The following is a 288358-nucleotide window of genomic DNA, read 5'->3' on the forward strand; positions in this document are numbered from 1 at the left end:
GAAAATCATTTGTCTTCTTCAATTAATAAAAAAGTAATAAGATAAAGAAATAGCCCTTTATTGCTCCTACATGCTCTCTTATACACTGGCATGGTTATGGCTTCTTAGGACATGTAAAGTGCTCAGTGAGGGTAAATAAAAACATTATATATATGTAAATCAAGTAAAAAAGTACCTGCCGTATAGATAGGGTCAAACAGCTTGTGGTCAGTTCATGCGGTTTTGAAGATCCAAATACATTAGTTATTTGTCATTTGTAGTCATGATGATAACTTGACAACAACACTGATGGTAACTGAGAAGAAACTGTGTCCTGGGAAAACCTTCTGAAAATAAAATCCAAGATGGCGGTTTAGTCAGTAATGTCCATATGGCAAGCTGTCATGTCTCAGCCTTGAAACCTGTTATCGATCAAACACAATAATTTTGATTATGTAAAAAAGGAAATCAACTGATCATTAAACGGTCATAAATTTTATTAAAAACAAGCAACATTCAGAAGCATGTTACACTGTATTACCATTTATTTAACAAAAACTAAGCCAAATTGCAGACATATTGTGTGAAGAAGCGCTGCTAATAAAATTAATTTGCTGACGTGTTCATCAGCAATCACCTCTATGAAAGCAGATGTCTTTCCTGTCTACTGGTGTGGAGCATTAAGGTGTGTTTGAACACAATGGCAGAAAGGAAAGAGGTCAACAATGATCTTAGAGAAGAAACTGTTGGGAAACAGTGGGAAAGATTGTTCACAACAGGAAAACATCCAAGACAGTTGCAAACCTTCCGAGCAGGGGATATCCCAGAAAGTTCGCCCCACTGTCAGAGAAACTGCATGGACTGATGGGGGTCCATCATATCAATGGAACGTATCAAAATAATAGGTCTATATTACAGTAAAAATGATGGATATAGCCTTTTCATTTAAAAAGTGAGGTATTTTAGAGTAGAAAAGATAAAAAAAAAAAAAAATTGTCCATCTTCTCGTTTATTTAATCTAGTTTAAAAAACAATCGCTTAGAAACAGTAGACCACAGATGAATAGGTGACACTGAAGCACCTACATCCATCTTTAATAAACAGTCATTTTCCTTGGATTGATCAGATCAGATTGATGAGTCTTCACTTTGCCTCATCTTTAACAGCTTCACCACAAATTCTGATAGGATGGTTCTGATCATTAAAACAATACAACAACTTTTGTATAGGTCTGAAGATAGTCTGAGCCAGTTCTGGTGAAGACTAGCAAAAGATATTTAGTGTCTGAAAATGTTTATATTCAAGCAACAATAGCTAAAAGAAGACGTTGATACACTGTCACTGATTATAAAGTTTTGACACTTGGTGATATTACGCTCATTATTCTCAGCTTTACACTGCTTGTCTTAGTGCCTTAAAGGGTCTAAAAATGTCTTTCAACACTGCAGCAAGCAGACTTTTTATTGTGTGTTTGATTGGATAAAAAGGTTATTGGACCATTTAGAGTCAACTTTAAAATAAATCTGGGTGGCAAAAATGAATAATGTCAATATCCTGGCCTACCTATTCTGTTCAGTCATAGCATCACTGCCACAGCTGCTTTTTCCACTATGCGGCACGACACACCATCACCGAACCAGTGCTATCAGCTTCTTCATGTCCACACAACCACACAGCTGCCTGCATACATCACTAGAGAGGGCATTAGCTCAGATATTCTGCATGTTCGGATGTGGATTATGATGCAATGATCCAAATCTTATCGTAATTTAAACAGCCATCCTTTATTTTTATTTATTTTTTTCTCTCTCAGCTTGTTTGGGGTGAAGTTGGATTAGTTGGTGTGCCAACTGTTTCCTCTACACAAAGCTTGTGTAGCTTATATTACACAGTTAATGTGGCTGCGAGGGGTAGTGGGAGAAAAAAAGTGTTGCATAATTACAATAGTTTAAAGTAATGCTGGTATTAATCGAGAATGAATCCCAGACGACTAATTTCAGAATCATCTCACGTAATCATTGTTCCAACTTTTTCGACATATTTTCATATTTAATGCCATGATACCTTACGGCTATGGTGATTTTTCCTCACTTTTTGTCATATCAGTTGTATAAAATGTAAAAACATATACTGGGATCTCAGGATTTTATATTTCTAAAGAGGCTTTATAGTGTTTGGAAATTATTATTTAATAGTTTAAATGTTGCTGTTTGAATTATACATTTAAGATGATCATATTGGGATTTAATGCCACTTTATGAAATAATCCAGAAAATAGATAAAATGGTTGACCTAATATCCTGTTCCCTCTATGTTAAGATATGCCCCTGATTCATCTGATGATCTTATTGGCCCTTCTGAAATTGCATTGTGTGTCTAAGATTGCATCCAGTCATCTCTGTTTACAGTCAATATCTCATCTGGACATGAAACATTTCATACCCCTATACTGCCAGCCATCACGTATGCCACAAATAGCCTCAGCTAGTTACAGGATGGCAGCATTGTGTTACAATGCCCCCCTTGGAACCTCTTAGTTTTCTGCAAGTCATTCAATGTATAGCTTGTGTACCTTGTTGTTCCTACTCAAACCATCTGGAGAAAGGTGTTTCAGTACAACTTTAAACAAAAATTCCTTCTCTTTTTTGAGAATACACTTGAACACTTTATCTTTTGTGTAATGAAGTTAATTGGATTTAAATCTATGGGAACTTTAGTGCAAATTTTGGATGCAACGGCTGTAAATGACCCATTGCACTCACACTGAAACATTTGAAAGTTTCAAGCTCAATTTTGAACACTAATTCAAAAAGACAAATCTTTCCCCTCTTGAGCCAAACATGGCTGCCGATTCATTTGTCCTATTTAGACTCTTGTCCAGCGACAGACTACTTTGATTAAACCATGATTGGGGTTAGGAAGATGGTAATGTTGTAATAGGATTGCCGGATTCTGGATTTTCTCCAGTTGAGTCTATCATGGTATCATGGACTAGAGGGATAAGACTGAGGCATTGGACAAGGACACGCTGAGGGAAGTGGTCACTTAATCAGCAAACATACTCGAGTAAACAAAGAGCATTATCAATCAACAAGATGATTACGATAAAATGGTTTAAAGTTTGTGAGCATTAAGATGAGCAACTTAATTAGGGGACAGCAAAAAAGCACACTGTCAGATTTCACTTTACTTATATATCTAATGCTCAAAAGAATCCCCATTTTTGTTTATTCTGCTATAAATCAACTTGTAAACCGTATCCCAACACCGTGTTAAAGCACATTAAGCATGGAACAAAGCAACTATAAAGTATTGTTATTTCATTTGCTTGACATGCTGTATGCTGCAGCAGTATGGGGAAAGTAGGATGAGACTACATCAATCAAATAAACCAGTTTCGTGCCAGTGGGGTTAATGTGACAGTTGGCATTACTATACCATAATTACAGCAGATCCACATAGCAGAGCTGATTTTTAACCTTTACAGATTATGCATCTCTTAACCTTTAAGCTGATATCAAGAATTAATAGTTATCTGCTGCTTATCAACACAGAGAAGAAAGAGGTTCCATGAATCCCGAAGCTAATGAGATCTTGTGACACTCCCTGGAGTTGTGGGGAAATATATGCACAGCAACAGGTTTCTGACTCATATATATGTTTAGAGGCTGCAATAATTGTCAGTGTTTACTTTCTTGCATTAGTTTCTTGATGTAAAGGTAAATAATCTAAACTATTAAATACGTTTAAATAGTGAAAAAGTGTAAATAATCACATTTTTTTCAGATTTTTAAACATAAATTTAGGAAAATGTAATTGAATTGATGATTATCATTATCATAATTATTATTATTATCATTATTATAGCAGAAAGAGAAAAAAACAGTTATTTGTCATTAGATGTAAAAAATGTTGTAATTGCTGTGGACAAGAATAACCTTCTGAAATGTTCTCTGTTGCACCAGAGCTGAAGAAGCCTCTGACTGAACACATGTTATTGTTTGATCACTATTTTATGTAGCGGGTGTGCAGATTGGCAATTAACCTGAACAGCTTTTGCAACATTTTCTTTACATGGTCAGGTCTAGGGGCTCAAGAGCTATCCTCAGCACAAAGCCAGTCTTCTCTATCATTTTTAAAAAAATTGTTTTTAGTTTGTTTTTACTCAAAGGCTCTGATGCTGCTGCCCCAACCGATAGCTGCAAATATAAATTGTACTCTCCAATCAAACAATAGATATACAAAGCTAAAATCACGTAATATGTTTTTAAGTTATGTCAATAAGGACAGATCATTTTAAGCAAATTAGTACATTTTGCGAGATGCTCTGACGAAAAATATTTTGCTATGACATCGGGCTACAAATGACCAATGTAAATGAAGGTAGGAAGAGTTTAGTTTTGATGCTGGTAGTGGAGTTAGGAGATAGCTGGAAGAGATGAAATGGCTGAGATGGATAACAACCCAGATGAGGAAGAGATGGGAAGGAAGAGGGTTGAACAAAAGATGATCTAAAAGGCAGAGGGACAGAATAACTAAGGTATCCCTGTAAATGCAAAGCCATCATAGGATGAGAGCAGTGGCATACAAAGTAGAACGGTTTTGACAGCATTGGAAACAGGAAGTGATTGAGAAAATAGACCCACAGGAATATCCTATACTGACCTCTCCAGAATAGAGACTGGACATGAGAGAACATACCCTTCTTTCTAAACTTGTTCTTAAGGTTAAAGGGTTTTAAAAATTTCATTTTTAAAAATCATGCCTTTGATTTATATTACTCATCCTCAAATGTTGTAGTGGTGGGATGACTCTTTGCACATGCACCTGTAGTTCAGTGAATGTGTTCAATCATGTTGAATGTTTTGGGTGTTTTATCTCCTCTGTATGAATAGTTGTGATATATTTTCAAATGGCACAGATCTTATATCACTTTGCTATGTAATTTGTCACCTTTCAGTGGATTGTATTTTTTCACTCCGTTATATCCTTCTTTGTCATATTGATATCATACCACACTTACAGTTATGGCAGCAATGTGCAGATCATACAATTGCTGGGAAATAACAATGTTGCCTTGATAAAAAATATGTAGCAATTAGAAAACCCCATAAACCAATATTTTCTGCACAACAGAAGATGGAAAACATATCACATGTTGTAAAAACTGAGCTTATCTTGACTTTGATTGCACCACTACAGAAGGCAGTCAGATCAGAGGCATAAAAAAATGCAGTTCATACACATGCAAAAATCAGATCGCAACCATTAATTTAGCTCATTTGTTTGATTATTTGCTTTCAGTCAGATCCCCAACATAACAAGCAAAGCCAAAGGAAAAAACAAACGAACAATCGCCTACAGATATTGATTTGTTATTTTCAGTTCAAAGTGGTAGTGTGTGTATGGGACATTTCAGGTCGGCTCAGCTGATGTGTGTGTTCTGTCAGTTCTGTTCTGTTCTTGAAAGAGGGGAGATCGTGAGTGAATGGTTTCAGTGTCAGTGAAGAATGACATGAGATGTCTGAAATGTCAGGAGGTGTAGGACTACCTGAGGAGCTCAAACAGAAGAAGCCTGGAGAGTTGAACAAAGGAGACTTATCTTAATCATTGTTGATCCAACCAAGCCACAGGAATCTTGTCCAGGGATTAGTTTCATTCCAGGATAGCCTTTTTAAATCGAGTAGGTTTCTTGATAAATTGTTATTCTTATTTCCATTCACAGGGAACAAGGTTTTCTTTTTAGAAAAAATAAATATTCAGAAACTGGACAGACTACACTGCTTTTGTTCACTCCACTCACTCCTGCATGTGGGCCTGTTCAGGTTGTTGTTATTAGGATGCCGTCCCTCTATTGCAGCTCACAGGTGTAACTGATTTCTTTCCCTCCCCCTTTCCACTGTATTCCAGGTTTTAAGGGGCTATTTTGGGCATTTTTTGTCTAATCTTCTGCTATAATGGAATACTTTAAGTCTTCACAATTTGGAAATGGCTCCACAATTTGTAGATGCAGTTTTTGTAGTTTGAAGAACATCTGCCTACCTTTACTTCTGAGAGAATTTACCCCACTATAAAGTGCTCTTTTTTTTGTACTCAGTTATGTCACTGATCTCTTGCTAATTAAGCTAATTAGTCGCTACATCCAGCTGTTTCTTTTTAACACCAGTTACTTTTCCAGTCTTTTGTTACCATCATCAAAATTCTTTGGAGATGCGTTGCTGCCATCAAGTCTTTTTTTCATGAAATTGAAACATTTCAACACTTGATATGTATTCTATATTCTATTGTGGGGAAAAAAGAGGTGTAAGATAATTACAAATCATTGCATATACATTCTACACTGTTGTAGAAACAATGTTTGTTTTTTAATTTAATCTATATTAAGGGTACACAATTTTATCAGCCAAACATCGGTAAATTCACCCAATATTTGCTGGGTGTGTCCCAGTTGTGTTGCAGTCGAGTATCCCCTGAAACTGATTAGATTCATTAACCAACAGTATAAGTTTGCTGCACACAAAAACGTTTCATTGGGCCATGTAAATACTGAAAAGTCATTGAGCAGATAGAGGTTTTATAGGCTAGAAAGTAATTGCAAAACATTTTTCTCTTACAAAACTGATCTTTTGATGTGAAAGGTTATGATAAAGGTTTTTGATACATTTGTAGAAAAGAAATTCATCAGAGATAGATGGATGAAGGGCTGGGATATATAAAATTGTCCACTTATTTTTCATTATGCATGATTATTTGATTTCCTGGAACAGAATGGAAAATAAATAATAAAAAACTATTGGCATTGGCCAAAATTATATATTTAACATCGATATCAGAATCGTCCAAGAATTTCAGTCTGTTTCTCCTCACTTTTAAAGTGGGACATCATGTATGGAGCTGAAATGTATCAATGTAACAAATCAGTTCTGCTCTTAGAACGTTCAGGTCTTACCGATGAATTTGGCATTGGTGTGCGCACAGTTTAATGTTTGTGCTTGACTCTGGTTAAGTATCAAATGTCATGAACATAACATAAGCATTGTTCTGTTCTTTTTGATCATCATTGATAGATTGCAAGTACAGTGCAGTGTCCCACTTTCACACTGCATTTTAAGCAGGGCTTGTTACAAATTTGCAACGGTAAAATGAATAAATATAGAAAAAAGAAACAAGTCAGTGTGATACATTTTAATTTACAAATGAATAGAGTTGGTGTTAACAACAGTTCAAATAGTTATCTCTAACGGTAGGTCAGTGTAAGAAAGGGATAAACATATATTTATAGATTTTTGATAAAGTTTGATTGATAGCAAGAAAACACAAAATAAGTCACCAGCTGACGAGATTCCAAAAATATCAGTTTCTTATTGTAAAACAGTATATTATCAACATTTACAAATACAGTATTTGCATCATGTACTGTGGAACTAAGACACAGCAGGACAGTGTCTATCCTAATACCACACTGGTCTACAGGCATAAGCTGGATGCCCCCAGTGAGTGACACAACACCTGATTGTGATTAGCTTGGAGACTAATTTCAGGGCTGCTCTTTTCTTCAATGAAACATTTTCTGCACCTCCACGGATGCATCTCACTGCACAAGATACCTTCCAGACTGCTCATTGAGAAAAATCACTGCCACTGCTGTTCCAGGAAGAGACCAAAGTACCAAACCAAAAATAATCTCCCGATTTTATTCATCACGCTGAAAAAGAAATCCTACATTGGCTTACACAGCACTTACACAAACAGAATTCTCTGAGTCACCGGACCCAAATCTACTGATATTAGCCAAACACTGCAGATTGCTATTGCCAGCTGAGTTTAACACAAACAATACATTCATGCAATTAATGCTGGGGTTCACTTTATGCGGGTCTATCTGGTTCAATTATACCACATAATGGATCTGAATGAAAGTGAAATAAAAATTTTCAGCAACTGTGTTCCTGTTACTTAATTTCTTTTTGAAGAAACGTGGACAAAAAGTTCACATGGTGCAGGTCAGATGAAACAGTATAGTTACAGACACCTTTGGACTGAGCAAACATATGCCTAAACAGTGGATCAGGTGTTGATGGACCATTGACAGCCTTTCACTGCCTAATTCCAGATTTGCGGTATGCACAGTGTCCACTTGCTAAGCGTAGTAATCCCAAAGGATTGGCAAGTATTTTTAGTAATGGATTTACTGGCGTCCGTTGATCCCTTGATGGGTAGCGTCTTTCAGAGCAGTCATGGAGGAATGAGCCACCCAAACCTTGCTGAGCAAAGTGTTTGCATGTTTGTGTGTTTAGACCTGTTAGATATCTGCTTACTGGTCCAGCCATGGGGCCCAAAAACATTGGAGAAATCCTGATTAACCTGAGAAAAGTTGCAAAGATTATCTGTTAGCTTTCCTATCCGAAACTTATCTAACTGAATCGGATCAAGTTCTTCACACATTCGCCACACATTATTCATTCACAAAAAAAAAATTGAATCAGTAAAAGATAAAGATAGAGTATTAGAAATCTGGTTCTATTTTAGGAATAATCCAAATCATCCTTTAATACTGTAGATTGTTAACACTGACCCACACATGCCCATTTTATGACAGATATTTTCCCAAAGTGCTTTTAATGCACTAGTAATTGCTGCTCTAAGTGTTAGTGTTCCAATTCCAAGTTGAGTGTTTTTACCTCTCTGAAGCTTTGAAAACAACTTTGCCTGGTAATTGTGGAATCGGAAAAGAAAAGGAAAAAAAGACTAAATGTTATCGGTATCATTTTGATAACTCTTAAAGTGAGAAGTTTAGGACTGAGTAAAATCAATTATGTAAGAAACATTTGAAAAGCCAAAACTTACCATTTTCTATCTCTAAATCTGTGCTTTTGACATAAGTGGAATCAATTTGGGTGAGTACTGTGTGTCCATCTCATTCTCATGCTAAATTGTAATTTTGTCATATCATATTTTTGTTATATCTGCCTGCAGTATGTTTTGTTTTGTTTGTAGATGGAGAGGGACTTGTGTATCCGGTAAACTAAAACAGAGAGATTTTTGACATGAGGTTAATGGTGTGAAATGTTCCATTTTTGGTGAACCACAGAGTTTTACTAACTCAACCAAATTGATGTTAATGGCTGAACCGAAACAGGTTTTGTCAATATATTCATGGTGTCATCGCATATAGTCCTTTTTCATGACGTTTCTATGCCGTAGTTGTGCTCTAATAAAATCCTTATTTCAGCACCGTGTCAGCATCATCAGACAAAATCTCTTTTGCTGCTTTTCTCTGCTACTGACTGAGCAGAATGAAAGCTTAGAGACATTCTCTTGCTGCTGGAGATAGACCTGTTATCAAAGACAAGTTTAGGCCTAAAGTTGCAAGATTTGTCACTGGTCGTGGTTTTGAAAAATGTAAATTATAAATCTTGGACATTTCTGACTCTTTGATGGCTCCTAATTCCCACATTTTGTAACCTTGCTGTCCTTCATTATTTCATAACTATGTACAAAAACAGAAGGAAAAGTTATACCTGGAGCACAATTCAGTAGATTCAGTTTTACGCTATTTGACAAACTGTAGTAACAATGTGTTGACATGTGACCTCCAAGTTAGCGTGACACCTGTTATGCACAGTGATTCTATGTCACCGCACACAGAGCTACTGTTGCTTTTTAAAGCTGTTTAGTTTAAGAGCTAGATTTTGTTTTTACTTGCAAAGTACGTGTGGAGACACAGATGCACAGCAACTACTTGTAACAATGTAAAAGATGGACTGTATTCTAATAGTGTGAATTATTTTGAATAAATGAATTAATTTGCATCAGCATTTACACCTCATTATGTCTGCGATTTATGTCATGCAACAAACAAGAAATCCTCGAGTTAAACAACGTCTCCATCCTGGCTTAGCATGTGAGGAGTCTGAGTGTTAATTAAGACTCCAAACGTTGAATATAGTCAGAGATTTTATTGGCTGTTGAGAAGATCCCATAGTAATCGATAGTGATTGGAAGTATTCCAGCAACCGGGCAGCATAGACCACAGTCAGCTGCAGAGAAACAGACGTGTGCATGCGTGCATGTAAACAGTTGTATGTCTGTCTGTGTGCAGTTGGAACGCGGAACAAGAGGAGGAAATTTCTTTCTATCAATTCTGAATGTTTTTGGTTGAACAGATAAAATTTGTTTCCGGTCAAAAGTTGGGCAAATGAAGAAAATAGAGGGCAATACATAACATGTGATGTCATCTCTCCTCACCCTCAAAACACTGCCTTTCGACTAGTATTTTAACAGTGACACTGCAGCCCTCCCTTATTCTAGTTTTTCATCTGCTTTAGTTAAGCTTTCAATATTTCCCCCTTCAATCATGGCAGTAAGGTTTCCTGGTGTTTTGATCTGCTGCCTCAGCAGAACAGAAAGGTTAAATCTCCTGAGCATAAAAAAGCCTTCCTGCAGCTTTGCCCATTACTTCATACAGCACTCTTACCTTGGAAGAGTGACAGCATTCAGGCTTATACATTTCACATATGAGGGTGAGCAGAGATGAAGCATGGAAAAAGCATGCATCGCTGCAAATGACCTTGCAGGATGAGAGTTTTAATATACATTCAGCACAGATCCTTTCGAGTTCATTAAGTCAACACATGTCTCATGATTGCAATTAAAGATTAAACATTGATTAGCATGTCAAAATTGTGCAATCAGGCTGAAGGGTTGTATTTTAGAGGGGATCAAGGAGGAGTCACGGTCAGTTCACAGTGATGTCTCTTAATCTCTGAACTTTCATGTTTTCAGTTCAGCCTGTGAGGCAGCGTTTAATCCCAAGGTGTCCCCAGAAAGCTCCATCATTCAAATGAACGTGTTTGCATTGAGTTTGGCTTGTTACAAATGAAAGATGTGTGTCTGTGTAAATATTTACACAGTATTTGAGTGAATCATTAACTTCTCTTTTCGATTAATTGCCTATGCTTTTTGTACCCCCTGCAATTTCTGATTGAAGTTTCCAGCAGCCAAAATGATTGACAGTTTAAAGAGAGAGCTTTATGAAAACTGATGAAAACTGTAATACATTGGAAAACTGTTGTACTGAATATGTGTTTTTAGATTAACAAATACATTTACAGACTGTTACAGTATTGTTTCACATGCAAATTACTGTATCTTTGTGCAAAGCAAAAACAAGACACAGGGATTTCCTGTGTTGACAAGGTGTTGTAGTCTCTGTGACTGAAATATTTTGTCAAACAGGCTGTCACGCCTTTAAAATTTCAAATCGGGATTAATCATATGACTTTTATCAATCATGATTAACTACAAAAAAATGCTCCATATGTACATAATATTACTCCCCATGCTTTCCTCTTTCAGAGGATTGTGACCTGGTTTTTGATGCAATTATGCTGAGAACTGAATAAGTGAGTTTATGGATGGCGCGGCCATCCATGCAGAGTTTATTGTGGCATGAATTTCATCATCCGCATTAGTCCATATGCTTGCAACCCGGGTTGAAAAAGGTATCAAAATCTCAGAGCTTTGTGTGCTATCCAACAAAAATACATCAAAACCAGTTGATAAGTGGAAATTATACTTACACAGCTGACATGTTTTCCACATTTTGGACTAAACTGATCTGAAGTATAAATCTTTTAGCTGTTGTTTTGATTTCTTTTTTCTTTTTTTCAGAAAGCGTATGAGATTTGATTAAAACAAGATTAACCTTTTCAAAAATTGAACATCAACTGATATCATTAGCAACTATAGAAAAGCATCTGTGCAATGTCATCAAAGCATGCGCAAATGCACAAATAAGGGGCAAAAAGTACCATCCGTGCACTTTTTTCTTGGCAGAGCTGAACTCCTTAGGAGAGGTGACTTGGCAGTAAACCAATTGTCTACAAAGATGACTGACAAGCAAGCCCTTTGCAAAGAGCAGTGGAAGTTTGTGGGTCCAGTCTTGTGAAAAAGTTAACTGTGTCCAGTGACTCCCAAAGGCAACTCACTTTGAGTCTCAAAATGCGAACCCTGATCCACGTATCATGAGAAAAATTTCTTAAACAACAATGACGATTTGATGTATGCAGAGTTTTTGTAAAAACACTTAATGACACACTGAATGATGTGATGTGTATCAGGCCATGCAATTACACACAAATATTATACTACCTTAGTCTGAGACAATGGCTGGGACTGATTGTATTGTTGGCTTGGCCTGTGCCATCAATATCATGAAAGCCGTCATCATGGAATGTTTTGAAATTTCGCCAAACTTTTGCTAAACAGAAACATAGCTAAAAAGCTGGTAAGAGCATATAAGAATACTGTCAGTTTACATTTTACATGATTGTACATTACAACTGAACTATGGAGTAATCCCCGAGTCAACAAGAATGAACACATGATGAGAATGTATGTTTATCAAAGAAGTTAATACAACCCTATGACTTTCAGCCATGATTTTGCCTTGTCGATGAGCACGATCATATCCTGTGATGTTTGTGTACAGGAAACCCATCAATGCCTGATCCAGTTCCAGGCCCCTGCTGCTCTGTATGCTGGCTGCTTGTCAAGGTTTAATAAGGCTGTTGAGTGGATCATTACTGTTAGGCACACCTGTGATTTTCCTGCTCTGACATGTCAAAATGTCCACTGCGGGAAAGGCCTATTAAACACATGTAATATTAGCAGCCACTGACAGGAAGAGAGCAGAGACATGTTTCCAGATTTGTGAGAATAACCTCTGAATTGTCAGGCTCTATCCCTAGTACTTTGAGAGCTATTGAGTTAAGAGTCTCATCATGTTAATCTTAATTGCTTTATTGTGTGTCATTGTTTAGAATTGGCTCAATAAAAAGTGGTATTGATAAGATGATCTGTTATCAAAGGCTCATTATAACATTACTGATAGCGTTTTTATAAAAAATGTTCCTTTAATTGCCAATTCATCACTATACACACAGCACGGCAATTTTACAAATAAAGGCAGTCATGCTCTTCATCATGAATAATTTAGAAAGGAAAGTTCACACATGTTGTTGTACTTGACAATTGAGTTGGAAACTGACTGGGCAGACTTGAATTAGTGAGTGTGATATGTCTGGGTTTTCACTTTGCAAAAAACGTCCCTTCTGGTCTTTTCTTTCTGAGGAGCTGTGGCAAAAAATTGAGCAAAAACAAGATTATTTGATTTCTCTCCTATCCCAGATTACATAAAGAAACATGTGGACTGTCATTGCTGCAAATGTGTGCTTTGCAACTGACATCATCTTTGGATCACCATGATAGAAAATCTGGTGCATTGATTTGTGCCTGACAAATGTCTCAAATTAGCTATTAGCTAATTAGCTATCTAAACCAATGTAAAATTTATCGTGCTCTCTGTCACTCAGAAGGTTAGGTAAGAAGCTCCTAGTCACAGTCATTCTGTCAGGATCACTTAATTTTTAATTGACTGTTGAAAATCAAGTTTTTAAAGTTTTATGTGTCACTTCAGCCAGACACCCCTAATTAAACATGTAATTTCTTTATTAGTTTCCTTTTTCTGGTTTTCAAACAAATAGGTTGTGATGATGAATTTTCTCTTAGAAATAAGAGGATGTGGTCATTAGGTAGTAGTTTTGAACTGCTGTAACAACAAGAAAATTAAGAAAAAACTTTATTTGAATACTCAAAGCTAAAGTTCATTTGATCCTGACACTCATCCCTGTGTAATGTGTGAATTTGTGGCAGAAAAACTCCAAGGTTGTGTCAGTAAAGGCAGGGGAGAGAAAAACTTTTGACAACCAAGAAAAATCAAATCAAAAACATAATGATAGAAAATAATTACAACTCGTGGAATACGTTCTTTTAATGGTGATATGAAAGCAGCAGTGGTTCACACTGATCCTTCATTATTCTATGTTCATTAGGGAAAAAAGAAGCACATGACAAAGCTTTAAATCCAGGTTTAAGTCTTGTGGCTCATCCTCATGAATAATTAAGGAGCTCACAATGGCGAGGTGCCCCAGTTAGATTTCAAGCTAATGAATCCATCACTACGGATTCACTTACCTCATCATGCTTGGCATCAGTAGACCCAACATTTAACCAACAACACCTCAGCACATCTCTGCTAGTCTGAGGTGCCAAAGTTCCTCTTGTCTTCTCTTGTCTCCAGTATCTCTTATTTCCCCAGGATGTGACAGTGAAAGAACTCCTGATAATCTGTGGTATTAATCCAGAATTTGTGTTTTACAGGCCAGAGATTAGAGTAAGAATTGCATTTTAATCATAGTTCTCTTTGTGTGGAATTAAAAATATTTTCACATCACCCCTACAAACCACAGAGCCCTGCTATCAGGAGCTGAGGCCTGTTCTCTGTTACCCGGATTAACAGTTAAACAGGATTAAATCGTTAACAGTTTGGCATGATCCAAGAAATTTTCTGCCCTTTGAAACACTTGTTGGATTGATCATCACAGGAACATTTCCATAAATTCAAGCTTATTCCGGAGCAGTTTAGTGTAAACAAGATTAGGTGAAGGACTTCAAAAGAGTCGTTTGATGGCTGACCAAACAATTATTATAGTATAGATACTGTCTTCTTAACTGGACTGTATCAAACTGAACTGGAATTAACTGGATTGAATTTGAATTAATATGATGTAATTGGATTACAAACTGGGTTTATTGGTGTTTAACTTGCTTATTTTCTCTTTAGACTGCCTTTTGATGACTTCTGTTGTAAAGTGACTCTGTGTAAATAACTGAATTAAGTTGAAGCTGAATAGATGGGCACATTAGTGTTAATGAACCACATATCAAAATTAGTTTATCAAAGAAAGAGGATCCTCATTCTGTGCCACTATCATACTTTTTCCAATACACCAATAAGATAATTTGTCACAGCAACACCAGAGCTGATTGTACAGTTGCCTATTCAGATTGAAAATCTCTTAAATTCTAATCCTGAAAACACCAAAAGTATATTATCATGCTTAATAGCATGCTGATCTTTAGTAGGTATGATGTTTAAAGTGTTTTCATCATCTTAGGTTTTCCATAAAGAGAATTATTATTATATTCACAGCCATGTGGTCATAACAGACTATAGATAACAGAAATAGATTGGACATTTTGAACTGAAAACATCTCTTGAGTAGAAGCCATGGTATCAGAGTCAACATCCGACATCCGAAGAATAAGAATGAAACTGAAATCACAAAAACATTGCACTCAGACCTTTTAATCCTCATAAATTAATTGCTTTGTGTTTTAATAAAAACTTTAAATTAAGCACTGTGCCAGCAAGCTTTTTGATTGGTGTATTTCTATTCTAGTTCAATCTTTCTTTTGTTTTTACAGCCATGTTGATCAATTATGCAAATAACAGACGTGCTCATATGGAAGTCTGAGCGGAATAGTTAAATATCATGATGTTGATTAAATGTTTACTCCTGTATGCATATCATTATTTTCTTTGCTCTAATTTACAATCTTTATTTATTGTCTAGCTATTTTCAGATATTTTACTCTCTCTGTTATCCTCTCTGATGCTGCTGCAAAGCAGATTGCACTCTCCACCACAGACTTATCGAAGAAAACATTTTGGAGAAGATTTTGAAGGATTTTAGCTTCTTAGAAGTACGCTCTGTTATGTCCCTTCTTGTAGAACAGCTTCAGTGTCTCAGTTCCAGTCCAGTCTGCTGTCCAGGTAAACCCCCGGGTATCTGTATTCCTCAACCACCTCCACCTCTTCACCTTGGATGAACCTCCTGATCCACCTAAAATCCACGATAATTCATTTTGTTTTGTTTGCGTTTAAGATGATGTGATTGTTCGCACAACGTTGAAAAGTGATCAGCTAGTTTCCTTACTTCAGCCTCTTGTCCATCACTGATGCACCCACCATTTGCAGAGTTATCAGTATATGATATCAGTATACTGTATGTGTCTGTAGAGGACGGTTGTAATAATGTAATAACAAAAAAAAAAAACTAATTCAATAGAATGATACCTCACCAAGGCAAGATAATATATAAAGTGTGTTAAACTAGAAATATTACTTAATTAAATGCAGGACTGAAGCAGGGTTTAAAATTAGGAAATCAGTCAGGGAAGCAGAGTTCACAGATAAGTATTTCACAATGCAGAATCCACGAACAAAGCAATAGTCCAATACCTAGGAGCATACATCAATAACATGAGTGAGGCAAAAGACAAAAACTGGCAACAAACTAAGTCAGCAGAAGTAATGATGCAAGATCAAGGGTGGAAAGCTTGTCACAAAGAACCTAACACAATAGAAACTGAGAAGAACAGAGTGATGACTGCATACAACAAGGTGTGGATGAAAGGAAAAGAACACTGTGGTAATTAACATGAAACAAAAAAGTTGTGACACACACCCAGCAAACAAAGGTAACAGCCATTTTTTCAGTGATTAAATCCTAAAAGAAAAAATGAAAAGCTGACTAAAATTAAACAGAACTGAAACTATGATTAGTACTCCACAGTTGTTCAGCAAAACATGATTCTTCCTTGGTTTCACTCAAAAAGATTGTATGTAAAAATAACCATGTACCCATATTATAGATAACTATCTCTGTAGCTATTGATGTGGCAGAAAAATATCCAAGTTCAAAGAAAGTAAAAAATGACTACTGAGAAAGGTAATAATCCAAGCTGCTTCTAATGATGATAGCTATCGATGTTGGTCAGCTATGAGCAGTAACTCTAGCCCCTCAAGCTCATTCAAGCTGATAACACCTGGACAGCACAAGATGGTATAAAGTCAATGGAAGCCAAAGACAGAAGATTCCCATAAAATCTTCAATTGCTGCTGTGAATTTTAAGAGCTCTTTTTGGGGTTTATCAGCAGCTAAGTATGCCATTGTAAATTGTCCAGATAAACAACTTACCAGCTTTGTTCTGGAGTACAGTGTGTGAGCGACTACTTGCTGTTGAGAAAACCTGTTTGTCTGTCCTGAACTTTTAAAGATGCATGTTTTTTTTTGTCAAATTTACCGGCAAAACAATCATTTTCAACCAGAGTTCTGTTTCACAAGGATGTAGAAGATATTTAGCTTAAGAAAAACTGCTTCTCTAAAAAATAAACAACTAAATTGAAAAGTTTAATAGCATTGTGGTATGGTGCAGATCTGATTTGAATGAAAAATGTAATATCGGTTCAAACCTTTCTCTGGCAATGACAACAAAGCTGTCATTCCATGTTTACAGCATTGAAGGGGTTATGGCAATTGCTCTAATCTGTTCACTTGTATAAAGCAACTGCCATTTTGATAATTAATCTTCCTGGCTTTGGAGGGGGAGCCGAGGCCTAAACTCACTCATGAGTTCCTGTTATCTGGAGACACAGTCATTGTCAGATCTGCAGCTGCATAAACCATCCAAAACTTCCAGAATTGAGATAAAATTGCTCGTTAACCTAGACACATACCTAAAATTTGCTTTAATGTGACACCAGAAAAAAATGGCCTATGTTGTAACAGCAGTTTGGAGGCGAAAAAACTGTATTTTGACCAGTATTACTATATATTTGCGGAGGTTTGTTTGTTGAGGACAGCGTATAACATCTTGGATGGTGGATGATCCTACAAATCATACAAACTTGTGATAAATCTGATACAGGGGGTCAGATTTTGCGCCCAGATCAAATTCACCTGCTTACATCACACTGTCATGCATCACATGTGAAAAACTTTTGGCTCTGCAGTTATAACCCAACTGGCAGAATGCTATCATTTGATACCGATAGGCTCCTGCTCCACTGGATGCAAACTATCGCTGTATATCAGAGTCAGCTTTTGCGGGAAGCTGACAGCGTCCAGCCGCTGACTGATGGTACAACCATGAAGAGGCTTTCAAGAAAATGAGATTTCAAAGCCAGAACAGACACTCACTGATGGATTGCTCCTCAGCTTACTTTTATGATCCTCTGTTACTCAGTGGACGCGATGGATCAATAGAGGGTAAGTCAAAAGTCTCACTAATCAAAAATGGAGAAAGTGAATCGTGCAATTTTTGTTTATATTCTGCTCTCTATGATGTCTACAGCTATGTGTATTTTCAGCCACATATTTTGAATATAAAAAAAAAAATGAATAAATCCTCACTCTGATTCAAAGTGATGATGAGATTTCACTATAAAAGCAACACAATGTTCTGAAAAGTGCCATAGCAACAGCTGGTAAAGTAAGCAACAGCTGGATGGGACATGTGACTGAACGGCTGCCACACAGGGAATGAGCTATATTATGATTGATAATCCCAAACATTGCCTCAATTAAAGACACTATGCCAGGCAAGCATATCAGCTTGCCACAAACGCACATGCGTGACACAAGCCTTACACAAGAGGCAGCAACAGGACACGCACATTTTTCGGAAGTTCTCTGCTTTATTTGAGCCCTATCTGCTTTGACTTATGCTCACTTTTTATCTGCTGGTTATAAAAATGTCCTCCCTTTTGTAACAAGCTAAAGTCCCTTACACAACAACCACCTGTCACAAAATACTGATGACTTCATCAGCGTGATAATAATACAGGCAGTGTAACACGTGGTGAACAGCTGGTAATGCTACCAGTCTATCTGTCTGCCAGCATCCTTGCCCCAAGGGGGCAGCTGAGTGCCAGTCGCCTTATTTAATCTTATTACGCAATGCAACTTTTTCTTGATTTATTTTTTTGGCTCAAAAATGTTTCCCTATAAATAGTATTCCTGGTGATCCCAGATTTTTCCAAGAGAGGTGTGAACTTGGTATTTATTAAGCCAGCCAATGCTGGTAATTGGTGCTATTTTCGAATGCAGTTTTGAAAAGACTGATTCAGTGGATGTACCTACAGTTGGCCATGATGCTTTCTTCATTTTGTGACCTTATTAAGAAACTGTGTCTATCTAAACACAATAACGCAGATATAGACATTGAATCATCTTACTCCATTACGATGGCAAAACCATCTCGCAAAGACCATGATAACAAGGTTATATTGTTTGTATATTGCTTTTTCTGTAATTTATGAGCTTGCATAGTGAACTGTACACCAACACACATTTCGGAAGGTCAACTTGAGGCTAAGATGTTTATACAATGCAGCTCCTTATCCGATAAAAGATTTATGTTCATTAGTAAGGTGTCCTTCCTTCTAAGAGATTGTAAGTCCACTTGAAGCCTTCAAATGAACAAGTGGACATAATGGGTCAATATATATATATACATATATATATATATCATAAACCTATGATCAATTACATTTAACTATTTGTTATTATTAAGAAATTGTAGATTAAAAAGTACATGTAAGTAGCCTGGATTGTGACGTTTGTAGGCAGCTCCAGCTAATTTGCAACAGATCCTTATCTGTTAACCCAGTAACTGCTCTTGTCATATATCATAATAAAATGAACATATATGTCCCTCAGATTCTTCAGAAACAAGGATTTATATAATATGTAAGGGTAGTCTTTCTGTGCACACACTAGCTTCTTGTGTATAAACTGGTTAGGGTTTGTTAAGTGAGCCCTATCTCAAGTCTCTGCATCCATTATGAGCTGGAACTCACAATTCTCCTGTGAAGGTGGGCAGAAGTTCTTGGGTTACACAGTGCAACTTCTCTCTGCCTGCGCATTGGAGTGTGTTTACAAGTGCACCCAGTACATCTGACACTTGTGGGTAAACCTAGAACACAACACTCACACTACCGCTGCAGCAGGATAAGATTTGATCACAGACTTGTCAAGAGCAAATAAAGGACAATCCATCTGAGCTGAGACTAAATCTCTGGGATTATGATCTTTACAGTAATTAATAAATGCTTACATGTGTAATTCAATGATTGATAGTTCCACAAATTTAATGTCTTGATGTGCACTAGAGAAATATAGCATATTACACCATCTTAAAAGCCTTTGGTCAGTTCTAACTATATAGCTGTATGTAATCAAGAAGCCAAAATGCTCCAAAGAACAATTCACTATTCCTAACATCAACAGCTGAACTAAAAACAAGGTTATCCGTCATGCAATGTGAGAATACTTAATTGTATTTGTTCTCTACCTTGCAGGTTGAAAAAAACAGGGACAGTACAAATATGGGGGGAGTTGGTTGCATTTGCAGATTTTAGATGATACAGCAGGCACAGTTTGGCACATGATTAATAGTGCAGTTAGCCAAGTAACTGTAGATAAATCACAGATCCTGCTTAAAGCATAATCTTCACAGCTTTGATGTCAGCACAACTGTATACAAAGACTTTTATGTAGGTCAGGTTAATAAATTGTATTTCCACGGATATCCAGTGATTTGGAGTTATCTGGAGTGATAAAATGGAATTGTTTAGCCGTGAGTTAACGGTGTCACTGATCCAAAGTCCTCACAGGGATATTCTCACTAGATAATATTTTCCAAAGCCAAAGTTAGTTTCTCACTGGTATTCAATATTCCAACCCACCTACTGTGCCTCACTATAAGTAAAGATACAGGATTAAAAAAGCTTCCATCTGACTGCGGTGAGGACACATATGAAAGAATTTGTAACACATCTAAAGCCATTTCTTTCCATAAACATCTTCTCCTTTGGCCAATGGCCTCACTCATCATGCAGCACTGAGCACAGCACAGCACAGCATTAGAATCCCCTTTCATCTGCTTCAGATGTTTGCAAGGTACAGTTTTTTTCCCCCTATGTGAATAGTGAAAACATTAATCTTATCATCATATTTAAAAGTGCTTCAGGTATAATCCTGCATGTGCGCTTCTACCCTTTCAGTTTTCAGATCACTAGATGCAGTAGTCTTTTATTTCTTCCTTAATTTTAGGTGTTAAACCAGTTTTTATTCACTTGCAAATTTGTGTCCCTCTTTTTCTGTCATAGTTACAGTTTTGAGCTCAGGCAATATGATAGGCAGTGTGTGTACAAAGACAGAAGAGGCAAAGCATTTTTGGTAGTGAAGATTAAAAAAAAGAACATAAATTATTACGGTTGACACACAGCTATTTCAGTCTGTGTGATTACCCCGCAGACACTGCCTGGCAGTGGGTGAAGACTGCTTGGCAGCTGACTGTGTTTATGTGTCATGCCTGTAAATGTCCAACATACCGTTTGTGGGTCCGCTATACTTGCATCCCAGGTGTCTGGTTTACACTGTATGATACAGGCCTACTTTGTTTGGTATTTTAAGCTCCTGGGGAGCTTAACTAGGTCTCTTTCTCCTGTGTCATCAACTCTCTGTTTCAGTGTTTATGTTTGAGATTTATGGGGTTGTGTTGTCCCAGAAAATATATACTTGGGGGCCTTAAAGCTAACACCAGATAATATCCTGAGACTCATCAGGGCGTTGCAGAATTTATTTATTTCAGATAAGTGAGACGCTGAAAGAAGTTTTTTTTTTCTTACTCTCCGAACTGAAATATAAAAAGTGTTTACATTTCACCCTACCTCCTGTGTTTGGAAAAATGTTCATGTTAAGGTTGCAAACATAACTCAGCTTATATACCAGCATGCATATTTATACATCTCTTTATTTTTTAACAAGTAATCACGGTCAAACCCATCTGACAGCAGCATGGCCAGATGGTACCTAACAGATGTTCATGTGTACTAGGAATACAAAATGATTCCCAATTTCAACATCATTAACAACTACAAAGGTAGCAGGGGTGAGATGTTGCTATGTAATAAGTCACTGAACTGAAAGCTCTGTTGTTTAGAACTGGCTTCCAACTTCTGGAAGCTGCCAGTTTTGGCTGTTGGAGGCTGTGCAGATGCCCTTTTCCAGCCACTGGAGGTACAGTCCCAGCCATTGATGAGGAACTGACTGTGAGCCAAATAATGGATGGACAGTCTGCTATGCAACGTTTGTAAGCCAGAGATATTAGGCACCCATACAGTTTATTCAACTCCACAGACATTTAGCTGTTAGGACATATGTTGACATGGAAATCAATGTAAATGGAAACATTTGTTTTTTGGTGACAGTTACACGGGATTTTATTGACTCTACTAATGAGATATGGATGGGGATAACTGTTCACTCCCACTAAGAGAAGCAAGATGTCTTTAGGTGTTATATGACAATGGCTTAGCTTTAGAGTTTACACTCTGTTTTATTATGTGGCCAAATACAAGGTGGGTATCCTTAGTTAGAAGAACTTGATCAAATAAGAAACATTGTAGTCACATTCACCTCATACTGAATATGTCCTTCTCGGCGTACACAGTGGGTCACGTCCTGCTCTACTTTAACCTCTGACGGTCAATTGTTAGTAAAAAATCTGATGGTTTTGCATCTGTCTTTGCTTGCAAAATGAGAACCAGATGGGAGAGAAAATCACTCTTCAGTTGAGATTATTTGTCTGATGACCCACATGCGGAAATCAGACTGCCGCTGAGGTAATGGTATTGGGCAATGTCGGAAATGTTGCAACGAAGCAGTTGATTCATTGAAATTTAACAGAGAAAATCTGAGAAAAAGATCAAAGAACTGTGAAGCCTTCGTTTCCAAGTAATGAGCTGTCATATACCAGTTCTGCTGTTTGACTGTGCTGTATGTGACACATGGGTGGATGGATCACCATGGCCATGAAAATGTGCATAGATTATGGAGGTTAAAATGTATTATTACAGTGACATTGCCATCATAATCATGTTAATCAGGTATACTATTCACAAAGTTTACCTTCAATTGTATTTAGCTAGATGTTGTAGGATGTTGCAGGAATTATTATTTTGCTCCTATATCAAGCATAGAATTTGTGAAAATCTATCTTGAGAGTATTAAAAACATCTTTGCCTAAATTCATCCACCCAATGCTTTATAGTCAATACTCAGTTTATCTGTTATTAAGATATTTCAGTCTGGACCAAAGCGGTGGACAGGCAGACCAGCATTGAGCCAAACTAAACAAAACATCTAAGTAGAAAATAATTTAAAACTGACCTAACCTGATAAATTAAGTCTTTTTTTTTTAATTCATTTCAGAAATATTGTGTTGTCCCCACAGACACTTTTGCACTATTTATCAGAACAGTGTAGGTCTCCACCTTGGGCCACTTAAATCCTCTTTAAGTCCCGTAACACATCTCATCGTTTTACGCCACAATCTGTTTGAGGAGAACTGCAGTCTGATAGAACACTCATCAAAGGTTGCTATCATGACATCACATTGATTTATCATACCTGTCTAAAACAAATTTACAAATTACACACCACCATTTACTGGTTTGGGACGGCTATGTCTTACATGCCACAATGTCCCAATAATACAACTAGAAATGTATAAAAAATGCCAATAAAACTATTGAAAACTGGCTATAGCGTACTTACCCAAATCAGAAAATACTGTAAAAGTTTGATAAATCAGCTTGTCAGTTATAAGGAATTAACCTTATTTTTTTAGTTTATATAAAAGCTAATGAGGTGGAGAAATGTGGAGAATAACAAATAGATTTTTTAAAAATCTATACATATATATAATATATATATACATATATATGTATATATATATGTATATGTACATATACAGTACATATACACGGACTGTGTGATTCAATACAATTTTATTGGAAACTACTATTTAGGTTACTTTAATAACTCCAATGAACACAATTATGTTCTGTTTTAATCATTTTCTGGTAGTTTACAAGTAATGCGTTAATTTAAAGATATCACAAAGCACTAAAGTACCAGTAGTTATTACCAGAAAAAAAAAAGAAAAGCAAAATGGCAAAGTTTAGAATTATCTCCGTCTATCTTGCCAAGAAAACTTGTAATAGATGTTAAGTATTTGCCAAAATGTTGAACTAGGGGGGTGTCCTCTGAGTAGGCTGATACTGCAGATTTAAGTATTTCCAGCAACTCAGCTTTTGTCAGCTTATAAATCAGATACACAACCTTTGACCGATGTTGCATGCCCTCAAGTCTGTCCAGTCTTCCATCTGGCACACATCACAACAGCCGCTCGGTCATTTGGCAAGCAGGTGAAAACATCCACATGACATCACTGACTGAAACTGTACCAGAGTCTTAAGTGTCTCTATGGTACATGGGTCACACACTGCCTGTCCTGTCCTGTAATAAGAGACGAGAGGGTGCCAGCCAGTGTACTCAAACAAGGCCTTTGCATCCCAGGCACACATCACAGCAATTCAATGACCCGCAACCAAGTGCCCTTGTTTTCACAGCAGCACTCATCCATTCACTGTCTGGATGAAATGAGCTTCTCTGATTTTGGAGGTAAGAGGGAGGCGGCGGTGGTGTGTGAAGGGGATCGGGTGACCAGTCACATTCCTGTTTTGCCTCAATGAGACTATGTAGGTCACAGCCTCTTTTGACTAATTAAAAATTCAGGAAGGAGAGACCTGCTTCACTCCTCCAGAGGTGTGAAAAATATTGCACTACAAAGAAAAATAAAATCTCAAGTGTTCTGTAGAAAGTAATTGGAGTAAAACAGAAACTATTTAGACTTGTTTTTCAGCTCAGGGCCTTTCCATATATACAATAAACAAACAAATAACAAACTACAAAGAGGTGACATAATAGAATGTGGTTTTTTTTTCAGTTTTATTTGAATTTCTTTTTGAGGCCAACACTGAGATGGTCGGTGCACGGCGCTGGACGCAAGAGTCACCATGGTGATAAAAAAAAGGAATCAAATATTCTAAATGAATTATTGCAATTACGGAAGACAATTAAAAGAGCACAAAACCAGTTTTTCTTTGACCACGCCTTGACTGGTCAGAGCTCTTTTGGCAGGATGAGGGGAGCACAGTCTATATTAGGCAGATGGTCATAATGTTATGGCTGGTCGTTGAGTATACGACCCTGCAGTGTTGATTCCATACATTGTATTGAATTACTATGTCCACCCAGGTGCATTATCAATGCAGGGCATGGGCTGATGAAAATCAACTGCCCGTTGCTCTTGCTAAAGCCACATCTATGCGAATTTTGATGGTGGAGGAAATGTTGATCATTTTGCTGATATCCATTAGTTTCTTTGAAACTTTGCAATTGCACTTGGGTTCAAAGAAACTGAGCTGAACCAACAAGGCTAATACTTCTATCAGAGCCCATAGGGAAATGATGTTGTTGCACTGTATATTAGAACACAGTCATTGTAGCGGGTCGTTATGTAAGACTATTGCAGCTGGTAGGAATGCCCTCTTGAACCAGTGCATATTGCTCAAATCTAAGCATAATTGGTCTAATTAAAATGTGCCATACAAGCAGATTTTTTAAGGGATCTCATGGTTTAAAGCAGGGCCAGCTGCTGTTGTGGCTGTGGTAGAAAGCTTTTGTGTGACCATAACAATACTGGCACCAGTTAGAGAGATGAAAGTGTCAGTTCCGCTCAAGTCTAAATAGGTGTATTAGTGGAGTGATTTGACCAGACACTGTTTAACATCAGTATGTTGTCATCCATTTGCTCTGATCAATGAGCTGACAAAAAGATACATCATCAGCTATACAGGTGTGTCTGTGTGTGTCAGGGGGGGATGACGTCTGCTCATTCTCAGTGATCTCTTGAATTTGGTTTGATGCAACAATCAGACTGCCCTCCTCTGGGAATAGAAAATATTGCAAGGGTATAATGTTTGACCAAAATGGTTTTACACTGGTCAAAAATACTGATTAACTCCAACAATGCTTTATCTCTCTCTTTAAAATTGGTTCAGATTATCAGTTGTTGCTTTTGGTCCTTCTTTCCATTAGAAAATCGTCCAGAAACAAAGTGTAGATAAACCTTTCATTTAGGGAGGGTTCAGTCACAAAGCATGTCAAAAGTTAGCCCAGAATGATTATTAGTCACTGCACCGCCTTCTTTTTCTTTTGTTTCTTCAGTCCACTTAATTCTGTAGATACAGAAGACATGGTGAATTAAATTTTACATATCGGGTCCAGATCATCTCTTTGTGGTAGAGATCTAAATCAGATTTAAAACGCTGTACTGTTTAGGCCTGTAATTCCATCTGAAATCTTTCTGTGGCTGTGTTTGTGAGGGATGATCCGCACTACATCTTAGTGATCTCAGTGTACACTTATGTCCCCTTGTGTTTGCCTGAATGACAACTATGTATACAAATAGGATTTCATACACTATACCCGAGTTCACACCTGCTTCCCATCCTGTAGAATCAAGGCAGTCTAATAAAGCTGCACCAGATATCCGAAACAAATCACTGGCAACTTTTTTTTTTTTTTTTTCTTTCCTTGGCCTTTCCAAATTTGTGCACTTGCTATGTTGATAGATGGATGTTATATTTATACTCGGCAAAGCTTCTCATGAGAAACACTCGTGCTTTCAGCTGCAGGGCTGCTGACGGCAGGCTGAATTTTGCCTTTCTGGCCACACAGCTCACAGGGAAACAGATGGGTAATAAGGTCACAGCAGACGTCTCACTAGCGCGGACAAATTGCAGACACACCAGCTGTGCTGACTCAGGACAACATTAAACTCAGGGGAATGGAATTAAGAACCATTTTTGTGAAATAGAGAAGTCGCTGCTATCTGTTTTATTCCCTTTTCATCTGGAGACCCTCATGGATATGTTCAAAAAAAAAAAAAAGGCCTCAAAATCTATATTCTCGGTCAACAATTCAAAGCTGAGCATGTGTGGAGCGCATTGTTTGATCAACAATAAATGTGTCTATTATTTACTCAAGGTTTTCTCTGCTCTAGCTGCTTGGTCTGAATAATAGCAGGCGATGGTGATCAGTGTTTCCCAAAGTCCAATGTGACATTTTCTGGTGTTTTTCCAAGAAGGTATTCAGTTTATTCTCATGGAGATCTAAACAGAATAGAAAACATTCAAATTCTTAACACATTTATATCAAATACCATTTATACTTAAAACATTATACCAAAGTTCTTATTCAAACACTCTTTATTTTACAGTGACTACAGTATGTGAGATAGGTCATTAAATTATTACATATTTTCAAACAAACAGGCACATAAAGTCCATTATTGTGGTTTACTCACCTATGACTTTAAAAATCGTTTTCTTTTCCCCAGTAATACCACTGCAATAATTTCAACACCATGCACGGTTGGAAAATAAAAAAAAAACACATTTTTGCTTTAAATCAACCAACTCAAACAGTACGCTACTATACAAGTTTGGCGAATAAAAATCTGTGTTCAGTGCAATGTGCATGGCATCGGAGAAGATACATTCATGGCCAGCTTTAGTCCTCGGTGTCTGAGCTGTCTGCTGGCTCTGTGTTGTGGGTCAGCATGTAGTTGTCCATGTCGATGGAGGGGCAGTTGTGAATGGAATAACGCAGACGTTCAGCGAGGACGGCCTGGCTTGTGTACGGCGGCAAGCGAAGCAGGAAGAAGCAGGTCTGAGCAGTAGGGAGTCCATTGATGGGCTAATAGTGAGTTGTAGTAAAAAAAAATTAAAATTAACAAAAGCTCTGTTATTTTACCAATATTTTTTCTCAATGTCATGTCACTAACAATTTGTTCGTTTGAATGACCTTACCCTATCCACCTTGATGATTTGGAACTTCTGTGAGATATCAGCTGGATTGGAAGGCAGCCTGGACCTGCCAGAGACGAAACGTAGGAAAAGCACCCGCTCCTCATTGGTGAATTCCTCCAAGCTCTGCCAAAACCAGCCAATTTGCTGGTGGTTGTCGGTGATATCACGGTAACGCACCAGCTTCTTCAGCATCTCAACAGAGACCTCCGGCAGGCCACAGACAAGCTGCTCCAGCTGCTGTGCTGTCAGCAGGGAGAGGAGGGGCACAGGGATGATGGTGGACATGCCCTCTCTGACTGCAGCCACCTGGACAGAACAGAACAAAATGAGCTTTGATGCTTCTGAGGATGAGACGACAACAACAATTAGGCTGTCCAATGAGCGCCAACGGAAACCGATCGGTGTTTAAAACAGATTCATTTTGCACAGTAGAAGTAGTAGAAAAGCATATTTGTAACCTTAAATTATTGCTGCTTAGGTGTGCCGGGCATTAGCTCAATGTCAGTAGAAAATTTGTGTGCTGTTTTCATTGCTTTATGCATGCTAGTAGTTTTACTAATACTAACACTGTTAATAAATACAAACAACAAGTAACACTTCAGCCCTCAAACCTGTGAATCCATCTCATGCAGTCTGTAGTCCATGGCTCTCTCCACATATTCAGTTCGGTTGGCATAGGTTAGGGAAATGTTTTGACCTCCAGGTACCACAGGTACAAGCCTTCCATCTGCACTGTGAGCCATGAACGCATCCAGGGGGATCATCTGCCGAGGGAATTATGATAAAGGGATAATACAGAAAAGAAAGTGAAGGCTTGAAAACAGAAGAATCTGCGCATTATTCAGGTTGACAATCTAAAAGGAATATTATGATGAATTAACTCTGAAAGGAGCCAGTTTTAACAGCATCTTACCACGTGGAAATTATCTTCGGTGATTCCGCTGTTTTCTAAGTGAAGGATGCCTTGAAGGGTGCGGTAGGTGAGCAGGTCTACCTCCTCCAGGTCAGATCCCCCCAATGGCATCGAGCAAAGCTGTTTCCACACCCAAGGAGCCAAATGTAAGTCAAGAGGCTTTTTAGTGCGAATGGCTACTGCCATGAGGATACCCAGGAAGCGAAACTGGACCATGTGCTCTTCTGAGTGTGCCGCTGGACTGAGCAAGAACCTAGAAGGGTATGCAGCAATTTCCAGAGGTATAGATCATTTTTGATGATTGGATATTCTGTTATATTGTCTAAAAGACTACAAATGTGCACCTGTCTGTGTTGCTGCCCACATCTGCAAAGCTGTTGGGAGTATGAATCAGAAGCTCCACCACACCAGACTGCAGCTCCTGGTGCAAACACACATATTTCAGATTGCATGATAATGGTAATGATAATGGTGTAGCCAAAAGGATTTGCCATCTATGATGCTTTTTAGACCTGCTTAGTTTTCATTCTACCTGGCACATCTCAGTGATTGTATCATCAAACACTCCCCCAGCATCGTCAGCTCCCTCCCCCACCAATTTGACCTTCCAGGCTCGTGATGGCAGTCGCAGTTCAAGAGGATTCAGGCTCACTACCTGCTTAGCAATCTGCACAAAGATGGGCTTGCTCGAACGCCCTCTGTAGGAGTGAATTGGACAGTTATATTCTGATGGGCACAAACTGCAAAAGCAGACATAAAACCAAAAGAAAGTTGCATATACTTTTAAAAAAAATCTTGAAAGCAAAACGATCAACGTGCCAACTATAAGTCCTGACATTTTGCGGTTGGCCAGTTGGAAACACAGCAAGCTGTTCTGGCCACCTCCTGTTTTTTCCACCAGCTGAACCCTGAAGACATTCAGTTCCTGCCAACGGACTAAACATCATGGTCATTCTTACCTTGTGGATATCCGCTTGACAGTGATCTGTGGCCCATATGTTTTACCCTGGGTCATTGTCCTGCCGATTGAGCGCACAAGAGGCAGAGTGTTGACCTTGGGTGATAGAAGGCCTCTGAGTTCACCCCGAATGATGGCTGCCGTCCCTGAACTGTAGCGTGAAGTAGACGTCTGAACACAGAGAAGAAAAGGGATGCAAAGGGCAGACTATCGAGCAATACATGCAACGTATTTGCTTTAACAGATTTAAAAGGACAGCAGTGGGGCTAAAGATACCGGGTTCTTTGTGTCCAGATTGAGCAGCCTCCAGGATCTGTACATGAGATCAGAGAAATGGTAGAGCACCCTCAGGCGCATGCTGAGGACATCAGGGCTGCAGTCTTTCAGAGTGTTGTACTGTGGAGGGACTGACTGGGGAAGACCAAGCTGGAAATGTCCAGCACCACCTGCCAATGAAGGTAACACATGGAGTCCCAAGTACGTCCCTCTCTTGGATCGTAGTTCATTTGTGTGCATGGGTACTTTAAGACTGTGTTTTACCTGAAGTTTTCATAGAGGTAGAAGGAGTTGTCCATGCTGCACTGTGACAGCGCCCAGCAGAGATCTGTCTGATCTGTTTACCCTGGAGGGCAGTTATGAGTGTCGGCTCCTTCACTGGATTGCAGTGTCCAAGGCCAAGCTGGAGTGAATGCAAAAAAAAAAAAAAAAGAAGCAGTTTTTAGAGTGCCACTGAAAGAAAGTGCAACATTATCTCTATATGGAGCCTTCTGGTTACCTGTCCCTCACTGTTGCAGCCCCACGCATAAACATCTCCAGTGGAGGAAAGGGCGAGTACATGTTCACAACCCACAGCAATGTCCTCTATAAACAGCCCCTCCAGGGACGGCACCACCTGAGGGGTGGATTTATTCTTCAACATGGAATCTGGCAGACCAATCAGACGGTCTGAAGGAAGGGCAAAAGAAAGCACAAATAATGGCAAAAAAAAATATACATACAGGCTTTTTTCTTCTTTTTGCAGTTATTAATTTTGGCCACCTAATGTTCTCAATTTACACGCCACCATTATTATGTTACTCCTTGCAGGAGTAACAGGGAAGGACGGCTGCACAAATTAGTCCAAACTATTTCATCCGCTTTAGATGTATACAAAAAACTAAACTTTTGTTTATGGCCTCGTCTTTTGGATTTCACAATTTAACAATTTCCAAATAATTCAATGCTTCTCAGTTATGAAATTCCTGCAAGATGAATTGCCTTTTACAATAAAATGTACCTTGTCCAAATGTGTAAACATGTCCATCACAAGCCAGGACCACAGAGAACTGAGTCCCACCACTGACTTTCTTAATTCCCTTGTTGCAAAGCTGCTCCACTTTCTAAAAATAAGAACAACCAAAGACAATATTTAATCTACAGTAAAATATATCTGTAAGGGAGGTAATGGTGAGCATCTCTCTTGTACTCTTACAGTAATTACATTCTCAGTTAAAGCAATCAGATGCAGAGTAACATAAACATACTGTATTTGGTGATTCCTAAATATGAAGTTTGCTTAGTGTTAACATACCTGAGGGTAGAATTTTGCTGTGGAGGAGCCGGTTCCTAATTTGCCATAATCCCCGTCTCCAAATGCCCACACGACCATGCCATCCAGAGACACCACTAATGTGTGGTTGAGGCCACATGACACCTGAGAAATGTAAGTTAGGCTTTCAATAATGATTTCACCTTCGTGGAATCTATATTGTTGTGTGAATTTTAAAAAGCAGCCGTCCATTTCTCACCTGTCCTACATGATATGCCTCTAGTGCAGCCACCCTTTCAGGCAGCATCTTGTTGGACGTTGACCTTTGACCCAGACGCCCAGATTCACCACTGCCGAACGTGAACAGTTTCCCATCTGCTGTAACTACGGCGGAGTGTCGGAATCCACAAGCAAGCTGGGTAGACCAAGCAGAGAGTTTTCAAAACTGTGTTAAATGAATGTGTCTATAGGAGGATTTCAAGCTAAGGCACCAGGAATTGAAATGCCCCAGAGCTTTTCCTCATGATGATTATTTCAGCACTAGGCCTTCTGCATTTCTGCCGGTGATCTGTACCTGGATGACTTCTTCTCCTTGTAAGGCCTCGATCTGTTTGGGTCTCCTTTGTCTTTCACTGTTGCCGTGGCCCAGTTTTCCAAAATCGCCATCTCCCCAACTGAAAACCTCACCAGTTTCAGTCAGGGCCATCGAGTGTCCATCTGAACCGCAAGATGTCACCAGCTGTGTCACCACATACCCTGCCCACAGATTTGATAGCTAGTTAATCTCACTTTAGAAAGAAAAGGATTGAGATAAAATAGCGCTTGGATACTGGAAGAACTAAAATGAACATAGTTACACCTCCTTTCTGTTGTGGACAAAAACATAGAGACAGGAGTAAAACAATAATGAAGGTAGCACCTTGAAATGCAGAGATAATAGTGGGAACATAGAGATCATCAGAGTTCCCCTGGCCCAGTCGACCATATTGTCCTTCTCCAATGGCCAAAACTGTCCCATTGGATTGGAGCAGAAACGTACAGTTCTGACCACAAACCACCTGAAAAGACCCACAAAATACACACTTTTTTTTTTTAAAGTGGCAACCACAAACAAAGACTATGTATTGGGTGAAAAAGTGGTTACCTGTTGTGTCTGTAACAAAGAGGGTGCAAGTGTAGGCATTGTGAGGTTGGTTCCCATTCCTGCCAACTGCCCATAGCGCCCATTCCCCCACAGATACACCTCAGTTTTGCCTCCTTGTTGCCAGTCCTGAAGAACACATTTAAGACTATTTCAACAATCTAAAATTACTGATGGCTTCTTTTGAGTTTAGCTGGTTGGACACCTTTTGCTTTAATATTGCTCTTAAATAGACGAAGACAGCTAAGATACTACCTCTGGTCTGTTGGTGGCCCATGACATCAGCTGTTCATCCATACTGAAACTCCACTTACTATTGTCCTAGAAGACAAGTTACCGGATAAGTCACTGTAGAAGATGGTGTCTCACTACGTACTCTATTGACAACAATAGCCTTAATACTTACCAGTGCTTTGGTAATGTTAGTGTCTTGCTCCTCTTGAAAATCAGAAACAATGAAGGACTCAGGAAAGGCAGTACCGCTGGCAATAGCCTCAGCGCTGCGAACAGTAGTGGCATAAGAGAGCAGCCAGCTCCAGTCTGTTAAGCAGGAATGAGCATCGGGATAGGTGTGGTGAGGTGGCCGTGGGTAAGAGCACAGGTGTTTTTCTAAGGACAAACCAACAGCCAAGGATGCCAGACTCTGCAGGAAGGTACTGTGGACAAGCTGGTCACCAGCTGCCACGTGGGTCTGCATTAGGAAAAGAAATTGAAATCCATGTGTCATCTGACATCACCAAAAAACGCTCCAAAGCAAATTTAACACATAGTTTCAGTAATGACCCGCTCATAGCTGTACTGCTCCTGCAGTAACAAGGGCAGTCTCTCCAAGAAGACAGCCAAACAAGGTGCTCGATTCAGCCCCAAGATGTTCTGGCTTTTGAGGACCATGCGACAGGATGCCAGGACGTGGTTTTGACTGATCCAGTCAGGAGTGCAACAAATCAACAAAACATCCTGGAAATTACGACAAGAGCTATTAATAAAGCAGCACTGTGAAAACAAATGGTCATAGAAATGAACACACATAAACTTAAGAAATGAAGCCTAAGAATTATGCAAATTACCTTTGACCTCCCAAAGCAGGCAGCTACACCTAAGTTTGGTATCCAGGTAGTGCTAACAACTGAACCCAGTCCTGTCACAGTCTGTAACACTGAGCCATCCTGCAAGAGGCCGAAAGAGGGAGGATTCAACTTCTGAAATTATACAGTTTTATGCAACAGTGGAATACCAGAAGCAATTGCTTGATTATAACATGTTGATTCTTCAGATTGAGATAAAGGGATTTTTACTCCAAATTTATGTCAAGAAGTGGTAGCCACAGAGAAGCTCATTTTCTTACAGTACCTGCAGAGACCAGATGTTGAGCAGCCCGCCTATCCCTCCAGAAACCAGTGCCAAGCCACTGGAGCAAAACGACAAGGACTTGACTGCTGTAATGTGACCATGAAGTACGAATGCACATTTTGCACCATCCTGCTGTATGAAACGAAGAGGAGGCAAATACCCCATAAGCCCATTTTAATTCTATAAACAACTGGCATATACAGTAGATCACAACTGAAAGTGTTAAAAGCAAAGTTTTGTGACACCTACACTGCAAAAAGAAAAAGGCTCCATCAGAAAATCCAAACTAACCTTGACCTCAGTGCTTTTATCCTGGCACTGGGAGTTGTTAAGTATGTTTGGCAAAGATACAATGGTGCCCCCTTGTGGTAGTGTCCAGACATACACCGAGCCATTCTGACAACCTCTACAGAAGCATGAAGAGAAAAGTATGAATCTATAACAAGCTTGAATTAAAAAAAGGGGGAAAAAATTGCTGAAGATAATTCAAACAAAGGCTGGCTATTCAGAAAAATAATCAAAAGTGACTCTATTGAACTCACACAGCCATCATGAGCCTGGGATCAGGTGATCTGCCAGCAAGTGGGCACCATTCTGCAATGTTAACATTTCCAGTGTGGAAGAGAGTGTGCAGGGTCACCCAGGCGCCACCAGAGCGTCCTAATATTTTCACAACCTCTGACCTCCCCAAACAGAGTAGCAAGTGTCCAGTGGGGTCCCATTTTAGGGAACTTACACTGTCCTGTAGAGAGAAGGAAAAGAACGCAGTCAGAATAACAGCATACAATTAGAGGATAGATATGTGTGGCACAGAAGGGGGATGGAACACGTTAAAAGGCACTTCAGAAGGAAAAATTGTCCCAACATGTAGATTTATTGGGTGTAAAGTCAATGCAGAGAGATACCAATTAGATTAGATACCAGATTAGGTTATAACGCGTGTCATCCCAAATTGAATCTTTTCCAATTTAATACTTCAGTCACCATTAACTACGAATCAAAATTTGATTCGGAGTTAATGATCAAGTAATAGTTAACTAGCAGTTAGTCCCTCATTTGTGTTAATTAGCTTGCAAGAAAAAAGCTAAAATATCGTCCCTTCTTGTAAATCTTTGCCAAGTATTTTGTTGATGCACAGATCAAGGAAAGGACACAGAATGACATGAGTATTTAAAGTGCCCAAAGCAGATTAGACTCCACTAAAGTAAAATGGAGGGAGGGAGAGATCTAGCTGCTCGGCCCAAACTAGCAACAAGGTACAAAGAACCATGGTCTGACAGGAAACCAATCTCATTATTAATGAGAGTTCAGCCTTACAGAAACATTATCATTGATCATGAGGGGCAAAATATACGGACACAAACCCTGAACTCAGCCTGAAAACTGTCAGTACACCACGACTATTTGATGTTTTGTCCTACTTTCTGATATGCTATACAGTACAGTACTTATGATGAATCTGAAGTGCATGACAAACCTGGAAGAGTGACAGCATTACAGGCTGCATGTTCCCACAGCTCTCAGTTGTGGCCAAAAGGATCTTCCCACTGGGATAGCCCACAGCAAAAGGCTTGTCCTCAGTGTGCCAGGCTATGCACTGGGGGGCTAGGCAACATCAGAGAAGTTAATAGTATGTTTTTGTTTCTTTTTATGAGTTGTCTTAGAAGATAAAAACCTTTCTTGTGTTTTGACAATAGATCTCTTGATCTAATATGACTCAAATAAGTCTATGAATCACATTATTTAACTATTTTTATCAAGTTTATTCATACTCAAAATGGTGTGATCCCAGAAATGTCCATTTAAACACACGATATAATCACACCAAAAGCGTCTCATAAATTCTTTGGGAGTCTTCAGTAAACACATATCATGATTGATTTGAAATATTTTATGCAAATTGAGTAAATATTTTTACAAAGTGTGTTCTCACCTTCTTTCTTGTGGCAGTGGGTTAATTCAGTGCTCTTCACAAACAGCTCTGTGTCCTGCATTATGACTTGCAGCCAGCAGAGGGAGCCATCCAACCGTCCCACCAACAGGCTCTCAGCGGGTCTGTTCTTGCTGGCTGCTGACTGGTCGAGCACCCACAAGCTGAAGCTCTGGGCCCAGCAAAGAGCTGTGACTCGAGAACCCTGAGCCTCCACATGACAGAGAGATCCTGAAATGTGGAAAAAAAAACAGGGCATACAATAGGAGCTACTGTTCTCACTAGTTAGCATCTCATGCGATCAATTATGGGCGGATGTGTCACAGAATCTTTTATGTGCATGAAACTGTCACCAAATTGTTCAAAGAGGAATTTTCTCTGTGTTACCCTTTAAGCCGAGTCGTAGATGTTGTAAATTCTAAAAATTCTTGGATTATTCAACTTGGATCCTTTTTTGTTTTGTTTATGGCATGAATTATTGACAGGCACAAAGGTCTTTGCCATGACTGGAAAAAAAAACTGCAGTGTTTTAACACAAGGCAGAGGTACAGGGCATTCCCATTAGAGTAGAAGGGATTTTTTCAGTGCATCGTTTTATGGTTTTATAGGAAAATAAAAATCATAGGGAGCCTGACATCTCACAAATCAACTGGGCTACTGGGCAGCATGAGGAGGACCTATCCAATATTAGGCAGGTGGTTATTATGTTATGGCTGGTGTATCTTGACAGTGCTAAGAGACGAATAGACTGACCTCTGATGTTCATGATATTAATGTGTTTGTTCTCAGGAGCAGCCAAAAATTTCCCTCCAGGACTCCAGTGCACAGGAGACATAGGTTGACATCTCCCAGCTCTCTCGCTACTTGATCTGTCTGTCTTACTGTAAAGCGTCAATGGGAGAAAATGTACCTGTTAGTCTATAGTAACTCTTGTGTCGAACACAAAAAGGTTTCGAAATCAAAATGAACACATCAAACTGATCCTTTCAAAATACACACCACACAATGAAGCCATCTTTGTACAAAACAATGTGTTTCCAAGCAGAAATAACCTGGTAATGCAGGAGAAGGTGGTCTGTAAGTCCACAGTGTTTTGGCTGATAGTCCATAGTTGCACCACCTTGTCCTGAGAGCATGTAGCCAGCAGACTCTGCTCGCTGCTCCAGGAACAGCTGGCCACCTTTACAGAAAGTAAAACAAACCAACAAAAAGCTCTATCCATTATATTCCTCACAGCTGACTTGGAAAAGTCAAATTTGTCCACTCTACCATTAAAAGTGCCAATGAGCAAATGCTCAGTTGAAGGAGTAAATAGAAACTGTACACAAAACTCACCTTGTTGTAATGTCCTTCAAGTCTCTTGAGAGAACATTTGCGCAAGTCACCAGCCAGGTCACTGTATGTTTGGGGTCGATGCGGACTGTCCCTCCCTGCAGCTGCCAAGGCTTGCACCAGCTGCTGAGCTGCCCATTGCCGGTGTTTACTGGTCAGCCTTGCAGACAACACACATGCTGCCAAAGCGTTTGCCAACTCCAGAGGGCTCACTCTGCCACTCAGATGTGGCAGAGGGGATGGAGGCAAAGATGAAGAGGACACCCCTTGGTTTCCTGCATCTAGGCCAAATGGATATATTAACACAGACGATCTACCACGGATGACCCTGTAATAATCATTTTGTCTCTTTCTCTCACCATTAGCTTCATGTTCAGCTCTATCTGGACTGTGACAGTGAGCGCTCTTTTCAGTGAGCAGTGACACCAGACTTTGTGTGACCAGGAACGTTGGGGGTGTCTGGTCATTGTGGTCTCGCTGCTGCTGCTGGGCTCCCTGGGTGGCAATCGTTAGAGGGGTTCTCTGCTGTGGGTCAGTGATGGCTCCAATGTTCACCCCGGTAGCTGCTGCCATTAGGTCCTTAAGGCAGTAACATTGCACAGAGTGACATTTTAGAGCTTTGCCATTTCCTGTATTATCAACATCTCAGCAGGTCACAACTGGACCACTGCTTTAATGCTTAAATAATTCCTTACTGTTGCAGCTGTGCAGTTGCATTTGAAGGTTTATGAGCCCTAAAGTATTTTTAAACCTCAAACTTCATACATGTTTTTAAAAAAGGCAGACAAAGAGAACCCAATTTAGTCCATGAGCAAACCACACTATACATGGCAGTTTGTTATCATTATCCAACATAACTTATCTGTGGGAGGAAAAGTCAGTACTCAGGCAGGTGGCCACTCAGTGCTGCCAAGTGCTCAAAGGGGGGAATATACGTATGAATATATTATATGAAATGAATTGATAGTAATGTTTTGTTTCAGGATTTGCTCAGACAGTCATACCAGATACTGAAACCACAACTTTACATACTTTTGCAAAACTTTGCATACTTTTTTCATGTATATTCTTACAAAAGTTTGTTACACAAAAAGTAAAAAAAAAAGCTTCTGTTGTTGGGTTCTCTTTATCTATTTTCAGTTATTTTCAACCTTCAATGTGACTTAAAAAAAACTGACCTGAGTGCATATCTCCACAAGCTGCCTGTAAGCAGTGGGGCTGTGGGACACCACGCTGCCAATGGCTGAGGTAAGAAAGCTGAGGCAGATGGAGTTGTTGCATTCTGTTGCCAGTCCCTTCACACCTGACTGATTGTCCACACAGGTGTGAGCCCTGCCTCCTGCCGCTAAAGTCATCAGACGCACAAGTATACGGATATCTGCCAGACCCAAGGACTCTAGTCCATTAGACTGGCTGCACACTGATGCACTGCAAAAGAAGGCAGAAAAGAACTGCGTAAAACACTTATTGGAAATCACCCATTATGACGTTCTCATCATGCTTACCTTGAGGCAGTCTGAGACAGCGCTCTCATCACCATGCTGTACGCCAGCAGAATCTGAGCTGTGGATGTGACTCTTCGTAAGGCTTTTAGTCTGTCATGTGAGTCCCTCAGAGATACTGCCTGCTGCCCGAGGCTCAGAGATGTCTTCTGCTCAACAAGGGTGTTACCTAGTGAGGAACGCACACTATTTAATGGATTTTTTAATGGAAAATGCATCAAGGTCCAAATACAAGACTCTATGAGACAGCAGTAGTGTGTTCGTCCCTCAGATGGCCAGCTTTGAGAAATGAATGATGAGTCACTATGCTACAGTTGCTTGGATATTAATGCAGGCAACAAGCACAGAAGAAATGTGGGCGAGTGTTACAAATGTGCTAAATTATCAGAGGAAGAAATCACAGAACCATTTAATGCAACGAGCAGGGAGATAATTGGTTTTTGAAAAATGATTACCTAATCCCAGGTACATGGCAAGAAAGTTGTTCTTTACAAGTTAATAGGAGTTGCGGGTGGCTGGAATGATGTCACCCTGCAGGCTTAATTTGATTTCTTTTTTTTAAATGACTTCAGTGGTCGGGACCTGGAGCAGCATATTATTACATCTGCACCTATTTTTAAACGATGTCTGCATTCTTTGGTTAAAACACTAAATTTTCACCCAAAAAAATGTCTATATATGATTATATTATAGGTTTCCTAATGTATAGTGCAGGTTTGCATGGGCATAAATATAATTTATGATGTACAAAATGTAAAATAAAACAATAAAAAAACATACTTTTCAAATGTCTGATCCCCTGGAATTTGGTTTTACCTACAAAAACATTAAACTTAATGAATGTCATTCATAAAAAAAAATTAATCTTGATTTACCAAAACAAAAAACAATATTTATACCTTTGGCAGCCGTCCTTGTAGGACATCCTGAGCTGTAAACCAGAGCTCCGAGTGGATCTGGTTCAGTAAAGACAATTGGATCTGGTACCAGCTTCTTCTCAGTCAGACCCAGTGGTCTCAGCAGGAGCCCAAAATCTTCCAGTCCTGTCAATTTGTCTGAGTCAAACTCATCTTGGTGGCTCATTTCCCAGTCATCTGAGCAAACAGAAGCACCATTCATACTTTAAAAGAACCATTAAGACTAATCATTGCAATGATTGTATCCTTTTAGTGTATGGCTCTTAAGAATGAATGTGATCTACCATCTGAAGTGCTGTCCACTTGACCGATTAAATCTGATGTCAGACCTTTAATCCTGCAGCAAAAAAACGACACAACACTGAGTAATACAAGTGTGAAAAGAAGAAACAGCCTCGCCACCAGCTTTTCTCCCACATGTAGAATGTGCAGTATTTCCCACATGCTGTATATTTGCTTTACCTTTCATATTTGGAATTTGGATCGCTTATGTTTGCAGTCAAATACTTTTCTCTGCAGGAGCTGCACAGAAGGTAGAAGGGGAAGTTGGAGCCACACTCCCCTTTGAACCAGACATCCACATAAGCACCAGTACTGTCATAGCCCTTGCGGGCAGCACTCTGCCCACACCCTGGATGTCTGCGCTTTATGTGATTGTTGAACTGCAGAGTGAAGGTGTTGCACAGCTCGCATTTCACCATCTGACTGTGTTCTTCTCCAATCTGAAAGAAGGGTAGTACAGAGGATGATAACACATCGCAATACAAGCACAACAGGAGAATATTACAGGGAAAGAATACACACTGTGATCAAAGCACGCCCATACATGAAGCAACATATAAGGCCTGCAAGCAGCTCTGCATCTTTAATGGTTTCCATGAGAAATCTAACTCCAAAATGAGTGTCTGAATACTGAGACTGAAAGAGGTCATTACAGAATCATGAGTGGACATTGTTTCATTCAAGTTAAGTAATAGTAATATGTGTACATCACCTCCACTATCTGTAGAGTGTCTCTCTCCAAACTGAAGAATGAAGGGGTGAGCAGGTCCTCATAAGTTTCTTCGTGGTAGGGGTCATCCATGTATCCCAACTCTGACTCCACAGTAGAGTACGGATGGAACTCCACCTGCTCCGGCCAATCACTGACTGCTGTGTGCTGCTGGTACAGCTGTGGGAGGGGACTCGGCGATGGCAAGTCTGAAAATATGATGGAAAATGCAGATAACTTTATTCATTTCCACCAACAATAGAGCCTTGAACTAAAACGTGCACTTCGTTGCCACGTCTGTGCTTTTGACTCTGACCTGCCCTTCGAAAGGAAGTTCTCTGAGTGGGCCCTGAGCGTTGCCGCCGTGCTGGAGGAGGTCTGTTCCTAGTGAGGTGCACATCCAAAAAGTTTTCTCTCTCTATCCAGTCTAGCCCTGTCAACAGGCTGGAAAACAAACAATAAAGTACAGCAGATTACGTTTTGCGTTTTTAACAATGTTAAAACCACCTGTACACTATCTTCTAAAATCCCCTACCTCTCGGTGGTCTGGCTGGTGGGGCGTTCAGGACACTGCACTGTCTCTGGCCCATCTGGGGACGGGGTGTCAGGAGCACCCTCAGGTCTTGGTGATTCAGGTGCCTGCTGGTCCTCGGTCAAAGGGTGCTCTAGCATCCAGCTGGCCAACACCTCAATGGTTTGAGAGTCCAAGTCACCTGCAACATCTATGAGGGACCACAGGGAAGTTGAACTGTCAAGAGTTCAAAAGGAAAATATAGATCATGTGGTGCTACGTGGCTAACTATTTACGGAAATCACCATCAGTGGACGGTGCTACCGTGTATGGTCTGAGCTCAGACTGAAACGTCTGTTCACAGGAATGAAGTGTGACAAAGCTTGTTGTAAAAATGAAGAAGTGGATTAAAGGAGAACCTAAAATTTGGTTTGAGAAAGGTAGTGTCCATCTGAATTGATGCGATGTGGAAATGTAGTGGGAAAAAAATATACATTTTCACTAATTTACATGCACAAAATACATTGTCTGTGACATAAATGTTGTCTTTTAGCATGCTTTACAATTAAGATTGTGAGATTCTGTGATTCAAACAGCAAAGAAAAAAACTTCAAAAATGAGCTGGCAAAAGAATCTGTAAAAGGGTTTACTAATCATATCGATCTGTGGGTTAGCCGCTAGGGTACATATCATTTTGAGGTGGGAAAACATTTTCAAAACAACACATGATGTCGTCTACATTTGGTTAGTCTGCCTTGATATCCACCCTAATGAAAAGAACCCTGTTACCTCCAAAAACTAATTCAATTAGTTGTTCATTTTTATCCACACAAATAACCCGTAGTCTACTTGGATTTAGCAACCCACAGTGAAGACAAATGTAGTAAAAAAAAAAATAACACAAGCACATGAAGCTAAAGCTAAGTGTCCTCAGATACACCACACAAAGCAGTACCTGCTGCCTCCATGGCCCAGTAGATATGTCTCATTGAGAATCCCATTTCTAGCAAGCGACTGGTGACAAACATTTGTGTCCGTTCTGGTGGTTGAGGAGAAAAGGAAAAGTAGACAAAAAACAGGAAACAAAAACAAGGCCACGGTGCCATTTTGAAATGTGCACTATATTATGGAATTTAGAAGCTGAATAGAGTGTCACATATGGTTTATTTCTTTCTCTCGGTTTACACTACCTCTTAGTAGTTCATATGAAATCAACAACAAAAAAAAAGCCTCTCCAAAACGATATTTCATTTGTTTTTTATCTGTTTATTATTTAATCCACAACATATGATCAAACTACACCTCAACTAGCCTGCTATTCCTATTTTATCTTAAGAGATTTTTAGCTCAATTTTTCTTCCAAAAATTGCTTCAAATAAAACCAACAAAACTGACAATGAAACAAAGAAGGTGCCATTCAAGCATGTAAGTGTTTGCATGCATTATATGCATCCAATAGCAGAGCAACACGCATGCTGTTTTGAGCAACAAGTTCACTTTGGCCAGTGGCCAAACATTTAGACCATGCAGAGGACATTTCCCAGTGAGTTACTGCTTGTTTAATTTTTCTTTACTATGATGCAGATCACAATTAATTCAATTTTTCAAATTGCATTATGACAAGTTTTAGTTTGAAGCCAGCATGGGGTAAAAGGCTGTTTAAAGCTGAACTTATTAGTAGAACTTAAATGACTAGAAAAGCTGTTGTCTTCAATACACTAGACTGATTGTTATCATTTAAATCGGAATATTTTCATGTTGAAAGAACCCCCCCCCCTCTTTCTCTCTAAGAACAACTCTGCACTTGATCTTACCCAGGCTGCTTCTGGCCTGCGTGCTGCAGGGACCAGGTTCCATGAAGCTGGTCTGCTGTTCTGTGAAGGCATCACAAGAAGCAGAGCTGGCCAAGCTGAAGCAAGGGTGCAGCACGGGGGGGGCACTAACCAGGCCCGTAAGTGTAGGGAACCGAGTTAGCACCATGTGCCTAGAGGAGGTGAAGATACAGTATATACAGTAATAACACAGTGGAAGCAGGGCTATTGAGCAGTTTTCAATCCTGACCATATGTTTGATGTGTCAAATATCTAAAGGCTGATTCAACTTTCTTTATTGCTCTGAGATGCCTAAAAAGTGGCGTAATTACAGCTGGTGTTACAATAAATGTAATCAATCTCCCATTATATAATTGTTGTGGTATCGATCCACATTTAGAAAAAGTGAAGGGGTTTAGTCTTTGGTGAAGGAACTGTTCATGCTGAAATGATCTCCTCTCTGGAGGACATTTGTTTTATTGACAGTTTTAAGGTATAGCACTGATTAATTGCCTCGTGAAAAGAAGAATGACACTACTCTATGGCCAGTGACTCTATGGTCAGTTTGCTGGGTTAGACAAAGAACAAGCAGGCAGAGCTGCAGCCTTGGTTAAGGACAGAGCAGGCAAATTGTCTCACTCTCTTTTTTAATTACTTTTTTATGTATTTATACATATATATATATATGGCACATCCTAACTCACCCATTCCCTGGACTTCAGAATAGTTGCTGCTGCCAAAAGACACAGGTCTTTAGCAATCAGTAAGAATGAGAACTCTAATTATTGTGTGTGTGTCCAATGTGTTCAATAGTTTCTGACGTGTCGTGGATCACCTGTTTTATATAAACTCCTCACCCAAACATGTAATCAAATTAGTAATCTTTACTCACTGGAGGAGACTGATGGGGAGGAAAGGGTTGAAATTATCAAGACCATCCGTCTGCAGGTTTGTGGGGAGAGAAGATGCCAAGTCGGTATTAGAGGATGAGGCTGAGGCTCTGTTTGATTGGCCAAAAATGGCAGTTCCTTCTGAGCCTGCACTGTACAGAGACACCGAGCTGGAGGACTTGGAAATGGGCTGAGAGGACAAACGGTGCCCTGACTCTGCAACAGAAAGGTGTTGATGAGAAACAGATGAGACTTTAAGTTCAATGAGAAAAGTACAGGCAAAGTATTGAATTTGTCAAAACAACTACTCCAAGTCAAATCACTGGACTAAAGTAAAATGAAATCCAAGACTCTTTAAGCTCTTACTGTTTTATTTTTACATTTTAAAGCTGTAATGGTAATTTTTTTTTTTACATGCAAGCTAAGAGCTCTAACTAAGGTTGAATAATTCATATGGAAGCATATGGAAGTCCAACAAAAGTCAAAATAATCAAAACAATGTCAAAACAATGACAGAGCTCAATAACAGAATTCTAGTAAACGCATCCATCTAGATACCTTTGCGTTCTTTGTCCTGCAGTCGGTTCAGGGCTCCTTTGTATATCATGACTTGAGCTCTCTCCAAATCAGCAAGCGACACAGTCTGTTTGATAGGACATGGCCTGACTGCCCACTTCACCATACTCTGCACTACATACTGCAGCACTGATCTCAGCTCAGCACTTTCATCCCACTGCTTACTGCAGGCCTTAGCCTGGTCAAGTGGAGGGCTGGAGAGGACACTTATTGAGGGATTTGTAGGGTCATTCTTAGGCACTAGGAGCAAATCCGATAGCTTCTCACAGCTAAAAATGACTGTCAAGGATTTTAAGCCTCCAATAAGGAGATATGAAACTCTAACAGCTCTCAGTTCCAGTGCGAAGGCGTCCATTTTGGAGCTCTGCGATGTTTGGGAAGGTTGAGCTAAACAGGTCAACTCCTGAGGATCAGCAATCTTTGTGGTATCCTTGGTTGATGATGGTGATGAGAATGGGTCTGTCTCCCCCTTCTGCTCCTTCAGCTTCTTCATCTCATCTTCTGACAGGCATCTCCTATCATCTGATATGTCGTCATCCGGGCAGCGCTCTGTCTCATCCACTTTCAGAATCTCCTCAGAGTGTTTCCTTCTGGGGGGTAGATGAGCTCCCAGCCACCCCTGTTCCTCCAGCAGCCCCATTAAATATATCAGATCTAACAACACTGTCGGCTTGAGGCCTCCAAGGCGGGTGACATCGCAGCAGGATATGTCACATGGATCCAGTGAGATGATCGGCGAGTCGCTGGGTGACCAAGAATTCATGGAGCTTAGTTATTGGGAAGGATGAGAAGAACCCACAGATACAGCATGGAGTGACACCAGGACGGATTCAACACGATTAATGGATTTAAGAATGAAGAGGAAGAAGCAAGAAAAAAGTAAGATCAGGAGGGTAAATGATGAAAACAAATGAAAATGTTAGACAAACTACAAAGAGAATGAAAAATAAACACTAACAGAAAGGAATTAGAGTAATAAACATGCTGAAAGGACCAAGACAAGAAAAATATAAGAATTGTTTAATGGAAGTTAATGAGAATAATTATTTTAGAAACATATGCAAAGAGATTCTGATCATGATCACGTTAGTAGGCATGTAAATGTATTTTTGTAATACCTGACAGAGATATCTGGCTCCTCCCACTGAAGCTTGGCCAGAGAACTTCCTTCTTTAAGGACCCCAAGCAGAACGGCCCGGCGCCCGCTGGGCTTATGCCGACACAGACCTCCGGCACGGAGACCGCTGTCGACCCCTCCGATCATGGCAAGTACCGGCCACACTTCAGTGCAAAGAGCAGCTAGCTTCGCCTCCGACAGAGACTGACAATGTGCCTGAAATTCCCTGCCGTCTTCACCAGCCAGGTCTGGGTCTCTCTTATCGTCTTCCTTTTCATTGTGTGTGAAACCAAAGCCTGTCGGAGAATAAAAAGATTCAAAGAGAATCGAAGAGTAATACTCAGTTTAAAGATGAGCTTTACTGGTTGCCTTTAATATTGCTTTTTAAATAATACCTCTAGACTCAGTATACTAAATAAAAAAATAAATAACTTCCATTCACCATCTGTGTCCTCCATCTGTTCTTTGTCCAAACTGTTTATACAGCAGAATGCAGCTGTACTGTGACTGAAAGGGGAGTGTCAAGGGACTCCTTGTGTAACTTAATTTCAGACTGTCGCTGTATCTTTTTTAATAAGGGAGTCTGGTAGAAGACACAGGGTTTAACAAAGAGGGCTTATATCCATGGGGATAGAGCAACACAAATCAGAGGATAGCTTGCCTGATTAATTAATTGAATACTGTGTGGGCAGTACAGTAGTTTACCACATCTATCAGGCGGTGCAGTTTCAAAGACAATTAATCATTTCAATGTTCAAATACAGTGAAAATGTGTTTTTTTAAATATTGTACTGCAAAACCGAGCAACCCATAGCAGTAAGGCCTTCATTGACTCAGTCTTGCAGTAGCTGTTCTAATGTCAGAACGAGATCAGAGCTTCTATTTGCATCACAAGCATGGGAACTAAAAAAAAAAGGCTGAGATGCCTGCCAAGTTTGAGCAACAACCATCTTAAGTGAGTTTTTTTCTGACTTAAGATTCTATCTTTGCCGCATATCTCTCCCTTTGTTTCCCCGTTGCCTCTTTTTGGCAAACAGAGTTTGCAAAATATTTCTGATAAGAAAAAAAAAATTCTCATAAAGATTACATGTTTAAAAATCTGTGACGGACAGGCAGTCTCTCCCGGGTGTACCCCGCATCTTGCCCAATGAGAGCTGGGACAGGCTCCGGCTCCAAAAATTTGTTGGCAATTAAAACATTGACAAACATATTACTGATGGCACGATCTTTTCTTAAAGCATGGATAACAGTTCTTGACCTAAACTGAAAACAAATGAAGATCCTTTTCCTTTTCCATCAAAAAGTAGGCTAAACATGCTGCTAGGATCACTTACCAGAGTCCTTAAAGCTTCCCAAGTCCTCCTCTCTCAGTAGAGGTCCAATGAGCTCCAGGTGGGTATGGATGTGCTGGTTAATGTGCGAGGACCACTGGTCACACTGATGGAGTCTATGCAGGAGATGAACTGTTGACTCCAACAGCACGGTTGTCCGAGGGCTGCACAGAGGCTCCCCAGGAAGGAGATTACTGGGCATGCCTCTGATCTGCAGGTCACGCAGTGCCACCTGTGTTAGAGTGTTTTCTGCGTTACAAATGGTTAGGAGGAGTAGACACATTTGTTTATAATACTTTAGAATGACATCATTCTACTGTGTAGGTAGCTGTAACTGAGATGGGTGTGCAAAGTTTCTGGTGCCGCTATTATTGTTATCTACAGGGATTTTCTAGTCATACTATGGTAGTTTTATGTGTTTGAAGAATAACCGCAGCTCCATTTTTGACAAAAAGGACCATCTGATGATCATTTGAAGGTAGGTGTATCAGGTACCTTCTCTCCAGGATTACTGCTGTAGAACAGCACACAGGGGTACAGTTCAGAGGCAACCACACCTTCAAATGCCAACTTTGGCTCCTGAAAAAGAGATAAACAAATATCAAGCAAATGAAACGCACCAGTCAATCAGAGGAAAGCCCTTGAGTACTGACTGAGTACATTTGGTCGGACCTTGTCATTCTTGCCAAATGAGATTGTATGAGCCTCCATGTCCAGAATGCAGGTGATGGTGTCACCCTGGGTAAAAGAGGGAAGTGTACGGACCAGTTCGCCTCCGTGGTACAGGTTGCCACTGTAAGCTCGATACAGCCACATGTCAGTGGTGGTATGGTGGTTGTGATCTCTAAGGGGCCAGCGTGAAACCCCGATACACGTGCCCTCGTTGCCTCTGTTCTCTTTGGCAATGTAGAACTGCAGATAGAAGATGAATGAGATTACTCAGGATGCGTCTTAGCACAGAGCAGTAAAATCTGGTCAGTCGTTAAGAAAGACTTTTTGCTTGTTTGCGATTGGTTTCTGTCTGTAAAGCAAACACTTGTACCTTCCAAATGAAACACCCAGAGGTAATGGCTGTGGTCGCCAGGCCATAGCCTTTTCCTCCTGAACCATGGGAGAGGATGTTTCCACTCTCAAGTGAGCAGCAAACCAGCTTGTGTGGATCAAAGGAGAAATCTCCAATGGGGATACATTCGTCGTAGTTACAAAGATTCTGCCAAGAAATGCGTGGGATAGAAGTGTGAGCGCCGCATCCAGCAATAATAACACCTTGCAACGAATTAGCAGCAGAATGAGACACAGTGAATTTTTGATATTCAAATGACCAGCAATATTTCTTTTACTAGAAATACAGCAACTAATAACGAATATTGCACTACTGTTAACAGCAGGTTGTTATATGTAAAGAAAAACGCCAGCATGGAGTGGAAGAAAACCACATCATATGATGGAACTTTGCAGTCTTCTGTAAAATACGGAGGACAGTAACTGCTGAACAATCTGTTCCCTCAAGCTGTTTACAGCTTCATCATGCCAGGAGTGCGCGTCACTTTGTCATAAACACAGCCTTTTCTCTTGGGTTATCATTTTTTTATTTCAAACCAGAAATAAAAATAGCTTTTTCCTCATAAAAAAAAAGATTTTAGGCTGGCTGGTCGATTCTTGACAGAATTGTGAAACGCTTTTCTTTTCCATTTATGATTCACTTGAATTATAATGCTGATATGGTGTAGTATGTGGTACATTCTGTTATTGAGCTCTACGGAGGTACAGATCTTTAACCTCTGAAGTCCAGAGCAAAACAAATGCAATACATAGTATTATCAAAGCAATAACACAGTATAGCATTACCACTGTGTCCTTTTCATTTGTCTCTTCATAGTTTCTCTCAGCAAGTGGTTCCTCCCACATATAAACAGACAACAGCTGAAAGAGGTGTTTAACAATCTGCAGGAAAACAAAAAGAAGGGGAAGAAGAATGAACAAACAATTCCTTCGCTATCACACACTTATAGTCAATATACAAATGTTCAAACTCACAAATTTTTCCCGTTTTAATTGTCTTCTCAAGCTAAGTTATGTGCATGCAGCATTTCTGTTTTTTTCCATCATACCTGCTGAATTTGAACAGGCTCAGAGCAAGCAGGTAACAATCTTTCTAAAACATGGAAGGCCAAAAGTTTTGTGCGAAGATTCTGGAAGCGTGGAGGTCCTAAAAAAAAAGAGGAGTGTGGTGGTATGAAGAGAAACGAGCTCTGCGCTCTAAGAAATACACTGTCAACACTTATCAATAGTCTCAGTGTATTCCTAAGTCTTACCTGAAGAGCACTTGTGTGAAATGATGGCCATAAGTGGCTCGATCCATTTTACAAACGTGGAAAGCCTTCTCATTACTCTTAATGACAGTACTCGCCTCAGAAACACCAGGAAATCTGCCAGCTGGGATTCAACCACATTGCTGCTTTCTAGTCCTAAAGCAACAGGACAGAAGGAGGAACATGCTCAAAACGGCAAGAATGCTATTTTTTATAAAAGATATAACTATACTCTATCAAAACTAAGTTTATTGTATACACTAAGTAGATTTGTGCTCCTACTGTTGGTGTCCGGATCAGCTTTCTCAGACGTTTCTCTCTCGGCGATCTGTTGTTGGTGGAATTTGTGCAGGATGTTTTGCAGTTGATCACACATCACCTCCATCAGAGCAACAGATACATCCAAAGGCAGCAAATCCTCACAGGAGCTGTGACAAGTTGTGTAAATGTAACAATAAATCACAACAGGTAAATAAGTGTGGCATATTTGTAACTGTTAACAGTCTCTTTACAATCACCTTGCTGCTACAGTCAGTATCTGAAGCAGGCGGGCACAAGCCAGTCTGACTGCCCCACTGAGTAGCATTGATCCAGATGTTGAGGCTGCAAACCAGCCCTGGTTCATCAATGCACAGCTGTTGTTGGTCAGAATGGAAAGGATGTCCAGGATCCCACATTTGATGACCAGCACCAGATCCATAGGTTGGTAACAGAAATTCAGTGCAAACATCGTGGCTAGGAGAAGGTGCTGGCAGGAACCTGGGTGCAACAGAAACAAATAAACTAATATTATTAAACTATATTGTGACTTGTAGGATAGTTCTGTGCAAATGAAAGCAAAGTTTGTGTGTGATTCTTGCTTTTGTAGAGCTTTTTTTTTTAAGGTTGTTTTGGGCACTAGTGGCCTTTGACAGTAGGTGGACAGGAAAGGGAGAAGAGAGAGTGGGAAAAGACATTTAAGCAAAGGGCCTCAGGCCATGATGTGGGACTGCTGCCACTATGAGCTACATCCTCTGTTCATGTGGAACCAGCTCAACCAGTTCAGCACCCCCTGTGAAGCATTTATTTTAAATTTTTTGCTTCTTATTATCATCATTATCTTTATGTACCATACTACTGTTCTTCAGAACAAACTTTAACATACATTTCAGCCATAACATTAAAACCACTGACAGGTAAATTGAGCATCACTGCTCATCTTCTTGAATTAAAAAAAAAACAACCTACATCATGCAATTCACATGGATGTTACTTTGACACTAAACGTTTTACCCTCAGCAGAACAGCAGTGGGCTCTGTTAAAACTGCTTAAGTGCTCAAATAACACCACAAAGTGTCTTGAGATGTTCATCTGACCTCCAAAATCCTCATATATCAATCTGATCTCTGAACAAACATGGCCCAAAGGATCTAAGTACAACACTTTGGTACTGAAACTTCAGGACACCCTCATATGTTCTTTGTCCACACCCAAACTAGTTGGAGAGCATGAAGAGGACCTATTCAATACATGATCATAAAGTTATGGCTGATTGGTGAATGTTATATGTAGCATACTGATATTCTTCGTTGTTTTGTAAAGCACTTTATGCATACCTGGATGTTCTTTTTCTAACTGGACCCTCTGTTTGAGGACACGCACCACTTGCTGGTAGAAGGTCTGAGCTGCGGATTGTAGCTCCCTTTGCGTCTCTACAGAAGCTGCGTTCGTGCCACACTGAAGGACAAGGATGAAGAAGAAAAAAACAGATGTATGTAATGTTGAGTGTTTTTACTCTCCTTCTGTGTGGCTCAAGTACACATTCCTTAAATTCTTCCTACGCATATCACAAATATCTGCGCAAACACTGCAGCAGTATGTTTATTTAATGTACCATGTAATGCTGAGTCTCATAATTAGCTCCAGAGTAAGAGCCAATGATTTGTGTTCCCAAGGCAAAGCATCCGGAGAGGAACTGGAGCTGCACAGACTGCAACAAAGCAGGAAACTGAGGGGAAACTGAGGATCCACCGCTCTTCTCCTCCATCTTAGACAGGAAGGCTGACATCTGACACAAGGCCTCCAGACGCATCTGATCACAGCAATGACAGAGTTAGCAGTTAGTAAAAGTCTCATCTTTTACTCTTAGTCCGGTAACCACTATGTGTGTATTTTGATTGCACAAGTTAGAGCAACATTTGCAAAATGGATGCACAGATTGCACAAATGCTATCATTTTCTCCTCCTGTGCTCATGGGAATCTGTGTTGCTGAGTATGTGTCAGTATCACATGTAAAAACACCCCAAACACAACTTTACGTTTCTAAATAGCAGTAGCAGCTTGGACTGTCACATAAAAAAAAAAAAAAATCGCAGTTACCTCAGCCCGTTGTTGCTGCTGCAGTATGGCAAAAGCAATGGCCTTTGGATCTGCCTGACTACAGCTCTGTCCAGGCGCCAGAGTTGGTGAAGAAGGTGACAAGTGCATCAGGCTTCCACATATGAAGTGAAACACCTGGTTTAGAATCGGCAAAGTGTTGCTGCCACAGTTGGACAAGGGGGAAGTTGGGCTTATACACTGCCGCAAGCGATCCCATGCATCTTTCATGATGCCCAAAGAACATAGAGGTAAGCCTGGAGCAGGTAAACAAATAGAATAAAGGCCGTTATTGTTTCAGTCTCTGGTTTTGATTCATCAACAAATACAATAATCCAGTGTTACTTTTTCTATAAACATCTAATAGATAAAGAGGCTGTGCAAAGAGTAGGAAATTTCCACTGGTAATAAAACATTTAGACGGTATAAACTCTTTTTTCGGGTTATTTTCCAGAGATTAAAGCAGACTTGACTGGCAGGAAACTGCGCTGACCCGAAGCAAAAACTAAAAAAATAGTTTCACTATCACTGAAGTCTGTCCTAAAACAACAGTCCAGTGCACATGCTAATTTTTAAACTGGTTGTAATCATTTCCCCTGCTCATTCTGTTTGTTAAAACATCCCTTTCTAATGTAATTTCTTCATTGGTGGAATAAATATACATATATTAGGCTTATTAGTAAGAGTTAGTGCTTTTAATATGAATTCCATGTTAGAACCACGGCACTTCCTCCAGCAGAGCTCACCATAGAAACACTATCTGGGTTTTTGTGCTCAAAATGAGAATACGCTTTGACTGAAAATATACTCAGGACAAAACCTTTTACACTTACCCACTTTAGTCTTGGATGATCCAGTGGAGTTTTTGGACTGTTCAAACTAAATAAAACAAACACAAAATATCAATACAAATTAGGAGTTGAGTGTTAACAATTTTGTATGACACAAAGCTTACCTGCTTTCGGCCATTAACGGACACTGTGAAATACTCTTTGGAGGGTTTCCTGAAAGTGAGATGATGCAAATAGTTTATGACCTCATAAAACATTCAAACAAACACTAAAAGTAATTGACCAACTACATGCTGCATAAAACACACTCTACCTTGCTGCAGTCATAGGCGGACTATTTTCTTCTTCGATGGACTCTACCCAAGCGGGCCTGACCCCCAGTAGGAGGAACAGACATCGGGACACTACCAGATGACAGGCAGCGGGAAAAGTCAAGTTTTCCTCACACTCCCAGTGATTCTTCATTTGTTGTTTGGGATCTGACTCTCTTTCTGGGGTAACAGGGCTCTCCATGCTGCTTAGGAGAGTGGAAGTACCGAATGACTCATAGACTGTCACGTTCTGCTGTACTTGCATGGCTTCCCGTGTGGCCATGAATGATTCAAGGACTTCTGCAGAGACAGAAAAGATGGTGGAGATTTAGATGTGACGGAGTTACGAGTGTGTGTAAATCTGACAAACTCTAAGTATTAAGATACCAAGGAAAAAAGCTATACATTTTTAATATTGCTGGGCAAAAACAGAAACCACTAACCTGACAGGTACAAATGACTATTGCTAACTCCATCCTCATCTGCGACCTCTTCCTGGTTGTGGTTTGCTGTGGGAGGTGGAGGCACCTGCACCTCCCGGTTACAGTGACTTCCAGATTGCTGCTCGTGATCCTTTCTGACCTGCTCCACTGACACACATGGCTCTTGCCTGTCTACATCTGGACTTTGGGGAGACTGGCAATTCTGCAATTTAAAGTAACATTCTAAATACAATTTTTTTTTTGCTTCTAGTCAGATTTATCCAATTATATTCTTTAAGTCTAGTTAAAAAGCTATCTAAAAACAATGGAATCATTTTTAATAGTAATACAATAAAGCACACATATTATGCTTTGTGTAAATCACTCCTGTTAAAAGTAGCCAGCATTAAAAATACTTGATTTTGTTGTTCAGTGGAGAAATGATAGCATTGGTACCTGCTTAGAAGCTGTTTGCACCTGTGACATCTTTGGAGAGTTCTTAAGGGCCAACAGAGTGCATCTGATTTTATAAACTGCTTCATAGACATCGGACAGCATCTCACAGGGCTCATATCTGTCTCAATAAGAGTGGATAAAGTGAAATGTTAGCATTGTTTCACACTAAATCCCATTCCAATCATTCCACAAATGACAATTTATACAGAAGAACTTTAGTAGCTATTAGTAGCCCTTCAATAAAATGATAAGTAAATATTAATTTGCGTTACTGACCTGTCATGCCTGTGGGCCTCATTCTGTAGACCAGTGTGTTTAAGAAGGGCAGCCAGACTGCAGCGACAGACAATCTGCAGCAGACAATCCCCTGAAGAGCCTCCACTCTCCCACTCTGCTGACACAGCAAAAAGTGCAGCTGAATTACAACAAAGTGACAAACAGGAAAAAATGCAGACTGTTGACCAGAACTGCTAAAGGAAAGTATGATGTGCAAGAATTTTTAGAATCAGCAGTTAAGTCCACTGTCATAATAAAATAAGCTGCCAAACACAGACATACACTGATACAGATAAACAGGCATACGAATTTGAGTACCTTTACTGTGAGCATACTCCTCCATTTTCCACCACAGTACACCTGCAAGTCCTCTACTGGATCCCAGGGACAGTTCCAGTAAAGTCCTGGTGTCCTCAGTCACACTGAGCTCTGCTAGTTTGGCATCACTGCTGCCAAGCAGCACCATCTCAGTCATCCATGTCATGCTGGAGTCTAAAAGAGGATGCATCACTTAGGACATCACTAAAAACATCAAATTACAACAGCTTAGAGGATCTCTATGACCTGGTTTTTCCTGTACTGTCAACTGCCACTACTAGGCTCAGCAGTGTTCTCTGTGTCATGCTGTTTGTCTATTTTCTCACAAAATAACTAAGATACTTGCTTCTGTTGTAAGTGTTACAAACAGATGACGGGAGCATTGGCACAAAACAAATCCCAGGATGAAACTGGCTCCCTGCTGAGAAGACGGTATGTTTTCCTACCCAGCTGTTCAAAGTCCATCTCAAGCCCATTCCTGAGGAGGACATTTGATAGCCAGATCTCTGACGTTTTCTCCTGGAGTGAAGGCGCTGGACCTTGCAGCATACCACCGAGGCAGCGGCCGACTGCCAACGCCACAGACCGCTCCAGGTCCAACAGCCAAACCCATCTGCACTCCTCCTCCTGTTGCTGCTGCTGTCCGAGGTTTGTATTTTCTTCACTTTTATCTATAAGACAGACCCCTTGCCATTGGTAAACTTAATTTTTGCTGTAACTGCAATAATGCAGGGAGCAATATTAAAAAAAAAAAGAAAAGAAAAAATCCTGAGTAAATCTGAGGGTCACTGAACTGACCTGAGCAAGTTTTCTGAGCCTGTATTCCCAGTTCTTGTTCCTCCAGCAGGACTGTCTCTGGCAGAAGACTGTTGAAATCATTGAGGTGCTCCAACAAGGACAGTAAATGGCTCAGGAGAGGTTGAACTGTACCCAGAGGCAGCAGCAGCAAGGAGTACATTACCTGGCACAGCAGGTTCCCCGCGACTGAATTAAACAAAACCACTGAGACAAATGGTGAGACAAGTACGTGGGATTAAAGAAAGATAAAAATAACTAAACAGAGAATAGACAAAAACAGCAGATATCATAATTAAACAAATAAAGTAAATTATTTTTTTATGTTGTCGCTTGGAAACTGAACTATTTTCTATGCTTCTAAATGTTAAACATTTAGTTCCAATGAAAAGTGTCTTAATCGTATTTGTGAACAAAAGCCCGTTTACTTGCATAATGAGAAATGTGCGACACAGCAGTATCAAGGCTAAAGTAGCACAGTTGTTCGGAGCCTTACCTTGCAGCTTTTTAATGATCTGTTTGTCTGGGGAGCTTCTCTTTAACAGCTTGGTTGATCTCCTGAGTGTCTCTGCAGCACAGGGAAGCAGCAGGTAAAGATGCTCACGAAGCAGAGCTACGCTGCTGTCATCCTACCGGGCGGCGGAAAGAATGCAAACATGAACACAACTTTAACATCAACAAAATTAAAGGTTTAAGGTTTAAACAAACAGCTTGTCAGCCTTGTTGTTGCACAAAGACATTTACAAATGTGCAGTTATTTCTGTAAACCAGTTTATTGTTGATATCATACATATTTTTCATTGTGAACGGTTGATTCTCTTGTTACCTCGGGGCTGGAATGAATGTAGCAGTGAGCAAGCAGGTGTTTGTGAAGTCCGGACAGCAGCTGGTGGAAGTGAGAGGGCGGATCAGTTTGTCCCCGACTGTCACTGGATAGCTGTTTATCGCTGTTTTTCTCCAATTCTCCAAACTGCTGCTCCTGTGTAAACACGCACAAAGAAAAGGAAGCTGAGGAACACCCATCTAACAGAATAGTTGGAAAGTTCACAAACGCATCCAGACGTAATGGAACAAAAAGCTAAACTAAACCATTTTTCATGCAAAAGAGAGCAAGGACAGCTCGAACTCCAAAGTTTATCGATACAACAGCTTTTAAATTTAGACACTTGAGCTTCTAGATAAAAAGAATCTCAGTTAACACCAAGTTAATGGTCAAAACAAACCAAGACCAAACAGAATTGGTGCAATGAGGCTCTAAAATGTATCGCACCTTTTGAAATATGAGGACAAAATGTATCAATCTATATCAATTGCATTGACATTGGCACCATCCTACGGTGCCTCGTGATATTTAGTTAGCATTGCATTGTGTTGTTCGATATGTTTTTCAATTGAGTAATTGCGATCTCTAATTTAACTGAGTTTTGTCTCATCTTTAATCCCGAATTGCCACATTATAGATCAAAATAATTTTTAAAATTCTGAAACAAACGAGATTTGACAGAGGAAGGAACAAGTTGTCCTTAAGCTTGACTGTAAACCTCTCAGTCACTCAACACACATCAAGGTCATACACACACGTGGTCCTCTGTGTCGTACCGTGTAAAAGCCTATGCTAAGCAGCAGGGTTTTCATCAGCACCTCCGCTAAATGCAAAGGGTCACAGGCCTCGACAGCGCTTGATGAGGAAGGTGGCCGGACTGACATAGCAGGAGTCAGAGGAGGTCCCAGGGCTGTCACCTCGCCAAAATTGCTGTAGCCTAGTAGAGAAGCTATATGGCTCTGGTCGTGAAGGCTGCTGAGGACCATGTCCAACTGCAGACGCTTTGAAGGAGGAAAAAAATCATTTTTCACAGTTAGATGTTTTCACAACATCCACGCAGCCTTCAACACATATTGCCAAGCAACACTGCAAGTCAGCGCTATGATTTGAAGTTATTTTTCTCTACCCATCCATCTTAAAGCCAACTAAGCAGCTGACAGAATCTGCATTTAAAGCAGTTTAAACAGTTTAGCTGTGTTCTGCAGAAAGAAAAAAAATGAATAATAATAATATTTGGTCATTATTTGGTCGACCTCCATACCTGTCCTTTGGAGAGTACATTTAAACTTTGGGGACCCTGAGGAAGGAGAGAGAGGAGCAGTTCTGTTCTTTCCCTGAGTGGCGGCAACAAAAGGGACGCACCAATGGACAGCGTGTTCAAAACTGCCTGAGGGTTGCCAAAAAATGTCAACACAACAAGCAAACACAAACATTAGTATTTCCTGCAAGTTATACACAGAATTAAATAGCACTCGTGGGCTTTAACTAACTATATCAATCTTTGATTAAGACAAATTACAAAGCTGACACTGATTAACTGAACTATTAGGTTCTCTCCTTTGCTCTTTTTGATGACCAGTAGTACCACAAAAGTCTCTGGTTTCTCAAGTTTTTACAGATGTTAATTTTTCTTATTCACTCTGAGAACTATCCATTCAATTAAGAGCTAATGTATCCCTGACTTTGGCATACACCATTGTTAAAAAGACATCGATGGTCACAACGATTTTAGCTGATCTTGTATGCTATAAAATCAATATAGTTTACTTGTTGTATGGAGTCTGGCATGTTGGTGTCTATGAGCCTGAAGAGCAGGTTTCTCAGGGGCCTGCCCTGAGCACCCAGAACCATGGCACCGGTGCCCCCTGCATGGGCCAAGGACAAGTGGATGGACAGCAGCTTCATGCACAGCAAAAGGAAATGATGGTGGTCCCTGAGAAACCAATACAGAGAACAATAGGAGTGTGAATTAGGTGGAGAGAAGGGAAAGAGGACATGATTCAGCGTGTCCTCTTTCCAGTGGCATGTTCCAGCAGCATGTTAGAGGAACAGAATGTAGTTATAAGTTCATGTCGTACCTTTTAGATAAAAATGGAGCAGGGGGTGTTTCTGTGCTAATGCCATCACAGTAACCTTCGAGGAAGTTGCGTAAGTAGGTGAATGTGCTCTCCTCCAAGTCGACACAAAAGGGCCGGTGCCATGCTACTAGTTGTCTTAAAAGAAAAAGAGGCACAAATATGTCAAAATAAGGAAGAAATCTTACATATGTGTACAATATAGAACAGTATATATATGTTCCACAATACCAAAGAAACATTCCAAAAAAAAGCAGGCATTAAAAGCGGAGTTATGTGTCATAAAAGTTCACCTGTCAGTCGGAACTGCAGTCCACGCTAAACTGTGAGAAGTGCCAGCGGTGATTTGTTGTATCGAGACCCCCTCCAAGCCAAGCACTTTCTTGGGTTTGGTGATGGGAGTTGAAGTGTGGCCTTGTCCACACTGACCCATTGTGTTGTTACCCCATGCATAAACTTCATTCTCTGATGACAGGAAAACATCATGTGTTGCAGTCAAAGCACATTTTAAAACTGGTTTCTCCAAATATTAACTAAACATCTGTTGTTATAGACTGTTATGTACTGAAGATATCTCACCATGAGACAGAGCCAGACAGTGGCTGTCCCCACATGAGATATCAATAATCTTGGTGATACTCAGGTCCTCGATGAACCTGGGCCTCAGTGAGGTTGTTTCAGAGGAGCCACATCCTAAACATGAACCACAGCCCCATGCAAACACCTGAAGATACAAGTAGATAAAAATGTAAATATGTAAAATAACATAGTACTTTTTAGATCTTAATTTACTTTGTATCCAGGCCAATAAGTGTGGGCTTTTTTTTTTTTTTAGATTGATGTTAGTATGCTCCTTCATAAAACCTTTAACCAACTAGATTTTCCAAAGATCTACAGTAAATTGAAGGCATTATTCCACATTCCCCAGTACTTTTCTTATGAAAACAGATCTGTTTGCAAAAGTAAATCATTTTGTCTGATAGTATAAATACAACAGGCATAATCTCTGTCTAAAATGCACCAAGTTGTGACATTGACAACCTACATCTAATTTAAACATCTGAATCTCACCTGTCCTGCAGAGGTTAGGGCGAGAGATGACTGACTGCCAGCACACACTTTCCTGATGATGAATCCATGCAGACCCTCTACGACCTTGGGCCGATACACACGATTGGTGTCTCCATGACCCAGTTTACCTGCAGAGATGAGTCATATCCCACATTTGCTCACCCTAGCTCAAGACACTTCTATCATGAGGACAATGATGATATACAAAGAAACTGTTAATTAGATGTTTTTCTCAGACTGCTTGTGTTCAAGTACAAAAATTAAAGAAAATTCTAAAAGTGGGATTTCAACCACATCCCAAAGATAATTCCAGATGTGTTCAAATCAAATTGTGTGTGTCATCAGATGACTCGCCATTGTCGCCTCCTCCAAAGGACCACACAGTGCGTCCATCCTGCGCCACAGCAATGGTGTGGGAGCTGCCGCAGGCCACTTGCCCCACACTGCTGATATCCTTCACCAGAGTGGGCACGTTCCGACTCTGGCTGTCACTGTGACCTGCGCCAGGTTGAAACCCAGGAAAACAGAGATTGCTGCAAATATCCAAACATTGCTGAAACAAAACTTGAGAAATAAGGCGCGTACCAAGTCTGCCAAAGTCCCCTTCTCCCCACGTGTAAAGCTCTCCATCATTAGTCACAGCAGCACTGTGTCTGTAGCCAGCGGACACACAAACAACAACCTGTAAGAGATACCATTACAGATGAACATTTTTTTTTAAATCACAACACAGAAAAAAACGCCTTCATTTGACTAAATTTCCCTCTTTTCCCCGAAAGGCTGTTTATTCCCGCAGGCTTACTTTTCCCAGCAGCGGTCCTTGAATGATTTTGGGGTATTTCTGTGTAGCACTGTTCGCATGACCCAGTTTCCCATATTCTCCATCACCCCAGCTAAACACCTGAAACAAAAAATGGTTACGTTTATCATAAATTAGAATTAATTGCAACATCCGCAGAGGAAGTGAGCTGAAAAGCAGTTACTGCAAAGCAAAACTCTCATATACTGTCGCATGTGTGACTTCACTATACTAGCATGTTTAATAGCCTTGTATGTGTTCCATGAGATGAGAAGAGTTTTAAAATCTGAAATCTAGTCATTCAGAGTCAGGCAAACACCTCACCTCTCCCTCTACGGTGATAGCCAGAGTGTGGCCATCAGAACCCTTGGAGGAGGACACTTTCTTCATGTTCCTATGTGGCTCGAGCACAAGCTTTTTGGGCATGGACTGGTTGTTGGAGTCTCCCAAGCCCAAGCGGCCATAGCTGCCTTTTCCACATGCTTTCACTGAACCGTCTGCAGACACTGAGAAGGTGCAGTACTGGCCCGCCTCGATCTGAAAGATGTACAAAGTGGAGATCAAGAACACTAAAGAAGATGTTAAGTGTCAGAGTGAGATCATTTTTTTTGGCACATTGCATGTTTATATATGTACAAAAGTGTCCAACAGAAATGACAAATGTCCAAGATTGGTTAGAATATAAGCTGTTTGGAAATTGTGCCACTCCTCAATAATTGCATTATTTTAAACCTGGATATTTAGATTTACTCTGTTAAAATACAAACCCTATTGTAAAAATGAATTCAATTCAAAACACTTTACAGAAATTCAAATCTTTTATTTTTTTCTTAATGAATTGGAGGCCTTCCACAGTACGGAGACACTACTATGTTCCAAATCAAAGGAGATGTTGTGCTGCTCTAATTTTCTCTTTGTGTTCTATTGGATTTAAATTAGGAGACACCAGGTCTTAAGGAAACCCTTCATGTGATCCTTGATCATTGTCATGCTGGAGGTAGATTCACACTAAATAGGACTGTATCAAAGCTGAAAAAAAAAAAAAGCATCTTGTTTTCTTTCAAGATTCTTCAGCAAAGTTCAGTATTCAGAGATTTTTATTGTACATTATTCATAATTGTTGATGTTCTACAGTCTCCATCACACTGTCTGAGCAGTCACAAACTCTTACTCCCGCTGACAAATGCTGTCATTTGATATTTAAGTGAAACTGTTCTCGGGGGTACTTACTGCTATTTTATACTGTATGCATGTGGTTCTGGTATGTTTTTCAATTCTTTTAACCCATCGCTACTTTGATAAAAATCAAAAACACAGACACCAGTGATATCAACACAAGAATTTGAAGGTATTCTATAGTTACTTTCTGTTCATAAGGTGGGTCAATTTTCAATCACACTGGAAAATAATTGATATCTAAGTAACAGATGTGTCATTACATGAATGAAGAATAAAAATGAGTTGATAAGTAGATGCTGGAGGTTCTACCCTTTTGGGCAAACGTACCATTTGGGCATCACTGAAGCCCTGCGTCAGTTTTGGCAGCAGGATTTTCTCCAGAGTTCCTTCTGCCAGCTGATGGCTGCTGTTGCTGCCCCACACATACACCATAACTGCCTCACTCTCTGCACCAGGAGTCACCGCATCTGTGCTGCAGGAGCACAGGCAGTGAGATGCCAAGTTGCATACCTGTTAAAGTAGAAGACGGTACATTTTGTGAGACTAGTTATTGGAAAGTTATTGTCAATATGTACCGTGTGCTGCTAAGCTGTCTTTTACCTCCTCAAACAAGCAGAGAGCTGCCTGAGAGAGACGACAAAGTCCATCTGCATCCTTTGTAAGCACCTGAGTGTTGACAGCATCCCCACGGAAACCCTAGGAAAAATTGTTTATTTTAATCCTCCAGCTCAGGGTGTTTTCGCTACAAAGAGAGACTTAGTCTCGGTAGATATGATGTGGATTTGGAATTACAGCAAAGCCGCCTATTATATCTACAGATTGCTATTTCAGATACTCATTATTTCAACACGAGGAAGCATGTAACACAACAAGAAAGCTTCTCTTCTCAGAAATAAACATTTGTCACCGCATGATCAAGCAGAGAATGGAGTCAAGACAGAACAACATGGTTCTATGTGGATATGCTACTTACTGGTGGAAGTAGGGGGGTTTGGTCCACTTATTCTTTCATTAAAACAAATCTAGAATGTGCCTCAATATTCAAAGATTTTTTTAGGTTATGTGTAGGATGTATCTGAAAAGTGACATCTGCTGCGACATCTGCACATGAAACAAGACACATAAGACGTATAGCATATTGAAGCTCCTTGCAGCAGCCATCTCTGGTTGTCGTTTGTACAGAAATATTGCAAAGCTGATTAGGTTGACTCAATAGGCATTATCAGGGCAGGAAGACTGGCTCAGTATTAATCCTTATTTGCACACTAATGCATCACTCCAAGCTTTGAATGAAGCCATTTGCATATTCAGTGCAGGAGTTTGGGTCAGGATTCAAACTTCAAACTGTGCATAGTTAAAATAGTAGAGGATTAGCTTATCTCCAATTTAAAGATGAAACAATGTTTTCAAACTAAGTGGAAATGGTGTAGTTTGTTCATTTTGGTTTTAATGCTGTATATTTTACATCGGAAAAAGGAGTACCATGAAAAAAATTTGGGTTTGAGATTCAAGAAGAGCTTGCTAATAAACTCTTGATCGAGTCCTTTGCACTTTGGCGACAAGTCCTGTTAAGTGATGATGTCCAAACAATTTTCTGTGCCCTTTTTTGACTGTGGTGCCAACAAATATCACAGAACTAGAAGCTTTCTGCCCAAAGTTTGCAAGCTGTGATGCTTGCCAAAGGGAGTGATGCTACATACTGACCTTTATGGGATCTCAAACATTTGCTCTCTTCTCATTTTTTAAGGTGAGCTTTTGAGACATCAGGTCATCTTTTAATTGTCCAGCGGTTCACATAAAGAGATTATGACTAGAAGTGGCCAAACGTTTGCTTACCACTGTTAAAACCCTCTGGTGAAGATGGATGACGCAGTGAAGAAGCAATAAATGGACCATTTTCAACAGTAAGTTCATAATATAGTGAAGACATCCAAATACTGATGGAAGAAATGGCAACTGTAGTTCTTACTGAAACATTTCTGGAAAATTACCTAATAAAGTTACAAATCACGGTAAAGCACAACAAAGAAAACAGACAATCAAAACAGGGACGATCACTACATGCGATCTAATGTCACGTCCTGTAAATTTAACACTGATAAGTGCAACGTATCATGGGATGTTAACACAAAGAACTCTAAAATTAGCTCATGGGTTAATAAATGCTGCTAACAGACACTAATGACACAATGACAAAAGCAGAGAAAGGTCCAAATATTTAGAACAAGTGACATACCGAATATTGCCTCATTTGGAGAAGAGTTTGCTGAATGACATCAAAGCCTACAGCAGCTGACTGCTGGGAGCTCAGTGAGGAGGAGGAAGACAGAATACAGGTGGGGGAAGACATGGAAGCAGCTAAAGCTACTTCCACCCACTCCAACAGAAACTTCAGAGAGCCTCTCTGCATAGCCAGGCCAAGCAGCAGCTCCAGCGCGAGCCTCCGACCAGTCGGGTCCGCCCCACCGCTCCCACTGCTCACAGAAGTCTTCTTCAAGAAGTCAGCCACCTGTGCCAAGCAGTCCAAACCCACGGATGGGATCTTATTCTCATTAGCAAGAGAAAGTGGTGGCAGTGAAGTCAAGACGGAGGATGCTGTGGCAAGCACATCATTGCAAAGGACAGACTCTGGGTGCACAGAGGCTGCGTATCTCCAGTTCTGCTGCAGTAAAGAGAAGAGCAGACTCAGACCCGTCCTCACACCCATTTCTATCAGAACATCTGTACCTGACTTGATGTTGCACGCTCCCCTTGGCACGCAAGGTTCTGAGCCCAGCTCAATTTGCCCACTTTCAGCCCCACTGTCTGTGGACTGAGAGGGCAGCTGCACACGGAATTTGTCATGGTATTTGCTGTGAAGTGCGTAGTAGATCCTCTGCAGAACCACCAGCCTGCGATGGAGGGCCTGGGTGTAGGAGGTTTGCGTCAGCATGCGGTGAGCGAGCCATCGCTGACTATGAAGCAGGGATGACAGGTACTCTTCCTTCTCCGCTGACGCGCTAGAATCACACTCGAAGTCTGGCAGCCGTGGGCCGACAAGTTCTTGAACAGGCTGAGCCAGAGACACCACTTCCTTGTTGTAGAGGAGCTTATTGTAGAGCCCTGTAGCACCATGTCTCCTGGCTGCCTGAACACTGTCTTCTGCAGCCCAGGAACTATTGAAGTGCTCCTGCCACTTCAGCAACACATGGGTTTGACAAGGCACCATGTCTGTGCATTATCTATACTCTGCAGCACACCTGAAAAACAGAGAACAGTGGGATTAGAAGACCTAATGGGGATTTCTTTTATGGGCAGATTTATAAGCATCATTCCTTCACACCTGATTGACATAATGGACAGGCACCTCAGCTGCAATTGTCAATTGAGTGGCACCATTTGCTGCTAAAGGAACATGTTCTGAAATGCTTTCCTGCCAAGTGAATTCAGCGTGAAGGTGTCAGGTTTTCTCTATGGTGTTGGCAATTTCCCGTCTTACAGCAGGCTACATCCAGGCTAATGCCACAGGCCCAGTGGGTATCCATGAAATAGGTCAGCTCACCCCTTGATAAGCGCTAAGGCAGGTGCACTAATGAGGAGACTTTTTTTCCTCCCAAGTTCTTACACTACATCACAAAGGCGTGTCAACACAATATATTGATTTTTGTTGTGCTTTCAAACCTAATAAAGAGCAAGGCTGTCACTTTTAGGTGGAAACAACATATTAGAGAGCTTTTACAAGTGAGAGTAGCAAATTGAATGTGAGTGAAGATATAATACATTAGTTATAATATCGGCTCTCATAAGACAGACTGAATGTGTGATATTTGGTTAAAAAGAGGGAACTTTATAGTTTTGTTTTTAGTTTGTTTTGCAGGATCATTCAAAAAACTACATATGCATATTTGCATGAATGTTTTACCAGAGATTAACTTTTAATGTTGATCCTGATCAGGATTTGGATCCTCGAGTCTTTTCATTCAGCCTTAGTAGTAAGTAGCCTTGGAATGCCTTCTCGGAATGCTCCTGTTTATGTATTCAGTATAGTCTGAGTTTATGTCAATCAATAACATATGGTTAAGTGTCTATGAGTTCAAAGTTAAAGGGTGCAAAAACAAGACAAAACTGGTTATGGTATAAAGAAAAGATGCGGGTCCTTCTACACGGGAGGGCAGCTATGCTGTCGCTATAACATTCTCATAGAAGAAGAAGAATGTTCAACAATGATAGGGAAGAAGAATGTGGAGGAATCAGTGGAATATCATGAGCTGCCTTGGGCTTTCTTTTCTTTTTTTTCAAAAAATGCATAGAAATAAAGGGCAGTGATGGGTCGTTTTCATGTGAAAGCGTCGTGCGAAGAGCATTTAGACTGTCAACTGTAAACAAGAGGGAATTATATAGTTTATCCTCCTGTGACAGGATCTGTCACTAACCTTCCCCTCTGCCCGTCTCCTTCCCCCAAAGACACAAGAAACTGTCAGTGAGACCCCGCAAGAAAAAGTGACGTGACGGGAAGTTTCTGGCCACTTTGCCAACAATGTTTAGAAATTAGTGGTCAAAATACAGATGGAACCAGTCGCTTCTTTTGGACTTGTTTTCATAGATCTGGCTGTCTTTTACTTTGTCACATTTTAGCAACACTTAATCGTGTCTCAACAGCAATTGATATAGTTGCCATCTCCAATTTGCTCACTGGATATCAGTAATTATTTCAATCCGTTCCTCTAATTTACATAAACACAAAGTAAGCAGCATCCAGGTGTTGCAGGTAAGTTTTGAGTGGGTGAGGGTGATTTTTTTTTCTATTCCCCACAGCCTCACACTTTGAAATCTCCTACTGGATTGCAAACAAGAAATACAGACTTGAGTTTTCCCACTTGGCACTTTATACATTCAGATAACCGAAAGCAACCCCGTTAAAAATCATGAAAAAAAATGTGACAGTTCAGTCCCAATGTGGAGGTCAACACTCATTGTATGAAGGGAACATCATACTTATGACATTCAAATGATGTATAAGTTTAAGATTATTAACACCAAACAATTCTAAACCATATTATATAATAGATTTAACATTTATTTGGGCGGTATCAAAAATGTATTTGATATGATCAGGTGCTAATGCCAAATCCGCTTAAATTGCGACTGTATTTCTAGCACTTCTTGTGCTATAATGAGCCCACCATAGCTAAGTTTAATTCTGTTGAGCTTTACACCAGGTCGAGAATGGAAAAAGCTTAAGTATAAATAACCACTAAAACAAATCATCAAAGTAAAAGAACAGATGTAGACATCTCCAGACTAAAAGCTCATGCTTGACTCCTGCCTGCTATAATTAAAATTTGCAACAAAACATGAACTGCCATATGTGTGAGAGAATGCCAGTTACATACTGCTAAACATGTGAGCATGCAACTTTGATCACAGACAAACAGTCACAGAGCCTCATCTCTCTTGCTGTGCCTGAGGCCTGTGGGGCTATATGGTTTCCACCAGGGCCAAAAATAACAGCAGCCATTGATATAGTAGTGGGCTCAACAGTCAGGCAACCACAAGCAAGAAAACATTGGAAAGGTAAATCTCTACCATCACTGATAACAATCTTTCTCTCTGGGGTTTTCCTCTGCATTTAGATTTTTCAGAGTATTTAGATGTCAGACACCCAAAAGCATCACGCATTGTTAAAAACTGGGAAATGGGACATGGGAATATTTGCCTACTGACACCAAGTAATCAAATCAGCAGTTGCAGTAGAGCAAGCTGTTTTTGGATGAGAACTGCAGAAAAAAAAATGGTAAAAATGTTAGTACACATACACACAAAATATACATAATCTATTCGTTTTCTTCTTTTTTTTTTAATGCTCAAATTGTTTATTTACTTGACAGCCCCTACAAAAATCTAAAAGATGCTCGGCTTACTATGAAATATAACACAAAAGACCAGTTGTTCTAAATGTCACCAGGGATCGTAATAAGAATACGTTTTGGGCCAAATTACTGGCAAAGGCATCCATTCAGTTTGACCTCTGACAGATGAGGGAGTTCTGGCTAAACCACCTCGTTTTGAGAGGAGACCCCAACGACTGACCTCAGACCGACCGGAACAATTAGGGGACGTTTGGGCTGCTGTTGCCAGGACAACCATGTCCATATTAGCGTTTAAACTGTGAGTGCGGGAATGGCTGTCAGTCAAGAAAACAGCAATAAAAACATAATTTCTAATCACATAACATGAAATGTCTGGCGTAAATTTTCTTATCTTTAGAAAAAATAAATGACAGTGGATTTAAAACTCACATACAACCCTGTAGTGACGTGTTTTCAGGCGTTAGGGCATGCACACTCATGACCAGCCAGCAGGATAAATTAATTTATTTACACATAACAACATCATCCAGTTGGCAACTGTATCTGGCTTTTTACTTTATTGCGTCTGTCAGAATTTGCAGCGTTAACGGTTCATTGTTAACATCTCTTGCTTGCATCACTGCTTAATGGCTACACCAGTATAAACTGTGCAATATCTGAATTTGAGAAGCAGATTGCGCTGTGTCATTCACAGACACCGGTGACAGTATTATGCATATGGTGACAGCTGAGCTAACGCTGGCTGCAGTGCAGTTGCTAGTCTGCTCCATGGCTGTTAAAACCGACCAAGCCCCTCCGCTTGTTTTCTGACAGCTCTCAGCAAAACTACCTCGTGCGGTAAATTAGGTCTGAGTTATATATTTGCCTAACTGCCATAAAACTAAAAAGGCCACAGGCATGTAAGTTACCTTGACAATAAACCTCCGCGGATGTACGCTTTGCGTTACCTGTCCCGTCCCAGTGAGGTCTCCCTTTGACGCGAATATCATGTCAGCCTTCTCCTCTTTCCCCTTCTTCTTCGTTGGTGTTTCAAACACCAATGGCAGTGAGCGCTGGATTCGTACTTCAGCGCCACAGCATGAGTCGGAGTGAGACTCGTCATGATCTCCATCCAAATTTTTGTCTTTTTTTTTCTCCTTCCTTTTACTTCTCAAACCAGACTGGATCCTGAGTGGGGATCAATGACGAAACTACGACGTTTAGGCGCCCAAAGGCAAAATTTGATTCCAGTAACCCAACAACACCTAAACCTCTCTTAACAATACTAGAATAAATAAAGGATTTATTGTTTGGAATGATTGCTTGGTATGAATCAAGCAGATAAATACACTGATTTATACCCTAGGGTCAGTTTTTTAAAATAATAATTGTCATGATGTGGCCCAACAGACTGCTTACTCAGCTCTTGACAGATGCATTATGGTGTTTTATGCGCTCATGTCATAAGCTTATGTATTGCTAAATTCTAGTATGAATGAAACCATAAAGAAGTCTCCAAAGGCAGGCATTGAAAGAAAAAAAATTTATTAATTAGTGCCAAAAACTGCAGTTTTTCTATCCTCGCACTAGAGGTTTCTATATGCGTCTAATCCAATTTAGGGTCGCAGGGGGACTGGAGCTCATCCCAGTTATTGCATGAGAGGCAGGTTGCCAGTCCATCACAGGGCCACACAGAGACAAACAAGACACACAACCATGCACACTCACACTCACTCCTAGGGTCTATTTGGAGTCCCCTGACATGGACGTTTTTGGGTGGTGAGAGGAAGCCAGAGTACCAAGAGAACCCACACACAGGAAGAACTCCATACAGAAGGGGCCCGGCCAGGATTCAAGTCATCCTGTGAGGTGACGGTGCTAACCACCACACCACCGTGCAGGCCCACCCAAATTCCCATAGACCCGAACTGTTAAATTTCCCAACCTTACTGCAGAAATAAGCGTTTGCAGTCAGTTTACAACCTGGTTTAGAAATGGTGGAGGCCACTATGTCTTTTTACAACAATTGTTTTGTTTTGTTGTTGTTTTATATATATATATATATATATATATATATATATATATAATATATATTGTCTCTATTTTTGATTGATGAACTATTTACTATCAACACTGAGAAACATTCAAATGGAAAATTTTTCAATTTCTTGGGGCAATGATGATAAGGATGATTTTTTTAAACAAGCTGTTTTAACATTGGTTCGTTTATCAAAATATGACAAAGTAAGGGCATAAAATATACCTAAACAGGTACCCTTCCAGAAACTCTATACTATGATAAAGTGATTAAACTGTGCTCTACCAAACAGTTGAGCATGGCAATAAAGTGTTCACATTTCTGTATTATCGAAGACACTTTAAATCACTTTAAGTGACAGGTGAGTTATCCAGTGGACGTGCATAATGTCCTAGGACTCACAAAAAGATTTATCCTTTTCATGTCACTCTTGACTTCAAAAACCAGATGCTAAGTTTAGGCATTAAAAGAGCAGTTTAAAACTAACTTTGGGGTGACATCACTTTGGCGACATCCATTTTTTTAATGTTCAGACTATGGTAAGCTGCTTACAGTTAACATTCTTACTGATTAAATTGTATTTTCTTTGTATTCAATAGATACTTTTATCTAAATAAACTTAAAGCTGAGGAACAATATGACATTCCGTATCAAATGACCAAAGGATGCTTTGATATGTATATCTGGAAAGTTGGGAACTGAAGCAGCGACGTTTCCGACTGAAGGATAACTGGTCTATTTCCTGGGCTACGGCCTCTACGGATAGATCTCTTGAACTTTGATTATAGATGTCGACACTAAATTTAAGATGTCAAAAAGTCCTTAGAAATAATGTCACATGATGTCACATCACATATCCAAATGGTTGTGTTGAGTTGTGAAAAGTTATGATAATTGAAACATGTTACCACATTTTAATTTAACTATTGATATTCATCATTCAATTTTTACAAATGATGTTGCATTTTGGTTATTCAAATTATGTTAGATAGCTGGATTGAACTTTTGGATGTCTGAAATGATCCTAAGTCTACTAACAAGTATGTTTCTTGTAGGAATTCTAGTGTAGATATTCAGGATGTTCCTTCTATATGTCAAGAATGTTACTTTGGATATGTAAAATAATTACTTTGATCTTGAAAAACTTAATTACATAGATCAGCAATGCAAAACAAGGTTAATTCTCAAATGTCATAAATACTTGTCGTATGAACTTACACTTTGCCCTGCTTGTGAGGTTTGGTTCCTGATGTCAAAAGCTGCATTGTGGCATCCAACGACTAAAAGACACCAGATGCTAGTCACCATGGGCTTTGACCATGCTTTAGGCTGGATAGGACCAGGCATAATGCTATGTTATATAAGAAAATGTCACTACAGGAAAGACTTATCCTCTGGCCTCAGTAACTAGCCTATCACCAGGATCAGTGGTGCTGGAAAAACTCAATGTAGAATTATTTAAAAGTCTGACTTTTGGGTGAGTAAACCATTATGAAAAACAAAATGTTTATTCGATACCCATAACATTTCTGTTAATCTGATCCATAATCTTTTTTTTTTACTCATTTTATAAAGCATAATGCTGTGAGCTGTGTTTTTTCCTGTCATCGTAGTGTCCCTTGAATAGCCTGCAGTTTTAATACAAGAATATAAACTTCACCGAGCAACCCTCTGTTTTGGTAAATATAGTCAACAAGATGTCTTGACTGGAATGCAGGGACTAACATAACTGAATTCTTAACAGCCGCCACACAGTCACGACAAAAACCTAATGCCATCGGAGGTCGAGGGGTTCCCGTCACCCAGACACAAACAAACCAAAGATAACTTATGACATCAGGTCACACGAACTTCAATTCCTGGATGACGGTCCTAACTTAATCCCACTTCCAAGCCGGATTTCTAAAAGGGGGACTGGTTGACAAAAAAAAGGCGACAACACCGGAATGAGGAAATTGACGAGGGCAAAGCATGTACAAAACAAAGTTGCTCATTGCTGATAACCAGTAAACCTGATGAACCGCAGGTCAGTCCACTCAAGTCTCACAGGAGGAGATCACTTGCCTCTTTGCTCTTATACAGACCGCGCGCACAGAGGACAAAACCCATCCACAAGCTTCGACAATTCCCCCGCATTCAGTGATGTCTTTTCTGCTGCTCACAGTGCTGTCTTCACTCGTGGTGCGGGATGCTGAGGCGTGGAGCGTCAGTGGGAAGTATGCGGTGAACTGCCCCGACAGATGCAACGCGGAGCGGTGCGGCGGGACTCAGCGGTGCACGCGGACGGTCCTGGATGACTGCGGCTGTTGCCAGGTCTGCGCAGCGGGCAGAGGAGAGCACTGTTACCGCACAGTGTCGGGGATGCACGGGGTGAAGTGCGGGCCGGGACTATTCTGCGAGTTCTACAAGGATGAAGACGACTATGGAGACGAATATGGGGTCTGCAAAGGTAAACTCCTGTTAGATAACCTACAATTGTGCTTCTTTTTCTGCATGCTGCGTTCTGAATACAACGAGGCTGCCTTGCACCAAATTCAGTATTCCTTTTTTGTGTTAAAGCCTTTTATCTTATTTTTATTTTTATTTTTTTTTTATTGTTACAGCCTTTTAGCATGTAGACAATTTTGGGGGGAATTCGTATTTGACAGTAGGCTACAATTGCCATATTGGCCTAACTGGTTATAGAGGCATTTCTGTAGACACGGGCATCCTTGATTCAATAATACATCAGCTGTGTTCTTCTTCTTGGCAATTTTTAGTAATGACAAAGTTTTCTTTCTTTGCAGACTGCCCATATGGAACCTATGGGGTTGAGTGCCGTACGACATGCAACTGCAAAGGGGGCATATGTGACAGGGAGAATGGGGCTTGTCTCACCCTCACATTCTTTGCCAAAATCGCCAGCAAGCTCAGGACTGAGCCACAAACAGGTAAAACAAAAACAAAAACAACTAACGTTTATTCAACTCTTTGCACAGCAAGTTCTCAGTGGGCTGCAACGAGTCAAATATCTTAACAACAGGCTAACTTAGGTTCTAAAAAGACATGTCATTTGAGCACAGCCGCATGAATTGAAGTACTAATGGAGTCATTTCATCTTTTTTTCTTAGGAGGTGAGGTGGGATCAGGAGAAGTGCGCTCTGCGCAGAGCGCAGAGCAGCGCACAGGCAGAACCTCTGCTCCAAAGCGGCTCAACCCTCGCTGACAAGTGCTGACACGACTGAAGCTGTTCAGTGTAAATGTAGCATTAACTTATAAATGAACCGAAAATTGTATATTTTATTATCTAAAAGCATTTCTTAACAGCATTTAGACGTTTTATTTGATTTGCCACCATTTTTTTCTATGAATACGTAGCTTAGATTATGTTATGATGTTTAAATGTTCTGGCTCTTTTTTTTTTGTTGTTGTTATTTTCTAGTCAATTTCCATTAGCTTCAATGTCTTCTCGTGTGCCTTCATGTTTGTCAATGCTGCTGAAAAGTGAAAAGAGACTAAAAGATATAAGATTTTGAATTTATTTCCCAAGTCTACAGCATTTTTTTTTTCATCGACCCCATTTAGATCCAAATAAAGTTCTTTTTGGAATTCACACACGAACACATTACATGAACAATGAAGACAATTACAGACAAAGTCCTTTGTTTAAAATGCTGTTGCAATAAAACCAAAGTTATGACCGACTTTTATCATTTGATTGCCCAGTTTATCCATTAACTGATAACAATATCTCGTTAAGCATAGTATTGACATCATCTGAAAATACTGAGCCCTGTTTATCATGCAGTATTAGTAATACCACATAGGCAGCTGCATATGTGAGTTGATGTGAACTCTCACAATAAAATACCATTAATTACATTCGCCATGTGCTGTGTCTTTATTTGCTGTAATTTCAGTCATTTTACTGTAATAAATAACAAGGAGACCTGAATTACATGAGATATTCCTAACTTGAGTTCTTAATATTCTTCCATATCATTAATTTGGGATGCAGTTTGCCAGGTTTATCCCAAATGAAATTCAATGCAATTTTTCACCTCAGAAGAAAGTCTTTCCTCATTCTCTGTGTGTTATCAGCACTTTCCTGTGCCAGGCTTTAGTCTTGGTCTCAGACATAGCTGCATGAAAGCCGTGAGAAGTTTCCCTGTCTGCAGAGGGACTCTATATTTCTGATGCACAGGCAGAAAATCTTCATCTAATCTTATAGGGAGTTGAAATAGGGCTTTTGAGCAGTGCCAAAATGTTTGAGAGAAGTATGTCTTTTGAGTGGAGGGAATTCTTGCCTCGTCTCGGTTCCCATGATGATATGACATGATATATTGAAACAGGAGCCAAAATGGATATGACTGCTGAGAGCTTTTCAGACATACTTGACTCTCAAATTGTGGAACATCGTTTTTCTTAGAATTCTCATTTAGCAAAAGATCCTTTCTTGCTGATAATCTCTCTCGCTGATGAAAAAATATCTTAGTAGATCTGCAGAGCAAAGCCATATCATCAGGTACATTTTTCTCTTAGTGCAGCAATAAATGCGATGAAATACAAAGCTTTTATTGGTCAAGATGAGGAGAAATTTGTTGAAAGTTTGAATTTCTAGCTGAATTCTTGAGGAATGCATTTTTAGCTCTTACCTCAGGTGGTTTCAGTTTATAGAATACAATTTTTAAAAGCAAAGAAAAATAAGTTTATATAAAGTAAAATCCTGTGAAATCCTCTTTCAATACAATAAAGATGGAAGGAAATGTCAGGTGTTTTTGTGATACATTTTCAGGATTTGACACGTAAAAGGAATCTGTAGTTTTCATCTACTGGATTAAATGTATTAGCCTGTAATTAAGTTGACCACAACAAATAAATCTTTAATAAGATTTTCACTCTATGATAAATCTAGATGAAGCATCAATATAAGGGTGGTAAGTGACCTTTGACTGCTTTTCATCTTTATAATATGCCATCTGGCAGTATTAAAGTACAGAGCACCCATTGGAGATTGAAAATATATCAAAAATCTTTGTTACAATTTATAAATAGTTCCTCTCTAACTATAAATATCACCTATTAGCCTCACCTCTGCCTCTTTCTGGTACAAAAATGTTTTCCAGTATTCAGCCTGTTTATTTCCTGTGCTTCCTGACACCTGTGAAAATGGCCCTTCTTCCTGTTGTTGTTGTGTCTACCCAGGACAGGAATTTAAAAGCAAGTTTCTTTTTTTTTTTCTTAAGTGACACTCCAAAAGCTTGGAATTTCTAACAGTGACACACTACACAACAAAGGCTCTATCCTTCATTTGAGAGTTAGAGGACAATTTCCATCCCTCCTGTTATAACATTAATAAAAGGTTTACATGTAAACTCCAGCAAGCAAAATGTGCCAAAGAAATGGTTTTTTTAGATGTTGGTTTTTCATCTGATTCTGCTCTTTAATTATGATTTACTTTTAATTTTAAAAGAAATATCACTGAATACTGAATATTGTAACAAGAGTATGGACAACATGAGCATAAAGAAAGAGTAAAAGTAGTAAAAGCATATTTTAGAATGATTTATAGCATATTATTATAAGATAACATTTAAGACAATGACCCTTAAATCTTAGGCCTTTTATTTATTTTTTATTTATTGATCTATTGATTTATCAAAAGGTCAAAATGAACAATATCTGAGAGAGATAAACAATAGAATAAGTCTACTTTCACCGCCTTGATAGGTTTTAGGTCAGAAAAGTGTGTGATTGCAGTACTTTATGTCGCTTTCTGCTTTGCTATGCTATCTGACAGATTGAATTGGATCCAAATTATTAAAGCCAATTAAGACAATATTGCATTTTATTGTCTGTAGGCTACATTAATATGAGTCTAGACAGACCTTTGCTGACAGATGTAACTTTTTATTTTGACCAACATAGCTCTGGGGTAGACCAGGATCCACTTACTTGTACCACTTTGAGCTCAGTTCAAGCCATTTTATGGTTTAGGATTGAGTAGGCTGGATTTAGACCACATAAAGGTCAATCTGAATGACATTAGAGTGAGTTTAAACAGTATTAAAAATGGTTTTGGCCAGATAAAAGTAGTGATACAAAAAGTGGTTTTGGTTCATATTAGAGTGGGCTTGACTGTGTTTTATTAGGGTTGATCGAGTTTAAACTGTATTTGAAACTAGAGAGTAAATTGCATGTAAGAAAACCTTTCGACTCAATGGACTATGCTCTAACACCATCTGAAAATGGTAGAGGGTTGTGTTTCAGTAGTAGACAGCTGGTGCTGGTAGTGGTGACCTCCAGGATGGAAAACATTAATATTTTCATCGTTATAATGTAGCTGGTAAAGACACAAAAAGGTATTTTTTGTGCTGACTTGTTTGTGGAGTCTACTTGTGCATCATGAAAGTTTTGTATGAATCTTTATAACCACATCCTATCTTTAAATATGTGGAGTTTGCATTGTTAAGTCAGATATGCTAAATAAATAAACTTATTGAATAAATGTAGTAGGCTGCAATACTTATTCCTGATTTGCAATGGAGTAAAGCAAATAGGAAATGGGAAATGATTATTCATAATTAATACTCAAAATACCTCAAAGATGTACTCAAGTATGGTCCTTAAAGTAAATGTAGTTTCTTTTCACCATTGAATTACACTGTGAGGATACAGGTCCTTAATCCAAGGACAAGGTGACGCACACACACTTGCTAATACAGACAGGTATGAGAGCAGTTTGTATGAGAGGACAAGAGCGTTCCTAAGTGGTCAGACTCGAATGTTCCTCTCATTCCCCTGAGAACTGACAGGCTGAAGTCCTGCAACCAAACAAAGGACCCTGGAAAATAACAGGAAAGCATTGGTGAGAAAACCCCTTTATCTGACTCCCTGAACACGTCACTGCCGCCTCTGCAGAAACAAAGGTGCGTGAATGGAGTAGTAAATAACACTGATTTACTGCTAATAGATGTTCTGGTATTTACAGTTTGGCCCTGCCTCAACAGGTTGTTTACTGTAGCTGCAAAATGACAAGGCTTATTGAAGACAACACATCAACGCTGCAAACAAGGAAATGAAACAACGTGATTGATTACATTGATTGCAAATATCAAAACTAAACCTGATGAGAAGTAACAAGAAGTGCGTCATGTCATGTTGATCTGTTCAGATGATGGGAATCAAGTCGGATGGTTGAATTCCTTGGCTCCCTTTTCTTTTTTCAGATTCTCATAAACACAGTAAACTGGCAGAAGCAAAACAAGATGTTTGGGCCTTGACCTCAGTAACCTGACAGATTCTGACCCTAGATGGACCGCCTTATCCTTGATGGAGTGACGTAAAGAGGAACGAGAGCTTTATTTCAGTATCACACATCCGAGATAAGGACAGTTTATTTTAGTAAGCCAGAAAATTAAACTTTCAGAGTCTCCTCATGTTGTTATATGCATGTAAGGCAACAGCTGACAATGTGGAATATGATGTGTCCGTGTATTTCAGTACATAAGCAGGACATGCACGTGTGATGTTCCCTGTAGAAATTATCATTGTGTTTGTCTATTTTCTGTTTAATTACAAAAGAGACCAACCATTCCATTATTCAGATTAACTAGATTCCAGTCCAAAACACATGTGAAATGCATGTAAAGGAAAAATCCATACTTTTTACATATAAAGCAAGCTGAGCCCGGAGCTTTCAACCTCAAAATAAAATCCAATCCCCATTATCGATTAGTTTTGTAAAACGGGATACATCAGCAAGCCATAAACAGATTAAAAAACCAACACAATTCATTTCCAAGTAAGGGTCAAAATATATGTACAGTATTTTAGATATATTAGAACTTTATATAATTCCCAAAAAAGGACCAGGAAACACAAACTGGGATGGGTATTACGTCAATAAATAACCATCCCTCCTTTTAATATAACATCATACCAATGTTAAAATCACATCATTCTTATCTACATCACATTTGATGATGTTTCAAGAGGTCTTTGGGTGTCATAATTTTTTTTTAAATATATTCAGTATACTGTACATTTGTATTAGCCATTACTTTAGAGTGTGTTCTGTTGAATCTGTTCAAATCTGTATATGGCTTTTCTTTGCATTTATTTTAACATTACTAATCAATGTGGGTATCAAATTTTAACTGACCTTTTGCTTTATATTTAAGAAATGTGGCAGTTTCCTTGGGTATTTCTCATATAATGTGTTTTGAACTGGAATCTAGTCCTCTGATTGGATAACTGGATTATTGAATGTGAGCCTACATGAATGTATACACACTATGTACTATAATATACTAGACTGTACTATACCATATATTTATATACCAGTTCCGAAGTGGAGCAACCATCAGCCATCTCTTCCATATGGACAACATCAAGCTTTTATGCCAGGACTGAGTGAGACATTGATCCACTGATACACATCGCCAGGATATACAGCAAGGACACCAGGTTGTCATTCAGACTAGATAAATGCAGCTAAATTATATTTTAAAAAAGAGGTAAGGTGAGCATGACTGAAAGGGCTGAACTAGACGTTCAAGACAGCTACAAATATCTTGGGATCTCACAGGCAAATGGCAACCGCAAGGAGGCCACAAGAAAATCAGCCACAACCAAGAACCTACAAAGAGTAAGACAGGTCCTAAAGCGTCAGCTGAATGGGAAGGACAAAGTTATGAGGCATAAACACATACTTCCCCAGTCATCAGATACCCCGTTGGCATAATAACCTTACCAAAGGAGGAGATAGAAGCCATTGATATCAAGACAAGAAAGCACCTCACAACGCACGGAGGGTTTCACCCCAAGTCCATCACCCAAAGTCCAGCACCCTGGTATTGTACATGAAGCAGAAAGGGGGAGGTCAGGGGCTAGTAAGTGTCGGACCCATTTTCTAGAATGAAACAAAAAATATCCGGGAATGCATCATAAAAATGGCCCCCAGTGATGAACTGCTAAGTGAGTATTTCAGGCGAGGCGAGGAGGAACTATTATGGAAGGATAAGCCTTATCCTATATTACAGGCACTTGTCAAGGCAGCGGAAGAACAGGCCCTGAGCACAAGTGCAACAGAGGCCGGGGTCTACCACACCAGACAGGATCCAGGTGCAGGCTGTGCAAATAGGCTGGGAATAGTGTACAGGAACATCTGTGCTGAGTATGGATTAGAAGTCCCGCAGTCAGAATGGGAGATATCTCCAAAGGTGGTGTAGAATGACAGAGCTATGCTCCTGTGGGACTTCCAGACTAACCAACCGGACTTTGTGGTGGTTGGCAAACTACAGAAGAAGGTAGTAGTAATAGATGTAGCAATTCCAAGTGACAGCAACATCAAGAAGAAGGAGCAAGAGAAGCTAGAAAACTACCAAAGGCTAAAGAAGGAAATTGAAAAGAAGTGGGAATTGAAGGTAGCAGTGGTACCAGTGGTAATCTGAACACTCGTGGCTGTGTGAAGAATGGCTCCAGCAGATCCCGGAATCAATATCAGAGACCTCTGTCCAGATGAGCGCGGTTCCAAGAACAGCAAAAATACTGTGTAGAAACCTCCAGTTCTCAGGCCTCTGGTAGTGGACCCAAGCTCAAAATACAACGCATGCTGTCATTAATCAAATTTAGTTTGTTTTTTGAAAAACAAACAACCATTTTTATGTTAGTGCTGCCGATCTACTGATACTGTCCTTAAAGGGAGTGGAATTAAAGTAGCTCTCCACAAATCTACACTCCTGTTACATGATTAGTAAAGTCACATTTAGATGTTTTTCTCATTATAAAATAATATATCATCAAATCATTTTTCTGGAAATTAAATGTGATAGTTTGAATAACTTTCCTCTGCCTCTGCATCCCTCTTTGTATCTGACATAAACAGCATTTGTAGTATTATCTTACCATCACAAGGTGAGTCTTGACATTACAGTTAAAATAAGAATACATATATGTTTGATGGTTTGAGTGAAGAATTTTGTAGCATATAAGATGTGATATAAGGGGCTTGACAGAGCAATAAGCCTTCACAACTTCGCTTTATCAGTCTTTAGTAAAGTGGATATTATAGTGTGGATCAATGATATCTTGGTTCAGTGCTCATGAACAACTAAACATATCTTTGCATTTTATGCAGTAACACCGAGGAAGGGTAGAGAGAGGAAAGCTAGACATCTGGATAAACAGGATTAGATAACAATTTAAAACATTTTTTTAACATATGCATCATTGTGTGTTTAATATTTACTATGAGATCTGTTTCATATATCATATGTAAAGAATGCCAAGTATATGTCACGATATATTAGCTCACATTGGTGACATATTTGCTGAGATGACCTCAGCGGTCCTCAATAATGCAATTTCCCTCAGATTTTCATATTTTCAGTTGTCTAGTGGTGACTGGAGAAGCAGGTGTTCTATTACTTTCTGCTTTGATCTTTCCAGGCAGCTTGTCCAACAAAAAACAAGACCTCTGTGTTATGACTATTTACCTATAAGAGTACTCTACCATGTTTGTTAAGCACATGAGCCAGTAATATTTGTGAACAGTCACCCATCCTCTGCTGTTTGACATTAGCAAGTAAGCATCAGTACAAAATTCTTGCCTAAAGCATCATGCCTAAAACTAACCAACCCATCCAATGAAGGTAACTAGTACTAGCTGATAAAAGGCAAAGAATAAAAGGCCAAGTCTTGTCTGAATGAGAAGAAAAAAGACACATGCTTAACATTACTGAACCTGATGCACGGCACTAAGTATATTCTGTATACCCTTTGTAGACCCTGCACTACACCTCTGTATATCTTTATTGAAGACCTGTTTACATCAACACGTCTGACAAGATTTCTATGGTGCAAAACCAGTGGAGCTATTGACATACAACAATAAAGAAATTATTTCCTGGAATAAGATATTTTGGGAACTAATAATGTGTGTTTGAGAGTATAGATATAACGGTTAATATCTATAAACTTAAAGTTATTAATTCACCAGTTGTAGAATTCACCAGCAGAGAGCACTATTACATCATAAAGGGGATGAGATGTGACCTTATGTGAGGAGGAAAGCTTACACTGCCGTCTCTCAGAGAGGGTAAAGGATCATCACTGCCTCCATATGTAGCAGCTAATCGATAATGCATGTACCGTAACACTGGCACATACAGACTTTACATTTCTGGAAGTCGAGGTCAATGGAATTTGTCAGTTACAAACAGAAAGCGATAAAACATTTTTTTTGCTTTTCTTGATAGAAAATAATTGATATTCTCTGAGACATTGTCAAAAAAATGTTATCAGTAGATGTGACACTCTTACAACAAACACACCGTTGGTCTCAGAAGCAAATATTTCCCCCTTTAACTGGTATTTTACATCACCACACTTGTCTCAGACATGTTGATTTTTTTAGGTTTTTTTTTTAACTGTCAGGTGCACACAAAATTATAAAAAGTTTGATGTCCATACACTACCCTAATCTATCTAAAAAAAATACTGTTCTCAGATAATTGCTGTTTCCAGACTCAGAGCCATCTGACCAGCTTTTTTTTCCGAAGAGCGTTGAGAGCTCTGTAGATCATCTCATGATGAAAATGTCCACTTCAGTAGAGGAACACCAGACCCTCTATGTCAAGGTTTAAGATCTGTCAGGTAGCACCTGTCACCTACCTGAGGGAAACTTAATGGGTTCGAAAGAGTGATAAATGTAGGAGTTTTCCATTGGACTGAAGGGTTTCATTAGACTTGAATGAAATATTAACAAAATGTCCATTTTCTGCGTTATATTTGCTTGTCTGTATTAGCTTCGGCAATAGGTCAGATGTTTGATCGGATATTTCATATATGTCGGAAAAGTCAACAGTTTGCATGGGATGTGTCTTTTCTCTCACTTTTCTCTCAAAGCCCCTGGCACTCTCTGTAGAAATGTATTTCCTTCTTTCTACTATAGATACATACAACATGTTGTCTTTATTTAAAAGAGGTTGTCCAGTCTAATGCAGTCTAGTACAACTTCTCTGACATAAAATTCAACTTTTTCCGTGTAACCTTGTTGTTTATGAAGCAGCAATAATTAATCGCGGCCACATGAGGGCGGTGGAAACAAAATGTGAACACTGACATGTAGTTCAATCAAAAGCTTATTGGACAGGCATTCTCAAAAACAACACCATTCTCAACATTGAGCCTTCATGCTTATATCCACATGTTCCTTTTGAATCCAATATTCACTTTATTTTAGTTTTTTCAAATGTTAGCTGCTAACTTTGTTTGTTTGATGGTTTTTGGCATATACTGATTACAGCTTTTCAAAATACATTAATTGAACATGCACAGTCCAACTAATTGCATTTGTCTTTAAACAATTATCTTTTTTATATCATCTGACCTGGAGTCAGCAATGTTTTTGAAAATTTGTTAAATTAAACATTGGAGTAGAAATCAAGAATCAGTCAGTCAGTTACCTCTTTTTTATTTACACATGTTTTTTGTTGGTTCTTTTTTTGTTGGATGATGCAAAAAATACTTTACTCAGCACGTCCTTGCTGTAGTCATGTATATATTTGTTGAATATCACTTTCCGCTATATCAAGCAATTACTTTCCCTTCTTTGACTTCATTGACTCTTTTACACAACATTTTTTACATGGCAAGCATAGAACTGGCATATTCTTTTCATTGGCCAAAAGTTAGCACAGTAAAGCAACGCAGCAATATCTGACGCTCTAAAATTATGTAGTGAATGACATAAGCGTCATCCCAGTACACTGACTTCTTATTTGCATAGGCCTCCAAAGACTTGGATATCTTTCCAGAAGTCACCAACTGTCCAGAACCTCTGACTATAAGGCCATGAGAAAGACAGACCCATTCAGAAAAAAATGTAATTCCCAGAGGTTGTCTCTATGAAGATTCATGCTTTCTAATCTCGTTAGCTGTCTATCAGATTAGGTCTTCCAGAATCCCATGGGAGTGGATGCAGTCCCAGTCTGTTTACAGATGGCCACTTCTTACGTCACTGGGTCACAGTGTTTCAAGTTCAACATTCCTCATCCTGCAAATATAATAAAACATGCTGAAGGATGGCTGAGGACAGATGGCTCAGAGCATACCATTGTTTGTTCTCAGCATTTAATTTTCATTTAATCTCATAAAACGCCCAAGAAACTGAATACAATGTACATCTTGGCACAAGGGATAGGAGATTAATGCAGTGTGACATCTGTCTGTCTTTTCTTTGACTGATCAGTCAGTTAATCAAATGTCATTAGAATAGCACCTTCCTATACAAGTTGTGCAGTTCAAAGTGATTAATTCATGACTGATAAGCCAATGATGAGTCAAAAATCCATCTATCCAAGATGCAGCATATGGGTGACCAGTGTGGGCAATGTGAAGTTCAAGAGTCCTTCAATCAATGTAACTCTATAGGTTGTTTGTTCATTCCCTTGAAAACAACCCACAATCACGTCCTATAAAGTGTGCCCCCCTACATGAGGCAGGAGGTAAGAATGACTAATCTGAGCATTTCTTCATCAGAGATTCCCATGTGCACCTGCTACGATAGCACTTTAAGCCATATTCCTTGGAGTAACTTGAGAGCGAAACCTACATATGACAACTGTTCTTTCACTGATAAGTTACCCTCAGTCAGTGACACAACACAACAGTACTTTACTAAAACACTTATGTCACCTCCTTGTTGGGTTTAGAAGGTAACATAACTTGGTTAGGGTTAGAAGATAATCAATATGACTTTTATCTTCATAAATGCCCTTTTGCTGGATATCTTGATTATATACAAACACAACATGCTATAATGAAACTTTGCCTCTTCCTGGTTTGCTTTAAATTATAAATTTACATGGTTTGTGTAAGAAATGAAGCCATGTGAGTAGGGTTACTTACTCTTTGATGCCAGTCTGACACTTCACATGCAACTGTTTTCATGACAACTAGAGGTCACATTTTCTTCTAATGCATACTTGAGCACATTTTGCGAAGGAGGAGGGCCTGTAAGTCCTAAGTGGTTTGAGTTCTCTGTAGTGCTTTTTTGTGGAATCCACCAATAAAGTTACGGTACATGCAACTGTTTTCATGACAACTAGAGGACACATTTTCTTCTAATGTATTCTTGAGCACATTTTGCGAAGGAGGAAGGTCTGGAAGTTCTAAGTGGCTTGAGTAGTGCTTTTTTGTGGAATCCACCAATAAAGTTACGGTACACATGCGATTGTATTCATGTTGAGGTGGGTTGCCAATGTCAGAGCATGGATAGAAAGGCATATATATCCTAATTTCAAAGGGTTTTCAAAATCCACATTAAAACTGACAGGTGACCAGTGTAAAACTATTCAAGACAGACAAGAGAAACCTGTGCAACCCTCTGGTAAGGATCCAGGCCACAAAGGTCATTGTCAGTTCTAGCCTACATTTACAGAACAGTACAGTACAGTTTGTGATAGACAAGACAGCTAAGAATTACAGTCAAGCCTGTGTGATATTCGAGTGTATATCAATATATCTCTCACGGAGACAAAGAGATATTAATGCATTTTACTCTAGTAAGGCCTTCTGGTCCTCACTTCAGCTTAGTCTGCCAATACATCACAAACATAGATAATGTGCCCAGCCTGACCCTTCACTTGTCCCTCTAACACCTCCATAACCCAACCAGGATCTTGTTTGTTGACATCACCTCTTCCGTATTCAATATCACTCCCGTGAAACTCCTCCATCAGCTACATCAGCCAGTCGTATTTCACCAGATGTGTCCCTATTGTCACACACTTGAGTCTGTCAATAAACTACTTCTCATCCTGAAGATTTGGTTTTGAGGAAGTAATTAGAGCTGACACATCAGCCACCTCCTACATGCGTTGCAGTCTCCCTCCCTTGTAAGTAATGGGCATAGTTGTCCAGAGGGCAGTAACCATGTATACATGGCACAAATATTTTGAATCTACCTCATAATGATGATATGCAGCCTTTGCATTTTAAGGACACTAGAAATGAAAGAAAGGCACATAAAGACTATTGTGTGCAAAAATGTTCTATGAACGGAGGAAATAAGTAAAAGTATAGTTATCTGGGAATTCAGCACACCAGTTTATTCATAAGTGACTAAATGAAACACATGAAGGTAAGAACACTACTACGTCAACAGTAAAACATGATGGAAGCTCAGGGATTTGCATCTAGTGCACTTCCAGTTGTTTTGAATAGGGAAATCTTCAGGCAACAAGATGCCAACCTCTAACCATGTTTTCATTAACCTTCAGACCTCATCACGTGTGTTTTTAACACCCAACAACACCCTGCCACAACTAACAGCAAACAAGAAATGTGAAATCCTTGACTATATAGGGTGGGATGGGGCTTTAAATAGGTTCCTAGATCTTAAACACTGGTTGTTTTAAAAACCGTTAGAGCTTTGCAATACCTCTTTTGTCTTCATGTAATGAAAAACATAACCATGTCACAATTTGCAAAAGAAAACATAGGCATGATATGACTTTAAGCAAAGAAAGTGTAATAATTTTACACTTGTTTTGCCTGAAACTGCTACATTTTGTGATGTTGACCTTGTGGAAATACATTATAAACACATATAACATGTCAGTTTGTACAATGAGGCTTTTTTTTGGGGGGGGGGCTGCATACTTACTAATGTTTTTCTAGGAAATCAAGAAATATAATAAAGATATAATGAAAAAAAACCTTTGTAATTGCAGTACTGAACTCAGCAATGTACTACACAAAAACAGACGTGAATAAACACCAGAAATTGTATAGTCTTTGCATTCTGCATACAGAATGATAGAATTAAGGCTTCTTTTAATTAAGGCAGAATTTCCTCCAGAAAGAACACAGCAGTACCATGGAATAGGAAAAAAACAACATTTAGACCAGTCCCAAATAAACAAAATGCACTTTCCACTGTATGTATACAGCTGGATTCGCACCAAAGTGAGGACAGAGAGCAGACAAATGTTTGTTGAGCTGCATTCATGCAACCATTTGCCTATGTCATCTTGAGGAGACCTTACAGGAGTAGCCATTTGTTTGTGATGTTTTAGTCACTGATGATGAATGGAAAAAATTTGATTTTCATTCCTCATCATGAGCAATAGGAAAAATGCAATGGAAGTTGATATTTTGAATGAGTGGAACACCATGTGGAAGTCTTAAAAGCTGCTATTTGTTTGTCTTTAATGTAATCTTAGAAAGGACAGAGTCAGCTGCACTGCTGGAGTATGGCTCAGTCAGAGTCCTCATCTTGAGACTTCCTCAAACATACTTGTACACTTTCCCCCTCCCTCTCCTCCTTCCTCCTCCTCCTCCTCCTTTGTGTAACCACTATACACACACAGTCTTGTCAGACTGAGTGCGAGCGTCTCACTGGTCAGGATGATTGGAGGAGTTAGAACTGCACAGACTGCAGCCAGTGAGTGTGTGAGAGTGCACGTGGATGTGCATGTGTCTGAGCGGACTCCAGCTGTAATGGTGCCCCATGTGTGTCTGCGCTGACCGCGGCAGTCATCCTGTCCACAGTGGATACTTTCTCAGCATGCAGATGGTGTGAGCAGTCAAGGGAAAAGTTTCTAGCAGAGCGTCTGAGCCTCTGCTCTCAATCCATTCTGCGGGAGGGGAGCAACAGCAGCAGTGCCAGCTGAGCGGGACTCCAACTAGAGCTTGTGTCAGCCTAAGATTTCTGCTGTTGATTAATTACCTGTCACTGGATTGGATTCACTTGTTGTGCATCGACACACATCAAAGCTGAGGGATTCAATAAGGCTGTTTGTTTGAAAGGTGAGTCTACTGCTCTTTGAGGTTGTTTTGCCTGAGTGTTGATGTTTTTTTGACATCACCATCATTCCACAGCAATATTCAAACATCTCCTGACCCTTTGTGGTGTAATATGAAATCCAGAAGGCAAATTTTAGTAGGGTTAAAAATGTAGGGTTGAGTGACACTTTAAGTCATGTGATTTATTTTCCAAACAGGTATTCAGCTTTATAAAAAATTGCAGTGGTAATGTTACATTTTGTGGCAGTATTGAAGAAGCAACTATGTTTAAAAGTGTGTAATGTCTGCAAGTATTTGGTTTACTTTGATTATATGTAAACAATACCTGACATAGAAGGTTAGCAAGTGCATTCAGTTTGCTCATGAAAAACTAAATAAATCACTGCTCTTGTTGGCTGAATCTTCAAATTATCTTCCAGTATCACCTGCTGTCTAATGGATCTGATCAATCAGCTGGTGGTTCATTGTTGTAATATATCATCAGTGTGTTACATCAGTGACACAGTTCATTCAATAGCATCATATGGAGTATTGCAGGGAGAGTCATGAAGCAGAGGTACATGACCTGCATTTCAAATAAATCATCTTTATCCGAAATATATCAATCACATTGTTAGCCTGTGAGAGCATATTGTGACTAAGTTACAGTGAGTAATTATTGCTAGAAATGCAGCTAAACTTAAAATTTCTCCAGTTTTATTTACATACTCTAAACTCACAAATACTTGTGGCTCTAAGAGCTTTAAACCGTCAGACCATTTTCAAGGATTTTCTTTATAACTACAGTAAAGCACATCAAGATGGCAAAAATTGTTGTAAATGTCTTCTAACACTGACCACCTGTTTGGTTGTTAGCTGGTCAATCATAATAAAACTAAATTATCTCTGGATTAATATGGTGGTGGGCTGCATGTGTCTGGATGTTGCTGATTGCAACTGATCTCATCATAACTATAAAAAAGGAGCCAAAAATAGGGAGCTGAGAAAGAGATGAGCAGGACCGGACAAGATGGAATGTTGATTAAATGGCACGGAGGACAGAAAAGACGTTTCCGCCGCTTGTGTCACCCGCCTGGTGTGTTAATGGAAAAGGAAGATGTAAAAGCAAACAGTGCATAAGCTGAGGTAAAAGGAGGGATGATGAGCCTTGTGTGCCAGGAATGTCTGCAGTGCACAAGCTGTGCTGGAAAGCCCAGGGATCAGGTTCCCCGTGTCAGCTGCTGCTCTCGACTATTCCCAGGTCTAACTCTGTGATATCTGTTTATTGAGAGAGGGAGCAGGAAGTGGACTGAAACTGCAGCAAAACTGGGGTTAAAATTTGTTCCAAAAATACTTCAATTAAAGAAAGTTGGACATTTTAAGAAATACACATATGATTTCTGACAAATGTGTACATGTGAATATGTGACATGAGAGGACTGATTGCATTCTTTATCTAAATATTAGTGGATAGCCATTAGCTGGTCAGCTTACTTAGGCACAAAGATCACAGAAGAGGTGGAATTCCCTTGTCAGAGCATGAAAAATCATACCAATAGCAATAAGAGAGGCCATTTCTGTGGGTAATCATCTTTGTACCGATCTGTGAATGCAGGCACAGTTGGCTAATTTCAATAATGACCAAAGCAATCTACCAAGACAAGCGAAGAGTAAAAAAAAAATGAGACCTGTCGAAAGCCCCACGTTTTATGGTACAAACAGGATCAACAGGTCACAACAGGTCACAAGAGTGACTATGATATTGCTTATAATCTGTGGTTACTTTGATTTGATGTTAATAGTGTCATAGTTTAATGCATTAGGCTTAAGTTCTTGATAAAAGCATAAAAGTAAAAAAATTTCTAAATTCAAAAACATTTTTATGATCAGTCTACTTAAATTAAAACATGCTTAACCTAGCAAGATGACCTGACTTTATGCAAACATTGCTTCATTAATGTTGTGTATGAACAGGGTCTACAGTTTAATTGATTTGATAATAAATAGAAGGAAGCAAAAGGATCTTTTATCCCCACTGGTTCTTGACATCAGTTTGGTGAATAGAAGATTCTAAGGCTTCAATCTTCAGCTTAATGATGTTCAAAAGTCTAATTGAATTTAATGCTTTAGGACCATGGATAGGACACTGAACAAAGGGTATTATTAAATTATTAAACCCTAATGTGTTGCTTTATGAGAAAGGAAAACTTTCTGAACCTGGCTAAGAGTCTCACATCTCATAGGGAATATCATCTACCGCTGTGATTGTCAGATTAGTAACCTTGGGACAAGGAACAATGCATTAACAAAACAAAATAAACAAAAAAAATGGAAAATAAAAAGACTCAAATAGCAATCACATTAAAAAGAAAGACGTTATCACACAATAACTGGCTTAGCTTAGAGTGAGTCTCTACTGCCACTATTGTGTTGCTGCTCTCTTTCTGCTCTGTCTCTCTCTCTGGTGACTATGTAGTTCTTCTCTGCACTGTGTCTACAGTGCTTGACACCACTTGGTGCATGTTTTTCCTCAGCAACCCTGGGTGTTTTAGGATGTGCACAGGAGCTAGGAGACAAAAGAAGCAGCTACAGTGTCACGATTCTGAGCATTAAAGGGAAAAAAACATACATCAAGTAATCCAGCAATACTAATACATGGCACGGAATGGAGTTACCCAGTTTGCAGAGTCACGAGGGAAAACAGTGAGCCGAAAGGGCTGCAAAGGTAGGATAGAGCTCAAAACCATTCAAGTACACATAGATAACCTTGCAGAGAGGCTACACATCAAGAAAAAAAGACAAAATAGATGAGAAAAGAGGACAGGAGGGACAAGGGAATTGAACATTACTTACTCAAGCCAATGAAAACCTGTCAATTACTATAGTTATATTACTGGACAACAAGTGTTAATTCATCTTAACAGATCCCTTGGAGTGTTTGGGACCTCTGTTGAGACCTGATTTACATATTAAACAATGGGTTTTTCATCTAACTTAAAATAGAACACACTCACCCACAGCTGCATAACAGCAGAAACAGGATTAATCTGCATATTCATAGATCTCCAAATACTAAGTTATGTATACTACGTTCAGTCATTTTAAACATAAATTAGTTTTTCAGGATTGAATCAAAGACAGATTTTGTTCCATACTAAAAAATGATAATTCACCCCATATATTTTGTTGCTAGGTACAGCAGTTTGCATGATATTTATGAAGATTGAAATGTCACCTAAGCTTTCACCTTCCAGGAAAAAGCATTACTATGACCACTTGGTGAAATTTTAGTTTTCCCTCTCACCTTCAACACAATCAACCACAGTTTCTTATTTTGTCGGGGAAATATTCTCCTGTGTGCACCAGGTTTCACGTTACAAAAGATAGCCACATCAACGGTATCATTTGTTCAGTTGTAACAATGTGTCAAGCACATGTACGATGAGTCAGTGGTCTGTGTGAAGTCTTCACCCTCATCTTTCGACAGGGCTGCAGCTCAGTTCCCAGATATCATGTGACACATGGTATGATAGAAAATGAGAAAGGCAGGGCAGTGCTAGTGGTGGATAAATGAGTGTGTCATTGTAGAATATGAAGGGGGGTGCGTGCGGCAGCTAAATCAGTGCATAGACAAACTAGACAGTGAGTCACCAGGGAGCTTATTGGGGACTTTATATCCATGAATCTGAGTTTACGATACTGCACACCTCACCTCACCTCACCTCACCCCCTTTCATTTCCCTGTGTTTGCATCCATCCATCTTTCTCTTTGACTCACAATGAACTGTGTGGGTAGTGGCTGATCATGAGAGAAGTGCTAACCCCCTGTAATGAAGGATAGCCTCTCAGCTGAATCCTGACCTCCCACTAACCCCATCCTGCATTAAATTATGTTGCTCCTGATAAATGTGTGTGTTGGATGGAGCAATGGATCACGTTTGGTTCATATGTGCAAGTTCTTCCATCTGTGACTGCCCAGAAGCCCTTCCTCTTTCACGTCCTCACCATTGATTAGCACAGCAACAGCACAGCAGGCAGCATGCCCTGCATTCACCTCTGTGTCTTTATAGCAGGGGTCTAACAGAAACAGACTGCTGCTTTGGCAGGCGAGGGTTATATTTGTCTTTAACACATGTGGGTCATGGAGGCCCTCTACTGTGCCCACTCAAGGGGGTGGGGTAATTTAGGGATATTCAAAGGGTTGACAGCACTGACTGACAATGTGAAGTTCATGTTTCCTCTGCATTTTTTTAATACCTTGTGCTGTTTTAACCTCCTATGTAAAAAAGTGGACATGCAGTTATGTTGCTAAAGAAGCACAGACAGGGTCCGTTGGTGCCAGGTGGATTAAATCAACTGTCAAATATGTCAAGTTGCTTATAAGTTAGTAGGTGGGTGAGTAGGTATTGTATCAGAATCAATTCATTTAAATTGAGGCATTATCTTTATGCTCTATTGTAGCTTTCCTGTGTTATGCACCTTTGATCTTTCCACAGTCAGAGGAACGGTTAGCATGGGGATTATTGGAAACCACCAGGGTCAACATGAAGTTCAACAGTTGCTGAAACTGTAGAGCTAAAGACTGACTATACACAGATAATAGTGGCAGCATCTGTCAAGTGTGCAAGACATGAATAAAGAATTTATGTCTACCATGAGACTTCTGGTCACTGTAACAGTGTTGTGATCTGCGGAGTGCAGACCCTTTCTATCACTGAACGGGATTGCTTCTGACAGTAGATAGAATTGGAAGTTACAAAGAATCATCCAGAGTACAATAAATTTTTCATTTTAGGCCATGAATGGGGATTTCAACTGCCTGGATATTGACTTTTGCACCCAGTGAAAATATACGTCAAAAAGTGAAATATGGTGACCCACGAGGCCTTCCGCAATTTGTTGATAACCTCCCAAACATAATGGCTCAATCATATAACATTTTTGTATTTTTGTTGGACAATTTTTAATCATAGCATATATCGCAAGTGTAGTGGTATATCCTGCCAATGCATCTGAAGATTTTTGCATGTCAGTTTCACCAGTTTTGTCTCAATTGCAATGGTGGTGGAGCACTTTTCCTGATTAACGAGGTGGTTCTCGTTACAAACAGTTGGCCTGTGAGAAAGTTTGTCTGAGGAAATGCCCTGTATGTATGTACAACACAGAAGCAAAAAGCTTGGACAATTGCATGGCTTAGTAAATAGTCAAGAGTTTATTGCATAAAATCACATTCCAAGTTGGTAGCAAATGTACTGTATTTTCCTTTGGTCATTTTTATCATTTCATTCTGTGCTTTATGACCACCAATTCCATTTTTTTCCCAGCAGTGCCTGCTGTTGCTGTTTTGACCGGTCACTTCCTGTGGTCACAGACATTTCCTGCTAAGACCAGAAGATTTGGAAAATTAAGCAACAGTTTGTATAGGGTTAACTACACTGTAGAGAAGATCCTCAATCTCTGCTCAAAGCGTTTAAATAAATAAAAAAAGGTGTGTCAAACAGCAGCTCAGGCTTTTTGTGTCTTGTCTACAGTACTTTATCATATGGAGAGCAAACAGGCTGTGTAAGAACTAAAAACTAGAAACCTTGTGTTGCTGTGACATTACTCCTGCATAGACAAGACAGCCTGTGGTATAATCCAACTGTCTAACCTGTTCAAGGTCAAGATCTTCTCATTTCAATAATCTTGGGGGTACAGTGATATCTAGAATGTAGCCAATATACAGTGCATTTGACATATAATGCCTTTACACCATTAAGAGATGTGTGGAAATTGCTATCCCTGTTTCAAAAGCACTATAATGATCATTTCAAGTCGCACCAAAGAACAACTGTCTTTCATTGGTTAGGAGTCATTAAATAGCTGTTTTTATGATCGTACTGACAGATGCTTATTTTTAAAGCAACAACGAGACATCCCTGAGCCTGAGACGGCCTGGCTGTGAGACAAAGATTTGCTTTTAATACTCCTGTGCTCACATAGAAGCAAACAGTAATGGCGATTTGAAAATATTTGTAACCCTCACATAAGTGGGGTAAAAACACTTAGAGTCAATCCCTCCATTCTTGTGCTCATATTCGAGCAGTTTGAATTCATTCATTTTTATGTAACTGCCGTACAACCACAGATATGTTACACCCTGCCGAGAAATTACATGCCACAAAACCTCATAGGACTGATTTGTAGCTATCTTTGTGTTGTCTTTCCGGGTGTGTAGTGTTTACGTGTGTGTCCGTCTGTTCTGTACACTGAGCTGTTGTTGTTTATAGTGAAGGTCAGAGTGTCTATTCCCACTGGCTTCTCAGAATGGTCAAAGTTCACAGCTGAGCGGTGAGAACATCCTGGTATATGCGAACAATTTAGCTGTTTTGAATGTTCCTTGACAGCCGACAAAGTCTAGACATGAGCAGATGGTAGCTTGGACCACTGATTGTTGGTTTGGAAATTAAATGCATCACATCATGCCCCCAAATACATTACAGCAGAAATTACTCTTAATGTCACACCCAATGTTCACGATGAAAATCCAACTCTCCAACTTTCACTTAATGGTATATGAAATGGAAGTTTTCCTTAATTTGGAATCAATCATTCTTAACATACATACACTGACATGATGGCATTGTAAAGTAGGACCTTTAAAAAATGGCTTTAAAGCAAGCTGCATATTATCAGTGGCATTATATCTTTTATCAAACAAGCTTTTTATAAAAGGTTTCATGTTTCGAGCTGTATTGAGGAGGAATCCTGTTGCTGCATACCTTTTCCAATCTTGTGGCGATGCAAGGGGAAAAGTTTTTAATATAACATATCCAGCTCCAATGCTTATTTTGGAGACTGTGGCTCAAGAGAGAAAAGGACTGACACAAATAGGTTACCCACATATCCATACACATGTGCTCATAGGACTCATAGGATATACCTCTGAGATGCTATTTTCAATGTGCTGAGCGGACAAAACAGTCAGGTGGTGGTGCTTTATAAATGTACTCAGACGCGCACCTGGAACCTTCAGCAGCACTCACTGGCGGGGTGCTTGCAAAGAGGAATGGAACATATAAAATCTAGGTTTAGAAAATAGGTCAGCCATCCGGCCTTTTTTTTCAGCAACTATTTGTTTTTCTTTCAGGTAAAAAGACATCATGATCTCTGTGCAAACATTAAAAAAATAAATCATATCGCTTTAACTAAGTACCAATTTGCAGTAGGAAGAGGAAAACACACTGTAGAATCCTTCAGTTCATCAAACTGTCCAAAAACACGGTCAACTGGTTTTCTCTTTTTTACATATACAAATAATATGTTTTTACTAGTATTAACAAGTAAAAATGTCCCAATAAGAAGCTGGCAGGGTTATTCTCCTGTCCAATCCAGTATTTTTTTTCTTTATTTAGTTTTCTTTTCAGTTGCTGACTTCTTTTTCCTACAGTCACTGATTGTTAGGTTTGGTCACCTAACGTCTTGGATTGTCTTAAAATAGATCCTCTTGTAATGTTTATCGCACTTTATAATTTTTCTGACTTAATAAGTGATGAGTCCCATACAATTAGAAAAATCCACAGATGTGGTGCAGGCATGGAAGAAGCCAACTATCTGTCAGTTATCTATTTTATATGCCAGCTTAATTCAGTGTTGTGTGGGGATTGGAGTCTACCCCAGCTGCCACTAAACTAGGTAAGCAGGCAAGGTACACCCTTGACAAGTCGCCAGTCCATCACGGAACCCTTGAAGACATCTCCAACTGAAATACAACAATGTGTGCCCATCAGTACAAATGAAATTATTCTTCTTTCTTTTTTTTTTTGTTTTTGCTTAATTATCTTATCATGATATCAAATTGGTATTTCATTAATTTCACATACTTTGGAATATATTTCAGATTTCAGCCAATTAACAATGCAAGACACAAGAAATAACATTGCATTTATGCTCAAATCTACAAATATATTCCAATAACAGAGAGTAAAGCAGTGGCTCTGAGGGACTGTGCTGTGGTGGGGGGCCACAACACTGCTTGGAGCCAATATGAATATGCTTATCCTTGCTATTTTCACCAAGTTAGTTTATCATGTCAACATTAAATGAGGTAAACATTAGAGTTTTTTTTTTTAACTCTGCATCCTCTAACTATAATCTAACACCTAATACAGCCCACCTGAGGCTGATGGGAATATCATCAGTTTTGCAGATATAAAAGTTTTGTTTTTAACCTGATGAAAAAGCTGCATTTTCCAACACATTGTGCTTTATTTTAATCTTTATTGTCAGTGCTGATGTTATTACTTAATTGCTATTAAATCCTATCGGGTTTGATTTAACACACTAATTGTTTTTTCAGTGGAAACACAATTAAAATGAGCTACTGAATCTGGAGGTTATAATATATCACGTTGATGTTGTATGGGCCAAAATGTAATGCCCTTGATGTATTCCATTTGTCTAATAATTTATAGTTTAGTCAGGACTTTCCCTGCTCTCCTTGTTTAGTGTTTTATTTCCTCTGGATGAAACCACAGTGCAATGAAGATTTTAAATTATGTTTCTACTTTTGCCACCAACGGGCTATTCACATAAAGAGCCTGGAGTAATTTACTGTTTTAATTCATAGTGTGGCACAGACCAGTCCCAGCAGTGCTTTTAACTATACCCTGTACAGAAAGCATGGCATAGTTGAGCTGTGTGTAAATCACTCATTATCAACAGATTTATGATTTATGTGTGTTTTTGTCTGTTCATTAGTTCATTTGGATAGCAGGTCAAATGGATGCAGGGATACTCAGATCTGGTCATAAAGTAGAAATGATTCCTGGCAATAAAGAAGATATCCTTCTATGAACTTATCTCGCTGCTGAAAGAAGAAAACCCCCTGCTTTGTTCTCACACTTATCTTGCATTGAATTTGAAAGAGAATGAAGCTGAGCTGGATGAATGATAATAAGTAGGTGAAGCCTCCTCAGTGTTGTCAAAAACAGATATTTCTTAAAGGAATGCAGAGGAGTGAACATGTTTGTGCATGAACATGTACTCACATCATGCTCACATGGACTGTCTGCAAAGAACTGGTGAAGGTTTTGAATGCACCTCGGCAGCCCTGCTGCACTTGCTCCTGGCTGCCTGGAACACTGCTGAGCTGCATCTGGTCCTCATCTGGACCTGTGGGCTGGTTGGACTTCCACCAAGCCAAGCACAATGAGAGCCACTGACAACATGGCAATGCTTAAAGCTGACAGCAGCAGTCTCAGCACATGTCACTGAGTGGTGCAGAGGTTCAGCAAAGGTTTATATGGAAACAAGATGTGCAGGATGCAGAGATGTTCGCAGGAACAGAGAGAATTCTACTCTAATTTTGTTTTCAGTCGCTGTTTGATTTGGTTTACATTTAGGAACCTGAACCACAGGTAAGCTTCAACAGCATAGCTTGGGTCAAAACACAACAATAACCATATGTTAGATGGCACACTTTTCCCATCTAAAACATTCCTGTACTCCACTTCCTTGGTTACCATGGTTGACACATCCCACAACAGTAACAACACAAACTTACACTGTTTTGTGCCAGTCCAACATAATCTGTTTCAAATACGGACAAACATAGAAAAATTATGATAATGGGGTACCTGTAGATCTCAATAATACAATAATACAATACACAGTAAAAGTGTCTTACTCTCTGACGTGCTTTTAAGCAAGACAAAGTGGGAGAAGATTTTCTTAAACTGATATAGTTGTTCAAATCTAACACTGAATGTGTAACCACACAGTGCAGGCTACAGACCAAATGTTGTCTACCTGAGAAGATAACATTTAAGAACTCCAAACGTTTGAGAGATTGATAAGACAGAGAGACAACATCTAACAGAGACAACATCAAAAGCCAGACAGGCCAACACACCGTACGTAGGTGGGTAACACAGGAAAAAAGATAAAAAGGATTTAAACTTCTTATCCGGCTTATAAATTCCTCCTCCCACATTTCCACTTCTGCCTTTGTCTGCTCGCATCATTTGGCCCAGTCTTAAAGCCTAAAACTGCCCTTAATGCAAACTTTCTAAATAAGCCTGTAAAAAGGATTATTCCAAATCCAAAAACTGACAAAAATGTAATTTACCTCTTGATATAGATGGCTATTAGCATCAAATTACATTCCATACTTTTGTCACTATGAAATAAATTTTTGCTTACATTTAACTGAGTTTAAATGTCCCGTCTTTGTTCTCTGTTAGTTGAAATCTGTTAAATCTGTGTGGAGTTTGCAACTTCTGTAAGTGAAAAAGAATTAAAATTGCTTTGTTTGTTTGCAGATTGGAGTTGCTGCAATGGACGACCAGTGTGTGTCACACGGCAGCCCTCAGCGTAGCGGAGGTCAGCCCATCACTGAGGTTCAGAGGCCAAATGTCATCAGGTGTGGGTGGCTCAGGAAGCAAGGAGGTTTTGTAAAGACTTGGCACAGTCGCTGGTTTGTACTAAGAGGGGATCAGCTGCACTACTACAAAGATGAGGAGGAGACCAAAGCCCTGGTAAGGCTGAATGTGTACTGAAAGATTGTACTGATGACTGAACTGAAAGATTAATCCCAACCAATTTTCCAACTGTTGCATCACACAGTGACTGATTACTGAGTTTTGAATGCATCTTCTCACAGAATTTGAAGACTTGTTGATGAAAACCAAGTCTCTTCTGAGCTGAAAAACTCACATGTATTCTTTTAACTTAAAATCATTGATACAAACTGACCAGTTAACCAATGATCAGAACTATGTGCAGAAGTTGAAAAATGTAAATTGTTAAGTGCAGGTAATGCATTGAGACAAACTCAGGTATCCTTGATAATCATATATTGGCACACAACTCTTTGTCCGAGTGATGAGTGATGAAATGAGCGCGATATTGATCCAAAATCATTCAACAACCTGTTGGAAGCAATCTTTGATGAAATTTGCGATACCTCGTTTTTGGAAATGCTAACACAAGATGTCAGCATATTTAACGCTACAAGATAAGTGGTGCAAATAAAATGTGTCAACCAGCAAACACACCCAAACCTCAAACTGCTCTTTTCAGACAATCACAAAAATTAAAAAATATAAGCAGGGAGTAGCTCAAGTACAACTGGTAGACTTTCTGTCCGTTTGCATAACTGTTCAAAAGCAAGAGATACACATGACACATTACAATCTCTGTGATGCTTCCTTTACTTGTTTACTACAAAAGTTAGAATTAAGAATACCTATAATCATGTCTGTGATAAGTTGATAAGCACTAGGTGCACTTTGTCCCAACTGCAGCCATGCCAGGAAAAAGCTGCAATATTGAGAAAGTTATTGAGATTTGCACCTAAAGCTCAACTTCACTTTGATGTTTTTGCAGATCGTGCTGTATCTTATTGTGTTTAATCTCCCTATTTGAGTGTTTCTACTTACTACTTATGTGTTGCAGTGTTGTTGAAAATTGCTTGAGTTTTGTCTTTCTGCTTCTTACTGTACAGCCAAGTTAGATTAAAAGAATATATATCTAAGTTAGATTCAAATGAGTCAGACTGTTTTGACTGTTGGACTCTAAACCAAAGTAAAATAGCTGCAAGCTTGTGTTCATTGAAGCCAACACATGCAGCTATCCTGAAGGGAGAGAATGAGTAATTCAGATAGTAAGGCCATCTCTAACGTTACTGTTACCAGGCAGCCGTTCTTACGGAGCAGCTGTACTGATGACTGAACAAAGAAGCAGCCAGAGAGACACCAGGTTCCCATGACAAAGCAGAATTTGCAGAAATGTGGAGATGAATAAGTAATTCCACATGTTTAATTTCACAAGCAGTCTTTGCTGTAGCAGACAGTATTAGACTAAACTGAAATTGTTGTGACTGAATTGTATTGGTTTTAGAATTGTTAAGGGATCAATTTGCACTGTCAAGGAGCCAAATATACCCGAAGAGGATCTTTCAGTTTCTGTGTGTATGTATAATGTATATATGTATATATATATATATATATTACTGGTTATTGCTGGTTTACTTTACTTCCTGTTTAATTTAGCAGAGGTTGTCATCCTTGGTAGGCTCCAGTTGCCCTGTGACTCTAAATTGAATTAAGGTTTAGATAATGGATGAATATCTTCCTTGGTTTCTTTAGTTAGTTTGACTACTGAACTGCCACATATTGTCTTTCTTTGCTGATTGCCGTTCCACTTGTTGTTTGTTTGTCATTAGTTTCCCTCAGTATATATTCTGTCAGGATTCCTTTGTTCATTGCCAGATGATTATATGTAAATATATGAGTGTTTCTTCCCCGTCGTTCCAGCTTAGTTTCTTTAGAATTTTGATTTCAAGCTTGCGTCTTTCATTAAATTCCTGCTTTATTTTATTGAAGTCTTTTGTTCCTGATCCATCAATCTCCAGGAGTAGTCTGAAAATATGCTGTATTATCATATACTTAGCACTAGTTGTTTACTTTCTTTGCCACCATATTTTCTAGATATCACTCGTGCACAGCCACCAGTCAATGATGAACTGTACACTAACTGCATACTATTGGTGCAGTTTGGTTGTGAAAATGTACGGCCAATATGAACAGCAGTTTGGTTTAGTGAAGCTGTGTGTAAATCCACAATGGAGCATTTGTTCAAAATGCTGTCTGTTTATGAAGTTTAAGTTGCTTCAGATTTATAGTGACTTTGCCCTTCCCCCTGTCCACATTTTTGAGTAGCTGCTAGCTTGGCTCCTTTGTCTGTCCCCCTACTTCTCTGTCCAAACTGAGAGTGCTCTGCTTGCTGTCTACTATAGGTAAGACACTGATAGCTCATGTATTCCTCACACAACACCTTTACAAAAAAAAAAAGTTTTAGCACTTGTTTGATTTCTCACCATGAGTAATGAAACAGTCAATAGCACTGATGCTTGTCACTGAAGCTGCAGGAGACTTGCAGTGAACTTACTTAGTTAGAATTAAGGATGGGTGTGTTGGAACAGATTGCAAGGCAATTAATCCCTGTGAATAGTACCATCTGTAGCTTTTCATATCTTATTGAAATCCCACATTTTTATCCTTGCATCATTTTTAGCAGTTATTTCCTGATTTCTTTTCCATCTCAGATCATAGTTATCATGGAGTCTTACACTTTTTTATTTGCAGACAGTTATTTCAAACCAGAAGCTCTGTTCTTTTCCTATACAATTACACAAAGGACCAAGTGCCCCTCTAATATCTATTCCACTGAAACAATATCCTTCTTTTCCAGGGGAAACTTGAACGCTTGTGCACAATTGAAATCTTTATTCTGCTCATCTACCCACACTTCTTTGTCTGGCTGATTTCCCAGCAAAATGAGCTCAGCAGCCACATAAGCAGCAGAAGTCTCTGAAGGTTATGGCTCCAGACCTGAAGGTGGGCCACTGGCCAGGCAGGGAGAGGAACTATTCTACACAGCTATTTCTAGGGACCTCTGGTTATTAAGCAGTGTTTAAAATGGAGAGTGGCCTTAAATAAGGGACACCAACTGTTTAGCTCCTGCCTTTGGTGTTGTGACTATCCTGAAACAAATGTAGCACAGCAGCTCTTCACTGAAGTTTACAGAAAAGGGACGAAAAGAGTTTGTTTTCCCAAAAGAACTTGTACTTTATGTTTATCTAGAGAGGAAAAGATTCAAGAATGTACCTGAGTAATACTTTACCTCCCCATGTTTGCAAGTTTCCATCCCTGCCCTACTTCTTAACTGAAGCCATAATAATTACCTGAAACTGCTACTTTTTTTCCAGAGGATGGGGAAATGTCAGTAAAACTAGGTCAGGAACAGGAGAGTGTTCAAAGTCCTGAAATCTCCATGACCTCCAATGCAAAACTTTAGCAAAACACAGTGCCACAGGGTTCAAAATAACTAGTCTGGGGTTTCCTGCAGCCCTAAAGGAAGAGCACGTAGAACAAAGGGGTAATATCACTGACTAAAATAGTTTCTCGTCACTAATATTAATGTTCAAGATCAGACATACACTAAGACAAACAAATACATCTTTGTGTGGTGGATTGACATCACCCCACACCAAGCAACAAACTTCGTAATACAGAGGTATGAGGCCATATCTAGATCAGCTATTAATTAACTCTCTCTCATGATGTGAAGTCTCCATTTGTTTCTTGTCACGTTAGCCTAATTGCCTCATCCTCACTGGGAGAAAGAACATCTGCCCCTTTCTGTTGCCTATGGAAACACAAACCTTGCCAAAGTGCAATCCGATTAGTTAGGTATAGCTACATATCTATCCTCTCTCTACCTTTACCTGAAAGCATTTTATTTAAGGCAAAACAGTGTCAAACAGGGTCATAGTTTTTCTTTTCTTCATGTTTTATAATAACAAAGATTTTACAGCTTAATAGATACTTTAGGGATTTAATGCCTTTTAATTTCAAATGAATTAAGTTGTTATAAATAAATACAGATCCATAAATGCAATGGATTTAAAGCAGAAGCTGTTCTTGATTTTGCTTGACAGTTTATGAAGCCCTTAGAGTTTTCTGTATTTTAGCATAGAAAAGACTTGAAACTCCACCAAAATGTATTGAACTCCTACACAGAACCGTATTATAGTGTTGAGCGAAAAAAGTTTGGTTATTTGTTTTCCTGGGAACATGGTAGAATATAACATCTCTGTAAAACATAACTTCTAATAATACTTTACATCAGTTTCTACAATCCTTTTATTAAAGTCCCCCTCTGGCAGTTATAAATCCTCCAAGAACTCATCTGTGTACCTCTAGATTTTACAGTTTGACATTTCTGCAAAAAAACAAATATGCCGTGCCTTTGAAAATTGCTTAGTATATAGATCTGTCTCTTCTTCGTCATTTAGTGCATGGGGATCTATGAATATGCTCATATTATAATAGACAGCAGATGTGCTACAAGGTAGACATGTGAGACATGGCATTGTTTTCAAACACGACTCCTCAGATGAACTCTGATATTTGTTGATAACATTATTTGAAAAAGTGTATCATTCCTGCCAAGGAAGGCGATCATGTTGTGTCCTTTACAGTTGGGCCAAACCTCTCAGAGCAACTTGTGGAATCTGAAGAATGGGAGTCAGATGGAGGTGAAGGGTCACTGAAAAGCATGCGTTGGGTACAGCACGTGTGGGCTTAGTGTCAACATGCCATCTGCCTGCCCTCATTCGTCCATGGAGATGTATGCATGCAGAAGCATGCATGTACTCCCTCACAATCTGAGATAAATACACAACTAGACTCAGATTTCATCTGACTGAGCCATAAACAAAGACAGTTCTCATGCAGTGAAATGGTAGGGTTATTGTAATTTAAACCACTCAGCATTAGATCTGTATGCAAGTGAAGTAGGAGAGGTAACAAGAATGAATGAGGGAATTGGGAATGAATACAGTGCAAGAACTTAATGGATTAAAGAATAAGATATATTAAAGTTTTATTAAGAAAATGAATTAGGAAATTATGATTCCCTCCACAATTAATCTTGCAAGTAGTAAATAGATTTCCATAGCACGAGGGAGCTAAAGATTAAGATAAAAGTAAAATTCTATCAATTCATCAATTTAAAAATTCAGCAGCACAATTATGCCTTGAAAGTTTCCCCTACTTAAAATGGAAACTAACTGACTTTGGCATTTATCTGGAGCACATAAAATGTCATTGCTTTTTTTGTAATTATTCACTATGCAAGACTGTCTTCTTAAGACTGTTTGGATGAGAAGAGTCAGTCTGTAGTCACTTGTGACATTGGCAGACACAGACAACAGTTAAACTACTTTATGGTACCGGCATAGAGGGATAAAAATATCCTTAAGGATTTAAGGTTTCAGTGAGCGATGTCACATTGATACGTAGTCTGATCTATATGGAACGTCTGAGCAATGTGAACAGGAAAGTCAAACAATATTCAAATACCATCTTGTATGCATCATGAAAAGCACACCTGACATTGTCTGAATGTCACACACAAGATTTATATCAAAGTACCACATTAGATATACGTCACTAGCTGCCATCTGATGCCAGATACTGAATCCTTGCTTTTTCCTGGAACTATTACTTTGATTGGGCAATAACATTTAGGCAGAAGCATTTTCTTTAGAGGGCTAAATACATAGTAAAGCATGACAAGAATTTTAGCACCACCAGAGGACTCATCTGGCTATCATTTTTTTGATTCTAGTACAGTGACAGCATGTTTATTAGGTTCTGCATTGCTGGGTGGAAAAGTCAACTGGAACAGGTCTGTGCACGTTTTGTTTTGTAAGTATTCTCTGGTCCATTACCTGATGCCGAAACAGAGTACTACTATGCATTTTAGGTGTGGTGGTGTTGCTGCAAAGCAATAGTATGCAGCTAAGCCAGGAGCTTTATGACTTTAATCACATGAAACACAAGCACTGTTAGCCAGATACTTGCTACATATTGTATACACAATATTTAAAGACAACAGGTTTTGATCAATGCTTTTAGTTCTACCAAATTTGATTCTAGCAATGATAACCAACCCATGTGTCAAAAACACATCTGTGACTACTTGGATTTAATTCATCATCAAGAGAGCTCATGTATATACACATCTGTTTAAATCAAGACACAAACCAACACTGATGAGTTTAGTTTTGATCACCGGTTAAAACTGCTTTTGTTTGTTAATTAATCATTTAACTTTATTCTATAACTTACCTTACTTGCCATGTGTTCCAGGATGTAAAGGACAAAATGTAGGATTTTGTTTCCTATTCTTGTTTCAGTTATGTTTAGTTGATCAAGTTAACTGTCATATTTTGGTTTATGCACATACTTCGTGGCCACAGGCACTTTTGTAAGATAAACACTTACTACACGCAAAGACTTCTGCCTTCTGTCATTTTCTCGCCGCTATGGTCAGATTACATTACAATCACCATTTTACCACAAATACTCTTGAATATAGATTTAAATTTAACAGACAGGGAGACAGATATTCCCTTCAAATTTGGGAGATAAACTTGTTATTTCTGGTTCACCGTAAAGGGAGAACAGAGAGGGTTTCTGCATAATATTGGTAAGTACTAAACAAATCATGTAATTCACATCCAGGAGGTCATTTGCAAGAAATATGAATGGGTAACAGCCACTGTAGCAACCCATTCTCCTTCCCTATAATGTAATGCCATGTAACTGGCCCTATGTTCACAAACCCTTGGTGTTAGTTTTTTAAAGCACTGGCTGTCCCTTTTATGTCATTTTTCAATGAACAGTGAACTATGTAGCTGTATCATGTCAGGTGCTGCACAGTCTCACCCGAGATTGTGTAATAGAAAGGTTTTCACACAGATCAAATTCAAAGCAGTTTCATAGTCCAGGCTGAAAATTGTGAGATGAGAATGTTTTGGTAAGCAGCTGTTTCATGTAGGGTAGCGTCACCTGATGCTAACCATGCTTTATGAGTATCAAACATTGTAGTCTGTATCAGGTTTAGATGTATTTCTTTTAACATCTAAACCTAACCGTGTGATTTTAACTTGTAACCCTTACCATTAACAGGACCAGGGTTTAACACCGACACCAACCCAATTATTAAGAAATTGTTACAAATTCTTGCATGGAGCAACATATGTAATTAACAGTCTGTCATGAGATTGCATTGTCAAGTGTTTTTTTTACATCAGTAAATGACAAACCCGGAGGGTTAAAAGACCCATGCATGTGGGATTGCATTTAAGGCCAACCTTGGAACAGTTCTTTCTCACTCTCCTCGTTTTTGCTCTTTAGTTTAGCTTTCTATCACTTGCTTCAGCTGATAAAAGCCATTGGTTATGTTTGAGTAACAAAAGCTTAGCAGCTTAGTGATATGATACACCATGTCTATGCTGAAAGATTTTTTTGTCATCATGGTGGTACAACCCGTGACAGAACACCAGCTTTGAAATATGTCAAAGAACGATGCCATAGGGGCATCCTGAGCTTTGAAAAAGGATGCAAAGCGATGAGTTTGGAGTGAGAACAGGTTGAATGTGGACAAGCTGACACAGACATTATAAGCTGCTGCTAACCAGACTTATTTTGTATGAAGGTCACACTCAGTCCCCAGGCTGAGCCAGAAGTGATGTGTTTTCTGACAAAAGTAAGTATCAGCAGTATCAATGTATCACATATAATCCACTTCAGTATGTCCTCTAGGGGCCACATGAAGGGGATCTGAGAACAGAAGGTGGCTTCAGAGATACACATAAGACATCTCCTGCATGCATATGATTTGAAAACGACTTTATTTGAACTCTGACTGCTGATGTTAATTTTGTAAAGCTGTGAGAATCTAAATAACAGGACCGTTAGTTGGCTTCTTCAGCATCAACTATAAGTACTTGATTGCTCTGAAATATATTCCACGCTTTGAATACAAAATTTAAGGGAGATTCCACTTTGTATTCTAGCTTCATCTTTACATCTTACCTTTCTTTTTGTATACTACAGTAGTTAAATCATCTATTTTTCCTTAAAGCTCAGTACATTCAGTTCTGTTTTGTGAAAGTGCGAATGTAAATCCAAACCAGTAAATCAAAACCATGCCTGGGGTTTGGCATTAATCCCGAATCAAGTTTCAGCAACTTCAACTTCAGAGACAACCTAATTAGTAGACTCTAACTGCATCAGTGTGGATTATGACAAGAATAGATCAGTTACACTCATGCCCAAAGGCAGACATCGAATATTGAAAACACACACGCAATCAAATAGAAATGGTAAGATAAGATACTGTCTGCTTTGTTTCTTAACTCTGCAATCAACTGTAGCAAATATGTTTCCACTTAAAATGTGGCCAAACTGTCTGGCAGAGTACCGTTACAAATCTGTCAGCTCATCCCAGTATTAAGTGTTTTAATCTAAATCGTCCTTATACTGGGTACGGACAAAGATTTGATTGTATCATAGAATTTGTACTCATACAAAACATCAGTCGAAATGAACACTGTAAATTGTGTTTTTATTTCTGACAGGCTGGAAAATACGTTTTTATTAAAGCCATATATAACTAACAACTATCCACTGATATTTCCCAGTACCGTGACTGGTTTATGACAAGGAAGTTCCCTGAAGGCATTCAGTCTTCCCAGAGGAAGTTGTGTAGGCACATTGTTCAGCAGGTTCATGTTTGGAAATATTTCATTTATATTTCTAGGGACCTATGTTACCATATTTTTTGGGGGGAGTGAACATTTCAGGTTTATGTCTTTCATTTAGTTTATTACTTTCTTTATGAGATGATAGACATTACCTCTATAAGTGAGAGCAGCTCGCAGAGTGCAGGCTTCAGTCATTCTAACTAGTGACCTTGTTCCAGTCAGTTTCGTTATCATTTCAACACTTCCCATGCACTTCTTATAAAGACCTTTTTTGTTAGTAGCATGTTACGTTTAGGCTGAATAAAACAACAACATGACAGTGTGAAGAATCAAGTATCCAGGGATAACTTTCAGTCTGGGTTGTTAATATAATGGTCGGATACTGGAAGCAGATCACACACTCACATTTCATAGTCAGTGCAAAATAATGTTCTCTTCTATCCTTGTATTTACTCTGTAGTTGGTCCTAGTTTACCCTTGCAAGTTCAGTTTGCACTTTAGCTGCCAACTGATTTCCCTGGAATACTGATGAACAGGAGTATGCCTCCTGCCGATACGTTTGCTCATTTTGAAAAGTGTTTCCTGCAGCTGTGTTCTAGGTTTAAAATGTATCGAAACACTACAACTGAGAGTTCAATTGAAAAGTCTGAAAAATGATTTCACTGGAATCACATCAATTAAACTCACACATTATTACTTACTGTGTCTCATTGTTTCATGCTCACACCTCCCCAGTGTTATCTTGATACAGATTACGCCACAATTCAAGAGAATTTCCCCATCGGTATTCAGTTTGATCAGCAGTGTGTCCTCACAATGTGACTCTTTAGGCCTTGGAACATAAATTACACATAGTCGAAGGGGCACTCCAACTTTAATAAGGGTACATTACATATTTAATGAGGTTAAGTAAAGACTTTGAGGAACATTCTGTGCTGCAGAGAGAACTCTCACTTGTTCCCATATTCTGTCTTTTGTCCATTTTCTGATACAAACACCATACCTTTCACATATGAACATAACTTAGTGCCCTTTAAACTGCATTATTTTGTTTTATACAATGTTGAAATAATTACTTTGGTTCTGAGGTTGTTTGAGCAAATTTTCAGTCTTTCCCACTGTTACCACAGGTAACTCAAAACCTGTGGTAGAAGAAAACCTTTTTCTTCACTAATCCAAAATACAAGACTGCTTTTGACAGGAGATGGTGCATGGAAGTTTGTATTCAACTCGAGTTCTCAATGGATGCAGATAAAAGATCTCTGAATAAGGCAACAGCAACAGTGCTGACAGCTATATGCCTACAAGAGGATGACAGCACAGTGTGTCTTCCAACTGCTTGTTCAGATATCAGATGAGTCTTCTCTCTGAATTTTGTCTTTGGCATATTGTGGTTTCTGATGGATTGACTGCGTGTAAAAGGGACATACTCCAGACCATGCTGGTCCTCAGTATCTGCTCCCATAACTCTGTCCCAGAAGTCTTTCTTGATCAAAATTTGACTATGATTGATCATGTCCTTTATGGCAGACCGTCATTTAAGATGAAATGATCATCAAATATGCGGCGCACATTTCCAGCTGGGAAAACTTTAAGTTTTACAACATTAGCATGGGTGTCTGCCTGTTTGTAGTAGCTCACAGCTCACGTAGGTTGTTAAATGGTCCAAGTCTTATTTTAATGTACTTACTTTAATTCCCCTGATGTATCATCTATTATGAATTCATCTCATCTAACAATTCACATTATTCACCCAGATTTAATTTGGCTGTGAATAATCTTTGCTCTATGTCTGTTGTAATATATTTACAGTTTACTGGAATATTATTATTTTAATGAAACCTATGCATATGCTGCTTTAGATTTACTGAGTATGTCACTGTAGAGTTTTAGTATGGACTTAAAAGAAATAGAGGAATAACAATATTTTGCTATTAGGGGTTATTAAAAACAGTTGAGCATCCATTTGCACAAACAAGTCATATAGCTTCAGGAGGCAAAAACAAAGACCCAGACAGCGAAAGAATAAACACACAGACTATCACGCTATATAGTTCAGATGGGGAAAAATCAAAGTAACATCTGCAGGTCCCCTGCTGAGTTTGGTTCGTGTGTTTGAAAGGTCAGTGAGGTAGGAGAACAGTAATTATTGGTGAAAATGACAGCTAATCAATGAGCCAACGTTTGATGAGCACTTACACCAGATGCTTGTGGTCAGTTGACTTTGGTGTAAGTATTTACCTTCTTGTAATCAAATTAAATACCCCTTCGTTCTTAGAACGCATGTCCTGTTTTTCTACTCTTTGTTATCAAAACTGATCATTATTGATTAAAGTGAGGTTATCTCTTAACTTAAACCTACAAGTAAATGTTTTTTTTTACTGGCCTGAGGCTATTTTTCTATCCCAGACATACATTTATTAAAATTAATTAGTTATCCCATGATTGTATATCAGACATGTGATCTTTCACATCTTTTTTTTCTGTTAGTGTTTGTGTTTAATTTTTACTAATCTCTCACCATTCTCACAGAACAGGATGTTCCTCACAGCTTAAAACCTCTAAAAACCCTATTCTGCTTAACAAAGGTATTAACTTGTAAGTGAACATAGTGGAGCACTAGATAAAAGCACAGATTTTCCCTTTGGTAGATGTTGGAGATCATAATAGAGTCAAAAGGAGAGTGGACATCTTAGATGTCAAAAACATTTGGAAACTGTAATGGGTCCACTTCAAATTTTAGCCTTATGATGATATCAGTTTAACAGGATAATTATTTGAATCTGGCAGCAAATGCTCATCAGTATGCGTAAACAGATAATTTCGTATTTGCAAGTAGCTTAATTAATGCGGCATGTCTGATATATTATGGTAATGTAAACGACATATTGGACCAGGTATGACTATGCAAAGTTAATCATTATCAGTTCTCTTTGGGGTAATATCATACTGTATATGTTTTTGCATAATTTTTTAATGTGCAGAATTAGTGTTGATGTTGTAAAGGTCGTGTTAATGATAATGTAGGTGAATATGTTATCTACCACCCCTCCTGTCTCCTCATTTGGACATTTGTCGAGCTTAAAACAGTAAACGCTCCTGAATGTCACACAAGCGTTCACTCCCCGTGTGAAGTTCTGCTGCAGCTGGTGCTTCAAAACACCAAAGGGCAAGTTGTGAGAATGTCGATGACACCAGGCAAAGGGTTTAACGAAACTGCAGAATTGCACACGCAGCTTTTTTTCCAGAGACTTCATTAAATCTGCATGATAAAGACAGATGTTTGAAAAAACTGGGAACAACATGAGAACATTAAGATTTTATTTTCTAACCTGATAAAAGGCTTCTCATTTTATTGGTAAAGCTCATCTGACATAAAACGCTAAAGGCACAGTGAGGTCATGTGCTCCACAACTGTCAATATCACCCAAATAAATGAGGCTCAAACACAGGGTAGATGTTGAGTTTTTCACCAGAAGGGTCACATGTGGATTTAATTGCTGCAGTGTGTGTCGGCTGGTCAGACAAAACTGTTGATATGAGTGTGACAAAACACCACATTTGATTTAATGTGGAGCATAATTTTGGGCACAGCCCCCGGATGGGCTGGGATACTGCTTTCAAGGCTGAGCCTCCTGCTGCTGCTGCTTTCCTGCAACAGATTTCTCTGATCCTTTTGTGTCTCCCGTATGTGTGTGTAGTTTAATTGAATGAAAGTAAAACATAAATGGGTTTGTGTCATTACACCCGTTCCAAAAGTTACCTCATCCTCCTTAATGAGTGAGAATGTAAAAAAACCACGAGAAAAGAGGTTGGGTTTTTTTGTCACATTGGGTTGGGCCACGATGGTCCACTCTTTGCTGTGTAAATATTACTCAGCCTGTGGTTGGGTTTGTCTGCAGCAAACAACAGGCCACCAGGGAGGACATATGGAAATTCTGGCTGTGGCTTAAAACAGAGGAAAGGAATATCCATTGCGTTGCGGTTCTGCATTACAGAGAAACTACACTGAGCCCTTTCTTCTTACTTCGGAAATATATAAATAAGGCACACATTAGTAAAGTACGTTTCTCACATGCACATAATTCATTCATGTCATCTCCTGTTTCCCTGAAATCGATACAATGTGCATGATGAAAAGACTTGCTAGATCAGAAACGGCTATTTTAAACTGGAGATACTGAAGCAAAGCAGATTCTCTCAGTGACAACCACATCAAATGAGTTATCTCCCTCCTCACTCCTCCACATCGGAGCATGTCTGTCTCATCTTTATAGCCCCCTTTCAAGCACTTCATTTGGGGCCTCAGGTAAAGTTTCCGCTTCCTGGTTGTCACAGTTATGGCTCATTAAAGGGGAAACTGACTCCCTCTCAGTTCCTGTTAATGTGCACAAGTCCTCAGTACTGAAGTTGTCACACATGTGCATCTTGCCTGCATTAGCAGATAGAGGTCAGTCTAATGACTGTCAGATGCTGCTCTGAGTAACGAGTTGTTAATAAAGTTGAAAGTCTCCTGACTCTTTAGAAATACAGTCAAAGTATTGATAGCTAAGTGGAGTGAGGTTATCAGTCACACATGCTAAACTTTATGGAAATATTTGATCAATCTGATAGGATAAACAAGTACAGTTAATGCAGTTTCTCACTAAAAGTTAAGGAAAGAAGATGCAGGGCTTTTATTTGATCATCTGATAAATGTTTTTGATTGTTTGTTGTAAAATAGTGGAAACTGTCCATCAGAATTTCCCAAAGTGCAAGTCGATAAGTAACTGAAACTGTCTGAAAAGAAAATGAGTTTGGCTTTGAAAGACTGTGAGCTCTTCTATCATTTAAAAAGCTGGAATCTGTGAAATTGTGGGCAGTATTTCAAGGATATTATAAAATGAACTGATTTTAAGAAGTCTTTTAGTCAATTTCGTTGTGTGAGAATAGAAATAAATAATGCTGCACCTATTGAGTTTATTCGGTTGAATAGTACCCAGGATGGAAAAAATCATAACATTCAAAAGAAATAACACCAATGTCTCAAACATTGTTGAGGTGCAAAATTAAAGTGCAAAGAATTCTTGTTTGCTTTCCTTTAAAATGTAAGTGTTCTCCACCTCTGGGAAATATCAAGGTCTTTGGCAGGTAAATGACCACATAAAAGCTCCATCGTAAACAAAAAAAAAAGTATTTTCTACTCACGCTACTATACTTTCTGACACCCCAACACTCTTGAAACATTTCAAAACACAGTGTGACCTTCCAGTGTTTGACATTATCAGTATCATCTTTGATCATGTAAGGTTGTTGTGAGTTGGACTCTGCGAAAAGATGCTGATACTCCTGCTATTTAAAGCAGAGGGTGGTACAGGTGATGTATCATCGCGGGCAGAGCTGAGGCAGAGAGATGAGACCCTCCATAATGTTGCCATCTTGCCACATCTATAACTAGCCTACTCATCGAGAAGCATCCCTGGAGGCCTATACACATCATGACAATGTGAAAACTCTTTGCAAACATGTCAGTTTTTAAGCACATCTTTCCATGATATATGAGAACTGAATGCTGCGAAGCTATAATACTGGATTGGCCGGATAAGCTGTTCAATCTTTCTGAACCATGTCATTCACCTTTTACAGAGGATACGTGTAAATCAAACGACCGCAGTGGGATCGCCGTTATTGTAACATTAAACACATCAACCATTAAATAATTTCATTCAAATGACAGAGCAGAGCTGATGAGTCTGTTCTTTATTCTCCACAGGGAGCCATTCTTTTACCTGGAAACAAAGTTACAGAACATCCAACCAGTGGCGATGAAGGGGGGAAATTTCTTTTCGAGGTCATTCCAGGTAAGAGTGAAGCACCTTAATTACTGTGGTCTTTACTGAGGGGGGAATGATGAAAGCAACATGCACAGGGCGGCAGGAGAAGAAAAAACATGAGGTAGAAAATCTCTTTGGGGGAAAAGGGAGCAGTATTTGTCAAAGATTGATTTGTTTCCAGTTGGTTTGCATGCATTTTTTTCCTCTAGGATGCCCATTAGACCTACAGTCCTCCTGTTTTTACAAAAGAACATGGCCCTCATACTGTGTATGTGCAGTGTCTGATCGTGGGTTTATTTTCTGGCAGTAACTAAAAAGATAACAAGCAATGTCAGCACAACTGACCCCCACCTGATGCAAACACAAAAAACATCTACCCTGTAACTGTATAGAAACAAAACGAGTGCAACACAAAGAGATATTTTTCCATTCGAAGCAGTGTAGATACTTGAAGTGTGAGAAATAGATATTTAAAACACCCATGCAAACTGGGGAAACAGATACAGCTGTGCAGAGTCCATCTAAAGCCGGGTGTGTACAACTACCCTTTTTCCCTAGTGTATAACCAAATGAGTGTCTTAGAGAGAAGATCAAAATACAAGTACCATAACCTCTTCTCGGGTGATTTGTGACCAGTTCCCCTTTGGCACAGGCACAAAAGTGGCCAAGCAAACTGTGGTACAAGTTTATTCTAATATATGTACGTAAAACGTTAATTACCGACTGCTTAGGCTGAGATTTGTGCAGCTGACCAGAATTGACAGTCCTGGTGTGCTTCAGGTTTGGCTTTCAATGGTGTTTTTGTTGTTGGTTGCTAATGGTATTGCTAGTTATCTAACGGCTTCCACATAAGATGCTCCCTGCAGAGGTAATTTCATGGACCGGTTGCTACTTTTCAGTATTCACTCTGAAATTCAATGTGTCAGCTCTTGATTAAAAACTCTGTTTGGAACAATATAACAGTTTAATTCAAACTCTCTTCTCATTTTGACTCATTTCCTAATATAACACAATAGGGAGAGTCTCAAAGCATCAGATAACGGTTGTTTTGAAATTCCATTTATTTCAATGCAATTGTGAGAGGCTTCTTGAGAAATAATTCTACATGTTCTTGGTAATTCACATGTGAGTTTCTGCCTGGTTTCTCTTGCACCACAATTTGATAAAAGTGCATATGAAATGAAAACAGTTAGCTGCTTTGCACGAAAGAAAAAAAGATGTGAAAACATCTGTCCAAGAAACAAAAAGGGAAGTTTTGAATACAGAACTTCGTGCTTTCACTTCTCTTTACTAATTCTGTGCAACTGAATATTTTCATGTGTTGAAAATCCCACGCTGCTGACTGAACTGCTGCAGGTGCAGAGTTGATAGTTTATCTGTAAAAAACAAAAAGAAGAAGAAAATAAAAAAGAACATGTGCAGGAATTATCATATACCCAGCATTATTTAGAGAAATTCCTGGGTGTAGCATTTTTTTCCTTCTCTTTCTTTAAGTTGCAGAGGGTTCGGGAAATCTACAACAAATAGCGTCAGTGCTGGCAAATATGTACTATTGTCGCATTCATTGTGTATCAGCTTGTAGAGACTTTATTTTCAGCACTTTAGTATCAGCACACAAAAATAAACCCATGCCTCACTGACTCATCGTTCCCTTTTTCAGTGTCTATTTCATTCAGCCTTTCCAGGAATTTGCACACTGAAATAACTTCTTTAAGTAAAAAGTCAAAATAACTACTTTGTGATGTAATGCAGCTGAGTTGTCAGGGAAGTGTTTAAATCTTGTTACACAGTGTGTTTGTTTCAGTACTGAAATTAGTTACAGGCAACAAGTATGAAGCGTATGTTTCATATATTTACAATGATATCAGTGAAATGTTTAAGGTGTCACTTTATTATATTTTTGTTGGCCTTCTCCTGTTCTGTGGGTTAGGGTCAGGGTCAGACTCTGACAAACAGGATTCCTTATGGCTTGTACTCGGCAATGTTCGTTTTTTGCTGCACAAAGCATATTGCAAGGGCGCATGAAATTCCCTCTTGGTCTAAGGGGAAACATTGCAGGAAAAGCTGATATCACTGTATGTCTGAATAACCTGAATCATACACCACTTATCTGAAATGTATCAAGACCTCAGGAGGGAAGCTTTATATTGGGAAAAGGCTCCCATCCTAGCTGACATTTCATCATAGGTATGTACTTATTTGCTCCCCTATTTTTTTGCTTTCTTATATTAAATTAGATCAAGAATTTCATATTGATAAGTACTGCTTTTTTGTATGTACGGTCAGTTTTTTTTCTTTTTATAATTTTTCACAATAGTCTTTAGAGTAATGGTGGGTGAAAATATGAATAAGTTTGTCTCATAGGCTTCTACAGGGCTGTTTAGAAGACATTAGAAAACAGCACATGTGTAATGATCCATTTGTACACCCACCTGATTGTCTCTGAGGAAGATTGTTAACTGTACAGGCTGTGCATTCATCCACCAAAGATAAAACAGAAGTTATCAGTCCTCCAATATGTCCCTGATGGAAAATATGACCATTTCCGTTTAACCTCTGCAGGATTGTTTTCTCTGAACTTACTGAGCCGATCACTTGTTACTTTTTGAATAAACCGGTTTCTGTTTTGTTCACGATTCCAGAGCTGAAATCACCAAATAAAACTGATTTCCTTTTTCTCTGCTTCACTGAAATTTGTCTCAGTTTTATACTTCATTTTTATTGTTGCTTTTTATTATCGTGCCTATTCAGCTATGGAGCAAACAATGTTTTGTTATGTAAATGACATATTAGGGTCGTGTCTACATCCATTCATGATTAGAAATGGGCATGGAAACTGGGTTTGTGTATGTCTGTATAGTTTCACAATGACTGAGATTCATAAAAAGATAACCATATGCACACGCAGCTTTATAAATGTAGCTAATGGAATGTATGTTCACATTCCAGCTTTTGTGCATACAGACGGTTTTATGCATCTGGCCCCTGTTCTCACATATACAGTACCAGCCAGGTCTGGACAGAACCACTCATTCAAAATGATTTGGTTGGTGTGTCTAAGCTTTGGGAGGTGCTGGAGACTACAAAAAAAAAACATGACCTTTTTAATAATGGATGTGGTGGGGCCATGTCATGTTTTTGCATTTTGTGCCGATGGTGCCACTAAAACAATGGCATTCGAAAGTCAAACAGCAGGCTTATTGTGGTGAACACGCAAATTTCCATCTTCAACTACAGACTGACAAAAGTTCACAAAGGAGGTGGTGGAAAAGTGACAAGTTTTGTTTCTTTTTTTTTTTAAATTCTCTTAAACTTTATTTTTTATGTCCCTATTTGTTTAGGTTTAGGCAACAAAATGACTCATCTAGGTTCGGGAAAAGATTGTAGTTTGACCAACCCAAGAATGACAATAACAGTTTTGCATGTAACATCTCTGACCTATTTATAAAAGCAGGCACAATTCTTACTTCAATACAGTAACGATGACAGTAAAGGAGAATCCTGTTACTTTCCTCATCACGAGGAGGTTTTAAGATAAGCCAACACCACACAATGCAGTGGTCTAGCTTAGCATAAACACTGGAAAGAGTCTCTGGTTTGTGAAGCTAGCCTACCCCGTCCAAAGTCTGCCTCTATAAGGTTTAACTGTTTTACCTCTTAAAGAAAGACTAAGCAAAGCAAATCATTAACATCTGCTAACATTTGACAGAATGCATATTATCCTTCTCATTAAAAGTAACTCTCAGCAATAAGCATATTTTTATGCAACTATTCCTAAGGGTCTCAATATGCTATTTGGGGTTTTCCTCTTTCCTTCAGTATGCTTCAGTATACAGTTTGTTTGTTTTTTTCATTGTAAAAAGTCTGCAATGTTACTAAGCCCAAACACCACACCAGAGGTAGTTATTCTCTCCTACAGAAGGCACTGCAACCGAACGGGCTGAAACTCCTGTTTGTAGCTCAATGTATATATATATGTCATGATGCCTTCTAAATATCTTGTTTAGCAAAACTTCCAACAAAGAATAAGCTTCTCCATCACGTTCTGTCATTTCTAATCAATCATATCAGACTATAGGCACAGGTGTTAAAGCGGAGCATTTCATACAGGAGACAGATGCCCCAGAAAACTACAGTATAAAAAAAAAATAATGTGGTAAACAAACCTAAGTAGACCCCAAAATAAATTCTTGAACCTGTAAATGAGTCTAAAATGGGCACTTTAATACACTTCTGTGTCATTTTGTAATTCCAACACAAACTTTGCAAACAGGCCTTTACTTCAGTCCAGGGACATTGGTTTCCACAGTAATTTCTCCTTCAAACAGTCAAAGTCTGAGCTGTTTGTGACTGTGTAGATGCTGTCATGTTACTCACGCTCACACACACACACACACACACGCGCACGTGGCATAAAATATGAAAACCTGTATGTTCATAAGAAAGGTCTTTCAGTAAGGACTGAATGGACTTGAGGACAGCTTCAACATTTATGAAACTACAACTAAACTATCCCCCTCTACTCCGCATCATCCTCTATGCTCTCACACTGATGGAAAACAAGAACACGGCTTGTTATGAGGCAGCCAATAAAGAAGTCTTAGAGAAGCACAGAGAGCAAATGAAGGAAAAACACAACACATATATTCCACTCCTCTAAATGTGGCTCTGCAGTTAGAACACAACATACGCTGGCAGACAGGCAGACGGGAAATGAAGGGGTGGGGAGGGGGGGGCCGCAAGGGAAGCGGGTGGTAGTGAGAGTTGTACAGAGATGTCCGTTGTCTTGAAGGGCTGGTGATGAGGTTTAAACATGAGCTGGGTATCAACTGACTGCCAGGGGCTTGAGCGGCAGGAAAGCTGTTCTCAGATTAACAACCAACTGTGTATTTTTCAACTGCTGTGGAAAGTTTTGTTCAGTTGCTCTGTGCCTCAGAAAAACTGAAAAAGTTGCAAAAGATTTCAGAAAAGATCTCCGCATCTTTTATTCACCTGTGCTGAGCACTCTCTGATGCCTCTTCTGTTCTGTTCTCAGTTCTCTTGTTTGAGTCTCTCCCCATCTGGTTGATCTGTGTTAAACCTGCAGAAGTAAGGGAACGCACTCACCACACTTCAAACAATATTTAGACTGGAATCATGGTTGTGTCTTTAGGTATGACACAGACAGACACAACGGGGCTCTTGTTTTGCTCACATAAACCAAAACTGTGTTTTTTTTCCAACAACATTGTTTCCCACCAGCCTGACATGTTACAACATGTACATGCATAAGGGGCAGAGGAATAACATATATGCATGGATCAAACTGTCAGAGATTTTGTTCCTAGCATGAAATATGTACTTGTAAAATAATCTTAGTTATACATTTTTAAATGGATTTATAGATTAGATTTTGATAGATTTATTACTCTGTGTAGCCTCCTACAGGCTAGTACTTCTTGAGAGATCATGGAAAAAGAGGCTTCCTTGGAGAATCCCTCATAGACAAGAAGCACTGTCAGAGTAAAAACTGGATATTTCTCTGTGTACATCAGAACTTCCTGTTCACTGTGGACTTTTATCTGATGCTGAACCCCGTGAAGACAGCCCAAAATCATCATAATGCAGCTGCACGAGCTCTGAACTTTACCGTGAGCAAGCAGAACCTGCAAAATGCTAATTCTGAATTCAGGCCAAATGGCACAGTCTTTGTTTCTTTTACCTGAGCTCAATACATGTCTGTAGCTAAATGTCACTCCCTTGCATGCAACTGTGATTAATCATCCTGTTCCTATAAAACAAGAATCAACACAGGAAACACTCCCCGCCGTGTTTTTGATGGGGAAACAGTGTGCATGTCTTTCCCCAAGCGCCAATAAACAAGGCTTTGACTCTGGTATGAGTTTCCCTCTTTGCCTCAGGCCCGGTCTTTGGCTCTGAGTTTCTCTGTTTCTCTGGTTGGGGTAGCTGGTCAGGTCATGGCAAGAGACCAGTGCTGAATTATGGGAATATTTCCCAGCTCATCCCTAGAGGTCACCAGCCCTTAATTCATGAGGAAACCCTGCGGTCATATTGTTGTGGATGGCTTCAAGCTTAACTTCTGTTTGAAGGGCAAAGCTTATAAAGTACACAATTCGTACTTCAAGAGCAGAACCTCCTCTTCTACTAGCGTAAAATAGTTTATCTGGCTCTATCTTATATAAAACAATGTGATCTGCAGACATTTTTCCATTTTAAATGTGAGTTATTCAGAAATCAGGATATAGAGGGGACCGTTTCTGAATACAGGGTTAGAGTGCCCTCGTGTGGTTCTGTAAGGTACGACAATACTTACAACTATACTTAATAGGAGATCATGAGGAACATGCTTTCTTTTAGTAATCTGTTTGCATGTATTGACACATAAGGAAGCAATGTCACTTTATTCTATAATGATGCTTTTGATAACATGATTGAAATATTCAAAATTTTCTTAAGTGCCCTTTTACTTTGATCTTTTTCAGGGGCATTGTCAAACCATTTCAATCACTTCAGTGAGGAGATAGTGTAACAAAGAATATTTCAGTATAAAATATCAGCGAACACACCCTTTAACAAACTTGTCAATGTAAAAGCGAGCTACTCCAGCAGGAATCCTTGAGTTAAGATTATTTTGCCCACAAAAGTTTTCTTTACATTTTAATAATTCATTTTCTCATTTCTTTACAGCTCGGTCTCACCTACTTTGCAACCAATACAAACATGAACTGATGGGTCTTCATTTTGTTAAAAAAAATTTTGTTAAATGTTTTAGTCTGTGCGGGAATAATAATTAAGACTTTGCTTTGTGACTGTTTTATGTGTATGTCTGATGGGTAGTTGCCCTTTGCAACGATGAGTATCATATGTCCCTGAGGTGCATGTCTTACTCACACAATGCAACTGGTGGTCATGTTAGGCAGACAAATCTCTGAGACAGTAAACACGGGTTCTGTGAGAGTAAGGCCATTTTTATCATTATTATTCTGATTAAAGACAAAATCAAATCCTAATTGTTTGTAATGACTGAATGCCAGGCTGTTACTACAGGTTATTATTGGGAGTTGATGACAGACATGCTGTTTTGTGAACACAGAGGAGGGTACTGTTCACGATGAAAAAGATCATTTATGAACCGGCTACGCTGGCATATAGACTGTAAGCATGTGAAGGTGGTGACTGAATGATGCATAGAAGAATTTAAATTAAACAAACCAGTGCATTTTGATTAGCCAAACGGTTATTCAGCTTGTTCACGGATAGTAAGAATATGACATGCTGTGTGACAGCATTTAGTTTAAAGAAGCCCCTGCAGAGTGATAAAGAAAACATATGAATCTGTCGCATTGACAGTTTAATGTCAGGATATATGGAGGTGGTTTGCGAATAGGCCCTCATGTGAAATGAGTCATGGATAACTTCTGCTGTTGGCACTTACTATATGTAATGGTGTGTGGCCCCCCCACTTGAGTGTACATAAAAGTCCAGTGACCGCTGGTGAAGCTTTAGCTTTGACGCATTTTCGCAGTAATCATGCTTATCTCAGTGGGACGGCAGAATTAATCTGTTTTTAATCATTTCATATTTATACATTCCTCCGCAGCTCTACTCTGGCTTATTCATATATCAAAATGGTGTTTATAGAGAGTCTAAAATACCTCGGACTACTTCAATCCCATAATGTGCTCACAGCTGCTATCTGCAGTTCTAAATCGAGCCGTTATGCATCCAGAGAGAAGCAACATCAGTTATTTCACAAGTATTTTATCTCTTTTTTGTTGTATATCCATTCTTTAACAATATAAAGAAATCTTCAGCATAAACATTAAGCATTATGTTACGTATACATGGGATTGGATAGTGTAGTAGTAAGATTGCCACCTTTCATGTAGGTGACCTGGGTTTAAATCCCCTGCATAAAAGGTAATACATCCAGTAGCAGTCTTTAGGCAAGACCCCCTTACCCTACCTGTGTAAATCGCTTTGGATCAAAGCGTCTATTCTAACCCCTCCTTTGCAAGCTTTTATCACTTTATTTTTCATCATTTACATTAATTTTCCACTATGAAAATAAAATGAAATATTTTTGGCTTAGTTTACGTGGAATGACCAAGATATCACATCACAGCAAGTCATGCTCAGATTATTTATTGTGAGTACTTTAAAACAAATAGCTTTTAAAGGAGAAAGACAACACATGAAGGGAAAATAATTGACATAATACAATATCCATTCAGAATTAGAAATGTTTGTCAAAATGAAAAGAAAGATACTAAAAGGTTTATTGAAGGTTATTTAAAAAATGATATATGAACAGCAAACAGACCCACTGAACAACCTGCAGCCCAGCGAGAGTCTTATCCTGCTTCATTAAATTGAATCGTATTTATTGAAAATAAAATCACTTCTCCAGGCAACACCTCCAACACCCACTTCACTGTCATGGCTAGACTATATATTAACACACACATAGCGATGATCAAATTACTCTGGCACGCAGGACAGAAACGAGGCTGTGTTTCAAACCTGATATAGTGACTTAATTATCGGGTGTGTGTGAAGTGCCCACACAGCTTATTATGCTCATAAATCCAGAAGGAATATAAGCAACAGCATTGATGTTTGCATTAGGAACAAAAGCCAAATAGATTTTATGGATCTTACTGTTGCAGCATAATGTAGCCAGATGAACAAAGGTTTGGCTTGTATGTGTCGACTGCCGGTATTTGCACGCCTCACACTACTCTGTGTCTTCGGAGCCTGTGCAATGTTTTCTGAGTCCTTTTTCTTTCGAGAACTTGTTTTGCGGTATGACATTTTCAAAAATGTCAAAAAACTGAACTTCTGTTACTCCCTCATCTGAAGTGGATTGTGTCATATGTGTGGGTATGTTTGTGATGTTTACACACGATTCTCAATGTGTGTGTGTGAAGTCATTAATCTGCTGTCTGTGACAAAGCGGCATACAGGCACCTGGAAATCTTTTGCTGTTGACATTTCTCACATGGGGCCTGTGAGCATCCCAATTTTTTGTTGCTGTTCTCCTCATATCTTGAATTATGACCCCCATTGCTCAGTATCACTAAGTGTCACATATTGATGTCATTGCAGCAAAGCGTGAGCCCCAAAACATCTCAACTATTTAAAGCTGGATTGAATATCGCTCAAAAGTAAAATACAGCTAGTAGACATTATTAAAGTGAAAGTGAGTGTACACTTTCACATTCAGTGATGACAGTGGTGCAAAGAATATATTTTCCTATTGAATTAGCCGACAGATTTATGTTTCTTACTGTTCAAATCTATTATTTATTAAAACTTTCAATTTTCCTTGTAGCATAACATCTAAAACCTGTTTTTCAGCACCACCCCCTGCCTCATTAATGACATTCTCCTCAGGGTGGATCGCATTGGGGGATGTTTGCAATAGTATCTCACTGCTGAAGGCTCTGATAAGAGGAAGCATCTGTAACCTGATACTAAATTCTAGACTTAATGCATTGTATGGATGATAAAGTCAACAATTTGTTTCAGTAAAGGCATCAAAATAGAAATTTATATAGCTACCACTGATTATACACACAGGTGTTCAAAAAAGTGCAATAGCGCTTAAAATTGTAATTGTTGTCAAAATAAACTAAATGTATGGCAATAACTCTTTTAGTTGGATCATAAAAGATTGGAACAGGTTGGTGATGCTCCTACTTTGACATTTGTGAGCAAAGAGTTGCAGTCCAGTAATTTCTTGTGGTGTGTCTACATCGTTTCCCTCTTAAAATGATAAATTCAAACAAGCTGAGGGACTCAAATGTTGAGAGTGCTGTCTGCTTTGTTTGATTTCTGTTGGAGCAGAAGTGTCAGAGTCAGTGACTCAAAAGAAGAAAAAAACAAAACTATCTTATAAAGAACATGGCTTTGTGCTGGTGACTGTGCAAAGCACATTGCACAAGTTGTCTTGATTGTTCATCTAGCTTCCGAATGAGGCTGACATTTGTGGTTTTGCTTTGAAAGTCAACTGAACAGTTAAAGATTAGACCTTAGCTTAAAGTCGGAACAAAGGTCTTGCTCACATGAAAATGGGCAAGTCAGTAATATGGGACCCAACAGCAGTAAAGTCAAAACAACATTAAAGCTGAAGCAGATCCAGATGTAAACCACATGTTTAGCACCATTATTCCTGTTCAAACATCTTTCCATAAAAGTGCCTGGTAGGAGCTTAAAAGATAGTCGGTGGTGGCAGCTCAAACGACTGCTGCCAGTGAAGAAGAGTGCTGTCAGTTTAAAATAGGAGGCTCTAGAACTGTTTGGTTCCCCTTACCCTCAGAGTTATTTGCAGGCCAGTGAGGCTGTTGCTGCCTTGTTGCCATGGCAGAAACTTGGGTTCATAGCAGATATTGGAGGGCGAGAGAAAGCATTTGAAGATTTTCCTTACTGAATCCTGGGGGACAACAAACTGTCTCATTGAAACATTTCTTTGCAACTTAGGGGAGTAGGAATGCTGACACTGACTCAGAAAATAGCTTGAGGGTGCCAGAAGCAGTTGCAGATATTTATTAGACACATGCTCTATTCAGAGGGAAAGTCTGAAGAGGAGATTCTCAGAACACTTGCTTAAGTTGTTACTATTGAGGTGGCAGCAGTGAAACAGGATAGGGCTTATCAAGCCTAAAACTGTGAACCAGAGAAAGCTAATAGGATCCTTTGGAAGAAAATCTTCAGAAGTAAACCCTTACAGTGAGAGTACTGATGAGCTTTTAGTTTCAAATTTAAGTGCAGTTGTTATTCTCAAATTAACTAAAGAACATGATATTCTTCCCCTTACCACACTGCACTTTTTCTGACATCTTTTGTTACAAGTAACTATAATATTCAAGATTTTGAAATGCAACACTTAAAAGTGCTGTGATGTATTGTTCAATTCTTTACAATAGATTCGATTTTAAAGTTATTCTGCTGAGGTCATGTTTTATGTGAACATATGAAAATGTCATGGTTTTTAAATGTGATAATATTCTAATTATGTCTTATTTGAACACTCGCAGCATAACGGTATAGACTAAATGTTGCAACCAACTGCACCAAGCCGAAAAGCACAAACTTGATGTGCATCATGTCATTTCAATAGCATAAATTAGGACAACAGGCGCCACTTTTTCTGCAGATTATGTTGTCAGTTGAAACCATACATGTAACAGATATACAGTGGGAGTCCATTTGTATTTTTTATTTTTTTTGTAAGCGCTTCTACAGCTGTTTAAAGGAGTCACCCCTGAAAACAAGATTGCACTGATGAAATCTGTCTGGACAATCCTGTCGGCAGATGGGGGAAACAGAAGATTTTGAGGTCTCAAACATGTTCAAACATGTTATAACTTTATTCCCCCGAATCCCTTTGACGAGGTGCCAGACAAAATTTCTGTCTGCCTGTCAAAGGGATTTAAAAGAATCAATTGGTTCAAAAGCAAAAGTAATATCTTTTTGCTCTCAGATAGATAGGCCTAGTTGAAAGGGTAGAAGCTTGTTCATCCTTACTTCATATTACTTTATGGATTAGAAAAAGGTCACTGTCCAGGTTTCCTAAGGTATCTTACAGGAGGTGCCATGGGAGTTTAGGCTGTCAGAGTTGCAGCTGCAGGCTGTTAATCATCGCAGACTGAGGAGCTTGTTCACATGCTTATAATGATCAGGTTGGTTAAAGTGAGCTTTGGTCTCCCCGATAAGGAAGCATCCTGTGTGTGGGATTTCCTCAGACTGCTCATTAAAGCAGAATTTCTGGGGAGTGTATAGTTCAGGGACACTGAGGTGGAATCTCCATTTGCACTAAATATTGACCGTTTCCTGTTATCTTGTGAGCAACAGACACATTTATTAAGTGTGATGGCTTATACTTTTATTTTATAGCCCCACTCAGAGGGGATTCTCAAATCACGAGGTTTACGTTTTTGTGTGCTATCAAATAGATTTAAAGATATTTTATGGGAATATATTGATACATTAAGTTGCCCAAAATCAAATGAGCACATTGTTACAGCTCTTATATGTGTCTGTTATATACACAGCAACCGACAAACTAAAGAAGCTATAAAAAAACTGCTATTATTAAAATTGCTATTACCACTTATGAAATCATAGTCGATTCCCTTTGTTATGCAAAGTTAAATGTTCACCTTAAGGCTAGAGTAAAATGTGATGCAGGGTAGATCCTGGACAGGTCACCAGTCCAGCACGGGGCCACACAGAGACATAACTTACATGCATTACATACACAAATTACAAAATTCTATTAATATGATTTATATGCTGTCTGTGTTTTCATCAGTAGTCTAATCAGTGGTTACAGGCACATTTGCTCCTCTGAAACAAAACACAAGCATTTCTCATTTGTCTTTTGTATGTTAGTGATGAAACCACTTTCATCTGGGCTCACATAATGGCTACCACTATTTGTAGGGATGAAGATGGTCATTTTTTATGAAACCATGATTGATCAACCATTAAATGCGAAGGGGCAGCTGCAGTAACAGAACAAAAGGATACTGTGGGATTAGTGGATATGAACTGTTGCTTGATACATTTTTTCATATTGCACAGTTTTTTCACTTAATGATGCATCCTCCATTAGCTTCTAAAAAAGTTTTCAAATTAAGAGAAGAAAATATATCAGGTCCCCGTGACAGCAAACAAACAAATGGAATGAGAATGAGAATGCTAATTAAGTGCAACATTTTAAATCTCAATCAGGCACTCTTACATCCTGATCGGTTGAGTTGAAATGTTTAACTTTTGTTTTAAAATATATATGACAATAAGCAGGAGACTATCCAGCCTCACCAAACAATCAGTTGCATACCTTTTGTGGGTTGTAGCTGTTTGAAATATTCGCTATAGTCTCGTTTACGCTCTAGTGAAAGAATTCCAGGCCTCCTTCCTCCTCCTGATTTGTGTTCATGCATCATTATTCATGTGTGTAAGACTGCAGAATGAGATCCTCTAGAGAAAATGCACAGAGTCCTGAAATCAGGCCAAGTTACAGAGAGAAACAGGAACAGGTCAGGAAGCTCAGATGCTTTCATAACAGCCTTATTGAGGGAATCGGCATTTGACATGTCACATTCCGGTCTCCACTATCAGCCTCCCACTCTGACCCCCATGTACGACCCCTGCCTCCCACATGTATCAGGTTGGCCCAGGTCTCACTCAGGGCACATTTAGGGCTCTACTGATGAGTCTCTGACTTGACTGTTACAGTGTTTGTGTGATGAAAGGCTCTTGATTTGAATGTCCACACCTGAGGTATGTAAACAGATTTATTCTCCAGATAAATATTTAGGGCCCCCCACCCTCCTTCCAACAGATACAGTTCTGTTGGTCTATTACCTCTTGAAGCCATGTTTAAAGAGACGCTCCCGCTCATTTGATGGATTATCAGCGATGTGGGATTCACCAACAAGCCTTAAAGATAAGGAAGTCATTAAAGACTTTCCGTCCAGAGGGAGAAGCCCCAGTGTCTCAGGGTTTCTTGGCCTCCAGTAGCAACAGGCCTGCCGACCCTGCACGGCAGTATTTATAGAGCACTGTGGATGAGTCATTTGGCTGAGTGCCCACTCTTCGTTCACCAGATTTACAGGTCCCCACTTTAGGGAGGGCTGCTTGATTTATGTTGCCTCCACCTCCCTTCAAGTCAGCTCCCACCCGTCTCCCTTCCTTCAGAAAAGAGCAGACACACCATCTTGCCTTCGGCTTGTCGTTTCACTCGCTGTTCTCTGTCCTACACTTCTTCCATTTCTCTCAGAAACATGCTTCCTTTGCAGTTTCAGCTCCCTTGACAGAAATTTAGAGGAAAGGCTTCCGGGGAGAGGTGGACAGAATAGCCTCAGCCTGACCTCGCATTGCTGCTGCTGCTTCTGCTGCTGATCAGAGTGTCACAGTGACCTGCCTTTGACTCAACATAATGAAGTTGTAGGCAAAAGTTGTATGAGGTGGAGGAGAGATATGAGGCGCGGTGGAGTGTGTCTTAGCAGAAACAGGAGGAGATAAGTCCTAAAGTATCTGTGGCACAGAACGAGAACAGATGAAGAAGCGGCACCTGGGGGCCGGCGGTCAGCAGCAAGAGCGTGGCTTTTGCTCCCTCAACCCCCAGCTCAGAGGGGGGTACATCTTCGTCTGCTTCCCATGGATCTTAACTCAAACCCAGGTGTGTCTTTTTGCATAGCTGTGGCAAACATTAACACATTTGCATCTGGTTTGGACTGCTGCATTATGATGGCTGAGATATTATTAGACTTAGATGGGTTTTTGGTGTCAGTTGCAGCTAAAGGATGGGGCAAAGAGTTTCTCAGGCGCCTTTGCATGTCTTTAGACACAAATCTACTTGTAAATGAGTTGCAATACTCTTTTTCCATGAAGTGTCTTGTTCATATGCAGCATGTCAGCAGATGGGAGTTTAACAAAGTATAGTTTACAATTACTGTGACTAATATTTCAGATTAAATACCAACATCTGGAAATATGTTCTCTGATTCTATGTATTTTTGACAAAATCATCCATTCTTTGCAAGAAATCGATCAACAATACTATTTCATAGACTGAGTAACACTTTACTGACAGGAAGTGAAACAAATCTTCTTTACTGAATTTGTTCAGTTTGTTGTAAAATGAAATCCTTGGAATTGTCAGCTAAGCAGGTGTCGCTTCACTAATATCATTAACTTTAGGGTTTCCCCATACTTCACAAACTTGAGAAGTTGCTGCGATAAACAGATCGTATGCCAACCTTAAAAAAGAGAAGAGAAAAGACAAAGTTAGGTAACCTCATCAGTTTTGTCGACTGCAAAACTGCCCAGTCTCAAAAATAACCTGGCACCTCTGGAAAGACATCAAATGAAAATAACTACAAGTTTCTAAATGACATATGTGATTTAAATGTCACCCAAGTTGGTTGCTCAAGATGTATAGCTGAGGAAAATCTTTTTACAAGAGGAAGAAAAATCAAGCTTTCTACAAAAGCATTCTCTTGGCTGGGTCAAATTTCACTTTGCTTGGCTGCTTGAGGCAGATAACAGAACAGACTGCTGAATTGATAGCTCCCAGTCTGCCTGTTAATCCATTCTGGTAGAAACGTTCTCATGCAAAAAATCTGAAGCAACAGATGGGAGAGGAAGGAGACAGAAGAAATTCCGTATTAGACAGAATGTTGGAGCAGAAATGACATTTCAAGAGTTGTGGATTGAGGTGAGGACAGTTGAGACTTAAGTAAGAGAGAAAATCTGAAAACAGCCCGTGAAATGTTTACAATATATTGAATATTGTTCAGAGTTTGTTTTTTAAGATGATAGAAAGCTGAAAAGCAAGAATCCAAAGAAATCTGCTTAAATCTTCCCACTGTGGCAGCCAGAATTTAGCTGATGCAACCCGAATCGGTTCCCTTGTGAATTTTTTTTAACTAGATTTCATTGGATGAAGTACAATTATGTTTATAGTTACTTGGTTGCTGGGGGCAGCAAGTGATGACTGATGAGCTAAGAACACTGAATGACAAGCTCACACTGAGAGATCAGTGTGCATGGCATTTATTTCTTCATGAGAAAGAGAATGAAAAGAAAAACTAAAACAAATTGAACATATAATTACCGAATAGTAAATTCTGGATAATCTTTTCTTTTTTCCTCATCGTGGGTGTTTTACATCTGATGTTAGGGAAGCTTTACTGAAAGTTGAGGGCAGTGTTGAAACCTTTAAAAATGAGCTTCTTGTGAATGAACTACTCCAACTGAGAAAGCAATTCAGTCAGCTGAATTCCTGCCTTAGAAATGACAATTTTCAGGAATTTGATAGATCAAACGTTTAATCAAAAAAATCTGCAGTTGTCTTTAATCAAAACTGACTTTTTGTTCAGTTTTGATTACTAATAAAGGCTGCCATTTTAGATTATTTGGAGATTTCAAACACAACATTTATGTGCGACAACGCTGCAGCACCAGCATGCAGGTTTCAACCTAAAAAAACTGACAGAACAACATCAGCAATGTTCAGCAACGCACACTCAAACAGACACAGAGCCAGCCTCGCCGTCAGCATTTCTGCATCTTTCCTGTTACATCACCAGCAATCGCTGTATCTGACCACGCTTGTGTGCCCCCTTACTCTGCAGTGCAGCCCTTTCAGGTGATTCGGACAGCTCTGTCAGAGGAAACGATGAAGAGAGGCATCACGGACAGCACTGCTGCAATGGGCAAAATGCAAACAAGCCTCTCTTGTGGAAGCTGGAAACCACAGGCTGTCCCAATAGCAAATAAATTATGGTTTTGTTTGCATACCATAGAGTTCGTCCACAAACAGAGGAGTATCCTATTAAACGGTGACGAAGATGCCTCTGCTTTTGAAACTTAATTTCTTATGTTCCACCTCACCAATATCCAAACAGAAAAATAGAGTAGTGATGAATGTCAGTCTGATTTATTTCTATTTTTTATCAAAATAATGTTTTCCTATGACAGCGCTCTCAATCTCCTAAAGCAATCAAGCAAATGAAAATGCTGATTAATGCTTCCATGACATGTAATCCGAGTGAATTCACTTTGCAGCTGAGTTACTTTTGCTGACTGGATTTGATGGGAAATCTGTTTAATTAGTCAGCTATCAGGATTGTTTTTTTGGTTATGAGTAGAACTATAAGCATACTCAGAGCTTGAAACTGAAACTATCTTTGTTTTGTCAGTGGGAAATTCGAGTCAGTAAGCTGCTCTACCTCAATTAGACACAACAGACTAGAAGTCAGGTTACTATAACCTTGCCTGTGAGGTTCAAAGGGCTTCTAAAAGACCAGGCTAACTCAGCCTACCTATTTTGACTGCAGGGAGTGCAGGTGTGCATCTCCCCTGAAGCCGTCATGAGTGCTGAAAGGTGATATTAGAAGGTATTATTAGACAATGCAACTGGCACTTTGTCAAGTCCACTCTTTGTTTCATTCTCTGGCGTCGATGAAAGAGGGTTCACAACCCCTTCTTCAAGCCCAGAGAGATTTGTCAATCCCTGTTTTATTCATTATCACGCATACCTATAATTCATTAGCACATTGCCTGGCTTTTTTTCCCTCCCCTAAAAATATCTCTTTCACTTGCATCCGTTCATGCACTGTGTGTTTATCAGCCTTCAATTTGATAACATCCTCTTAACAATTTTAGATAATGGACAAGCATGGGAGATCACTTGTTTGGGTTTTGTAAAGTGCCTAACAAATTCCTGGCATGTGCTTGATACAGATTTACAGTCTTGTGGCCACGGGTGCATGAGATATTGATGAGCTGTCAATGTAAGATATGTTTATCACTGTGAAAATGCCTTCATGTTTTATACACTGTAAATGCACAATGCAGCACTGAGGTGCTCAAGGTTTTCCTCTTGATCTTTATGTACTGAGGTTTTCCAGAAGCTTCCTCTGGTAGCACTGTGCTTGCATCACTAAAGTAATGTTTCAGCCTCCCAGCATTTCATGCTTGTATTCAAGTGACAACAGCTGCCAGCCCTCACGAAACGTCAACACTCCTAACATTTTAATGGGATATTAATGCCCCGGTCAGTACTCACTGAAGATGTCAGTGCTCTAAAGGGTTCACGCATAAGGATTCTGGTATTTTAACAAACCTTACGAGTGTTGTTTGGATTTACTCTTAAATCAATCTCATGTTTTACTCCTCATCACCACAGAAATAAAAAGGCTCAACAGAAATTTTGTGGCTAATAACTATTGTCAGGGAGCTTCCATAAATGTCACTTGTGATTTATATTTGCAAATGTTTTGGTCAGTTTTGAAACAAAGTCGTAGTTTAAGTGTGAAGTACATTTACTACAAATTCCACACTTCACATCCTGTTACAACTGTTATCCAAAGCAAATCATTATTATTTTAAGTTTCATTCAAATTTTCCTTCCCTATTCTAATACAGCGAAGTCTGAACACCAGTTTTAGGAAACTTATAATAGTATATTCTGAGTGATGAAATTATTCATTCTTTTTCTTGTACAGATGCTAGAAGAAATATGTTCCTTTAAGATAGAGTGTAAAAATATATTGTGGTAAATAATATCAATATGATGAAACTTGCTGGTGTGAGTTTTGTTGCAGTTGAATGTACAGCTTATTTTAACTGTACATATGAGTCTGCAGTCTTTATGATTATCATGCCAACCCATGTTACAAGCTCTTGGCTTTAAGTCCAGTCCAAGCCGTGTTTCCTTTTTCCAAAGTGGAAATTGATTCCCCTTACATAATGATATATTTACAGCAGCCCTGGCAGGACACACAGACATAGCTCTTTATTTAGTTGGCATGAAATCAGAATGGAGACGCTTGGCTCTTTGACAGCCCGGTGACCTCCCTGAACGGACTGGCCCAATGCTTCCCAGCTTGTCCTCATAACAACCCATTAGAACTTTTCTCATGAATACCACAAACCAGCTGCATTTGACCAGTGGCATGGAAAGGATGGGTAAATATCTGCTGACAGAATCTCTCAACCTTTATCAAGTAGATTTTCTGTATATATGAATAAAGATTTATAACTATCACTTTCCTACTTTGACTTCCTGGACTGTTGTGTGTAATCTTGTGGTCTCAAGCAGTCGCGGTATCAGGTAACCTGTCAGCACCAAATGATACATTGAACCTAGAGTTGATGTGGCCATTACTGTCTATTTTTTGTGCCATGATTACCCACTCCCCAAGGGGGGAGTCTGTAAAGAGACAGTAGTGCTACAGTCCTTGTCCTCTTTGACCTCACCACTGCGACTCACTTATTTCTCATTCAGCATCAGATGGTAATGGATAGCCATCGTAACTCTATGGAGTCTGTGTTCTCCACCAGATAATATCTTTGGGGACTCAGGTAAAAGCTAATGTTGTGTTGCCTGTCCTCAGCTTATGTCTATTGACAGTCAGAGACCACCATGACACCAGGAAGACAATTAGCCATCGATACCTTACCAGGGGTCAGGTGAAATGGGACACCCATTACAGACACATAGGAGGATGTAGCTGCAGAGGGAGGAGCAGCACATCAGGAGGCTGTGCAGCATGATAAGCTTGTATTGAATGTATAGGTTTTATGAATAGGAGAGAGCAATATTTGATATGATTTAAATTTCTTCATCATTTGACATTTTTCAACCAACACAACTGGTTTCCAATGTCACCTGATTGTAAAGAAGGGTAAAAAACAACTTATTTCCTTATTGATATTGCTGTAAATTGATTGTTTAATAGCTGAGTCTATAAATCTGGGGTTAAACTGGTATAAAAGGCTAGTAACTTAATCAATTATCCTGCAATAAAACAAAACCTCTTGAAAATTTATGATGATGTGATCTTGATCTTGACACGCTGTCCGACACCACCTTTATTCTAAGTAAAGTAGCTCAAGCAAAGCAGCTATTTGTTCAATACTTGTGGCACTAGTACCCGGAGTATGATTGGCACAAATGAGCACACCCTGCTATTAAAGAGATATGATTATATTTACAAAGATACTGAGAGGGTTGTCAACATTAAAGCAACCAATCTGAGTAGATTTTCAAAGCAGGAAGCAGCAAATATTTGATTCCTTTCATTTTTTCCCATCATAAACAGCTTTTTAATCAATTACTTTTTTAATTGAAATATTTTTTATTTCTTTAAGAGAAAGACCCTGCTTTAATAGACATATGCTTTAATTTTGATACGCACATATTCACCATCTTTATAAAAATTCAAACTATTTTCAGGTAGAAAAAACAGTCAACATTTAATTAACAGTCAACACCTTTAATAACACAAAGCAATAGATAACGAGTTTTAGGATTAATCAGTTCTTTGAGTGATTTTTTTCATTCGGTTCAGCACATTTTCAACTCTTTAACTACATTTTTTTTAAGTTATACGTTTTGATTAACTTTTTAAGAGTTTTAATTTATTTGCAGCATACACTTGGAAAAAGTGGGGAAAAAGAAGAACAAAGTATGAGAGAAAGCTTTTAAAGGATTGTGAGGTAACATGACTTACCATGCTATACATAAAGTATCAATGGTGTCAGTATTTTTATTTGATTCCGCAAGCAAAAGGTCATTATGAGGACATTTCTATGCTCTTATCAGTGTAAGATGTTAAAGAAAACATTGCAGCATCAATGGGAGATCCCATGTTTTCTTAGGGGGTCATGCCCTTAGTCAAACTGTGGTGTTCTTAAACCTAAGCCTTCAGAAAGATCTGCCCATTGTTCCCATACAGTGCTTAAGTGTGTGTGAATATTCACCAACCCCCTCTTCAAACCTCACATCCCTCCCCCCTCCCTTTCTCTTTCACACCCTCTCAGCTGTGCTCACTCACTCACTCTGAGCCAGGCCAAAAACTAGCAGAGCAGCTCTTCCACTCAAAAGCTCATATCCTTAAGTTAACCCAGGCAGCCAGGACTTTGTAAACCCACTCAGGAAGCCTCTTTTCTGGACTGAGTGTGAGCGAGGCGAGGCATGGAGGTGGTTCATCAGGCGATTCATAGTTTACCACAGTATGGATTATCTGGTATACCATCCTCACATCAAGGTAACATTATCAGTACATTATTTGAGCCTTTTAAAAAGCCTACCATCACATTTATACAATATACTGGATGTGTTTCTCCAGATATTAACTACCATCCTCCTTTGTTGTAACAGCAGCATTTTACAGACGGATTAGATCATGTGGTGATGAAAATACTGACGAGTGAATATAAAAAGGTGTAAAGAAGCTCAAGATCATAGTGGCATTTGTTTTCCTCTTTTGATACTCATCATCAGTTCATATGAATGCACATTTTGCCATGTACTGCGGCTTGCTGCTCGAGGAGTGACTTCCTGTTATGTTGGAGGTATTTATGATGCTCGGACTTCTGAGAAGACTATCATTAGACACATTATTGAATCTCAACTTGCCCCTACTTGCAGCAAACAGAACACTCTTGCAGACAAAACAGAACAGACAACATTGTATTCGTTAAATCTCCCACCATACAAACACACAAGTACAGACTGGGAGAATATGACATATATTTTTGTCAATTCAAGCTAAACGAGGTAGTTACACTGTCTGTATTGTTTTCAGGGCCAGCAGCAGCTGTTTCCTCCACTTGGCAAGAAACACAATCAAAGTCTGGAAGAACTTAACGTTTTTACAAGAAGTCCTCCACTTTGTGAATACAAATATTTTAGGACATTTTTAACTCTTTGATGCCTTTTTCAGTATGAAGAAGCAGTGGTTTGTAAACCAAATTTTTTGTGGCCAAACTCTTGGAATGAGATTTTCATTTGTTACGTCGTTGGATTTTAAACTGCTGTCACCTATGTCACCTGTATTTAAAGTTTTTTCTCCAAAATTACGACATCAGTTGAACAGTTGTAAATATGTTTCACCTTCTTTGCTGCTAACAGGACAATGAAAAGTTTCCCATTCTGCTCTCATGTGTCCATGAAGTATGAAGCGGTAATCCACACACGATTTGTTTTGTTAGCAAGAAGATTAAAACAAAGAAACAGGTGGCCTGACCCCCTGTCTGAGAATAAAAGATCAGCCTGCCAACATCTTACAGGTTCAGCCTATTCTGCTTTTATTGTCATGCTGCTTTTTACTATGTAGTCGTTGCACTATGGTCCTGGAGGCACACTAGTTTGTTTCACAGTGTAGCAAATATTGTTGAAATGACAAAGAAATCTGACTTGACTTGTCAGACCTGATGTAACACATGCATGCTTTTTTGAAAAAGATGATGATAGGTATATATTGACAGGCTCTAAGCTGCACAGCCGTGGCTGCAACAGAAAGGCTGGGGTAACTCAGCGTCCCGTTCTGGTAACTACAGACGGGTTTTAGATGTGACAGCAATCAGCTGTTGTAGCTACTATTCATTGTTGGTTCTATCCATCTATTTTCTATACCCACTTAATCCAACTCAGGGTCGCAAGGTGGGGCTGGAGCCTATCCCAGCTCCCATTGGGTGACATGCAGGGTAAAGCCCAGACATGTCTTATTGGGAAACTTGAAGTTTGATTTACCTGGTTGATTGAAGTTCATTCATTAATTTGATAGACAGATTCCTCATTCACACGATGAGCATTTCTTTGAAAGTGGCTGACATTTACCAAACAGTTTGTTTGGAGAATATATAAGTGGGATCTGTAAAACAAACCATTTGGTGCATCAGGTAAAGGTTATGCATAACTGAAACAGAGTTTAAGGGCCTGTTGAAGACTTGAAGACAGTAAATAGCGCCTGTGAGCGTCTTTCTTTCTTGTCTTTTCAGTATGTAGCACACTGTTAGACCTCCTCAATGCCTTTTTCTGCTGTTTCTACAAGTTGAATCAGCATGGGTTTGTCAGGAAGAGATGACTCTGACTGGTTCATCATAGGGAATTACCTCTGTGGTACGTCTATGTTATTTTACATTTAATTAAGCCTAATAATGATAATAATATAATAATAATAAAAAAAAATTATAGGCACCTTACAGGCTACTTAAGGTCACTGTAGAAAAGACAAGAAAAGAATCATTACAGTGTAAACCATCACAATCAAAATAGTAAACATGATAGAGCAACAATAAAGTACAAAAATGAGCTCATTTCAGTTCTTCAGTTGAAATATTTCAATGAGGATTGTGTGGAAGATTGTGTCGAAGGCTGCACTTAAATCGAGAAGGATAAGGAAAGTAGTCCAGTGTCAGCAGCCAAGAGGAAGTCATGTAAAGTGCTGTGGCATGGGCAAAAGCCATACTGGAGTTATTCATACAGATTGAACTTGAGATGCAACAGTTTTTGTTTGCTTGTTTTTTGATAACTTATATTTATTCATTTCTAAGTTTGTATTGAGACGCAGGCCTTTGAGTCACACATTGTTTTGTTTAAATTTTGCGCCAGGCATAGATTACATGTCACAGTCAGCATTTGGATGTTGTCTTTGGAGTAAAGTAAAAAAAATGTTCCCAGACTGGCAATGTGATGAGACACAGCAGCAGGGGTCCTGTTGTCGCTACAGCTTCTTAATGGGACATAAGAGCCTTAACGCAAAGCAGTCATTAACATGTAGGCTTTGTGGTTGCACCTGAAATGTAGCACTGCAGTGACAATTACATGTTACCTGTCATACATTTTACATAACTTGCATCACCTATCTATACAACAACTGAAGTGTAACGTTGCCATATATCAGTCAAAAAAAGCTGTTGTGTTACATTTGCAGAGCAATTTCTTCACTCAAGTAACTCAGTCAAGAAGACTGGGTTTCATGCATATATTGAGGTTTGTATCCACGCAACTTTTCATTGGTTTAGTAGTCACAGAAGTGGAATCCCAGAGCAGCACCTGCTTGCAGCTGCAGATGGTGAGCAGAAACCGCAGGTGGCCAGAGATTAATGTTGTTTATCTACCCAGAACTAAACTGTCTATTCAGTGATGCTGTAATCAAGTGCCTTGCTCTACATGATCTAAAATGGGGGCTCCCTGTGTTGTTTTTGCAGGTCTTTCAGAGGTATGGGTTTGAGTGAAATGTATGAGGGCTCCAGGTATTTGTGAGCAATTTCAGCACAGTGGGATCCTTTGTTGTCTCCCACCTGTTTTGGGCCATTAGTTAAAGTCTACCCTGCTGCTGGCCACTTATTAAAGCCAGTGGTCACAACTGGAATGAACAGTTGTTGGCGGTTTGCACTCAGCGCATCTTAGATGGCAATTATGACATGACATGGTAGAGATAATTTAATATGATGAAGTTGTCAGTGACGGGTTATTCGATATGAAGCCACTCTAACGTAAATTGCTTTGAATAAAAAACAGCACAAGGATAATTCAATTTAGCTATGTTTTTCCCGTGTTCTGTTCAGATTTGTGGCTGTTTGTATTGGTCCTATGTCTGGTTATGCTGTTGTGATGATTTTGCAGTTGCATTTGTTTGTGTTGAAGTAGCGGAAGGCAGCCAACTGTTTTTGTTTTACACAGCAGAGAATGTCCTCTGCAGAATTGCAGTTCAAATGTGAGAGGTTTTATTTTCTCTTCTCTTTAACTTTTCTGTACAGAGCCTCGGTGTGAATAGGGAATGTGAGCCTTATTTAATACGAGATGTCCTCTGAAGTACACGTCTGCATGCACCTGTAAAGCTGACAGTCGTTCATTACCAAAAAAAACTTTGGAAATGTGTAAGGAAGCATGGCAAATCGGGGAATTGTGACAGTAGTCACGGTTGTCTCTTCATGTACATTCATGCTTTAAGTAAAGATCCTTGACTGTCTCTTCCTCTGTGCCCCTGCTAGGATTAGTCTCATTTCTATAAGTGATGACGGAACATTTTAAGGCACAGTGGAGTCACACCATAGGCAGTCTGAGAATTGTGTGGTGGAGACTAATGCGTGTAGGCAACTTATCCACAGCCTGTAAAGACTCCCTCAAAAACCAGCCAGTCATTCATTAAGAGGGCAGATGTTAAGAGTTTGTCCACAAACAACAAAATGTTCACTTATTTCTTAACTTAATGACTGACAACAATCTTTATGAATGCAAAAGTTGAAAAATGTAAGGTTTCTGAGGTTATCTGTTTATTTGATAGTGATTTCAAACAGAAGTTAAATCAGTGATCGACATTTACATATCAGCACACAATGATTTGAGTGTTATGCGTCTATGAAGGGACCAAACTGGATGCTCTAAACGCTTAACATTTGTGTCTCAGTTAGAATTGTACACGAGATGTACAAGTGCATGTGTCATATCCTCCAGCTTTACAAACCATACGCCAAACTCATTTACTGTGGAAAGAAGCTGAACGTCAACAGGAAATGGCATGAGGAACAGAAGTGTGCTGTAATGGCCATGGTATGCTGCAAAATCCTTTTGCACGCTTGTTTAACAGCTTCACAACTGTTCTTTTTTTCTTTCCTTTTTTTTTTTTAAAGAAATGTTATCTCTCCATGCAAGTTATGGAAGGGCTGATTGCGTGTGGCCAAGGAATCTGACAGGCACACCACAGAAAATGACAATCAGTACAAACACTGCTGGAAGGGTGGAGTGAGAGACTTTCATATGACAAACTGGCCAGAATGATTAATTAGTTTAGCTGTGGGAATGGGAAATGCTTTACACAATTTTTGACCAAATGAGGGGCCCCAGACAGCTCATAGAACACAGTATGAAGCAAGATTTTTTTTTTTTTACATGGGTATCATTTGCTTGGAAAAAATGCACTGTGCACTTTTGTCTTGTACTGAAGATGGATACAGATGGATATGAACCTTGTTGATTTTTTTTATTCACTCGCTTGACACAGAAACATTTTGTTTAATTAATTTTACATAGTAAACTGTAAAGCATTATAAAGTGGTTTTGTACAACTTGTGGTTAGCTGTCTGAAGGATAAGTGTGATAAATCTCACTAAATGACCAACACCAACAAAGCCTCCAGTTACTTACAAACGTCAATCATCTGTGTTTTTTTTAATATCCTGATCTTATTCTTCTGTGCCAGTGTTTGAAAAGTGAAACCAGTGCAGAAGCTCCTTAAACCTTCATCTGTCTTGTGACCAGCAGCGGGTGAAGTAGCTGAATTTGCACAGGACTCAGGAATCCCAGCCACGAAGGGCTCCATCTCGCCATGCTTCACACTATTTGTTAGCGGCTACTCTTACTTAATGTACTGTGCTTTCATGCACAAATGGCAAAAATTGTGCCTGAACTAATCCATGAGGAATGTTAATGTTAAAATGACTTGTTTTTTTCAAATAGAGTTTATAAACTCGAAAATAATACATTGAACTGTAACATCTATACTGTCACCAAAATGCCAAATTCAACACTACAAGGACCAACTGGCCACAGTGGCCACATTTATCTTTTATATACAGTCTATATCTTGTTTTTTTTTTCTTTAGCCACGTGATGACATGTTGAAATGTTGCCTTTACCTTGACATTGTATTCTATTTTTAAGTAAGACTAGTGCTATGCAGTACTAAAAGTGTAGTAACTCACAGTTTGAAACAATCCTCAAATTTCACTGTTGGGACCAAAAGCTTAAGAATCCAACTGTTTCTGGAAACGGTTTAGTCAACATGTAAGATGGGGGAGGGAAAATACTTTTTAGAAGATGTTGTTCATAAGTAACACAATGATTGTCACAGGCAGTGTAGCCTCAACAAAGGGGGCACTTGCTTTGGACCCCGAAAAAAGCTTCGCACGGCCCTGGTCACTATCTAATACGGTGACTCAACACGGCATGGGCACGCTAACGCATCGATATATGCTCCTTTTTCTCTTTTGATCATATCCATACATCTATGGACCTCCGTGTCGGATATATCACGCAGATGACTTGGGTTTGACTGGAGGGTTCAGCGCGGAGTGGAAACAAAGTATTTTGAGGCAACGGAGCTTTCACACACACCGGCTGAGGAAACACTCCCATGTGCGGACACAAGTGAGCGGCTCAGTAACCGATTCGTGCTTTAGTTGCGTTATTGTTGGTTAATGGCATTACGGAAACTCTGTTGCGCGTCGCAGGTCGAAAAGAAGATGACATAAAATCGTGGATGTGGTCCTTGCAATCGGAAGGTGAGCCGAAGCTGCCGATTGATTTTGTTTTAGTCAGCTGGAATTACTTAATTTGTTTAACTGCGATCAGGTGTCTTCTGGTATCTGCGAGGCGACAAGCTGGGACGTGATGAAATTAACTGTGTCTAGTTAATGCAAGGTGTGATTAATGGGACCTCTGGGCACAATCAAAGCGGTTAGTGACTAATCACTGGAGTAGAAAGCATTAGACTTATTAGACCATTCAAATTAAGGACCTCACTTGGACACAAAACTCGGTATGGATTGAAACGTCGGCGTTTTTAAACGTGGGAGCTGGATTGTAGGCATAAAACAGGCACCTTAATTATGACTTTGGGCTCAGTAAAGGTGGATTAACGCATGGAGAGAGGTCCTGCTTTACTGCTATTTGGGAACAGCAAAAGCAACACCCATCCGTCACAGTTATTTAACTTTTCACACTCTGAATATGATTTTTATTCATGATCTTCCTCATCACGGTTCACCTGTTAACAAGATGATCGCACCTTTTCAACTGATCACTTTGTATCGATTAGTTTGAAAATATATGGAGTTAATGACACCAAATACCCATTAGATTAAACTAGATTATGTACTGTGTAATTAAAGCTGCGGCTGGTCATGTTTTTAGTTGAACTCCAATGCATTTCTGGTATTTCCTGTTGGGTCATCATTGTGAGAGAGTTTACATCGCGTGTGTTTGTGAAGGGGGGGGGGGGCTGTAAGCATTTTGGACTTGTTGAATGCTGAAGGAAGAAAACTCATGGCATCTGCTAACTGCTAAGGAGATCTCATCAAGACTGACAAGGGGCATCAATCTCACTGTCAACATTTAGCTCCATATTTAGCATATAGTCCTGCTCTAAGATCTCTTGGTCCCTGACCACCCGAACCAAGCAACCAGTATCCAATTATTCATTTATTCTTATCTTGATCTGTGCATCTTAACACATTAGGGGTTTAATTTATTAACATTTTCTCAGCTTTCAAAATGTAACCGATTCTTTCATTTTTAAAGCTTTTATGAAAACTAGCTTTTACAGTTTTAGGGCATTGGAATTAAACCTGATTTCTCTGATGACCTGTCATGTTGTATTCATGTCTATAAATAATTTTTTAATGCAACACGCAGACCTCATCCTCAGATACAATCAGTGGAGCAGGATCCATGGTGGTCAAAGGCATGAATAATTAAACTGTTGGCGTGACCCTTGTCTTTTAATAGCTCATCTCTTGCTGTAATGAACCAGGTGCGTCCCTGCAAAATGCCACAGGTTGTTTGTTTGTTGGTGCCATCTTGATAAAGCAGAAGCGGTACTGCTGAAATGCTTTGGTTGTCATAGTGACTGCTGCATCCAGATTTATCATGTGAAAGGGGTCCAGACCTTCCATCTAGTAAGTTTGTCTGATGTCACATGGCAACAGAGAGCTGGGGACCATTATCCAGCAGCTGATTCAGGAAACAGAGCCGTCCTTTAATGCAACATAGAGTGCTGCAGCGAGATAGAAGCATGAGCATTTCTTTTGATGTATCACTGTGTGTGTATCACAATTATTGTAACATCCAAAGACATTGAAAAACAAAGTTGGGTGCCAGGTAGTCAGACATTGCTTAAAGCTGTATTTAAAATCCATTTCTACTCAAAAGCCTTTGATTATGTTTGCCACATTTTTAAGATTGAATTTCGCTGTACAGATAACTAGTGCAGGATCTGACACTAAAAGGCTGTTTTCACAAAGACCTCCTGTAGTGTTCTCTTTTAATCCAGTTTGCTTCTTTCTTTTTTTTTCTTTCTTTTTGTGGCCTCATGTAGTTTGGAAGCTAATTATAAACCAATATGCTGCTTGTATAAGTGTAATATGTGTCAAATTTCTTTTTATTTTTTTATCAGTTAATTATATTTGCTTGTATATTTGCCTGTGTGCTAACTTAAAGAATTTTGAGCAAGGTTACTTTTACTTAAAGATAATATCGGGCACAAATTATTGTTCAATTGGTATTTTTTGTGTCTTAAAACATATAGAAGTTCCAAAATGGATATTTACTAAGGGCCAAATGTGGGAATATTTTATTTTTGGTGAATAGATGAACCAGCTGGTTGGGGAAAAATAAATCAATTAAAATGGCCGACGTGTGTATTCTGTTTGTACCTGCTGAGATTAATGTAACACTTGTTTTCATTCATAACTACTTTGCCTGAAACTAATCAAATCAGAGCTGCTGTGTCACTATTTGGTGCTTGATTAACCTTTGGGCTATGTTAAATGTGGACCCAGTCTGAAAGAGATGTTTAACTTGTTCGGATATTTTTTTTGCTTCCCTTAAGTCTTTGTTGAATTGCATAAAAAGATCAGCAGATGAGTAGAAAAGCTGATGTTTTGCATTGGTGATTTACTAATGATAGAGAGACATAGAGAGACATTCGCTATGTTAAACCAGATGTCCAGATTTTTAAAAAATGGAATTAAGAGTGTCATTATTATTATTTTTTTTTATCTTTCTTCCCTTCATTTGAGCAGGAGGAGACAGAGAGCGAATGACAGCCAACCATGAGACCTACCTTCTTATGGCCAGCACCCAGAATGACATGGAGGATTGGGTGAAGACGATCCGGAGGGTCATCTGGGCGCCTTTTGGTGGAGGTCAGTATAAACACAAGCATGACTTTGATTAGCCTGTTAACTTTTGATTGAAAAGACCAGTTTAAGGTCAATGTGAGTGACTTTTCCAGTTTCCAGTAACAGCGCTAGAGGATGGGTAGGTGTTTGTGTTTATTTTGCTTGCGAGTTTTCGAGAGTAAGGCCCCACGCTGATTCATAATGTATGTGCATAGACTGTGTTTAACGGAGGACTGAAAGTACAAAGCAGCCTTGTGCAATGCACAGCCTAGATCCATATTGTGGTGGTTGATTTGATAGAAGTAATCTGAGTGTACAATAATGGGTTTTGGTCACAATTGCAAATCAGGCATGAAGAGTTTGCTTTGTAACGTTTTTTATGACATATGACTGGTTTTACCTTTAAAAGAAACACATTTACCGCTAGGTTTTGCCCAAAATAGCCGCATTTGCATGTCTGATGGCTGTTCCACATTTGCCTAATTTGCACCACAACGAAAAGGTCCCGGTTCATACAAATGTTTGACCAAAAACAAATTGGTTCGAGAAGTTAAAACCCTGGTCCCAAGGTGGAAGCAAAAATAACCACTGTTTAGGTGTCAACCAACCCAGTCTCAATGGAGTTAAAAAGACAGAATGTGGTCCCGAGAAACAAGCTGAGAAACCAACCAGAGCTAATTTGCTAGAAAAGCAGTCACATGGCATCGTGCCACATGTTGCAGGTTGACACCATGACATCCACAACAACTCAGCTTGAATCTCAACTCATGTATTATGTCATCACCCTGCATTTCTGTCTTTCCTTTCCAGTCTGCCTGTTCTAGCTCATAAAAAAAGAAAATAATGAATATGTTTTTATATTAGTTACGTTGTCAAATAAACCAGGCAATGGTAATGTAGTAGCCATCAATAAAGCTGAACAACATGATGTTCTAATTGTTCTCATGAAGTTGTTGAGTTAGTGTACCGATCACTCGGGCTCCCACTGTGGCTTGTGACTGTCCTGGCTGACAGTGGCCTACTTTGTGTATGAGCAGGGCACAAGTGCAGTATTTGGAACCAGACGGGCAGCTTAGGCAGCTTTCATTGACAAAGCCAATAGATGAGGCAGAGCCGGCCCCTCTGTTTTCAGTGTAGGGAGTTTGACATCTATTGCAGTTGACTGCTCTTCAAAAGGACGGGCCATTTGTCAAAGATGCCGCAGGAACGGTGGCTCCATGTTGGAGCGGAGCTGGGCTTTCCCTGTCTCAGTCACACATTTATATGTATAGAGAGCGCTCACATCAGCCTTTTACATTTGCAGTAGCAGCAGTGATTAACTGAGCCCTGACTGGCTCATCAAGGGTCATGAAATGTGATGGAAAATTCTGTTTAGAGAGTGACAGAGAGAGAGGTAGCACCCAAATGAAAGTCATGTTGTGCTGGATACTTTCTATGACGTTGCACTGATTACTGACCAGCCCGAAGAAACCGGGGAGTGCGAAGACAGACCTTTGTGACATGTGCAGCTGTGGCTTCTCCATCTGGATCCTTGGAGATTTATTTCATGGTAAATACCAGTTGTTTGTTTGTAGCTGGGGAATCAGTTTATTCAATTGGACGTAGAAGATTAGAAAGACCTTTCTAAACCCAGTCTTCATTTTAGAACTCTACAGCATTCCATTTCCAGGCCATATTTTACATAGATCAAATATGAGATTTCCCTGATTGCTCTGCTGAATTTAGGTGATTGTCACTGCAGTGTAAAGCAACATTTTCACCCAAGACAACCTCAGCTGTCTTACGATACCGTTAATGTTTAGTTAATGTTTTTTTTTATAAAATATGTTGTTTTGGTTGTACGCTTGAACTCTCAACACCAGAAGCGAGCTCAAGAAAAACTCTGCAAATCAGAACTGAGAGGTGGGAATTTGTTTTTTTTTTTTAATATAGATTTTGCACTTTTATGGAACATCATTGTTTCTGAAAGAATTTGACTCAGCCTTGTCAAGTCAGGTCAAATTGTCACTGTTTTTCTCCAGTTCTGCTGTGTGGCACTTGCCACAAAGCTTAAAGGTATTGAAAGAATCCACAGACAGATCTGAAGGATGACCAGTAGCATTTAAATAAAATGAAATATATGGAGATACTAGGCTTCCACCCAGGGCTGTGCTTTTAGTGCAGAACCTCAGTTATTTTTAATTGGGAAAATGTAAATTTACCTAATCTGCATCAGCAGATATCAATTATTTATCATGTGTACATGGGTGTCAAGGTTCAAATAACATTAATATTCATACTAGTCTAATGCAGTCCAATATCTGATTAAGTGTGTTCATCCCATAACGTTGTGAGAATCAATCCTCTTAAGTTGTGTTTATCACGTAAAATCATAAGGTACCAACTAAATTCAATTCAGTTTTATTTAAGTGGCGCCGAATCACAACAAATGTCATCTCAAGGTACTTCAAAGATACAACCCAATTCAAGCTTATTACAGTCCAATTCACTGTAATACAGTCATAATCCAATCAATTCCAAATTAGTCCAAACTGAATATACAAACATGATGCATTGTTTAAAAAAAAAAGACTGATATGTAGATTACAGCTCTCATTTGAAGAATGTTTATCCAACTACATCATGCACACGCAAAAGTAATCAAAGAAACAGACTAAAGAAAGGGAGAAATGAGGCTCTGTGTGTGGAGCCCAGGTGTTTTTGGAGGTCCTGTTGTGGTGCAACATGTCCAATGGGAACAGAAAACATGCATAAAAGCACATGCACACACTGCATAAGCTGGTGCGCACACACTGTTACATGTGACCCCGGAGAGCATTCCTACACTCATGACTAGAACGTCTGGAGGGATGACCTCATTTTCATTCAGTCAGTTTTTCTCATTTGCTCCTTTTGTGCGCTTTACATGAGACACTTGGAGCTATAATTCACTTTTCACTTTTGGAAAATGGACACTCTGCTGCAAGTTTCTCTTCAAGTCCTTTTTCTTTTAGGAATTTGTGACTGCTCTTTTGTTTTATTTGGATTGCTGTGAAGATTTAAGTGTAATGGGTGCAAGTCTTCTGCACAGCTTCTCTTCAAGGCGCTTTTTTCAACAAAGGTTGTTTTGATGAGAGATGGAGATGAAAACAGTTTGACTGACCTGCTACCAAATATATGCCTAACTTTTATTTCAGCTGTGCTGTTTTCTTTCTGTCCTCGGTGCAAAAAGACTGTTATTTGGAAGATGCTTGTATACAGACACTTTAAATTCTACACCTCTGGAGTGTTATCTTATCAAAAATGTATTAACAGACATCTCTTCCATAAGCTCACTAGATGTGTGATTTTCAAGAGAGGTGAGTATGACAACATTCCATGATATTGTTAATTTAAAAAATGATCTCCATGTATCTAATAGAGCTGTTTTTAAAGCATCGGTTAGCTTGAAAACTCTGATTGGATGTCACGCACCAATACACCTGTAAGAAGAAAAGTGTCTCAGTCACAACTGCAGTGTCCACATTAGGTCAAGTTGTTTTTAAGCTTTATTGTATTGTGTGAAATGCTGTCAAGTGCACGCAGACCCTGATAAGCTTGGCCTAATTCAGTCACCGTACCTTATCGTACCATGTGTATGAATGTGTGTGAGTAGCCTCTGTCTGGATCTGGAAACCGGAAAAGTATGCAGATCTGAATTTCTCAGGCAGGCGGCCTTAATCCTCTCTTGCGTCGCATCCACATGAGATGGCAGCAAATGGAAATCGGCTTCAGACAAAAGGCGAGAGGTGCTCAGCAGGAAGTTAGAGATTTGATCATCAGACTAAGCCTATGTATGTGTGCGCGCATATTTTTTGCTTGGTCTGTCTGGACAACCTTAGCAGAATAAATCCTTTTTAAACAGATTGATAAAACTACTCTCTTTTATGTTGATTTAGCAGTTCATCTTAGGCGTTTGTTTTGTTTCAGAATTGTCTCTTTTACATTTTTTCTAAATTATTCAGCTAAATAATTTAGCTGAGACCCATAGTGCACTGATCCGCTATAAAGTTTAAACCACCTGCTCTGGACACAGGGTCTCTGATGGTGTCCTGTACTAACTTCCATCACAGTATTGGAAGTGGATCCTTTGCTTCTTGTGGATTTGTGTTAGAGCACACTTGGATCAGGCTTTTTCTTTCTCCTCCAGGACATGCTTGATCACATTGGGATTAGGCAGAATTGGAAGCTGGGCCCCACCGTCTTGTGTTGTTTCTCATATTCCTCTTGCTTTTCATGATCAGTTTGTGGTGCAGCAAAGCACCTTGTCTGTGTGTGTGTGTGTGCCAGTTGTGCCAAGATAAAAGCCTTATGGATACATTTTTAAATGTATATATTGTTCAATTCTGCTGTTATCTGGAATGAACATTAATCTTCACTCCATCATTAAACGTTTTGTCATGTGTTGCAGGGATCTTTGGTCAGAAGTTGGAGGAGACTGTGCGGTATGAGCGCCGATTTGGGAACAAGCTTGCCCCTATGCTGGTCGAGCAGTGTGTGGATTTCATTCGGCAGTGGGGCCTTCGGGAAGAGGGTCTATTCCGGCTGCCAGGACAAGCCAACCTGGTCAAAGAGCTGCAGGATGCCTTTGACTGCGGAGAGAAACCATCTTTTGATAGGTAAGGAAATAAATTGATCATCCTGATTATACATACTGATACTGCACTTTTACTGATACTGCATGGATGCTCCTGTTGAGCTTCAACTCTAGTTGCATCTTTTTAAAGAGACTTAGATGACATAGCTTTCCGTTACCTGACTGCACTGGCAGCTTGCATTATTCAGCAAATACATTAAGAAGGATACACTGTGACAAACCAAGGAACATTAGGGAAATTAAACATACGTCTGGCCCCGTATTTGAACATTTTCTGTTATTTCCGCATAATACATAATGAAGCATATATTGTTTCATACATCAGTCAATACATAGAAAACATAGAACAATGAATATGTTTTCCTTTTGATTTTAATGTCAGTTTGCATACATTTCTTTCTTCTTGAGGATACATGGGTGTGCAACCTGTCTGTACCAATCTTTCTTGACTGTTGGTGTTCTTACTGTGAACCAATAGATGAGCAGATTGCTGTAAAGAGCTATTATTATGATTGAATACCCACGCTAGTAAACAGAGGTTACAGTCTTCCTTCATGTTGTGTGTGTGCTCAGAGACCAAACACTTTTTTTCTTTCTTTCTTTTTTTTTTCTTGATTTGACATTCCTCCCTCCATAACTCAAGTTGACAGAGAAATACATGAATGATGGAACACCCCACCCCTCCATCTAATCTGAAGTCTATAAATAAAACCTGGCCAGGACTGTCTGAATTCAGGCTGTAAATCAACAACTCGCCACTTCCCATAACCATGGAGTATAAAATCTCACTTAGTGCAACCTTAATGTCAGCTGCACATTTCTTCCTTCCTCGATCTGCTTTGCGGTGGCAGTACCTCCACCCTCCTCTTCGTCTATCAGTGTTTGTTTCAAACTGCCCTTCACCTTTCCGATTCCCTCATTAGCCCTTATAACCCCCTGCTTGTCTCACCAGCTGCTCCCTCTTGGTTCATTACTATCTCTATCTCCATGTTGGAAATAATTTCGTCTTTCGGTACATCTACAGAGCTGCCCGAACGCTGGTGTTGTTCATCCTCTCAGATATTATGATTCTTTTTAACCTTTCTATTCTTTTGTCCCAAATTCTTGCCTTTAATTGTCCTCATTCTCTCACACACAGCTCTCTTGTGAGTCCTGCAGTAACTCGTTTGAAACCATGGATTTTGGGGCATGTTTCATTAGACTAAAATATAGAACTAAAATCAATCATTCATTTTAGGAAGAATGAATATTAGTTGTTGTTTTTTTTTTTCCAAATTAAGTCTATGTGATTTTTTTTTTTTTATTGCATATTTGCATAAATGTAAATAAATTACTGTGTATTGGCTGTTTGTAGATAAACTTGTTATTTAGCAACTTTTTCAGAAGTTACAATGTCCTTTACAACATAATACAATAAGATAAATAAAGACGTTATGACAATAAAACAGACGATAAAGATATTGTAAAAAAAACTTTCTCACAAATCCTACCTGCTGCAGTATTTTAAATATAAGACTGGAGGCAGTAGGTTGGCACAGCATAAAGCCTCACCATGCTTAGACAACTGTGTCTCCACAGTCTGTAACAGTGAATCGTCTGGCTGCACAGATATTCTCGTATAAGTGGGAAAAAAATGCTGTAACCTGATTGGATTTCATTTAACCAGTCACAATCGGGTCCATGCCCCAGCATGTCACGATGGTACCCCTGCAAAGTAGAGTAGACACTGTTTTGTTAGAACATGCAAGAACGTCCCTGTTAGAAAGCAAATGTTGTAAAACATATTTTCTTTACAGCTTTGCAGCCAGTTTTTGAAAGAAACCAAGTTTGCTTGCAAGATTGCTTGCAAGATTGCCAAAATCTTCTTCAAAATTAGTCATTTTTGGTATTTACTGTATAGCTTGAAAGATGCGGTTTCATGTTTCAAATGGTATTTAGAAAGATTGTAGCATGCGAGGGGTATAAAGGGCAGGCGAACACCAGTTAAAATGAATAGCCTTTCTGCAGGCTTATCCAGGTAGACTGCATTTGCACTAGGACTGAAAACAATACTTACTGTAAAACAGTGAATTGTCACTACAAAGTTTGCGCCTTTGTTCGTTCTTCATTTAGATTATATTTAAGCTTTTTGCTTTCACTAGATGTAGCCTTATTTTGAGTTCCCCTGAGTACCTTAATGCCATTTTCCATGATAAATGATAACCTCAGCCTCTCCCCACTGATGTCATTGTCTTGTCTCTGTCTACAGTAACACAGACGTGCACACAGTAGCCTCTCTACTGAAGCTGTACCTCAGAGAGCTGCCAGAGCCCGTCATCCCTTTCCAAAAGTATGAAGAGTTCTTAGCCTCCGCCAAGCTCCTCGGCAAAGATGACGAAATGGTGAGAAATAGGACATGAAGTGTTCCATTTTTTTTCCTCAAAAAATTCCTGTCACACACTTCATCCCTATTCGCAAATATCTGCTGGGTTCAACTTGTATGTCAACCAGAGTTGGCATTAAATAGCCCCCACATAAGTCTTGGTCTAATCTGGTCTCCCGCCGCCCAGCCATCCCCGCTCTGCTTTGCCGTTTCCCCACACAATGACTTGGTTGTGCCTGTCTCAATTTCTAACATGAAAAGGATTTCTTTCTCAACATAAGGCACAGTCCACAGCAGGGGTCAGTCGTAAGCTGCCTCAAAGTGTCCAAAACATTTATCCCTTCATTAGCCTTTGAGAAGTTTGTAGATTCTGTTTTTATGCATATGTTTCTGTACAAAGGAGAGCTTCCTCCTTTTTTTAAGCCTGCACCGTCTTTGAAGTGAAGAGGGAACCAATGTTTTTTGGAGTTTTTTTTGGGGGGGGGGGGTCATCATTGGATTGCTGCTATTTTGTTTTTTTTGTAATCCTTTTGAGACCACTTCAAATTCAGTATTACGTACTTTAAATGCATGCGTTAAAGAATTTGTCACATTTGTTTTGATAAGCTTTTAAATTTTTTTTTAATCTGGGTGATTTTTATTTGAAATTTTGCAGAATTGGTAAAAATAAAAAAAAATACCATTTTTGTCAGGATATTCCAGTCAAAATCTGCTTATAAAGACGTAATATACTTCCTCAGGTTATAAACACACCTTTTGCACCCAATCCTCAAGAACAGCTGTCAATAAGGTAGCACACATCCTTTTTTGACGGATGATTGATCTTTTAATGAGCTTGTTTTGGTCTACAGAAAACATATATTCCTTTCCAAAAAAGATAATAGATAATGGGCCTGGTTTATGGGAGATATGTTGTTGTTTTATTTCAGATATTGTTATCATTGACACTACAATTTCAAGCTTGCATGTTTTATCTACAGGGTATGAAGGAGCTACGAAGGCTTGTAGAAAGTCTACCTCCAGTGAACTACAACCTCCTCAAGTACATCTGCAGGTATTGGTTACTTGTTAAGGTGGATGCAGTTCAAATTGTGACCAATGGTGATTAGTAAAAAGTTTCTATTTAATTTTTTGCAGATTTCTTGATGAAGTCCAGTCCTATTCAGGAGTGAATAAAATGAGCGTCCAGAACTTGGCCACAGTCTTTGGGCCAAACATCTTGAGGCCAAAGATTGAGGATCCAGTAACAATTATGGAAGGTTGGTGTTTAAAAGCATTGCATTTATTTAATTTTGTGTAATATTTTTTTTTTCCTGTGCTGACAATATTGTACATTTTCATTTGTCAGGAACTGTCCTGGTCCAGCAGCTCATGGCTTTTCTGATTGGCCGCCATGATGTGCTATTCCCCAAAGATGAAGACAGCCCGACAGCACTTGAACTTGCCAACAACAATGTTGAACTGCCGCGGCGACAAGCCGCCACAACTACCTCTGCCATCACAACAGTGTCTCAAAACGCCGAGAACAACAACACACATGTGATGCGGCAGTGTGTTTGGGAAGCACCCGAGTCTCCTTCACACCGCCAACACGTAGACAACAGCGGCTCCCCGCGATCTGGAAGCCCACGCAATGTTGCCACAGGACGCTTTGACATCACGCGCAGTCCACCACTGACTGTGAAAAAGAACCCAGCCTTCAGTAAAGGTAGCGGGATCGTTACGAACGGCTCCTTCAGCTCCTCACCCTCGTCAGATCCCTCTCCTGATAAGGGACAGACTCTGACAGGAAGTGGGAGTTTACCAGTGCGTCGTAGTGGGGCGCTCAAAGGCCCAGGCACAAAAATGGGCACCGGCAGCATGACGAGTGGCGGGAGCCCCGCAGGGAATGGAACTAGCATTGTACGAATGGGAATTTTGGGTTCTGATGTAGTCACAGGGAGTCTAAACGGTCGTAATGGTCTTTGGGTACAAAATGGATGTGTCACGCTTCGGGAGAACAGCAAAACACGTGACTGCTCCCAAGGGGAGCCAACAGCCAATCAGAATCGTCTGTCCACATATGATAATGTCCAGTTAAACCATCAGAACCTGCTACAGCAGAACCAGATCACCAACATATGCCTCAACACCAGCAGTGAGGACAAGCAGAGCGTGGACAGTGCCACCTGGTCCACTTCTTCCTGTGAAATCTCTCTCCCTGATAACTCCACTTCCTGTCGCTCCTCCACCACCACCTGCCCGGAGCAGGATTTCTATGGAGGCCACTATGAGGACTTGGATGGACCAGCACAGGAGAGTGAGCCTCTCCAGTCCGGTGGTGGAGGAGATGGAGGTGGCAGAAACAGCAACAGAGAAGGAGGTGGAGATGGAGCAGGAGGAAGCAGTCGGGGCAGCAGCAATAGTGATACAAGTGAGGGTTTCACTGTAGGCAATGGACCAGGCACCCACAGTGCTCTGCACAGTCTTGTGGCCAGTCTTAAACAGGAGATGCACAAGCAGAAGACTGAGTATGAGGCCAGGATTAAAAGGTAGGGATGCACATCTGATAACAGAAGGGTTGTAAATACCTGGGGGATGTTTGATTTATAGTAAATGTTTATCAATGTTTCTAATTAATGCCGGTTCTTTAGATCTATTCTAAGATGTAATCTTTTTTGGCTAAATTTAGGAAGTATTTTAGTTCAGAAACCACAAACTTATTTCACTCTTTTTAGTTGACAGTGCATTCATTTCCAACATCCATTTTCCTTGGAGGAGGGCATTCGTTTTTCCCTAACCAATCTCTAGAAACCAATGTATCTGACAGCATCCATGTCATTTTTCAAGTTGATATAGATTTGTAGCCTATCCAATATTCCTGCTGGCACTATATAAATGGAGCAGAGTTGAGTAGTCATTAAATTGCTATGCTTTTGCTGTCTGTCATGACCCTATGTGAGTCGCGTTAGTGTCTTTTAAATGCTCTTATCTCACATTAATCTGATGGGGGCTGTTGGAGGGCAACAGATACCTCTTTACAACAAACTGAAGAGGAAGTGTAACGCTGGCGACAGAGTAAACTGCTTAGTTTCCTAATTGTATTTGGTACATTCAGGAATTGAAGAACTTTAAATGATATACACATCTGCTGTCATCAGTTATTAATTAGGTGGGTCACCTATCACTGGTTGAATGATGTGGGAAAATGAAGTAAGGCAGCGCTTATTTAAAGCACAGCATCATCTTCTCTAGAAATACCTCAAAAGCTTTTTTTTTATATTAAGTCATAACAAATTTAAAACTAAAATCTCCTCCTTTTGCAAGAAATAACCTATCGTGTCTCATTTTACCTTTTTGTTCTAATAGCCCGTTTGTCTCTGTTTAATTTCTTAACCATCCAAAAAATGTTTTTTTACACAAGAAATTAACAAAAGCATGATTCAGTTTGGTGCAGTTTGGGATCACCTTGGTTCATCTGATTAAGATTTACGTGATAGGTCCAAGATGTGAACTAATATGGGTTTAGCACCTGTACATTTTGGTTGTTTGGATTAAACTGAGAAGCTCAAACGTGCCCTTAAACTGTTACTAAACTGCTGAGCACAATAGATGAACTGTTGTTGTTACCACCTTGTTTTCTGCTCTTAGACGCATTAGACTCTCCTAATCCTGTATGACGCTCATTTGCAGCTTGGAGCAACGTAACCTGGAGCTGGAGACGGAGATGGTGAGCCTCCACGAGGAGCTGGATCAAGAGAGGAAGAAGTACACCATGGCAGAAATCAAGCTGCGCAACGCTGAGCGTGCCAAGGATGACGCAGAGCGGCGAAACCAGATGCTACAAAAGGAGATGGAACAATTTTTCTCCACATTCAGTGACCTCACTGCAACTGGCAACGCCACAGCCACCGACCCCCGCAGGCCAGACCGCAACAACACCATCTGGATACAGTGAAGGAAGCCTGAGAAGTGCCAGTGAAGACTGGAACTGCTTTAAATATGATGTGAACTTTCAAAGGACTTAAAATAGGAATTGGCTGCTGATTGAAGGAGTTGGCAAGTTAATGGCATGTATTAATTTAGGAAATAGGAGGTATAAGGCTAATGAAAGCCACCTGTACGTACATATATGGATCTATATATGTAGACTTCACCTGGAGTGATGTCAGAGTGACTTTATCTGTATATATCATTATTTAAACAGCTCATGGACACCCTAGTCTTCTTGGAAACCAGAGTGGTGCTCATTCATCTGACTGGGGAGTGGAAAGGAAGAATTCACTACAGTCTGTGAGGACATACGGTACTACTTTAAGTTAGCTCCTTGGGCGAGATAGATGGGTGGGAAGGCAAAATGTGAAAAGAAAAGAAAAATGACACCAACCTTGAACCTGGATGCAAAGAAGAAGAAAAAAACATGCCAAACTCCTCACAAATTTGATTGATTTTAAACATCTAACCAAAAACATAATGTTAGTGCTTCGTGTAATTCTGTATGTGCTCATGTACATAGTGGGAAACGATGCAGAAAAACGCTGGTATATGTTTGTAAAGAGAAATGAAAGTCATACTTAAATGTTAATGATATTTAAACAAAATTATCAATGTGTGATATTTTATATTAAGATATTTCCTTGCACTTGTATGCCTCTTTAGCCTCCGCAAGTTGGTACTGAATGTTTTGTCAATTAATGTGCGTACAATTTTAGATTGGAGAGTATGCTGTATATGTGCCTGTGCTTCTGTGCTGTTACATTTACTCATGACCAAAAAACAGAGCCTGTTCTGTAAATATTTTATAGATTGCTGTAGACACTACTTGTTAGTCTGCACTGTGGTTTGACTGATATTCTGATGGATATGGCACGAATGCTGATGCTGACTGAAGTTTTTTTAGCTTGTTTTAAAAAAAAAAAAATCCATTTTAAGTCTTGCACAATGGGTCATTGGTATAACTCCCAGAATAAGAGAAAAAAAAACATTTAGAGGCTTGAATTTAGAATTAAGGTGACAAATCTGACCATTTATATTCGGACAAATGTAGCTTTTATCATGAATGCTCTCGGAAATTCCAGTAACCCAGCGCAGAATAAGAAGCCGCAGCTAAATTTTTACCAACTCAGAGCTGTGTTTAACTGTGAAAATTAAATTGGAGCATTAAATTTGTCTACACTGAGGACACTAACAGCCCAGCTGCAAGATACAGTAGCAAGGGGTGCATGCATGATGGTGCATGAGTCCACGTCGGTCAGTGTACAACAACTGAATGTCTGTTTAGTGACTTTGTATTCATGTGGTGTATTTATGTAGCCTTAAACCAAATGTCTACACACAGTTTGGATTTACTATTGGGTACAAAACAGGACACATCTGAGACCAGACCGGGTCTGGACATCTGTCGGAGGTTCATGGTGTGCATGTGCACGGACCTGCGGCGGGCTGCATCTCCGCTGGAGATAAACTCCTGTTTAAAACCTGCTGCTGGTCATTGCAGGACATCTGGAATGTGCACGTGGAGGAGGAAAAAAAGTGCCTGGACAACCAAAGAAGGGAGAGGAGCCTCTGCTTCTCATTTTAAAGCCCTTCAGCGGGAAATAATAGGCTTAAGCCAAGCTGACAGTGTCACTTCCTTCTGTGAATTCCACACAAAAGAGTAGATTATGAACAGAGGGAAAGGTGAGAGGACTGGGATAGTGAAATATTTTCAAGACATGATACTTGATACTCAATGGAACCTTAAAGAGACATGACAATATGATTAAAGATGCATTTTCATTTGTGTCTTCTTTGTTATTTCACTTTTGAGATATTTATTTCAAGGGTGCAGTTGTTTGTATGCTCGCACAACACCAGTGACCAAAAAATAATTTTACAAAAGCTCAGTATTCCCTTGACAGTCTTAATGGAGATTAGAGCCATCAAACATGAGGCAATTTTGTCATGTTTTATGATTTTGTTGTAGATGCTGAGAGGGCCATAAATGCCTGGCCAGAGATTTAAAATGGCCGGGTAATGCTTTTACTGTATGACTCTCTTCAACAGGGGCTGTAGTGGAGCTTTTCTACAGATTCGAGGATGCTCCTGATGGCTCTTTTTCTTGGTCTGTGAACTCCCATCAGGATTATTTAGCTCTCAAATCTCTATCCCTTACTCTCAAAACCTGATACATCTATCTGAGAATGTTCAAAGTGAGGGATGAGAATTCAATTCGATTCAAGTTTGTGTTGCATGAATTCATCACTAAAATAAATCCTGAAGGATAAAATTTGCCTTAAAACTTATGCACACATTGTATATCATCCGCTAAGAATGAAAACATCAGGGCACTTGCATTCATTCTGCACTATCAGGCCACAATCTTTACTCAGTCTGAGTAGAGCAACAACATTTAGATGAGGCGCCAGAAACTGGATTAGAGTCTGTGTAGGTGGGACAGTGACAGCAGCAGCTTCCTAATGACATAAAAGCCAGAAACATATGTAATACCTGTGTGGAGCACAGAAAAGAAACACCGACTAGTCCAAGATCAAAGGTTTTGTTTATTTTCAATCACATACATATACTATTTGTACATACACAGTTCCTTTAAAATGTCGTGTTTACAGTAACAGCTTTCAGTATTTTTTTTCCTTTTTCATTTAGCATTTGTTTTGACTTTTACTTGAAACGCTATAGGCTGAAGCTTTGAGATCAGCGTGAAACAGATACAGTTCCTTTTTTTTTTTTTTCTTTTTTTTTTTCCAACCTGACAATGTCAAAAGAATGGTTCATTAAAACAGCACGGAGTAAAAGAAATGAGAGAGGAGTCAGAAAAGAACCAAAGAACAACATCACCTGATTCAGATGAGTTATGCAGGGTTTCAGTCGTCATAGAGTTCCACATTTAAGACTGAACATCTTAGCATCACCTGACCCTTGCAGTAGCTTGCCTCCCTGTCTGAGTGCAACAAAATGTTTATTGCATTGTTGGATTATTATTATTTACAATATAACTTGAGAGAAAGATGTGAAAACCAATAAGCTGGGGATCACTAGTACTGAGTCCAAAGATTTTAAAGTACAAGACATATCCTAAAGTGTGACATGTAGTCATTTTTTCTTATTGGCAATAGTATTATGGCTAAAAGTCAGTCACTTTCAAATTACAAATAAATGGCTGAAAGACAATTTTTACTCATCCTGAATACACAAGAGATCACTTTAAGATCTTCTTGACAAAACTTAAGAGCAGGATTGATAGTTGACCTTTTCTTAATTCAGTGGTTAATGTGACTGAACATCAAAAAACACATGAACAACTTCCAAACACACAACTGTGATGACTTTCCTTCAACATTCTTAAAAGCAGTCGCACAAAAGTCTTAAGTACATGTATTGTAAAGAAATTTGTACAGATGCCTGATCACACTTTCAGATTAACAGTTAACAGTGCTGGTTAATCTTAAACACACACACACTGATGAGCAGAGCTGCAATGACATGCTTAATTGTGAAACCATTCATTTCTACATTCAGTGCTGACAACCCAGCTATTTGTGTGTTAGAATCCTCTACTCCAGGCGCATTAACCAGGATCAGAAGCACCTTTTATCACAAAATAATTGTCTGAAGGGATGTCCTCGTAAAAAGATCAACAGTTCACATTCAGAAAAGGGAAGAAAAACAAAAAAAGACATTAATATGTGTCAATATTTCTATTCAGTGACCAGGAACGTGTTAAGATACGGAAAAAAGAGCGTGGTCTCATGATTTAAAATGCCCTGTAGAAAAACTGCAACACCACCATGTGTATTTGTAGTGTAGGAGCCGATTCAAGTTCTGGACCCCCTTGTGAGAAATTCATCTGAACATTTTAAAAACACAAAGAATTTCAAAGTTGCACCCTGTTTTTGAAAGATTGCCCGGGCCAGACCCTGAACAGAAAGCCAAGCTAGCCGTAGCTTATTCTGGAGACGCCAACCTCAGACACCCTCTTAGCTCTGTGATGATACTGTTAGTCTGTGTGTGGTTCCTGTTCAGTGCATGAGCTGCAGGCTGAAAGAGTGTTAACAAAGGAGCTCTTGGAGGTCTATGATTTGTGGAGGACCATGAAAAAGTGTAAATGTATTCTGCTTCAGCAGCTGGACTACAGCTGGACTATTAAACTGAGATAAATATATGAATTGTCTGTCTTAAAAGTGCTGTCTCCTCCTAACCTTCATGTTCAGCGGACACACGAGTAAGCTAGAAATATAGTGATAGTCACAGAAATGCTTGAAATAGTTTTAATGTTATACTAACACACAGATGTTCATATGCATTTCAATAAGTGTACGCAATTCATCATAAATTGTGTAACGTGAAAACAATTACTCAAGTAAACTTTTGAAAATTTAACTTCTTAACCAGTGACTATAGACCTACTAAACCTGCCTTAAAACATCAAATATGGCAGTGGAAATCAACATAGTGTAAATTCTTTCCTTCCTTCTTTTCTTCCTCATTTCCCTTACAAATGAGGATGCAAAATATACACAACTTATTTTACACAATCAATTTATGCCAAATTCCCAAACCAAAAGTGGTTAGATGTTTCAGCTCAACTGTGGTCTATCATCATGCCTCATCTTCCCAGACTTTAAAAACTCACGATCAACCCATTAAAAAAAAAACCTGCAATCAACCTTGCACATTCACAGATACTACAGCTAAATATTGTGAGTGAGATAGGAAAGATGTGGGCCAACCTATGTTTTGGGAACAATAAAGTTTTCTCTGATTCCAGTCTTCTGAACACACTGTACATACTTTTTTCTAATTCAAACGCAGCTCACACAGTTCACTGTTTGCTGTGAGAGGGATCATACACTGTATCTGTGATGCCTTGCACTGCAAACAGTGCACGCAAGTAAGATAAATCTGCTCAGAGAATAGTACAGAGTAGTTTTGGAGAAATCACATCCAAACAACACATGAAATGTGATATTTCTTGAGCTAAAGAATCAGAGAAAAATAATGTTTTTAAACTAAACTTGCCTGGTTGGGGATTTTTTTGGGATAGCTTTAAGGCAGAGGGAGAAGAAGCAGAGGAAAAAATACAAAAGATAATAGAATTTCTGCAACTGCATGCTTCAGTCCAAAAGGCACTTGCCATATTCAGGTTCCATCTATCAAAATAAATAAATACAGCCATCCAGCTAAGAAATCAAATTGACTGTTTGTGTTGTGTGTAGTGAAAGGATGCATGAGTTGAGTGAACAAGAAGTCCTTGCTACAAAGTTAACACTCCTCACTGGCCTTTAAACTCCCCACTGTATCATTTGTGTGTCGTTCAAAACGTGTTTAAAGTGTCAAATAAATAGTAGAAGTCTGTTTGTGGTCATACCACAGTGAATTATAATCACCTCCTTTGCCTCTGAGGGGTTAAAGGTACACAATGAGTAGAGGTGTGTGGAGGAACCGCTCATACACTACTCAGAAAACAGACTGATTTTGGGAAGTCTTTTTCTGAGTGTACTGACCCTTTAAGTCCAGAACTTAAGCATGATATTAAAATCTTTTTGGCTTACCCAACACACTTACACGCTCAAATGTTCTACTGTGACCAGATGCCATCCGTGTCTGGAGTTGAGTTAGTTTACAATGTACATAAACAAAAGTCTCTATACAGACTCTTTTGAGCATACAGTGAGATTAGCGCTGTTTAAATCTAATCATGCAGGACTACAGCAATAGGCAGGGGCAACCCAGGAGGAGAGCGGTGATGTGGCAAGGTGTGCACTAGTCAGTAAAAAAAAAAACTAAAAAAAACTAAAAAAACTCCCAGTGTACTGGCCGTCAGTCCCGTTCTGTCTGCCCTTCAGCTGTACAGAATTACAGTATTTACATGAAGCACAGGGAGCGCCACTGTGGGTGAGAGCGACTACACGTCCCTGCAGACTTACCACATAAAAACAGGCAACCTTACATTTGAGTTTGAGTTGAGTGAAGGTGAGGGTGTTTCAGACAAAGCCTAAAGGTTTAAGATGCAGGAAATATCCTTAAATAAGGGTTGAATACAGAAAGAGGGGGAAGTTTGTTCTTAGCAGTAGTAATGAGCACAATATCAGCCCACCTTGCCACAATGATTGGTGCATAAATGCTTTTGGAAGGAATCGGGAGACCAGCAGCCAGCCAATATGCACTTTTCAGGAGATGCGAGTTTAAGCACTTGGTCATTTTGTTTGGATGCCATATACAAGATATGTGGGGTCATATAAGCAAAGCAACTAGAGGATCATTAACATTGATCTCAGCTCATTTACCTCAGTTTAAATACCATTGCTGTTTTTGAATGACAATGCACAGGATTTAAATGTCATCATTTCAGTTTCTGTGTTTCCATAGCTTATATTTTTGTTCAGAATATATTAATTTTGATCTTAACTCTTTTTTTTTTCTTTTTTTGATTCTTTTTTTTTTTTTTTATATATCCATTTTTTATAGGTCATATCAGTTGGGTTCTTCACCTTCGGAAAAACATGGGGTTGCGCAGGCAGGCGGCTAGTCACCTGCAACACCCCAAGGGTCCCGCAGAGGTCTCCAGGCTGCTGTCAGTGTCTGAGGCCAGGGTCTGGTCGGTAGACATGGAGGAGATGTCGTTGATGGAGGAGGAGGGAGGGAGGCTCTCGCTGCTGTTCACGGCTGCACCTGTGCTACGGAAATCAACAGCAGCGGGGGGTTACAACGTAAAAGAGTCCTAACAGGGGCAGATATACAGCCAGATATATTTTGCAAGCGTACACTGAGGGGAGAATTGAGACACCAACAACATTAACAACAGAAGAGGGGCACAGTCACAATCACAGTGTGTCTAGAATGAGACAAAGGTGATTAAGATTTGGGTGCAGTGAGTTCCACACGAAAGATCTTTAAAGGCTGCAGTATTGCAGCAATGAATGCGCAGGAGATGTCATTTTTTACAAGCTACCAAGTGGCTATTTGATAGTTGTGTATTTAATCATAGGCTCATAGATTTGTATGACTTATGTCTATATAAAAACATCACTTATTCAATCGTATACTATCACTAGTCATGGTGGTTGGTTTGGAAGTCGTTTATATAGTCTTTTTTTCATTTTGACCTTGTTTTGAAGTCAGAGTTAAATGGAATCAGCAGTAAACTTTCTGGGACTTCATCAAATAACTTAATGCCTTCTGCTAAGCTGCCATTTCACCATTAACAATGAATCAGAGGTCAAATTAAGGAGATTCAGGAGAGAACATTGTTTACATGGACAAATTACTAAAAAAAAAAAAACTAAAAAAACATTGTATCACTGTGTGTTTTTAATGCTTTTACACATTTGTGCAAAAGGAAAGCCTCTCCTCACAGCAACTTCTGTTCAGCAGTTCTGTATCAAAGCTGAGTTTCTACTCTGTCTATCAGCATGAAGAGAGGAATTCATTGCCATCCCCAATCACAAACCTTTATCTAACTATTTTCTCCTTTGCCAGCCATGACAAGAGATTTCAGAGCAGCACAGCTGAAAGAAACAGCCCAAATACAGTGATTTTATACTTTGCTTTGCTTTACTTTTCATGTTGGAAGCAACTGCTAAAAGGTTTTTAAGCTAAAACTAAATAAAACCAAAGACAAAGCAGGTTTAGTGGGCCACATCCCTGCAGTTATAGTTAGCCATCTTCACTTGTTGGTTGACTTATATACAAAACTAGTACACATCTTGTATCATCATAACTCTGATTAGGGAAACTCAGTGTGAAATACACAGCGTCACACAATAGTGATGATAGCAATGAAAAGAATCTGATGAAAGAATATCTCCATAAACTGTATTAAAGATATAATGTATAATGCCAACACACACAGGTTCAGACTGAGGCATCATGTGTGCTCTCAGGTCCTCTGCTTTCCTCCTGCAGCTGTGAAACGCTGCCATCTGCAGCTCCTGCACTGCGTCTGATGTACATCAGACACTACAGACAAGCCCATCCTCTTAATTACAAGTGGACAAAGGGATGAAAAAGGATGGAGGTCGTTAATTTGAAAGAGACAGAAAAAAGAGAGGACAAAGAAGACCTGAAAAAAGTTGTTGCTTTACAAGTTGAAAATCATCTCATGTACAATGTTTTCCACTGTAATATGCCAGCCTGTGAGATGCAAAAAGCATTTAAAAAGTGTTAAAATGATGAGACATTAATACTGGTTTTAAGTTCAGCTAACAGAAGCAGAAGGCTCACAAGCTTTCAAGTAGAAGATTTGAACAAAAGAGATACTGTAAAAGAGAATTTATTTGCATGTTGGCAGCGCCTTTGTTTTCTTTGTAGCAATTACTTCTATAATCAGCAGATGCTGCTGTCCTCAATAATAAGCCACTTTTAACTTGAGTTGTTGTGGAGTCTGGATGATCTGCTAAGTGTGTTAACATGAGTTATTACTGCCACTCTGTGGCAGATCACGAGCACAGCGCTTTGGGTGTTTACAGAGAGTAGCCGGAAATGTCAGCTGCAACTGACAAATTACCTTTCCAGGAACCACAGAACCCAAACCTTAAATAACGACGTGTTATATGCACATACACGGTCATACACAACATTTGCTATCAAATATTCTGTGACAGGAAGCAATTTTAGCAGATACACATTAGCTTCTTACAGTGTTATTGAACAAATAGACCAAAATAACACCATTGAACTAAACGACATTTAACTTGAGATGCAAGCAACACAGACACATGGTCAACAGCACAATGGGTTTCTCTATTTACAAGGGACAACTCCAGTAAGGTTATAGTAGATTCACTTACAGAGCGATTAGGCTTATGCACTGAGAGTACCTGAAGGTGAAGGTTGTCCCTTCACAACGCCATTCTTCGTTCTCTCCTCAAAGTTCATCACCTCTTTGTAGATAAGTTCTGGCAAAGTGCAAAAAAGTCAGTAAGACAAACCAAAGTGGCAAAAATATACTTTATATAATCGGTACCAGCTGCTACAAGTAGTACAGGACAAGTGGGAGAACACAGTACTTCATGTATCATGTTTTCTAATAACACCGCCAACTCACACACTTTTGATGACTCCCTATTAACATACTTTGTAAGGATAAGCAACTCTTACCTTTCCATTCATCAATGGAGTGTTCTCGTTCATCCAGCTGTTTATCGTAGATCTGAGGTGGAGGCTAAAGTGAAGCGAGAGCACAGGCCATTTTAGAAACATTTTAGATAACAGCAAAGACAAAACCATCATGAGGTAGAGTATGCTCACCAAAAAAGTTTTCAATACAAGACAAAATTAGATCATCATTAATCAGAATTCTCTATATTGAGATCTTGATCAATTTGTAAAGATATAGGGATGAAAAACCCTCTGAAAGCAAAGGGAATATTCGATGAAATATCTAAAGAATATTATATTATTATATTAGAAAAATGTATTCTTTTATGATCTCATGCAACCACTGTTGTGGCGAATGCAATTATATCCATCAACACGCACACAGGTGGGTAATATTAAATAAGAACAATTAATGAGATACATAATTAATGAAAATGAGATTTTCAGCATAAACTGAAAATTCTCAAAAGGATCCACATAATTTATCCAGAATAAAGGAAATTAAGCTATTTTTTGTGTGTGTATGTGTGTGTAAGGACCCAACTGGAAGATACAATTATTTGGTGCATTGTCTTTCTCCCATATGATTGCCATTTCATCAACTAGGACACAGGTATGCTATCTGGCACCCAGTCAGTCCTTCTTATCGCTCATTCAAAGCGATCCTGACTCAGACTCTAACACCATAATCATCCGCTCCCTCTCACTGCATCCATAAATCTCTGTGATATAACCTTGGGGGGACCGTTACAGGTCAGCTTTGAGCGGTCACAACAGGACAGATTTTGTGGAAATGACACAGTGGCTACACCTTCTTTTTCATCCACTTCTGTAGTCTCTCAACATTTATATGACATTTACACCTTCTCCTTCTTATACTTATCATCCCTTTTGATTTTAACACATCTTCAAAGCTGGAGGGAGTCTTCAAGGACTGCTGAACCAAAAGTGTCTAAACATCATCTGTCATTTACCCTCTTTCTTCAACAGTTTTCTTCAAAGCAGGGGGAGGGGGGGTTTGTTATTTACCATGGATATTTGGATGAGATCTCTGGCCTTCATCAGCATGAGGTGACATTAGAGAAGGGAAAAACAGCAAAGAAATTTGTTGAAATGCCATTCACAGCCATGTTATACATACCACATCATTAAAACCATGAACAACCAGACAACTCGACAAGTGCAAAGTCATGACATCTGCTCAGAATTACTGTAGAACGAATTACAAATGCTATCAAAAACCTGCTGGTTGCAGTATTTCACACAGCAGAAGTTACACTAGAATCCATCAATTTGTCATGCACTTAATAGTATGTGGCTGCAAGTGGTATCCGTACAACTACATCAAGCTGCAGATGGCTGTTTCCCAATCTTGGTGTCACCTCATTCTAATGAGGCCTAGGTGAAGGCATTAGACTTCACCAAACAAACCAGAAACACCACCGATCTGACTCTACAAGACAGAACAATGCACTAATATACAAAAACTCTAGGTTACTTCACTAAATGCAAATATATTTTAGCTTTGAGCTAAAAAATAAAACTATAAGTGAAAGAAGAATGCAAATGAGATGGGAGCAAAGATCTCAAACACCCTCATAAATGCAGCATTTTGTTATTCAAGTTTTTGTTATAAGAAAAATAAAATGATGTGGGAGTCATCATCTTTATATACAGAGTGAGACTCAGTGCTAAACAATCAAACAGGAGGACAGGACTGAGCTTGGACAAGTAGTTGATACACAGTGCCGCCTACTTACCGCCTCCACCTCAGCTGGATCGTACCACACGTTGATGTAGGGGTGCTGTAAGGCCTCGTCCACTGATATCCGTTTAGCAGGGTCGATGATCAGCATCTTAGACAGCAGGTCTCTTGCTTGGCTTGCTGTGGTTTGAAAGACACAAAACAATGACGTCCAGTTGATTTCATATGAAAATAATATAATATTTTATGCCACTAATATACAAAAGGAAAAACTGAGGCACAATCATTAAGAAAAGGAGGTGGAGAAAGAGGAGACAGGGAGAAATGGCAGGGATTAAAGGGGATAATTAAACCAAATGTGGCTGAAAACTAAGAAACAGTACACGGTTCATAAAAATGAGAGTATATATCATATAAAAACACATGGAGAAAACCTAAAATATATACATAGTCATGTAATAATAAGTAAAACGTTTTACATCATATACTTCCAGTGTAATAAGTTAAAGTTCTGGTATAAGACTTTGTATTGTGAGTGAAAACACAGTACATAACAACTCATAGGTTTCAAGGAATAAAAAAGGCAGTTTTATAGATAACACTGACAACCTTATATATATAATCTTGTGATGCTGACTAACTGTCCAAAAATAGCTGCAATTAATCCCGTATTATCTTTTTGTGTTATGTCATGTCATGCCACCATAAGTTTTGGATTAGTGCTACTTGCACCTTGTAGCTGTACTTTAGTAGATCATCTCCACCATAGTTCTGCTGTCTTATTTGGCTTAAAACCATCAAAATGTGCCCACATTTGATTAGTTTTTCTCCGTAATATCCAGCTAAAGGCTGTAAGCAGGCCCAGTTACAACTTTGTTTCCTAAACCTCAGATTTTGCTCCTAAATATCTCTATCACTATGTATTGCTTTAATACACTGTTAATATAAAGCCTTGCAGGCTTTAAACCTTTTTCACTTTAGATTTTTAACTGTTGATTGGATAAAAAAAGACGTGGGACGAGATCATTTTAACTCAATAGGGACTTTTTTTTCAGTAATAGGCATTCAGATTAGCTGATGCTGACAAATATTGATAAATACATCAGCAAAAAATTTTTTTTCTAAATGATCTGCTCCCACAGGCATTTTTCTAAATGTACTTTAATGTGTAAAAAGCACAGTATTATTTTAAACATTTGAAATCAGCACATAAAAACACAGTCACCAGACATTCATTTGGGATATCTCTCTTCAGGCCATCTTGGACTGATCTGAAATTGAGTTGAAACCACATACCACTCCTCTCCTACCCACTCTGACCTTCACTATAAATACTGTAGCTCCACAGCAACTAAAAACGGAAGAAACTCAACTGAGAAAGGTGGGATGCAAACGAGCTGAGTGCAGTCTGTCAATGTGTTTAGTCAAAGACAGAAAATGCCAAATATATAAAATTATTCTTCCATTTCTCTAAAATTATTGCAGTTATTCCACCTAACCTGTACTCTGTACTCCCACCTCTCCTACAGCAGTGTCTGTCTTTTTCTCCTCCAACAGTTAAAACTAAATAAAGCCTGTTTTCCTCTTGTCTGACTCAGTTCCTGCCTGAAACAGTAGAAAACAAAGAGGAGCACTTCAACTGGCACTCACACCTTCCCACTCTGTCTCTCTGGGTGCATTTCCTTTAACATCCTCACTCCAGCAGTGCTCAGCTTGAACGCAAAAATGAATCACAAGGATTTTATCAGTTGAGAGCTTTTGTTGTAGGAACACACTGACAGAAAAGTTTATTCAATCACATGACTTTTTTTCACTTCTTTTTAATTTTTTCACTTCCAAACTGAGACGGTAGAAAAGGACGATGCGTTAGGCATGTATTCACGCAAAAGCAGTGGAGTGAATTCAGCTTTCAGAGTGGGGTTCACATATTTCAGACTAATGAGGCTGATCAAAGATGTAGAATAAAATAAAAGAGAGATCATTAAACTAAATTGAAAACAAAAAGGTTCTCATAAGCATTTCACTGCAGATTGATAAAAGCGTCTAAAATACAGCACATGTATGACTTTGTTATGTAATACCACAGGTTCTCACCTTTGAGTTTGTTGTGCTCAGAGTCAGCAGGGAAAAGGCAGTCAGGGAAGAGCTTGGGAAAGGTGAGGCCTGCGTACTTTGGCCGGTTCTCAACGTAGTTTCTCACTGTGGGCTGGAGCTTCTTCATGAACTCAGGTGAGGGTGTGCCCAGCTGCTCAATCACCTTGTTCCACTGGTCAATGTCTGGTGTGGCAGGTCAAGGTTAAGAGAAACACACCTGGAATATGTGGCATCCTGTCAGCCTGCATGCCTAAGAGCCCACTACCATTGTGCAATGTTACTCAATTCATTTTGTATTTAATTTTTGACACATTTTGATAAAACTTATAGTAATGGTTTCCATACGAATAATCTAAGGCAAAATAATTCATTACAGGATGACATATTACATTTGAGAAATGTAAAAGGTTACATTATCAAGATGAAAAAGAAACAAACAAAACCACATGTTCCACACTCTGGAAAACCCAATGATATCAGAAAGTCTCTGATGAAATTGTCTATCAAAAAAGTGTATTTTTTCTTTGCAATTCACCAGTAAATATAACTTTTCCTTTGTATGAAGTCATTGTTGGACTTCTCTTGAAAGTAGGAAATGAGTTCAAAGAAGGGCAGAGTTGATGATGACCCTGCTAATGAGAATATGAGTTTTGTTTGACTGAGACATCGAGTATACAAGTGTGCACAGAGCTGACTATTTTTTGCAAAATTGTGGGGCATGCCTAATTTTATTTCAATTTTCTGTGGATAACAAAATTTCCCACCTTTCTGCTCAAAGCACTGCAAGTAACCCCGCCCCTATGCATGTTCTCGCACAGGGCGCCAGTTGAGGCAGTTCACTGCCAAGGCCACCAGAGACCCCTATTCCTTCATTTTATTGGAACACCTCATGCTTCCACCTCTGTTTAGTGTCCACTGCACATTGCTTATGATCAACTCAGTGCTCAGAAAGGCTCATTTTTCATTCACTTAGGCTCTTATCCAAGGCTCTTCAGCAAGAGGTTGGATTCACTCAGACAGCTTGAGGTGTTTTTCCTCACTGTGTCAGTGCCAAGAAGCATAATGCTCCATTGTGTTTGGAGCGCTTCACATTTTGAAATGCTTTCTCGCCAAAATGCACCAGAGTTTAAATATGAAACAGAATGAGGAGGTGGCAGAGGGTTGGAAGGATACGGTCAGTCCCTGGGAACAGCACAGTTCCTCTTATCACCTCTCCAAAGATGCAGCCGACTGACCACATGTCCACTGGGATCACACACACAAACACATATAGGCACATGCACAAACACACATGTCATGTTTCTGGCCATGATGAAAGTACATTATGTCCAAGAACTGCTAAATGTTTGCCGGCTAGTCGCTAGATGTATCTCTGCTGATCAGTGCCATGCAAGCTGCTTAAGGTTAGTAGAGTTCACATTTCTGCTTAAAACAGCTTCCTGCTGCCACTGAAAACAATGTTATGAGGATTAGACAAGTAGGCAACGGAGTGAAAGAAGAAACTCTATGAAGCTCTATGAAGTCAAAGGCAGTTGATTATGGCAATGACTCACTGTCATTACATCAGGAGTCATCTCCTTCACATTGCATTCACATTGTAATTTAATACAATGTGTAAAAATGTGAAAAATGTGTAAAAATGTGTAAAAATGTGTTCTACTCTTATTTCCTCAGTTAGTGTCCATTTGTTTCTTATTAGTTGCTAAATTTGTTTTAATCTTGACTTCTGCAGTATCACAATGTAAGAATTCTCCTCCTTTTTCCCTCTTCTAAAATGATTTACATTGTTTACCTTGAGATCCTCATTCCTTAGATAACTTGTAACTGCATAGCATTGAAATATCTTTGTACAAGGTTCGTGATTGGATTTCAAGCACATATCTTATGCTTATTCCATAATATATCATATCATATTATATGGAGTTTTGCCTCTTTACTTCTGTGTGCTGCATTGCTACTTTGCCTATGTAAAATATTCTCATCAAAGGGATTATTCTGTACCTCAGAGGATACTGCTCCTGAGCTTCCTGAAATGCCTTGTCATCATCTGCAATAAATACTTTTACTTGATTCAATCAATATACACCACTGCTGGCGTTTACGTCAGAAATAGAATCCTTCATTAACACTAACTTAATTAACTAAAGTCATTTAATATAATAGGAGTGTTACCGTTGGTTTGCAGTAGGTTTTATTTGTGGGTGAATTGTTATAAATACGCCACTCAAAAAAAAAAAAGATAATTTCATCTGATGTCAGCACAAGGGATAATCACCTTGGAATAGTGTGCATGTCTGAGGTGTTTTGTAACATAAATCCTACAGCACCGTGACCTGTCCGTGTGGAGAGACTGCTATTCCAGATAAGGTATAGATAACTTTAGCCAGGTCAGTATTTCAGGTCTGTAATTCTATGAGGTAAATTAAGATAACCAACAACAAGACACCCAATCACCACTGACCTACGAGCAAAAGATTTACAAAAGTGAGGGTGACTAACACTTCACTGATCAAGGGTAAAAAAAAGGATGGAGTATTAGATGAGGGAAATTTCAGTGAAGGCAGAGAGAGAAGGAGAGAGATGTTGCTGAGCTCATTGCAGGGTTTTCTAGTTGTCCAGAGCATTAATCTTTCAGAGGCCGCATGTTCAGGGCTGCAGTGAGCATTCCCCACAGACACCTGCACACACACTGGTGTTTCTCACCGCCAATGCCAGTGCTCTAAACTACTTACAAATTGGCACTTTAAAGGATCAGGCTGGTCATTTCTCTTACTGACAATAAATACTATATAAAGACCAAAAAGAAACAAAACACATATGCCTTAGGGGTCTTTCATGCTCCATGCATCCACCCACATGTGAAGCCCTCTGCTGTGCATTCATCGATTGTCATTAATCTGTGTTTGCTGTCAAATACTGTGGTGGGCACAGAGGAAGGCTGCAGTAAAGTAACAAATGTAATGGTTCTTAGTTATTGCGTCTATAGTCATTGTATGCTGCTGCTGTGTGGAACATGGTTTCCATTCTGCTTGCTCTTTTTTTCCTCCAGCGATTATAAATACATTAGTTTTCTGAACATTAGTTACGTTATGGAGCGAGGCAAAAACGTAAATGATTTGTGTGGGGTTCCAACAGAGAAATGAGCCATTCATGAATTAGCAGTGCACATTTTACACTATGACAGATTTTAGTGTTTTGAATTTGAAAGGTTTCACACTGGCTCTGCACACAGAAACATTTGGGAATACACGCATTTTTGCAGCCCACGCTGACTTTATACCCTGTCTGTGGCGCTAAACTTTAATCCTATTTGTTATGACGGAAAAAACAAATCTTGAAGAAGCCATGAAAATACATTCACATAACAACTGTCTACTGTAGGTTTTTAGCAATACACAGTGCATGTGTTAGGGTATACTGGATAAACTCAAACTACAATTCCCACATTCATCCCCAAAATAACAGTGTGACTTCTTCACGTGTTTTAATTAGCTTTGGACAAGAATTCAAATCTAGGGCAGCATAATATCAGTCTGCATACACATTAAGGGCATGTAAATAGAAGGGATTTGTTATTGGTGACTGTCTTTCCATGGGATAAGTTGACATTTGGTTGTATATAGAATATACCCTTATTCATACCCCTCTTCAGTATTTTAAGTAGGCAACAGAAGTGAGAAAACCTTTGCCGTATACCACTTAAATGTCAAAATGTGACACCTTATAGTAACTGCATTATTTCTAAGCCGAAAAATAGGTTGATCGTATGTAAAATCTCAGCAACACTTTTTGCACCCATGCAGCCCCATATCATCACACTCCCATCTCTGTGCTCAACTGTCAGAACTACATTTCACTCTACTCTAATACTTTACACACAGGTCCACAGCAAACATTGAGAACAAAAGAAAAAGAGGAGAAAAAGAAAAGAAAATCCACAACGTCACTAAGGCTAATACGCCAATAGTTCCACATTATAGAGTAGAACCTAACTGAGCTTAATGCAGGGTTTGTCATTGTTGAAATTGTGCTGGCAGAGTCCAATACCCTTCCCATACTCTACATCTACAGGTAGGTAGGCCAACACTAACAAAAATTTGGCTTGCACTGCTTCATTGTAGCACCTGAAGCTGTAGCATCACTCTGTCACAAGATGCCACATTGAGTTTCTGCATATCGCTCTTTCTGTTGCACAGCCACAAATGGGCAGTATGCATGAGAAATACTCAATAACCGTTGAAATGCAGCACTATATAGACAATAAAATCACTACATTGTCTGTGTACATCGGTTGGTTGACAATGGTATCACCAACCAAAATAAAAATACTGACTAAAGTTACAGGTTGCTAATTATCTATGCTATTTATTTTGCCACCTTTAACTTTACAGATAAACAGATAAAATAGCTGGGCAAGTACCATGAACTAAAAACTCAATAAAACAATCAGCATGCAGAGGACAGAGTTTTCAACATGCAGTTTTTAAATATCTTTCCCATACCATATCCATGGCATATTATCTTTTAGCATCATCATTGACTCATAAACATTATGTGGGGAAACTATCAAATCAATGTTGCCCCCCACAAAGGAGGTACTTACACAGTTCAATCGCTCACATGCATTCACTGCTCTGGTCATGTCCAGGTTCATGCCAAACACCCCATTTCAGATGGAAAAAAATGACCTTGCACTCAGCTAAACAAAGAGTGAATTACCATGATTTATCTTGTCATGTTTTTTTTATCATAGAATTATATGCTGAGGAAGATGCAAGGCTTTTTCTTTTTTTTTTTTTTTTTGCAAGGCATCCATAGAGGTTGTTTTCATGCAGCATTCTTCATGCTGTTTGTCACAAATTCATATATTCCCCAATGTGCCTAGTGTGGAGAAACAGCCACTTTTGCTCTGACTGTGGTTCGTTCAATGCCTTCTGATTTCATGTGATTTTTCCAGTATCCTTTTCCATTTTTTAAAAAACCAAAAAGTATTGCTTGTTTTATATGCGGTGGCTTGATGCTGACATGCAGTAAGGCTCATTGAAAATCACAGGTGTATTCAGTGTTGTCTCATTGATCAAAGGTTTTCTAGCTTGTGTGCCAGTGGTCACAGGTGTTTTTACTTTTGTTGCTCTGTGTTGTGGGCTATATTTTCAATATAGTCTCTCATATGTTTTTGTTTTTGATTGCTCATAAGAGGGGACACTCTTCTTGCCAACTTTGAAATGCTGTAATTGTTCAAAGATGTGCACTTTGATGTATGTGACTGAACCTTTTGGTATATATTTCTACATTTCTCAATAGTGTTGTTTTGTTTTCTTTTTTTTTTTATAATGCTAGCATGCTAATAGGCCAACCGTTTAATCATACTTACACAAACTAATAGCTTTGACTAAACCGTCATTACTGTAAACATGCTAAAGAGTAATAACTGAATGTTATGAATCACAGGTGTAGGAGCTCTTAGGTAGGGAGCTGCACTTCATATGTTAACACTTTCGGGGAAAAATAGCACAAGGGCAGTTTACCCAAACTACTAACAGTAATTTACTGCAATTACACATCATGACTGCAAGAGAACACACGTGATAGAAGCCCCCCCACACACACACACATACAAAGTATACACTAAAATTCAGAGACAAGGTTGAGACAGAAATCCCTCTTCCCAGAATACATGAGACTGAAAAGAAATCTGAGGTCATATGAAAAGTGTTAAGAGAAGATATGTTGGCATTGAGTTATAAAGTCAGCCAGATGTGAGAGTTGTTTAGTTCACCTCTGTAACATACAGTAAACATCAGGCCTGCCAAACAAAGTGTGACTATAAGAAAATATAAAATGACAAGATTTAAGCAGAAATTAGTCAAAGTACCATCTAATATATATCTATATAGATATAAAGATATATATAGATATATTATCTCTTCATTTATCTCTTATTTAACTATTTAAAATCTGCTAAACTTGTCTTCAAGCCCAACATTTATGGTTGTAATTTAAAGCAATCATCACTGATCATTTTGAGCAGAGATTAAACAAGTTAATAAGGTAAGGTTACCATCAGTAATGTCTCTGTGTGTTAACAAGGATACAGTCCCGACCAGGGAAAAGGATTTTGTGGCGGACCATTTCTCCCATAATGCACCCCACCGACCAAATATCCACTGCACACATAGAGGTGAGGGTGAGACGGGGAGGGAGCCAAAGAAAAGAGGGGAAAGCAAAGGTTAGTGTAATCCACAGTGAGCATCAGAGATTAGCTGTTATTCGGTAACAGAGAAATATCTAGTAAAAAGGCATGTTACATATGAAATGCATATATAGACAGAGAGCTGCAGGAAAAACAGAGATAGATAAAAGCAGAGCCTTCAGAAGGACTACTTTAAGAAGCTGCAGAAAATTCAAAGCTTTGAGGGCCACTGGCTGCCATTCTTGAGAGGACTCTGGCTAATGAGTCTTAGCAAGGCCGACGTTCAGTCACCTGCCGTGATGCTCTGGGGGCTTTTTATCAGTGACTCATCCCTTCAGCACTTCATTTCTTGCTAGTTCAAGTGCACTTCAACAAGAGCTGCTGATGAGGTTGTTAATTATGTCCTCTTTTTTTTTTTTTCCCTGATCGTAAACAGTAAACAAGATTGAGAGTCAGAGGCTCCTGCTGTCTCTCCCACTGCAATTACTCGTAAAGGGAAGAGTTTGGACCCTAAAAATACACACAGCTCTCAGAGACAAATAGTTTAGAGGTATGCGAATGTGATTGTGCAAACAGTTATGAGTCATTCTCACCATTCTCTTTATATCCCATTCCCAGGATGACCTCCGGGGCTCTGTAGTATCGCGTCACCACATACGGTGTCATCATGAAACTGGTGCCTGCAGTCCTGGCCAGACCAAAGTCCAGGATCTTCAGGGTGCAATCTGATTTCACCACTATATTGCTTGGTTTGAGATCCTGGAAAGGGGGAAGAGAATATGCAATTTAGACATTTTTTTATACATATAGATTTTCAGTGGTTGCCATTTAGTTCAGTTAAAAATAATCAACAGTGATGTATGGATGCAAGTCATTAAAATATACGGCTGCCCAATATTCAAACTTTTCAATTAGAGGAACAGTTAATCATCTTTGAGGTCTTTGCTTATTTTCTTTCTGGCAGACAGTTAGACCGGAAGATCAATATTACTTTTTGCCTCTCTCCATGATGTACAATACATCTACAGCCAGGGCATAAAGGGTAACTAAGCACAGAGAGTGGAAACAAGAGGAAATCAACTGAAAAAAAACCCATCAGTGGCTCAAAAACTCAAATAAGATGTTAGAACTTGTTTGTTTAACACAGGTTAAAAACTGTGGTCTGCGATAATGTCTTTGCCATAGACTATAAACAAATGTGACCTCAAGGTCTGAAAAGTGAAGCCAGTGTGAATTTGGGCAGGACAATATGGACAAAAACTGTGTTTTCAGATTTTAAGCTAATAACACAAGTTAAGTAATACATCCTCTTGGAGACTGATGATAAAAAAAAGTATTTAAAGTGTACGTTAAAGTGCTTATTTTACCAAACGTTGTTATTAAGACTTTCGTGCAAATTGATGTATGAATAATATTAATCTAATATTTAATCAGATTCATAAAAAACATACAATTTTATTTAAAAAAACTGGAACACAAAGATTATTGTTGAATGTAAATAACTAAATGGGGATGTTTCTTTGTGATATGTAATAGTTAAAAGTTTTGTCTGTACTTTGTTATATATATAGTAGGTGTATGGCATTTCTAAAGGCTCTTCTAGTCATTTTATGACTAGATGCTTGTTCTGGCTTTGTTTGTTTTCAAAGAGATTGTTCATGTTTTTTTTAACCTGATTTCAATTAGATCCCTAGAAATGGCAAAAATGGGATGTGCCTGTTTACCTTTACTGTTGTGCTGTTAACACTATTTTCTGACTTAGTCATTTCTATAAAAACTTCAAACTCTTATACGTCAACAGATGTATACAGAATTTTGAATGATTTTATCTAATGTTAGGAGTTTTGTTCTGAAAATGTTTGCAATTTGAGCAAGATGACGACTTATTTCAATATTTACAGATTACATTTTTGAAAAACTTAGTAATTAATGAAGCGTGATAGATAAATCATCAGAAGTAATTAAATGATCATCTCAGTGTAATTAATCAACTGGGGAAGTTTCATGGTGATGTTACAAACTTCTACCCTTTTTATCTGTGACATTTTCCTGCATTGGTTTGTTTTTCGAGGCTGGGTGTTCTTCAGCTGATCGCAGTAACACATACTTTGTACCAAACATCCCCCTTCCTGTTCTACCAGTAGAGTCTAATGTGCATTAAAAAGGACACAGTCTCTCAGATCACTCTTAGTGACCAAGTTCAGCAGGTAAACAAGAAGAGGATCTATGTTGCTGTCTTACCCTGTGGATTATGCCGGCCGAGTGCAGATGCTTGATACCACACAGCATCTGGTAGAGCAGGTAGGACATTCTCTCATGGTCAAGCTCCATCTGAATCACCTGACACAAGTTGGCATCCATAAGCTCCATCACTAGGTACCTGAGAAAAGAACATTTATTCATGCATTAGTGGTAGGCAGAAGTGTCGGATGACTAAATGGTGAGTTGTTTGACATTTGATGAGCTAGCTGTTTGCAACCAGCAGCGTTTCTAACATTTCTGAACAAATGAAGAAGAAAAAAAGCAGAGAGGTATTCTTAAAGTGGACAGCCTCATTTATCATTCAGTATGACAACACGATACTTCAGGCAGCTTCAGATTACACCTAGAGTACTTTCACTGACTACACTTCAATGGTTGTGTTCGCACAAATGAGGGTGCACAATGAGTAATAAAATCAGTTCCCTTCTTTTCTATTGTATTTATCTATTGTACAGCTGAAACAAAAACAAGTACATTTCTTGCCTGTTACAAGAGATATATGAACATTTTTAATTTCATTTGAATAGTGCAAAGATTATACTTTACTTACACATCTTGGAATTCCTCTAATGATTTCTGTGGTGTGAAGACATTTAATAAACTGATGATCTGAAAGAGAAAAGAGCATGTAGAGGATAAACATACTGTAATTAAATGAACCACAAATGCAGTGAAAGCTAGGGAATACAGGGGCAGTTAGATGTAAGCTGGCAATGACACTGATAAAGGACGTTGCTGAGTGAGAGAAAGAGTGATACGAAGAAGTGAAGTGGAACAAAAGAGAGGAGGAAAAATGTGGACGACGGGATAAAGAAAGACAGAAGAGCACAAACTGCGGCAGTAGTGATTACATCCATGCCTCGAAGAGCTTTCTGTTTCCCTCTCCTGCCAGTTTGGTACAATTCTGACGGCTTGGAATTTAGCACGGTCACACCATTGCTGGGGCTTGTCTGCTTTTTGTTGTGGGGGGACTTAATGGGTGCCAGAAATAGACATAAACTGGGGGTTTTGACAGATTTTCCTTTCCTTCCTTTGCTGCCACTCAGACAAATAATAATAATATTCATAATAATAAAACCCTTACATTTTTGTGATTGACGCATTTCATGAGCACCAATTCCCGATATGCCCTCTTGGCATGGGTCTGGTTCTGGAAGGGTCTGCTCAGTTTCTTAATGGCTACGTTTCTGTCGAGGACAGCATCATAGCCCGCACTGCAGAGAAAAATACACAATCATCAGTATTCTTTTAGCATTCATCGCGGGATGGTTGTCTGTGACTGAGTGTGTGTGTGTGTGTGTGTGTGTGTGTGTGTGTGTGATTGCATGACACCGTGACAATCCATGGTAAATGTCACTGCTCACAAAAGCAAAATAAGCGATTTTTCACATCACCAACTAATCAAAGAAAAGGTAACAGATGCAGATTACTGTCTAAAACATTTATTTTCATCCTTGAAAGTAATACAAGCTATCGTGGACATCAGCACGTATGGATTAAATGTGTTAATTTGCAAGCTGCAGAAATGCCGGCAAGCAGATGTATTTATCTTTAGACAGAATCAAGCTGCCAGTTCTCCACATTTCAAGTTCCAATGAAAACAGACTTTTACTTTTCAGTGACTTCACATTTGCAGTGACCATGGCAACAGATTTTTAAACATAATTAAAGTAAATCAAATGCCGCCCACTCAAAAACAGTTGTCAAAACAAATCTGAATGTAGTTCTCTGTAAATCATCTAAAAGGGACATACAATATTATGGAAAAAACTTTTTTCTGTGCTTGAGAGCATTTATTTGGGTGTATGAAGCCACTACCAACTCAAAATCTTTCACAAAACATAACCCTGTCGCTTTGCTTCGGGCCTTTATTTGAAAATGTGTTCCATGAGCCGTTTAGAGTTGTAGGGGATCCACAACTTCAAAGAATGCTGCATTCGAAGTAAAGATACAGTGGATAGTTGGAAGTCTCTTGCTTTTTGCCAGGAGTAACACTGCCAGCTGGCCGTTAGATTCTGTGGTACAGAATCTGGCCAGCCCAATGCTCAACTCACCTGTATCTAAAAGAATGATCATCTTAAACTGTTTGTGGTTTAACTACAGACAAGGGAAATGTAGGTAGTCCGAGACCTTAGTTTGCTGTGTGCGCTAGTGTCTCAGGGTCAGTAGTGTTTGCTCAGTCATACTTTAATAATGTGCTTCAAGGGTTACTGCGTGTAATTTGCGTCCAAATTTCCGGGACGGCTCTTAAAAGAGGCAGACCCTGCAGAAGAGAGGAGAAGAATCTAATGACCCACTCAACTCCCTAAAACCAGTTGCCATCAAAAGAGCTGTAAATTCATTGTTGAAAAGGGAGCTGTAGTAGTGTCTCCCTGTGGTATTTTGGACAAGCATGTCACAGACGTTTCAGAAAAACGTCAGAAAATTGCAACAAGTTGTAATGAAAGGGCAATGTGTCTCCTTTAAAACTGCTTCTTTTAAATATATACTCCTTTTGAATCTGATGCAAGCAACACTTTTAAGGAAAGTTGCGACAAAGTTGTGACAGTGACATGTTTACAATTGTTTTATCACCACCTTCTCCTGAAAAAAAAGTTTTGAGTTTTCATACACTGATTTCTCTAGTTTTAAATTTGCAATGTCACATATTTTGTGACAAAAAATGGATAAAAATATTGCCGTAACCTAACCTAATAAATTCTAGGTAAAGTGAGTCTATATCTCTTTCCATATAGTTGCTCAAAGCATTTTGTTGGCTAGTCGACTGATTGCTTTGCTCACTCGACACAATTCCAACCACAGAGAACCTCTGGGATTTAAGCTCTGTGCACTGTTTTATGTGAGCTTTCAACGAACAGCAACACAGAAAAAGCAGCCATAAAAATGCCATATCATATTGTGTGGCTTTTGTGATAAACTCTCCTCCCAAGATGGTATACACTGAGTTTCATCTGTATGTGGACCTACTGCGAATGGCAGGAGGAATGTGCTGTGGTCCATCACGTCTCTGCGGAGACTGCAGGCCAGAGATGATATGTGGCCATGGAAACAGCGGAGGCTTGATAAAAGCATTTATCCAATGGGGAGTTGAGCCAGTCATCAGTTTTTCTAGCTGAGTGAAAGATGATGTCATGACCAGCTAAACTACTTAAAGCTTTCATCCCTCCTAAGATGCTTGTGAGACCTCATCCTGACCAAGCACAGGACTCAGAGGTGCACACAGATTGAGATGTTTGTGAGCCACAACATTGGGAGAATAAGTCTTAACTGAAACAGGCTAAATGTGTTTACCCTCATTAGCATATAGCTACTGGGGCAAGTCTACTGATTGCATAAGAAGGGCAGGTGTGTTTTCTGACTTAAGCTCTGATAAGCTCTTGGATCTCTTTGCTTTTCTTTTTCTGAATTTCCTTTTTGTTGTTAGCTGTTGTGATGTCACTTAAAACTTGAGTCAGAAAGATGTTTATGTGAATGTGATTATGTGGGGATGATGCTGAAGATGACAAACAGTACTTTTCGAGATGTTTTATTATCATATTCTGAGCAAACCATTCTCCGAGCTTACATAAATGCACTTATCACAGTCTTGTTGGATTCTGTTGCATTTATTGGCGTCTCAGTGAGACTACTTCTGTGCTTAATCTGAAAGATGAGTAGGATTTTATATCAGTCGCTGGGATTTTATGTGGCTTTGCTTTGGTAATTCCACCGCCATATGACACCAGATGACAGCTGTGGGCACAGTCAAGCAGCACACAGCAGAGCAAGGTTCAATTAGATTTGCTTTCCCTGCCATCCACCTAAACAATATCCCTCAAATGGGAACAATCCCAGCATTAGCAGCCACAGCTTGCCCAAGCTCCTTTTTTACTGCAATAAATCGCTTTGACACGGAAAGATAGAAGAACTGAGGGCATGGGAAGCACAGGAAGGACAATGAAAGAGGGTGAGTAGAGGGCAGGGCTGTTGAGAGCCAGTGAGTCTTCATACGCTATAGAAGACACGCTGAAATCAAACTTGTCAAGCTGGATCATCCCAGTGAAGGTTTCTGAGAGATATATATATACCGCAGTGACACAACATTAACATGTATATGACTTATAGGTCTGTTTGCTCGCTTGACAGAGACTGTAAGATGCATTCCTTTAAGTAGAGCCTTGGCAGTCGTTCCACTGCATTCTGACAAGGCAGACGTGAGGTGAATTACAATGAATACAAGATATCTGCAATCTGGATTAAGAATTAATTCAAGGGCCCATCCTCTGAGACCCTTATGTCCTATTCATCCACATTTGAAATACAAAATGCACCATCAGCTGCCCGGAGAGCAATCTCCACACCTGTGACAAAATCATGACATCTTGATCCTTCAAATAAATGTTCTTTCACTGTTTTTTTTTTTGTTTATTTTAGTTTATAGAGATTATTTCTAATGTTCCTAAATTGGTAGCTTCTAATGCAAAACACTAGAGAAGACTTGGATGCAATCGTTGTACTGATATAAAGATATATTTTTTAATTTTCAGTTTAACTATTCTTTATAATCGACGGCCTTAATATCTACTTCATCAGTTGAGAGATCAAATATTTCAATGTTTTTCATTTTCCATCAATAATTTACCTATGATAATGTCATAGTAATAGTAAAACTAAGTGTTTTATTAACTCATTTCCTCTTTTATTTTGTGGATTTTGTTTAGTTTTGCTTCCTGTTCCTGTTTCAACCCAGGTTTTAGTTACTAACTGCCACTTGTTCCATTAGTCATAACCATCTTTGATACATATACTAGCAGGTTTCCTATCTGTGTGTTACCACTCTATTTTCTAACTTTCTTAAATGTGCCAGATTTACTCTTTTTGATTAATCTGTTTTTCACACTGATTTGATATTCTGCACTGCAGAGGATTATGTCAAGTGTATTTAATCTCAGCAATCACGTGTCAGCACTGGGATGTTCTAACATCACAGACAGATAGGATTTATTTGACCTTGTAAATTGATCATACTATAAAACATGGGCCTTTTCTTTTTTGTGCATAATTTAATAAAAATCTAAATGTATCAGAAAACATTGATATTAAGCTGCTTATGCTGTTCCTATTTATATAAAAGTTTGTCCAAATTATTAATAAATGCTTAAATAAGTTTATTCTTCTTGAGCTCATAAAGTGCTTTTGATTATTTTTCTTTTATTTCTCCTTTGTGACGTGGCTATGATTTATGCTTTTAAATGCTGTGATTGGTCTGGCCTCGATTAAACCACGCTAGGGTTTTCAGAAGAACTGAAAAAAGGCTTTCCTATTCCCAAATGACAAGGATTAATCATGGAAACTTAATACACTCTTCCACTTTGTCCACTCCCCTATCTTCATAATATCCTGTGGCAATAAACAACAGAACAATTAGACATGCAGCTAACAGTTAAATTAAACAATCACACACTAAATGCTACTGAGTGGTTCATCAAATAGCATGATACGATATAAAAGAGCTCATAAAGAGATGCACTGTTGAGAACTTACCAGACAATTCCCTGAGCTCCAGAGCCAATGGGCTTTAAATTCTGGTAACGTTTTAAAACTGTGAAGGTAGAGTCACCCACTTCCACACTGTAGAACTGGTTGTCCACTTTGCTTTTGCTCATGTTGTAATGTTTTGGAATATATGACACATCCACTTGTTTTCCAAAACCCTGCATAAGACAAACATAACAGAGAAGTCTTGTCAGTGATGCTCAGGATGATTCATGAGTATTCTTGCCTGACAAAGTAACAAAACATCTGAAAAAGAATCATCAGATCTAAACTGACGGTAAACAATCAGTATACAATGAAAAAGTTAAAAAAAAGTAAGCACACTCCATGGAAACTGTGAACACTTTCAACATATCTAAGAAGACACATTTCATCTTCTTTGAGCTAGTGCCTACAGATAAAGGTGGTTTAATAAACACCTAAGGACACACTGCATAACTGAAACTAAAAGTAGGTTGCATCATATTTATTGTGAGCAGATACAACACTTTAACCCCAAAAGCTGCAAAAATAACCTTTGTCTCCTGTGATGAAATGTTGGGGTCCTTATTGTTATCTTGAATAAAACAATTAACTATATTCCTGGATTAATTAGATAAACTGGAATTCCATTTGACTAAGCATATCAGACTGGTTAGCACCCACTGATAATTATTGGAAGAGCCAATCATTTCCATGGGATGTGCATACTTTCTACATGAATGTACGTTGGTACTTAAAACAATTCATTTGCTGAAGGGCAGAGTCACAGGAAAAGTAAGTACGGGTAAGATCAGGTAAATACAAACTCAGAGGAACAACCAACATTACTCTATGTAATTATCTATTCAGCAAAAACTAAGCCAAACTGTGGAGGCAGTGAGTGAAAAACTAAGCACACCCTTATTGCTTCCATTGGAATAAGCAGCAGGCAGGCGATGCTAATCAAACGCACTTAATCTCTTTAAAAACAGAAGTTTAGCCAGTTTGCTAGATATCAGCAATGATCTGACAGAAGCAAATGTTGTTGCCCATCAATTTGGCATGGGCTATAAAGACAATGTCAAACAATTTGGAGTCAATCATGAACTTCTGTGTGCACTAAAGCATTCTAGATTAAGGCCATCTGTCCGAAAGCTAAAGCTTGGCTGAATTTAACTAATTTCAAAACCTGGTAAGGACCAGGTGGCTTCTTATTATGTCCACATATCCAAAACCTTGGAATTGAAAGATGGCATATTTACGTTTTATCATAATAAAATCAGCATAACAACATAGCACATAACTGGGCACACAATATCACAAGTTTACACACACACAGTTTCCATGCAAAAATATAGCTTGTGTAGTAGACAAGTAATTATATTAGTGCAACTAATGCCTTCACATTGCTAAAGACATTATTCTTTTACAAATTTGCACACTATTATCGGTCTGTAATTACTTGAGCAAAGCAGACATGCAAATAGTGGCCCAAAAAATATTCATTAAGTTATTTACAGAATTGGTAATTACACTGCAGCTCATGAAACAAACTAAACTATTCTACTTCTATGTAATAGCAAGTTTGAAACACTTCCTTGCCGTAGAAATAAGATAAAAGGCAGATATAATTGATACGGCTAACAGGTCATCCAAACTTAGGATCTAATTGTTTCAATACTTTAGATTGTTTTCTGTACTTTACAGCCTTTAGTACCTATAGTGGCTACTACCCAGCCACATATATATAATGCAAACATTCCCGTAAAAGCGCCTGAGTAATTGGAGCTACAATGGAGTAGCTAGTAGCAGTCTTCACACACATACTAGAAATATTGATTTGTAGTTTCCAAATTAGTTCAGCATTTGCACTGCCCAAGGTCAATTGGAGGCAGACAATTAAACGTGAGTGTAGCGAATATCTCAGCTAAAGATAAACACCTGAGGTATTGAACTTGAGAAGAAAATTGGATCTGAATTATTTCTACTTTGCATAATCAATTATCAACCCCAAATAAAAGCTCTTCAACCTCTGAAAAAATATTCCCAAAGGATATTTACACCAAATCAAACACATTTTGTGGATGCCTTCATTATGAATTCAATTATGCTAATGTTTGTGAGAACAAACCACTGCAGAGTTAGTTCATTCTGTATACACAAAAACAAGAGCAAAACATGCAGATCGAAGAGAGGGAAATGGAAGGGAATGAATACTGTACCTTTTTTACCTGTAAGGAACACACACCTGACAAAAAGCTATCTTCACATCCAGGACTGGTTGGCTGCAGTTATATAAGAAATGTCTGCTCATAAATACCTGAAAGACACAAATGGAGGCGAAGCAGAGTCAGCGAGGAAGCATGTGTGGAGAGGACATGAGTGACAGGAATTTTCAATATCTGAGCTGCAATTTTTTCATATACGTGATGGCAATTTAGCTGACTGGAGACACGAACTGTCTCTAGATTAAATAGGACAAAATAGAAATACATGCTGCATGGGTTCATCTTCATCTCGATTGGTATTTATATAATGCAAAAAAGGTTTATTTCGTTACAGCCTGTCTCACAAAATACTTCTTGAAAGTTTGTCTTGAAAGTAATTTCATCATTTCATTAATCCTGCAGTGGAATTGAATCCTCCCAGTAATTCACAATGTTTTTTCCTCTCTTTCTGATCCCATTATTCCCAATAAAAAGGAGAAAATCTGCAAGTCACCCCTACCCACTCCTCAGTGAAAATAAACAAATACAGCAATTCTTCATTAGAGAAAAACACAGCAAAATTAGAATGATCAGTGTCTTTGTTTTCTAAGAGGCTTGGTTGACATGAAAACCTGGCACTACAGAGGAGTTATGATAATATTTGTTAATGACTTCCTCTTAAGTACATCAAGACAGATTCCATCCAGATTGAAGAACTTCTATCTCTATATTCTAATTGTATGAGCCCCTAAATGTTATAGCTTGACTTTTTTTCTTTAAAGCTCGATGTGGGCAACATTATCTCCCAACATTCTCTCAGTTAGCTATGCTTAGCATGAAGTCTGGGAATAGGTGAGAAGCCAGCCTCTGTCCATTTTTCTGTCAGTAGTTAGATGATTGCTACCAACCAGGCTTACAACAACAGTAGCTGTTGAAAAATTTTTCAATTTGATAAATACTGCTGAATACCTTTAACACAGAATTTCTAATTCATGTCTTATTTCTCTAGTTTAAAGGTGGATTTCCAAAACTTTTGAAATGGTTACAATCCCAACAGAGCTCTTATTGCAGCAGGGTACACCCTCCCTTTTCAAATTTAAACAAGTTAGGTTAAGGGTTAGGACACCCCCACTCCAAAAGGTTTATCTAGCTGTAAAATCAACAATGACAGAGTAATCATCTAATGAATGAAGATCTAAACTGAACTGTGTGGCGTACAGGTCAGCATGACAGCATCAAAAAACTGTCATTTCTTTCATTTCCAGACATAAATCATACCCATTCAGCTAAATTCCACGACATGATTTTCCTTTCATCATTCATAAAATGCATCTTCATAGACTAACACACATAGTGGCTCATTTTAGCTTTATATTCAGCCTATAAACATCATAGCGATCCTCTATAATGCAGTGCACAAAGCCACTATTCTAACCATTTTCCATACACGCTTAAAGTATTTTGAGCCTAGTTACCATCAGTCGAGATTACCATCAGACGTCTAGTCGGCAGTCTCTCACAGGGCCAACACTGAGACATACAACAATGAATGCTCACACTGACTCCTGAGGTCAATTTAGAATCTAAAATGAACCTAACATGCAGGTTTTTTGGACTGTAGGAAGAAGCCAGGGTGCCCAAAGAGAACTTGTGCATGCACAGAGAGAACATGCAAACTCCCAACAGAATGGCCCAACCCGGGATTCAAACTAGGAACCCTTTTGCTGTGAGGCAGTTTAGGTTTTGTTGAACCAGTTCACACAAAGAGAGCTGGGCTTTGTTGAATTCGCTTCATAGTGCACACCCCCAAAGCAGGTAAGTTTCCAGCATAAGTTGCCATGGTGATACACCACAGTGAGAAGTGCACCAACTTTGAAATACTGAAAATCCAGAGCTGAACCTGAGGTTATCTGGCAAAGTCAATCAATCCCGCTACGTAGTAGAGCCACCCCAGTGCTGCACAAAAATATCTGTATCTCCAGCTAAAGTCTGAACACCAGTTTCAAATAAATTCATTTGATTACCTTCTGAAACTGTTGTGATGTTGTATTTTTGTGTTTTTCTTCAGACATTTATACTTGTAATATACATATGCAGTTGTTCTTTACAATTATATATTGAGTCCTCATAATCTATTTCATATGAGATGTGCAACAACATGCATTTGTGACTGCATAGCACCACAAATATATGAAAAACTGGCATCAATTATCCAATTTGACATTGTATGCACAAAATCCAAAGTCACACTTTGACACTAAGCCACTGAACACATTAACCCTCTCAACCTTCAGAGGATCTATGATCTTTAGACACTGAAAAGATAGCACAGTTTCACAGGAATGTATTTTAATTCTCTTATCACAGAAGAAATCAGCTTTGGAAGAGCCAGTGCTGGAGATTGCATTTGCATAAAACCTGGGACAGGATTTTCAGCAAGCTGGGAGGCTTTAGCTCTGAAAGAGGAGCTAATGGGTCAATTTGGTTTAAATGTAGCTGTCCCAATTTTCTGGAGCTTTTTGTCAGCAGATATGAGAAGCAGAATAACAGAAAGACGAAACAAAGCTCTGAATGGCTGCAGCGCCTACATTAAGCAGGAGAGAGAGAGAGACTGCAGCTTTCGCCCACAATGACTTCAAGGGTTTTCCAGGTAATGAAGCTCCCAGTGTGCTAATGACCATGTTCTCTGTATGGTACGTGGTGTTAATGATGGCATTAGAATTTTATATGTAATATCTTTTTTCCGAGTCCATTAAGAAGGTGTGTTGTCATAAACCCAGCAAGAGTTTGGAGGATGTCCTGATCTTTCACAAAATCTTGCACAGAAAATGAGAGGATCTAGCTTTGCAATTTCCTCCAAGGAGGAATATTTAGAACTTTCTGGACATAAATGGATAATAGCCAGTTGCTCAGTCAGTCCTGTAATACTGTCACTAGTTTAGCTTTGATGTCTATGCTAACCCCAAAGGGAGAAGAGCAGCTTTGAGAAAAGAGAAGTGGGACACAGAAGTTGGATATTTCTGGTTTGGCTTTTTTCTCCTTTTTACTCAGCAGGCCAGTCTGACAGTCCACATTTCAACACTGGGTGTGGGGCTTGTGTACAAACCATTTCAATGTGTGCTATCAAAAAGGAGATTTGAATTAGCAGTCATTCACAAATTGAATTGTCATCTGAGACGGGAAGAAGAGATGAGAAGACATAAATAAAGAGTGAGAAATAAGGCACAGGTAAGGGTGAGGTTATGAGGACACCCGATCAATACTTCATTCACAGTCCCTCAAGCCCCAATAGTAAAGTCACAGCACAGCTGAATGTTTGACAGGATGTCAGAGTGTCCGCAATGGCCACTACGATATTTGCTATTAATCTGACAGGTCAACACTGAATCAGTCCTGGCACTAAGGTAGCGCGATAATCTAGAATATAATATACCACTTGTAGGCTCGAATGTTTTCCAGGTATATACACTACAATAATACAAACATTGCCTAGATCCTCCTCTCTGAATGTGATTATAAGCTATGAGGGGGGTATACAAACCGTATGCTCTGACATCACAGTCCTATCTAAACCTGGACACTGATATGTACTTTGGATTCTGTTTCTTTTCTTTATTAATCTAATCTCATCAATATCCATGAATGTTAAACAATAAAATTAGTGTGAGAATAGGCCAAAAATAAGCTTAATTTGTCTAAGGATGCATTTTGATGATTTCACACAATCAAAAAGACAATATATGGCTTTAATCAACATCAATCGAATAACATATAGATGACTGCTATTAACAATAACTGAATAAAGTCTGATATAAATTAGCCTTACTGCTCTGGAAATTGTGATACAGATCATATATTGAATAAAAAGTAGCTGACTGCCACGTCATTACAGATAAGTCAAATCGATCTGCGTGGATCTGTGTAATTATCAATAGGAGTGAATCATGGCGAAGCGATCAAAATGACACGCCAAATCAAATCTTTCGATTGCAATATCTTCCCTTCCTGCAGCCCACAGCAAGTGAAACACAGCAGATTCTGAGCTTGTTTGTTCAACCCTCTGATTCTGCTGATTGTGGCCAAGATTGAAACGCTGCTCTGGTTGTCGCTAAGACTACACTCAGCAGCTTTCCTTAAAATACTCGTATATCATTCTGACTACAATATGTCTTATCAGTACGGGCTGATTGAGAGGGTGACTACGCAAAAAAATTGGTGATTGCTTTTTAACCCTAACTCATTCCAAGACCGTGTTATGAGAAAGTGGTGAGTTATGCCCCCAACATTATTTATAACCACGCAAGCTTTGTGTTACACTGTCAGAGACGTTGATGATCAATTTAGTTTTTCTATGTTGTGTTCCACACATTTTTATGAAAAATGCCATGTCAAAATAATTGATCACAGTTCTTATAGTTGCTTACACGATTTCTGCATGTCTCCACCTGGGCGATATCCCAATTCTCAGGCTGGAGGGTTTTCTTGCCATCAATCTGATATTTAGTTACAAATTCTCCAAGATCTGGAGATTGTCCAAAAGGAGGAGGGTTTCAAAATTTCAGGGGACACAGGCAACGAAGCTTTTTAGAAATGACCAGAACTGGTTGACTGCAGTGGTGACAAATAAAGGCTGCGCTACTGATTAATAAGAAATAGTATGAATCATTTTCACAACGGCATTTTATCAAAAATGTAAGAAAGAAAGTTAAAGATTCACTTCAACCTTTCTAACACAGTGTCATACTTGTTTGTCTCCTGTTTGGTTCTTTTTACAAATGTGATATGTAACATTTCTGACTTCATTTCATTCATTTGTCAAGTGATGGCCTTTAGTCATTCACACACTGGTCACTTTTCCATCAATCTTTCTCACGATTCATTCAGACTTGCTTGTAAAATCTATAGAAAGGCCCAAAGGGTGCCGTCAATGCTTGTGATTCGCATGAGATGGGAGAGACAGTGCATGAGAGACACGGTTTATCCACAACAACATGTCAAAAAGCCACAGCAATGGATGTCAACATGCCAAGTATGCAGTGGCTGTAAGAAATATAACAGAGATGGAAATAAGTGGTTTAAAACATCATGATTTCTTGTTGAAAAGTCAGTGTTATAGCCAACTTGGTAGGATTTAACTGCATTAAAGTAACAGCGTAGCAAACTTGCTCAGAATAGATTGCCACAGACTGAGAGTTACTGGAGATGTTGAGTGGCGAGAGTGAGTTGGCAAAAGAGGAACCCATTAACATGAGTGTTGCAAATGATCTTGAGACGAAAACTGCTGTTTAATTGAAATTTAGTGGCACAGGGTAAGAGTTATCTAAAAAACTACACTGCAGTCACTCTCCATTTATTCAAAGTCAAATAAAGAATTGAACTTGATTTCTTGATTTAATTTCTAAAAGCCAGTGCGATTACAACATCTTAGCTGTTATATCATATCATCCTAGCACTATAGCAATACTTACTTTCTTATATGTTAAAGTTAAAAAAAAGAAAAAAAGCAGACCAACTTTCAAATCTGTAATCTTTGGAAACTTGCTGTTCCTTCACTTACTTGTAAGTTACTGGTAGACAACTTTAGCATGACAGGAGAACAACATTCAAGAAGTTTCACTGCTCTTGAGGCTTACTTCTGAGCATTGCTTAGTGTTGCATCAATATGTAGAAGCTACAGTGGAGGAGGATTTTATGCAGTACAGATAGTATAAAAGTGCCAGTTTGTAGCGGTCGAGAGGATGTACATAAACGGCAATGACAGGTTCGCTTTCTGGAATGGACTGTTGATGTCTGATAGTATATTTCAGGTTGAACGAGACAACTCACAGCCTTAAGTCATTTTATGCTGGATCAGTGAAGCCGAGTGTCCAAGCACCAACTGAGGCCAATCTGGTAACTGCTGCACATATGTGTGTATGAGATTTGTGAACATCTCAGCAAAATGTACCTTTTTACAAACAGACTGATGAGCAACAAGGCACAAAAAAAATTAAAAAGGACCTTAAAGCGTGTGGATACAGAATTTAAAAATATAAAGCTGAAATGACGTGACGATGTGCAACATGAGGTACCATTCAATCCAGTGCAGTTCTGGGCCACAAGCGGATCTAAACACTGATGTCTCTCATACAAGCGTATGAAATGCAAAGACTGGGACTGAACAACTTAAAACAATGGGCAGGGAGAACTGATATGACAATGGTCATGAAGAAAAAAGCTGAAGAAACTCAAGAAAGGAAGCAACAGGAAAATACAAATGGCCAATAAATGTAAGCCGTGGCGTGCTGTCTTGTGTGTTTTATGTGATAGTTGTTTTTTTGGATCTATTCATGCTGTTACATCCACACACAAAAATGACTCAGGTGAATAAGTGATCGCTCAACATATTTCAGAGGCAGGTTTGTATTTTTCATCTGCAGCTCTTAACCATTCCAACATTAAAATATTTTCACTTATTTGTTAAATTCTCACATCTGACAGAGCAGAGCAGGCTCACATGGGTCTCTTTGCTAATGGCTGGAGAATTCAGATTGAGTTCTGGTTGTATTAAAACTGATCCAGTTGCTCAACCACCTTTATGTTGTTCTTCTAACTTTGTTTCAGCCTTTCGTTCCCATTTTCTACCTCGTTACCTTTTTCTTCTGTCACCATCTTGCCATCATCTTGCCATCATATTCACTGTCTTCACAAATTTCAATTATAATTTTAAAAGCACAAATGCGTTTAAAGTGAATTCCATTGGTTTCCTGATTTACTGAATTTCTGCTAAATTAGATTTCATCGGTAAATGTCTCACAAGCCTCACATTTATTTCCCATCTTCACTATCAGTAGACAGCTGTTCTTCAGACCAAGCCTCACAAAAGTTATTACATCCGTTTTTGCAGCCAATGCAAAATGTGATGACCCTGCCAAACAGTAACAGTAACGTAATATCGAAGCAACACTGCAATGCCCATTTTGAGGAAGCAGAAAAAAACATTTGCAGCAATTGACTGCCATAGTGCCATGCAGTTGTGTTCTTCCTAATATCTACTGATGTGTTTGCCTTAAACAAAAGGCTTTTGTTTCCAGTAACATTGCTTTATGCCAAGTCGATTTATCATTCATTTGTGCAAATGTCATACTGGATTTCTTAGAAAGGTTTCAGAATTTTTGACAGGCCAGATACTTTGTTACAATCTTCACTAAAATTCTAATTCCTAAACATGATTTTCATACAGAGGAACAGGAAAATCAAAATGATGGTTTTTCTTTTTTTTTGTTATACAATTCACCGCACAGTCATTGTTATGAATTACTTAAATTACAATTTTGTCCGATGGCGTTTCAATTATAAAATCAGGTTTTATTAGTGCAGTGCAACAGTCTGGAAACGCTTTAAGTGACAAAACAAGAGGTGACATCATATCCCAGTTGCTACTTGACAAAAAAAAAACTGACACACCCCCCCTTCAAACACTGGGTAGGCAAAATAATGTTTTTCATGTCAGTGCCCTCAGTCATACTTTAATATGACCAAATCAAGTTGCCATAGCAACTGTACCCTGCTGAGTTCCTTGCCATTTCACATGCCTGCAGCCATATGTGTGTTTGCTGTGCTTGGAGTGAAATCATTTAGAAATTCTGTATATCTACTTCAACTAGCAGAATTTAGGAGCTATATACATATACACACACACAGGAGTGGTCATGTAACGCATCTTAACGTTTGTAGAACTTAGATAATGCTAAAAAAAGACACCACATATGTAAAGGCCTTTTACTATTTCTCTGATTTCTCTGACCAGCAACAGACCTTTTCACAGCAGGCTTTGTGGCAAGTCACAGCAAGAAGACGAGTAGCTGATGACATTAAAACAAACTGAATTATATTTACATGAGTTGGCTCATAGACCCTATGGTTTCATGCTGGTTAGCTGTCACAGCCTACTTAGATTCTTGTTGAAATCGAGCCATAGTTACCTAAATTTGTTTTACCTTTTTACTGTTGTAACAAGATCAATTCTGATGTGTAGACACGGTCTAATATGACATGGAAGCAGACATGAACAGTTTCTCTTATTGAACTGCTCATTGTTATTGTCTGCAATGCGTTTATGATATATATCTGGGGTAAAATGTTTTTGTTTGGGTGAAGAAAAAGAACACTTTTTATGTCATATTACAAAGAAATACACAAAAACTGCAAAGCATATGAATAAAATCCTAAATGTGTGTCAGTGTTTTCGAGGCAGTCTTAAATTTTGAATTATAACTGGTGTATTTTCTAAGTACTGAAACCTTTTAATGAATCAGGTTAGTTTAGCCACAACCGTCACAAACAGATGCTACAGTAAAATACAAATCACCCACATGCATAAATATTTTACTTTCTGCTTGCATAACATAGTCATGGTCCTGTGAGTGTGTTCGGCAGCAGCACGATAACGGCGGATAAAAAATGGAACCATCGTATAATATGGAACACTTACTGCAGCTGGCGTTCAGAAATGTTCTGTATCGTGACTATTTAGACTATCTTGGCCCATTACACTTGACTTAGAGCCACTCATAAGTTAAAAAGCCCTCTGACTGTTATTAAAGAACAAGCTGTTTCCTGTGCGATGAGCCCACTTCATTACGAGTTGAAGAAGTAGAGTCAAGAGACAAAATGCCAGTTTAATATAATACAGTCTCTAGTGACTGAAAAGTGTGTTTGCGACACAGTTTCCCAGAAGTCCAATAAAAAGTGGCCCTGAGGTGCAAAACAAAAAGAAGCACTGTACCGAGGACAAGAAAAAAAATCTCCAAACACAACCAAAGAAAAAAGACCCAAAGAAAAGAAAATACACATAGGAAAAAGTGGCGACATTTCACAAAATACATCAACAAACTTTACAAGATTTACAAGATAACAATAATTCAGAAAATACAAAAATGAAAAAAAATAACGTTCACAGAGCAATAAAAAATCTCCCACCACAAAGAAACGTAAAACATACCCGAAACAACCTGGTGCCACATTGACAGATAACTATACACAGGTACAGTCGTGCACACCTGCCTTATTATTTTCCAACCACTGTCCAAAGGTGTTTGCTGTCATGTGTGATCTCTTCTGAGCTGCTAAATAGCTCAGCGTGAAGCCTTCTGACAGCACTGACAGCTGATCTCATTACAGGTGTCTTGCTTCAAGGTGCGGGTGAAGCAGGTCACTCAAAGACAACAGAGAAAAATTCTCTTGTTATTCTGCAGCAACAGCCACCTCATTCTCAAAGTTGTCTTACGGTCTTGAGGTCCAATCAGGTCTTATGCAAAACCGATAATGATGGCAGCTGCTTCTGTCTTGGATTACATGCCACTGATCTTTGTAGCACATTCTGACGCCTTTATTATTCATATACAAACATGTAAAACATCATGTTAACATGATTGGTGCGGGCAAGATTGTGCCGGCGTCTCCCGTTGCCATATCAACAAAGAGATCAGAGCATGTTTTAATGTCAAACCAAGGAGATTGTGGCTCACAGTCTCGCATAGCAAGCCAAAAACCCCAGCCGACTTTTCCCCATGACAATACTTTTAACGTAGTTGGTTGTTATCTTCACCCTGGCAGGAGTTTTTAAGAAACCATGTGAACAAAAGGCACAAATGCAAAAAAGAATAGGCATTTGTCAAAATATCCACATTCCTGTGCTCAGGGCCTAAAAAATACATTAAAGTGTGGTGATACTGTTATCGTGTGCTCTCATATCCATCTTTGCTTCCTCCTCTCACCATTATTTTTCCCTTTGTCATATGCCTGAAAGCCACACTCTTTGTCAATGTCGCACAATGAACACTACAACATTGTCCACATCCATCCATATGTCTTCGCTCTCCCCTCCATCCTCAGCACTGACGAGAGCCTCGCTTTCCTGCCTCCCTTTTGTCCCTCCCTCGCTCCCACCATTCCTGCTCCCAGGCTCCCAGCCTCACTGCAGCCGTCTCCCCTCCCCCTCCCTTGGAGTTCCATTGTGAGTGCTTGGTTCAGCAGCCTCAGACTCACTCCTGCAGTATGCAGCTTTGCCTTGCTGTTACTGTGCAGCCTGAGCCAAACGCAGCACAGCCTCCCATTTGGGCTCAGGGGAGGGGAAGGAAAGCACTTCACGCTGCAGACCCAGCCAGGAAAACAAGACAGAGCTCGAACTCCCGAGCTCATCTACAGGCAGCGAGGCTCTGAATGCTCTCCGGCATCTATTGATTTGTATCTTCAGTGTTGAAAAACGTCCACCCCCTAGAATACCTTTCTGTTCTCATCTGTTGTCTCTCTTATTTCCCTCGATTCATTTTATCTCAACAACGGACATGTTAGCTGAAAACCTGCTTACGCTGCAGTTTTCGGATAAGCTGCATGGAAATAACATGAACGCCAGTTGCTGAGCACATTTGTCTAACTTGCAGCTTCTCTTACAAAACCAGAAGCATACTCAGTAGATTAGAAGAGAAGAGCAAGAGAGGTGGAAACCGCTGCCCTGTTTATGAAAGAACCTCACATAAGACTTAAGAATGTTTCACCTGGAATGACCACAAAGATATTCTAACACCGATTTTACACACATTTGAACTTGTGCAGCCAAAATCACACACGTGTGTGTACTAATAACAAACTGTGTCATTGATTTGAAACTTTAAAACTTTATTAATAATACCAATCTTTAAGTACACTGAGAGAACATATAGTAGTATAAGGCGGGGTTCCAACATTGTCATTTGTGTGGATTTAATACCTTCTCTGGAATCCTTTGATGGGCCCTGAGCTGCTACAACCTCTGACCTTTGGTAAATCTTAGTTTTCTCTGCAGATGTGCTGTTGGGAGATTGGGACCAAATCTGACACAGCCCTAAGCCTTGCACTCAGCTATCGATAAAAGCAAATAAAAGCTGCATATTTGTCAGATCAAATCCAATTATGTAACTGTGCATTTCAATCTGTTGGCATGCTTCCCTGTTTGTGTGTTGACCAATATCGCAACCAAGGATTTATTTATGAAGGTCTAACAAGGTAAGAGGGAATGTACACAGTGGTGTGCACTGCTGACACATATATTATCTGCAATTACAAAACATTTTGATCAACTGCGTTTCACTGAAGGAAATGTTTCTCCTTTAACTTCTTTTTCTCCTAAACTGATCCTTTCTTAACCAGAATCTCAATCTTATCCTCTTTTTTCCTCATGGTTTAGTTATCAATCATAAAACAACTTTAAAAGTTTATATTTCAGGAGCCACCTCTACATCGAGGGTTGGTTTACTAAAACCACAGAAATGCACAGCAAGGAACAACCCTTAAACAGGATCAGTGGGCGATGGAAGATGACAACACTGTTCCTCCATATAACCCATATAACTAAAGAAACAACAGCAGAGAGCCACATCAAACGACTAATGAGAATGTTTAAGTGACTCTTGGCAAGTAAGAAAGTTTTTTTTTTCTCTTATCATCATCTTTTTATCCTGGACTGGATTAGTTTTAACTTATTGTTTCTTGTGTAAAGTTTTGTCTTCTCCTCGTGTTCTATGGATCTCGCTGTTTTACAATATCTTTGAGGCTGAATAAAACATTTATTTCATAACATCCTGGACTGTGTCAAAGATTTTTTTTCACTATGTTTGATGCATGACTCAGTAATCTTATCGGTAGATAATATTCTCTACTTTTGCGCCATTATCTGATCCTAATGCATTCCCCTTTATTATTACATAACAAAGGGATTAGCATACTGATGTTCCCAACACTGCCAAACAAAATGTGTTTTAGTGCAACATCACATCAGTCAGCTGTTTCCACTGATGACTCTCCACGAAATAATCATGCTACCTCTTGAGAAATCAATACATTTGTGCAAACCTGCGGAGGCTACAGAGAAACTGATAGTTTCATAATGCTAGAGCTACTTTTGGCATTCTCCAGAAAAAAATAATACACTTTTGCCATACATGTTTTATCACAATTAAATGATTATAAAGAAACTAATGACAAGGGGAGGAGGAAAAGACACTCTTCAGCCACTGCAGAAACGCCCACATCAAGCTTTATTTAATTGTTAAGCTCTGCTCCCTGCAGCGCTTTCACAAGCATTGAAGTCTGCTCCTGAATAATTCAGCACCCAAGGTCACAGCACGAAAACCTCACTCTTTTCTGTCTTTAACACGGAGAGTTTGTTGTGACACCTTTAAACCCTTACTGACTTCATAGTGTTACACCGGTAACTAGTCTGTGGGCCTTGCGCCGAACAAGGAAGAATTTGGACATTTAAAAGGGAAAAAAAAGAAAGCAGAAGAGATAAAATTATGCATAATGATGGCAAAATGATGCATTCCAAAACACCAAAGTTTACCTCTGCATACCTGTGCAATCCATGTAATAGGTCAGATGGGTTTACAGTCTAAAGAGGTCCCTTTCCGGTGATCCAATGATGTGCAGACAAATGCCCAAAACAAAGCTGATTTAGAGGAATGACCTGCTTCTGTAAGTACCAGCTCTTTTGATCCAGCGCAAAGAATGTAGCTGGCATTAGGGTGCATAATGTCCCATCCCCTCTGCAAGATGTTTCAAGTTCAGCTGAAAAACTGTAACTTTTCCTTTAAATGCACCACAAACACCACCACGCAACTACAGCTCCAGCATCCAGGCTACGGATGAGAAAAACACCCTCGTGAATGGATAAATCTCCATTAACTCAAACTGTTTGCAGGACAGCTAAAACGGTGCTTCTAGTTTTCTGGGACTTATGGCAGATCTGAGGCTGGTCCCGTATCCTGGTGAAGAGGCGATGCTCTGCATAATGCACAAGGTGCGCAGCTGACTTCTGAGGGGAGGAGGGACGGAGCTGCCCCTGCATGGAGGCCTACAGTATGTAGCCTGTGTGAGGCTTGTGTTTTGAAGAGCATCATTCATCCATCATTCATCTGCACTCCCAAGCACATATGCATAAAGTGCCTCACAGCAGTCCTGAGTGTTATTTTCCCACAGACTTAAAGCAATATGAGCAAATGGCTCAAGTGTAAATGTGTGATTATATTCATCCCTTTTTAGGGAAAATACTGAAGTAGCTGGGTATCAATCCCCTGAGTTATGCTGTTCTTTGTGTGTATCTACATACAAATTGATGTTTTAAGCATTTGCAGAGTACCTGAATATATTGTGATGGAAGGCGGATGGACATCATTTCATAATGCTAGGAGTAACGCCATCATGCCGCTAGTTGTTATAAAACAACAGCAGTGAATGGAGCTATCAAGATGGGGTTGTTTTTTTTAAGTCAAATCGCTGTCCATTCCCGATCGATGCATCACTCATCACTGGTAGACTTCATTAACCTTCCCTTCCAATCAATATGCATCACTCCACCCTCCCGACAACTGGGGTCAAAGCATCGCATCCACAATAAAACGGCCTTACCATTCCGTGCCAGCTGATGACGATCCCAGTCCCAGTGCCAGTCTTTTTCAAAACATCCCGACGAGAAACATTGCGCTGAGCATCGCTGAGGGCGTACTGAAGACGTTCATATAGATGAGAAAAGGGAGGGATACGAAAAAACAAAAAAATAAAAAAGACGATGAAGAAAGGAAAAAAAGCAGAGGTGGACGGAACCGAGGTTTGCTGATGCTGATTCACTCTCCCCCAGCTCACCACCTTACAACCATTGTGCTGCAAGATGCTGGCTGTACCATTGTGGACCTACCAGAGCTCCGAGAGGGAGAGGGAGGGGAGAGGAAGGGGGTATAGGGAAAAATGTCGCCATGGCAACCGCTCCGGAGCACGTCTGACGTCAAAGCCCGGGCAGAGAGTGTGAGAGAGGAAGGGATCACATGGAGGCTGTGTCTCCGGTTAGGAGGGGTAGTGTGGCAGCATCTCCCTCTGATCCCATCCTGCACCGTCCCGCCACCGAGATCACGAGGGCCAATGAGAAATCGGAGCTGGATGCTGCTTTAGGTGTGTCTCCCATCTCTCAACGCCTTTAAACTACAGTGTCATCCAGATTCAACAAATCAACAAAACCGCTGTGGCGTTTGCATAATGTTAATCATTGTTTGTTCTTATTGTATTCACTAAAATATGTATTGAGCGTTGAAAAATATATTTATTTTCAATGCTATTTCTTGATGCTCTGTGTCAACAATTGAAAATAAAACCACATCCATCAACATTATTTCCAAAGAAATTCAATATTTCGATTCGGTTTATTGGTATTGCGCCAATTTACAACAAACGTCATCTGAAGCACTTTAAACAGAAAGTAAACAAGTTCAAAATAAGTCCTATTCAGCATTGTCCAATTCATAATGTTATTCACATTAGGAAGATTCTTGAGAAGAGGCCTGGTTAGAATCAATGGATCAAATTAAATATTCACTTCCTCTCCCCGTTATTTACATATGATCATTTGATCAGTTCATCTGGTTCCCTTTTACTATCCAAAAATGTATAATACTTATTTTTATTCACCTACAGGCATATCTGCTCTGCACTTGTAGGCCTATCATTTACATGTCATTCATTTGTCATTAAGTGACTAAATAAATGATCAGTTTTGTTAGAGACTTGTTCGTCTGTTTGCTTTTTCATTTTCTACAGATGCAGGGCTAATATCATTAAGTTGAATTCTCTTCATTATCATGGTGCCATGATGGCGGCGATATCTAATCTAGTCTTTGTGTGTTTTACAAAATAACCTAGGTAATAATTTGTGCTGTTAATAAATGCCCCTAGAATAAAAGTGGGCTACACACTCTAACAGTGTGGGAAGTCTTGGGTGTGAAACTGATCTTGAGTCGTTGCAACCCAACATAAAGAGTTTGCAAGAATACTCGTGAGAGTAAAACTAGACAACAGACCCTGCCACTCAAAAATGTTGAACTGCAAAAAGGAGAAAAGAAAAGATCATGCTAATCACAATAAAGATGATAATGAATAAATTATTGATTCATTTGTGAATCTAAATGTTTGACTTGCTACTCAGATGTGAGTTCTGACTGGGATCGACTCAGAGAGATGTAAGAAATATTTGTCCGTTGTCCTCAGCGGCAGCGTGCAACTATGAAGGGTACATAAGAATGAGATGATGACAAGACAAGTTATGACTTACATTTTTCAACTCATCCGCATTTTCATTGCCTTCATTTTCATCAACTGACTTTTCTTACTCTCACCCTTAACACTAGGCAAGTTATCAGTTGTTGTAAGATGAAAAAAGAGAAATTGTGACAAGTAAGTTGGACAAATACATTTCACTGTGGAGATTTTAATGAAGAGGCGAGTCTCTTGAATTGATATTTGCAGTAGCCTGCCAGAACAACCTGACCATGAATTAGTGTCAGAGGTTGCTGTTTTGTTCAGAGGAATTGCATCCTACCCTGAAATAAGCCAGTTGAAAACTCTCAGAACTGTGTGGTGTATAATCAGCTTATTTGAGAATATTTGTGTGGGAATTCAGCAGTCTCGTGTACTAAAGCCTGTTTGAACGAGACTCATTACACCCGAATCAGGTTATATTCTAATGTTGATGACAAAATGTTTCAGTATTTAAAGATACACTTATTTCTGAAGGTTCAGTACACTGCTACACATGGCACGTCTTTTACATAAACTCAACCCAAAAAGTAGACTTCATTTCAAAGTTGGTGCAAAAGAGCTCCTGGAAAGTTGTGTAATGCACTCCAGCTGGACCCAACGGCTAAACTAAAAAAGAAAAGCCCTCAACCAACAGCACCAGGTGCCCCACATATCCAAGACTGTCGTGACAGGTATATCCGCTCTTTTGAGGTTTTAGTACAAATTGCCCTCTGGGCTCAGACCAGCACTGATGAGGAGGTATTAAGGACAGACAGAAATAGAAGGGAGACTACTTCCAAAATTTAGATCCCCATAGTTACACATTATGAGACATTGCTTTTCCAGACTCCGTCTCCTGGTGGGGGCCTCTCTGCCTCTGGTAAAGTACAGAGATTAGAGAGTCTGACGACTCAAAGGACACACAGCACACAATAGATCACACTGGTAGCAGATTATCAAACTCGTAAAAGCATTGAAGCCCACAAGAAGCCAGTTCATTAGCAATTTCATAGAAAGAGTATAGTACTTACCACATTCCTGAGGGGTCAAGACAGTTTACTAAGACCAGGACTTACCATTACTAAATGACTCAAGTTATCCTCCTCCCCCTTTCCTTGGAAAAGTGGAAATGAGGAGGCAGATGAAAGATAAATATAAAAGTATTCTAGGCTTTTCACTGAGGCAAGAGTTCACCACTATGTCGCAACAACACACAGGTCAACCAGTACTGCTAATTGACTCTAACAGTAGATTTGACCTAACTTTTAACCTGATAACTCAATGATTTTAAGAGAGTTTATATATTTTTCACAGATCCATAGTATTCTGAGAAGATAGCAAACAACACTGAAATCATTAGAAGACTCTTACAAAGAGTCATATGTGAATTGTTCTATCATCCTCTTGAGTCGATATAGAAAGAATTAAATTACTAAGAATCTCTTGGCAGACTGGCATGAATATGAAATTATAACAGATGCTCATCAGTAAGACTTCACCAACATAAATAGCACTATAAGTACAAGAACTCTGGTATGTATTAAATTGCATTTGGAGATTTAACCCATAAGTGTGAATCAAGTCCTAAATGTTTACTGTCCATGTATAAGTATGCACTTTGAGGGGGAAATAACAAAAACACAACAAATTCCAGTGTCCTATTTAACTTTATGGCCAATTTTCAGGGGAATTATTTCCCCTGTCTCAATATAAAGATAAAAGTAAGTTCAGTTGAATAATCAAGTCTTATCATTGTGGCCCAGAGTTGGAGACAATAAGGCTTTTTAGTTCTGACAGGTTTGGGCTTGCATCAGGAAGGGCATCCGGCTTAAAACATGTGCCAAATCGATGATGCGAGATCGACTAGCTGTGGCGACTCCTGATATAGGAAGAGAGAAGAAGAAGAAGAAGAAGAAGAAGAAGTTCTGACAGGTATGGGCAGGCAGAGATAACCCTTTCAACCACCGTCAACCCTTGCGATGGCAGCATGTAATGATGACAAATAGTCACTAGATGGCGCAAGGCAGACCCTAAACACGCCAGCTTTGAAGTGCTCCGTAGGAAGGAAGTACTCAGCAGTGAATTGCTTCCTGACTCCCTAAATGACTCAGTTTGATGCTGTAGGAAACCAGAACCCATTTGTTAATCCTGGTTTTTATTGAGCCTTTAAAAAATGTCAACCCCTTCAACAACGTAGGGTGAAGGGACACGGCATGTTGCACACGTGTACATTCAGAAAGTATACCGTCTCTGCTTGTTAAAGGTAGTGATCATCAGCAAATGGATACTTACAAATAAAGACGCCACTAGTGCAAACAATAATGTATTAATATTATTATTATTATTAGTAGTAGAAGTAGTAGTAGTAGTAGTATTATCAGCATTAATTATACCATGTACCCTACACCCCAGTTACATCTCTATGCATGAAGTAAAGAAGACATGGACAAAACAACTGGAAAACCAAAAACAACATATCAGAAAACACAGCAAATCAGAAAGATAAATCAAAACAGAAAACAGAAGCTTTACACAACACAAAAACACGTAGGAAAATTTTAAAGTTGTATTTTTTCTTTTTTTGTCTTTTCGAGTGTTAAGGCCTGTTTTTTTTTGTGTGTGTGTGTTTTTGGTTTTGTTTCTCTGTCCCACTCGTTATATTTAACATTTCGGGGCCACCGTAATTATTAAAGATCAAATTCAGCTGATATTCGGTCGACGGAAACGTTTGCGAAGCCATATAGAAAACACCAGGTTGTCAGTCCACACTGTACATTTTACTCCCGGTTGAGCGTTACCATAGAAACGGTTCAATGACAGTCCCCCAGTGGAGAACCAATGAGCGGCCGCGGTTAGGTGTCTGGTTACTCCCAGTCAGCCCACGCTAACAGGCGGAGGGAGGGCTTATTCCGCTCCTCCACAGAAATGGTAACTTGGTTTGGCTGGAGGAGAACTCAGAACTAAACAGTGGCCATTAAACGCGACCCACTGGCAGGAAGAGTATTGTTTTTCTTAAATTTCGTACTTTTTAAGAAGTGGCCCAGAAAACAACATCTGCAGCGTATAGAGAGCGGAACGCGCTGCGGAAAGGTAGACCTGTTGCCTGCCTGCTTCGCCGTGTAGTCAACTACTATCCAAGATGTTGCTTTGTGGATGGGATGGCGTCTGGTGCCGTTTGTGTGCGCACTCATAGCCTCGACGGACTACGAACTTTTTCCTTTCAGTTAATTTTGTAGCTCTTCTTGCCTGGTAAGTACCCCTGTAAACTACTCAAAATGTGTCGCAGACAAAAAACTTTTATTTTGTTGTTGCCAGTTTCGGTCATAATACTTGGAGCCTGAAGTAGGAGCCACCAGATAAAGGAAGATTCAAACTTTAAAAAAAAAAAAAAAAAGAATCTAGGAAACGTTGACGATTGCTGACATCTAACTTTTATATTTGGGTTTTAAAGTTATGCATCAGATTTTTATTAATCTACCAACGGGGCGCTGGTGTCTGCGGCATCGGTGCCAGTAAGCTGTATTTTTGGTTTTGGGAGGGAGGAGACACCACCACAAAAATAACAGGTATTGTGGAAAGGTAACTGCCTTCAAGCCCGCCAGCTTGTACCATTTGTATTATTTTGAGAAAACTGTCAGCGGGCGGAAACATTTTGGCACGGATTTTCCTTTGTGGAAGCCTTTATTGGCATATATTGTGTCACCATAGCCTGAAGGTTTTATGGGGTGGTAAGAAGTTAGCTTAGACCCCCTCCCCCTTCATTACCATAGAAAAGTACTAAAGTTGACTCAAAGTCAAAGGTCACAGTGTGTGGCTGGGCTGAAGAAGTGGGCAGGGAGGCTGTGTGGACATGATGGAGGTGATGTGAGCATCATCACTGGAAAAAAAAGAAGGGAAATATAGTCAGCGGGTTGGGTTTTTGTGTTGGGAAGAGGGGAGGCTGGAGTGAAGTTTTGCTAAACCATGCTCTGCTTGTCACGGTACTCAAAGCAACCCTGTGATTAACAGAAATGGAGCGGATGAGGTCCAGACCAAAATGAGAAATGAGGGCTGTTGGTCCAGAACTGCGCTGATAATCAACCAAATATTCATTTGCTCTCTTGCTGGCTTGTTCCTACCACGGTTGTACTGAAAAAACACAAAGTTTCTGGGGTGCTCACTGGTTATTTGGACAGAGCGGAATGGCCAGGTTCACTACTGTATCGGCCATTGTGCAAAGTGATCTGGAAAAGCATTTTAACCGTTGCATATTGAGCTTAAACGATACCAGAGTTTTGGACCTACACCGACATTGGTGAGCGAGAAACATTCTGATATTGTTTTTTTTTTTTTTGTTTGATTTAAAGGGACATTGAACATGAAATAGTGTTGCTTAGAAATTCAAAATGTAAACATGGAAGAATATAGCAGTGTAGATTTCCATCCATAGTCCCCAGGCAGGGGGTAAAAACACCATACATGACAGAGAAAACCGCACATTACTCACAAAACCACTGGACAGCTCAACCTTGCACAAATAAAGGACAATATATTGTGCAAAAATGCTAAATTTGAAGCGTGTAAAATGATCAGATACAGCTTGAGTCTGAACCATGTGATGACGCCACTTTTTCTGCATTATGTGCCCTTATAAAATAAACTGTAAAACACATTTATATCTAAAACAGATGTCCAATAGATCGCATTATGTTGGACAACAGATAAACTGGTCAGCTTCTACTCGTCTGCTTTGTTGTTGAGGAGTAAGCTGTGGCGTTTGAATTGCTATCCTTATTCATTGAAGACATTATTCCTTATGTTACTCGGCGTGTTGGATAAAAGATCCTCATCTCGGCCTCGTGTGCTCGCAGGCTATATAACACGGTACGATCCTGAAAAAAAAAAAAAGAGGTTCATTCTGAGTTTGTTGCTGAATTTTCCTGGCGTGAGTAACTTCAGGGAGATTTTCACCTCGGTGTTGGCGCACCTCACCAGCTTCTGCTTCTAGCCCAGATGCGTCTGCCAGCTGAGACCACAGCTCTGATGTTTGGATGACATGAACAAATTCCTTTGTTTATTTTCTATTATGAGTTGTGTTTTTGGAAATGAAACTAGAATCTCGACTTCTTTACGGCCGATTGCTGTCGAACTGCAGCCTCTCCGGTTTTCAAAAGATTTTTTTTTGGTAAGAACTAAGATTTAAAGAGACAGTTTCTTTCTCTTTTTTTTTTCTTCCCAGCTGGTATAGGAGGACGATCTTCGAGACAGTCAGAGGTGCTGAAACTATTGGTATCTTGCAAGCTGAAGTGCAATTTTTTCAAATTGCTTTGGATTGTTTTCAAATCCATCTCATGGGTTGTAGCTGTGTCCCAGACAGGAAGGTGGGTGGAGGGGAAAAGTTTCACCTAAGTGCAGAGCAAAGAACTCTATCACGTTTCCAGGATTATTTCCCCTTTAAAATCCTTGTGACTGTGGCCAGGATTTTCATATAAACAACAGCAATCTGATCTCTAATCTTGTTTTTTTTTTTATCCTTTCCCTTTATTTCCAACTATAGCGTGACGGTATATTGGAATACCTGGAAACAAACATCCCCGCTGTTTGAAATCTAAAACGACAACAAGGCACAGAAGTGGTGCAGGTTTTCTGCTTTTGCAGTTTTTGGACCGCAGGCTCCCGAGCGCCCTCGATAATGAGCGGGACCGTGGTCCAATGAGAGAGCAGCTGGCCCGCGCTGCAGCCTCAGTGCGGATAAAAAACATTCCACTGTAGGTCTCTGTTAAAATAACAAGGGTCACAAAACAATCAGTCTTCCGAGCACCAGCTCTCCCCATTCTCATGGGTAATGAACAAGATGGGTAGTATCCCACTTGGCCTCAAACTTCACGCCTCCCATTGAGTAGAATGGTTAACCTGCATTCCTGCATAAACATTGAGGCCTGCGACATGCTTACTCATTAACTTTCTTCTGCAGACTCCAATTCATAGAAAGGACATTGTTTCACAACCTGCTTTCGGAAATGAAAATGAATGCTAATGAAGCTGCTGACCCCGTTTATATCAGAAGTTTATGGACAGACCGTGTGCATGAATTCGGCCCATAATCCCAGACACAACAACCCGGCATTACTCGCCATCTTGCTGGGGTTGGCAGCGGTTTGCCTTTGATCTAGGCCGAAGTATGTCCACGCTAATGTGATGGATTGGCATGAAATTTTGTGCAGACGCTCACGTTCCCCCAGAGATTTTGCTCTGAAACCACAAGCGAGCCCCATTTTTCATCTATACATGGAGTATCTCAGCATCTGTCTGCTCCGAATTTGGTGCGGATATTTATGGTTCACGGAAAACGCGCGCCAGCATTTTTTTCGGTGGTTCCCTCGCGGTGCCGGCGTGATTGTCCGCTTCTGGAAAGTGTGAACTCTTTTAGGCACAGTTTCCTCTGAATCCAGGGGTCCTAGAGGTGTGGAAAAGACGGTTTCTGATGCAGTTTGAGGGGGTAATACAAGAATGAGCAGGCCATTGATAGATAATGGAATCACATGCCCAATTTGTACTTTTTGGGGGGGTATTTATTTATTTCTTCCCCCATATTTATGCCTACAAGCTGTATGGAATATACATAACAACTGCAGCTTGTCAGATTTTTTCTTTTTTTAGTTCTCAAACTAAGAAGCAGTGTGATGTAATCTCATACTCATCCAAAGCATGATTGATTGGTTGAGGAATCATACTTGATTTCTCTCTGAATGGGCTTCAGTAAAGGCTTTAATCTATGAGGTTTAACATGGATTTTCTCAGTAATATGAGGGGGGGAAAAGGAATGAATGAAAGATCATAACAGATTACTGCTTTAACCATCAGTCTTGACCTTTAAGTTGCTCTAATCAGAGAACTCTGATGAATTGAAAGCACTGTTGACATATGTTTGCGGCCTACCGCCATTTCAACCCGAGACGTCTGTATGATCTCTGTGGGTTTTTCCGATTAGTTTGCATTGCCCTGGATATTTGCATATTTACACAGCAGCATGTGCAACGCAGGCAACGTTTAATTGAGTATTTTTGCTAATGGCATTAATGAACTTCCGTGTTTCCGTACACCGGAGAAACTGCAATTTCTGCGATCACGGGATGTTGTTCTCCTGAAACATATTCTATTTTTGGAGCTAAAAAATCTACCCTGGGTGCTGACAGTTTCTGCTCAGCCTGTTGTATTCTGTAAAACTCGAGCTTCCTGTTTTGCCCACATTTGTAACATGCCATTGCTGAATTGGGAAGATTAGAAACCATTGTCACTGCAGCACGGTGGCTGGAGTTGCGAGAGAAACTTTGAATGCGGAGGAGAGAGAGGAAAAAAAAAAAAAAAGAGACTCGTGAAATCCTTTCTCATCTGTCAGAGTCGTGTGAGACTGACTCAGCTGATTGATGGAATAAAGCGCACACATGTCCTCGTTTTTCTATGGGGCCTTAGTCTTGTTTGCAGACAGTTGCAGAGCGAGGATTTTGAGCTTTTCTCTGCTGGGTTTTTGACTTGTAGCCCACACCTGTTAAGTACCACAGAATTAGCGAGGTATTCCCTTCGTTTGCTGGGAATTTTGTGCTGAGCTCGACCCTGTTAAAGACTTTACAGCGTGCAATCAGATAACAGAAGTCTGCTTTACGACGTATTTGTGCAGCATGATGTAGCTTTTAGATTTAAAAAAAAAAAGGGAAAAAAAGTGGCGTTTTCTTTTCTAGATCAGTAAACCCTTTTAAGCTTGAAGCTGCTGTCTTAAATCTTAAGGATTTTAGAGGCCAAGAGGAATAAACTGCTACTTTGAATGTAACTCAAGTTAAAGAGAGCGTGTTTTATATCATGTGCTTGTGCTACCTCCTGTAGTATGTTAGGACGGCATTATTTGGAAAATGTGTGAGTTTGCTCAAGGGCTCAAAAGAGTCAACAAAGTTGGTCAAAACCTCTCAAAATGAAATACTGTACATCAGTGTTATGAAAGTGAAATGAATGATTAGCCTTAGACTGATTGCTGATGGCAACATGAAGGGGATCTAGCGCTAGTGTTGATTCTTGACAATGGTTGGTAAACTTTAGCCCTAAAAAAAGGAATGATCTGTTGTGAAAGTCAAGGCAAGGCAAGCAGCACAACGAATACCACAGAGCCCTCCAAACAAGGCCGAGCCAGTGTTGGCTTATAAGCTGGCATCCTTCTGAATATCCCGTGTCGCGCCATTAAATCCAGTATAAAAAAAAATGGAGAGAACGATGCATTGCAGAACACCTGCGGTAACAAAGAGGCTAAAGGCAACCCAGATGGAGACGAAAACCTGTCCCCACAGGGGAGCTTTGTGATTGCAACATTTTGATGTGGGGGATGATTCCTATCTGTGGAGCAAGAAGTTACAGCGGATGGTGTTAAATACAGGCAAGATCTTGACAAAAACCTCCGGAGAGCTGACACCGGGACAGAGGTTTTTATGTGTGCTCAAGTATTCTGTGCTTTTGGTGTGTCTGTGTGTAATATTTCCCATTTGTTCCATAGTTGGATCTACTTTTCTTTAACCGTCAAAGTGTTGGCCATGTGGCATTGATCATTCATATAATCCCTCCCTCCTGCATATGCACACACAGCACCTCACGCGCTCCTCTTTCTCTACCTGTGCAGGGAAGATGCACGTGTCTCTGGCAGAAGCCTTGGAGGTTCGAGGAGGCCCGCTCCAAGAGGAGGAGGTCTGGGCAGTGCTAAGCCAGAGTGCCGAGAGCCTCCAAGAACTTTTCCACAAAGGTAAGAACACGTGGGATCAGATGTGCAAAGACCATTCCCAGAAAGGATCACGCAGGCCAATTCCAGTCCAACAAACGCTTAAAAGCATCTAAACGAGCTTTCCCTTTGATCCCTGGAATCCATCCCATTGCCTTCATTATGTGCAGTTATGTTTTGGAACATTTTAATCATTTTTGCGAGCTGTCTGTGCCTGGAACTGTCTGTGGTTGTCCATGAAGGCAGAAGGAGATAAGGTGTCAGATTCCGGGGAGTCTTTGTTGTTTAAGAAAACTTAACCAGTGGGTGACTAAGGGAGATTTATCTCTGCTCTGGAGAAGGACGTGAGTCAGCATGCACCGCAGTCCCCTGCGCTTTGTTTCAAAAGTTCCATTGAACATTTTTGGTCCACCTGATTACGCAGGCCATAATTGTGCCATCCAAACGGTTGACCGTTGTGGGTTTCAGTGACACAGTAACCGAGATCTGGCCACATGCGTTTCTGCATAAACCGGCTTGACTTCAACTTCTGGCTTTGCTGGCCGGTTCCTGCGCCGACAGAACTGGTCTGCTGTGGGAAAATCTCTCTTATCAGTGACGGCTGTGAATATTTTTCTCCCGCTGAGGTCACAGTTAAGATAAGCCGATCGTTGGAATCACCACTGCGAAGCATTTTTAGTGATGAAGGCTCCTTAGATAAAGCTCTGACATCTAAAAGTCATTATTTTGGTCTTTACATGGCGCTGTGCTGGAGTCACTGCATTTTTCCTTTTTCCAGTGTGCAGCTATACTGAGTAAATTGTGGCCTTTGGTGTGTACAGCTTTGGACTGCTGAGTGAAGCTGAAATTTCAATAGCAGATGTTGGACCCAGCTATTATGTCGTCGCAGAGCTATGTAAAGAAGTCAGTTTACCACAAGAATGGGTTATTAAACAATGTAGATTCAAGCTTTGAAATTGTTTTTTTTTCTTTTTTTATCTTTGCCAATCAGCAGTAACAATGTAACCGGCGTGGATACGTGGAATCGGTGCAGGTTAATGTTTAAAGAGACAAAAAAAAGAGGGAAAATAAATAACTAGCTAAAGTGAAGTGAAGTGTTTGTGATTTTTTTTTTTTTGCACTAAACTTCTCATCCCGAGCTGTTTTCGTTCCTGTCTTTGGTGCAGTTAAAGGGAGCGTCGGGACTGGAGGATGTGCACGCATGGTTAAACGCCACCAGCACAGTTTCATTCTTGTATGTAAACAGTAGCGGTTACCCAGTGTTTGTTTAAGAAGGATTTGTTTGAGTAGGTGATTTGTGAGTGTGTCTGATTTGTCGGAGGAATTTTCCATCATGCCTCCCATCTTTTTATGACATTATCTGTATCCTCCGTCTGCTGGAGTGTTCCGCATTCGCCTGCGGCCCCTGATAACTGCTTATGGGCTTCAGTGGCCTGTTTGCAGGGGGATTTGAGGCATGATGCTCAGTGCGGTTAGTGAACATTTACTCCTGTAAAACGGGCTGTTTGCACTGAACATATTATCTGTGAGAGATTCTGTCCATCAGAGTCAGCAGGAAATCGAACGGTGCACGTTTGATTACTTACTTGTGGAGGTTTTTTGTTGAACAGTTGGTTTCCCGTCCCGTGCATTAAGAAATAAATTCTCTCTGGGTGAGTTTTTGGTCATTCAGAGCAAAAGCTTTGTGTTGGAAACACCTAGTGACCCAGTCTTCTTTTCATTAAGCTCTCCAAATGGTCACATGAGTTTTAAACAGGAAACTTATATTTACTTAGTAGATTCCAGCTTTTGAACACAGATTTTCTTTTTCTTTTTTTTTTTTTCTCGGGTGCCTCAAATCAAGTTCCTCTGTTCCAGTCTCTGCTCCTCTCGGAGCTAAGTATCAGTCAAAGAAAAGAATTTTTTGCAGCGCTGCTGAAACATTCCTCTGTATATTTTTAAAACATTCTCTAACCCCAGCACTGGCTGTGGCTTTGCAGGAAAAGAGGGTTATGCTGCGTAGTCATTCCTCTCTGCTTCCATGCCTCAACAGTAATTTCCTTGCAGGCTAAGAAAGCGACATGTGTTTTTGTTTACTTCAGTCATCCCGAATGTCCATAAGCGCTAAAGTCTTAGCGAGCACCCTCCACTGCCGTTGGATATATCTACAGTTGTTGCATCCAGGCTGTGACTGACTTGACAGAATTCGATGGTAGGGCTGAGCTTTAGGCTTTAGCTGAGAGTTTATTTAAGAAAAGTGAAGCAAATTGTGTTTGTTGGCTTGTTTTTTGTTGTTTTTTTTTGCTCCTGATCATATCTGCATGTGCTGAATTGTTCCTTTTCACCACCAGACCCTGCAGCCACGGGCTTCATTATCTCCCCCTGGTCCCTCCTGCTCATGCCCTCTGGCAACATTTCATTCACAGACGAGTATGTCACCCAGCAGGACTTAAAAGCCTTCACAGCTCCCGAGGTCCTGGAAGGGCTCTCCTTGAATTCCATATCTGACATGGAGAAGGTAAAAAGCAGCAATGATTCAACGTGTGGTAACAGAACCATACAGATCGTTAGGCCTAACTGCATGTTTTGTCACTTTTTTCCCCCCACAGATCTCATGCTAATGATGCTCATGTAGTTTGGGTAAAAAAAAAAAAAGAACTGCTCTTATTGAAGTTGCAAAAAAATAAACTCATCCAGCTAAGCGTTTTCCTTCTGATTGGAGTCAGTTTTGAATTCAGTCATTTTCTCCAAGCAGCACTGTGTATGTATTAAAAATGCTTTCCTCGTTAAAAAAAAACAAAAAAACAAGCAAAAACCAGCCTATTTTAAACCTGAATCGTTGGCGTCCATGTTTGCTTGCTCTGGCTTTCGCTGGTTGCTTGGTGCGCCACCGCAAGTCAATCAGTGTAAGGGTGTGAAACCAGCAGAAGAATTTATGCAGTGGTGACACCTCTGTGCTCATGCAAGTGTGGTCGTAGGATTTAAAAACAACTTAATATTGTCCCGTAGCTCTCCTCGGGCTGCTTGACATGCAGAGATTTTGAAAATAGCTTATTTTTTTTCTCTTTTTTGGGGGGTAATTATATGTAAAAACTTTGAAAACAGGAGAGCACACTTGTGCATTTGCAGCATCCACGGCTGAAGTTGTGAGCCACCATATTATCCTCTGCAGTGCACAGAACCTTTACCATCAGCCTCCTCGATCTGCCTTCCTGGTAAATGAGCTAAAAGCTTGATTGACTGGAAACCCGGCTCTGGCACGGCTCCATAGACCTCAACAGAGTTTTGTGCTGAGTCAGTTTTCCAGCTCTGGGCCTGACTCCCCAGCTGAGTTATTTCAGTGTAGAAGGTATAATCTGTTCCCTTCATTATCAGACTGAGGGTAAACACACATGTCAGCTGCAAGTGCTACAGTTTTCCGTGCGACTTTTTCAACATTTCAGCGGCTCGTAGTATCGCCTTTTAATCTCAAGCTTTTCGGTTTTCAGCATTTTCTCAACGTGTTCGTGTGTCTTTAAATGTGCACTCGGAGCTCTGTTCCCGAAAAGACCTTGAAGGATATGTTGCATTCTTTGGCAATCCCTAAATTATTCTTTCCTCTACCAAGCCCAACACGGAGGGGAAGCAGTTTCTCTCCCAAGCAACGAGTGGAGTGTAATAAGAAGGAGGAAATGGAAAAATGTTTTTGGATTTAGTCTGAAAGCCTCTGTCTTTTTCCTTTTGTGTGGAAAAAAAAGTTTCGATCTCCTAACAATTTGATTTGAACATGTTTTAGTTTTTCCTGAATGAAAGTGTGCCTTTGTTCTTTGTTGCTTTTTCTTTTGGGGTTGCTGCATTTTAGCCTAACAGCTGCTTTGTTTTGTCCCCCCCCCCCCTTCACAGATGCACATGTACTCTCTGGGAATGACCCTATTCTGGGGAGCAGACTATGAAATCCCCCAAAGTCAGGTAAATCATCACCGTGAATCCTTTATTCCACTGAGTCACTGTCTCGCTTGTTAATAAGAAACCCGGCTAACGACAGTTAATGAAATAAATCTTTGTCTTCATTTTTTTTACTTCAAAATGACTTTCTCTTTTTTTTTTTAACCACATTTGACATCACAAGCTGTGCAGAGCAAAGTGGACAAACATCGCTGATATATCACTGTTGCATAATACGCTCAGCTTTTACGTCACCTGATCTTGTCACCTTGTGCTAGGATATTGACACGTATTGACTGATATTTGACAAAGTTGTTTATTTGGCATCAGACTAAACTGGAGGAAAGCTAAACCCGGGCCAGTCTAAACACTGGCACAATGAGGGGGGGAGAATGACACAAGAGGAAGTGGTGTGTGTGTGGCAAAAGCACACAAATGAATACGTATTGCAGCTGTTAATCTGGCTGTTCAGGGCATGCTATTAAACAGTCAAACACCTCAACCTATAAGTGAGAAATTGGGTTTCAGTGGAATCTTCCTTTTAAAGATCTAATCTGCATCTGATTTATGAGCGCACGCTGCAATGTTTTCGAATGTGGCGAAGCTCAGGTCGCTCGCTTATCTCCTCGGCAGCCAGTCAGGTGCAAAACAATCCGCCTGGTGTGTTCGCATTTATGAGAAAGTACCGCCCACAGTTTTGAGACATCGTGCCTCATGTCAGGTTTGCTGTTTGCTATGCTCCAGTGTAGGGCTCAGGCTCCATCCACTCTCATGAAGAATTTCCTCTCTCTGACCTATGAGTCACTGTAGTTGTCCCCGTGGTAGCTCCGAAGACTGTGTATGATTAGATAAGAAGTGGAAATCCAGTGTAGCTCGTGATTTCTTTCTGTAATCTGACGGGTATGAGCCAGAGGACAGTACAGATGGTCCAACTTCATTGATTGAATTACACGTTTATCCTCAACCCTACAAATTAAATCGAAAACATGTATTTTAGAAAGTGACATTTCAAAGTTATTTAGATGGTTTGCTGACGTTGATTAGAACCAGCACCCATATGCCATATGTCATATACCCAAGTACAAATGCCTGCTGATAATATTTCATAGCCCTATATTTTGAATTGAAGTTTTCCATTGATATTGGGATAATATTGTTATCGTGAATGTCTTGGACCACAATTACTGTGCGGATAATTGTGACCGCTCTAAATAGAAAGTACAGATCAGGCTGATTGGAATGCCATAGATTTTGTAGATAGCACTGTGTTGCTGCCGTTAACCGTGGGAAATGGTTGTCTCAACCAAATTCAACAGGAATTTCACTCGCATTTCATTCAAAGTACTGTGGAGATATTTTCATGCATAACCCCAGCAAAGACGGACTTTGACACCACAGAAATTCAAATATAGATGATTAGTTTTTGGCACACACATACGCAGGCAGGGCTCGGCAGACAGAAGTGAAACTTTTTGATGCAAAAATGATGACAACGCGATTCTATCAGATTGAAATATACAAATAGAGCTCATCGTTTTGCCGGCGCTGACTGTCTTCATTCTGTTTCCTTTGCAGCCGATGAAGCTGGGGGAACACCTAAACAGCCTGCTACTCAACATGTGTGATGATGTTACACTGAGTCGAATGTCGCTGCGCACGGTGCTGGACATCTGCAGCAAGCACATCCGAAACTCCAGCTGTGACCCTCCCTTCTCCTACATCAGAAAGCTGGTCCGGTTGGTGCTGGGCAGCCTCTCTCAGGTATTCATGTAATTCTGATATTCGAGTGTTAGATTGCTGCAGATAATGGGGGCTCGTGCTGATGGAACTTGATTGGATCACTCCAAGTTCGGGTTCTTATCGCTCTCTGGCATGTGTTCTTTTTCCCCCCCACCCTTGCTCCTCTGTTCCTGGGCCCTTACTATAACTCTCTGCACCTTTTTATCAGCTGGATGGCCTGCTGACAGACAGAGAGTCGCTTCCTGAGCGGAGTAAGGAGATCCGAGAAAGGCTGAGGGGCAAAGGCTTGCCTTCTGGTAAGATGAGCTGCACTGACAGACACTAAACTCAACTGCAGCCGTATTTTTGTCGTCCAAAAACATTTTCCATGGCACGGAGAGTCATTCATTTATCATAATTCTCACAGTGTCGTTGACATGAGAGACCTCACATCATCAGTCCTCTGACAGATGATGTGAGTAATGCTGGTCACAAGTCAGATCTGCTGTACAGACGATGTGTTGACATTTATCTCAGTTTACATCACATCATTTATCCCTCGCGTTACTTTTCATGAAGACGGCTCCTTTTAAAGATACTGAAAGTTTACGTGTGAAAAAAGAATCTGAAAAACAAAAATCCGATTTGAATCCAAGTTGTCCTCGGCTTTGGAGCCATTTATCAACATCCTCGCTTTCTGAGTTTCGGAAAAGGGGAAAAAAAAAAAAAAAAGTATCCAAGAAACTACACACTACAACCTCAAATTCAGATTAAATGAAAGGAAAATATGACCAAATCTTCCCAGTGGTTTCTGAAAGAACTTCGGCATTTCTCCATGCCATGGAAAGGGGAGCTAAGCACAGCCACGGCTGTCGCTCCGATTATGTAAGAACGGCATGGGAGCGATTACAGATGCATATTTCTGAGTCACCAGTGAAGCTGCTGCTTTGCTGTTTGTATCGGTGCTTTGTCTCCCTGGCTGAGCAGCGGCCAGCCCTAGGGAAAGTACATGCAAAGAGTCCCCGAAGCATCTTTCATTTCCCAGTGGTTTAAAGTTGTAGTAGCTGCTCGAATATTTTCTTTTCTCTCTCTCTTTTTTCTTCTCCAAATTGATCCAGTCTGTCCATAGAACAGCGACACCGCGGTGGTATTAGCTTGAAAAGGGTAATTAAGAGCAGACCTCTTTGCGATGTGTACATGTCAGGTCTGTGATTGGCTGCCAGCCTGCTTTGGGTGCGCCCAGCCTCTCAGCTTGGGAAGGCCCCGGCCTACTTGTGTAGCGGACGGATGAATAGATGAAAAATAAGACATCCTTCTGGGAAAAAAAAAATGTGTTCTTTTCCTCAGTTTCAGCACAGTCAAGTACTTGTGAGTTTCCCTGAACTCTCGGAACATAGTCTGACTATCTTTGATGTGTTTCCAGCCAGCATGTGCTTTCTAGATCAAACTAACACATGCTGCATTTTTACAGGGTTTAATGTCTGGCTCTGCTTTCATCTAGGATCTCTTTCCCTTGTTTTGGCTCTTGTTCGTGCACATTTGCTCTTTTTTTTTTTTAAATCTGTGTTTCCAAAACAAGAGTTTATACAGTCTGAGAGTTTAAGTACGACTGTCAAGAAAGGCAAACTTTTTGAATTATGGACTGAAGAGGATAAACGGTGTCCATTTATCAGTTTTAAGATAGACATGTTGATGGACTCGCTGGATTTCCAGTGGGACTGAAATGTAGATTCACATTTCTTTCTCGAAAACCATCTAAATATTTTTTGCTGTACCATTGTTGGAGATAAAAAAAATGATTTAGTTACTTACTTACTCACTTTGCTCATGAGTCGATATGATTTCTTGTTCTCAGGGAGGAGTGCCGCCCCCAGGGTTCTGGAACGCTACAGGGCCAGAACTCAGGAACAAACATCTCTTAACCGGGGCCTTAGTCGCTCCATGGGCTCGCTGCCAATCCAGGACTTGTTGAAGGGGGATGAGGGTGCTGCCCCACAGTATCCCCCGTCCGATTATCACACAAACTCTGAATCCCCCACAGAACTCTACCCTAAACCACCTTCACTCCAGTACCAGCACTCTTATCCCTATCTGCACCCGCTTCACCCCCAACAAAAGGGCCGGCCGGTGGAACTGGACCGTAGGTCTTTAGCTTTCTACAGCGCAGAGCTGGGGCCAAGTCAGGCCAGGAAGACATGGGCCTCCTCTGTGGATTTAGCTTGCATTGACCCAGAGGCCCTTCGTTTTGGAGCTTTGGAGGATGCTCGGAGAGGCAGCACTGCCTTAAGTACTCACTCGGTAGGCAGGCATAAATCACCTTTGCTGGCGTCTCGGGAGAGAGATTCTCACTATTCTGAGTTTGGTGGGCTGAAGAATAGGAGGCAGTATCACTTCTCGGCCCTGTCCGTCGGCTCGGGTCTCGCTGGCGCTTATGACAAGATCAAGGATAGACAGAGAAAACTTCAAGTGTTCCGAAAGGCTGTGGATGGTGAGTAATGATTTTTATTTCAGTGTTTCGTGTTGATCATGTGTGTTTATGCTGGGGAAGCTCAGTGGTATAATGTTCTGCTTGTCAAGAACTGGACCGTTGATATGCACAGCATATGTAGCGGGATAGAAAATCCCAGCCATTTATGCGTTAGGCTGTTGGCTTCGATCACACACGAACAGCTCAAGTGGCAAACGTGACAGTGACAATCTAAAAACCACATAACCCGGTTTGGCTGCTTCAGACAGACCGGCTGTCTTTTGTTTCCTACCTTTTTTGTAAACCCTCATTGCAACACGTCCCACGTAGCAAATGCCTTCTCATTAGCGGTGAATTATGAATCGTGGTGACACTTCTGAACTTGGTCCTGGCATTCTCTCACTGACCCAGCTTTGGCATTGCAAGGCATGGAATAAATCAAACTGGGCGGTCCAGTGGATTTATCCGACCATCTGTCCATTACCTTCCACTCACGTCTTCTGAGAGGTTTTGTTGTGATCGCAGTAGTATCGTATGAGCAGCTAGACACTTGGACTGCTTATTGCTTGTGTGTCTGAGTGTAACTACCATGTGGGCTGAGTGCTGGGTGCTGGCTCGAATGAAGTATCATTGGTGGTGGCTGGGCAGCAGTGTTTAGACAGAATGAATGAGTCACGAGTACAAAGGTTGCCAAATGGTTGATACTAATTACAGGCCAGCTGGATTCTAGCGTGCTGCTAACTGTCACAAATATTATATATATATCTATACATATACAGAGATTCTCTATTTTCTTTTACATATCGGGGAAGACGTACAGATAAATGAGTGCCTGTGCGTGCAAAACAGTTAATTATGTACAGTTTTAAGAGAGAAATAGTTCATTTACTTTGGCTTTTATTTCCTTGCAGTCTGTACGAACCCAAGATGATTAATGTCTCGTCAGCATCTTTGTCTTTATTGATAAAAAAAAAATCTATACCAGCATTTCAGGCCCGCAACTCTTTACAGAGAAAGTTTGGACGGTATTTTACCACTTTGTGATGAAAGTGAAAGTCCCGCAGCACGCAGAAGACGTTGCGGCGTTGAAGTTACCGAGCGCAGGCTTGTTTCAGGGGCTGTTTTCTCCCATTCTTCCTGCAAACGAACGGCATGGTGTTCAACATTATGGGCTGGTTTTTGTTGCGTTCCTAAAACCTTCGGCGCATTCTCCTCTTCTTCTTCTTCTTCTTCTTCTTCTTCTTCTTCTTGTTCGGCCGTGTCTTCGTGACGAGCGCAAAGTGTGGTTTCGGATAGCTTCGTATCTCTTGGAGAGATGTCGTCTTGAAGGCAGCATATGTCGCATCAGTGCTGCATCCCAGAAGTGTCATTCCAAAACAGTCTGGTTCTTTTCGTCCTTGGTCCACGGCACATTCATTGTTTCCAAAAATAAAAAAAATATCCAGAATGCTGATTGGTCTGACCACACCACACACATTTAACCGTGTTATGGTCCGTTCCTGATGCCTCCGAGCCCAGAGAAGGCGATGCAACTCCTGGACAACAGTAACAGAAGTTTTCTCCATTTTATACAGTAAAATTTGAAGTGGCATTCGTGAACACAGCTCTGTATTGTTGTGTTTTTGGAAGTTTTCTGTCAGTAATCTGCTGTCCGTGTGGTTGTATCAGCTGTTGATGTCTGATGGAGAACGGGGGTGTCCTAGCCCTTTATGCACTGAAAGCCTTCCAGTTATTTCTTCAATTATTTATTGATATTATTCATTGTAAAGGGAAACACGAGGTCTTCTGGGCATCTTTGCTCCTCAAATATCTCCTAATTTGCGTCCTCCATATTCACCCAACTTGTTCGGGTTTGGAGTTGCAATGCATACTCTCAGGGTGTTACTGACCTGGGAGAAAAAAAGTCTTTGCACAATCACACGCTTTGCCAGAGCACACACACAACACAATTGTTTAGCTCCTCAGTAGTCAGACCCAAGAGCTTTATGTTTCCCCCTTATGAGCTTATTGCATTCTTAGTAAAATCTCCATAGGCAAGCTAGTTTTATACAAGACTCACATGTGGCTACATGGGTTTTCAAGCCACCTGGGGAGGGGCGTAAAAGGTTGGCTGACTTCACATAATAAACCACTGTCCTCTACCTTTTCTTCCCTTTCCTCGTCTCAGTGTTCCTCCCGACTCCCTAATCTCCAGCTGCTTGCAGCCTCATTGCTTTTCTGGCAGCTATTTTTAACGCTGACCGAGCCACCGACCAAGAATTCTTTTCCTCGTCTGTGGCTTTTCATCCCAGTGAAGCCAGCTTGTCTTTCCTTCCCCATTGCGTTTTATTGACTGTAATTGGAGGTTTTTTTGATTTCATACGACAGTAAAAAGAAAGGAGTTTATCATCTCTGGGAGATCGAGACAGTAACTACTGGTGGTCCCCCAGTTCAGTCAGTCTCTATGTGCTGTTATGAGCACCAGTTTGGAGAAATGGGTACAGAAATGTTGATTTCTTACAATTAATGTCCTGAGACTCTATAACTCTTGCACAACTCTGCTGCTACTGCCAGTTACAGGCTGGTTTAACTTAAGAACCTCCGAAGAACCAGTTTGCTTTTTTAAATCCGCTGGAGAACACTCACATTATCGTTTCGTTACGTCACTGTAAATGTGTTTTCCATCCCCAGTTGTACGTTGCTTGAACCTCCATCATGTCTCCTTGAATATATGTAAAGCACCACATGACGGGGAGACGGTTTATCTTCTTAATAAACGGTTTGTCTCATTTTCACTGCAACTCCATGTCGTAACATCCCCAACTTGTATTTAAAATCAATGTTACAAACAGAGGTTTTGCAACAACCTTTGCATTATGAATCATAAACACTGCTCTGTGAGGGATTTATAAATGCCAGCTGACTTTGGTAGACATTGAACCAGGTTTATGAAAACAGAAAATAATGCAAAACATCAAACAGCAGGAAAACAAGCTGTTTAATACTTCTTCTCATGCTGCTTCATCAGTTTCATTCCCAGGTTCATCATCCATGAACTGGATGAGACGCACTATAATTTGTTACACCTCCAGCCCCTGCCGGGTTGTCCTTAAATGTCGCTGATACTGCCCTGGAAATGGTTTTCAGGGTCATGGTCCAGTCGGAAGTGCTGAAAGTGTTCCTGCCCGTTTAGAGTATGAAAGCGTGTATTTAAAGAGCGCTTGGCTGTCTGTTCGGTGTGAGGAGAGCGTTCGCTTGGAGCCGACGTCAAAACGGTGCCCGAACTTTTGCTCGCGCTACAATCCCGGTTAAATTGTTCTGGTCAATAAAGAAAAAGTAGGTTCAAACTGTGAGAATGAATAAATGTCACAGAACTGTAGTTGACGGGGGGGAAAACGATGATGGCGACGCTATTCAAGCACTATCCACTTGGCAGAGACCTCCTTGTCTTTTTCCTTCTTTCTCCGACCTTTTTCTGTTCTTTTCTGCAGGAAAGGGATGGCACAGCAGTGGTCAGTGGCCTCCGGTTCCACAGAGCTAAACGCCGCTTCTCTTGCTTCTCTGTATGTGCAAGTGTTGGTGTCACGTGCATGTCTGTGTGTGCAGGGGCATATTTCTACCTGGTCCCCTCCCATCTCATCGAATGCATAGGAAACCCCCCCCCCGCTGCCCTTTTTTCGGTGCCAAGGTGCTTCCATCCTCAATGAGTGTAAACTTTCCTCGCAGACCTAGGAGCTGTAATTGGAGTCATGTGTTGGAGATGAGGGAATTCCTAACATTATTGGACTTTTCCGGCTCTTGGCAGCAGGTCATGTGGCTTTGGGCTGAGGCAGGTCTGGTGTGGACTCCAACACCAGAGTGCCGCTCATCGGGAAAGCATAAACTCTTACATTTTTCAGGATTATATTACAGAGCGATACATTTACAATTTCTACAGAAGGAAGGAGTGTAAAGCACTTCAGGTTGCTTTCACGAAACCAGCATCCATTTGGGTTGTCTTTTGTCCCTAGGGCAACAAGACTTAAAATACTCCTAAAGAATGAAACGCTGGTTTCAGGTTGAGATGGAATTTCTCTGAATGTGCTTTATTGATACGAGGGTTTATCATATCTGAATGAAAAACTTTAATCTTAAAGGTCCTCCATGAGCCATATTCATAACAGCTTTTTCATAGTTTTTCACACTGTGTGGGGCACCACCTGCCAGCTGGGGACCGTTATATGGATATTCCCAGGTGCCCCGCCTTCCTTTCCTGGGATTTCTCAGCAACCTGTTGACTGTGTTTCCACAGCGTAAGAAAAATTCTCTGTCGACTTGAGATTAATGCCATCTCTGCTATCTCCAGAGAGCTCACTAAACTTTCTCAGGGGAAGTCTTTTGAATCCTGAGGATAGGTGAAATGCTTTTTCAGAGCAAGATATGTTGAATGACCCTAAATAAACATTTGCAGAGATTAACTGTTCTCGGGAGATAAATGGGTTTCACAATGCTTTTTCTTCTGCATTGTGTTCCTCACTTCACCCATTGGGTTTTTTTTTCAAAAGTTCCTCACAAAACCGGGTTCCATCAGTGTTTGGCGTGCGAACGCATGTGTGGGCAACTGCATGTACTGTTTGTCTAATTCTGAGTTTGTCACCGCATGGGTTAAGTTGCTGTAAAGTGCACAAGAGATTAACTCTCTCACTACCTTTTCAACAGAGATGACATTGTGTGAAGGGAAGTCATGACTCACCGGCTAGTGGAAGATGGAACACTATTCTGAGTGATGGTCTGACCAGTCCCTCTGCCTCTTTGTAGCATTTTAGTTGCCGCCGGGCCACAATGCTTCTTTTTTTTCTATTTTTTTTAAAGCTAAACTGTTTACTGAGGACGTACGGAATTACAAAGAGAAGACAGATCGACCGTGTTGTGAAACTGAGCTGAAATTCCTGAGCAGAGGCCGGAGAATGATGTTCATTTAAGTTATGTAGCTGATACTGAGGAGCAAGACTTTCAAGTTCTGTTTACTTGGCTGAAAAACACATGAGTCACACGTTAAGGCGGACACCAGAGTAAGGGTTAGGGTATTTTTTTGAACCTCCGAATTGTACGTCATCGTTGCTTTTGTGAAGCAATTTTCAAACAAAATGAAGAATTACTAGATAATTGTGTTGAGCTGGTCTGTGCTTGTTGTGATTCTACCAGTCGAGCGAGACAGATAACGCCCTCGATTTAAAAAATAAAAAAACTCACCAACCTGACGGGGGAGGGGGGGGTAAATCTGCACTCGTGGTAAATCTGCTTTCCTAAGGAGCTACATGTGCTTTTCATCTGTAGTGTTTACCAACAGCATGACTAATACTTTCTTTGTATGTGTCATTGTACTCGCTTGGTGTCAGACGGTCTAAATATGTTTTTGGAGAAATCTCTTTAAAAAGAAAACGGCAGTCAAAGTCCCTGTAATTAAGAAGAAAAAAAAAAGTAATGCGACTTTTCGGTACAGATGTGTGTGGGAGGACATTGAAAACAATGTTTTTTTGTTGTTTTTTTTTTTAAATGATGCGCTCTCTCTGCTCTCAGAACCTGTCCACATCCACCAAAGGCACCACAGTGATTACAGCTCATCCAGTGAAAGCCCCTCACTGACCTCCTCTGACCCAGACTACAGACTCGGTAAGATATACACAATTGTCTACTCGTGTAGTGCGATTTTATGTGTGCAGACCCTTAGATGCCGCACACCTGCGAGGTATCATGGTCATGTCCACACAACAGGAGCAATAACATCCCAATAAAACCGGACAGAAGTGAGATATACCGACAATAGTGCCGATATTCTCTATGTGTGACGTTGGCGGTGGCCGACGCACCATCTTATCTTAGCAGGTGTTAAAACAGAGCTCAACCTTCTGGGTAAATTTCTTAGCATCATAATAAAGAGGTAAGAGCTGTTAGAACTCCAAAATATCCAAAACTGAAAGAAAGCTACAGAAGAAGGAGCTCAAGACTGAGGTCATTTTTCTGTAGTTCACAATCTAAATTAAATGAATACATTTTTTCTCCCATTTGAGAGACTACGTTCATCTGTTATCTCTACAGTTGTCTTCATCACTATCACAGGCTCATATTCTACATCCTCTTTAGATGGGATAGCTTTATATTTGACTACTGGTTGCATTTGTTTATTAGGAGTTGTGTCTATTGTACCATTTATTACTGTAAGTTGATGGTGATCTTTCTTTATGCAGCGCTGATCAGAGGGTTTTTCACCAATTCTGAGCAACACTGTCTCTACATGTTGATCAGCCCCATTCGGGTTGATTCACATCACTGCTGACTGAGTAATGAAATAGATTCAATTAGGACACACGACTAAGGAACGATAGTTGTCTTCTCCACTGACAGCTGTGTGCTGTACGGCTCAAAGTCAGATTCTCTGGTGTCTTAAGGCCGAGTAACAGAGAGAAAACTCTCAGGCTTGACATAGTTCAGTAAACTGCTTTAACTTGATTTAAAGGAAGCACAGCGCCCTGTTCTCAGGTTACTCTCAGGTTCAAGAGTCATTTACTTGCTGGATGTTGCAAATTACATCATGACCTCTGCGATGTTGCACAAGACAGTTGTAAAGTGTGGGAAAGTCTGCAGGGTAGTTTCTGTCGAGAGACCCGATTCACTCAAATCTTCTGGAGGCAGAAAGAAGAGAAGGTTTCACAATGAATTTAGTTCAGGTGACCAAACACCCTGGCACCCAGTAATCCTATGGTGAAAAACACAGGTCAACCCTGTTGGGCCATCATTGTCTATCTTTATTTATCTTTATAAGGCCAAAAAGAAAAAAACACACTTACTGCTTTTAATACAGTCGCCACGAGGGGCTGCGCCCAAGGGTGACATTCAACCAACCGCTGAAGTATTATTAAGTGATTTTTTTTTGGCCCTTTGTACACACTGCAGGGCAGCAGAGATTGAATTTGTGATGCTGGCTTTACGCAGAACTACGCTTCTGCTCAAACATGTTCACGCAGGTTCATTCAGAGCACCTCGTGGGTGTCTGCACCTGGCTGGGATGTGTTCGATCATGTAGCTGAACGTGCTTCTTAGTGTTTACGTGCGCGTCTGATATTCTCGTGTCTCTTCCAGCTAAGAAACCTGGCGAGGTGACGAGGTTCGGCTCCCAGCTGGCGCTTTCATCCGAGCTTGATCCTCTGTCACTGACGAGTCACAACACACACCGACACAGGTAACAAACACACCATGTATACAACAGGCGTTTTCTCTCCTGACTCATCTCCCTCAGGCTTCTACTGCATGGTGTGCCTCGACTCAGCGTACAAAGTTATGCCCTCTGATTCGTCTTGGTAGCTTCTTGCAGTGTGAAAATGCTTTGATACGCAAAAAACGTCCTCATTTAGCCTGTAGAAATGTGTGTCTAGCTGTGGGAAAGGATGCATTTGGCATTATCTTGGAGGGAACAGGACTGCGTGCTGCAGAGCTTCCCTCAGCTCTGTGAAGAAAAGAAGGAACCAGTTGTAAATCTGTCCACTCAGCTTATCAACCATGCTCTCATATTCAAAGCATTCCAATGCACACAGATTTATTTCTGATAACAAAGCGTGGTGCGAGTTTGAGCCAGGCGTCTAGCGCCACTCCAGATCCACGAATGATATGCGCCCAGATGATCATTTTCTCCCTACAAATTAGTGTTGTGCAGTGTTTGCATTTCATCCTTTGATATCGCCTCGTTTCACTTGGAACCTCGACTCTTTACAATGTAAAACTGAGTTTGAGCCATAACATGCAGTGGAAAAACGGCATCAGTTTACCCACATCTCATTCTGTTCCAGTATAATTTCCATCCATCCATTTTCTACACCGGCTTCATCCCATTTAGGGTCGAGGGGCGCTGGAGCCTATTCCAGCTGGTATTGGATGAGAGGTGTGATTACACCATGGATAGATTGCCCCAACAGCCAATTAAGAATTGCCAATTAACTGAACACCTCTTTGGACTTTTGGGGGCGGGAAACCTACTCAGTCACATGCAAATTATAAACAAAAATGTCCCAGCCAGCCAGCAGATTTGAACCAGGAACTTTCTTGTTATGAGTCACCGTTAAATGTACCGTTGAATTACTGTAAAAGTCGACTTTAAGGGAGAGACATATTTGAATCATATCTGTTCTTTTTCCCCCTCCATTTTAAACCAAAACATTTCTATATTAAATGCACTGGTTATGTGTACCCCTAACAGATTATTAAGACTATAATGGCTGTACAAGCTGTCTGCTTCTGGCAGAGCTGGGGCATATTTAAATGTGATGTCATGATCTGTTTGATGAGTGAGTTGGCAATTGCATAAATGCCTGCCAACATACATAGAGGCATCTTTGCCTTGAATAAATGCGCTGGTATGCGTTCGGGATCTTCACTACAAATCCTCCACTTAGCAGGAAAGCTGCAGACAAAGTTGTCCTGTTTGGTCCTCTGCGCCACACACACACACACACACACACAGCTGCTGTTGCACAGCAGGGTCAGCTCCATGCTTCACTAATGAGGTCATCTAATGTGACATCCACATTCAGCATTGCCAGTCTCTCTAATCTCTGGCATTACCGACCTGAACTGCCTGCTGTTTCTATGCCTGCTCTCGGAGAAACCACGCTTCCAGCCTGTCCCTATGCGCCGAGCTCGATGCTAAGAGCTAACAAAGCGCTGACACGCAGACATTTACAGGTGGCGCACATTAAACGGCAGACTGCCGCAGTTAACAGTTGTTCTCCTGTAGGCTAAATGAGGGGACAGCTGATGAAGGGCTGGTTGGAGCCGAGTTGCTCCTCCAGAGGCAGGAGGAGGAGGTGCAGCGGCTCCAGGCGCACCTCGCCAACAGGCTGTCCAGGGCCAACCTCTACCCGGTAGAGGAGCCTCTCGTCGCACCTCACGCTTCACTGCTCGACCTTCAAGACCCTCTCTACACCACTTCTGTATCGCTCCGCAAAAACAAGGTTTGTGACTCAGCATCCAAAGATGTGCAAATGTGGTGAGACTGGAATCTGCCATAATGACAGTCGTTGGGATAATCAGTTGTTTCTCTTTTTTTTTTTTTTTTGACACCATAAAATGTTCAGGCGCACGCCATGAGAAGGTTCATGAAAAGATCTTTTCACTGCAGTAACAGCTCTGCAGATGCAAAGACACTTTTTGCGTGTTTATATTGCAATGGCCGATGATGAACGGACATTTTTTTTTGGCAACACACTTGTTGATGTGGTGCTCATGCGATGCTGTGAAAATGCAAAATGCTGACTGCGAGGCTTGAGTCATTTCAGCTCCGCCATGGTAATTAAAAATGAGTCCAATGAGGAATTTTTACGATATGGTCCTATTTACCCCACCTACTATCGCAAATTGTGCGAAAGCGTTAACGCAAGAGGAAAATGTCGGAACAAATCGACCAATGTTGGCAGCAAACCTCATATACTTGAGATTATTATATTTCTGATAGATTTATTGTACCTCCAAGTATGTGGGGGGGGGGGTTTCTCTCATCTTTGTGGTATATATAATAGATGTAATTTAGGATGTGGGGGTGACCAGTTGGAAACTTGTGCTGAGGCTTGATTGCAGAAAACCAGAAAAATATGATGTATGTGACTGCTTTGGGGTGGGAAAGGCAGTTGTCAAAAAGCCTGGAGTTCAAATTATTAAATTAAATAAATTCTCTCTGTGACTTTTACCTTTTCTGTTGACACTAGTGGCAGAACTTTCATGGACCGGAGTTTGTGAAGCTGGCCAGTGAACCCTGCATTGCCCTGTCCGTGCCCTCTTCAATAATGGTGAGACGAAGTCTGCAAAACCCCAAGCCCGTGTTTTCTCTTTGCCGTGTTTCCAAATGTGTAAATCGTTCTTTTTCTCCCTTAACACAAGAAACGCGGGAAGGCGGACGAAGTGCAGAGGAAGGTGGGCGTGGCGCTGCTGAATGGCCAAAATCTGGAGTTGAGCTGTGATATCAAGGCGGTGTGTAAAGATGTTCTTGATATGGTGGTTGCCCACGTCGGGCTTGTGGAGCACCATCTGTTCGGCCTTGCCTGCCTCAGAGGTAATGTTTCTGTAGGTCAGGTACCTGGAAGGATCAGTCATTTATATCTGTTTACCTATCTGTGACTCATATTGTCAATTAATTTACTTTGTTAGATTAATCAGATTTTCAGTTGACCCTTCTTCTAGCTCAGATATGAAGAGTTTCTCATATATTGTCAGCGTCTTATTAATGGGACAAAGCGTACAGAATGCCACCCTGACTTAACTGACTGGTTCCTCTTCACTCTTATCCCCTTATTCCACCTGCTTCTAAAACCCACACAGAAAATGAGTTTTTCTTTGTTGATCCTGATGCCAAACTCACCAAAGTAGCCCCAGAGGGGTGGAAGGAGGATCCCAAGAAAAGAAGATCCGACGTGCCTTTTAACCTTTTCTTGCGCATCAAATTCTTCCTCGACGATGTCAACCTTATACAGTAAGTTCAAGTTTTGGTAATGAGCTAAAAATCTACAGGAACGACGGACCACTGCGTTGGCACATGGTCACATGTAAGGCAACCCAAAATCCGTCCGAGCTCTTCTTTTTCTGTGCATAATAGGCATGCTATGACCAAACACCAATACTACCTACAGCTGAGGAAGGATATCTTGGAGGAAAGAATCCGCTGCAACACAGAAAACGCCATGCTGCTGGCTTCACTGGCACTGCAGGCTGAATTTGGCGACTACCAACCTGAGGTGCCAAATCTTTTTTTTTTCGAGTATATCAGTAAACTTGCACTATAGATTTGAAATTTGAAATTAATCTTATGATTTGACTGTGGTTTCTTTAAAAATGAATGACACGGCAAGTTGATTTTAAAAGAAATTTGCTGTTAATCTCTGTGTTGCAGCTTCATGGGAAGACCTATTTCAGATTGGAGCACTACCTGCCGGTGTCTGTCCTGGATAAGGTGGACCAGACGACCCTTAGGGAAGAACTGCCGAAACTTCACAGCAACTACTACGGAGCATCAGACTCTGAGGCCGAGCTTGAGTTCCTGAAGGTTAGAGAGAGAGAGGAATGTGTAGAGTTGAGATCTCTATTTTTGTTGCAGTAAATTGTCCTTACGGTACTTATCTTATGAGAAGAATGGGGGTTGTTTTGTGCTTGGGAGAAAGTAATGGGTTTAAATTTATGTTTGACAGCAAAAAAATAAATAAATCATGTCCTTCCACTCCATCTTATTTTGTCTTTGGTTATTTTTCTTAAAGTTTTAAGCTCATGGACTGAAAAAAAGTGCTTAATTTCTCTGAAAATGTTACTACTTTGTAGATAATAAGGGAAAAATCTGTGGGTTTTGATATTGGATAACTGACCAGCAAGAAATTAAGTCCTGTTTTCCATATGAAAAGGTCAGTTAATCTGTTCAAATGTGCATGTTAAAACTCATCAGCGTCCCCGTTTACTGCCTCAGTACTGTGGCTTTTGAAAAGTTAAGAACACATGATGTTTGTTTAAAAGGTGAGCCAGAGGTTGACCGAGTATGGAGTCCATTTCCATCGAGTGCTTCCTGAGAAGAGATCTCAGACGGGCATCATGCTGGGTGTCTACTCCAAGGGGGTGCTCATTTTTGAAGTCCTTAATGGAAATCGCACGCCAGTACTAAGGTTCCCCTGGAGGGAGACCAAGAAGATTTCCTTTACGGTATGCACCTGACTCTTCATTATCGGAGATATCGCAGTTGTTTTATTTGATCTTTTCCACTGCAGATTAACTCCGATGACCCTGACTTTCTTTTGTGCTTTAATCGTTCTTAAGAAAAAGAAGATTTGCCTTCAGAACACATCAGATGGGATTAAGCACCTCTTTCAGACAGACAGCAACAAGACGTGTCAGTATCTGCTGCAGCTGTGCTCCGATCAGCACAAGTTCCACCTGCAGATGAAGGCCCGCCAGAACAACCAGGAGCTGCAGGATTTAGGTACAGGAGACGTGAGCAGCCCTGCGGCTCCAGTATCAAACCGATTTGGAGAGCTGAAGTTTTATATATTCTTTAAAGAGGTGGACTGTCACAGAAACCTTTTGCTTTGTTTTAAACAAAGCTTGAAATTAACACGATGGTATTTATATAAAAGAGCACCCTGATGCGTGATCATTAGCTATCCAGGTCAGCTCTTTAGCTCTTTCTATATAACTGAAAAAACACACCGATACTAACTGTTCATTTATTTTGTGACTTTCATGTACCTGCTCACCAGAGAACTGCCCCTTGAGCAGTTTGCAGTATTCTCTCGATCCTCGGAGCGGAGATGCCACAGGGAGGTCGGTGAGCTCAGGCAGTCTGGCCCCGAGCTTGTCGACGCGCTCCAACCCAGACCACCTGAAGAGGATCTCCTACTCAGAGGTGGCCCTCAACAAGGCGCCGTCGGGCTCCATATTAGTCCAAGATGATTTCCACTTTCCAGGTTTCAATCCAGTAGCCTCCGCCGTCCTTTCCAATCCACGAATAATGAGTCGCTCCCACCACAACCTCGCGCAGATGCCAGAGTCTCCTGAGCGCCAGATGACGGAGTCGCATCGTGGCCAGTCACACGGCAGAATGACCCAACCACAGTTCAACCAAGTCGCCTCGCACTTCCAGCAACATCAGCGAGCCAGCTCAGACACGGACTCCATTTCCCACCAACACGACAAGTGAGTGGAGGGAGAAAAAGCTCTTGTTCCCCTCAGAGTTGAGTCTTCTCAGGCTAATATCCTGTTTTCACCCTCTCAGGTCACTCACTGCAGTATCCCACAGCAGTCCAGCCTGGCGCCTCAGCAAGTCTAAAAAAGAATCGGACTCTTCTACCACAGAGGATGCTGGCCAAGCATACGTAGTTGGTAAGGAAACTGGCCTGTCTAGGGTGGTAGTGAGTAGTTCTACTCTATGGGTGCTGTGCCGACCTAACAAGGAGCCATTAAAAAGTCAGCATGGCAGCCATCTATTAGATGTCTTGGCTGCAATGAACTGACATTAGAGCTGGCTATAAGATGACAAGAAAGCAGGATAAGCAATACCTGATTAATTTGGTATTGTGTTAAATGCTTTTGCTTGTAATACTGCAGCAGTGGCTCCAAAACTGAAGAGAATAAAGGGGCAGATAATGTAGAGAACCAGTTGTTGGCCTCGCTGATCACTTGTGGTCTGTTCACAGGTGTCAGTATGCACAGTTCCTCTGGATCGCCTTCAACCCCAGCCTCTGTTAATGGTATGTATGTGTCCACAGATGAATTAGAACGGTTTGTCCTCGCTTTTGTTTAAAGTGGGACGTCAAAAATGAAGGAAATGCCCACCTGCAACCCACCCATTTCATTTAGTCCTTATACCTGCTGAACCATATTCTCTGTGTTTGTAAAGTCTGGATAAACAAACCAGAAATAAGTCCCAGTCCCATAGCGTAACATAACATAATGATTGAGTGTTTGTCCTCTTTGTGCTGCTGGTTCGCGGACCTTTAATTTGGCCCCGGTGCCACCATTTAATAGCTTCATGCTTGGCACTGAACTCTTTTCCTTTCATCCCAGTTCAGCCAATATTTTCAGATGGTGCATAGGAGGGAGCTCCCTCTGTACCTGCCAGTACAGATTATCCATTATCCAGTTCTGACACATTAATGCTCTTAGAGTAGCCTGCTGTTACGTAATTACAAAAGGCGCATCGGTCAGAGAGTACGGGAGGAACTGGCATCTGAGAATGGAATGTGTGTTTGTGATTGAGCAGATTCACTGAAGAAAAGGCTCAATGAGCTGCCATCTCCAGAGAGAGAAATGACAACGGTAAAGCTGAAGAAAGATGTGAAATACGGACTGGGTAAGCATGCATATCGATTTTCATTAAAGAAAAACTCAATTTCACGCTATCCTACTGCCGCTTCTCAGCTGAGTTGGCAAGACGTGCGAGTTCAGTCAAACTAAGAAAATTAGGGTTATAGATTAGGGAGAACGATCAAGCTGTTACTTCTGTGGGGTTATTTCTCTTGTAGTTGTTCCACATCTCATGAACCTGGTCGTATCTGTTCCATTTATGTGTATTCTAGGGTTTCAGGTTGTAGGAGGTGAGAACGCCGAGCGAACAGACCTCTGTACTATCATTAGCTCCATCACTCCTGGGGGTCCTGCTGATATCAATGGCTGCCTCAAACCTGGTAGGCTCGCATTTTGTTTCACTCCACAAGTAGATTCTGATGTTTTAGATGCCTGCTTTGGTGATGATTATCACTTTGCTTTGTTGTGGGAGTAACCGTGGCGATGTTTGATTCAGGCGACCGCTTGATCTCTGTGAACAATTTAAACCTGGAGGGATTCTCTCACACCACCACGGTCGATATCCTTCAAAATGCTCCTGATGACGTCACTCTGATTGTGTCGCAGCCCAAAGAAAGACTTTACAAAGGTAAACATAAGGATATGAATGTTTTTTTTTGGAGCTCTATGTGGTCATTTCCTGTAATTGTAAACTTTTCTTCTTTTTCTTCATTTTGACAGAATCTTCCTCTGAACATGCTCCCGACCAGCTTAACTCTTCATTTAAGTCGCTTAACTCGGCTCAGAGATGTGAACTCGACTTCGACACCTCATCAGAGGAACATCCGGTAACGGGAAGCCCCAGCCCTCCTCTCCTCAGAGCTGGCTCGGCATCATCTGCCTCCTCCTCCGTTCACAAGCACACCAGCGGCAGCTCTCAGGACTCCAGGATAGCCAGTGTTGCTAAAATAAGCCAACCCCCTCCTAATGGACTTCAGCAGTGCCTGGAAAGAGTCACAGCTGCTGCCACAGTTGCAACCATTGCGCAGCATCATGGGCCAGAACCAAACGCGGGTTTGGATCCTGCACCACCGGCTCTGCCGCCTAAAACCAGAAAAGCTAAAGTTTTAGAAGTTCCCAAAGTTTCTGAGCATTCTGACTGGGGAGACTCAGACATGGATGAGGAGACTTATTCCAGTGGTCAAGATAAACTGAAGGTCAAAAAGGTGCGGTCTTGTGGTTATGGATTATTTGTGTGAATGGATTCTTAGCTTTTATACAGAGATCTAGAAAGTGAGATACACAGATTTCTGTTTTTTATTCTTGTGCAGCGAATGTGAATCCGGCTTCCGTTAATGGTGCAGCACATTAATGATTCTTTCTCGAACAAGCATGATGGATTCCTGTCCGATGCTTGGCACAACTAACTGCCTGGCCTTTCATTACAATTTCAATTCAGTGTCCGCACACTGCATGATATCGCTTGAATTCACCTGAATGCGTCCGCTTTTTGTCTCTCCATCGCTAAAATTCAGCTTCCTCGCTCGACCTCGATCGCTTTTTCTTTCTGCATGTTCCCGCTTGTGATAATTCGCCTTAATACCCCTGTTCTCTGTTTGCAGGAGTGCATCAAGGAAAATTTAAATGGTAATGCCCCAGTGGTCAATAGTCTCCACCCAGGAGAACTATTTGACATTGAGCTGTCCAAAAAAGACAGCGGCCTGGGCATAAGTGTCACGGTACTGTTCGGCAAGGTTTTCACCCTCTCCTTGTTTTGCCCCCTTTTCCGGCTCATCCTGTCACTGTTGTTGTGTCGTCTCTATATGTCGTTTGGTGTAACTTTCCTAACGGTGCGTGTTGGAAGAGCTTGTGGTAAAATAACTCTTTTTGCATGTCTTTCTGTCTTTTCTAATAGAAAAGATAATAAAGTCACACAGTATCCTTAGAGCCTTTTCCAGTAATGACCAAAGACTCTCTAAGAATGCCTGGTTTGTGGGTTTTCTTTGGCTTCCTAAAGTCCGTTTCGGCTGCTGATCAGCGGTGGACGGGAGTGCCACTGATCCAATTTTCCAGTTCTTGGGACATTAATTGGCGTGGATTCATTAATTTCTCAGGAACAACAACAATCATTAACCAATCACTTGACTGTGTGTCTTTAATGTGTCATATATCAATATTTTTGGTTTGAATAATTGTTGAGTATTAAGTCATCGGGATCATAAAATGAAAATATAGTAGTTGTTGGTTCACATTTACTACCAAGACCAAATTAACAAAGTGTTAACTTTTTTTTTAATCATATTTAGATTTAACCCACCAGTTATTTACATCAATAACATCACGTTGGAGGAATTTTTGCATTTACAACTGAATTATTGTTAAATGATGAATGCTTTGTTTGATCATTGTGTTCTGAATAATTAGAAAATCCAACCAAAGCACAGTGAGTAGAAGTAGCCTCACGGTTTCATCACGTGACGCTTGTTTATTGCTCAGAATCCTTTTAAAAAAAGTCAAACGCACCTCTTTGGATGTGTCAGAAGAGATTTCTGCCATTAATTGTGCTCCGAATCTGACCTGTGATCAATTCTAAGGTCAACAAACACTAAAACTTTGACTCTGCGTTTTCATTTCCAAAATTTGCCTTTAATCTAATACCCTTCAAATGCTAGTGGATCTGTTTTGTCATTATTATGTTGATGTTGATTCTTAATGTACAGAAATTAAATGCACAAGTTTGTGATCAAGACAAAACTTTTGATCATTTAGCGGTTACGTTTGGAATGGAAAAACCTCCACGTCCTCCATCAACCCCCCCCCCCCCCCCCAGTGAAAATTTTCTGATTAACTAGTTTCTCTTTAGGTTAAGACTCAGAGTTGTGTTGTTTTTCTTAGGGAGGAGTCAACACAACTGTCCGACATGGAGGCATCTACGTCAAAGGCCTTATACCAAAAGGTGCTGCTGAGCTCGATGGAAGAATTCAAAAAGGTAAATAATTGAAAGCTAATGTTACAAACGTGGAAGAAAAAAAGAAACTAAACTGAATGTGGGGACAAAATTAGTCAATTCCTCTATGCTCAGGTGATCGTGTGGTGGCTGTGAATGGAAAGACTCTGGAGGGGGCCACCCATCAGCAGGCAGTGGATGCCCTCAGAAACACGGGGCAGGTGAGGAGAGGATGTTTACAGTGCAGACAAAACCGTTCGGCAGCCTGCCAGATGGTCTCTGACGCCGTTTGAATCATGTTCTTTGTGCCACAGACAGTGCAGTTGTCACTGGAGAAAGGTCATCCGCCTGCAGACAGCACCCGCGTTCCCCTCACACCTCAGTCCACTGCGCGGCACGCCGCCGGCGACCGCGATCGGACCAAGAACAAGGAGCAGACGCTCCAGGCCAAAGAGAAACCAGAGTACAGCTTTGTCACCAACGGTGAGGCGACAACACAGCTTCACTTAGGCAGTGCGCTCAATCTGCAGCACAACACACTTTTATGCACCCCGACATGTCCAAGTACGCCGTCTGTATTTCCTCTCAGCTCAGTACAAGAAATGCTTCCTTCTCTTATCTTATCCTTACCTTATCCTATGTAAACTGTCCACGTCGACGGCAATGAAGGAAACACTCGTCAACGCTGATTATTTTAGTCAGCAAATTTTCAGCGCCGTTAGGACTGAGAGCCTTTGTTCTCACTCTGAACAAAGCAACTTGCTGTTGGTAATCTTATTTGAAGGAAAATGAGCATGTGTGCTCAAGCCATTAGCTGCACACTGGCGCTTATTTAGAGCCGAGTGGGTGGTCAGAGTGTGTTGTGCTTTCCTAGAACTCTTGTTTTTTTGTGGGACTGCTCACTGATGAGTAGCCACTGTTGCTCCCAGTTTAGAATTATTCTAGGAATATCTTTGCTCTGCTTTGCCTGGTTGATGAGATGTTCCTGTTCATTGTTTGGATCTAAAGGGTCGTTTTTGTGTGGTCAGTGGATCTCAGCGGGGAATTCTTTCCTCTATTAAATCGCACACAACGGCTGAATCCGTCTCATCAAACTCCATTTCAAATTCAAGACGTACGTCTTCATTACCTCCTGTTGTGCAAGTCGGGACAGACGCGGGTGTCAGCTGCAAGTTGACGGGTAGGCAGCGGCATGCGACCACAGGGCGGCGATTCTACTTTAGTGCCGTGACTAACCAGACCACCAGACTATGGTAACAGACTGACGATAGCATTTAAATGGCCCCAAGAACTTGTGATCCGTTTGATGACTGGATCTGTGTCTAGAATAAAGTGTGCAGCCAAGAGCAAATTTCAGTGAATGAAACAAAGTAAGAGGGGAAATAAAGTTCCTGTGGTGATGCGTGCTTTGGAGCACTTGAGTTTCAGCAGCGGGCTGAAATAAAATGAAATTATACAGTTCTTAGCGTTTAGTTTTAGCGCCTGCCAGAGGGCAACAGTTCAGAGAGATGAAGGCTTGGGTGAGGGTTTTGGGGACTCTGCTGGTGGAGGGTGAGGCGGGGGTGAGAGGGCAGTGAGCAGCCATTGATTTTCTCTGCATGCCACACCCATCGAGCCGTGTGTTGGGAGGGTCTCTGTTGCTGCCGGCGAGCATCTTTCTCTTCATGTTCCTCCTGAGCACTCGTGCAGGTTGTGTTCTAGGACAAAGTCACCTTTTTTTTTTAGACTTTTTAGCCTCGCTTTGACGCATCACAAACCGGCCAATAACACAGATGCGTGTCTTTGTCCCAACAGATAATGTGTTTGAGGTGGGCCTCCTGAAGAACACGTCCGGGCTGGGCTTCAGCTTTAGTCGGGAGGAGCACGTTCCTGACGAGCCCTCTGCCTCCAGCATGGTGAGGGTTAAAAAGCTATTCCCGGGCCAACCAGCTGCAGAGAGCGGTCGGATCAACGTGGGCGATGTCATCTTGCGGGTCAATCAAACCCGCCTCAAAGGACTCTCCCAACATGTAAGACATTTTGTGTGATTTCTGTGATCTAATTGGAAACCAAGCTGTTTGATAGCATAGTTAATTTGGTGTGCTGCTGTGGTACTTCTTGTGTACACAAAGGAGGTCATATCAGCCTTGCGAGGAACAGGACAGGAGGTGAAATTGCTCCTCTGTAGACCTGAACAAGGCGTTCTTCCTGAGATGGACACTTCGGCCTTGGTCAGTTAGTAAATAACACTTTCCTTTTGTCTTCACAACTGCGCGCGTTTCAAGACATTTATGAACGCTTATGTTTAACTTGACAATCTTCAGACACCCATGCCTTCGCCCCGAAAGGAGCCAGTAACCCCTGCAGAGCCCAGCCCCAGCTTGGGCAGGACGGCTTCTCCTCCGGGTACCAAAGGCCACAAGAAACCGGGCCCTATAGAAGAGGCCCTGGAGAGGCTGCAGCTCAAAACCCCCGGCCGACACAACAGCTACAGCGACAGTACAGATGGGGATGAGGAGGTGGAAGAAGCCTTCAGTCCGACTCTGGAACACAGCAGGCAGGCCTGGGAGCGCAGTGTTTATCAGACTCCCAGTAGCAACCTTGAGCTCGGAGGCTACGACACCATGGATCAGCTGGAGAACACCTTCCACTCAGCTTTCTATTCCCCAAACCTCTCAATGACACGGTCAGACCTCAGCAACAGGTGCGTGATCTCGAGTTTGTTTTGTTTTATTCTTAGCTCCGATATGATTTCATCTGATTTCGTCTTTGGAAATGTTTATATAGGTGTCCTTCGTCACCTGTGGCAGCTGATCTGGAGTCCTCCGCTCTGTCTGGGATGTCCTCTGCTGCTGCACCGAGCCCAGACCCCCTGCCTCCTCCAATGTCCCTACCCTTAAACTTCAGTGTGCCAGGCAACAGACAAGACATGGAGGACTTTGTCCCGGTAAGCACCGAGCAGCGGAAAAAGTTAGAAACGATAGAAAAAATAGAAAAGCGCGTAATTGGAAAATATCCTACGGAAGGATTTCAGTCAAACGTGGATCATTTTGAATTGAAATATTTTTGATAAGTCCTGTAACTTCTGTGGTTCTTTACTGTTAGGAAGTGGAGCTAAAAGTCTCTTTGATGAAGTCGGAAAAAGGCAGCCTCGGATTCACCCTCAGCAAAGGCAATGATCATGGCTGTTACATCCACGACATCGTCCAGGATCCAGCCAAAGGAGATGGAAGGCTCAGGCCTGGGGACCGAATGATCACGGTACGGCCGCCTTGTTTGTCAGTGAGTCTGTTTTATTTAAAAAGAGATTATTAAATGAAGTTTTTGATTTAAGAAACCATTATTTTTGAGAATATATAGAATACAACAACAGGTACTCTGTTTAAAGCATCCCAGCTAGTCAATAGGTTGACCTTTTGCAGATGTGTTGCATGGTGAAGAAAAGCCATTATAAGCTGTTATATTTAATGAAATGGGAAAACTCCAAAACACAGAATTTAGCATATGCAGCTTGACTCTGTGTTTTTTCTAAAATGTTTGATTGTTTCCTATGAATAGGTCAACAACACAGATGTGAGTAATATGGGCCACACTGAGGTGGTTAACCTCGTGCGTGCTGCCCCTCGAGTGGTTGACTTGGTAGTTGGGAGGGTCCTGGAGGCTCCCAAACCGCCCATAGAAGCCCATCTTCTGCCTGACCTTTGGTTCAAAAGCAACCAAGAGCCACTGGGTAAGAAACAGCCCTCAGTTAAAGAGAAACGTTTTAAATTGAGGAATTTATTTTCTACTGTTTACTGTTAAATCTGAATTTACTCCCTCACTTTTTTTTTTACTCTTGATTCTATCCTCAGGGTTGGTCTTGGATGGTGGTAGCGACAGTGTGTATGGGGTTTTATTTGTTAAAGACATCCTACAGGGTTCATTGGCCTCTGAGGAAGGAAGCCTGAGACCGCTTGACTTAATCCATTACATCAATGGCGCTCCCACCCAGGACCTGACCCTGAGCGAGAGCACAAGACTGTTGGAGCTCTCCCTCAGCGACCTCACGCTCAAGGCGACAAGGTACTCTCAACTAACAAAGACAGACATATTGCCTGGACAAAATCTACCACAGAAAGTTAAATCTATTTTTTTTGCTCTCACAGGGATGGAAAGCCTGTTCCTCCTGAGCAGAAAAGTGTCTCTTTTCTCAACAACAACATCGGCTCCAAGACGCCATCCAACATGAATGGTTCGTTTTACATCTAAAAGACGTTCGATTGTGTTTCATGAGCATTTTCTGCTTTATATATTCACAGCATTGTTTTATGTTCAAGGTTTCCTTAAAGGGGAAGACCTGAGAGATACCGAGGGTCTCGTTGCACTTTGTCCTTCAGATGTGAGTAAAGAGTTTAGACTTTCTTGTGGGCGCGCTTTGATTGACGACGACGGTTAGGAGAAGCGGGTGGGGCGTTACGATGAGTCGCAGCGGTGTGCTGTTGTGATTAAATCGCACATTTGTTCGCTGCAAATGCAGGAGGAGATCATAAAGCTGGATCTGGAGAAGCCACAGTCAGGAGGTCTGGGTTTCTCTGTAATTGGAGGGGAGAGGGGGATCTTTGTTAAGTCCATCACGCCTGGGGGAGTAGCAGAGGCCTCAGGCAAACTGCAAGTTGGAGACAGGCTGTTGAAAGTAAGAGCTGTTTGACTACTTTTTTTATTTATTTTTATTGCTCATTTAAGTTTTTCTTTGTAATTTTACTCATGTATTCCAGTCTTTTAGAGGGTCTCATATACTAAATGCTGCGAATCCGTTTTTAAACTAAGTTTCTTTGCATGTTTAAGACGATACACACGTCTCTTCAAGCGTGACTGTCCTTTCCTTGTAGGTGAATGAAGCACTAATGTCAGGCGTGTCGCACACCAAAGCTGTCACCACCATTCGGAAAGCTAAAGGCCTGGTAAATCTCATCATATCGAGACCGCTCGACCAGAACCCAAACACCTACCTGGCCTACCTGCCCATCAATTCTGACAAGTGCAACGGCAACGCGGGTAGAAACGGAAGCTTCAGTGTGCTGTTTTTAAGTTTGCTTAGTTATTCATTTAAAATGAGAGCTTAACTGGTATTTCATTTGCTGATATCTTGGTACAATCCGCTCCTATTTCTACTGCTTTCAGATTTGAGCGAGGACAGTGGAGTAAAGACTAAGTTTTGTACCCCACACAATGAGCTGAAGTCATGCCCTGCTATACCGCCGATAGGTTTGTAAACTACACAGGCCAGAGAATGCACTGAAAGTCTCAGTTTAAAGCATAAATGTTATAAAATCGTACTAAAGAAGTTTAGTTCATGAATAATGCTGTGAATGTAACGACAGATTATGAAGACGGTCCAGTGGAGCTGAAAAGAGAGACGGAACATGGCTCAGAGCTCTCTGAGGACACAGACTGTGACGGGTCGTCTTTACCCGAAGACTCGCCTATGGTACGAGCCGAAACCGAGCGAACTTTAAACGCACTTTTTCCGAAATGCTTTTCTTTTAACAAACACCGCGTTTTTTTTTTTTTTTTTAATCTACAGAGTTCCCGTAAAGTGACTTGGCACGAGGAGAGCGTTGACGATCCCAGGAATGAAAAGTATGACTTTGCTTTTTGGGATTACAGTTAAGATTACGCGGAGTAAATGTGACATTTATCCACTGCTTCCGTTGCCTCGACAGCTATCTACAGATGGGTGCTGGGCAGCCAGAGGAAGATGAAATCACTTGGGGAAGCGATGAACTGCCTATTGAAAACATGAACTTCAAATCAAATGGTAAGACTGGCTTTCTCTCACTTTTTTATTTGACTCTTTAACAGTCGAGCCCTTTTTTTTTTTTAAAGATCAATTAAATGGTAACTTGACAGGTGACGGGTGGATGGGGTATGATTCAGGGAGGGTTGAAGAGATCGATAATCTTGAATGAGGGTTTTTGAGGTGTTACGTTTGCCATTCTGAATGAAATTGGGTTTTTTCCCCTTTCCTTTTGTCTTCACACAGACGGACCAATAATCACAGAGAACGAGCTGACCTCTTTGCCCCTCGTCAAAGTTGTCCCGGATGGTCAATACACAGGAGGGAGGCTCATCACTGTGGTCCGCATGATGAGGGGCCTCCTGGAGCAGAAGGTCCCGCTGCAAGAATTTGAAGTGAGGCTCTGACTTTCAACACCTCCGAATAAAGTTGAATTCATTCATTACATTTTTAGTAACGCAGTTGCCAGTCATGGAGAGCGTAACCATGCTATAATTTACAAATGGCCACGAAGCTCTTCACATTTTTAAGAAAGAATAACAAACCAACTTATATACACCAACCAAGTTTGAAGCAGATCTCATCAGCGATTGCCAGGAAAAAAAACCAAGAATGCACACATGCAGAGATTATTGTATGGTTTTTTTTTGATGAAGAAGAAGAAATGAACACCCGTTTTCCTCCCTGGCAGAACCTTCAGAACCTCCAGCCGCTGGATGACTGCTTAATCGGTCAGACTAAGGAAAACAAGAAGAAGAACCGCTACCAGAACATTGTTCCCTGTAAGAAAAGGCAACAAAGCTGCTCTCTCTTATTAATGCAGAATTCTCTAGAACGTGCATGCAGAAACTGGTAAAGTATCATAGTGCTGATCTGCAACACTCGTCCACAGAAGGACTTTTATGATACTTAGAAGCAAGTTTTAAAAAATCGTTACAGAAGAGCGGCTGTTTCAAAAGGATTTCATCAAACGAGCTGGATGTGAAAATATTAGATACATGATCAGATTTTTCTGCTTATATCCTCTAGTCGATACAACTCGAGTTGTGCTCGGCAAAGATGGAGGCTACATCAACGCCAACTTCATTAAGATGCCGGTGAAGGACGAGAGCTTCATGTACATCGCCTGCCAGGGACCTTTGCCCACCACACTGGGCGACTTTTGGCAAATGGTGTGGGAGCAGAAGTCCAATGTGATCGCCATGATGACGCAGGAGGTCGAGGGCGGCAAAGTGAAGTGTCAGCGGTACTGGCCGGACACCCCCAGGACAGCGGAGATGGTGGACGACAGGTTACAGATAACGCTGATCAAAGACCAACATCTGGACAACTTTGTCATCCGAGTTATTGAGGTCAAAGACATCCAGGTGAATTTATTTAAGTGTTCTATAACATTTCTGTAACACTATAAGTGGGCACTTTAATGTCGGAGTTTTCCTCCTCCCCAGACTAATGAAGTCCAGCAAGTGACTCATCTGAACTACACCGGATGGCCCGACCATGGAACGCCCTCCCAACCCGAGCAGCTGCTCACATTTATCTCCTACATGCGTGCCGTTCATCGATCAGGACCCATAATCACACACTGCAGCGCTGGCATCGGCCGCTCGGGGACCCTCATCTGTATAGACGTGGTTCTGGGCCTCATCAGTAAGGATGCTGATGTAAGTATGACAGTCCTCATCTGGACCATCCGGAAAGCTTCTTTTCATAGCAACCGTCCAATAAACATTTCTCTTCAGTTTGATATTTCAGATGTCGTAAGGAACATGAGACTTCAGCGACAGGGAATGGTCCAGACGGAGGTAATTTAGCTCGGCTCAAACGTTTTGACGAAACCTCCCTTTGGCCTTTATGTTTTCTCACTTATTTTTCTTTTTTTTTTGTCCCTTTTGTCTTTTTCAGGATCAGTATATTTTCTGCTATCAAGTGATCCTCTATGTCCTCAGATGCCTTCAAGCAGAGGAAAACATCTCAGGATAGTAGAATCAACACGATTCGAGAGCAAAACACAAGAGTTAACACGGGCAGAAATTGCCAAATTACACGTTTTTTTTTAGGCCTTAAACTATTCACTTCCCTCGGAGTAAATCCCCTTTTTAAGAGGTCTATATTTTTACATTTGCTTTTTAAAATTCTCTCTGGCTGCTACTCCCTTTTAATGCATTTATGCAAGCTGCTGATTGTATTTCTTACCATCGCCCACAACAGAAAACACTTTTTTTTTTTTTCCTTTTGAATATTTTGAAATGATTACAGAATGAGCAATGAATTTCATATTTTATGTGGATCTTTTTGTGTATTTTGAGGCCTATTTTGATGCTGGAACATGCCTTGACAGAATACTATGTCAGTATTTGCTATGTATATCTGTTATACAGTTACTGCTCACTGCCTGAGGCAAATGATGAAATTTAAAGTGTACATATTCATCTCCTGAAAATTAAACTGGATAAATTTTAAATGTTATGTTAGAGGGAGTTTTCTTTTACGGCGCAAAAGATTGAATTGTATACATGTCATATTACTGAACATGTGTCAGCTGTACTGTTTGCAATAAAAGGTTTAATTAATTAACATGCACTTAAATGTCTTTGGCAAAACATTAGAAACGGACTTCCAGGATAAAAGGTTGCTTCGTGGAATAAATTCAATGAGGAAAAAAAACCGGCCAATTTGACGGTAAATACGCCAAACAGTTGGCGTGATTTAACCTGTTAAACACCAAGGAAAAGGAACACCAAGGAAAAGGAAGTGTCTAATCATACAACGTTTAAGGTGTGGCAGGCAGTCTGTCCCACATTTAGTTCATAAGATGTATTTTCCTCCTTCACAAATCCTCTTGTGGATTCACAAAACACAACTTCAAGTAGGGATAAATGAGTGTCGGCAAAACGTCCTCGAATGAAAACAAATGTAGCAAACTCAGGTCAAACAGAACCGCTGTCAGCGTCATTTCCCCATAAAGAGATGGATTGTGACCGTTTGTCTTTGAATGACAGTTTGTGGACGGTGCAATCTACGACGACTCTTTTTGAAGTTACAATTTGTATTAAAAATGAAGATTTCCCCCGACAACGCCACCTGGAGGTCATGTTTTCCACCCCCCAAGGAATTAAAGCTAAAAATGTACAGCACACAGGTTTGAAAGCACACCAACAGAGATGATTCCAGCATAAGTAGATTTGTACTTTTTTTCATTTTTAAATAAAGTCATCTCATTCACAGTAAAAAGCAGTTACAAAACCTGACGAATGGACCACCATCGTAATACCAGGACGCTATCCGCAGCTAAATGAACACCGTGATCAGAGAAATTGGGACTAGAGCAGAAGATCACCACAGTACACAAGTCCAGAATTGGCTCAAATCAAAAGGAAGAAATTAAATACCTATAAACATGCAAAACAAAATCTCAAAAAGAACACAATTAAACACACAAATGCAAAGAAGACACCAGTTCAGGGCCCCACACAGGGGAGGAAGGTGAAGCAGTAAGTCACGTTGTCACCGCTCAGAAGGGTGAAGCTGCACACAAACACCCAAAATGCCAACACAGCCCGGATTCCAAATGGACAGAGAAGCCAACACGAGAAATGCAAGATTCACACTGCTTCAGCCAACCACACCATCGCCTGGAGATCAGGACGACGACACACACTGGCAGAACAAACACCTGCTAATATGTGTATGGCAGCGCCCTGCAGTCATAGCTACACCTGGTGCGGGTTTAACAGAGAAGAGGGAGGCGGAGAGAGTTTTTTGCTGCATGCGTGAGAATGGAGAATGTCATGGAGAGTGACATCGCAACAAAGTGATTCTAGAATGTAAACTGTGTTAATAACAAAAATAGAGGAAAGGCAAAAATGCTGGACCTCTAAACGTGACAGACAGCTGAATTGAACTCCCAGCTGAAAGAGATGGAAGGAGCTCTCAAGAGGGGCCAAAACGATATCAAACTCAGATGTTTTCAGATGTCTGTAGACCTAAAAAGTTTAATAATGATTCCTCTTCCCAGAGACTTAAAATGGGGGAGAAACAGGAGAAAAACACCTGGTGTTTGCCTGTCAGACAACAGGCTGGCAGCCATGACAGTTTGTCTGCACACCAATTCCCCTGAACAACCACTCTCCCAGTTTTATCTCTGCCCCTCATATATCTCTTTTGAACCTTTCTCACCCCTTAGCCCAACCCCTACATCCTATTTTTAACTTTTATCCCTACATCTTCTTCCATCATTTTCTTCTACCTCCACCATTACACCCCCTTTTTTTTAACACTTACCTTTAACCCACTTCACTTTCTTTCTTACCTGTATCTTCTCTTATTTCACTTTTCTTTGAGAAATATCTCTGAATGTATATTTAAGCTAACTTCCATTAAGAGGCTGAAACTATCTGGATGCTTTCTATCTAAACTTAAATGTGGGTATTTTAAATATTGTTTCTAGTTCCATTAAGTTAAATCACGGCTTGCTATTATTTTTCAGTAAGAAGCAATTGTGATGTCCTGTTGTCATAATTCAGCTTAATTTACTAAAGCTAAACATCAGTAGTTTTTCTTCAGGTTAACCATAATCTTGGCACAAATTGGAAAGTTTTCATCTTTCCACTGTTGCCTGATTCAGCATCTTGTGTTCAAAAAGCAAAAAGTTATAACTGAATAACATTTACGACCTCTCCTGAAACTGTCCAGGCTACTCTATTTTCTTAGAGTAAAGTAGTCAAAATGTTTTCTGTGATTGGATACATGTGATCAAGGACAACATGTTGCTTTCAGACAGATGACATTAATGTAAATATTGATCAAGACGTGAAAATCACTGAGAATCCAAGGTTTTAGCATATGGAAGGTAATATAATTTTTTTTAAATCGAAACATGGCTACAGGAACAACTCTGATACTCTCTACTCACCTTTAGGACTACATGGGCAGACATAGGGATATAGTGAAGGAGGAGGGTTACAGTGCCTGTTAACAACAGATGGTGTAATGGACATGTCACTGGCAGTGGATTCCTGCCCATGATGTCTACTGAGAGAGTTCACCAGTGTTACCTACCAATGCTGCATGTACATTCATCAGCTATGTTGATGCCAAGCTACAAAAACAAACCCCAACCCACTGTTTGTGACATCTGTAGATATCTACCAAATAGCATATATTTAATAATAATTATTAATGCAGCAACTTCATTTCCCCTTGTGGGTGAATAAAGAATCATTGAATTGAATTGAATTGAATCTTGTTTATTTTGTCAAGTCAGATTTTCACTCCAGAAAACTAACAATTCAACACTATATTATCTATAAATCGTAGAGTTAGTTTCCTCAAACCAATCCAGAAACAATGGTTCATTTTTGTGCTAAATTAAATGTCCATAATTTGACGCAAAATGCGGATTAGAAATATAATTTGGCAACAGGAACTGTTTTGTTTCCAAACGTGTGTAGCGTACGTCTTCTTTAAATAACGCGGAAGTGGTAATGTCATAACCGGATATGACGTATCTTCCTCTCGTTTGCAGTTTAATGGCAGCGTACACATTGACCACGCTTGCTTTTTAAAAAAAGCACTACATTTCGTTGTTTTCTTCACATATTGGACTTATTTTCTCCAACCATGTCCGGGCGACAAAACAACAAGTTGCCAAACAATTTGCCACAACTCCAGAATCTCATAAAAAGAGACCCACAGTCGTATGTTGAAGAGGTAGGTACGGTTTCTTAAAGTTGTTAGCTGATGAACTAGTCCTGGTTTAATGACTCACATGTGGTTCTTCCTGTGCTCCGGACAGTTTTTGCAGCAGTACAGGCATTATCAGTCCAATGTTCAGATCTTCAAACTGCAGCCGGACAAACCGAACAAGGAGCTGGCAGACCTTGTCATGTTTCTGGCTCAGGTAACGTTGCTCTCTGGATAGCCTGTGATGCGATGGATGTATCCTCCATCAGCTGTGTAATTAAAGCTCCTTCTGCTCTTCAGATTGGTCACTGCTACATGCAGCAGCTGTCTACATTTCCCCAGGAGCTGTCTAAGCTATTAATGAGTTACCACACAGTGCTAGAGCCAGATCTACGAATGGTGAGAAGATCTCTAATTAATTAACTGCAGCAGCAGCTTACAGCATTCTGTTATGACTTGTATCACTATAATGGTGCAGATTACTGAGATGTCTTTATCAGATTCACTTTTTCTTGACAGACCTTCTGCAAAGCACTGATTCTTCTGAGGAACAAGGATTTGATAGACCCCACAGGACTCCTGGAGCTCTTTTTTGAGCTGCTGCGATGCCATGACAAACTGCTGAGAAAGGTCAGGCTGCCCAGTCCTCAAATAGCTTACAAGAAGATACAAGTGATGCTATTTGTTATGTTTTTTTTTAATTGTCATTTAATTACCAATAAGGTTAGAATATTGAAAGTAGTTGTAGGTTATGATTACATGTTTGTTACAGACTTATAACTTAGGACAGAAGGTACATTGTACATGCTGCACATTGTTCTTTTGTGCAGTGTTGTATAAAAAGTCTTCAGCTACCCTTCATTTCTTTATATTTTTGTGGCCAAGGAGCCGAAATTTCTCGAAATGTTTTAACCTGATCAGGAGCAATTGCTCTCCAGACTTTCAGAAGGTCTTTCAAAGTTTTTATTTGGACATTTTGCGTTTAGTCTCTCATTTTCAATCCACTCCTTAAACAGTAATCGGCAGACCTAAATAACTGTCTCTGGCAGATGAACAGCGTATGAAATGTTCTTAAGAAACAGGATGAAAAACATGGAACCTAAGAAATGCATCTGGACCTTTTTAGCTGATCTATCTACTGTTCACCAAAGCTTCATCAGAAATGGTCTCCGTGGCCTGGTAGCTGTCAAGAAGCCATTCTTTTGGAAGGGAAACTGGCAGAAAAGGCTGAGCTATGCCAAATGACACAAGAAGTGGACTGAAAATCAGTGGCAACAGGAAGAATCCTCCCCAGCGTCTGAACCTCAACATTTTTGAAGCAGTGTGGAATTATCTTGTCAAAGAACGGAATAAGGCAGCCGACATCCAAAGAAGTGCTTCGGGGTGTCCTTAAAGAAGCCTGGAGAACTATTCCTTAACTACTACTTAAATAAATTACAAGATAATCTGTCTAAGAGGGTTCAGGCTGTGTTAAAGAATAAAGTTGCTCATACAGAATATAAACCTTCAAACTCCTTTGATTTGTACAAACTCTTTTTGCGTTTCCATTTTTGTTTTTGTGCATTTATTTTTCAATAGAGTTTTGCACCTGCTTCCTCTTTTCAGGACAAAGTATGAAGAACTACGGGATGGCTCAAGACTTTTGCAGTTGTGTTTTCCTGTGTGTTGTTGTTGTTTCGTCTTATCGCTTCTACCCCCAGTCTCAGTTGTGAACATTTGCTTTTCCTTCCTCCGTCCACAGACTCTGTACACACACATTGTATCAGACATCAAAAACATCAACGCGAAACACAAAAACAACAAGGTCAACACGGTAAGTACTCCATGTTTGACCACATCATTATGCGACAGATCTGCTTTATTTGATCATCGCTCACCGTGTGTGTGTGTTTTGTGACGCTGTGTGTTGCAGATGTTACAGAACTTCATGTACACCATGCTCCGAGACAGTAACCCCATAGCAGCAAAGATCTCTTTAGACGTCATGGTGGAACTTTACAAAAGGAACATTTGGTGGGTTGAAATAAAAGTTCAAATTCTACAGAATATTTGTTTTTCCTCAGTATTCCTCAGATCTGATTATTGTTCATGTCACAGGAACGATACCAAAACAGTGAACGTCATTACAACGGCGTGCTTCTCCAAGGTGGCAAAGGTATGTTTGTTTCTTCCAGTTGTAAAGCAAGATTATTATTTTTTCCTTTTTAAATAAATGGAAAATGCTTCACATGTATTTATATTCTTTCCATCCTCTTGCCCTGCTTAGATTCTTGTCGCAGGCCTGAAGTTCTTCCTGGGCAAAGATGAAGACGACAACAATGAGAGTGATTCAGAATCAGAGGCATGTGACATAGATACATTTGATCAAAGTACTTCCTGCTTTAGTACTGAGAACCTTTGGGGCTATTCAGCAATCCAGAGTTTTCGTTAAGAGCTCTGTCCTGTATTTAGAATGAGGGACCGTCGGCGAGAGACGTGATGGTGAGATACTCCACCGGCAAGAAATCCTCCAAAAACAAGAAGAAGATGGAAAAGGCTATGAAAGTCCTCAAGGTACCACTGCGATAACTTCCATGAAGGCACTCCTTGTTTACAGGTGCGCTCCGTTCGTGGCTCTAACTCTTTTTTTTATCGTGACAGAAACACAAGAAAAAGAAGAAGGCAGAGGTTTTTAATTTCTCTGCAATTCATCTCATCCACGACCCTCAAGGTGAACTCGCTCTGCAACAGCACTATGGCTGAAGCTCGAGAGCTTTCGCTCTACAGTTTACAGAGCTGTTAACCATCAAACGTCTCCCCCTCCTTCAGATTTCTCAGAGAAACTCCTGAAGCAGTTGGAGGACTCCAAGGAGCGCTTTGAGGTGAAGATCATGATGATGGATCTCATATCCCGTCTGGTTGGAATCCACGAGGTAGGCGGTTGATCTTTTTTTTGTGTGTTTAAAAAGCAGCTCTGCAGTTCTTGCTTTAGATGCCTGATTTGTCTAATGTACGCAAACTTCAGCGCATGAGTCCATCAGAGTATTTTGTTGTGAGATTATACCTAATGTCCTTTTCCCTCTGCAGCTCTTCCTCTTCAATTTCTATCCCTTCGTCCAGAGATTTATTCAGCCTCATCAGAGAGGTGAGAATCATTCAGTAAGTAAGCGTAACGTCGCTAATGAGGCATATCTAACTATGTGCTCTCTCTGCAGAGGTGACAAAGATTCTCCTGTGTGCTGCTCAATCTTCCCATCAGCTAGTCCCCCCTGAGGTACGTTGCATATATTTTTCTCTGTAAATTGAGCAGATTTAACATGTTAGCGTAACGCTTCTCGTCTTTTTCTGACCCCCCCCCCCGTGCAGATCATTGAACCAATGATCATGACCATCGCCAACAACTTTGTGACAGACAGGAACTCTGGGGAGGTCATGACTGTTGGGTAAGTAGATGACGTGTCTGCTTCCAGTAAATATGGGTTAAAATATGCATAAATGCACATTCAAACTCTTCTATCCTCCCAAGCTGTTATTTTACAGTTGTTGCTTTGTTTTTTTTTGTCTTTAGAATCAATGCCATTAAGGAGGTGGCAGCCCGCTGTCCTCTTGCCATCACTGAAGATCTGCTGCAGGACTTGGCCCAGTACAAGACCCACAAAGACAAGAGTGTGTGATTTATCTTGCCCCCCCCGCCTCTCTCTCAAACTGATTCAATAATTAGGATGAGCCCTTATTTTTTATTTGTTTTTTCTCAGATGTGATGATGTCTGCGAGAGGAATCATTCAGCTGTTCAGGAATCTCAATCCACAGATGCTGCACAAAAGGGACAGGGTGAGTTACTGTGTGCTCAAAGTAGCAGAAACACCACAGACATGCTAACTTTACTCCTCAGACACCTTCTTGACATCTAGTTTTGTTCATGAGGTTTATCATTGTGAATTTACGATACATGAAATTAAGGAGAAAAAGAAGTGCCTGTAGCATGCGTGTTCAGTACAGCTTCTTTCCTTTTCCTTAAGACAGTTGGCAATAAACTCAAAGCTGAAAATGAAGAACAACATGTGGCACTTCACATGCACATCATTCTGTTCTTGCTGTCATAAGATGGAGCGTTAGATATTCATAAATGCTTTCCCCTCCCCAGAACCGATCAAACTGCATCCTTGTAATTGTAATCCAAACTTGTTGTGTGTCCAGGGGAGACCCACAGAGGCATCAGCCGAGGCCAAGATAAAAGACTACGGAGAGCTCGAGGCTAAAGACTACATCCCTGGAGCTGAGGTCCTGGAGGTGGAGGAGGAGAACAAAGAGGGAGAGGAGGATGGAGGTCAGCTGCTCTTGTATTAGTTCCCCACTAAGTGGCTGTTGCGTTACACAGAATCCAGTTTCATCCCACACACTCTGCGTCAATGTGTGATTTCTGGTATGCGTGTTTATCTTACTGTTCATCAGACGGCTGGGAGAGCGCCAGCCTCAGTGATGATGACGAGGATGGAGAATGGGTGGATGTTCACCACTCGTCAGACGAAGATACGGCCGAAGTGGTGAGGATGGAAACGCCCAGTCTGACAGATTGCAGAGACCTGATTTATTACTTAACATTTTACTTTGTTTATGACTAACTTTCCTGTGTTTTTGTTTTTTTGTCAGGTGGAGAAGCTGCAGAGTATTCCAGCTGAGGAAAGGAAAGCGAAGGCGGCCGTCATCAGTGGCAGCAGGCTCCTCACACAAGATGATTTTAAGAAAATTCGTCTGGTCCAGTTAGCAAAGGAGGTCAATGGTGCTCCGGGGAAGGGTCAGAAGAGGAAAAGCATGGACAGTGATGATGAGGATAACAAGTGAGAAATAAGAGATTTGCATACTTTAAAAACGCTTCTTGGGTCTCAGTTTCCATCCATTGAGATTGTAATCACTGTGATAGTGAACTTATGTTAGATGGTTACTTTTTTATTTTTTATTTTTGTGTTTGTTCCTTTAAAATCTCAGAGGGGAGCTGCTGACGCTGAGAAACATTGAGAAACTGCATAAGAAACCAAAAGCAGACAAGGAAACACGACTGGCAACAGCAATGGTAAAGTCTTACAGTAACTTAAGAATTGATTTTAGAGGTAAAGCACATTATAGACTTGTGGGCAGTTTGTATGTTGCCTACGGCTGACAATTATTTGCATTCTGATCTAGTTTTCGTCAAAAATTATTTTATTGATTTGTCTGGTAATTGTTAAAAAAATAAAACTCACTGTAAGCAAAGTTACTTAAAAAAGATTAGTTTAATTTCACTGTCATTGAGACTGAAAGCAAGCTAACATTAAAAAAGATAGTAAGTAATGCTAATATTTTTTCCTCTTTTTTTGCTTTTAGTAATGCTTTTAAGCATCGTTTCATTTTAAAACAGTTGTTGATGTAATTCTTCTGTCAGTGAATCATGTGACCCGTCAGCTTTAACCCTGACCTTTGACTTCCAGGCAGGACGAACCGACCGGAAGGATTTCATCAAGAGGCATACTAAGCTAAATCCTCACGCCAGCACCAGCAACAAGGAGAAGAGGAGACAGAAGAACTTCATGATGATGAGACACAGTCAGAAAGTCCGAACTAAAGGCAAACGCTCCTTCAGAGAGAAACAGGTACTTTGCACCTATCAGTTGGACTTGATTGTCGCTTACCGAATTTATTGACCGTAAAAAGCAAGACTGTTTTGGCACTGGAACTGAAATGTTTTCTTTCTCGTCTAGCTCGCTCTACGCGACGCCCTCCTGAAAAAGAAGAAGCAGTACAAGTAGGACGAGCATGCGCCTCGGGCTGGTTGTCGGCTGGCCATCGCAAATCTCAACTTTGACTGTGTCAAATGTAACTGCACATCATTTAAGTGGCCTGTAAACTTTGTACTTTTGCAGCAAATGAACAGCATTTATTTACTTCTTCTTATTTCTGGAATAAATCATCTTTAACAATTGTGACAATGTGTTTTGCTCAAGTTGAACGTCTCACTTATTTTTTTCTATTGTGTTTTCTAATGCTGTACCTCCTTTTAAAAACAGCTTTAGTTGTATAAAGTTAGCTGTATATATGCTGCATGTTAGAGAAGACCAACTGAAAGTGTGTAAACTTGTTATTTGTACAAAGGTGTGCCTGATGATTAGACCAACTGCTGTAACCGGTACTTTTAGCAATTCTAGGTGACTTGACATCCATAAACTTGGACCGTAGAAATGGTATTTTGTCGCTACATTGATCAGTTTCCTCCTCCTGAATATAAAGCGTGATCAGATCATCACACCTTTTCAAAGGAATATTTTTTCACTAAGCTGATATCCTGCAAAGCTCATTTAACCAAGGTGCAAAGGTTTTGTTAATACGCAATTTTATGAGAGATTTCATGGGACAGTATAGTTATATAATTACTGCAATTACAGTAAAACATTTCCTTACTTTGCATGCTTCTCCCCAGAGGCTTATCTTAACCATGTCATCTACAGGAAACAGAGATTTCAAAGAGAAAATCTATCAAAATGAATCCAATCATGTTCGGGATGGGGCTACCCATGTGTTCTAGCTTTTTTCATAACACAGTTTCTGATTATTTCAGAATATTTAAACTTTTATAATTTGATTATAAATTATGGATAGTGATTTGTTTTTGCTTTGTTCTGGGTTAGCAGTAACACGTATAGTTCACCTCGAGCTTTTATCACATTACTTTGTGCTGGTTGTCTAGTACTTGTTGGAAAAAATGTGATTTGTATTTTGGGCTATCACTCAGCTGTTGCTATGGAGGGCTGAAACTCTCATAATCCTAAATAAAAGCAAAATTATATGAATGGTCCAATAAATAAAAGCGATATGCCTATAAATCTTGTGAAAAATTAAGCAAACTTGATTTTAAAATAACTTTAAAATAATGTTTGTTGTGTGAAATAGATAACATATCTGTTATCTCTTTATATTAATACTCTGTTTATTTAACGTTTAATTTTCAATTGATTTAATGATTTATTATTGATAATCAACTTAACTCTGCTATTAACGGCAATCAGCTATAAAAAGTAAGTAATTTTGGTTGGGTAATGATATTGGAGCATAATGTGCTTGTCTGTTTTTATATTCTAGGCTATTTAGATCTTATATAATGTATATTTAAGACTTATAAGTCGAATAAAATATCCAAATGAAACACAAACGAATGCATTCATTCTGTTGGATTATATGCCATTTGCATATTTAAAGGCACATTTCCAGTAGACTTACTATACAGACACATCACTGATATGATTTTTTTGTGTTGGTTAAAATCACGGACAAACTTCTTACCAAGGTCTACAGATGTTCTTGCCTTAAACTACAATACCCAGGAAGCACTTGAAGTCACAATAAACGCTCTAATGCCAAACATTCCTCTCGAAGAAGCCGGCATTTTAATTCTTGCTGCGACATGAGGTATCTAAGCTAAATATACTTAACATAACGGAATATGTGTCTGGTGTTAGACTGTAACTTGTGCTGTTTAACGTTGAACTTTTATTTGCTAAATTCAGGGTTTAATACTGTGTAGTTCTGCCAGGTAACGTTAGCTGTCATGCTAGTATGGTGTTAGCAAACAAGCTAACCACCAGTTTGCGGTTAGGGTTAGCCTAGCTAACTGGATTTATCACGTTCAGTAGAGTGGAGAGGTTTAATAGAACAAGCATGTTGTGTGAAATATAGTTTCTTTTAACTATCTGGTAACAAGGCTTCAGCCACACTCGCTTGAAATGTGGTGTATAAACACATATGAAGGCTTCACTAACTGTTGACGTGTGGTTTAATGTTTGGTGTTCCTGGTTTTCAGCTGTTGTCAACCCATTTAATGGTAAACCCATTTAAACCAGTCTGCTGGACATTTGATTACTTTTGGTATTTGTACAGCCTCAACACGTGGAAGCAGTTATTGAATGACACATGGTGAGGTGAATCTTTTACAGTTGGAGGTGGTGCTTAATGTGTAAACTGCTCATACATTACTTTTAATAACTAATCCTAAATCTCTTTTCATTCTGACGTTGAAGAATGGCCTTTTTAAGCAGGTTGATTACAAAGATGTGGATCACTATCCTGGACACTTCCAGTGAAGGACCTGCTTTTATGATTCAATGTGACATTTATGACAAATCAGTGAAATAAGAACAAGATTAAGACTGCAGATGAGACCTTATGATATCATCTAATGTGTAGATAATGTATTTTATAAGGTATGCACAGGATGCATACAGTACCACACATTACCATTGAAAAGGTGAAATAGATGGGGGCTGCTGTAAGACACCTTACAATCATCAGTCATATTTTTGTTAGCTGTTGTACCATCAATTCTTCAGAAGGAAGAGAAAAATAGTTATTAGGTCCAATCCCATCTCCAAAAAAGCTGGTTTGTTTTTGTATCTTGTATAAAAGATGCACTGTATTGATTTTCAAAGCTCTCAAACAAATCTTTTATTGACAGTAGAACATGGAAAACAAATGTTTGGGCAAAATCTATAAGAGTAGTAAAACTATAAAACGCACTGAGTAGACGAGTCGCTGTAGCTTCGTAGGTGACACGTTTCCATATTCCTGCTTGATGGAGGATTGCAGCTGCTCAACAGCTCGGAGGCCTTTGTTTTTTAGTTTAAGGCATGTTTTCAAAGGATGACGGGTCTGTACTGCAAGCATGCCGGCTTAAGCACCTGGGTGCTGTTAGAACATGTGAAAAATGTGTTTTGGTATTGTTAAAGGAAGGCCTTTCCCCTTAAAAACGCAGGATGCCAGCTTAAGTTGCTCCAAAACATGTAGCCTATATATCTGTAACGATTGATGGTACCTTCACAGATAACCTTAACCTGTCACCAACTAACCTTATATTAAGTTATCGGCTGTTTTGAAATGCGTTGCTCATTCTTCTTGTGAAAAATCGGTCTACATATGTCAACTAAAACATTTCTCAGTTTAAACATTTGATTACGGGGTTGCATTCTGCTACATCCCCCGGATTAAAAGACCATTAAACACAGCATTTGGCAGCATTAATGTCATTGTTATGTGCCCTCGGGGAGCAGATGAAAAAATCGAACCTGGCAACAGTGAGTCCTCAGGAGTGCATATCCCCCTGCTGGGATGTGCTGTTTGTCTTGTGGAGGTCCTTATTCTTTGTGTTTGGGGTTTAATGTCTTTAATGTTTGTGTTGTGCATCTTAGTTGATGTGAACATGGAAACTGTTGTAAAGTGGCTAAAGCTGAATCACTGCATGTGTTAAGAAACTGAGCAGCCTCAAAAATGTAGCCAGCAAAGTAGAAGAGATGTGGAAGAAGTGTTTGATCAGGAGTGTATTTAATGGGGCTTGATGTTTTTTGCTCGTATAGCTGAGAGGACTAGTGATGAGCGGCGACACACTGACTCTATTCAGCGTCAGAGGCAACGCTTGAAAGACAGACTGTAAGGTGTGGGTGGAGCTCTGGCCGCTTACTGTCTTCTCTCAGTTTCTCTGTTTAGAGACGTATGAATTAAGGAGAGCCTTCATCAGATTCAACAGTGGGTAGGCTTTTTTTTTTTTTTTTTAATCATAGTTTGATTGTTCTTTGAAGTGTTCTGTATCGACTCGCCTCGGAGAGAACTGGGTGCCATATTTTTTTTTCACATTTGGCTTTCACAGAATGTGTCGGAGAGAAGTAACGCGAAAGGGAGGGAATACTGACAGCAGGCAGGCAGTGTCTCCCACCACCATTTCCATTTCTTGGTCTTGGGCTTCTGACTGTGTTACATTAGTAGGAACGGGACTTTGTTATTTCTAGCTCTTCATGTAAACTCCATAAAAGACAGGAAATATACAGTCATATCCTCCCCAAGACAAGATTTTCACGTGGAAACTGGGTATGATCGATTATTTTGAGAGCAAGTTTAACGTGACCTTAATTCTTTTTGAGATGGTAAACATTAGACAATTAAATTAAACGTTTTTACCACGTGACGTTGTCCATATTATCCACCCCTTCCTGCTGCTGTGTCTCAACAGCGTTCGGATTCACGCCTTCTCTCACCTCCCTTTTGTAGGTGTCATTTCCTGTAACCCACCATGGCACCAGGCGACGTGGTGCCAGATCATGCCAAGCAGCCGAAGCCCAAGGAGAAGCGGCCGGGGAACAGGGCGCCAAAAGCAGAGTGCGAGCCTGATGGGTCCTTTGTCTTTGAGGCTCATGAGGCCTGGAAAGACTTTCATAACTCTCTCAGGCATTTCTATGAAGTGGGGGAGCTCTGTGATGTCACACTGAAGGTAGGTCTCTCTGTCTGGACTCTGCATTCAGGGAGAGATTTTTTTCATCTCTTATTGTTTCAGCTGATCAACGTTTATGCTTTCAGCACTGAGAGGTTTAATCTGATTTTATAAAGAATATATTGTAGATGAACCTGCTCTTAATTTCAGTTGGTTTATGTGATTATTTTCTTTTGTCTTTAGATATTTTCTAAGGTCACAGTGTACTGTGGAAACTGAAAAGGGATGAGATGATTAGTAATAAACAAATCTGTTTCCTGTTTCATGTTCTCTGTAATTTGTGTCTCTTTTTAGGTTGGGAGTAGGTTGATACCATGTCACAAGCTAGTACTGGCTTGTGTTATCCCTTACTTCAGGTGTGTTTAATGTTCGAGATTCATTCAGTTTTCTTTTGTCTGTATTCATATCGTTTCCTCCTATTTAATAGAGCTGCTTGGTCTGATACTACGGTTTCTTAATCTTAACAAACACGCTTCTGTCAGAAAGACGATGACACAGGTGTGGCATTAGGTCAGTCCGATGCACCACTACTGAATGGTCTCATGTCATCTTTTTGAATCCGTGTAGTGGCTGTTTTCTGCTCAAAATCACTCAGTAATGTTCCATTGTTAAGCTCTGATATTATATTAGCAGGAAATAGCCATTAGTCTCGACTCACTGCAGGCAACAGGGAAGAGAGCGGTGGAACAAACTATAATCAACTCGTCTCCAAGCCAGCCTGCTCCCCCAAGAACTTCAGTCATTGATATGTTCTCTTTTCAGTGTTCAACTTAAAGCACTGTTGGATATGAACATAATGTGACCTTTGCTTCCTCAGGGCCATGTTCTTGTCAGAGATGTCAGAGGCCAAACAGGAGCTCATAGAGATTAAGGACTTTGACGGGGATGCCATCCAGGACCTGGTGCATTTTGCTTATTCATCCAAACTCACTTTAACTGTGGACAATGTCCAGCCTCTGCTTTATGCTGCCTGCATCCTTCAGGTAAACAAACACAAATAGTCTGCCGACAACACCTGTATTTGGCTCACTTGGTCAGCATTCCCAATTAAGTATGAACTTCTCTCAAATATTTAATTAGCGACTCAAAATGTAATGACATTTTACTGTGTGAAAGGTGTCAGAATTTGTAAAATGGTGTTCTTGCTCGACTCTGTCAGGTTGAGTTGGTGGCGAGAGCCTGCTGCGAGTACATGAAGGCCCACTTTCACCCCACCAACTGCCTCGCAGTTCGAACCTTTGCTGAGAGCCACAACCGAGTGGACCTGATGGACATGGCTGACCGCTACGCCTGTGAGCACTTCAATGAGGTGGTGGAGTGCGAGGACTTCACCTGCGTGTCACCCCAACACTTGCGCACATTACTGTCCTCCTGTGACCTTAATATCCACTCCGAGACACAGGTGTACAATGCAGCGGTGAAGTGGCTGAAGGCAAACCCTCAGCACCACGAGGCCTGGCTGGACCAGATCATGTCTCAGGTTACAGAATGCATGTTCTTATTAGTGTTGTCTTTATCAGGTTTGTCTTTTACAACCAAGTTTAATCATTACCTGAATATTTGGCTACATAACGGTGTGTTAAACTGGTGTTACGTGTGTGTTTACAGCCATATGTAATCACTTATTGACCGTAGGCCTGTCTCTCCTTCAGGTGCGTCTCCCCCTGCTGCCCGTTGAGTTTCTGACTGGAACAGTGGCAAAAGATGAGATGATCAAAGGTAACCTGAATTGTCGTGACCTGATGGACGAGGCCAGGAACTACCACCTACATCTCAGCAACAAGATGGTTCCGGACTTTGAGTATTCAGTTCGCACCATCCCCCGGAAGCACACTGCAGGTGCTACTTATATGGAGTTTTGTTTTGTTCACATAACTTTTATTGCACAACAACAGTCAGCACTTTTTCTTATCTAGAAAGAAAACTCAGCTACTTACTTGGAACCAAATGCCTCTGTTTGATGATGTGTTGTAACAGACTCTGGGTCAAGTCCTCTGTAGAGCCACTGTGTGACCATCCCCCAACGCTCCTATTGTTTGTATTTGGAGGAAAAAAAATATCAAAGGAATGGCTCAAAGTCAAAATATAAATCGCAGGTTTCGATGTTCATCAAAAGTCAACATTTTTCACTGTGAAGAGAGAAACAAATGTTCAGAAACCTGTTTCTAATTCCAAGAGAAGACTCTATTTCTAATTATAGTCGCATCAAACAGTAACATGTGACACAAAGTGAGATGCTATGGTGCATTTCCGGTTGTGCCTGAAACAAAAGTGGAGACAAGTCGGTGACAAAAGAGTGAGAAGCTGCTGTAAAACAGCATGTCAAATATAAAAACAAAGCATGTGTTATGTAGTAATCATTAATCTTGATTTATATGCCATTTTAAACATATCCACTGAGTTGGTACTGAAAACCTTTTTATCAACAAGCACATTTAAAGCCAAAGTCAACATTGTTATATTGAGAATAGAACCAGTGATGGTCAGCAGCACCTTTTCTCAGCACTAAGTCTATGGCCACAACTGTATTATCTCTCAGCCGTTCCGTTGATGGGTGTGTTATCACAAAAGTAAGACCCTCTATCAGAGACTTTGATAACCATAATGTGATAACTTCACCATCTGTTACCACGGTGGCAGAGAGGGATTTGTACTCTCACAGTGAAAGCGTTTTCTTTGTGTCCAACCTCTTCCTCAGGGGTTCTGTTCTGTGTGGGCGGCCGGGGAGGCTCCGGCGACCCATTTCGCAGCATCGAGTGCTACTCCATCTCTAAGAACAGCTGGTTCTTTGGTCCGGAAATGAACAGCAGACGGCGTCACGTGGGTGTGATATCTGTGGGAGGTGAGAGAGGTGTCGTGTTAGGAAGTTTGGTGTAGAAAAGGAAAACTGTTCGTCAGAAGAGCTGAAAAGTATTGTTGTTATTGGTCTGGTCCCACTATCAGAAAGATTCAACTTCGCAATGTTTTCTGCAGGTAAAGTTTATGCTGTTGGGGGCCATGATGGCAACGAACACTTGGGCAACATGGAAATGTTTGATCCCCTCACGAACAAGTGGATGATGAAAGCCTCTATGAACACCAAAAGGTACACAGACAGAAAAGTTAAAGCTCCCCTGTCATTCAGTCAGATTTAATTTAACGTGCACTTCTCTCAGTGAACCATTTTTCATCTACTGTACCTCTTCTGATGTCGGGTAAATGGTGCAATCGTCCGCTTTGATCGAGGATTGTTGTTTCAGGCGGGGAATAGCCCTGGCAGCTCTCGGCGGTCCTATATATGCCATCGGGGGTTTGGACGATAACTCCTGCTTCAACGACGTGGAGCGTTACGACATCGAAAGTGACGGCTGGAGCGCTGTGGCCCCAATGAACACACCCAGAGGAGGGGTGGGATCGGTGGCTTTGGGGGTAAGAACCAAGAAGAAGAGGTTAGGAATTCGTATCTGATGGGATTTGGTCTTTGATTTGTAACACCTCTGTGTAGAGTTACGTGTACGCAGTGGGAGGAAATGATGGAGTGGCCTCGCTGTCCAGTGTGGAAAGGTTCAATCCTCACCTCAACAAGTGGACCGAGATCAGCGAGATGGGCCAGCGACGGGCCGGAAACGGAGTCAGCAAACTCAATGGCTGCCTCTATGTTGTGGGTGAGAGGAATGCGATGACCGGAGTCATGTGCGTCTTTGGATTTGAACCCTTGAAGACTCGGATGATGTTTGTTACCCTCATCACATGCTTTAAGTGCACACCCTTCAGTTTTATGCACAAAGGCATGAATGAAGACAAAAGTTCATGCTTTGTGAAGCTGTTTGGTGAATGATTGACAAATGGACGAGATTTTTATTGCGCTGCTTGAATTTGAATTTATTTTAGCATCTCTTTTCAGTTGTGTCATTGAGTAAAGTAAAAAGAGTTTTCTTGTGCTTGTTCATTTCACAACAACATAATTCTTCTGAAGCCATTACATACGTTAACTTTATGCCCACCTGACAGTTTAATGTTTAAACCCTCATCTCTTTTCACAAAGTCGTTGTATTTTTTGGGACTTTCTAAAGGTGGCTTTGATGACAACTCGCCCCTGAGCTCCGTGGAGCGCTTTGACCCCCGAATGCACCGCTGGGAGTACGTGTCCGAGCTCACCACCCCGCGCGGGGGAGTCGGCGTCGCCACGGTAATGGGACGAGTGTTTGCAGTCGGGGGACACAACGGAAACATATACCTGAACACGGTGGAGGCTTTTGAGCCGAGAATGAACCGGTGAGGCGGATCACTCTGAAATCTAATCACGCAAATACAATAATGTAAATGTAGTTGATTTAATAGCAGTAGCCAAGATGCAGCTGTCATTGAATTATTTAGTACCTTAAGGGCTCATTTAGTTCTTCTGTCTGATTGCTTCTAGGATGAAAACAAATGTTATAACAAACAGATAAAAGTAAATCTCAGGTGAAATTATACTGAAATAGTCCATTGAGCACAAATGGGGTTGTTATGATATCCTTCAAAAAGTCCAACATATATAGATATATTTTTGTGAACGTTATAAGATCCAGGAGAGACCGGTGTTTAAGGACAAGTAGAATTGAGCAAGAAACAGAAAGCTCTGCTCAAATCGAGTGGAGCATTTTTTCAGGCATTCAAAGTACTCGAGCTCAGCCCAGATCAGCTGGTTCTCTTCTACCCGTTTAAGTGGGAAACCTCACACAGAGCGCTGTGGTTTGGCTGCTTCAGCCTCTTCTGCAAGCAGCTTTGCAACCCACCTCTGCGTCATTGATTCTTCGTATTTCTGAGGCACAGACAGAATTTTATTATCCGAGTAATAGTAAAAAAAAAAAAAAAAAATTTAAAAAAAGTGGTCAACTTGTTCCACACTTGAATACTGACTCAGCATTTATGAAAATGGATTTGAATTCCGGAGTACCAAACCAATAACTGCGTGCTCTGCTCTCTTGGGATTATTTCTGTGTCTGTGCTGCCCAGATGGGAGCTCGTGGGTTCCGTGTCTCACTGCCGCGCCGGAGCCGGAGTCGCCGTGTGCTCGTCTCACGTCAGCCAGATCAGAGACGTCGGCCAGGGCTCCAGCAACGTGGTCAACTGCATGTGACGAGCACTCTGCGCCACACCAGGTCACCGTCTGATGTCTGCACAAGCACACAACACAAAGCACACGGCCAGTAACGGTAGTTCTGTTAACGCTGAACCTGAGCTTCCTATTCCAGGCTCATGTCAACGCAGAGCGACGGCGGAACATTAGGGAGACTTTCCAGACTTGAACTCTCAAGCTACACGATGACACGTCATCTTTCTAGACTCTTGCCGGTGTTATTTGCAATCATTGATGTAGTATTTTGTACTGTGTTTTGTTCGGTTTGTTTGACATAGTTTGGACTTTTATAAAGGGACACATAGTAGCCGAGTCTTTTATTTCGGACAAACCTCTCGAGAATGAACAGAGTGCTTGGATTGAAACCTACTACCACGATTATGACAAGTCAGTGCTTTTTAAAAGAGATTCATATTGGATTCATCACCAGCCTGAGCTGTTAAACCACTGACGTTTCCGTCTGAAATGGGATGTGAAGAATTCAAATGTGTTTTCCTGCGATTTTACTCCAAAAGAAGTGAAAGTGACAGAAGTTTTAATTTATTTTTTTTTAAGAATATGCTTTTATTTTCCCAGCAGATCGGGTCGGGTTTGGCCGATAATGCATCTGAATAATCATTTAAAGCTCCTCGTGACAAATCAGTCCGCAGTTCGGTCGCGACGTACTCGGGGAATTGCACTTTTTTTCTTTTTCTTTTTACGAGTGCTTAACGTAACAATTGTGTGACCAATCCAGTTCAACTGCCTGCTGAATGCAAATCATTTTCTTTACCTCGATATCGTAACCGAGGAAAGGTGTCACGGCTGTACCCGAGAGAAACGAGAGCAATATGGTGCACCTCTTCAGGTCTGTTCGGTTTTTACATTATCGAGCAGCGATCTGTTCGCACTGACAAAATCCAAAATCTGTTTTGGACCATAGCTCGACTGTTAAAAAAAAAAAGAATGCTAATCAGTGTTTTTTCAGATATTTATGAGATTCCGTTGAGGTTGGTGTCTGCAGATGGTCCCATTATTTTCAACATATGGACATTTTTGTACAGTAAAATGGGTGTATCTTTGATATTATTCTTTACTATATTATATAATCCATTGCCGTGCACTATTTTCTTAGCATAGACGTGAAGTCTGAGTATATTTTTGTCCAAAAATGGAGAATTTCATGTTCTAGGTTTGAAGATGTTTATTTAACAAGTGTATTTCTGCCATATGGAAGATTAAAACGTTTGCCATCTCTGGAGACTGTTCAGATTTCAGGATTGGCACACAGATGACTTTTGTACAAATGCTACTTCCAGTTTGTACCAGAATAATCCAAGTTGTTAGGCGCCACTGGTGTTAATCCCATCACTCATTTCTGTTCCAACTTTCAAGCCAACTTTGTCTTTTGTAAACTTTGAGGCGAAAACTTTGTGTTGTTCTTCCCTCCCCTCGACTGCTTTGATCATGTGCTTTATTTACGTGGTGTTGGTATAAATTGGTACAATAAAGTTATGTGTAAAGTTCACTGGTTGGAGTCCTCTTCTTTTTCTCCTGGAACTGAAAGACTGAACTATCCCTTCAGTTGTATCTGAAGCACCAGTGTTGTTAAGAATGTTTCTGTGCACCTTTCTATCACCGGACGGCCATTTTTCTTCTCATTTGATAATTACTGAGTATCACAACTATAAATGCCCATTTGACTGAAACGTTTTCTTGTTTTGTAACGTCCTATTAAATGGTGTTAAAAAGTAACCCTTCGAGGCAGAGCCTGGAGGTTTTATTGACAGCTGCCGTGTGGTTTGTTATAAACTGTCTTCTGGACTTTGGGGTTTTGGTGTCAGATGTGTTGCTTCTCGTAATCAGTGTGTTGAATTTAAGCATCAAGTGTCGGCCCCCGATCTGTTTACACCTGCCGGGAATTTGAGTTGTTTCCTGAACAAATTGCACCAACACATCTATGTTTAGATTATCGTTATAGATTGTCTCATTGTATTATAATTTATTTAATTTTCAGCTATTTTTTTAACATTTTTTTTATTATATTGTGAAATTAATTAAATGGCAGCCCAGGAGTTGCATCAGCTGAAAAGAAGTGTTGCCTTTTAATCCTTAGATCAGGTATGTACAGTCTTTTACTGTCACTGTCTAAAGTTATGTAGAAGAAAGGAATGCAATAAAGGTAAAAAACAAACGTAATCCTCACAGAAAGTTTTATTGACCCCAGAAAATGTGCTAATTTTGCCTTTGAAATAGCAGGTATATGGCTGGTCGTCTACTGTTGAACGCTTTGCTTTTAATATAAAATGCCAGAATCCCAAATAACTTTTTAATCTTAAGTTTTATGAACCGTTTTTTTTTTTTTTTTGCGAACATCGTGTTGGTTTAAATGTCGACAGGTCAATCTGTGTTTTACGACGTTCAGTCTTTGGACTCTACACAAACGCTGAAAAGTGGTGAACCAAGGAGAGGATGCTCAGAGGTCTGCTCACTCTGAGGTCCGGCACATCGCACACACACACACACACACACACACACATTGCTCGGCTCGGGAGAGGCTGGACGAAAGCTGCTGTCTTGTACGATGTGCAGAAAAACACCTTGAAAGGGGAACATAGAAAAGTTTTTTTTTTTTTTTTTTCAACAAAAATGCATAGAAGTCTTCTTCTGAGGCTGCTCAGCTTTGCTGCTCTCCTCATCTGCGGTAAGTCTTCATCCATTTGATTACTTTTTGTGAGGAGTGTGCGCAGTAATGAAGGAGTCTTTGTGAGCCAAAATAGAGATTAAATGATGGAGATTAAATAAAATTCTGATTCCTCTGAGGAAGCACAAGAAGCTTTTTCTATCTTTGTCTTTGATATATATTTAACTTACCATAAGGCTCTTTTTCCAACTAATGAACTGTGTCTGTGGCTCATTTTAACATTGTGTCTCTTTTCCTGATGTTTTGCTGGCAGTTTTTGTTTATCCTGATAACTCCCTTTAGAGGTGGGTAGTATTTAAAAGGAAAAGTGCACGTGTCTTTAAGTGTGTGACACGGCTGCGCTTTGTGGACAACCAAGAGAGGGGATTTACTCCTTAATAAACCCTTTGGGGTCAAATCACACCTCTTCTGTAGCAGTGGTCTAATTGTAGTCTCTCAGCCACTTAAGGTCATGTGAAAAAACGTGATTTTATTTGATTTTTTTTAGTGTCTGTAAAGTTGTTAAAGTCAAACATTCACCCACAGATTTGTGTGAGATGCTCAGAGGTGGTTGACACGGTTTAACTGTGGATCAGTCATGAGACTTTTAGGATTTATTGCTTGTTTGTCAAACTCCACATCAGCTATGAAATAATCAGTCCTTCCTTGAGTCATTTAATGCTAGCAAAGTGCACAGTTGATCAGCAGGAGGTGCTGTAACCTTAAACTTCCCCTAACCTGTAAACAAAAACCCTGCTTGTGAGTGCTGCTTTGGTTTGAATCTTCAGACCATAAAAGCCATGTTATCAATTAGCAAGGATTTAATTTTGCTTAAAACGTGGGAAAGAAAAGAAATGTCCAGTTTTAGTAGCGAATATGGAGGAAGGTAGACAAGTTTCAGCCACAAAGATGGCCTGAGTGTGCTGTAGATAGATGGCCTGAGTTTGCTGTAGATAGATGCAGTCGTGCCTCCTGTATTATCTCATGTGACGCATTATACAAATGTAAGATCAGCTGATGAGGTCCTTAAAACATGAAAATCTCAGTCATTTCCACAACACTATTTGTACTACAGTCAACTGGCCTTTATCTGAATTGCGGACCCTTCTTTTAAGTATCATTGATTAGTGCTCTGACCTCTCTGAGTGTTTTGTTTGTGCCATCAGACACATTTGTTTCCATTTGCTGTTGTTCATACCTACATTCTTTTTCAGCCCAATGCCAGTGTCGGGCAGGCTGGAGGGAGCATAATGACAGATGCTACTTCTTTTCAACCGAAACAAAGTCATGGCCGGAGGCGAACATCTTTTGTTCGAGGCAGCACAGCAGCCTGATGAGCATAGATGACAATCAAGAGAGGGTGAGACGCACACAGGCAGATGAGATCCCAGCAACGAAATGCGTGTTCGGCAATCTTGTCTTATCAGTCCTCTATTTCCATGTCTCGCTTCTAGTTATGGTTGAGGACGCAACTCAACTCGGAGAACTACTGGATCGGCTTGAATGACCGAGTTGTCGAAGGTGTCTGGGAGTGGAGCGACGGGAGTCCTTTCATAGAATACCTATCGTATGTATTACAGATGTTACCCAGTTGTAAAGTCAGATCTGTCAAATCAAAGTCCATCTGTTTTACGTCCTGTACGCTATTCCATTCATTCATTTATTCATTATTTTATTATTTTTTAGTCTGTTTCCTGTGAGTTGCTGATCTGAAAGCCTCCAAAAGGAATATCTAAGGAGCATGACACTGATTATCTTAGCATATATATTTATATATATATATTTAATATTTAAGTCTACAATATTAGATGTGTTTTTTTCTTTTTACATCCATCCAGAAAATATCGTCTCCCCTCTGCTTTAGGTATTGGATGCCAGGCCAGCCTGATAACTGGAACGGTACAGAGAACTGTGGTCAGGTGGTCGGAAGTAGCCTCGGACACTGGAAAGATGAAAACTGTGACATCAAGGCCAAATATATCTGCAAGTACAGCAATCGTAAGTAAACTACTGTGCATCAAATCCGTTTTTTTTTTTTTCTATTCTTTCCAGTTAATCCAGCAAGATTAATGACAAACATTAAGGTTCACAAAGTGAGATCTTTTCAGTTAGAGAAAATCAGGTACATTAAGTTTGTAGCTACCTTCAGATACCTTTCACTAATAATAATAATGATACGAACAATAACCAGATAGATATCAACTTTCAGAATCATTGTTATTGAATTAGGTTTGGAATATATATCTTATAACTATTATTTAATGAAAGTTGAGGCTTCCTTTCTGCTTGAATTATTTCTCTGATATTTCAACTGTCCAAATCAAATCGTAAGACACTGCGAACTCAAGGACAGGAACATTTTGAGGAAAAAACAAACAAAAAAAGACCTTGAAGGTCCCTCCTTTGAAGGCCTTGTATCACACTTGTAAAAAAGCATTTTTCCCCCTCCTTGATCTGCAGCAAATCCTGCCCCACAGTGTGACCTTGCCAATGGCTGGAGGTCGCACAGCTCCGACTGCTACAAGCTAAAGTCGGAGACAAGGAAGAGCTGGTTGGCAGCCAGACATGACTGCGTGCAGGAGGGAGGAGACCTGGTGTCCATCACCTCACAAGAGGAGAACACGTTTGTGACCGCAACAATGGAACAATCACATCTGGACCTCTGGATTGGGCTCTCCACTCTGGTGAGAGGAACACAGTGTGGAAGCTCACTTGCTTCTATATCATTTCATATCCAGTATAAACGTGGAGGAGATTATTGTGAAGATGAGCTTTGTTTCCCCAGAAATGCAACAAGATTTCATGTCAGGTTGAGGTTGGGAACAGCAATTTTGCCTGGTCGGATTCTAACCAGGGTTCGTATAGACACTGGGGCGATGGTCAACCTTCAGTGTAAGATATCTTAGCTTTATACAAGGAATTCATTCAAACTCCGGTATTAGTTTGATAAGTCGCAGTTAAAGCTTGTGTTTTCCAACAGTGATCCACAGGTCGGCTCGTGTGCTGCAATAATCAAAGATGCATCAGAGGCATTGGGAGAATGGAGGTCCCATTTGTGCAGTAATGAGCGTCCTTACATGTGCAAACGCCCACTCAACAGTAAGCTGACCGTTTCTTCTTCCACTCATGGTAACGCTGGTTTGTGTCTGACTTTTTCTCTGCTCCTCACCCACAGCCATCTGTCCTCCTGGCTTGCCCGGCTGGCTGAGCTTTGCTGGCAGTTGTTACTGGCTGGTCAGTAACATCAATCTCTTGACCACCTGGCATGAGGCTTATACCAAGTGCTCTGATATGGGTGCTCACCTGGTGATCATAAACAGGTAGGGAAGAGCAAGATGGCAAGCATTGAAACAATTGAAACAATTAAAGCAAGAAACGCGTTTCATGTTTGTTCCTAGAGGATCACAAAATGAAGATATATGACCGTTATTAGTGGGCTCTGAGTGGATTTTCTTTTAACTTTGGGGAGAGAAAGCTTCCTGTGTCCAGTGTTAAAAAAAATGACCTGGAAAGCATCGCTTTGTTTACACTTACATGATGCTTCCAGTACTGGTCTAAAAAACAACACTGGTGTAAACTGAGCTACCGTTTATACAGATTAGCAGGGAGCTAGTTATATCATTTCCCAACTGCTGTGCTTCTCTAACCAGATGTCACTCATTTTGCACATGTGACAACTCATCTTACATGAGTCTCCTGCAAATAAGCAGCTATGGGCAAAGTGTAAACCCTTTTATTTGCTTTATGCTTTATGTTCTTAGGTGGTCATGTTTTAAAACCGTTTTAGAGTAAAAAGCACTAAGAAAATAAGCAGATGCTCCTTTTTCTTTCCTTCCTTCATGACACAAAAATGAAAGAATAACTTCTTGTTTCGATATGCAATCATGAGTGTAGCTAAGCTTCAACTTTGATTATTCATAATGATGTTTGTTATCCAGTTCCTTTACATTTAATGAGTGCTAAACTAGTCAACTGGCAGGCTCAATAAAAAAGTGCCACAGGTAGATGGGCAACATGAGACAAACTTGGACTGACTGCAAAACATTTCAGGTTGTTCAGGAGCTACTGTGGGAAAGGATAACTCTCTTGTAACGTTGCAGAAGTTTGGGCAGGGAAAACCCACCAAAAAAAAGATTTGTAATCTCTTCAAAGATCTCATTTGTCATGCAAACAAGACCCCCGACTTAGTGTGAGCACAGTGGAGAATGTCACGTTTGTCCTGTTCCTTATGCACAGTCAAGAGGAGCAGTTTTTCATCAATTCGAAGCTTCCAGACTTTCACCATGTTGACATTCCTGACATCTGGATCGGCTTATCAGGTACGCTACAGACTCGGTTTTGATGGCACTTTCCGAAACTACTGAACAATGCTTCCTCATTTATGAACGCAGAGTAAGGGATTCCATTTTTCCTGTTTGTCACCAGATAAGGACCAGGATGGGTCTTTCAGATGGGTGGATAAAACTGAGGTTAAGTTTTCAAACTATGGTGCCGGTTGGCCCAAAAACACCGCAGACGTGTGGGACTGTGGACAGATCTTCACAGGTGGGACCTGCTCTCGGCCGCCATTGGCTAGAAGAAACCGATCATCTCTTCTTCACATCAGCTGAGTTTATGTTGTCTTTCAGGGAATTATGACGGCAAATGGGAAACAACCAACTGCTTTAAGAGCCTGGGTTACATCTGTGAGATGACGGGTGGAATAAACCCGAAACCAACGACAACTCCCGGTCAGTCAAACTTGATCTTCCCTCCTCACACGCTGTCTCGTCACAGCTTTGTTAGTAAGTGTTTTATCGTGTGCCTGCAGACTCCCACTGTGACCATGGATATTTGTTGTATGGCGACTTCTGCTATCATTTTGAGACTGAGGGAGTGAAGAATTGGCACGATGCCGAGGCTCACTGCAGCAGTGAGCAGGGTCACCTGGCCAGCTTCCACTCTCAGGAGGATCTGAGTTTTCTGACTGGTGAGCAACCAAGAAAACAAATGATTGTTTTGTAAGTGCGTAGCTGTCTGCTCTGGCGTTTTAATGTGTCCTTCCTGCAGCTCACATGCCAGCGGAAGCTTGGGTGGGTTTGAATGACATCAATGTCGAAAGCCAGTTTGTGTACACCGATGGAACACCTACAGTAAGTGACAAAGACAGAAGCAGTATCAACCACTGAGGGCAAAAAAAAAACAAAACAAAACGCCGCAGTTTGACCACTCAGATGCTCATACAATGTTGTTTTTATGTGGATGTCAGGACTTACTCCCGTGGGCGCCCAACCAGCCAGACAACTATGAGGGCAACGAGGACTGTGTCCATCTCAGAGGAATGAATCACGCTGAACCCGGGAAGCTCACTGATGACATCTGCACGGCCACCAAAGAATACATCTGCAAAAAAGGTGCGCCACTCTCACACTAATGTGCCTTTTATTGCTTTCATGCTATATTTATAGTCATTATTTGTGTCGATTCCTTGCAGCTAAGGGACAAGGACCTCCTCCCCAGCCTCCGACATCTGGACCAGGTTAACATCATTCCAGACTTTTCTCAAAACAACGACGAGACGCGTCGGCATTTTTCTGTATGAACTGTTGTGTTTGCTACAGGATGGAATGACAAATGCGGTTCCTGGACAGCTGACCCTTTTAACGACTTCTGCTACCTGTTTAACTTCATCTCAATGAGGACTTGGTCAGAGGCTCGAGCCGACTGCCTCAACCAGGGAGGAGACCTCGTCAGCATCACTGATCCCTTTGAGCAGGCTTTCATACAAGGTATCGAGCTTTACTGTCGACTTTGTTCTGCTGTCGTCAGCTTTCTGTTGAGTTTGACACAGATTACACAAAAAAACTAGCAAGCCGACTTTCACGGACCATGTTGAAATTGAAGCCACGGCCAAAGGAAGAACCTATGAAACTCAGGCAGGGAATCAGGACTGCTTTTGTTAAAACTGCTAAAACCTGCATAGGCCTCGGTGGATGATGCACTCATAACCTTGTCCTTACAGTTGTTTCATTTATGTGATCGTACTTGATGATGATTTATTGACTTTTCACATGAATATGTCAACAGACGGCTGCAAGAAAGTTTTTTTCAGTCCATCACAATCAAGTGCCACGTAGCATCCTGCTCTCGATCCCAATGATTTCTCAGATATGACAACATATTTGGCCATGATTGGATAAAAAATAAAAATAAAAAAAAGAGTATTTTTATACATGTATGCAATATTCTAGGATTTCTTTCAAATGATCAACCCACTTTAAGCTTCACTTATAGTGACTTTATTACCATCCTGACTCTTAAAGATGATACTCCTCTCATAAATATTCAACCTTAATGTTTTCACATTATTCGAAATGATAATCACTGCGATTGTTTTCTTTGGAATATTTCAGAAGGTTCTTCTAAATATTTCAATATTATAGTGACTTGAAATTAAAAGTCGTCTCTCTGAAAAATGTATGTGCGATTCAATGTCTGCGTGACCGAAATCCTCCTGGTGGCTTTTGTTTGTGAAGATTTAAGGTAATGTGGTGAAGGCTAGTTTGCTTTCAAGTGTGTCATAGGAAAGTGGGCAGTAAAATTCTGCTTGCTGGGATATTAAGGTTGTCTTTTCATCGTTTCTCTCAGGTGTGATCCAGCAGACTCCCACCGGGATCTCTCTGTGGGCGGGTGGACGTAACTCCATCACCGAGGGCGGCTGGGAGTGGTCAGACGGCTCTCCGTTCCGATACATCCGCTGGAACACAGGTTCAATTGAAGCCGACGTGCTTCCTGAGAAATTGTCTGTGAAAAGCAAAAAAGTCACATTTACCTCCTCGTCTTTTCCCTAACAGGGAACCCAGGGGGTGAATACTGCCTGTCTGTACTCATCAATGACGGCTACTGGAACGATGACAACTGTGAGAATAAAAGAGGATACATCTGTAAGCGGAGAGGTGAGAAGTGCGGCTCGACACCTGCAAAAGAACGATTGAGACAATATTTGGTGTGTTGATCATGCGTTTCCTCTTTCAGGAAAGACACCCGAGCCTCCTCCACCTCACGATGGTAATAAAGACAGATGCATTATCTCTCCTCTCCCATCATTTGTCAGTAAAAACACATTTAAGTGCCACATTTATTGTCCGTAAACATTTTTGAGATAATTCCCTTCATTTCAGGTTTTATGACAGCGCTGGCGTGCCAGGACTCCAGTGCGGTCCTTCATTGTCCAGATGAAAGCGTAATTAACATCCAGTCTGCCTTCTACGGACGGAAGAGCGATGATATCTGTCCACACTTTGAGGGATCAGAAGGTGCTGCTGCTGCACATTAGTTACAGATGCAGAGTGTAGAGATGCATCTGTAAATCAGATCAGAATGAAAAATAAATACTCATCTACACTTATACTACTGTTCTCCAGGCAGCTGCACCGTTGAAGGTGTCCTTCCTATATACAGAAAGATATGTGACAACCGTCCTTTCTGCTTCGCATACGCCCAAGTGGAAGTGGACCCCTGCCCGACTGTCTCAAAGTATCTCGAGATCGTCTACAGCTGTGAACAAAAAGGTGCCCTTTTTCCTTATTCCCCTCGTTAATATTCATACTTAAACTGTATCTTCAAGCAGACGCTTCATTGTTGTGCCTTTGCTCAGTGTGTCTGCATGGCCTGGGTGTCGAGGACGGAAACATCGCAGACTTCCAGCTCTCTGCTTCCTCCTCCAGAGGTGGCTTTACTCCCAGTAATGCCCGCTTGAATGGAAATTCCTGCTGGATGCCTTCAGGAAGCCGTATGTACCAACCCAGCTGCTACACAAAATATCTCATCTCATCTCAAAATATCTCATCACAAAATAACACATTTTTGCAATCAGCCCTATTTGATATTGATGTTTAAGTAAGAATAGGTCAATGAACTGAACGGCAGGCATTAAATTACTTCTCATGTCCCCTATTCAAGCAACCTCAAGCTGGATTCAAGTGAACTTGATCCAGATCAAAAAAGTAACAGGGATCGTAATCCAGGGTTGTCCTCAGAATGATAACTGGATCACCAAATTTAAGATCCAGCACAGTATAGATGGATCAACTTGGACCGACTACACAGCTGACGGGGAGGTGGGTACAGAGAAACCCTGAAATAACCAAGAGCTGAAGAGTTTCACGGCTCAAAAGCTAATCTGGAAGCTCTGGAAAATAACATTTGCAATAATCGTTCGTTTTTTCCCCCCTTAATTTTCAGTTTTTCCCAGGTAACACAGACAGAAACACCCCTGATACTCAACTGCTGGGCACGCCCGTGTCAGCTAATTTCATCCGCATCCGTCCGCTGGAGTTCAACGGACAGGCAGGCCTTCGATTTGACGTTTTAGGATGCATACCTGACTGTAAGGAAGCCATATCACGTGCTAATAGCAAAATCTGCTGTAAATGCCGTTTTCTCATGTAAGGAATACCAAATAGTAACAACATCTGTGATCCATCAGATGCAATTGCATGTGCCACCAAGCCCAATTTCAACTCGGACAATGACCGAATGACGTGAGTAAAATCTGCATTTGTATTTTTCTCCTTATGGTGTTGTACATTATGTGATATCCCCAATGCTCACACAACCTTATGCTATGATCTTGCTCAATTTGCCAGGGTCCATTGTTCAGCAGGCTGTGCCAGGTCTAATTACATGGTGTATGGCACGTCGGTGTATCGTGGGGTGTGTAAATATAGTCACATCTGTATCAGAATAGCATTTTTATTGTGTGTTAATCAGATAGAAAATTCCATCTTTTCTGTCGGTCGGTCTTGTTTAACAGGACTCAAACATCTGCGCTGCAGCCATCCATGCTGGTGTGATACTGAATGAGATCGGAGGCGACTGCACTTTGCTGAAAGCTGCAGGACAGAACTTCTACACCGGCTCCAACAGGAACGGCATCACCTCAAGAGAGTGTGTAGACGAGTCTTATGTCTTAATCCTTAGTTTCATGTAAAAGACAGTCCAAAGTAACTCATTACTCAAAATAAATGTAACCTCCACAGGTTTGATGGAGACTATAATGTGTCCTACACTTTTGCCGATGGTGGTGAGCGAAGACGCACTTATATCGCCTTGAATATTTCACTGTGCTGTGTACGTTTCTGCGCCGATCAGACATCGTCTCCTTCAATTCATCCACAGAGCTGAGATGTTCTGGACCCGACTGGTATGAGTTTGGAGAGTTCTGCTACAAACCTTTTGGAGACAAAAAGACGTGGCGTGACGCTCGAACCACTTGCAGAAACCTGGGTGCAGATCTCGTCTCCATCCAGTCGATGACGGAGCAGAGCTGGCTGGAAAGCTACTTGTACATGGGTATGGATTTAAAAGAAGGAGGAGGGAAAAAGTTGTTTGCAGATAAAAGAAGTTCAGTTAAAAAAACTAGTCCAGTACAAGTAAATGTTCCAGAAGTGCTTTATTTTATTTATTTATTTTTTGCTTCACAGCCACCAGTGATGTGTGGACTGGTCTGAATGACTTGTTTGTTCCTGGTATGTTCATGTGGTCGGATGAACACATGGTGACCTTCACCTACTGGGCTCCAGGGGAACCGAACAACCACGATGGGTTCAATGAGGATTGTGTTGAGATGTCGCACCAAGTAATGAACACACCGGAAAACAAACTCATTACTTTATCTTTAACGCCGTTAGAGGATTTCAGAGAGGGAGAAATCATTATCCTTTGCATTTAGTCATGCTTATTGGTCATTTTTTGTTACAGACCGGCCGATGGAACGACATATCTTGCGCAGAACTCAATACTTACATATGCAAAATGCCAAAAGCACATTACCCAATGCCTTCAGTCAGACCCACAGTGTACGGATGTCCTCAGGTACGACAGTTTGACTTTTCAAATTCCCCTCAGTGTGTGCAAGTTACAAAGCTTACAGGGAAAAGCCTACAGTACTTTTTTGTGTACTTGTCAGGGCTGGGATGCATATGGCTACTCCTGCTATTGGATGGAAGAGACAGCCAGGAGCTGGTCTGATGCTAAAGCCTTCTGCGTGGAGCAGCATGGCGGCTTCTTATTGCACATCGGAGACATGTGAGTGGGATGAACATGTAGTTTTTCGATAAGCAGCAATGTCCGGTGAAGGTTACATTCCCAACTAAATGTATTAATAATAGTGGCGAACAGCGAATACAACAGTCTGATGGAAACTCTCCTGTCTGTGTGTCACTGCAGCTACGAGCAGTCGCACTTTACAGTGGCGCTGACAGGGAAGACCGGTTTGTGGTGGCTCGGACTGCGCGCTCGCGGAGGGGCAGGTGGAGGGGTGGACTACATCTGGGACAACGGCTTGCCTCTTACCTTCACTCACTGGGACAAAGACCAGCCAGGTACTGTCCTAACACCATCGCTGACGTAATCTGAGCAGGAAACTGCACACACGAGAGAAACCACCACTCTGCCCTCTTGTTTCTAGATAACGGGGATGGCACCTGCGTGGCTATGACAACGGGTCAGATTGGTGGTTTCTGGGATGACAAGCAGTGCTTGGAGAAACATGCCTTCATCTGTGAAAAAGCCAGACCTGACATCACTCCACCCACCAAGCCCCCGACGCCTCCTCCCGCGCAGGGCTGTGCTGACGGCTGGACGGCCCAGCCCCACTTCAGGAACTGCTACAAGGTAATAACAGCTAATTAAATAACTTATCTGGACCGGTATCATTATGACAGTGGTTGATTTGCTTTTCCGATTTACTACAGCTCTTCCACAATGTGGACTGGTCCATGAAGAAGAGCTGGGGAGCTGCACACGAGGACTGCGTCAGCAGAGGAGCTAATCTGGTCAGCATCCACAATCAGGAGGAAGAAGAGTTTCTGTCTCTGTACAGCAAAGGCAGCAGCAAGTGGATCGGCCTCAAGCACAACCCAATAGAGGGAGGTGGGTATTATATATCTAAACGTGTAATGGAATCCGTTGGAAGCTTGAGTAATACAAGCAGAAAACGTATGGTCTCTTGAAGGATATTCCTGGAGTGACGGCACGCCTCTGTCACACACCAACTGGGGTTACGGCGAGCCGAACAACCACGAAGGCCGCGAGGAGTGTGTCGAGATGGTGAGCAGCACCAACGGCAGTTTCTCCTGGTGGAACGATCTCAACTGCGACGCTCATCAGGACTGGATATGCAGGATCACCAAAGGAAAGAACCCCATCCTTCCCCCTGTGCCGCCATCTCCTGAGCCAGGTAAGCCGATCCCACAGTGCACCTGTCCTTCCTGCACAGAGGCAGCAATTATCCGAGTGAAAGATCTCTGCCGCTTCAGATAACACACTTATTTCCTCGTACGCCTCATCCTTCAGCTCCTGACTGTGGCTCCAACCCCGGGTGGAGGAAGAACAACAACATCTGTTACTACTATAACGACACAGACATAGTTGACTTCCACACAGCTATGATACGCTGCTACGCAGAGAAGGCCACACTCGTGTCCATCCTCAACAAAGATGAACAAGCTTATGTTAACAGCATGGTATGCCTCGTCTGTTTGACTTCTATTGAGGTGATTAACCATGAAAAATGTTCCACATGTTCACTGTTTTCCTGATCTTTAAGGTGGGGACGGGGGAGGTGTCCGCAGCCTGGATAGGAATGAGGATGGTTGGCATTGCAAATGGACAATACATGTATGTGGATCACTGAGTGATTGGTACTGAACTGATGTAAAATGAGAAGAAAAAAGTGGAAATTAAGCAGTTGAATAACTAGATAGAAATAGAATGAGAAGATTTGATTTCCTCTGCTTAGGTGGGTCGACCTCTCTCCTCTGACGTACACTCACTGGAGTCCGGGTGAGCCGAACAATGCAAACGGGGAGGAACAGTGTGTCCAGATGAACAGACATCAAGGTACCGAGACTCCCCGCTTTGCTTTTTTTCCCCCCCAAATGGTGAAAATGTACCTCCGCCTCCCCGTGCTGATGTGTTCTTCCCTCTGGACTGTAAAGGTGGATGGAACGATGCCAACTGCGGGCGAGCCGGAGCAGGTTACGTTTGCAAAAAATTCCCCGGAGACGTCCACACCCCTCCTCCACCCACACAGCCTTGGGAGGGCAACTGTCCTGAAGGTTGAACGCTTTCCTTAACTATATGGAGCCTAAAAAGATTTACCGCAAGCTGTCTTTTTTTCCATTCAATAGATTTTAAAGAGTAAGTCCGACATACGTTTGCTGCCCATGAACAGTTTAAACAGTGGTACTATTTAGCAAGTTGTCGCTAAAGTCTACATCAGTAAGTTAGTACACAGTTGCCCTAAATGCTCCTGTATTAGAATGACTTGAAATGAACAGCATGTTCTCACTAGTGCACCAAAAATGTCTGCGTTAATGCAAAATGCATATTTATCTATATGCAATTTTTCTCTCCTTCCCTGCTGCAGGATGGATGCGTTTTAAGGACAAGTGCTTCATGTTCAAAGGGAAGAAAAATGATGTCAAAGCAAACTGGTCCGACGCTCGGAGCTGGTGCAAAGACCAAGGGGCAGAGCTGGCAGTTATTGACAACCAGTATGAGAATGGTAAGCCCAGCAGATCAACATTCACAGAAACTCTATGAGAACTTCAGTCCAGTTGCTGATATTCTGTTCCTCCAGACTTTGTAGCTAGTTACCTGAAAGACCTGGAGCGCCCCACCTGGATCGGTCTGTCGGATCTCTTAGTGGAGAATCAGTACGCCTGGAGTGACGGGGTCAGCCCAGTCCTGTACACCAACTGGAATGAAAAGGAGCCCAACAATGCCGGAGGAACGGTGAGGAGGATGTTGCATGAGTGGAGCAAAGCTTTGTACTGAAAGGGGCCAGCGTAGAGCTAGCTTTGATCTGTCTTATCCTGCTCAACAGGAACACTGTGTGGCAATGACTCACAGTCACCTGGTGACCGGCAAGTGGAACGACGATGCTTGTCATCAGAACCATAGCTTCGTCTGCTACAGGAAGAAATGTCAGTAAATACTCCAGCCTGATCCTTTAATTTAAGGAATGTATATCTATTCAGATTATAGCAGCTGCAGCCAATAATTTTCCCCATTTGCCTCCGCATCAGCAAGCAGCATCGAACCTCCTCCCCCAACTAAGAGCCCGTGCCCAGACGGCTACATCTCCTGGTACATGAACTGCTACAAGCTGGTGGAGGAGCCGGCGACCTGGGATGCAGCTCTGGCGTCCTGCAAGGAACAGGGCGGAGACCTGGCCAGCGTTGACATGAGCTACGACCAGGCCTTCGTTGCCGGGGTGGTTCTGCAGGGAAAAGCTGACGCCTGGATTGGACTCAGGCGCAAGGTCCATATCAGACAAGCTTAAATATCTCAAGAGAAAGAGACCCTGAAAAATAACGGCCACTGACAAAGTTTCAGATCAGAGAGATATTTACAGTTGTGTTGTCATGCAGGAGGATGGCTCCTACATGTGGACAGACGGCTGGCCAGTTTTCTTCACTCAGTGGGGACCAGGAGAGCCCAGCACCATCAAGGATGAGGGCTGTGTGAGCATGCACGCCTCCATCTGGTTCCACGGGACCTGGAACGACACCAAATGCGATCAAGCTAAGCCGTACATCTGCAAGATCTCCTCAGGTATAATCCTCTGGGACTGAGCTCATCTTTTTTTTTTTTTTTTTCCCCTTTTCCTTTGGAAACCGAATGTTCTGTTCAAGCAAATATTTGTTGTTCTTAATACAACTTGCATCCTCCCTCAGAGAAACCCCCGCCCACTCCCAGCCCTGGTGATGGGAAGTGTCTGCCGTTCTGGTCCCCTTACGGACGCCACTGCTACTTCGTGTACGACGGGAAGGAGGGCTTCTCCTGGCCGGACGCTCGGCACTACTGCCAGTCCATCAGGACCGAGCTGGTCTCCATTCACAGCAGAGCAGAGCAGGAGTTTCTCCGGAACCTCAACTACACCAAACATCACCACGTCTGGATCGGCCTCACCAGGGACAGAAACTGTGAGTTCAGAAAGTCACTTTCTTAAGAGTAGAAGAAGAAGATAAGTGCTAAAAGATGGATAAAGAATGACACCCACGTGAGAAGAGGCTTGTATGTTTGGCTTCTCAGTTGGCTGGGGCTGGACAGATAAGACGTCACTGGGGTTCCTCAACTGGGCTCCCGGGGAGCCCAACGAAGCCTTTCATCCTGGAGATGTCGCCGAGGAGAACTGCGTGGAGATGTACCACGACGGACGCTGGAACGACAACAACTGTCTGCAGAAGAGAGGCTTCGCTTGCCGCCATCGCCAGTGTAACAATTTCTCATTTGTCATTTCTGCGGCTTTCACTGCCTGTAAAAACCTTTCAGTTTGTTTTCTAAACGGAACACGATGAGCAGCAGTTCGTCTTTCTCTCTTTCAGACTATACGACAGACGATAACAAAAACCCCGTTTTCCCCACCGATGGTCCCAGTGCCAGTAAGTGATAAAAATGCACACTATGGGGCATTTCTCATCCCTAGATGATACAATCACTACAGCTGGAGTGACCTACAGACTTTTTATCCTGTGATTTAGAGCCAAATAGAAAATATTAGCAGGCTAAAACACTAATCTGAATTAAAACCCACTTCTGTACAGGTTCTTTTTCAGCCCAAAATATAAAGCTGGATGTTGTACAGTCGGTTGACACATCTCTTTAAACAGATGGAGGGGTGATCGCTGGCGCCATTATCGGCGCCATCATCTTCTTCGGCCTAATAGTCGGACTGCTGTACTACGTCTTCAGCGTGCGGGGATATAAACTGAGCAGCCTGAGCCTACCAACAAGAACGACCAGTAACATTGACGTGGTAAGTTCTTATTCAGCCTGTTCTGGCGGGGTAAGGGAGACCTGGTTCTAGTTTTTGTGACTCTAAGTTGTATCATTCCTCTGTTGCAGCCTGCTTTCGTCAACCCAAACTTCCCCGAAGAATAGGACACATAAACCCTCATTTTGTACAGTACATCGATGCTGATACTTTTTGTAAACTAATCATGTGGCTTTTTTTTTTAAACAATTTTTTATAGGATTATACAATATTGTATATAATGCAATAATGATGTGCTTAGATAAAATTGATTCCCTGTGTTGCACTTCTAGTTCATCTTTCTACAAATCACTCTGAAAGCAACTTTCACTGCCACGTTAACTCGTGTAATTCTTGTTTTGTTCAAGATAAACGACAACAGTAAATGAAGTTTCCAGTGTTTATTCATGTTTGCACACCGCAACATGTTTTTACATACGTCACAAAATGAAAAAAGAAAAAAAAAAAAGAAAAAAAAACACATTTCAAAAAACATTTTTTCCAGTTGATAATTATTTGGACAATTTCTTGGACAGGAATTCATAAATGAAGCACCGACCAAGGATAATGAAAATAAAGCCACAGATGAGAAAAGACAAGAACCCAGAAATTCAGAGAACGGATCGAGTCGCATCTGAATGTCGGGTTTCACTTCGTGTGCAGTGTAGACATCCACAGTATCAAACTCTAAAGATCATCTTTAACAGCGCGGTGCTGCAAATCTGTACGTAAAAATAATCCCATAATCCATGGCACCAGTGTACTCACGCTTTACTTAAAAAATATCACTTCATTAATGTGAGAAAATAAAGTCAGGAGCACTTTGTGATCCTCATTCAGCCCTTTCATTTATCTTGTAATTGCACAGCTGAATTAACATAAGCTCCGTGGCACTCGTGATGCTGTTCATTCGCTAGTCTAAACCTTCTGCATCGCCTTGTGTATAAATAAGAACTTGTGATGCGTACATCGACAGCTCACTTAAATCTTTCAACAAACAAAATGTCTTATTGCTCAGCATCACACTTACAGTAAACAAGAGTTAAGACTAGCACTGTCCTGCTGGTCGTAATATACAAAAAAAAAAAGAAAAAAAAAATGGCATTCTTCAGTTAACTATATTTTGGCCATTTAGTCCACTCACACAGATTAAGTTAACCTTTTGCAGCTCAACATAAGTGAAGGAAACGTGTACATTTGTCCAGCAGAAACCTAAAAAGCGGCAGCAGCTGTAGCTGTACTTGAAACTCAAACTGACAAATATGGCAAAGATTAAGCACTCCAAGCACCGACAGCACGGAAACAAAGGAGCGCCGCACTGTTTCTCCCTTTTTGGTTTTTGGAAGCACTTACTGACGCATCTTTGGTGAAAGGAAAAGGCCGACTTCTGGGTACCTTACTGCTAGAAATGAGCCTCCTTTTTTTTTCAGACTACAAAGAGAACCTTCAATGAAAGTCTTCTCCCCCCCACTCTTGTAGCACAGCTTAGTCATCTCAGGAAGCCAACACTAACCCGTGTTTACACCTGGTATTAGTAAGAAACCGGAATAGCAGTAACATGCACGTACGTGGAAAATGGATGTTAAAAAGACTGCATTGGGATTAGACTGAAATCCGATCAGATCTCAGACAAATTGGAATACAATCTGCACTTCATGACAACTTTGTTCGTTACATTACTGCCCAGGTCCTGCTACCTCAAGTAAACATGAAAAGGCACAGCTGAAAGCATAGCAGCAACAGGAAGTAGGACAATAAGAAACAAAGACACCAGAGATGCGCCGGCCACACCTCCATCATTTGCTTATTAAAAAGGTGCTGAAACTGCAGCGAGATCAGCAATTTCATACCAGATGTGAACACAAAGACACGTGTTGGGTTTCCTCACACAGGAAAATATATCAATAGCAGGTGTTATTGGGGGAATGCCAAAAAGAAACAAAAGGTAAGATTCTGGTACCATTACGGTCATAATTTCATGAGAGAGTAAACGACCAAAGGTCAGGATTTGGTTTCCATTCATTTCAAAGACATTACTCCATCACAGTCGGTGTAGACAGGAGGAACAGTTACAGCGGGCAGAAACTTTTACAATATTGCTTTACTATAAAAGGTGTGCACAGGCACAGTCCCCAACAGGATGACAAGTAAGAAAGAAAGAAAAAAAAAAGGTGTTGCTTTGGTCTGACAAAACAAAGATGCCCAAAAAGCTGTCAGCTCTCAGACATTTTCCAACTATCAGTCACCGCAGCACAGCAGAGTCAAGATGCCAACGAACCCTTCCAGCAGCACAAAAGTTAAGACGCAAGAAGCAATGTTTCGGACTTGAAATCAATAAGGCTACAGCTACACGTCCCACACAAAGCCTTGTGCACCTTACAGCATGTGTGGATACATCTACCCTGAATAAAACCGGTTCTCCTCTGCATCCGATTGTGATTTGAATGCGGCTCTTTTTTTTTACCGCGGCGTTGATAACACTGCGACACGTGATTATTATCCATCGTTTGCCATTATTGCACATGAACAACTGAAAATACACATTCCAACAAAGGATTAGCTAAAATGAATAAATTAAAGGCTGGCTTAATATCACTGTGTGACACTTTTACAACAAACTTCATGATAAGCTTTGCAGCCAATTACTCCCCATGTTTGACTTCCACAAAAGTCCAAATGTGACTACCTAAGCAATAGAAATGTTTACAGAAATTACTTCAACCTCATGAATTAACAAGAGATTGTGCCAGTGAATGAGTAGAAACAAAAAAAATAGAGAATCCCAGAGCCCAAAACGAACCAATGTTTAAGACTGAAACAGGGAAACTTTAGATTTTAAGACAATTTAAGTAAAATCAATGAGCAGGAACTGCATGGTGATGAGTTTGACTATAATTTAAGTGCCATGTTGGCCTGATTAACACGTAATCTGAGGTCATAATACTAACAGAAGTCGAGATAATAAGAATAATAAATAAAATCTGTGTCAGGACTTGCACCTCATAAACATGATCAGGAAGACAAACTAATGGAAAACCCCTGCCTCTCCCCCAAAATGGCACTTTTGGTAATATTTGATGTGCTTCCTTGATGTTTAATGAAGGTCACTCTTGAATAAAGCCCTGAACACTGAGAAAAATGTCATTATATTTACCTTAGAACGCAAAAGGGGGATGTAGAGTGTTTGGAATTTTCCAAAAAGGTTCAAAGTTAAACACCCTGTGAGAGGCAGCTTGAAGGACGTACTGGTGCCCAGTATCATACCTTTGGGCTGTCCAGCCTCAGCCAGTGGACACCTTGTCTTGTATAGCAGACTACTGAGCTCATACTGGAAGTAAGGCTCAGTGGGCCCAGAACAGTGTCCAGCTCTGCCAACATACCTGAAAACACAGAAATGTCAAAAGGTAAGTAGAACCCTCAGAGTGATGGGATCTTTGCTGTTATGTCATGCAGCTTTCCGCACAATTTAGAGTCCATTTCATCCATTCTTACCGCTGCCTTTGTGTGCCAGCACCTCCGCCTGCTCCCACATGTCATGAGCGCTTAAAACTAATGAAGTGATGTTGACATAGGTGAAAGCCACTTGTTCAATTTCTTGAGGAATTGTCACGGTGGGGCCAAAGGGACCCACACCCAACCCACCGGTACTGTGGTTGGAGCTGGGACCTGAGATGGCTGGAGATGGCACGTTAGGAGACTGGTTTGCAGCAATCCTGTGGAGGAGGGGGGATAAAATGCAGAGCGATGAAGACTTTGGCTTCATTTGTGATTAGGTGTAATTAGGAAGGCAGATGACTTACTTTGATGAGCACAAAGGAGGATTGTGTGACGCCTGAGCAGAGTTCTGAAAGAGAAACTGAACTTAAGCATTTGTTCGAAGTAACAGTCAGATGGTGGTAAAAGCTTGAGAGCTTACGTTAAAGTGATCAATGAGGGTTTTTGAATACTTCAGCGCCATTTTCTGTTTGTGACGAAACATGGCCATCTGCAGGAGGGACTGGCACTTTAAACTGCAAGACACACACAAACACTATTCATAACTGACATCAACTGTTTCAGAAAACAAAAGAGAAAGTGTAGATTTAAGCTTCATCACTTTTGCCCGTTAAGCTAACCCGTCTATGTTTGCGGTGCATATCACAATGTAAACGGCTAATATACGGCTCATACAAGGGCTTCAGTTACAGAACCAATGATCATATCTAACACATCAAAGTAAAGTTAAAGCCGGTAGCCTGAGCAGGGCAGAGTTTCTCCTGAAAGTGACACAGATTGTGTATTCGTTTTAAGTTTAGGAATTAAAGCAGACCACCAAACTCAAAATGCAGCACCAGTGCTAAACATGAAAATAAATTCTTACTATTACCCACGTCATTAAGTGTTAATCCCACCAGTGTACAATTCAACCACACCACAGACTACAGCCACAAGAAGGATCCCGGAGTTGAATCAACTTGTCTCTGAGACAAACTCTAAAAGTCTCTACTGTGCGTTGCAACACAAAAAGCATCGTCTTACCATAAAGCTAGCAAGTCCTTTTCTGAGGGTGTAGCAGTGGAGTCGACGGGGCTTCTAAGTTTCAGTATAAATCTGTAAGAATCACAAGCACAGCAGGAACTCTAAGGCATGTAGAACTGTGCTGTACTTTGCTATAAATCCAGTAACACATCTCAGAACTGCACTCAGCTGCTGTGCAATCTAACAGATTACAAAGTTACAACAAAAACTGTTAACATTGCGGACAATTTACGATAAGAGCGGGCTCTCACTTGAGGAGTTCCACCGTCTCTGCAAACATGGTGTAGGAAGACACTGAAATCTGTGGATCTTTTTCCATGGCAATGCCACTCTGGACAAAGAACATCGCTGCATCCAGGTAGGTGAAGGCTTTACTGAGCTTGTCCGACTATGGAAACCAAACAAAAGGCGACAGTTACTTGTGTTACTGTAGTTCGTTTTATAGAAAGATGAATAGAAACACCAACCTCTGCATCTGCCTTGTGCTTCAGTCTTTTGGCCTCTTTTATGTAATGCTTCACTGGATACTGCCTGCGGGTCAAAGAAGTGGACAATGCAGGACAAATAGATCACACAAGAAAGTGGACATCACCTAAAATGTACCGAGCCAGTCCACAACTTTTAATCAATGCTTTGCTCTTATACGCAAATCAGAAGAAATACCTTGAGCAGCACAGAAATTATTCTCTGTCTCGTCTAAAAGTTACTGAGCAGTCCTTTCGAACAGCATGTATCCATCGGTTACGGTGAGGCTTTAATTAGCTCCAGAAGCATGAGAAGCCTCGTCCAAATTAAGACCACATGTCCAATATCAAACATAAAATACATATGCATACATACACCAAATGACTAGCTTTTTGCTTTAATTCTGTTGAATCCGTACGATTAATAAAAACAAACATCCAACATGTAATGCAACTCATCATCATCTTCATCATATAATAAAATCCAGTAACCCAGCAGCATTGGTCTTTTCCTCCAAGATGGACCATTTTAACAAGTTTGATGTTGCAGGATGTGCATTACATTAGTTTATATAAAAGCTTAAAGACAAAGTGGTTTATGCAACATAAGCTCATGAATAAATTCAATATAAAGACTTAAGATCTTAAGGTCAGCGCCACAGCATCGGACAGAATTCTACTCTTTTCCCCTGGATAAGTCATACCCGTTCATCAACCCCCGGCCTGCTGATAACAGAGCAGCGCAGGTGACCTCGGGCATCAAAAGGTGTCGGTACAGGTTCAATCGAGCAAATTCTGCGGTTTGCAGAGAAGTAACTCTTCGTGTAAGACCCGTGCCAACATGCTGGCAATTAGGATTGTGAAGGAGGCACAAGTAGCAACAAACTTCACTGTCAAAGGCTTTTGTCCACAGATCAAATTAGCAAAGCCTCGCTCAAACTTGTAGGAAGGATTTCCCAACTGAAATATGGCATGTTTGGAAAGAGAAATTTAGAATGAGGCCCGGCTTCTATGCGACATAACAATTTGCTGATGACAAAAGAATCTTACCTCTCATCAAATCGGAGCATGGGCCTGTTGGTCAAAGCGTCTCTGTGGGGCTGTGACGTTGACGGAGCAGCTAAGCTGCTCTTTGGGGGCTTTTGCTGAGACTGCAGGGCACATATTTGCTTAAAAACCTGCTGCAATAATTCTATTCATAAGTTAAATTCTTATTGTTTTTACAATTACCTTTTGATGGCGTGGGTGCTGTGTGCGCTTGCCACTGCTCTTCTTGCCCTTGTGGGAATCCTTGCTCTTTACAGCCTCCTTACTGGGCTCCAGCGTCTTCCCCAAATCACATTTTTCTAACTGCGCGTCTTTAGCAGCGTCTTTCGATTTCGTGGGGTCCTGAACATGCTTTTTGGCTTTCTTCTGCTTTCTGACCTCTGCTGGATTGCTGGAATTTCTGGAAGCGATGAGATGAGAGAGGTAGCATGAAAGAACGAACTGGACAACAAATTCATTTTCATCCCAAATGCCTCTGATTAAGGAGACATACTCTGGTTTCATAAGAGCCTTAGCTGAGGAGGTATTATTATTTTTCAGCTTCTGTTTCTTCTTTGGAAGGGTTTTATTTTCCACCTCAACCTAGAAGAGGGGAAAAAAAGAAGAAAAATCACACATTGAAAAACAAAACAAACAAAAAAACCAAAAACACTTTCTCTTGTGTGACAACTTAAGCAGCCTAAAACCCTCATATTTCTCACATTTCGAGGCTTTTTGCCAGCCGTCGTTTGTTTGTGTGTTTTAGAAACGTCCCTGCCCTCTTCGTCTTGCTCCAACACCAGCGCCGGCCTCTTTGCATTGCTGGGTATCCCTTTGTGAATGCTGGAGGTATGGGGGACTCTTGAAAGCAGACTGAGATCGATCTTCACCAACAGGGATCTACGAGGCCGACAGAGGTCCAAAGAACCCTTGGCTGCATGCCCAGATGTCTCGGAGTGCTTTTGGGTTGATTTGTGAGGCATCTTGGTGCCGCTCTGACAGACGGGTTCTGCTTTGGGTTTGCTACAGCTGAATCTGACTGTTGGGGCAGGCTGAGCAGGGCTTTGGGCGGAACAGGAGCAAGGGTTAGGATCATGCACGCCGCATGATGGACAATGACCATACAGCACAACGGTGGCCTCTGATCCACCCTTCAGCTTATCAGGTTTGGTGTGTTTAGTCCTTTTAATGTCTTTTTTAGCGCCGTTGGCGTCCTTTTTACGGTGCCCTGTTTTCGTCTTTACCTTGGGTCTGTCTGTGAAACACGGGGCTTTTGTTTGTGTGGTTGCAACTTCCTCACACTTAACACCGAGTGCCGCATCACTCGGGTCAGGGCAACCTGCCATCGCTTGTTTCCAGAGTTTCCTGGAACTGCCACAGCTGCTCACGTCGGCAGAGCCACCGTTGTCCTGAAGGCTTTCGCTGAACTGATGGGGATCAGCCAGAGCCAGGGCGTCAGTGAGCTCTCTCTGGTGAGAAGAAAACCAAGGCTTAGGCTCTTCAGTGGTTTGCTTGGAGCTCTGAGTGGGCAATAGCTGCTTCTGGGTGGGGCTCCCAGGCATAAGTGCACCGCCTCGACTGTCTGCACCTGAGTTTTGTTGACTGGGCCTGATCCATTTCCCCAGCTGCCAGTCACCATTGCTCACTGCTGAAGCGTCAGGCTATAAAATTAACAGAAATATTGTAATTTTAGAGAAAGAGAGAGCATATGAGTCATTCATTCTGTAGATTTAAAAAGTAACAAACAAACAAACAAAAAAACCCTATGACCTCAGTCTTAGTTGAGCTGCCCTCTGGGGGTTGAGGCGGATCCTCAGCGGTGCTTTCGCTGTCCGACTCTGACCCCAGGCTACTCTCCGAGTCACTGGAGCTCGTCGTCTCTACATCGCTGGAATGTGCTTCAAATGAACTATGACACAACACACAGCCACACGCAAACGGTCCTTAAAGGAACTCAAAACCAACAATGTTGTGGTTAACTGACAAGCCCTGCATTTGGCAAAATTGCTAGATAGAAGCTGAAGACATTTTTCACTGTTGTTTTTTTTATATATTAAGAATTGAATAATTGTAGAAATATTTCTATGAATCCTTTGTACTGGAGAGGCATTTCCTTTTTTACTGATATTTCAAAAATGAGGATCATTCATTTATCTAAAACAGCTGACAGACTGATAATCGAGTACAATACTTGTAATTTGGAGCTGTGACAAACTCTTATCAAATCACTCTCAAAGACTCAATGTGGTAACAATAATTGACTTCATTAATATGCATAACGACATGTTAAGCATAATATACGTTCTATATGATGAATTACAAAGCAAAAACAGTCATTTTTAATTGCCCAGTTACTCACGTTGAGGAGCTCTGCTGACTGAAATGTGATGGATCTGCAGGAGAGGAGTCTTGCCCTTCTGGGAAAAGAAAAAAAATAGGAAAGTAAACATTTTTCCTACAAAAGAAACAATGAAAGTCTTTTTAAAAACTATTTCCTGATTGAGTAATACTGATCTGCAAAGTTATTGATAATCAAACACTTGAAATATCAACCTGCAGTGAGACTGATGTGCTGAAATATTCCCAGCTGCTCCAGAGTCAGAATCATAACAGTGTCACTGGATATATATTAAAGTTTAACATTGCAGCGACTCAATAACAGACAAGATCAAGTCTCACTGATATCTTATGGCCCAAACATTCATAAAAACACGAGTTTTTTTCCGACAGCCTGCTAAATTAAGAGTTTAAATACGTCTTCTTTTCATCTTCAAAAGCATGTTAAAGCTAACTGGGTTCATTGTGGATTAAGCACTTAAGAAATGAGGGATAAACATAACAAAAGAGAGAGAGAGAGTAGTTAAAACAGCATTGTTAAAAGGGCGGAGGCTATCAGTCGAGTCAGTAAAGTTCATCACATGGGGGAAAACAAAGTGGAAATGTGACATTCCTCCAAGTTTCACTCGGCTGTTTCTTCTACAAAAGAGTGAAGACGATTTTAACAATAACACGAACACGATCACAATTATCTTAAATAATTACAATTATTGCTAATTGTGTCCGATCAAAGCTAAAAGTGGAACAATGTCAGCTATGGTCAGTGGAAAGATCTCAGAGCAAACAGAGCTCTGGCATGCCTCTTTTACTTAGCTAAAGTTAATTTTAGTCACAGTTGTAGGGTTGTTTCTCCCCTCAAGTATTTCGTGGTCACTTTACAAAAACAGGCCGCGAGGGTTGTACAAGCTGCTACAGAAATAAAGAAAGAAAGATCAGGTATATGCCAATGCTTTCGTTCAAAAGCTTTTACAATTAGAATTCCATCATATCTACAGTATTCCAATCAGATGTTAACAAATTAAGCTTTGGGGATCTGATTCAGGCTTTGGGGATCTGATTCAGGCTTTGGGGATCTGATTCAGGCTTTGGGGATCTGATTCAAGCTTTGGGGATCTGATTCAAGCTTTAGTTCACGAGTTTCAGATGGAGGATCAAACGGCCAAACAGACGTAACAGATTCCAACTCTGGCTTTGTATCAGTGTTGATATTCCCAAGACACACTTGCAGCATTACCGACCGATTCGACTCCATTTGTGACTTGAACGCTACATTGCCTTCTTGGCTCATTACTCACTTTGTCCTGGACATGAGGAGACATGCTCTGCTTTCTGTGAAGACAGAAAAACAGACAAGCACACTTTAATATGGATCCCACTTGCATTTGATTCATATCTGCCCATTTGTTACTGTGTTTATGCTATTTATATACTTACGAATTGAAACCAAAAGCAACATAAAAGGGACCTGGGCGCATGTGTAGAAGGCACCTCAGGTCTAAACATGTAAATAAGTGCAAATGTCTCATTTGTGACGAATCGCTTTCCCTTGGACCTTATGCAAACATGTTCATGGGAGCGGGTCATTCAAGTTAAAAGGGTGCAGTTGAGAACACTTGCGTTTCAGAAATCTCATCAAGCTTCATGGTAATCTGCTTATTTTGCATTATGAGAAATCTCTTCAGCAGAACAGCCTCAGAGGAGCACAAATCTGAGCGCGCTGAACTGAAATGTCTGAAATGCAGACATTTGTTTTCTTTGTCTGTTGAGGCCAAATTCTAACTGTCACACTCGTGTAAATAAATTTAACTAACTTGACTGGTATCGCTTACACGAGCAACGGGGCCCAAAAAAAAAAAAGATTGGATGACATCTAAGGCAACTCACAGCTGCAATGAGTTTACCTCCAAAGCAGCATAAAATGAACCCAAACTGAGGAGATTTTTTGCATTAAAACGATGCAAATTCAGAAAATGCGGCTGGATTTTAGCCAACTTAGACTTAGAATGATTATCAACCTTTTGTCTCTCACCTTGGCTGGGAACGTAGACTTGGGGGGTTCATCAGAACTAGGTGTGTGTATAGGTGTCAGAGGAGGGGGCAATGACTGAGTCATTTCCTGTAAAGTCAAACAAAGCAAAACATGTACAGAATTCATAAGAAGATGGAGGATTTCAACATAACGCTCCATTCAAAAAAGGTCAACTCCCATCGTATTGTCCTCTAAAGTAGGTGTGGGACTGATATATAGAAACAGTCACGTCATAGTTTGTTTGCTGAGATCCATCAGCAAATAAAGTACATTTGCAAAAAGACTACAGTTATATGCATTTGCATATTTAGTGATGTTGACCACTCAAAGTGCTTTACACATCAAGCCACATTCACCCACTAATCCATTCATACAGCACTTGTTCACTTCTTAGGCTTGTGCCTAAGCAACATCCATTTTCTATACCCGCTTATTCCGTCGGTCGGTGTGCGGGGGGGCTGGAGCCTATCCCAGCGGTCTAAATTCAGCACCATTTATGTTAAATAAACAAAGACCTGAACGAGTGGAAACTGATATAATCTCTCTCTCTGTACAGAACATATGCCAAGTTATGCATTGGGACAAGAGACGCAGTTTATAGGCAGTTTTAAATGCTCCGTCGAAAAGATTCCATCATAAAGATGTTACACATAAGATTAATAGTTCATCGTTAAAAGAAACCTAACATAGGCATTAGAAAACAAAGTTTGCTAAACGGACAAACTAAATAAATACACTTCTGCACTGATGGCATCAGAATAACAAACTTATCAGTCTTGAAAAGTAAGTAAAAAAAGTAAATGGACAGCACAGAAATAGAATATATTACTTTAGTAAACATTCTGTGCTTTTTAATCGAGCCGTTCTTTCTTACTCGTACACACTGATGACTTGTCCACAAAGAATCTGCCAAGTTTAGCCCAAACACCCTAATCAGCAGAATCCCAGTTGCATTATGCTACACAAAGGGTGGAGCTAGTTCCAGACACACAAAACAGTCTCTCCTATGAGGTTTACAGTAAACCGTTCAGTTCCTCATAGATCATCCTCGGATGAGCTGCAGAGCTCTCCATCTTCAGCATCAAGAAAAAGTACACATCTGTTTCAAGCATGTATAGTTAGTATAGTAAGAGGCCCAGCGTGCTACAGTACTATAGCAGGAGTCAAATAAAACCACACTGTTTGGAACTTAAGTACCTATGTAATGATTACAGCAAAGCTGCAACTTCTTCTGCGACAATTTCATGCAGTATATGGACATTTAGTAGTCTATACAAGCGTTAGAAAGACTTTAAATGATTCAATTTAATTCAATTTACAATGAAAAACCTCATGTTTATAAGTTTTGCCATTCTTTCCTCACTACAGAGTGGCAGCTTTGCAGACTGCAAAGTTATGGGAGTGACGGAGCTACTGAAAATACACAGAAAACCACTGCTAAAGAGAAGTGTAGAAAACCTTTAAAGAAAGTGAGAGAAAAGTTAATCTGAGAGAAGTTGGTCAAGGGTCGTTGAGCAACTGGAAACATGTATGTTTGCGCTTCTGTAAGAAATGGCTGAGAATGCAACTTGAGCGCAGTCGGACTTTGTTACATCAGCAATGATCTGGGCCCAGCAGAGGACACACTGTAGCATCTCAGCAAAAGTTAAGTCACAATAGGCAAATCTTCCTTCAACTGCTGGATTTCTCGTATTCAGCGGCTGTTATTTCAGAGCTATACGTGTAGAGCTATGCTTTTTTTGAGAACCTTCTACTTTGATTTCCTTCTTGACGTTCAGTTAAGACAGTGATAAAAAAAAAAAAAAGATTTGGTGTCACGTTTACCCCGTCTTACAGTTCAAATCTGTGAAAAACAAGAACATAGGTAGCTGGACTTACCCTCAAGATGTCCTCCACACACTGAGCTTCCTCTGTTGTTGTCTTTAAAAAGGAGGAGAATCACAAAATTAGCCTTTTAAAAGCACCGTGTATTCAGATATGAACTGAATTAGACAGAAGAAAACAACTTTGAAACAAACTTTGGGGATCAATGAATCTCAGGTGTCTCACTACAAGTTTAGCAGCCCTAAAAGTTAATGGAGCCAGATCAATCCTCACTTCAGGCCAAGGACAGATCTAAGACGGAAAGCCATCACTTATCATGTCAAGCATTCAGATCAATGCAATATTCATAGAGCAGAAAAGACTAGCAAGAACAGCTTGGCAAAGAGAGAAGAGGAAGACCTCAGTGGTTTAACTTAAACCATACTTCCTATATGTGCTGTATATCATGTTAGTATATTCTAAACTATACCACCACTAACTAAAGTCTTAAACTCTAAAAGAGTGGCACAATACGCAGAATCAGAAAGGAACAAAAGGCCAGCCTCAACATTAGATAAATACTGAGAGTTAATGAGTGAACAGGATACATTTGTGTTTGTTTTCAGCCTTTCTTTTTTTTTTTTTTTATTCTGAATGGACAGCGTTTGAGATAAGTTCAGACTGAATGGGCTGCCAGACCAGTTATGCAAGCTGGTGACAAAGCTCATTTATTGTTCAGCTGAGCCCACGGATGAATTTATCTGAAGCAGCTGAGGTCACAGACGCACACAGAAACCGACCGCAGACTGCTCGACACATTCACCATTCTGTGCACCTGAATAAGACATGAAAGTGTGTGCTCAGAAAGGCACGGCGTGGCTGCAGGGGTAGGAAACGTGTGCATGTGGGCCCTTTTTAAAGGCCTGGCAGTCACACATGCATGTCATAAAAGTTTCATTGTATCATTATCACACTATCAACATGCACAATATCAATATCGCAAAGACATTTTGACCTAAAAGAGGACAAGAACAGGTGTATGAAAGGGGGCTGAAGTCCCGCTTTTGTGCATGTTCTACAACTAACCAGGTGCAGCACCATATAGCGACGTATGTGAATATATCATAAGTCTTACTGAATATGTACCAGTAGTCGAGACTCGATTTATGTTAAAAGTGTACAAGAGGTAGGATGAGAATGCTCTCTGATGTAAGCAGTCTGGGTGGAGTGGTTTGTGGAGGTCATGATCTGCGAATATGAATCAATAATTCCCTTGACCAACAGTTTGATAGTGGACACATTCAAAATGCTAAATACAAAAAGGTTTATTTAGCATTCTGAGACACTGCAAAGTGACTCCTGAGCAATAAATATGCTTTAAAAAAAGTTCAAAGCCAATAGATCATCATATGGTGTACAACTGTATACATGATGTATTTCAAATGAACAGTGTTTAAATAGCATTTAAGAAGTTATAGTGAAACCACAAAGTGTTGATTCTTCACCAAAACTAAAAAAAAAAAAAAAAAACAATATTCAATCAGATCCTGTAATCTAACCCGTCTCTTACCATCTTCCACCCCTTTTCCAGTTTTTCTGCTTAAGAAAATACATATATTACCCAAAACTGTCAGTGCTTCCCTTTCATGTATTCCCAAGTGCATTTTAAATAAATAATAGTATCACAGTCAATAAGATCCAGAATAACTGACTCACCTCAAAATATTGAGGCGTTATCTTCATTTTGCCCGAGTCAGATTTGTTGGGCACCTCTGGTATTGGTACATAATGCTCAGATGATGGCTTTAGCTCAGGTGACTCGCTGGCCACCTGGTCCTGACCATCCATGGGCCGCACATAAGCTGTTGGCTTCTGAGTCATGACTATCCCAGGTTGCTTAGACAACAGCAGTGAAGGAAATGTCTGGGAGGGTAGTGTGCTAGTCTTGGCTTGAGGCAGAGATGGATCTTTAGGTGACTGCTTCATGTTCAGTGTGGAAACATCCATGCTGCTCGCAGACCCCAAGGGGTAATCTGCTGACCCTTGAAGCTGATGCTTATCGAAGGAGTCACTAGAATCCATGTCCATATTATGGTCACTGGAATGTGGGAGGGATAGCGGCTTCGCATCAGGAGACTGGGGAAGACTGACATGCTCCCTGAGATCTGAGAAGACTTCACTCTTTTGTTGATGTGCCGAGTGGATGAACTGGCTGCCCTGACTGTGGTTCAAAAAAGTCTCTGAGAAAGTGGATGAAGATCCATGGTGGTTTGAAGGCGATGCAGTGCTGGATGTCCTCATGGGCTGAGAGGAGTAAGCATTACTAGACATCTCTTTCTGGCTCTGTGTGGACATGTAAAGGGCCTGACTGTGGAATGGAGTTTTGCTTGATTTGTCTGCATTTAGCTGACCCTGATCTGACTGCGAGAAGGATACACAAGTAGGAATGGGTAAGGCCTCGATGGAGAAGTGACAGGGATTATTCACATCTTCATAACTGCCCAACATCCTTTGGATTCGATTGGAAAGCTCGTCCCCTTTGTTTGTCTACAAAAAGAAAGAACACTTGTTAAGGTTCTGGATCAGGATCTCTCGCAGAGATAATTAGACTGAACTTAAACTCCTAACAATCACATGTACACCGCTTATAGCAGCAACATAGCAGCAACACAAAGACCTCCCTGCTGTGAAACAGACTGCCTCAGTGTGTCCTGAACTGATTTCATTCCAATTCACAAGATCGCAATTCAGTTCAAAATTGAATTTTGATTAAAATAATTTGGTTTCAGTAAAAAAAAAAACTTTGTCTTGGCAGTGAAAGAGCTTTTTATCTTTTGGTCAGGCACACTATCACAAATATTTGCTTTGCTTTTGCCACGCTCCTCTCGGTCAACTTTCTATTTCCAAAATGCTGCCACACATCTGCCTTCAGGCAACATCTAGTGTTTCACTGACCTTAAGGCCCTGGGTTTTGCCTCTCAGGCTACAAGCAGGCTGTGCTATTTTAGTTCCAGAGGTTATTAAGGCCATTCGCAGGCTCAAAGGAAGAAAGCAGACACTATCCAAGGCTGACATCAGTCATGCTATTCCACCTGTGTCAATCTGTTGTTAAAGGAATGTAATAATAATAATAATCTGTAATCAATGCTATCATTATTACAGCAAATTCGACAACCAATTTAAACTTATTCCAATGTTAACTAGATTCAGATTAAAAGAAAGTGAACGAGGTGTTAGTAATAGACAGTTTAGCCCTGCTCCCTGAAATATGACATCGTTATGAGCCTTTACAACCATTCTGAACAAAGCCTCACTTTTCATAGTGGCTGGAGAAGGAGCCCCGTGTGTCTAAGCTTATCTATCCAAGAGCATTTCACTCGCACAATGTCAGCTCTCACCTTGTAAGGTTCCCCAAAGAGTGGAACATTTTCAGGGTTGAGTTCTTGGCTCTGGCTGGTTTCTTGGTTCCGCTGTTCCCGTGCTCGGAGGCGGAGCAGGTTCCTTTCTTCATTATACACACTGGACATTGCGCAGAGAGACAAAAGAGGCAATGTTAATGAACACTGCTTTACAAGTATGCAATTTACAGTGTAATCAACTCCTAATCTTATGCCAAAGATGCAGATGTCTGCCTCGACTATGAAACTATGGCGACGTGGTTCCACTCTTCAGTGACCGGGCTACACAGCAACACAACCTGGATTTTGGATTTGTTTCACATTTGAATTTTGAAAAATAAAAACAGTAACCACGAATGAAATGACAGAGACCGATCCTTACCATGAAACCGCCTGTGGCTAGAAACACTAGAAAATTTAGACTGCAAATTCGTGGTGTCTTATCACAGACTTATCTACCCCAGGGGCAAAGCAGCAGCGTCTAATGATATCATATCTGCAGACAAGAGTAATTAGACTCACAGCTGCTACGAGGATTGACTTCAACATTCACATCTCTTCTATCTAGTCCCCAAAGATGACATACAGTCCTTTCAGAGATTAAAAGGACAGCTTGCTATTATAAATGACATGAAGGAACAACAGCAGCTCAGGCCCGCTTTGTACTTCCAAAATATAAAAATGAACGCTACATTTGCTAATTTCAGTTTTCTTCTGTTTTTCAGAGAGGGTGTTGATCGACCACACTGACAGCCCCAGCGGGATGCTTCCATGGCAACCAGTGGAGCAGCAAAGATTTGGGATTAAGCCAACAGATGAGCGCTCACTCATTAATGTGACAGAGAGGCTGTCTAAACTCCAAGGACAGCACAAACTGGCACTGA

The 288358-nt window shown here is 40.4% G+C and overlaps 9 protein-coding genes across 25 annotated transcripts in view; 6 read left to right on the forward strand and 3 right to left on the reverse strand.

The window, feature by feature from the left end:
- Positions 1-26833: 26833 nt before the first annotated feature.
- On the reverse strand, positions 26834-67096 carry LOC140277445 (probable E3 ubiquitin-protein ligase HERC1). Its single transcript, XM_072372473.1, has 81 exons — positions 66995-67096; positions 62474-63476; positions 60838-60933; positions 60565-60747; positions 59383-59595; positions 59062-59160; positions 58845-58941; positions 58614-58757; positions 58260-58387; positions 57768-57912; positions 57482-57653; positions 57192-57326; positions 56881-57046; positions 56375-56500; positions 55890-56114; positions 55117-55269; positions 54787-54919; positions 54294-54497; positions 53942-54166; positions 53496-53669; positions 53178-53295; positions 52902-53019; positions 52467-52668; positions 52026-52323; positions 51877-51925; positions 51755-51800; positions 50925-51178; positions 50439-50636; positions 50161-50281; positions 49083-49323; positions 48847-48992; positions 48568-48720; positions 48364-48461; positions 48101-48196; positions 47295-47462; positions 46925-47164; positions 46748-46831; positions 46256-46484; positions 44923-45217; positions 43787-44571; positions 43231-43444; positions 42342-42511; positions 41483-41566; positions 40552-40738; positions 40333-40460; positions 40020-40225; positions 39488-39747; positions 39310-39362; positions 39008-39202; positions 38889-38924; positions 38112-38277; positions 37785-38034; positions 36966-37185; positions 36610-36887; positions 36327-36454; positions 36028-36155; positions 35278-35505; positions 34822-34949; positions 33887-34086; positions 33636-33750; positions 33345-33476; positions 33062-33160; positions 32778-32951; positions 32401-32685; positions 32250-32315; positions 31998-32123; positions 31773-31911; positions 31428-31609; positions 31113-31268; positions 30896-31018; positions 30602-30704; positions 30101-30270; positions 29866-30004; positions 29602-29771; positions 29327-29496; positions 28900-29065; positions 28712-28788; positions 28368-28620; positions 28066-28218; positions 27455-27760; positions 26834-27341 (listed from the first exon to the last, which is right to left on the reverse strand). Exons 2-81 carry the CDS (start codon positions 63443-63445, stop codon positions 27156-27158), a joined length of 14478 nt encoding a protein of 4825 aa, XP_072228574.1. The 5' UTR covers positions 63446-63476; positions 66995-67096; the 3' UTR covers positions 26834-27155.
- Positions 67097-69980: 2884 nt separating this feature from the next.
- Positions 69981-71964, forward strand: esm1 (endothelial cell-specific molecule 1). Its single transcript, XM_072371795.1, has 3 exons — positions 69981-70552; positions 70890-71033; positions 71214-71964. Exons 1-3 carry the CDS (start codon positions 70246-70248, stop codon positions 71306-71308), a joined length of 546 nt encoding a protein of 181 aa, XP_072227896.1. The 5' UTR covers positions 69981-70245; the 3' UTR covers positions 71309-71964.
- A 12505-nt stretch (positions 71965-84469) lies between these two features.
- arhgap24 (Rho GTPase activating protein 24) lies at positions 84470-151736 on the forward strand. 4 transcript variants are annotated; one of them, XM_072371712.1, is made up of 10 exons: positions 84470-84900; positions 95178-95393; positions 109731-109818; positions 138904-139026; positions 143432-143639; positions 145866-145998; positions 146960-147033; positions 147117-147238; positions 147328-148510; positions 149652-151736. In XM_072371712.1, exons 2-10 carry the CDS (start codon positions 95193-95195, stop codon positions 149914-149916), a joined length of 2397 nt encoding a protein of 798 aa, XP_072227813.1. In that variant the 5' UTR covers positions 84470-84900; positions 95178-95192; the 3' UTR covers positions 149917-151736. The 4 variants fall into 4 exon arrangements, with proteins under 4 accessions (XP_072227813.1, XP_072227815.1, XP_072227814.1 ...); XM_072371714.1 differs by lacking the exons at positions 84470-84900; positions 95178-95393; positions 109731-109818 and adding an exon at positions 123699-123982; XM_072371713.1 differs by lacking the exons at positions 84470-84900; positions 95178-95393; positions 109731-109818 and adding an exon at positions 130264-130361.
- A 746-nt stretch (positions 151737-152482) lies between these two features.
- mapk10 (mitogen-activated protein kinase 10) lies at positions 152483-192750 on the reverse strand. 8 transcript variants are annotated; one of them, XM_072371716.1, is made up of 14 exons: positions 192439-192750; positions 179055-179126; positions 176834-177003; positions 172395-172524; positions 171861-171919; positions 171290-171428; positions 169642-169807; positions 168951-169022; positions 162856-163038; positions 160817-160941; positions 160086-160112; positions 159057-159120; positions 158777-158854; positions 152483-156629 (listed from the first exon to the last, which is right to left on the reverse strand). In XM_072371716.1, exons 1-14 carry the CDS (start codon positions 192439-192441, stop codon positions 156487-156489), a joined length of 1431 nt encoding a protein of 476 aa, XP_072227817.1. In that variant the 5' UTR covers positions 192442-192750; the 3' UTR covers positions 152483-156486. The 8 variants fall into 8 exon arrangements, with proteins under 8 accessions (XP_072227817.1, XP_072227821.1, XP_072227820.1 ...); XM_072371720.1 differs by having other exon boundaries at positions 179038-179126; positions 192439-192749; XM_072371719.1 differs by having other exon boundaries at positions 179029-179126; positions 192439-192749.
- Positions 192751-196996: 4246 nt separating this feature from the next.
- On the forward strand, positions 196997-235850 carry ptpn13 (protein tyrosine phosphatase non-receptor type 13). Of its 3 annotated transcripts, none has more exons than XM_072371709.1 (49): positions 196997-197343; positions 202736-202855; positions 205162-205328; positions 206693-206758; positions 208310-208495; positions 208683-208770; positions 210309-210941; positions 216459-216551; positions 218019-218118; positions 219667-219883; positions 220634-220714; positions 220806-220977; positions 221244-221394; positions 221518-221656; positions 221812-221964; positions 222423-222605; positions 222720-222882; positions 223160-223595; positions 223675-223781; positions 224096-224149; positions 224662-224751; positions 224978-225085; positions 225202-225333; positions 225426-225910; positions 226307-226438; positions 227580-227673; positions 227767-227852; positions 227946-228114; positions 229426-229640; positions 229743-229841; positions 229935-230314; positions 230398-230557; positions 230716-230871; positions 231169-231340; positions 231462-231672; positions 231756-231841; positions 231927-231988; positions 232127-232282; positions 232479-232644; positions 232771-232854; positions 232971-233077; positions 233174-233229; positions 233313-233407; positions 233633-233781; positions 234078-234168; positions 234416-234753; positions 234835-235050; positions 235129-235191; positions 235292-235850. In XM_072371709.1, the coding sequence occupies exons 2-49, from the start codon at positions 202741-202743 to the stop codon at positions 235367-235369; spliced, it is 7740 nt and encodes a 2579-aa protein (XP_072227810.1). In that variant the 5' UTR covers positions 196997-197343; positions 202736-202740; the 3' UTR covers positions 235370-235850. The 3 variants fall into 3 exon arrangements, with proteins under 3 accessions (XP_072227810.1, XP_072227811.1, XP_072227812.1); XM_072371710.1 differs by having other exon boundaries at positions 226307-226423; XM_072371711.1 differs by lacking the exon at positions 226307-226438 and having other exon boundaries at positions 196998-197343.
- A 3045-nt stretch (positions 235851-238895) lies between these two features.
- Positions 238896-245002, forward strand: sdad1 (SDA1 domain containing 1). The gene is made up of 22 exons (XM_072371964.1): positions 238896-239098; positions 239184-239288; positions 239372-239470; positions 239591-239701; positions 240813-240884; positions 240984-241084; positions 241169-241226; positions 241338-241412; positions 241523-241624; positions 241712-241781; positions 241880-241983; positions 242138-242195; positions 242266-242324; positions 242417-242493; positions 242619-242716; positions 242806-242882; positions 243249-243378; positions 243504-243595; positions 243702-243889; positions 244038-244122; positions 244517-244678; positions 244787-245002. The coding sequence occupies exons 1-22, from the start codon at positions 239009-239011 to the stop codon at positions 244832-244834; spliced, it is 2061 nt and encodes a 686-aa protein (XP_072228065.1). The 5' UTR covers positions 238896-239008; the 3' UTR covers positions 244835-245002.
- A 1371-nt stretch (positions 245003-246373) lies between these two features.
- klhl8 (kelch-like family member 8) lies at positions 246374-255941 on the forward strand. Of its 3 annotated transcripts, none has more exons than XM_072371958.1 (12): positions 246374-246488; positions 249114-249333; positions 249628-249689; positions 250151-250316; positions 250493-250813; positions 250986-251172; positions 252032-252175; positions 252307-252418; positions 252573-252741; positions 252818-252977; positions 253386-253587; positions 254311-255941. In XM_072371958.1, exons 2-12 carry the CDS (start codon positions 249136-249138, stop codon positions 254432-254434), a joined length of 1845 nt encoding a protein of 614 aa, XP_072228059.1. In that variant the 5' UTR covers positions 246374-246488; positions 249114-249135; the 3' UTR covers positions 254435-255941. The 3 variants fall into 3 exon arrangements, with proteins under 3 accessions (XP_072228059.1, XP_072228061.1, XP_072228060.1); XM_072371960.1 differs by lacking the exon at positions 246374-246488 and adding an exon at positions 246923-246992; XM_072371959.1 differs by lacking the exon at positions 246374-246488 and adding an exon at positions 248762-248933.
- A 2488-nt stretch (positions 255942-258429) lies between these two features.
- LOC140277522 (uncharacterized) lies at positions 258430-272087 on the forward strand. Its single transcript, XM_072372589.1, has 49 exons — positions 258430-258456; positions 258551-258663; positions 258961-259094; positions 259557-259719; positions 259835-259900; positions 260077-260225; positions 260272-260416; positions 261333-261415; positions 261522-261641; positions 261725-261826; positions 261907-262065; positions 262146-262228; positions 262345-262489; positions 262570-262614; positions 262697-262864; positions 263724-263843; positions 263930-264031; positions 264111-264143; positions 264257-264391; positions 264500-264646; positions 264733-264867; positions 265038-265195; positions 265320-265464; positions 265564-265618; positions 265724-265790; positions 265891-266024; positions 266117-266160; positions 266256-266429; positions 266561-266715; positions 266838-266951; positions 267046-267164; positions 267306-267460; positions 267547-267752; positions 267833-268010; positions 268093-268317; positions 268434-268603; positions 268687-268757; positions 268879-268979; positions 269078-269197; positions 269509-269646; positions 269722-269876; positions 269968-270067; positions 270170-270405; positions 270515-270698; positions 270821-271069; positions 271179-271361; positions 271472-271528; positions 271757-271902; positions 271992-272087. Exons 1-49 carry the CDS (start codon positions 258430-258432, stop codon positions 272025-272027), a joined length of 6249 nt encoding a protein of 2082 aa, XP_072228690.1. The 3' UTR covers positions 272028-272087.
- Positions 272088-272285: 198 nt separating this feature from the next.
- Positions 272286-288358, reverse strand: part of aff1 (AF4/FMR2 family, member 1) — a 22800-nt gene continuing 6727 nt past the window's right edge. The window contains exons 2-20 of one of the 3 annotated variants that reach the window (XM_072372363.1): positions 287475-287595; positions 286513-286623; positions 285793-285972; positions 284152-284193; positions 282274-282360; positions 281540-281573; positions 280267-280324; positions 279678-279816; positions 278630-279568; positions 278422-278510; positions 278112-278328; positions 277932-278032; positions 276885-276948; positions 276669-276805; positions 276418-276489; positions 275816-275909; positions 275700-275743; positions 275392-275612; positions 272286-275279 (exon numbers count right to left, since the gene is read on the reverse strand). In XM_072372363.1, coding sequence (XP_072228464.1) covers positions 275158-275279; positions 275392-275612; positions 275700-275743; positions 275816-275909; positions 276418-276489; positions 276669-276805; positions 276885-276948; positions 277932-278032; positions 278112-278328; positions 278422-278510; positions 278630-279568; positions 279678-279816; positions 280267-280324; positions 281540-281573; positions 282274-282360; positions 284152-284193; positions 285793-285972; positions 286513-286623; positions 287475-287595 — 2872 coding nt within the window. In that variant the 3' untranslated portion in view covers positions 272286-275157. Of the gene's footprint in view, positions 275280-275391; positions 275613-275699; positions 275744-275815; positions 275910-276417; positions 276490-276668; positions 276806-276884; positions 276949-277931; positions 278033-278111; positions 278329-278421; positions 278511-278629; positions 279569-279677; positions 279817-280266; positions 280325-281539; positions 281574-282273; positions 282361-284151; positions 284194-285792; positions 286624-287474; positions 287596-288358 lie in introns of all 3 variants that reach the window. The other 2 variants (XM_072372362.1, XM_072372361.1) reach the window with 2 other exon arrangements.

The sequence above is a fragment of the Leuresthes tenuis genome, unplaced genomic scaffold (assembly GCF_036924035.1).
Source record: "Leuresthes tenuis unplaced genomic scaffold, fLeuTen1.0.hap1 SCAF_19, whole genome shotgun sequence".
NCBI classification, from domain to species: Eukaryota; Metazoa; Chordata; class Actinopteri; order Atheriniformes; family Atherinopsidae; genus Leuresthes; species Leuresthes tenuis.

Excerpts from the sequence above, each read along its gene's own strand:
- LOC140277445 (XM_072372473.1), bottom strand. The coding sequence starts at position 63,445 with ATGGTGCCTTGTCAAACCCATGTGTTGCTGAAGTGGCAGGAGCACTTC. Across the intron at positions 56,501-56,880 it reads TGCCAGACTCCATACAACAA|GCAGTTTTGAACACGCTGTC; the intron begins GTAAACTATATT and ends GGCAACCCTCAG. Across the intron at positions 31,269-31,427 it reads AAGGAGAAGAAGTCATCCAG|CTTGCTTGTGGATTCCGACA; the intron begins GTACAGATCACC and ends TGGTCTACCCAG.
- esm1 (XM_072371795.1), top strand. The coding sequence starts at position 70,246 with ATGTCTTTTCTGCTGCTCACAGTGCTGTCTTCACTCGTGGTGCGGGAT. Across the intron at positions 70,553-70,889 it reads CGAATATGGGGTCTGCAAAG|ACTGCCCATATGGAACCTAT; the intron begins GTAAACTCCTGT and ends CTTTCTTTGCAG. Across the intron at positions 71,034-71,213 it reads CAGGACTGAGCCACAAACAG|GAGGTGAGGTGGGATCAGGA; the intron begins GTAAAACAAAAA and ends TTTTTTTCTTAG.
- arhgap24 (XM_072371712.1), top strand. The coding sequence starts at position 95,193 with ATGGACGACCAGTGTGTGTCACACGGCAGCCCTCAGCGTAGCGGAGGT. Across the intron at positions 139,027-143,431 it reads CTGGGCGCCTTTTGGTGGAG|GGATCTTTGGTCAGAAGTTG; the intron begins GTCAGTATAAAC and ends CATGTGTTGCAG. Across the intron at positions 145,999-146,959 it reads TCGGCAAAGATGACGAAATG|GGTATGAAGGAGCTACGAAG; the intron begins GTGAGAAATAGG and ends TTTTATCTACAG.
- mapk10 (XM_072371716.1), bottom strand. Across the intron at positions 169,808-171,289 it reads CGGCCGGCATAATCCACAGG|GATCTCAAACCAAGCAATAT; the intron begins GTAAGACAGCAA and ends CCCCCTTTCCAG. Across the intron at positions 163,039-168,950 it reads CCTTTTCCCTGGTCGGGACT|ACATTGACCAGTGGAACAAG; the intron begins GTATCCTTGTTA and ends CTGCCACACCAG.
- ptpn13 (XM_072371709.1), top strand. The coding sequence starts at position 202,741 with ATGCACGTGTCTCTGGCAGAAGCCTTGGAGGTTCGAGGAGGCCCGCTC. Across the intron at positions 226,439-227,579 it reads TCACGGTACTGTTCGGCAAG|GGAGGAGTCAACACAACTGT; the intron begins GTTTTCACCCTC and ends TGTTTTTCTTAG. Across the intron at positions 231,989-232,126 it reads TTGCACTTTGTCCTTCAGAT|GAGGAGATCATAAAGCTGGA; the intron begins GTGAGTAAAGAG and ends CTGCAAATGCAG.
- sdad1 (XM_072371964.1), top strand. The coding sequence starts at position 239,009 with ATGTCCGGGCGACAAAACAACAAGTTGCCAAACAATTTGCCACAACTC. Across the intron at positions 241,227-241,337 it reads GCTTCTCCAAGGTGGCAAAG|ATTCTTGTCGCAGGCCTGAA; the intron begins GTATGTTTGTTT and ends TGCCCTGCTTAG. Across the intron at positions 241,984-242,137 it reads GTCTGGTTGGAATCCACGAG|CTCTTCCTCTTCAATTTCTA; the intron begins GTAGGCGGTTGA and ends TTCCCTCTGCAG.
- klhl8 (XM_072371958.1), top strand. The coding sequence starts at position 249,136 with ATGGCACCAGGCGACGTGGTGCCAGATCATGCCAAGCAGCCGAAGCCC. Across the intron at positions 252,742-252,817 it reads TGGGATCGGTGGCTTTGGGG|AGTTACGTGTACGCAGTGGG; the intron begins GTAAGAACCAAG and ends ACCTCTGTGTAG. Across the intron at positions 252,978-253,385 it reads TGGCTGCCTCTATGTTGTGG|GTGGCTTTGATGACAACTCG; the intron begins GTGAGAGGAATG and ends GACTTTCTAAAG.
- LOC140277522 (XM_072372589.1), top strand. The coding sequence starts at position 258,430 with ATGAGCATAGATGACAATCAAGAGAGG. Across the intron at positions 262,865-263,723 it reads TGAGCAGGCTTTCATACAAG|GTGTGATCCAGCAGACTCCC; the intron begins GTATCGAGCTTT and ends CGTTTCTCTCAG. Across the intron at positions 266,161-266,255 it reads CTACACTTTTGCCGATGGTG|AGCTGAGATGTTCTGGACCC; the intron begins GTGAGCGAAGAC and ends ATTCATCCACAG.